The 244,139-nt window shown below is 45.2% G+C and overlaps 10 protein-coding genes, 1 long non-coding RNA gene and 3 other non-coding genes across 22 annotated transcripts; 8 read left to right on the plus strand and 6 right to left on the minus strand.

Moving 5' to 3' along the window:
* Window positions 1-9,625: 9,625 nt before the first annotated feature.
* Window positions 9,626-14,527, plus strand: NMUR1 (neuromedin U receptor 1). The gene is made up of 3 exons (XM_039557320.1): window positions 9,626-10,610; window positions 11,071-11,967; window positions 13,180-14,527. Exons 2-3 carry the CDS (start codon window positions 11,073-11,075, stop codon window positions 13,581-13,583), a joined length of 1,299 nt encoding a protein of 432 aa, XP_039413254.1. The 5' UTR covers window positions 9,626-10,610; window positions 11,071-11,072; the 3' UTR covers window positions 13,584-14,527.
* A 16,946-nt stretch (window positions 14,528-31,473) lies between these two features.
* NCL (nucleolin) lies at window positions 31,474-39,389 on the plus strand. The gene is made up of 15 exons (XM_039557158.1): window positions 31,474-31,585; window positions 32,209-32,316; window positions 32,907-33,207; window positions 33,518-33,670; window positions 34,038-34,226; window positions 34,442-34,525; window positions 34,785-34,920; window positions 35,175-35,311; window positions 35,770-35,896; window positions 36,111-36,244; window positions 36,608-36,734; window positions 36,840-37,009; window positions 37,518-37,644; window positions 38,090-38,310; window positions 38,576-39,389. The coding sequence occupies exons 1-15, from the start codon at window positions 31,568-31,570 to the stop codon at window positions 38,653-38,655; spliced, it is 2,112 nt and encodes a 703-aa protein (XP_039413092.1). The 5' UTR covers window positions 31,474-31,567; the 3' UTR covers window positions 38,656-39,389.
* On the plus strand, window positions 34,637-34,706 carry LOC120410504. The gene has a single exon (XR_005602706.1). It is a non-coding gene; the product is annotated as a small nucleolar RNA SNORD82 (small nucleolar RNA).
* LOC120410505 lies at window positions 37,135-37,211 on the plus strand. The gene has a single exon (XR_005602707.1). It is a non-coding gene; the product is annotated as a small nucleolar RNA SNORD20 (small nucleolar RNA).
* LOC120410502 lies at window positions 37,830-37,968 on the plus strand. The gene has a single exon (XR_005602704.1). It is a non-coding gene; the product is annotated as a small nucleolar RNA SNORA75 (small nucleolar RNA).
* A 3,627-nt stretch (window positions 39,390-43,016) lies between the features above and the next one.
* Window positions 43,017-49,015, minus strand: B3GNT7 (UDP-GlcNAc:betaGal beta-1,3-N-acetylglucosaminyltransferase 7). The gene is made up of 2 exons (XM_010397234.3): window positions 48,821-49,015; window positions 43,017-44,450 (listed from the first exon to the last, which is right to left on the minus strand). Exons 1-2 carry the CDS (start codon window positions 48,829-48,831, stop codon window positions 43,250-43,252), a joined length of 1,212 nt encoding a protein of 403 aa, XP_010395536.2. The 5' UTR covers window positions 48,832-49,015; the 3' UTR covers window positions 43,017-43,249.
* A 20,036-nt stretch (window positions 49,016-69,051) lies between these two features.
* On the minus strand, window positions 69,052-128,785 carry ARMC9 (armadillo repeat containing 9). 7 transcript variants are annotated; one of them, XR_005602650.1, is made up of 28 exons: window positions 128,725-128,785; window positions 127,771-127,858; window positions 127,154-127,273; window positions 126,495-126,665; window positions 125,326-125,481; window positions 123,311-123,403; window positions 122,660-122,684; window positions 118,588-118,745; window positions 116,618-116,716; window positions 109,561-109,596; window positions 104,416-104,450; window positions 103,155-103,266; window positions 102,142-102,234; window positions 100,791-100,881; window positions 99,783-99,906; window positions 98,136-98,275; window positions 97,284-97,360; window positions 95,203-95,277; window positions 94,042-94,132; window positions 92,705-92,763; window positions 88,780-88,857; window positions 88,008-88,112; window positions 86,771-86,886; window positions 81,610-81,734; window positions 78,096-78,225; window positions 73,354-73,526; window positions 72,909-73,020; window positions 69,052-70,089 (listed from the first exon to the last, which is right to left on the minus strand). XR_005602650.1 is itself a non-coding variant. In XM_039556980.1 (27 exons), exons 2-27 carry the CDS (start codon window positions 127,819-127,821, stop codon window positions 70,067-70,069), a joined length of 2,556 nt encoding a protein of 851 aa, XP_039412914.1. In that variant the 5' UTR covers window positions 127,822-127,858; window positions 128,725-128,785; the 3' UTR covers window positions 69,052-70,066. The 7 variants fall into 7 exon arrangements, 3 of the variants coding, with proteins under 3 accessions (XP_039412914.1, XP_039412915.1, XP_039412916.1); XR_005602651.1 differs by lacking the exon at window positions 109,561-109,596; XR_005602652.1 differs by lacking the exon at window positions 88,780-88,857.
* Window positions 128,786-137,212: 8,427 nt separating this feature from the next.
* PSMD1 (proteasome 26S subunit, non-ATPase 1) lies at window positions 137,213-200,810 on the minus strand. Its single transcript, XM_039556784.1, has 25 exons — window positions 200,686-200,810; window positions 198,536-198,579; window positions 197,415-197,488; window positions 197,001-197,170; window positions 195,975-196,180; window positions 194,565-194,708; window positions 193,594-193,820; window positions 192,142-192,205; window positions 190,306-190,434; window positions 189,204-189,292; window positions 188,507-188,585; window positions 187,823-187,996; window positions 186,743-186,854; window positions 185,938-186,134; window positions 185,264-185,359; window positions 184,691-184,755; window positions 156,200-156,314; window positions 154,239-154,355; window positions 149,309-149,411; window positions 145,564-145,733; window positions 144,361-144,453; window positions 143,247-143,339; window positions 140,211-140,357; window positions 138,251-138,405; window positions 137,213-137,423 (listed from the first exon to the last, which is right to left on the minus strand). The coding sequence occupies exons 1-24, from the start codon at window positions 200,699-200,701 to the stop codon at window positions 138,259-138,261; spliced, it is 2,871 nt and encodes a 956-aa protein (XP_039412718.1). The 5' UTR covers window positions 200,702-200,810; the 3' UTR covers window positions 137,213-137,423; window positions 138,251-138,258.
* On the plus strand, window positions 163,576-175,198 carry HTR2B (5-hydroxytryptamine receptor 2B). Of its 2 annotated transcripts, XM_010397230.4 has the most exons (4): window positions 163,576-164,218; window positions 164,890-165,530; window positions 171,822-172,022; window positions 174,059-175,185. In XM_010397230.4, exons 2-4 carry the CDS (start codon window positions 165,221-165,223, stop codon window positions 174,937-174,939), a joined length of 1,392 nt encoding a protein of 463 aa, XP_010395532.1. In that variant the 5' UTR covers window positions 163,576-164,218; window positions 164,890-165,220; the 3' UTR covers window positions 174,940-175,185. The 2 variants fall into 2 exon arrangements, with proteins under 2 accessions (XP_010395532.1, XP_010395531.1); XM_010397229.4 differs by having other exon boundaries at window positions 163,576-165,530; window positions 174,059-175,198.
* Window positions 200,811-200,911: 101 nt separating the features above from the next.
* LOC120410459 lies at window positions 200,912-205,809 on the plus strand. The gene is made up of 3 exons (XR_005602624.1): window positions 200,912-201,892; window positions 202,568-202,657; window positions 205,230-205,809. It is a non-coding gene; the product is annotated as an uncharacterized LOC120410459 (long non-coding RNA).
* On the minus strand, window positions 201,955-208,872 carry C9H2orf72 (chromosome 9 C2orf72 homolog). The gene is made up of 3 exons (XM_039556785.1): window positions 208,307-208,872; window positions 205,183-205,299; window positions 201,955-204,031 (listed from the first exon to the last, which is right to left on the minus strand). The coding sequence occupies exons 1-3, from the start codon at window positions 208,833-208,835 to the stop codon at window positions 203,940-203,942; spliced, it is 738 nt and encodes a 245-aa protein (XP_039412719.1). The 5' UTR covers window positions 208,836-208,872; the 3' UTR covers window positions 201,955-203,939.
* A 5,440-nt stretch (window positions 208,873-214,312) lies between these two features.
* On the minus strand, window positions 214,313-217,715 carry LOC104687949. Of its 2 annotated transcripts, XM_010397227.3 has the most exons (3): window positions 215,705-217,715; window positions 215,098-215,231; window positions 214,315-214,380 (listed from the first exon to the last, which is right to left on the minus strand). In XM_010397227.3, exons 1-2 carry the CDS (start codon window positions 216,258-216,260, stop codon window positions 215,125-215,127), a joined length of 663 nt encoding a protein of 220 aa, XP_010395529.1. In that variant the 5' UTR covers window positions 216,261-217,715; the 3' UTR covers window positions 214,315-214,380; window positions 215,098-215,124. The 2 variants fall into 2 exon arrangements, with proteins under 2 accessions (XP_010395528.1, XP_010395529.1); XM_010397226.3 differs by having other exon boundaries at window positions 214,313-215,231.
* A 92-nt stretch (window positions 217,716-217,807) lies between these two features.
* Window positions 217,808-221,607, minus strand: RPL35A (ribosomal protein L35a). Its single transcript, XM_039557181.1, has 5 exons — window positions 221,549-221,607; window positions 221,189-221,231; window positions 219,717-219,869; window positions 218,708-218,852; window positions 217,808-217,864 (listed from the first exon to the last, which is right to left on the minus strand). The coding sequence occupies exons 2-5, from the start codon at window positions 221,197-221,199 to the stop codon at window positions 217,841-217,843; spliced, it is 333 nt and encodes a 110-aa protein (XP_039413115.1). The 5' UTR covers window positions 221,200-221,231; window positions 221,549-221,607; the 3' UTR covers window positions 217,808-217,840.
* Window positions 221,608-221,749: 142 nt separating this feature from the next.
* Window positions 221,750-243,354, plus strand: IQCG (IQ motif containing G). Its single transcript, XM_039557180.1, has 11 exons — window positions 221,750-221,857; window positions 223,837-223,934; window positions 225,731-225,878; window positions 229,320-229,546; window positions 230,614-230,742; window positions 232,628-232,709; window positions 238,775-238,936; window positions 239,561-239,635; window positions 241,118-241,249; window positions 242,422-242,523; window positions 242,998-243,354. Exons 3-11 carry the CDS (start codon window positions 225,753-225,755, stop codon window positions 243,124-243,126), a joined length of 1,164 nt encoding a protein of 387 aa, XP_039413114.1. The 5' UTR covers window positions 221,750-221,857; window positions 223,837-223,934; window positions 225,731-225,752; the 3' UTR covers window positions 243,127-243,354.
* The last annotated feature ends 785 nt before the right edge of the window (window positions 243,355-244,139 follow it).

The following is a 244,139-nucleotide window of genomic DNA, read 5'->3' on the forward strand; positions in this document are numbered from 1 at the left end:
ACTGAAGGGTTTTATGCCCCACTCCCACCGCCCCAAGTCTCCCAAAATCCTGCCCACTGTCTGGATCTCCTGCTCAGCCATCAGTGCTGTGCCCTCCCTCCCCAACCCATCAACGCCATTGCTGTACCCCACCTGCTCTGGCCACCCCCAAATTGTGACTACATTGAGGGGTCAAATACGTGCTGATCTGATGAGGAATCCCCCAAGCCCCCTGGGCAAGGGAAAGGGGGAAAATAAATGACCACAAGTGGCCAGACATTGAAAGAATGAAGGGACTCGGGGGGAACCTGCTCTGTCCCCCAAGTCTCAACAGAGGCTCTCTGCCACATGCAAACCTCTCTCCACATTTTACATCCATTTCATATTCCTTCTCGCCCATTTTCCAGGAAATCCCGCACACCTCTCCATGGACAAGCCCAGGTGTGCTCCAGGCCTCCCTTTTCCCCAGGGAATCACCATCCCAGCACATCCCATGGGTGCCCCATCACCGCGCCCAGCCTTGGGTGTCCCGGCGGGCTGCAGTGAGCAGCGATCCCCACCGCTCCGGCCCAGCACGGGGGTGCGGGCGAATGCCTGCCCTGCCCGGGAGCCCCACGCCGGCGGGGCCTGGGGTGGCCCGCGGTGGCCCCGCGGCTGCGGGACGCGCCGGAGCTCCCACGCGTTCCCACCAGAGGGAGCCCAAAGGACGCGAATCGCGGGCGCGGCCGCCCGGACACGCCACAGCCCGGGGATGCAGACGGGGACTGCCGCCCCTCCGAGCGCTTTGCAAATGCCCCGAAATCTTCTTCCAGCCGCCACACACCCCGGGGAGAAACCCTGCGTGTCTGTCCCTCCGTGGGCCATCCCTGTCCCGGGGGGCTGCACCGCCTGCCAGAGCTCTCCTCCAGCCCAGGCGCCTGTGCAGGTAATTTGAGACCGGATATGTCGGAAAACAGCGGCTGTGGCAACAAAGAGGGTGTTCCCAGAGCTTGGGGCAGCCCCGAATCACCGCTCTGGCAAGTGGATGTCGCCCAGTTCAAACCATCACCCAACACCACGTCCAAACTCAGAGCAGGGTGAAGCCTCTCTGCTGTGATCACTTTGTGGTGGATGTAATTACCCTAAATTAATGCAGACGCAAAGCACCAGAAAAGGAGGGTTTGAAAAGATGCTCCTGGTGCTTTTGGAATGGAGCTCGTGGCATTGCACCAGAAGATTTCCCGTTCACACCTCGTCGTTCCACAGGTGTGGGTACTGTTGGACACATTGTTGGTGGGAAAAGGGAGCAGGATGGAAATAACCTGCCAGATGGGGATGGGAGATGGGTGGAGAGAGAGAGAAGAAATATCGCAGGCAATGCTGCATGATGTCAGAGGAAAGTCCCTCCCATTTGCCCAGCATTTGCTTGTTTATTTGAAGCCCATCATTAGTGGCAGGCATGTGGAAGGGGATTTAAACCTGTCCTGAGTGAATTAGGTGCCACATTTTGACCATGTGTCTAATCTACCAAAGTCCTCTCCAATTCCTGCTTTCCACTGAAAGCTGCTGCTTTCTGCATCAGCCAGGAGGTCTGGGGGCTCCACCTCTTGCCCTGCATGAGGGAAATTTTGGTCACGTCAGAGGCTGGGGCTGAAAGCAGGAGGCTGCCTCAGTGTCAACAAGAAGTAGAGAGGCTGTGGGCCAGGGAAAATCATGGAATAAGTGGATCTGGGCCAAATCCAGGCAGACAGTGCCAGGCTACCACTCAGCACTGCTGCCAGAGCAGTCTGGCACAGACGAGGAGAGGAAATCCCAGCCAGACCTGGCATTTAATTGGGACTTCCTGGTGAAGTGGCTGAAAATGTTCAGCTCTTCAGGACTTTGGGGCATAGAAGCAACCAGAGGCCAAGACACTTGTGGGAGGCCACCAAGCCTGGCTGGGAAATCCCATCGTCGCCATCAGGGGGAAAACACTTCTATGGGTTGAGTTTGTGCCCCAGACTCTTCACAGCAGTCCCAGAGATGCTGGAAGCAGGGTGTGCATGTGCCAAGCCTTGTGGTGAGACAGCTGAGATGGGGAAAGTTGCCTGTCCATCTGGGAAACACCCCAAGGAGGGAAGAGAGGAGAAAACAGGAATTTCCTTAGAACTGCTGTGGCAGGCAGGAATGCAAAGGGAAACTGAGGCATAGGAGAGTGAACTGGTGGGATGGTGTAGGACAGGACAGTTTAAACAAGTGGATGCACAGCTGTCCCCAACCCTCTCCTCTAGAGCTGCTGGTGAGGGTGGCATTAGGTGGCTGGCAAGTGTAGGGTTAACCCAGCCCATCCTTTCCCAGGTGCTGTCCAGCCTGGCCCAGGTGTGGGTGGTGCCAGGACTATAAAAGGGCTGTGGGAAGCCTGGACAAAGAGCTAATGGGGTAGGGGGGAGATGGTTCTGTCTCCAGGCTTGAAAGGTGGTGGCAGCAGAGCTGTGCTGCCATGCCAGAGCCTGTTCCCTGGTTTGGGAGCATGTTGTACTGGACAGCACTGGAGTTTTCCTACAGTATGATTGTGCCAGCCTCATGACATTCACCCAGTCACCACCATCCTGCTGGAGAGGGCAACTGGACTGGCTGGACCTGCTATGCTTGTGAGATGTGGGTTTGGGATTATCCTTAGTGGATGCAGGTGGGATGTTTAATTATTCCTTCCCGTTTCCTGCAGAGTGTGAAAATCAGGCTGAGAGTCTCTCGTCTCTATCCCTGCACTTAGAGAAAAATGCCATCCCTTATTGTGTTCCATCCCCTGGTCTCAATTAATGGCAGGATGACTCTGGAGTCTTGCTGTGGTCCCCCAGGGTGGGTGTCATTTGGACCTGCCACCCTGCATCTGTCTGGTTAACCTGTTAGTGCCCGTGTCCCCATCACTGCCTATCACACCATAACTAGGCTGATACGACTTGGCCTTGTGGCTTCTTGTTCAGCCCATCACATGCCACACTGAGTGACCTCTGCTCACTGCTGGAGGGAGTGAGGTGATGCCAACAGCCCTGGGAAGCGCAGGTGAGCCCTCTGGAAAGCCCAGGCTGTGGCATTTCTCACATTTCTGCTTCTTGCCCATCCGGTGTCATATATCTGATTCATCCCACAGCAAAAATCAGACTCCTGGTGCTTCAGTCTCCCTGGCCTCTGTGATGGTCCCTTTTCCCTGGACCAAAGGGAAAGGTTACACAAGGAACTGGGAGCTCACTGGGGAGCTCTCCTCGTATCCAGCTCCAATTTGCTGGCACCAAAACACCACAAGTTTCTGGAGGGGCTGGATCCACCGGAGCCTGTGCATCCCCTGTTCTCTGACACAGTGGCACTGCTGGCAGCTGTCTCACAAATTCAGGTGCCATTTGCTGTCTCTGCCTGGAGATGAGCCTTGCCACCAATTTGCTAGATTTCTTCTTTCAGTGGGCAGAATATTTCAGGCTGTTTACTCACATTTGTGGCATGTTTTCTTCCTCCTGGGGCTCAGGAAACTTTCATTCATGCTGAAGTTTCCAAATAGTCACCTCTGAGAGCTCATGATGTTCTTTGAGCTTTAATTCTCTCTATGTGCAGCATAAACTTTCTGGCAGAAAAAATGAAAGTCTGTGCACGTGTCCCACTTTTTTTTAGTTGATTTTTTTTTAGGTGCAAAACAAGAGTGGAAAAGTACAGCCCTGAAGTTTATTGGTACCTGGAAGTTGAGGCTTAGAGTAAAATCCTGTCACAGGACATGGAGCAGAGTGTGGTATCCTTGCATAGGGAAGATGCACTCCAGCCCTTTTTTCTCCCAGTGAAGCAGCAAAAGTGCCAGCAACCAGTGTAAGATGCTCCCACCCTCCCCAGTTGCCAGCTGTTGCACTGCAAAGAACAAAGAACTATTTGTCACCATAAATTAATGGTGTCATTAATGTGATGATTAAATTGGCATCTGGGGGTGTCAGCATGAAGAACAAGGCTGTTATAGCAGCCCTCATCCCTGCCATCCCCATGGTGCTGCCCCTCAGCCCTGTTCCATGCCAGAGATGCTCATTTGCAAATAAATTCATGTGAAAGTGCTGCGGACCCTGTGGTGAGTTTCCCTCTCTATCCTGCATCTCCATTTGCTGCCATGCTTGTGTTTCATTGGGATACTGTTGTAGCTGATAGGGGTTTCTTTATGACTGGAGGTTTTGATCTTGACTTGGAGAGTGAGTCACGACGTGGCAAATGGGATCCCACCACAGAGATGTCATTTCCTCACCCAGTGCTCTTTGCAAATGAGGTTTTGCAGAGCTTGAGCAGCTCTTTTTCCTTCCAGCTGAAAGCCTCTTCCCAGACACATTTAAAGACATGAATTGGGTGCTGAGAGCTGTGTATAGGCAGGGAATTAATATCTACCATGGCCCAGTGGGAGATGTAACAAGTCCTGGCAATCAGTCCCTGGGAGACCTGGGGGGCACCATAAATCAACCTGTGAGTGCCAAGTGGCTCTGAACCAAGGGGAGGGGAGAGAGGCCATCCCTGTGCTGTGCCATGTAGTTACATATTTTTGATAACTCAAAAAGGAGGAGACTTAGAAAGTAACAAAGCCATAAATTGACTTCTTGGTGCTTGGTAAAATGTCCTAGACCAGTGCTCCATTTAAATGTATTTTGGAGATGGACTTGCTGTAGCTGAGGTGGTCCTAAGATCATTATGTGTTGGCCAGGATGTTTTCAGCTGGAAAAATGCTCCTTTGAGTGTCCCCTGGCTTGGCTCTGCTGCTGAAGAAAGGCAGAGCTGGTTTGGCCAGGTGCTGAGTCCCTCCTGCCCACCGAGTGTGCCACAGCTTTGTCATAGAACAGATTTCAGCCAGAACGAGGGATTTCCATCACAGCTTGCTTATTGCTCCTGGGGCTGCCAGAGCACTCTGCTGCAGCCCTGGGACCTGCCCTGGTCTACTTCTCCTCCTCCCCAAGCCTGGATTGTTCAGGTTAAGGAAAACATAGTGGTAGCTTACTGTGTCCTTTCTGTGAGACTGAGGGCCACAAGACACCCCCTTCTTCTTGCAGCTGCATTTGTCATCTCCAGGTACAAAATGCCATCTCTATTACTGGTTGCAATGCCAGTGTTGGCTCTGCCACCTCTGACCCTGTGTGGTGCCATGGAGCAGCATCAAACAGGAGCTGAAAGAGGTGGCGAGGGGGAGACAGGAAAACAGTGTGCTATTAGCAAAGCCCTGGCCAACAGACACATCCACAACCTGGGGTGAAATAACCCGATTCTTTTTTGATCTTGGGTGATTCATTCTGACCTCAGTAGAAAAACATGGTCCCCAGCCTCCTGCTGGATGGAGGGCACAGAGTTGGAACTGTGCAGATTGTTCTCAGGATGCCTTGGGCTGCAGCCAGCCCTCATCCAATTCCATCACTGCCCAGAGGACACGGCCAAGGCAGCACCCCTGGATAACTCAGCCTAATGGCAAAAGCCCAGTGCTCCTGCCAGGTGAAAAGGTACTTCAAGTCTGTGCTGGCCCTGATTAGCAAAATTATGGTTGCCATGGAGCCTGAATACCTGCTCATAGAGTGCCTGCCTTCCCTGTCCCCTCAGCAGACCCAGGGGACATAAGCTGTTCCTTAGAAAGCTGATTGCTTTTATCCCAGTGAATATTGAAATGGTCTTTTTTTTTTTCTTTATTCTTCCTTCTTTCAGCTTTGTTTGAGGTGGAGGAGAAATGTCCCTCCCCAGCTACTTCTCAGATGAGCTGTGAGGCTCTAATAACAGAAGTTGTTGCAGGGAGAAACTCCAGGCTGTGAGTAGGGCACCAGCCCTGCATCCCATAGGAACATGGCTAGCTGTCCCAGGGGAGCAAAGGCTCCTTGCTGTTCCTTTACCAGATGCCTGCACTCTGGAAAAGGTGCTAGCCAGTTTATGACCAACTCAGAAAATGGGAGTTGGAGATCTAGAAACAGCTGCCACTATTGTGAGAGCTTAAGATGTCACCTGCTTAGGCTGTGTGAGAGGGGAGGAGGAGGCTAAAATGCTGAGGTGAGATTTTTGGGAATGGGTACAGCTGTTACACAATGAAAAAGCCCTCTGGAGAGTTAGTGAGTAGAAATACACAGGATAGTGATGGCTAAAAAATTATTATGGGAGAGTGTCCAACGCAGACAAGGATGGGTGGGTGGGCTCTGCTGGGTAAATCACAGCAGGGCTGCTTTGAAAAGGCCACCTCACTGACCTGTCTGTGCAAAATTATTCAGATCTGGGCCTGTTTGGTGCCCTGTGAGTTTGAGTGGCCCTTCCTGGCCTTGAGGTCTGAAAAAAGCATTCTCCTGCTCTCTGAAATGCATCCTCTAGGCATGTAATCTCCAGGTGACCAGAGAGGGGCAACTTTGAGTAGGCAGGTCCCAGCAGGAAGAGAAGCCCCTTTTACATCTGCATGGCTAAAAGATTTGCTTACTGTCCAAGGGGAGAGCATTCATTCTTGCCCAAAAGCTTAATGGCCCTGTTCTGTCAATGCTGGCTATCCCTGCCCTGGAAAATTTGCTGCAGCAATACACTGAGAAGGGGCTGCTTATCTGCTTCCTTCTGTGACAGAAGAATGCACCCCAGGGGCTCTTGCCTGATGCAGGATGGCACGGACAAGGGACTGTCTGTGCCTCAGTTTCCCTCTTGGATGCAATGTCACTCTGTGGCTTGGTGGCTTTTTGTGTTTGGAACTAGAGGGTGTTAATTAAATCTGCAAAGCGTGGGAAGAAATGGGGACGGAGCACAGGCAGCTCTACAAGGCTGTGCTGGGCTGTCCTGCAATTCCTCTGTGATGCCCTCTTGAAAAGAGCCAGAAGTGGATGCAGTTGGTTATTAGGGCTGTGCCTCTTGAGCTTTGAAACTGAGGTTTTCCTTCTCTTTTGGCTTCTTAATTCTCCTCAGAGTTTGGCCTTGCTCAGCTTCTGTGTGGCAGCCTTAACCCACTCATGGGGGGACCCAGCTGCCAGCAGGGACAACCTCTGCCCTGGCTGGCCCTCTGGGAGGGATGGGTGTAGAGCAGGGAGCAGGAGGAAGACTGGAATTGGGGTTACAAAGGGAGCCTCATGGGTGCCATGGCTTGTCTTCTTCCAGCCTAACCCAGAGGTGCTCTGGCCACAGAGAGGGCTGAGCTGTGGCTGACAGACCATGAGGAGGAGCAGATTTTGGTGTGCAGCTGGCCATCCCCCCACTACCTTCCCAGGTAGGGTTAATATAATAAAATACCTGATAAGGGGAACAGGCTGAAGGATCATGTTCCTATGTGCAGTTTACCCTCTTCGAAGCAGTGGGGGAGCAGTAGAGGAAGAGGGGTTGTCACCTCCTGGTCATTTGGTTTATGAGAAAATTGAAAGAGAGAATGGATCATTCTAAAGGACTGTTAGATTTGTGAGGACTTAGAGGTGGGATGCAGGAAGAGACAGATCCAAGGGAAAGAAGTGATGCCCAGTCAGTCCCTGAGAGCTGCCAACTCTTCCCAGAGAGATATGACTGCAGGTGGTGTGGGAGCAGCTGTTGAGGCCCCAGTTATGTGGGATGCTCCAACAGGCTGATGTGAATGATGAAGGAAACAGGGAGCAAAGGGAGAAGGATCCTATGTCCCGTGGTTCTGGTGTCCCAGAAAAACTGGGGCTGTGAATGGGAGAGAGAGGTCTGCCACCACCTGGAGGCCAGGATCTGACAGCCTGGTGGTAATGGATGGACTCGTGGTTCAGCTCTGACTCAACAAAGCTTTGTCTTGTCCTTGCTCCTTGCAAACCATCCTTCCTACATGCCTGTTGTCCTCAGCAAGGAAAGGAGGCTTCAGGGAAACAGATGTTGAAGTTTGTCAAGAGCTCAGCAACATCTCCATTGCTTTGCTCCAATCCAAGCAACCTCCAAACACCCCAGTTCCAGCAGACATCCCCTCATCCTCCCAGGAGTGCAGGACATGTGAGCCATGGGGATCCCTACAGGGACAAGGACAGAGGTGCAGAGCTCAGGAGGCTCCCCAGGGACTGCCTTGAGGCAAAGCCTAGACAGGGATGAGGAGCAAGCTGGGTGGGAGGATTGTGGCTGCATGCAGGGAACAGCCTCTGCCCCAAGGACGGGGAGATGGCTGTGTAAGTGCAGAGAGCTCTGAGAGCACCTGGCACTGTGCTGGGAGCTGACTGTGTGTGACTGTGCTCATCAGGGCAGTCAGAAAACAGAGGGAGACAATTGAGGAATGGAAGGGAGCAAGATTTCCTGGGATGCTTCTTTCCATGTTGCAATCCCCGAAGTGGGCTCATGCTGAGGCTCCTTGTGCCTCAGTGGTGCAGCCCAACCTGCGTCTGCAATGGCACAGATCTGTTCCCTGCCTCGGGCATCCCCCAGGGAAAACAGCCTGAGCACAATCTGGAGGCAGGGACAGCAGTCCCTGCCTCATCGCTTACTGTTTGTGGCTCTGCCACCCAGGGGCTGTGACCTGCAACGTGCCAGTTCCCTGGCACTGTGACCCATCCTGGCATCTGCTGAAACTGCCCTGCTGAGCCCCTGCCAGCATCATCCGGCTGCTGTCCCTGTGTCCTGTCCCAGCTGTCACCAGCACTTTGCCATAATCCCCTGTTTTACTGTGTCTCCATCCCCGGAGGGGATGAAGTTTCATTTCCTGACTTCCATAGGAGCAGGCAGCAACTCTTCTCCTTCTCCCTCCCAGTTTCAGACACTGTTTCCAGCTTGTTGATTTCTTCCCTTGAGTAATGTCTTGTTTACAGTCATTTACCCTCCAGGCCTTTGGCTTCAGCAGTTCTTCTCCTCTGGGGAAAAAGATGGTCTCCTGAGGAAAGTCAGGGCTCAGGGCAGCCATTGACCTGCCCTTGGCATGTTCGCTCTGCCAGCTCCCCTCTGCTTGGTGCTTGTTTGCTGCAGGGAGCAGAGGTAGGGCCAGGTCAGGGCTTTGCTGGTCTTGTCCTGTCATCCCTTGCCTGCTCTGGAATTTCTTTGAGCAAAATCATCGAGGAGTGAGGGGTACTGCTCTATCTGCTGCGTGCTCTGGCATCAGGAGGAGGATTGGGGCGTGCAGGACCCCAGGGGCCGTGTCCTGGTGCTGGCGGCCACCAGATCCAGGTAGCTCCTCACATCCTGGCCACAAGCACCGGGCTCTGCAGTGCAGTGAGCTGTGCTGGGGCTCAGCCCGGGTGGGAGCGGGGAGCGTGGGACTTGCGGCAGGTCTCTCCTGGCAGGTCTCTCCAGGCTCCTTCTCCAAGATCCCTGTACTGCCTGCTCGAATTCAGCCCTGCTGGGGCTCTTTCAGCTCCATCCTGCTCAGCTCGGACTCTGTGCAGGGTGGGATGCTGCTGGGACAGGCTGAAGTAGGTGGGTCCCGGGATGTCGGAGCCCTTCAAGGTGTCATCCCTGGGGGGAACCGGGTCCACCTGCGCCCTGCCACCCTCGGAGGGGATGAAGGGACCGGCGCGTGTCCGTGTGCCCAGGGGTGCCTCCCCGTCCCGTCCCGCCGGCTGGCAGTGCCCGCCGCCGTCGCACGGAGCGGGGGAACGATGCGCAGCCGACCCCGCATCCTCCGCCGCCTCCTCCTCACCTGCGGGGCTGGAGAGCCCGAAGCCGGGGAGCCCCCGCCCCGCAGCCGCCAGCCCTTGGCCACCGCAGGCGGAGCGGGAGCCCCTGGGCTCCGGGCGGGTCTCGGACCGGTCCAGCGCGTGGAGGGGAGAGGAGCCGCGGGCGGAGCGGGGACACGCAGCCTTGACACGCGTCCGAGGGGCTCAGGAACCGTGAGTGGGTCTGTGTGTGTGCATTTCTGTGCGTGTGTGCGCGGGTCTGCGCAAAGCAGGAGCGTCCCCTGGGACGGGGGTGTCAGCACAGGTTGCCAGCACGGAGGGCAGGCGGGAGCGCGGACAGAGACGGGACACGGGCAGGGAGCTGAGCCGGACGCGGAGCACGGGGCGATGCTGCGAGCTCAACAACTTCCCCGCACCCAAGTGTGACAGGAGCCGGCGGGAGCCACCTGCTTCACGGGGGAGTGATTCGGGTGACCCAGGGATTGCACATCTATAAGTGGGGAGACCTCAGGAAGCCGCTGGGTCCATCTTGCATTTCCCGAGATGATCCCGGACAAGCGGGTGCAGCATAGGCTCCCGTGCCGGACAGTGCTGGGGCGGCCGCGGGGCTGATCGATGCTTTACTCACCACCGAGGCCACGCAAATGACAAATGCCGGAGTTGCGAAGGCTGCCGGAGGGGCAGGAGACGCCTGTGCCGCCCTCCCCTGGGACTCTCAGAGTCAATAGAGTTTATTACCTTAACGTTATTTCCTCTCTCTGAAGGGCAGCTTTTTGGCAGTGCTGCTTTGTAGATAAGGAGCCAGCCGAGCCAGCCCCTGGCAGGGGCAGGGTCTCGGCACCGCGATTTGCTTGGCCAGCGGCGGGAAAGGAAGCCCCTGGCACACCCCCGGCTCACCCTCCAGCCTCTCAGCTGACAGCGGACAAGAGGGAGAAGGTGAATAAAGGCAGGCGGCTTCTCCGAGCTGAGCTCCGAGGGGAAAGCAGCGGCAGGATTTCATTTGCCTGCCTCTTAAGGCAGTGAAGTCTCCATACCCTCCCACGCTCCCTCCCCAGCCTGACCCTGTCCGGCGCAGGGGTGGTGGGACCTCAGCGTTCATCTGGAGTTTCCCAACAAGCTGTAAGTCCTTATCCTGCTGGAAAATCAATTTTCCCTCTGGTTGTTTCATGGTTGCCCTGCCAGCCCTTCTACATAGCTGGTAGAATTGCGGCCAGGAGTGATTTTTGGGGCTGGCTTTTTGGGGCTGTATCCTGCTCTGCTTACAGAGCAGGAAAAGAGGACAGCCCTGCTGACATTCCCCTGATGATGGGGCAAAGGGCCTAAGGTGGACTAGGGAGCTGCCAAGGTTATTTTCAGATGGGAAATGGGGCAAGAAGCACTTGGGAGCCCTGGAGGGAGGTTAGGTGGAGATTTTGTGTGGTTTCCCAAAGGAAAGGCTGTGGCTGGGGCAGGATGGATATGAGAGTGCAGAGCCCTGGTGATTAGCAGCATCCTGGCATCAGTGGGGAGAGGGACAGTGGGAGCAGGGGGAGCAGAGAAGTTGGGAAAGCATCCCGCAAACCTCTCCATCTCTCCACAGCCATGAATCCCTATGTCAACTGCTCCAGTTCTGAGTTCCCCCTGCCCCAGCAAGACTTCCCTGTGGAGCCCATCAGCCCTGACCTCAGCAACAGGACTCACCCAGAGACCTTGTTCGACCCTAAGGATGCCAACCTGACAGAGGAGCAGCTGCGGGATAAGTACCTGGGACCTCGACGGTCCAACTTCTTTGTGCCAGTCTGTGTCATCTACCTGCTGATCTTCTTGGTGGGGGCTGTGGGCAACACGCTCACCTGCATCGTCATCCTCCGGCACCGGTTCATGAGGACACCCACCAACTACTACCTGTTCAGCCTGGCCGTGTCTGACCTGCTGGTGCTGCTGCTGGGGATGCCACTGGAGCTGTACGACATGTGGAGCAACTACCCCTTCCTGCTGGGGGCCAGCGGTTGCTACTTCAAGACGCTGCTCTTTGAGGCCGTCTGCTTTGCCTCCATCCTCAACGTCACGGCCCTGAGCGTGGAGCGCTACATCGCTGTGGTACACCCGCTCAAAGCCAAGTACGTGGTGACCAGGAACCACGCCAAGAGGGTCATTGTCACCATCTGGGTCTTGTCAGTCGTCTGCTCCATCCCCAACACCAGCCTCCATGGGCTGCAGCCTCTCTACGTGCCAGGACGGGGGCGGGTGCCTGATTCAGAGATCTGCACCCTGGTGAAGCCACGCTTGACCTACAATCTCATCATCCAGATCACCACCATCATCTTCTTCTTCCTGCCCATGGGGACCATCAGTGTCCTCTACCTTCTTATTGGCCTGCAGCTCAAGAAAGAAAAGATGCTGGAAGCCTTGGGAGCCAAGACCAGCAGCAGCCGCAGCTGCCACAACACCCAGGGGCAGAAGAAAGTCAAGAGGAGGCAGGTCACGAAGATGCTGTGTGAGTCAGTGCTGGGGATGGCAGAGCCAGGGACTATCTCCCAAGGCTGTTTTGGGAGGGTGCTGGGGGGAAACTGAGTCATGGACAGTCCAGAACACTGAGGCTGGGTCATTCCCGAGGTTGTGGGTCTGGCTTGGGGGGTGTCGGGGCAAAGGCAGATCTGGTGATTCTGGTCCAGCGGTGAGGATTGCTTGTGCCAGCTCCCACCAAGCCCTCCTTGAGTGAAGTGCAGGGTGAGAAAGGGAAAGGAGGTGGGCTGGGATGGGGGAACTCACTCCCTGTCCCTCCACCCAGACCTCAAATGCTGGTGGCAGTGATGGGGTTTCCCAGAAGGGCAGCACTTCTGCCCAGCCCCACAGCCTCTGTGGGCAATGACCCAAGGCTGGATTGAAACATCCTCTTTCCCACTGCTCTTCACTCTTGCTCCCCTCCCCAGCACAGCTCCCAGAGCCTCTGGCCCCCTTCCCAGGAGTGGGAACTGGCTGCCCATGGGTAGCTGCCTCTCCCAGCATGCTGACCTCCACACGCTCCTGGTCCCATGATAGCATAGCAATGGCAGATTGCCCAGCCCAGTCCAACGGCAGGGCCAGGGCTGCTTTTCTGCCACATCCCAGACAAGTGGTAACTCTGCTTTCCATGGCACTTGGGCTGGGCTGGGGACAAAGGGGGACCTGTCCCCATGTGCCCCAGAGATGCATTGTGGCATGGGTATGGCAGAGGACGCCAGGACTACCTGTACATATACATACCTACACCCTTTCCTTTCCATCAGCAGAGCTGGGTTATAAAAAAACAAAACCAAAACCAGAGCACAAGGAAAGGTCTCAAATAGCTCTTGCTCCTTGGACTTTGCTGGTGAAGGTGGCAGGTTCCCAGAGGCTGGATGCAAACAGGGGAGTCCCCCAGCTGTGCTGCATGGCTGTGACAGAGCCAGCTGCCTGCCTCATGAGGAGTGGAGAGGCGCAGCACAGAAGTACCTGGAGTAGCACTGGCAGGAGATGGAGGGAGGAGATCCTGTCCAGACGTCCAGCCCTTCCATGGCAAGTCCAGAAGGCACTGAGGGGACCTTTCCCCTCTCGTTCTTCCTCTCTCTAATGCTTCTTTGCTATGGCCAAAGCTGAAACAGGGCGGTGCTTGGCCAGGGACTGGGGGTCTCTGTGGGGTTAGTAATCCCTATCCCCCCAGTAACACCAGCTCCTCGTCTCCCCACAGTTGTGCTAGTGGTGGTGTTTGGGATCTGCTGGGCTCCCTTCCACACTGACCGCCTTGTCTGGAGTTTTGTCTCCACCTGGACCAGCAACATGCTCCACATGTTCCAGTATGTCCACATCATCTCAGGTGTCTTCTTCTACCTGAGCTCGGCTGCCAACCCCATCCTCTACAACCTGATGTCCACCCGCTTCCGGGAGATGTTCAAGGAGGTGATGTGCCGCCCCGGCCACCGCCCGCCGTGGGCACGGAAGTACTCGCCCAGCGTCACCCGCACGACCACCCGCAGCACCGAGTGCGAGCCCCTGCCCGGCACCAGCGGGCTGCCCCTCTCTGATGCCAAGGAGTACGAGCTGGAGGACATGGACAGGGGCCAGGCCACCACCCACGCAGTGTCCCTCTGCTGAAGAGTGGGAGGACAGGGAAGGACTGCGACCAGCCTTCCTCACCGCCAGCATCCATCTGACTGTGGCACTCATCCTGTGGTAGGGAGCGAGGCAGGAGCGATGGAGGGATTGCTGCCTCTCTGTGCTGTCCCACTGGGATGGAAAGGCTGGTTGTATCAGCAGCACTGCTCCAGGGACACAGTGGCAGTGGCCTTGCTGTGGTCTGCATGCATTGTAATGCATCCTACTGTCCTCAGCACCAGGCCTGGCCAAGGCCAGGGCATCCTTTGTGGTGTGGGGACAGCTGACTTCTATGTCAGGGATATGCCAGCAATCCCCAAAAACATTCCATCCCTCCTGGCCCAGTGGGGTGAGCCCCCAGGTGCTGGAGTCAGGGTTTCAGGCACTCCAGGCTGTTTTGGGACACAGAGATGGATGGGTGCCCTGAGAGGTGCTTGCACCTGGGCTGAGACCCAAGGGACTGGGAGAGGTTTACATGGGATGGATTGGGGAAAAAATGGTCTGTGGGTGCCTTTTCCCTTGAAGACTTCTTCAGGGCTGTCTGGCACCAATGTGACCCTGATTTTTCTGGCACATCTCTTCAGTGGTGCCTGGCTGCAGGGTGCTGGTACAGCTCCTTGCTCCCAGCCTTTCTCATGCCCTGCATTCCCAGCCCTTTGAGGGCAAGGGAAGGAGCATGGCTGCTCCCTCCAGAGCTGGAGTCTGTGGGGGGAAAATACGGGACAAAGGGATCTCCAGACTGCCTGTTGTGCCAAGGCTCCGTGACTGTGTCGCATGAATATGCTCCCCTCTCCCGTCTCTGACCAGCATGTGGTGGGTGCCAATCTCCTCTTCCTCTGCCCACTGTGGTCACCTGTACTTGTGGGGAATGTGGGGAGCCCTCCTCCATCCCTGCCCTGCATGGGCTGAGCCTCACTGAGAATTAAAAAAAACCATTGGCCTGCGTTGTGCACTGGTTGTGTCTCCCAACAGCCAGGTCTGCTCCCTGCATGGGGCTGAACCCAGGCCATGCTCCTGGGGAGGGTGATGGATGGGCCACATGCCAGGGTGATGGACACCAGGGGTGTTTCACCGGATCTCCCTGGGGGCTCTGCTGCTGTCATGGGTCTGTGGGTCCAGGCACACTGAGGACACAAGAGGGAGGGCACAAGTGGGATGCCTGCACCCTTCCTGGTCTCTCAGGCTGAGCTGGGGCTGGGGCCTTTGCAGAGGGACAGCTGCCTCTGGAGCTGTGGCCATCAGTCCTTCCCCAGACACACGGCTCGGAAAATGTCACGAAAATGCCAGGGAGCGTGGGCTGACTGGTCATGCTCTCCCGGGCTGGAAGGACCCATCGATTTGCTGTCTGAGATCAATGCTGCTGCCTTCCGTGTGTACACCAGGTCCTGCAGGATGAAATATTGAGGATCTGAAATAGGAGCTGAGGGACTGCCCAAGCAGTTTGAGCTCTTGTTTTGCACTACTTACTCAGCCCCAACTCCCTCCCGACCAGCTCTGGAGGCTCCCCTCGCTCAGCATCACATGGTCATGCCTCTGGTCAGCTTGGGCTTGCCTGGGGCTTGCTTGAGCAGAAATACTGGATGAGCAAGCCCCAGGCAGAGCACTGGCAGCTGCTGCTTTGCTTCCAGCCCCTCCTAAGCACATTGCATGGGACCACAGCCAGACCAGTGACCAAGAACAGGCAGGGTTTGGGGCTGGCACACTCCCTCCTGCTCCCAACTATCCAGTCCCTGGCTCAGGGGCAGTGCAGCTGGCTTCCCCTGCTCCCCATCCCACAGCTGGATCTGACATGGGCAAAACCCTTCCTAAGCCCTTGAGGGGTCCTGTTGGGTGCTGCTGGGTGAGGGTGGGCATTGGGCTGCAGTAACTCTGCACTTCGGGGTCCTGCTGACTGCTTGCAGCCTCTCTCTGGAGGATGTCAGTGTGGCCAAGGGCATCGAGCTCCTTCTATTTCATCCTCTCTCGCTCCTGTCAGTGATGGTCCTGGCAGGGGACAGCACCCTGGCAGCCACGTGGGGCCCCTCATCACCGCTGCGTGGGCGGATGTGACTGATGCCTCCTTGATGGCCATTATTGCCCCATCTCACTTCACCCAGCTGCTTCCTCAGCCACAAATCTCCAGGGAATGGCTTTTTAATAGGCAGTCGATAGTATTTTACAATGTAGTGACAAACGCCCGCATGGAGCTTTGGGGTCCCTCGTGCTGCACATTGGGAGAACTTGTCCTGCTGCTCCTGAACAGTCAGGCTGTGCAGGGATACAGCTGTGGCTGCTGCAGCTCAAGCTCCTTGGTCAGTGTCAGAGTGTGTGTTCCCAGGGTTTTTTTACAGGGTCCTCGGTCTCAGCACAGCTGGGATGGAGTCCAGAGCAGCCAGAAAGGGGAGGCATTGGCTTTGGCTTCATCCAGCCTTGTGTTCCCAGCAGCCCAGACATCTTCTGACCTGGGACTCCCCATCCTCCTTGGTGACCTCAAATTCTCCTCTCTGAGATGCAGGAGGAGAATGTGCTGCTCAAGCCCTGATATATTGGGTGGTGATGCTGGGGCTGCCCCACCACCCGCTCCACATGCACAGCTGGGCCAGGATCACCCTGGAAAACATCCCAAAAGCTTGGCAGAAATGTAGCTGCAGCACAGCTGGTGGCAATTCCTGGGTGGAGATGTACGGGCAAACTTTGCTCCCCTGGCTGGGTTTTGATGATGTGGAGACTTCCCAGGTACTACATGCCAGCCAGGCTCCCAAGAGATGCTGGAATCAAAGGCTGCTGGGCAAGTCCTTTAATCCTATAATTAATAGTAAAATCTGCATGAAACCTAATAAAAAAGGAACTGATCTCCTCAGGGAGAATGGTTTCATGGAGCATTTTATACCTCTCCATCATCACTGGGGAAGGCACTGGTTGATGACTCCTTCCTGCCTTGGGTTCATTGCAGCCCTCAGGAAGGGAATTGTGGAACTCTTTGCTCCAAGGACGATGTTCTCCACTGCCCTGAGCCCTCAGGATCAGTCTTGCCCCTGCCACCTTCTCAGTATAAATTAGAAGGATTATTCCTACCAGGGAGGTGGTTTTAGAAGAAAAGGGCCCTGTGGGACAGGGAAATGCAGAAGCCAAGGATGGGCAAGTGTTCCCACTGCTCCCACCCATGTAACTGGCCAGGGGCAATGGCTGGTGCTTCAGGATGGTTGGGCAGAAGGAGCATTCCAAAACACTGTCTGAGAGCCAAATAAATATTTCAGGGCGCAAGGGACCCCAGATGGGACAGAGTAGAGGTACACTGAGGGGCCAGGAGATGCAGGAAGTGTGTGGATGCCGTTGCTCCGTGTCTTTGCTCGGAGCTGGGAGAAGCATCTCTCTGTCCCTGCAATACGGAGCACGTGGTCAGGTTGGGCTCCATGCCACCATCTCCTCTCCAAACACTTTGTTTCTGAAGAGCTGTTCCCCAAAACTTGTCCATCTGTCCTCCCAAACTTAGTGTAGCTTCTGTCCAGCTGCCAGCTCCTGCCTAATCACCTGCTCCTGGCTGCAGGAGAACCCTCCTGCCCCCCGTGCCTGCTCAGCTCCTGGAGCTGTTTTCCCCCGACACTGCTGCATGCCCTGAGTGACACAGCATCTCCAGAGCTCCCAGTGAAAAGATTTATCACCCTAGCTTTGGGGATTAAAAAGCAATCCATCTATGAGGCTGCCCCAGCCTTGTAAGGCTTTTTTTTGTGCTATGATTGTCTGCAACAAGCATGGGGTGGGGTTTTTTTTCCTTTACGGAGCCAAACTCAAGTTTTACAGCAATTGCCTTGTATATTTGTAGCCATGATAAATGGCTCCAGAGTGTGCCAGCGGATTTTTTGCCGCCCCTTTGCAAGGGAAAATGGTTTCAAGGGAAGGGTTGTTTTTCCTTTCCTTCACACAGCCATGGGATGGGGAAAACTTGTACAGCATGAATTTGGCAAAGCCCTTGTGACCCTGGGAATGAACAGTCCCTGTCTAGGGCTAGCCAGGGGGGCAGGTTTGGATGCAAACCCAGCCATGGATGCAGCACACCAGCCTTTCCCACCGAGATCCCAGCCTTTGTTAGGGGAGGAGGGAAACAGGAAAATGTAGACGTCAGGAAACTGTGCTGGGTTTGAGCTTAGGGTGCTTTTTGAACCATATTTCATTTATTTCTCTTATTCCAGGCTAGTGGTGGTGGTGAAAAGCCAACACATAGTGCCTAGAGATGGTGATGGGCAGCACGAGATAGGCAGGGAGACAAACAAACAGCAAGAAATCACAGAATCATGGAATAGTTCAGGTTGGAAGGGACCTTTGAATGTCATCTAGTTCAGCCCCTAATGTATAGATATAGAATTTGATTCTGCTCCTCAGGGATACCTCTGGGCTCAGTTTTTAGGCCCATACCAGAGGCAGCCCATCTTCCTGCCTGGCTCCTCAGTGGCTTCCCCAAGAGCCCGGATTCTCACAGAAATCATCTTCCAGGAAGCCACGTGCTGCAGGGAGGCTGGGAAGAGGCAGCATGGGGAGCACAGCCCAGCCAAGGGCCTGGATGGAGGAGCTCAGGTGCAGCTCTGAGTGCTCAGGCTGACTCAGCTGTGGTGCACTGCGACTGTCACCTGCACTGGGGACAGTCCCTTCTATGTCACAGCAAACCCAACAGCCCTGGAGGGATGAGGCCATGTGCAGGGAAGTGATGGGGCCCTTGTACCCCACCTCTCCCCACCTTAGGGGACATAGGGAGGGAAAACACTAGGGCTAGGGAGACAAAGGACATCTCTAAGAAGTGATGGGCTGTGTTGTTCCGTGTCTGAAGTCCCACCATCCTGCTGGCAGGGTGAGGGCAAGGACAGAGGTGCAATGCACCTTCCCCACAGTCTAGCAGGGACAACCCATTAAAGCCACTGGGCACCTTCACAGGCATCACCTGGGGCACGGTTAAAACCCCACCACAATGGATTAGAAGAGAGAGACTGGTAAGCCCACACCTTTTCCTGTAGCAACTGTGTGGTTGCTAAAGATGGCAGAATTTATATCAGAGAAGCCTGTGTGATGCTTAATTTTGTTCATGGGGACACTTTGGTTAAGAAATGAAAGTGATGAAAGATAATTAGCGCAGCAGTAAGTGGATTAAAGCCGTCTGGATGGCAGAGCTCTGAGGCAAGCAGGTACTCCTAACAACTGGCTGAGATTGCTGGCAGCACTGGGGGGATTGGACTCAGGGCCCTGAGACTGACCCGGAGGACAACAGTCTGCAAAGGGCTTTCCTACAGCCCCTCAAGCTGTGCTTAGGGTCCCCAGCATACACGTCCCAGGGTCTGCCCTGGTCTCCTGTGTGGGATTTGGTGGATGAGGGGGCACCACCTCTCTGGGTCTCATTGGCGTGAAGCAAATTCCAGCAAGAAGAGGAAGGCTGGGATGCCCTGACTGGAAAAAGCTAGCTTTTATCTAGTGTTATATATATTTAGGATCAGTGAAACTGGTCCCTGACCAGTCCCTATTGTCCCTGACCAGGTTCCTAAGGGCAATGGTACAGTACCTCAAGGGGAAATGCCTCCTTATGAACCATATGCTTTTCTATAAGGTCAGCTCCTCTTCAAATATGGTTTTGAAGGTATTTGCTTCTGCTAAGGACTTCTCTGCATTAGTCAGGAAGGGAACAACAGCCCTTGCTCCTCCACTCCACCATGCCCAGATGGCATTTTCCCCTCCCTCCCGGCACCTGGCAGTCTCTGGGCTGAATCTCTCCAAAATAACTCTGAATGAAAATAACTAAAACCCAAGATATGGACCCAGGCTCAGGGCTAGATTCCAGCCGTCTCTGCTGAAACGTTATTACAGCGGCAGACTTTAATTACGTGGGTTTATCACTCTTTGTGCTTATCATGGCAGACAGGGCGAGTTTGTCTTCTCAGTTCAGGACTATTTAGTGTGGCACATTGGAGAAAGCTGTCTGAGAGGATTCGGAGGCCAAACTCATCTTTCTTGTTATCTTTCCTGGGCGGGCGGAGTGACTGTCTCACATTAATGACCATCTCACATTAACGATGCTGAGACTGAGCATGAGACATCCCTGCCTGCCCCCCCGGAGCTCGCATCAGGCACAGGATGGTTCCAGCTGGCCCTGGGGCTACAAGCCAGGTCAAAAGCTGGAATCAGCCTAGGGCTGCCAGGAGGGGAGGACACAGGTTCCCAGCAGGTATTTGGCAGAGACTGATGGAGGGGTTCTCCAAGACCCTCTCCATGCCCTGGCAGGGCAGGCAGTGCCTCAGGGGCAAGAGCTGCCAACAGGCAGCAGAAAATAAAGACACAGACATAAATCTGGTTTTCCCCAGCTCCTGCCTCTTCCAGGACAGCTGATAAAAATTCCTTGCTGCCTGACACTTTCTTGTACTGGCTTGTAAAGAAGCTCAGCAGCACTGCCCTCCTTTGTCCCCAGGCAGGGGATGTTCCTCAAAGGAGGGAATCCCTGAGGGGCTTCCATGTGTCCTCTTGTGTGGCACCAGCCTCAGCATACACAGGGCTGTCCCCTCCGCAGACAGACCTCACTGTGGCAGACACCTGCTTTTCAGTGTCCTACTTGCAGGGAGAAGCGTGAGCCCTGAGCCCATTTCTCCCTTCCTGACATCTCCCACTACCCCCATGACTGCATCCCATCCCATCCCATCCCATCCCATCCCATCCCATCCCATCCCATCCCATCCCATCCCATCCCCCCTCCCCTGCACACCAACCCCTCCAGCACTTGGCTTGTTTAATTCCTTTTAATTTCTCATCCCTTGCTCAGAACAGCTGGGACCAATTTGCTGCTGCTGTCACCAGAAAGAAATCAAGATAATGACAAGAAAGACATTATAATTTAGGAGACCCATCAAGCCTCACCGCTGTATTAATAAGGAGCAGGGAGGATATTGCTGCTGCTGCCTGCTCTTCTCTCCCACACCTACAGCCCCAAGCCATCCTGGGAGCCTGCTAGCAATGCCAGGCTCAAGCTGACTTTTGCATCGTGGTTTGTGAGCTCTTCGCTCCTCTGATGTTCTCCAGTGATTTCTGCTCTGGCTAAAGGAAGATCCACATCTCTCTACAGCTCTTCACTTCTCCAAACTTATTCTGGTGTCAGCTCCAAACCTCTCTGCCGGCGCTGATTTAAACAACCGCTTTGCACAGATGGAAAAGCAAATGGTTTGAGCTGGGTTTCGCTCTTATTTTTCTGTGGCAATCCTGGCTGACAGGCGGTGAGTCCATCTGGCAGGAACCTGAAACACAGCAGCAAGTGCTGTGCTCAAGCATCATTGGCAAGATGAGGGCTGGGTCCTTCAGGCCCTTCCCATGGAAGAAGGGAGATAGATAAGAAGCATTTCTACTGATTCAGTCATGGATGGTTGAATTAGATATGCAGCAGCAAAAAGCTAAAAGAAAGAAAACACAGTAAGTGGTGATAATTGGACTGAAAACATCCATTTGAACCCAGTGGGGTGGGGTGAGCGTGACAACAGAAGCATTTAAAGGTTTTTCTTCCTAGAAGTACGATTTTTGTCCCTCTGCTGATTGTCTCTGTGCAGACATAGCTGGGAGATGTAACAGTTTAACTCTGTTCCAAAAGCCAGTGGTTGCAGTAGGAAACCATCTACCCTTGGAGCTGAGATTGGTCTGATGGGCTGTGTATGTGAGCATTTCCTCGGTTTTTGGGAGGAATTCTCTGTGTCTTTTTGCTGCTCCTGCCAGCTCCTGGCCTGCTTCCTTGCCCCAGAAGTTTAGTGTCTCCCCAGCCCAACAGCTTCAGAGCTGAACAGGTCCTTTGGCTGACACTGGTGCAATTTTATTCTGCAGGTGTGTGTTGGGAGAGGCTGGGGTCAGCAGTGAGGCACCCTCTGCATCGTCCATGGTTTCCCTTCCAAACCTACTAGAAACAGGTTTGGGAATCTTCAGCCCCATTCAGGACGTCCCAACACTCAGCTTTTCTGTGCCAATGATGATTTTGGTCACAAAGCCTGACTGTGCTCGAGCCAGGAATTGGGAGAACAATTTAAAACAACAGGAAAGACCAGGCCAAGCAATCTGGTATCCTTTCGATTTAGTGCCCAGAGGGAGCTGGGGCATCTCCAAGCACAGACTGCAGGGTGACATGGTCCCTCTGCAGTCCTGCTCTGCCAGGGGATTTGCTTCAGCTGTGTCCCCTCCCTGCTGGTGAGGGCAGGTCCCCTCCAGTGCTGCAGCACCAGTGGGTGTGAGTTCACCGGTGGCCCCACAGTAACAGCTTCTGACAGCTGGGACACTCATGAGTGTGATGTGGCCAGAGGGTACTTGTTGGCATCTTCAGGACCTTCTGCTTTAATTTTCCCTCCTCCAGGAGGCTGTTCTGTGCCCCACAAAACCAGGCTTATCCCACAGGTGAAGGATTTAACTTTTTTTCCCAGAAAACAGCCAGGCATTTTGCTGTGCACCCCCAGATTGCTGCTGTACCTCTGATCCCCCCTGTTAACTGCCTTCACTTCAGAATCAGTGGTGGCAGGAGCAGGATCTCCTTTCTGCAGCTGAGAGCAAGGGCAGCAGAGGTAGAAAAATGGGTCCTGCTTTTGTGTCCCTTTGGTCTGAGGCACTGGGCAAAAGAGAGATGGCTCAATATGAGTAAGCAAAGTGTGACTCTTCCTGCTCCATGCATTTCTGCACCCTCCTGTCGTTTCTGTGCTAAATGCACCTTTCAGTCCCAAGAGGGTGAAGCTCAGACTGTGCAGCACTGCACTAATCCTGCAGTAATGACAGTGCAAGTTCAGCTCAGTGCTCTTTTAGACTCACCGAGGTTTGCCTTTAGCTGGTTTTCCTGCAAAGCTGGTGTGGGCACAGGGACCTGGGGATGCACTTGTCTCCCCTGTCTGTGTTAGAGGTGGGAACAGCTCTTGGTCCCCCGCACTTGGCCAGTCTGCAGGATCTTTTCAATCACCCCAACCTGGTTTTTGGCCAAGGCTTTGGCAGGAGATGGTTGGTGAGACCAGGCTCTGTGTCAAGCCCTGCCACTGCTGCAGGTGTTCATGAGGGCTCAGGGCAGCCCTGAACAGAAGCTGCCTTTCTCCTGCCTGCACAGGCAGCCTTCACCCACAGTGTGATGGGGCCAAAGAAAACCCACTAAAATAGAGAAATCTGGCACCACTGTGACTGGAAATATTTGTACTTTCCCTTTAATTTCCCCTTTTCCTTCTGGACCTTTCTCCCAGTGAGATCTCCTTTTGCAAACAGGTTTGCTCCCTCCCAGGCTATGGCTCATCCACTGGGGAACTTTTATCACCTTCAAGGGTGATAAAAGGTGTCTGGGTGATGCAGGAAGCACTTAGTGTGGAGGAGCTCCAGTTTCCCTGGAAGTGATGCCCGGAGCCAGGGTGAGGATGCCAGCACAGGATGAGCCCCAGCAAGGCGGCAGGACCGGTTTGGGCACTTCTCAGTCCAAAGGCACAGGGTGATGCCACCTGCACCAATTTCAGCAAGTTTAGGCACAAGGCTATGAGGCTTCCAGCCCGGAGGCTGCAGGGTTTAGCACCCATAGTGGTGATGATTCATTTTGCTCCTGAAAAAGGGTGCAGAGCAAGCACTGCTCCACAGCACAGCCCCCAGCCTCTGCCCATGGCTGCACAGGCACATCCCAAAGCCTCGGAGCAAAGGAGTGTGGAGACACAGCAGTGTGTTCCCTTACCCTCACAGCATCCTCAGGAAATATGTTTCTTTCCTAATAACCCAACAAACCCTTACTGGGGCTGTTATACACCCATATGTACCAACACAGGTGTGTATTTAGGCTCACCTCAGTCTCAGAAAGGCTTTCCTAGAGTAAATGCAGCAGCTCACCCAGTCAGGGCTGCCTTACCTGGGGAGGTGGGACACTGGGAGCACCAGTGCTCCTTCTCCTCTGGCTCAGTGTCCCCCTTCAGACATATCCAAAGCACCAGAGGCACCTTCTTCCTCATCCCTGGGGCTGTAAGAAAGTACCTTCCCTTCTCTTTCTTTCCAGACTTACTTTTTTTTAAAGATTCTGTAAAGAAATATACTCAAAGAGGTTCAATTTCAAGCCATGAATCAAGTGTTCGGGAGAATTGCAACCTCATGAAGATAAATCAACCTAAAAACAGTGCTCAGAGGTTACTTACCCCACTGAGAATGACTGTAAAATCCACACTTTTTCCAATCAGCAGTGTACCCAGGGAGCCTGCCCTTCCAGACAGGGCAGAAGGTGCCAACTACTTGTAAATTATATTCATGGACCTTTTATTGGGCAGATGCTGCATTATTGGACTATGGCACAGGGCAGAGAAAGTAATGAAGGCAAACAGTGCAGAGCCACCAGAAAGACAAATCAAATAAGGGTTTGACAGCATGATCTGTACTTGCATTTGCTCAGATAAAATTGCAAGTGCTTTTGGTTTTCATGCTGGAGGTCAGGAAGGGCTGTGTGGGCTCCCCTTATCCTTGGGCAGGGGTTTGAGAGCTTAGGTGGAATCTGTGCCTCTGGTGGCTTTTTAGGCCATGTCTGCTCTGTCCCTGAAGTGGTGGCAGGTGGGGTAATTCAGTGTGCCATGGCTGGAGGGGCAATGCCTCGATCCTGGGGAGGTGGAAAAGAACTCAGCAGGGGATAGTTTTGAAAAGGGTTGCTCTCCCCATTATGCTGCAGGTCCTTCCTCCATCTTCTATAAACGGCCCTTAAGCATCTCTCCTGTCCATGGGACATGGGATTCCTGCCATGTGCTGGGCTCTGAAGTCCCTTCAGGTGGGAGGCTGTGCAGCCTCCACCCTTCACTGGGTGACACCCCCCTTGGGAAGTGCACAGTAGCCACTGGCACACCACGTTCTGAGGGTTGACTCTGCTCTTCCCAGCAAGCAAATCGGCCTCTCCAGCTTGGAGCAGTGCTCACCCAGCTCACTTTTATGTGCTTAATCCCAGGCAATGTATAGACTCTGCCCTGTGCTCCACATCATGTGCATAACAAATATGCTAAAGCAGACAGCTAATTATCGGGAATATAGAGCCCAGCAGGAGGTGGGCAGACCTTCCCATGCCTTTGCCATGGCTTGTTATAAAGGGGTTGTACTGCCCAGATTTATCTTCCTTATCCCACGGCTGACAACATCCTAGAGCTGTGCTGATGCTCAGAGCCCAGACTCCCCTTCCACTGCCATGGCCAGGGGGGCTTCCCTGGTGTAGGGGCTGCCCCCTCCTCCATGGTCCTTCTAGCCCTTCCCTGTTCCCCTGCTCCCTGGGACAAGCTCTCGCTCCTGCAGGTTGTCAAGGCACTAATTCAGTCCCTGAGGTTTTTCACTGCGCGCTCCCATCCCACATAACTATCGTGCTCCTCGGGAGCAGCTCGTACCCCTTCCTTGCCATGATATAAGCAATTATTAATGCATTAGTGTTGGGCTGCTGAACCATAATGTCTTTATAGTCAATAGCATTAAGCATTTAATTACCCAGCGGGATGAATCGATGGGCTTCTTTCTTTGCTCTACAATTAAAACCGAGCAGGAGAGATGCTGTGTAATTTTCAGTGTAATTTTCAGTCTGCTTTAAGCTTCCTCTGCCATTTCATACACAGAGAGATGAGCTGATGGTTTGTTCAGGATGGGAAAGAGAGGGCTTTTCCCCAAGAAACCATGTTCTCGCCTCCCTCCCAGGATGCAGACATCATGATCACAGCTTGCCCAGCTAAATGAGACACCATGGGGTCGTTCAGGACTAGGTTTCAGGTCTGAGGCACCAACAGTGGGAAAATTATTTCTCTGAGTCTTATTTTTAACTATGGTTGTAGGAAGTTTCAAAGCAGTGGTTTCATCTCACATCCTGCAAGTGGGAATTTCTGTGGTGAGAGCTGGAAAGTGAAACAGCCCAGTGTGCTGCTGGGATGAGGCACAAACAGCCTGAGAGTGGTCTGGGCTGGAAAAGCACTTTCAGCTCTTACTTTTAACCTCCTTTTGATGGAGCTTGCTGCCGGGGGGCAGATGGATGGTGAAATCTGGATGGGCTCAGTCTCCCTGACTCCCAAGCTCTGACCTCTCCCAGGCTCTCAGGTGGTCTGTACACCTGCCCAGGTCGCTTCAGCTCTGCAGGCAACAGTCACAGGCAAAGTAACCCTTTCCAAAAAGCTCAGCCCACGGCTGGACCTCCCCATGGAACCATGAGAGGCCTTGGGGTGGCTGTTCCCTCACAGCAGCAAGCTGGGACAGGAGCTTTGCAAACTGCATGGATGGGGCCCAGTGGGCAACTTTAGCTGGGAGAACATAGGACAGAAGCTCTCTGGGGAAACCATAGAACATTTCCCACAGAGCTTAAGAAGCCAGCCAGCACTTTCCACTGGCACTGATGCCTGTTTCCTAGAGCAGTTTTGGCTCCTACTCCCTGGCAGAGGCTGGGACACGTTATATTGGGGACACGTGTGTGTCTGTGTGTGGCTCTGCTCTCCCTGATGTTATTTGGCTCTGTTCTGGTTCTAGAGGTAAGGACATGGGGCAGCCCCAGGTTCACCATGCCATGTTGCTCACTGCCTTTGCTGAGTGATGGGTGCATGTGGCTCCCAAGCAGGGATGAACTCACCCCCTTGCTCAGACACAAACACAAAAATAAACATTGATATCACAGAATCTTCTGGGTTGGAAGGGACCCACAAGGATCACTGAGTTAAATTCTTAAGTGAATGGCCCATATAGGAGTCAAACCTGTGACCTTATCAGGGGAGTGGAGAGAAACTCCTGCTTTTCCAGTTTGGACTCAACAAAGATTCAATTTTTTTTTTTTTTATGGAGAACGTAAAAAAAGGAAAAAACCCTCTGGTTTGGGTTTGTTCCAGGCAGAGCGTCTGCCTTCTGCTGGCCTTGAGCCCGGGAGCCGCTGTGAAATGGAAATAGCCCAACACAGGCCTGGGAGCAGAGGGAACTTCCAGCAGGTAAAATGTGAACAAACTGAGACAAAGCCCCAGCTCACTGCTCCATGGGCCTGTACCAAGGGGCAGATGCGTTGAGCCACAACAGTGTACAGATGTTTTACTTTAATGTCTTGACAGTCATCCCTGGAGACCCAGTGCTTGTCTGGATCCTATTCCCTATTGCCTCAGCTCTGGGAGGGGAATAGGATGCACAGAAATGCCTGTGCAAAGAGGAGCTTCCCCCTCTGGACTGTCTCCACAAAGGTCCTGGAAAGCCTTCCCAAATGCTGCAGGGCAATGCAGGAAGATGTGCGGTTGCACGGGATGGTGACAAGCTCTGGCTGCAGGCCTGGCATTGCTGAATTGGGATCACCTGTAGCTTCTCTCCAGAGTGACTTCCCCTGGGTTATAAACAATTAGCATGCATCGCTTCAAAATGCCCCCCTGTTCCCATCTCACTGACTTTCTCCACTTAGAGTTTCTCTACTCCAATGGAGAGAGAAGGGTGCTCCCAAGCTCTTCTCTCACCACCCAAATTGCTCCACATGTCCCAGTCCTGGTTTGTCTTTTGTCACATCTACTGCAAGTCCTCTTCTGCTCCCACTTTTTTCTTACACATCCTTTTTTCCAGGGCTGCACTTTTTCCTCCTGCTGAGCAGATCCAGAGGGGAGTCCACCTGGCTGGGAGGCCCTGAGTGGCTGTGTGGGCTTGCTGGGGGCTCGCAGGCAGACCAAAAGGTCCTGCTGCCAACTCCAGGCAAGGGTGCTAGGGAGAGGAACTGGACTGCCAGAAGGGACATCTTAGGGGAATTGGCTCCTTCTGGAAATAGAAACCCCCTTTTGTACCAGAAATGATCACTACAAGGAATACTTGGAGGTCACGTAGAAACTAAATCTGCACATACAAAATTCCCTGTGGGAGCCACCCGTACGCTTCCTTATCCACGAACCCCAGGAAATGGCACAGGGATGTGCTGGGTTATCACCCATCATCTGCCAGAGTGACAATGGGTATGCCTGGCTCCAGGGGCCCATGCCAGTTCCTGCAGCATCCCACCCCAAGAAAGGATGCTCCCCAGAGAAGAAATCCCATACTCAGACAGGCACTGTTGACTTTCATCCCTGCAGGCCAGTGTGTCCTGAGCTGCCCATTTCAAGGCACAGGATGTGCACTTGTCTGTGGCTACTTGAATTAAGTGCCATTTGGCACAGCAAGCCCTGCACCCACTTCACACTCGTCATCCTTGAGGACTCTCCTTTTGGCACAGACACTACTACACAGTCCCAATGCATTTGCTGTCCTGCATTAATCAGGGCCTGGGGAGTTGTGCAGCTGGGAGGAGACAGGACAGGCCCAGCTTGCCTGGCCCTGCTAGGTTACCGTCCATTAGCTGTAGCACCTGCTGGCATAGGAGCAGCATGATGGGGTAAGGATTCTCCAAAAGGAGAAAAGGATTTGCCAGTGGGACATGGGGCTGTTCAAGAGGTTTTGAGAAGCACTGAGACCTGGGATTAGGAAATTTTCTTTTTTAGTGGTTTCTTTTTTGCTGTCACCTTTGCCATGCCATACCCCCATCGGCCGCTGCTCAGACCACATAACGGGTGATGTCAGGCTGGGGCTGGGGAGCTCGAGGACACATTTGATTGCTTTTCTAGCTTGCTTCCCCATTCCCTGAGGGCCCACTGGGTTTTTGCTGGAGATCCCTGACAGGTTTTTGGCAGCGGACGCCTGCACGAGCCACAGGTAAAACTTTTTGTCTTCCGACTGGACTTGACTGCTGCTTATACCCGGCGAGTATCAAATGCGTCCTGGAATCTCCTGGGAGCGACGAAGGAGGCAGGGCAGGATGTCTCGCTCAGCTGCACCCACGGAGGCAAGCTGGGGGGAGCTGGGTGTCCCCACGGGCTCCCACTCGGGACAGACAGCCTTTTGTCACCATCTAGTGGAAACACGCAGCTGCGACCGGCCACAGGCTGAACAGGGCGTTTAGGGACACTCACTCACCTCATCTGTGGTTCCTGTGGGGGCCTCCCTCGGGCTGGTCATCCAATTTTCCTGGCCTTTGGGGGGCCGCGTTTGCCTCGCAGCCCAGTTCCCCCCCCCCAGCCCTGGGCAGCAGCAGCCGGGTAAGGTGTTCCCAGCGCTGCGAGGCTCGGGAAAGCACAGGGGTGAGTGTCTGCTATGCCAGAAACTGGGAATCCATGGCAAATCTCTCCTGGGGTCTCCATTGAACCAGCTAAATTCCCTTTAACTGTGGAATTAGATCAACACTCCCAAGCCACAGACATGCTACAACAAGAGACAGCCATAAAAGGACCAAAAGTATATTTATTGCATAAATAGACCTGTTAAACCTGCTCTTTTGGCCAAATTACCCTTCTCACTGATGCTTCTCTGTGAGACTTGCCTCGGCCTTGAAATTCCTGGTGCTGCCTGCAGAGGAGCTGAGCTATGCTGTGCCACTGGGACAGCCCTGCAATGTGGTGTGTCCCAGAAAAGGCTGGCCTTGCTCCACTCTGGCATCCTCCTGCCCACTGCTAAGGCTGACTGGAAATCCTGGCCACACATGGGATGCAAGGAACAGCTCAACCTAAATACTGGCATCTGCAACGCCCTGGCTACTTTCCTCCCTGCAGCATCCTGGGCCCTTTTGGCCACAACAGCAGCTGGCAGGGTTGGGCCATATCCAAACCTGTTCAAAGGTGCGTGGATAACACAGTGGATGGATTGACATGGAGCACGGATTGACACGGAGCATGGATTAACACAGTGGATGGATTGACATGGAGCACGGATTGACACGGAGCATGGATTAACACAGTGCATGAGTGCCCCGTGGGCAGCGTTGGTTCTCACTCCTCTGCACAGGGTGCTGTGCTCCTTCCCCAAATGCTAGGTTCTGCTGCAGTCTTAAAGATGCCAGAGGTGAGGACAACCTTCCAACACACTGCTGAGAAAAGAGACGGAACACAGGCCATACTGAGAAGTCCCCTGCCAGGGTTGGGAACCAAGACTGGCCAGCTGCCAGCCCAGCCCTTTGCAGATCCCACTGCTGGCACTGTGTAATTGGACACATGCAGTGTCCCACCTGCCAAAACTGCCCCTGGCTGAAGCAACAGTTGTCCCTTTCTCATGGCAAACCAGCCTTCCACAGCACGGAGAGGAACCAAGGCCAGCCCCAGCACAGTCAGCAGAGCTGTTCAGGCAATCATAGCAGATGATTTTGTTGCACCACACGCATGGTAAGGAGAATGCAATCAGCTCTTGCTTCAGACAGTTAAAAATCCCTTTCAGGTCTCTCTGTCCTCCATTCCATCACTCTGCCCCACCTTGGGTCACACTTGGTCTGTGTCACTGTCCCCCATGCACCTGGGGACAGCTTCTGCAGCACACAGTGGGACATGAGCCAGACATTGCTATTTCACAGGAGTCCAGCTGCCCTAAACAAAGGTTTTCCCAGTTGGGAGCCCCATCTGCCTGCATGTACATGACCAGGACACGGGCAGTACCCCACTATGTTGCAGCTCCTTCCCTCCCCATACTGGCTGATGGTGGCAGGCTCTCCACAGGCTTGGCTTACTCCTGGAGAAGCTGATTGATCCCATCACCTCTCACTGAGCAGGTGCTCTTAGCCATGGCTCAGCTTGCCTGGAAACTGCCTCTCCTTACCCAGCAGAGGAGAAAGAGGCACTAGGACAGCCTAGGAGCCAGGTATATTGCCTCACCCACAGTATGTCCCTTGCTTCAGGTGGCACTGAACAATCCTGGGGTGTCCCCTCAAGGACATCAGGGCCCTGCAGGACGGCTTTCATTGAGAGTCTGCATTTTTTCTTCAGGGCTCACTAGGATCTTGTGTTCCCCAAGTCAGGTGCTTATGTCAAGTAGGCCTTGGAAGGGCAAACTGCTAGAGTCACACATGCCTGAGTCAGGAGTCCCAGGGAGCTGGCTGGCTGCCCAGTCTCAAGTGGTAGGGGATATAGGGCAGTGGGGAAACCCCAGCAATGAAGGCCACTCTGTGCCAGGTAGGGGCAAGGCAGCACTCAGCCCTGCCAGCAGAGTGGCAAGTGAAACAGGGGTGCTGCATTCTGCCCTGGGGTTATTCCTACCCCAACTTTATGGCCGCCGCGGAAAAATTCCACAGGGAGAAAGGTGATGTCTTCTTGCAGTGACTGAATTCAAAAGCATCCACCAGGCAAGCACGGGCTTATTTTTTTCTTCTGCTTTGGGCCTTTTCTCCCAGCCTGAAGCAGAAGAGGGCGGCAACTACAGAGTGCTCCTGTGCCAACTGCAACCTCAGCAGCAGCAGGCTGACCGGCTCCTACGGATGCTTCCTCAAACTGTCCACGCGTGCTTAGTGCCTGCCGAGGGTCGCGGAGGGGATGTCGGGCGAGGTGAAGAAAGCACTGGGGCAGAGAGAGTGCTGGGGCAAATCCAGTCCCAAAAAGTAAGGCAAACGCGTGCTCGGGCAGAGTTCCGCGCCGAGGTGCCGCAGGTCCGTCCGGGGCAGCCGGGATTGCGGGAGGATTGCGGGAGGATTGCGGGGGAATGGCAGGGCCCTCCCGGCCGCGGGACCCCCGGGACCCCCGCCCGGCCCCACCACGTGGCCGCCGCCCGCCACGTGCTCTGCCTAGGCCCGGCCACGCCGCCCAATCAGCGCGCAGGCGCCGAGCTGCTTCCCTCCCATTGGCTGACGCCGAGTCCTCCCGGGCGGGCGCCGAGTCCCCCCGCGCTCGCCCCCCCGCCGCACGGCCCCGCGGCTGTAACGCGCCCTCCGGTTGGCTGACGGCAGAGCGCCGGCGATTGGCGCAGCGGCTCGAGGGGCGGGGGCTGCGATTGGCCGGGCGGCGCGGCGCGAGCGGCGATTGGCCGCGGCGGGGGCGGTGGGGGCGGGGTCTGGCGCGGGGCTAGGAAAGGGGGCGGAAGGGGCGCGCGCTCGCTCTTTCGTGTCAGTGCCCGGCCCGGCCGCCCGCGCGTCCCCGCTGCTCCCGCCACCCGCCCGCGGCCCGATCCCCGCCGCGCCGCCGCCGCGCCGGACGCGCCCGCCCCGCTCCCGACACAGCCCGGCCGCCGCCCCTGCGCCGCCAGGCACCGCCGCCATCATGGTGAAGATCACCAAGGTAAGGGTCCCGGAGCGCAGCCGCCGGGCGGGCGGCGGGCGGACGCCGCCATGCCGGGGCGGGAGGGTGCGGATGGCGGCCTATCTGGGAGGGAGCCGGGCCGCCTTCTCGCCGCTGTGCGCTCGGGCCGCGCGGTGGCTGCAGGCCTGGTCTCCCTCGCCGTGAAGATGGCGGCGAGGGGAGGGGCCGCGGGCCCGGACGCAGCGGTTTCAAGCGGCCCCGTCCCGCTCTGCTCCGTGCGCCGGCCGCGGACGGGGGGCGCGGGGCGGGAGGGGAGAGGGGTGCGGGGTGCGGGGTGAGGGTTCGTGTGTGTGAGGGACGCGGGTGGGCCCCGCGTCCGAGCGCGCGCGGGATGGGGGGCGGGGCTACGTCACAGTGCGGCCACGTGGGGCGCGGGGACAGCAAGCACATGGGAGCGCGCCGGGCTCCCGGGGCGGCCCCCGCGCCCCTGGAAAGGCCCCGCACACCGGCGGGCAAGGCCCCGCAGCCCCCGGACGGGCTCTTGAACGCCGCGGGGGCGGGAGGGCGGCCACGTGGTGGGGACAATTGTCTGCCGGAGCGAGCGCTCGCAGGCGACCCAGGTATGCACGGGAGCTAAACGTGGTGCTCGCCCTCTCTTTCAGACCCCGAAGAATCAGGTCAAACAGAAAAAAATGGCTCCTCCCCCGAAAAAGTTTGAGGAAAGCGAGGAAGAGGAGTCTTCTGACCTAGAGGAAAGCAGCGGAGAAGAGGTGATTGATCTAGAGATGGAGTCAGAAGGATGCGCGTGTTACAGAAGTACCAAGAGGGTTGTGGGTTACACTGTAACAGCACATTAATAAACAGTCGGTGTTCCTCACTAAACTGGCTAAAGAATAAACTGCATTTCATAAGGCCAAAGCAGCATGGGGAAAACTAGCTCAGCTGCCAAGTTTGTACTTCCAGGCTTTTGGAAGTACTGCTGGGGTCTTAAAGTCGTAAAGCTGATAAGCAAGTGGGTACTTAATTATTCTAGTAATGAATGAGCAATATGAGATTTGTCACGTGCAGATAATGTGCAAGTGTAAAATTTTCGAAACTCTGAATGCTATTAAAAGATCCCTGGTCTTGCTTCAGGATCAGGGAATTTGGTGGTGTTTTGGTGTTCCATAAGTAGGCTCTTAAAAGCATAAACAAGCTGGGTTTGAACTTTATTGATTCATCAGGATGGGCAGTTAAGGTACCTTAACAGAAACTGTCAAAAGGATATGCTTTAGACTGTAGTTGCTGTATGTTTGTCTGATAGTGATGTAATGGTAGCTTAAAAAGGCCAGCATGAGTTTCACACTAATGTGTCTTTCAGATGATCCCCCAGAAGAAACCACAGAAAGTTGCTGTTACTCCAGCCAAGAAGGCTGCAACTCCTGCAAAAAAAGTTGCTACTCCTGTGAAAAAGGCAATTACACCTGCAAAGAAGGTTGTGGCTACCCCACAGCCCAAAAAGGCTGTTGCTCCAACTCCTAAAAAGGCTGCAGTCCTAACCAAAGGAGCAAAAAATGGAAAGAATGCTAAGAAGGAGGAGAGTGAAGATGAAGATGAAGATGATGACGAAGATGATGAGGAAGAGGAGGAAGACGAGGAGGAGGATGAAGAAGATGATTCTGGTAAGTTACTTTTGAAATGTACATTGACTAAAGCTGGTTCAATCAAGTCTCATTGTATGATTTAATACTTGGGGGGCGGGTTTCATTGATTAAAAAGGGGTTATAAAGGAGAGGCGGGCAGTGGGTGGAGTTTGGAGGAGAACTGGGCTGCAGCTGCCTCACACACAGCCTGTAAAGCATCTCCTAGTTTCTTGATTGCTCTTTCTTGAACTTTTGGGCAAAATTTTGGGAAGCTCTTAAGTACTTTTTTTACTTATACCACTCGTCCTTTGAACCTTACTAGTAAAGACTTGTTGTACTGTTGGTGCAGATGAGGAAGAGGAACCACCAATGCCTGTGAAGCCTGCAGCCAAAAAGCCTGCAGCAGTACCAGCCAAAAAGCCTGCAGTTGTGCCAGCAAAGCAGGAATCTGAGGAGGAGGATGAGGATGAAGAGGACGATGAGGAGGATGATGAAGAGGATGGTATAAGATGCTTAATTATTAAACACTTAAAAGGAAGCTGGGAGAGGGGGGTAACTTAGTGGATAGTGGGAGTGATGCAGTGTGTGCCCAGCTGGTTTTAGCTGGTTGCTATTGTCCATGTTGCTGAATGGATGCTAATTTCCCTACTGTTAGTAAAAGTTCTTACTCTTGGTGAACAGGTATTAGTTTTGTTTTTAATGTAGTAAAACTCAAGGGAGAGAGACAGCTTTTGTAAAAATGAACTGTATCAAACTTTTCCTGAGAACATACAAACTTAAGGGGGTGTGAGAAACATTTTGCTTAACAGCATTTTGTTTTCTTAGTTTCAAAAGGAGCTTAACGTGGAATTATCTGAATACTGTTTCAGAGTCTGAAGATGAGGCCATGGACACAGCCCCTGTTCCAGTGAAGAAAACCACTCCAGCCAAGGCTGCACCAGTGAAAGCCAAGGCAGCAGAATCTGAAGATGAGGAAGATGATGAAGAGGATGACGATGAAGAGGACGATGAAGAGGAGGAGGATGAAGAGGATGCTGAGGAGGAAAGTGAGGATGAAAGTGAGTTGAAATGTTTTTGAGACCATAATTCTTTAATAACAGGAAAGATGCCTGAGCAAAAATGTTGTCCTCTAATGGTCTTTTGGGCTGAGGAGCAGTTGCTGAGTGACAAGAGAAGGTCTTGTATGTGACTGGTGTAAAGATAATTGCTCCTGTTTTGATTCAGTGTAGGAAAAGTTATGTATTTTTCAGTGTTGTTTTGTTTTCTGTCACAGAACCTGTCAAGGAAGCACCTGGAAAGAGAAAGAAAGAAATGGCCAATAAAAGTGCACCAGAGGCCAAGAAAAAGAAAACAGATGGTAAGTGGTGTGGGATCATCAAAAGATGCTTGTTTGATGGACTGTGATTGGACTCTGTTGCGTGAGGAGTGTTAACTGTGAAGGTCTGTGATGTCAGGGGTGGGGTTTCCCAGCACAAATGATGATTATAAGGGACTTAATACTGAAATATGATGTCACTTTTGAGCAAAACCTGATGTGCTAAAGCTGTCTGGAGTCTGGCTCCCAGTTTAAAAAGCAGCCTTAAAAAACCTCTGTTTTCTTATCTTTTCATTTAAAGGGCCCACATCAGCTTTCTCCATATTTGTTGGAAATTTGGTCTGCACCAAGGAGTATGACGAGCTGAAGACTGGCCTCAGAGAATTCTTTGGGAAGAAGAATATTGAAGTTTTAGATGTCAGAATCGGTGCTTCCAAGTGAGTTTATCAGTAGAATTTTACTGCTTATTTCTTTTAATTTGCAGTAATTTGTTTGGAGGGGTGCAAGTGTGCTGGTTCCCCCAAGATGCTGCAGTGGTTGCTTGGTAGTAATGGAAGAGCCACGGTACTGATGAGGGTTTAACTTTGCCTGGAACTTGACCAGTGGGTATCTCTCTGCTGTTGGGTTTCTGTTCATGGTTTCTGCTGCCAGAGATGGATCAGCTGAGATCTTAAGGATGCTGTTCTTTCAGGCGGTTTGGCTATGTGGACTTCTCATCTGCCGAGGATCTGGAAAAAGCTCTCCAAATGAATGGAAAGAAGTTAATGGGTTTGGAAATCAAACTGGAAAAAGCAAAGAGCAAGGAAACTATTAAAGAAAACAAAAAAGGTATGGCTCGTAACTCTGAATACCTATGGACGTCAAAGAAAAGTCACAATGGGGGCTTGAAGTGTTACTGATGGCTGCTCTTCTGCTCTCTCATGGCAGATCTGCCTGCTTTGGGCTCTGTGTAATAAACAGTTTCTAAAACGCTGACATACAGATATGCAAGTTTAGACTGGAATATCTGCAAGTGTGATCCCAAGAAAAAGTGCATACTAGGAGGGCTGAGGAAGAAATGTGTTTCTTTCTGAAACTTTAAGACCTGTTTTTTGAACTTCATGCCCAGAAGGAGAAGTACAATAGTTTCGTTAACTTTTGTTATAGTTGCTTTTGCAGTTTCTGAAAATGGGAATGCATACTGTTAATTTCTGCTGGATCCACTTGCTGAGTCTCACTGAACTGGCAGTGTAGATGAGGAGGGATTTTTAGCTGGTAACATGAAAGTAACCTTTCTGTCTTTGCAGAGAGAGATGCCAGAACGCTGTTTTTGAAGAACCTGCCCTACCGCTTAACTGAGGATGAAATCAGGGAGGTGTTTGAAAATGCACTGGAAGTCCGGATAGTGATGAACAAGGATGGCAGCAGCAAAGGGTGTGTAGCTGAGAGGACTGTTGTGTGTTTGCTGTTCCTTCAGCACTTGGCATATTCTGATAAGCTTACGTGTCCTTTGGCTGCCTTAAGGAACCTGCTGAATTAGCTGTACTACTTTCTGCAGCATTTTTCTTCTACGTCTTTCACTCCCTCATTCATGAATTTAGTCACTCCTGGAAGGGGGTGTAAGCTTACATTCTTTTCTGTGCTGTAGGATGGCCTATGTTGAATTTAAAACAGAAGCTGAGGCAAACAAAGCTCTGGAGGAGAAGCAGGGCACAGAGATTGAGGGTCGTGCCGTGGTCATTGACTTCACTGGTGAGAAGAGCCAGCAAGAACATCAGAAAGGTACTTTTTGTACTGATAACATGCATATAGATGACATTCAGGATTCATATCCACTTGTTTCAGAAGTTCCTGGAGATACGGCAACTGAAAACACTGCAAGAAAACTAAGATACCAGGCCTTTTTGCCTGACTTGTGCACTGCATCCTGTGCATTTCATGTCTCTGCTGCATATTTCAGATGGGGGGGGGGGGAGGGCAACTGGTCTAGGTGACAAAAACAGGGTTGGATTTGGCTTTGTGCCTCACCTTGAGGCGAGGAAGGGGGCAACAAGTATACTTACCCCTAGTCAGGGTTGGATAACTAGAGGAAAAAGGCTCTCCTTCTCCAGACTTGCACTTAACAGCACTGACTTTTCCCAATAGGAGGAGAGTCGAAGACCCTAATTGTCAACAACCTCTCGTATGCTGCTACAGAAGAGACTCTCCAAGAAGTGTTTAAGAAAGCTTCTTCCATCAAGGTGCCACAGAACAACCAGGGCAGGCCTAAAGGGTATGTGGTGCCTTTCTTCTGACCCCCAAGCTGGCATTGCAAATGACTCGCCTCCAGGTATCCCTTGTTACTCCCAGGCTGACTGGAATCTTCCTCTCCATGTAGGTATGCATTTGTAGATTTTGCCACAGCTGAGGATGCCAGAGAGGCATTGAATTCCTGTAACAACACAGAGATTGAAGGCAGAACAATCAGACTGGAATTCAGTTCACCATCATGGCAGAAAGGGAACACGAACGCACGAGGTGGAGGAGGAGGAGGAGGAGGATTCAATCGTAAGTGTTTCATGTTTGATCTCCAGCTGTGGCAGGAGGGCACCATCCAGGCAAATCTGGGGCTGCTTTTAAAAAAAATTAAACATGCCAGTGGAGTGAAATACTTGCATCGTAAGCAAGTGTGCTGGATATGATGACTGATTATCTGAAATGCTGATGAAACTGTTGTCAAATTCCTCTAGATAGTCAAGTGCTGATCCAGCAGTGTCTGTACAGTTAGTTATTATCACTGTTGATAAGGTGCAAGCATCTATTTTAAAAAAGGGAGCTGGGCAAACTTAATTTGGCAGTATCAGGTTGGCTGATGGAAGTCCTTTGATGTCAGGCTCTAACTGCAGTCCTGAAAAAGTTTTCTTGGACTTCAGGTGCCTGAACTGTTCCTTGAAAACAACCCCTTTATCCCTGAGAACTGTTCTGGGAGCCAGTAGTGGATGTGATGTTATGAAGCTGAAGCTGAAGGTTGCCTTGCTCAGGCTGATTGACTTCTGAATGTCCTCCCTTTTCACAGAGCAAAGCAAAACGCTGTTTGTCAGAGGCCTTTCTGAGGACACCACAGAGGAGACGTTAAGAGAATCGTTTGAAGGCTCAATAAGCGCGAGAATAGTCACAGACAGAGACACTGGATCATCTAAAGGGTAGGCTGAACATCACCTGGGATAGGTTCAGGTGCTACAGAGCACCTCATTTTAGCTGATCTCTGCAATGCAGGGTGTTTCTCATGCTCATGTGGGTGGTTCTGTGAAACTGGTAAATGGGCTGGGAGCAGAGAACACAGCCTGGGGTCCACTGGTGGGGAGGGCAGCATGTGCTCACTTCACACCTCTTCTCAATGAGCTCCTTCCTGCCAACAAATCCGTGGCAGCCAATGGATTCGCACGAGAAGAAAATTAACTGTTCAGTACTGGCAAACTCACAGTGGGCCTCCATCGATTGTGATTAGCCACTGCTGTACTACAAGTCACATATCCTGTGGGATGCAGAAGTGCTCGCATTTGATTCTGAAAGGATTTCTGTCAGGAACCTGAAGGTGGTGCTGCAGCTCATGGAATGTGACTGTCACTCTTGTAACCTGTTTCCTAGGTTTGGGTTTGTGGACTTCAGCTCTGCAGAAGATGCCAAAGCAGCTAAAGAAGCCATGGAAGATGGAGAGATAGATGGAAACAAAGTGATCCTTGACTTTGCCAAGCCAAAGGGTGACTTCCAGCGTGGAGGCGGATTTGGTGGTCGTGGTGGCAGAGGAGGTGGCCGAGGAGGAAGAGGTGGATTTGGTGGCAGAGGTGGTGGCAGAGGTGGATTTGGAGGTAAGAGGAAGCAAATGCTGCTGTTTGGAGGGGGTGTACTTAGAAATGAACCCCAAACCATTCTTGGGGTTATGGTGTGGGGCTACCACAGAGCATTAGATGTGAATTTATTTTCTGTCCTGTGCCAGGTTGGGTTTGGAAGGGTAGTGGTATATGTATATACCACTGCAATATATTTGTGTGTGTGTGTGTATATATATATATATGGTATATATCATAGATACTATACCGGTAACTCTGTTTTTTGCAATAATTTTCTTTCTAGGTAGAGGAGGTGGCTTCCGAGGAGGCAGAGGAGGAGGTGGAGATCATAAGCCACAGGGGAAGAAGATCAAGTTTGAATAAACTTCCCCTTTCCTTTCCCTTGTCCTGCTCTCCGAGACTATCTGAAAGGACTCCGGGGGTTTTTATTTTCCTTTGATCTTGGCGGAGCCTTCGGAGGACATTCCAAGAAGCGAAGCAGTACTGTGAGCCACTTGGAAGATAAAATTCTCATTTCAAGGAAGAGAGAGCAAGCCATTTTGACTGCTTGCCTGTTCAAATGAACTTTTTAAAACAAAGAGTGATAGATGTGGGAATTTACCCCTTGTCTGTGAGTTGTCTTGAATTTATAATGTTTTACCCATGTACAAATTTTTTTTTTCCTATAAACTTCTGTAGCATTTTTGCTGTAAAAATGCAGAATGTTTTATCATTTGTGCTTTAGCATCCTGTCTTGGACAGATTAAAGGACCTAAACTGGTTCGTGTTACTTCTGTGCCACTAAATGAAGCCAGGCTGTGAGAAACAGGCTGTCTGTAACCTTCCCTCTCTTGGGTTAAGGTCATTGGTGTCACAGCAGCAGCTTCTGTCCTGCTTTGCTCTAGCCTGTGTCAGCTCCCAGCAGTGTTGTATGAGTGCTGTGTTAGCAGGAAGGAGGGGAGAAGAGTATGATGGACAAGGTAAGCTCTGTAACCACGACCATATTGTATTTCTTTCTTCTTTTTTTTTTTTTTAACTGAAGATGCTGTGATGGTGCTTGCTAGCCAATTGCTTTTCTACTTTCTTTTTAAACAAAGTAAATCAGACCTTGTACTAAGGCCCTGCAGTTCAGTTGCTCTCTCCTACAGGCATTTTCTCTTGTGCTTCATTCAAATTGACGACTCTTGTCCCTAAATGTGAAGCAAATACATGAACAGGAGTTTGGGATAAGTGGCTGCTTGTTTGTAACCAAACTCAGGCCTGCTGCCCTTCCTCATGTGGGGTCAGGCACCAACCTGAGGATGGAGGGACTCAGTCCTGGCCAGTCCTGTGGTAGTGGTCACTGGCTGGTTTTACGAGCCGGGCACAGGGTGCTGTCCTGCAGTGGTAGCTGTTTGAGTACATGGCTTTTCCAGATCTGTGGGTGCAGAAAACGAGCCTTCCTGGGTGCAGGGACCCACAGTGTCATCTACCAGTGTCCTGCTGAAGGGTCCAGCCCTGGCTTTTGGCCTTGGGCCTGTGCCAGTGACCTCCAGCTCTGGCTCCGGTCATGGACCGTTCCACCCTCCCGGCACACTGGGCCAGTGCTGGGACGGTCCCTGCCCTGCCGAGCCTTTGCAGCCCCTCATGCTGCTGTGGCTGATTCTCCCTGGCTTCCCAACGTCGAGTCCTTCGCGAAAGGCAATTCCCTGTGGCTAAAACTAAACCAGTGGTGGCTGGGGCCGCTTTAGCTGGAGGGTTGTGGGGTTTGTGTGCCGTGTCTCATCGCCCCCGGCTCTGACCCAGGGTTTCCCCAGCCCTTCGCCATCGGCCATTTTGGAGCCGCGGCCCGGCGGCAAATGGTCGGAGGGGTGGGCCCGCCCGCCAGGGGGCAGCACCGCCCGCGCCGCGCGTCCTTCCCGCCGTTCCTGGCCGGGTTCTGCCTGAGGGGTGCGGCCGGGGGAGCCTCGGGCCTGACCTGTTTCACACCAGCGCACCGCCCTAATCCCACTCCCGGACCCTGGGATCCTGGCTGGAACATTTGCTCCGCACTCCAGTACCCTGCAGTAGAATCATCCACTCACCATTTGCATTTTGTCCATGCATATGAAATTTTTGGTGCCCTGGAGAAGCCAGCCCCAGCGGCGGATGGCCCCGCCTGCCAAATACAGTATGTCCTGGTCCCCTTTGCTGGCCTCTCTGCTCCCCAGCACCGGGAGTGATCGGGCCAGGTGCCAGCCCTGGAAACTGAGGCCCAGGTACCCACACACCATGGTGAGACCCAAGAGCTCATCTGTGGCTTTCCTCTTCTTCAGCCCAGCCAGGTTCAAACCTGATTGCAAGTGCTTGTGTTACCCCATGCTGGTGCTTTGGCTGTGGAAGTGAGCAAGGTCCTGCTGTGGGGAGAGGGTGACAGGGACAGGAGCTGCCCATCTCCTTCTGCACAAGGAGAGAGTGTTCAACAAAACCCGTGAGTTTCCAACCCTGCTGAGTGGCTTTTGCCACAGAGGTTGAGAGGGGAAGCTCCTCCCTGCAGGGCACCAGGAGGATCTGAAGTTTAGTTTGAAATGGAGGTGGAGGAGTGCATGAAAGAGAGAAAATACCCACCAGGCTTGTTACCGTGCCAGTCTCCATAAGGAAGCTGTGCCAGAATGGAACAGGGCAGCTACAGCCCCCAGCTGCCCACTCCAAGAAGTAGTTTTGTCACTGTAGCCCATTGCTAGGTTTTGTTCCCAGCAGAAACTCACTAGAGACATGAGGTGAAGGCTTGTAGGATTGTTTTCTTTTTCTTTTAACCTTTATTTAGAAACTAGAATATTCACCAAAATCTACAAGGTTTCTCTGTACAGGTCCCACCAGGTGAAGAACAACACTGAGAGATGTCTGCACACAGCCCCAGCTCACCGTACACATCGCTACGGAGAACAAGAGCTGACCCTGCATCCAGGATAAATGTACAGCCCAAAGTACTGTACCTGACATAAATTATGGAGGTATCAATTTGGAAAGTGTTTCTGAACTCACTCCTGTTGGAAGGAGGGAGGGGAGGGAAAAGGAAAGAGTTGTGTGCTGCCGAAGCCCAGTGGGTACCAAAAATGCCCTCAGGACTCTGCCCTGTTGCTCCAGGGACCCGGTGCATTGTACATCCAATTTCACAGTATCAGCTGAGTCCTGGACAGCACTGGCTCTTCCTCCTCTTCAAATCTGCATCTCATCTGAGCCAGGGTCATGTTGAGTGGTGTGGCTTGGCATGTGGGTGCCCTTTTAGACAGGTTTATGCCCTTTTAAAATTTATTTTCTGACCTGGGGAATGTACTTGGAGTAAATGAAACAGGCCCGTTTCCAAAATGCATTAAGAAAAAGAAAGGAAAAAAAAAAAAGGCACTGCACAGGGGAACCTTTGAGGTAGTAAAATTTTTTTCCTTTCAATGTCTGGCACCAGAGAGGGAGAAGGGAGTAAGGGCATATGTGCCCGTGTTTCGCTGTGCATGGTCAGGGCCATGGATGTGGCTGTGTGTGTCCACCCCCTGCAGGGACATCTGGGCATGCCAGCCCTACACACAGGGACATCTTTGTGTGCAGAGCCTGTGCCTGGGATCACGTGTGTGAACATGTGTGACTTTGCACATTCCTGTGGCTTTGCTCATGCCTGCAGTCAGTGGCTGCAGAGCATCTGTGGTCATTGCATGGCCACGTGTCTCTCTGTTGGGGGGTTTCCATCACAGCAGCCAGCCCAGGGCTCCCCTTGAGAGCTTGTGGCCCTTTCAGCTCAAAGAAAAAAGGCCATGTTTCATGACACCATTCCCTGTCACACTCCTTCATCTCAGCCTGTAGAATAAACACTGCAACAACCCTGAGAGGAGCACATGTGTGAAACACCAGCCTTCCTTCACTTTGGACCCTGCTTCTCATGCTGGAGCAGGACCAATGTTTCCAAACCTACCCTGGAGCATCACAGCTGCAGACAAACCAGGGCTGAACCTGAAGCAGCCACACACAGGGCCTTTGGGGCTGTTGTTCCCTGCAAGGCAAAGCCGTGAGGGCAGCTGTGCAGCAAGCAGAGGGCCTCCCCTGGGATGCCCAGGAGGTAGGGTCCCAGAAGTGACAAATCCCTGGGGCACTCCAAGGGGGCCACCAGTTTTCTCCACCGCTTCCTTTGCTGCAGGCAAGGGCATCTGGCCTAGTCTCTTTCCTGCCAGGAGGAACAAATCCCTGAGGAATTTCAGCTGGGTGCATTCCTCTTATGTGCAGTAAGGCTGCAGAGGGGCTGGAGAACCAAGCACAGCCCAGGCTGGTGCTGGGAGCCACCGTTGCCTGGGACCCTCTGACAGGGACAAGGACTCCAGTCCCCCGACTGCCAGGCTGAAACCTTAATGGGGACTCAGGGCTGTTGAGGGCCAGCCTCAGAGAAGAGCTCTTTCCCCAGCTACATATGGGGACACAGAGGACTTTGGTGGGGGTGAACCCAATGCACACAGGGTCAACGTTACCAAAACCTTACATGGAGAAGAAATTTGAGATAACAAATAAAATCCCATGATTTTTTAGTCAGAAGGGGCCGATGCACTTAAAATTGGCCGAACTCCCTTGGAGCAGCTTCCCTGAATAGCCAGACCCTGAACACCTCCAAAAAATGCCAGTGCCACATCCCTTCCTGCCTCCCTCCACTGCTCCACTCATGCTGCTGTGGAGGAGGTACCTAAAGCAGAGCACAAACCTCTTTGCCCTCGCTCCATTTTATGCTAGACTTGTCATGTTCTGTTGGGTTTTTTCTCTTTTTCAGCAACCCCCAACCCAGCTGGAGATAAGTGAACCACAATACAGTACAGGAACAAACACTATCACAAACCCTGCCCGCGAGCACAGCATCTCTGCCCTCCTTGCCCCGGAGGGCAGTGCCCCTGAAGGATTCATGTGCCACCAGCAGAGGCTCACCCCACCCCAGAGCAGGGATCAGTTGTCCCAGCTCCTGCAGGCCTAGCTCTCCAGAGAGACTGAACTAAAGGACATTGAGTTTTCTTGAGCATGTCAAATTACTGTGGACCAAGTCCCACATTTGGAGCAATTCTGGAGGCAGCAGTTTATGAACCACCAACATACTTCGGTAAAAACATGGCTCCTTGTTCATCTTGCTGTTCTTGTTTTTCACAATGCCAAAAGTTTTGAAGCCCTCATGCCCAACAGGTGATACTTTAAGGACCTCCAAACACATCCCTAGGAAGACGTCGTCAATGGGGTACAGCTCCAGTGTCTCTGAGGTCTTATGCAGCCTCTTGGCCAGGGCTCCATCCATGATGAAGCCCCCACCCCCTGCATAGGGTGGGTAGATGTTTTTGTTGTAGAGGGCACTGGGGATGTAGTACTTGTTCTCCTTCTTACGAATCGGCCTGGCCTTGTAGAGGACATCCCCCACAAAGAGGTCTTCTCCCTCCTTCTTATCCTCCAGGAACTCCAGGATGTTGCTGGGACTCACAAACACATCGTCGTCACCTTTGAAGATGAAGCGAACATTGTCACAGTAGATGTCAAGCCACTTCAGGAAATGGACCTCTTTGAGAGTGAGGTTGAAGAAGCTGTCCAGGAAATCCCACTGCAGGATGTCCTCATAGATGTGGTTCTCATAATCCAGCAGTTTCTGGTAGTTGGCTCTCTCCTCCTCCTTGGAGGCTGTGCCCAGCAAGAACAGCGTCCTGATCCTCTTGCCCTCCACCTCCTTCTCCTGGCCCCAGGTCCTCCGGATGGCCTCACGGCGGTCGTGCTGCGTGATGATGGACTTGACCACGATGAGCAGGTAGACATCCCCGCTGCACTTCTCCGGGTGGTTGATCAGCATGGGGAAATAGCGGCAGTGCCGATAGAGCAGGAACTGCTGGAAGTTGGGCTCCAGCCCTTTGAACCAATCCACCTTGCTGAAGTTCTGGTTGGCTGAGCAGTTGGTAGTGGTGACATCCCAGGATTTTGTTTGCTTTGCCATCACGCTCTCCTCCTTCACAGGAGCTTTCTCCTTCTTGGTCTTCCAGAAAGTGCTGCTGATGGAGAAGGCATTGTCTCTCTTCTGCGATTTCAAGGGCTCTGAAGGGGGGAGTTCTTTTTGCTGCTGGCCCTGCATGAACTGGTTGGGGGCCATTCCGCGCTGCAGCACCGTCACTGTAATGATCAGCAAGAAGGAGAGACAAACTGTTTTGTAGATGGTCTTCTTCCTAAAGGGAAGAGACAAGGGGTTAAAGAGAAGAAGCTACAGGCTGCAAGAAGTTTGTCTACAAAAGCACCTCCTCAAGAGGTCATAAGATGCTCATAATCTGTGTTCCATCACCTTTTGAGGAGTAGAAACCTCATGGGAAGAGCTGCGGGACACCTCCATGCGTTCTTCCCAGCTGCATCCTGCTTGTGGGGTGGCTCTGGGGCCACACTTAACTGTAGGAACAGGCACAAGGCATGTGGGGGTGGCTGCAGTGTCATCTGGTAACCCCAGTGCTAGGGCCAGGGAAGGGTTCACAGGAAAGATGAAAATAGGCTGAGAGAAATCAGGGTGAGAGTTTCAGCAAGGCAGCTGTTTCAGAGGAAAGTCCCAAGGGAAACCGCTGTTTCAGCCATCTGAAAATTGCAGTTTAGGACAAGAGCAGGAGGGAATTATCTCTTCCATGGAAGCCTTAGCTCCAAGACAGACATACTGTCCATGGCCTAGACTGGCATTATGGGTTACACAGCACTGAGAAACCAGAGCTGGGAAGACCATAAGAGTCAACAGGAAACTGGCACTGCTGTTTCATTTCAAAATGGCACATCAGGACAAAAAAAAAAAGTCATTTGAGTCAAATTTCAAGGTTCAGTAGGAAAAAGACATCGCTAACCCTACACCCACCTTGGGAACCAGTATTTCTGGGGGCACTCCTGGGCATTTTGGCAGCTCTTGGGTCCTGTTGCTCCCTTTGTGGTAATAAGGAGCAGTGGATGCAGGGCAGATTGGGTGGGCAGATTTTCCCAGCCTGTGACAAACCAGGTGTCTGCATGTCCAGGGTGTGCAGGGGATGAGTAGATCAAATCTAGTCCTTCCCAGGGCCATCTTGCTGCTCTCCTCTGCTGCAGACCTATAGTCCTGGGAAGCTGCTGGCTCATGGGACAAACCCTGGATGGAGCTCATGGGGGCCTTGAGCGGGATCCTTCTGAGGTCCTTGGGACTGCGGGAAGGCTGCACTTGGAGATTATTGTGCACAATTCCTCCCCAGCCTGCTTTTCCACACAGCTAAAGGGTTTCTCATCCCACTGCCACAGAGGAGGGGGGGCTGCCCTCTCTGCCCAGCTGCACAATGTAGCTCCTGAGCACTTGGCTTCTCCACAGCTTGCACACCTGCACCAACTCCCTCCTGCCTCAGTCCTGCGTGTCCCAGCTGCCGTGGGCCATCTCCCTGTGCAAATGAGCACTGGGCACGGGATGATGGCAGCTGAGCTCCTCATGTCCACTCCAACAGCTTCCCAAGGGCAGCCCTATCTCTATCTGCTCCGACACAAGGTGCTTGGCAGTCTGTAGACCCCTTTTTCCTGCCACTGTGTTGTGGAGCTGAAGGAGACAGATGTGGCATTGGTCTCGGGATGCCCCTGTGCCTGTCCTCTTAATGTCAGAAGCACATCCCAGCCTAGGTGACACCCACGGGGACAGCCCTCAGGCCCCTGCTCCCATCAGAGACAGAAAGATCCAGAATCAACTCTAGCAGGCAGATGGCACCTTCACTTCAGGACAGTCCAGAGAAGGAGCTTGGTGCTGAAATCTGAAATATTTAACCCAAGTATTTTCCAGACAGACAAAAAACCCCAAAAAAGACATGAAACTCTCCTAGACCCGGGGGCTGGATTGTGATCAGAACCATCAGGAAGCTGCTGGAGTTTCGGGCCTCAGACTGCACCAAAACACCTGCTTGGTGGGACACCCCATAGGCCCTCAGACTCCCTGGGGCAGGGGACAACATTGTGCTCAGGGATTTCACTCACCCTGAAATGCAGGAACCCCCAGATGGGAACCAGGAGCTTTCAGGAGCTCCTATCTCTGGCTTCACCCTGAAGCACAAAGAAGTTTTGAGCCCGATGTTTTCATGGGAAAACTGTGATCACTAGTGTGGACTGTGGGAGCGAGCGTGGAAATAAGTAATTATGGGTAAATGGATAGATATTCCCCATCCGGTTTTATATGTGGCCACTCATCTGAGACTGATGAGGGAGCAGTTCTGATTAGATCTCACCATTCCCTTAACCCTCTCCTGCCCTGCCTGCACAGCTTTGAGCTTATTCTTACAAATCCTCCCGTTCCAATACAACTTTACTCCAAGCACAGCCAAGTGATGTTTAAAAGCTCTCATCCATACCCGGCACTGCCGCAGAAATAACCCCTGTCACCCCCTGTGTAGTAATTCCATTTGCATCAATCCCATCCCACCACAATCTTACACTCCCCACCACACAAGGACAACGAGTGATAAAATACCCAACCTGAGGGATAGCCAAATGTTCCCCAAAAGCCAAAGGGCAGGCAATTACTGATATAATTTTTTAAAATTTGCATAGGTAGGGCTGTCGCTAACTGGCACAGATGGGTCCCAGCCTTGGCAGACTCAGCTTAACAGAGAGGAGCTGCATGGGTGCACCAATTCCCATTACTCTCCTTGGGTCCAGACAGAAGACTGACCCACGGCTGAGGGGAGAACTCCAGCTTTTATTAAGACGTGGAGTGTGGAGTGGCCTGGGTATGTTTATAGGTGAGGTGTTGCACAACAGCACAGAAACTTATTCCTTCTCCCTTCAGTTTCCCAGCTCTTACCAGTGCAACTCCTGCTTTGTTATAAGAACCTATTTGGGATTTTTCCTACTGGTCTGACTGCAAATCACGGGGCCCCACCAGGTCCAGCAGGAACCAGGAGCCCCACAGCCGCCTCTGCCCTGCAGAAACCCTGACCCTGCACTGCCAGGAAATTGCCGGGAAGACCCTGAGCCACAACTGCAGGCAATTCCCCCATCAAGGGTTTGGGGGGCAAAAGAGCAACAGTTGTTCGTGCATCTTTTTGGGTCATGAGCCTTTTTGCTCTGTGGTCTCCTCAGCTGGGAAGTACTTCAGGTACAGGTGTAAAAGTAGCTCCTGCTTTCTGGGGATGCATTGGCAAGGGAGGTGCTTTGGGTTTGTTGCCATCACAGAGAAGTCACCCTGCCAAGCCCCAGGACATTTGGGGCACAGCCCCCAGCCAGTTTCCATAGCAACCCCCGGAACTGGGGACACCCAGCACTGCAGGGTCCAAGGGTGGCAGCCACTGGGGTGGGGCTCCCATCGGTACCAACCAGGACTGACTGCCCCAGCTGCTGGTGTTGGTGCCATCAAGAGAGCTTTGAAAGGGTCTTAACCTGCTCCTTCTCTTCCCTTTTATCCACCAAGGAAACTTCAAAAAAGTCTTCAAAAGCCTTCCTGTGAGGTGGCTGCGACACCAGGCAGTTAAACATAAACTCCTAATTAGAGGTGGGCAGTATCCCTTTCAGGTGTTGATGCTCGAGGGCAGATGAGGCCCCGGGAGACAGGGGCTCTCTACCCCCATCCCGTTCACTTTGGATTCACGTGAAAACCTCTTTGATCCGTCAGCGCTGTCTATTTATGTGAATGGGTTTTTTCTGGTCCCTCAGTTAGACCCAGTCACTGGAGGTACGGCCAATATCGAATCCCGTCTGTTGGTAGTGCCAAGGATTTGGAGAAGGCATCCTATAAAGGGGCAGATGCTGGGCAGAAAGCACCCAAATGACCCCAGAAATAGCATGTGCATTAACTGGGTGCAAGCACCAAGTGGGGCCGCAGCTCGCGATGGGGGTGCCCGGAGATGCGTCCCCTCCTCATAAAAGCTGTCTGGTTTAAATACAAGGCGGTAAAAACACGGTTCTGGGGAAGAGGCAAGAGCTGAAACCCCGGGTGTTGCCCCCGCCGAGGGCATCTGCCCCCGGGCTGGCGCTGCCGTGGGACAGGGACCCCACCGGGCAGGGCTGGAGGCCCTGCTCTCCCCGGCCCCACCACAGAAACCAGCCCTTTTCAGGGAAAAGCTGGGAAAGGCATCCCCAGGGATGGGGGCCACCAACCGGCCGCCCCTGCCCGTTGCCCCCATCCTGCCTCCCACCGGGTCGGAGCTCCGGTGCCCGGGATGGAGAGAAATTTCTATCGGGAGGGGACCCCCAGAGAGCCTTGCCCGGAGTACCGCGGCCAGGGAGACCCCGCCGGGAGCCCCGCAGAGCCGGGGCGGCAGGAGGGTCGCTCCTGGGGTGGGGGCAGACGGACGGGACAAATGACAAACTCCGTCCTTAGTCGCTTCCCCATGCCCACCAGAGCTGCCCTTTCCCGGCCAGCCACCCCCGAGGCGACTCTCGAAAGGGACCCGGCGGGGAGGGGAGCTCGCAGTCCCCCGGCTCCGGGCAGGACGCAGCGCCGGGACGGCGGTGCCAGGCAGCGAGAGCGGAGGACACGGGACGGCGGAGCAGGGGACACCGGGACTCGGTAAGGGAGCGGGGCAGGAGCAGGGCTCGGGCTCCGCGCTCTCCGGAGATCACTCACCACTGGAACATGCTGGGAGTGGGACGGGGCGGCCGCTCCGCTGCTGGCCGGGCTGCCCGCGGTCCGGGCGCTTCTCTCTGCGCTCTTCCTCCTCCTCCTCCTCTTCTTTTTTCTTTTTTTTTCCCCTACTTTTTCTCTTTTCCCTCCCCTCTCTCTCCGAGGTGGAGCCTAGAGATGGATAGCAGAGCAGGTAGGTTAACTCTTGCCCTGCCCCTCCGTCCCGTCCCCCCGCCCGCCCCAGCAGGCAGAGACCTCCCCAGTGCTCCCAGGGCAAGGAGTTTAAAGGTGACACCCCACACGTCCCCCTGAGGACCCTCCCCGCTGCTGATGGGACACTCACCAGAATCTGGGAACTCGGCTGTGTCCTAGCCCAACTCCTCGTGCACCGTGCCCTTTCTGGGGTGCATTAGCTCTGCCCCAGAGCCTTTAATGCACCTCCTTGGATCCCCACCTCTCCTGGGACCCACCCTTCTCCCACGACCCACATCTCACTTAGGGTCCGCACCTTGTCAAGGACCAACAGTCTGCCCAGGACTCCAGTCTCACCAGGCATCCATGCTCTGTCCAGGACTCACACATCTCCTGTGACCCACAGCTCACGGGGGTGTAGGGAGTTGACAGGGAGTTGCTGCAGCAGGAAGGTGCCTGCTCGGCATGCTAGGACCTCTCATGGGTCAAATTTCCAACAACACCACAGGCAGGTGAGGTGTCCTTCCAAACCGTTCCTTTAGTCCTGGTTCAGATGCAGTTTCACCAGTATTCCTGCTACAGCCGTATCAGTATGGGACATCCCATTGCCCATTAAGAAGCAGATTTAAGATGTTCCTTTCCTTTTAAATGTATCATTTCAATTGGAGGTCTTTTTCAGCCATAAAAATCAGTCCCTGTAATTTCTGATATCTCCCTTTTGTGTCACCCTACCAATCCCACCAGCTGCTCATGTCCACCATGAAGCCAGCCTGGGAAGCCTGCAGGAAATTTGCAATATTTTCTTTCCTGCCCAGCAGAGATATCCCAGTCCCCTTCTGAACAGTTCCTCTGCATTTTTTGTAAGTGATGAGGGTCAGGGTCTCCTACAGCTCTCACAACCCCCTGGATACACTGAGCTTCTCATGGGAAAGGCTCTTCTTTCCCAGGCTGGACATGCAGAGGAACCCACACAACCTCTGCTACTCAAACAGCACCAAGAAAACTCCAAGTCCAGCTCAGTTTGGAGAGCAAGATTACATTGCTTTCTCCAGATCTGTTTCTCTCTCCTTATCTCAGCTTATCGCTTTCCCAGGTGCCCTGCAGCTCTCTGTCCTGGGGGCTGTGAAAGCTCCCCAGGAAACATTGCCCAAACAGGCTGCACCAGCTCTACAGCATCCCATGTCCTTATCACCGCCGAAAGTCCCTACATACCTTCCCTGATGCCTTTTTAGCCTACTCCCAGTGCCTATAGGAAAGTTTGTATTTGTTGCACCCATGGCCCCAAGCAAATCATGGCCATGAGATTCACTGAGCATCATCTTGACCAGAACAGGTTGTAAGGACTCACCTCATCCCTGAAGCACAGGGATGGTAGATGCATGCCAGCCCATGGCTGGGAATTCACCTCACTCTGCAAAGAGGGGTTCACAGTGGAGGAGGACCCCACTGGAGAATGGCCCTTGCACAAACAGGCACAAAGGGATGCGAACAGGAAAGCCCTGAGAGTGCAACCACCATTAGATCCTTGCAACTTGCCCTGGGACCATGATGGGGACAGAGATGGAAGCATCCGCTCATGGGGAGCTGCAGCAAATCCCAAAACACAGCCCTGGGGTGACGGCAGCCATTCCAGGGCACCCAGCAGCTGTGGGTGTGTGACAGTCTCCCAGGGCTCTGTGGATCCCCTGGCATCAGCACATCCAGCCGGCAAGCCCAGGGCTGGCTGTGGTGCAGCCTGAGGGCTGTGCTTGCTCCAGCATGGAAGTGGCACTGCTGCAGGGCAAGGAGGCCTCCTGGCAGCCTGGGGCAGGGAGCTCTGCCAGCCCTGCTCCCAGCCTCCCGCCTCTCTGACAGCTGCTTCCGTGCAGGAAAGCTGTAGGGCTGCAAGCACAGGACTTCCCGGATGATTCCATGCTGCTCTGCAGAGTTTTGGCTCAAATAACCCCCCCCTGTGTGGGAAAGATGCACATCCTACTGCATGAGAGCAGCAGGGTGTGATGGCTGCACAAAGCTTTACCTCTGATTAAAGACTCAAATCCTGTCAGGTCTGGGGCTCCTGATGCCTGGGATAAGCACTGTCTTGGGCATCTGTGGCACTGCCAGCTCCTGTTCCAAGGATGAATCTGAAAATGAAGCAGAATTGTTTATGATTTTTTTCATCATTACATAGAAAAGTTTAGGACAAAACTAAGTTTTCATGCTCTTCAGATTTGCCCTGGGAAAGCAGGAAGAACAAAATGCAACTGAAAGCGTATTTCTTTAAAAAAGTCTTACTCCACACACATTCCCTTTGCCTCTTTCCAGCACCCAGCAAGAACAGGTTTTACATGAGCAGCCACAACCACTCTGCTGAGAATGAAACATGAAAAAGAGAAACCTGAATATTTGTGTTCACCCCAGCAGACTCAGCCAGCAGCGTATCCCTGCCATTCCTGCCCAGCCCTGCCTTCGGCAAAGCAGTTGGATCTGTAGCCCTGCCCCTCCTTCTCTGCAGCACCCATCACCTGTATTTCTTAGGTGTGAACCATTAGACTGAAATTTGGAGGCACCAGGTGCCTTTTTGGCACTGTGGGCGGAGCTGAGGATTTCTGGATAAGTGCTCTTGGGTGGCAGGTGCTGCTTGGGCATGGAAAAGCCAAGTTCCTCTGCCTTGCACAACACCAGTGGCATTTGAGGTGTACCAGGCCACTGCAGCCCTGGGAGAGCTGGCAGGGCACCTGTGAGGAGTAGCACTTGAACACACTGTCTTTGCATTGGATGGGGATGCAGAAGGGAAGACAATGCACAGACCTTCCTGGGTGACACCCGAGTCACAGCCAGGGTGACACCAGCTCCTGGTGGCATCTGATGGCTCCTGGGACCCATTTGGAGAGAGCCAGTCCCTGTGCCACACACTCACCCCCCCACCCCAGCATTATGCCAACTGGCGACACCACTGGAGATGAGGAGGAGCAACCTGTGGGGTCACAAGGCTTTGTAGCTGGCATCAAACAGGGCTCCAGGGCATTGTCTGGGTTAAGGGAAAGGACAAGGACTGGGGTGATGCCCAAGTGGTTCATTTAGATGTTCTCAAAGTGAACCACAATACTTTTTTTGTTTCAAGAATCCTCTTTTAATTTCAAAGTGGACCTGAACAAAAATGTTTTTAAAAAAAAAAATAGTACAAAGAAAGAAGTGAGCTTTTCTTATGAAGTTTATGTAATCCCAGAAGACTGGCTAGTGGCAGATTGACCCAGCCAGCATTTTCCCACTGATGGTTTGGAGTTTGTTTCACTGGGGAAAGCTGCACGGGTTTCTTTGATATGGTTCTTTTTTGGGGGATGTGTGTGTTGTTTTCTGATTTATTTTCATTCCAGCAAATTATACATACACAGAAAAAACTCTCACTTCTTCCAGGAACTCTCACACCTCCTGACCACTTGTGCCAACACTGTGGTCCCTGGGCTGGGTTTCCCACACAAGCCAAGGTCCTGTTGCCCTGCAGAGACACACAAACCAGCCCTCTCCTCCCCAGACCTCTGAGCGCCTGGAGCAGGACCAAGGGCTCAGCCTGACCCAAGACCAGCTGCACAGGGTGGCCACACTTTTAGGTTTTTCCTTGTTAAACCACTCACGTGTGGTGTACCCTGGAGCAGGGAGGGAGGTCAAGGCTGCAATATGTTTGGCTGAGCCAGACTTGCACCACATCAAGACTTTGCACACACTCAGGAGCAAACATCCTGGATGTGATAGGACAGGGAATGTTCCTTTCTCCTTCCACATTTGTTTTCTAAGCACTTTTTATGATGCTGCGGTAAAGAGTAACCCTGTGGACGCGCCCATCACCACGGCTCTCACGTGGGATGCTGGGAGCTGTGATCAGGACCGGCTCTGCCTCAGTCCCAGGGAAGGTCCCCCAGGCAGTTGGGATTAATTATTAACCTTATTTGTTGCTGCATCTTGGAAGGTGAAGCAGACGTCATGGACTGACCAGTCTGACGTGGGACACCAGGAAAGACCTCCACCCCCACAGAAAGCTGCCTCTACTTGCCCACGTTAACAGGGCCATAAACCAGACCCCAGGCGGGGGGTGAGTTATTTTACTCATTAACCCCAGTGCCCCGGGGCTGTTTCCATCCCAGTGCCTCTGCCAGATTGGGACCATGCTGGCTCCCAGGATGCAGGAGGAGGTTTTCTGCCTTCCCAAAGCTGGCTGCTCCATTCCATTCCATCAGCCTCGGTATCTCACACACTGAAACACTGGGGACTGCCAAAACACCTTGAGCCACAGCTGAAGGCCACACCCACTGTCCTGCCTAGAATCAAACAGTGTGGGATTTGCATGATTTCTTCTAAAAATAGGGGAGAAGTGTAAACTGCTTTGTAGAGTGATAGCTGGGCCAGCCCCCGTTGCTCCGGGGTCCCCAGGCTACTGTTGCCCTTTGCAGACGCAACTGTGGGATGCAGCTGGGGCTGGCAGGGAAGCGCTCTCCTGGTCATTGTGCCAAGAGCCACAGGAGCAGGGCAGGGGAAAGCACTCTGCAAACCTGCATGAGCAAACCCCAGGCCCAGACCCACCCAAGAGTTTGTGTCCTTGGGCTGCCCCTTCCTCATTTTCCCCAGTGAAAAGGCCCCCTCCAGCCTTGGGGCTGCTGCCCAGTGAGGATGCTGCCTTCTCTTCCCACGGGATTTAAACCCTGGGACACCTGGGTCTCCTGGGGAGCCCTGTGTGGCTGTGCTGTTGCTTTAAAGCAGCAGCTGGATCCAGCTGTGACTGCAAGTAACCCTCACCGCAGCCTTGCCCAGGCCTTTTATGCATTTTCCAGTGGTTCCAGAGGCGCTTGGCGGCAGCGCGCAGGGGAAACCGGACTCACTCGCTGCTGGCAAGCAGGGATGGGAGGGGAAAGGGAAAACATTTCCCTTCCCAGAGGAACAGGGGGAGCCCAATGCTGTGGCTTGGGCAGCGGGCACAGAGGGGGCAGGCTCTGGGGCTGCCTCTGTACGTGATGCAAACAGCCTGAGGCTGGGCACATGGAGCCACAGGCCCTGGCTTGTCTCTCCCAGCCCAGTGTGCCCCAGCAAGAAGTGCTGACCCCAGCGTGCCTCAGTTTCCCTTGTGCAGAAAGCCCCAGGGCCTGCGTTTTTCCTGAGAACCTGTGGTAGGATGGCATCCAGGCACTGAAAAAACCAAACCCATAAGGACATGAGATGGAAAAAGCTTAGGGGATGTGAATGTGGGATTTGAGGAGGGAGACACTCTCATGCTGCCCAAAGCCAGAAAGGAAGGAGAAGGATGGGGTACTTGGCCTTGGGAAGGGAAAGACTTGTCCTGATGCTGAAGGACTACCACTTCCACCCTGGACCCTCCAAAGAGTTGGAGGAGAGGAAACCAGGAGTGTTGGGAAAGCAGTATCATGCCAACAGTGAAATCAGGAGCCCTGCCCACAGAGATGCTCCTGCCCATCGCAGGGACCATGGGCCTGTACTGCCCAGCCCGTGCCACCCTGACTGTTCTGCCATGCCAGCTATGGGCACAGCCTGAAGGTAAAGCCCTGGCTGGGCATCAGCCCATGGAGCCACTCTCCCAGCTCCAGCCTGGGAAGAGCCGGGCTCAGGGTGCCAGCACAGCCCTGGGAAGCTGTGCTGCCTGGGGACTGGCATGAACCCAGAAGCCATGAGCTGCATGGAGACGTGTTTTCCATTGGGCAGGGGAGCACTCGCGGCGTCTCTCATGAGTCAGATGGAAAGGGCGGCTCAGGAATCACCTGAGCCCGGCGGCTGCCTGCCCACGGCCCCTCTCCAGCCCAAGTGGAAAAACGTACAGCCCCATACATGCCTGCTGAGACCCCGAGCCCTGGCTGGGCCCCCTCCCAGGCTGGCAGATGCAGAAATGCTCACATTAGCCTTTTTTGGCCAAATTGGTTTAGGAGAGAGGCAGAGACAACTCAGACATCCCTGGCTCTGTGGCTCTGCACAGCATTAATCATCACGCTGCTGCTGCTCATCGCCAAAACCTGGGCTCTGCTACAGCCACTGGTGGATCTGTCTCCAGCAAGAGATGGAGAGAGGGAGAAGGAGGGCATGTGGAGTGCAGACTTCCCCTCTTTGGCTGGGGCTACTGGACTGAAGCCATGGCAAAGCTCCCTGCTTCTGCATGCGCACTAAGGGAGGGCAGCACCCGCAGTGCCACCCCTGGGCAGACACCTGCTGGGCACAGGGGATGACCCTTGCATGGGCACTGCTCCCCAGCCCAGCTCAAGGAGCTGGTGGGAGAGGTGACAACAGCAATTTGCTAGCCTGGGAGTAGTTGAGACATAAGAGAGCTCTCCAGAGAGGAGAAGAGAGTCGGCACACCCAGACGCATTCCTGAGGTTTGGTTTCCATGGTGGGATGTTCACCCGACGGTGAAGTCATTCTATGCTGTGGGCTGAGATGGCCAGTGAGTTAATGCATGGATCCAGCTCCTTCCCTGATTCACAGCAGGCGCAGCCACAGCCCTGTGCCATCCATTGGGCTGTTCTTATGTGGCTCTGGCATTTCCAGTGTCTTGGTGCAGGGAGGCTCCAGACACCACTGGAAAAACAGCTCCTGCACAGGGTGGAGGACAAACTGATGGCTCTCCTGGGTCCTTCCAGCCCATTTGTATCATCACATTGTGCTCCCATGTTTTACTTTCCCTTCATCCTCCTGCTGTCACTGGTGACAACAGGACAGAAATGCACCACCCTAAGAGGTCATTCCTGCAAGGCCAAAGCTTTGAGGATCTGCCCAACACTAGAGAGAGGTGAGGAAGGATAGAGAACTGGGCAGCATGGAAGGAGCAGGATAGAAAGCCCATTAGTCCTCTGGTCGAGGTGGCAGGGACACTCCCTGGCACAAGCAGCTCACGGTGCCAACACCAAGCACGTGGCTGCAGGGTTCAGCAATGGGGCTCCACAGATCAACAAAGCAGAGGTGTGGTGGGTGAACTGGCCCTGTAATGTCAGCCAGTAAATTGATAGGATTATTCCCAGCCTCTGGGGTGCTTTTCTGCAGGTCTGGAGGCACAGGGATGTGACCGGGCTGCCCAGAGCCATCAGCTGCCCTCCCCATTTGCTCACTGGTGAAACCCTCTGCTTTTGGGCTGTGGCTATTTGTGCTAAAGGGAAATCTTAGTGTGACTTTTCATCAAAGATCAACTCCCTCACAGTCCAGTCAGCTAAATCCCCATCAAAAAGTGTATCTCTTTAGGATGCATCTCCTGATCAACCACCACTGCAGCGCTTTCTGCACACCCACTGCACCGGTGGGCCCCTCCTGCCCTCCCCAGCAGCTGTGGGCTCCAGGACAGGGGAAAGCTGAACCCCAAGGGGCTTCTACTCTTCTCTTGCTGGTGTCTTACATGAGCATATGATGCCGCCAGAAGACAGTAGGACATACCTAATCCTCTGACACATCATGGGGGACCTCTCTGAGTGGTGACACCACTATGTGCAGAGCTGTTTACTTTTGAGATAAAACCAGACCTTCCCACACATGCCTGTGTTCAATTTAAACCAGAAAACCCTCCTTGCTTCTCATCTCACATGCAGCCAGGCACAGAGGTCCTAACTGGGACCACCAGGAAGCCACTCTCCCTTTGGGACTGCCCCAGAGCTATGAGCAATGTTGCCTGCTCCAGGAAGTGACAAGCCACTCTCTGCGTCTGCCACTGCAGGTGACATCCCCGGGGACCAGGAGTTGATGCTGAGGATGTGTAAGGTGCCGGCACAGCCCAGCAGCCGCCTGGGTGTGTGTCAGCCAGACTGGGAAGTGCACAGTCAAAGTGAGCCAAAGAAAACCGGCAGCTCCAGGGATGTTTTGTACCAGCCAGGATGGAGCCTCAGCCCTGCAAGCCAGTGCTTGGAGCACCAAAATGTGACACAAGTCAGCTCCCTGTTTCGAGGTCCCCATGAATCTTTTCAGGGCTTTCCCAGCCCTTCCCCACGCTTTGTTTGGCACCCAAAGTCACATGAAGGTCCAGTGATGGGTGCAGACAGACCCAGCCTCCACTGTCCCCTTCCTGTTCTCATCCCTGACCTCACACAGACACCCAGGTGATGTGGGTGACGCAAGGCTCCCTCAAATCCCTCCACCCCTGGAAACAGCACCTCCCAGCCTCTCTCCTTCCTCGGGCCCTTCTGCCTCCACTCCACGCTAATGATATCCATTTCGCCACCTTTCCCTGGGAAGCCGGCCCCTCCTGCGGCGGCTCTCCGCTGCTCTCCTCGCCGGCTCCCAGCTGCCCTCCGGCCCGGGTGACTCACGCTCAGCACACACTGAGCCCTTTCAGCAGCCCTCGGCCCTGAACACTGTCCCAGTCTTCCAGCGCCGCCGAGCCGAGCCCCCCCCCCAGCGCCCGCTGCCGGCACAGGCTCCTGGCCAAGGGGAGACATCCACGCCCTCCCTGAGAGAGAGCCTTTCATGGCTCGGAAGCCAAAGACCTTCCTGGAGTAATCGAGGCCAGGATGAGGCACAGGCAAGAGCTCGACCGAATGGGATGGACACGCAGCCTGGGTCGCTTTGAGCAACAGCCAGCAGTTAAAAAAAATAAATAGATGTATTTGAGAAGAAAAAGGTTTACAAGCTTCTAATGGGATCATTCTTGGCTTGGACAGATGAAACCTGTCAGGAATCTTTTCCTCCTTTCTACCTTCACCAAACTTCCTCTGACCAACAGCGGGGCTCTGTCTGCTGTGTGGGGATGGGGCCACAGAAGGGGCTTCTCTGTTCCCCAGCTCCCAAACTAGCAGGGGGGTGGACACCACCATCCAAACTGCCCCCTCACCTGGAAACCTTTCAAAATCCTCCATCAGAGGAGCTGCTGGAAAAGCCACTTGCACTTTCTCAGGGCCAGGGCTGGAGCCACACTGCTGCAGGGCAGCACCAACCCCTGCGCTGCTCTGGGTCCTGCTTGTGCAAGGGGACTTGCTGCCCTCCCCAGAGTCTTGTGTCTAATGGCCAGGGTGCTGGAGCCTGGGAGAAAGTCCATGCATGGAGTTGTAGGGGAGGGTTGTGCTCAGGTGTACCCATAAAAGAGCCTCACCACAGCTTAACACCAGGGCTTTTCAGCAGTACGGCCTCTCCAGCAAGGCATGCGTGCCTCAGGGGACACAAAGAGCAAGGTGAACTCTTGTGACCCTGGGTGATACAGTGGGATGTGCACAAACACAGCGTCAACCTCCGGGCATGAGACTGCATGAGGATCTTCTGCCTCTTTCCTTCCTGCCTCTTGCTTCGTTTTTCATCTGTCATTTTCTGCTCAGTTTGCCAGAACGCCCAAAATACCTGACAAAACATTCTCCTCCATCTGTCCAGGGAGATCAGCTCTCAGTGCAGGGGACTAAGGGGTCTCACTTCACCCTCACACTGTGGGCAGTGTGGCAGAGTCACCAGTGTAGCTGAAGCTGTGCTGATTTACACCTGTGGAGCATTTGGACCCACACCAAGCTCAGCTCTGGGTTTGGGAACAGGGTTCATGGGAAAAACCTACAACCCTGACTGTGCTACACTGCAAGAGGCAGCTGAACAGGCTCAAGGGGAATCTCTACCAGGGTTTTGCTACTGACGGTCAGACAAACCTCTGCTCTTGCCCAGGCGTTTCTCCTTGGAGGGGTTTTTTGTCCTCTTCCACAAGTAGGGCCAGAGAGGGGAAATCTCAAAACCTTGGTGGGAGGAATGCGGTAGCTGAAGGGCTGAGATGGCATCGCAGTCACCCTCCCCTCTGGGCACTCGCCAGGTTTCGGTAGCAGTGAAGTCCCTCTTCAGCTCCTATCGCAAATGAAACCACCACAACAAATGAGTGAGTTTTATAAGCCTGGGAAGAGGCATGAGGGTTTTGCAAGCTGTGCTTAACCTGGGAAAGGTCACCTGGAAACTGCACTCCTGCCTGTGGGGTGAAGCCATGTATGTGTGGACACCAGCACTGGCTGCCCCAGGGGAAGGACGTGTCTCATCACCAGACACTGCACGATGCTGTGGTGAGCACAGCCGATGGACTCCAACTGCCTTGGAGCAGAGAGCGAGTGCTGCTGCATCAGGCTGCAGAAACCTTTTCCACTCCTTCTCTCCTCAGTTATCCTTCCAACATGGCCTGGTTTTGTTAAGGATCGGGGGGATGGATCCTATGAACCCCTTAGCACAGCCCAAGGAGTGTGTGGGGAGGACAAGACCCAGCTTTCAGGGCAATGGCAGCTGTGCCAGATACTATGATGCTGAAGGGGCGTGGTGGCAGCCACAGGGGACAGTTCCCAGATGAGGTTGAAATATATATGGATCCCTGAGATTCCTAGAGCCCACAGGGACCCCATTTCCCAGGCTCAGTGTTGCTGAAGTGGAGGAAGGGCCAGTGAACATTTCCCATGCCCAAGCCCTGCAGGGCACTGTGTGCTGGGGTCAGCAGGGAAGGAGAGGAGCCCTGCCCCTGCAGGCAGCTCTGTTCTGGGCTGGTCCCAAATCCCAGGTGGGTCCTTGTCCACTGGAACAATCTGCTCACAGGGCTGACGCAAATATCTCCGCTGCTCCTGTTGGCTGTGGGGTCACCCATCCAGCGGCAGAGCCTTGGGCCAAGCTGCAGCGCTGCCAGCAACATTATCTTCATTGCTTGCAAAGGGAGAACCAACATATTTCACACCCAGGAAACACAGAGATTCTTTTCTCAATAATCTGGAAAAGCAATTGATATATGTGTGGAGGAAGGGGAGAGGCAGAAGAAGGTATTTATGGAGCTTTTATTCGTCACTGGTTCCTGCAGGGCCAGGCTGGACAGCTCAAACCTGCTTGCACCCGCTCCTTTGTGGCAGAATATATTGTTTGAGTAAAACCCAATACCAGCAAACTCACTGATGCAACAGAAACCTGACCAGATGCTGCCTATGCAAAACAATGCAGCAGGAAATGTAAAATTCAGGTTTAGAGCAAAAGGAAGGTGCTTGAGGAGATGTGTAGCACTGGCACTTTGCACCCTATTAACTGGGGGTGGCACAGCAAAGAAAAACCTGGGCTGGGTGTGCACAGCCCCAGTCTTTGGCGTGGGTTGCACGTTGTTCAGTGGATGTGGAGGAAAAGTCAGATCCCACATAAAAGCTCTTAGCTGATGAGGGCGCAGCATGGGCCAAGTTTATGTAGAAGCAGGATCAAAACTGTTTCAATTTCACTGTAAAATTAATAGTATGTAAAAGTTTCCCTCCTGAACCACACCAGTGAGGGAGACAGGTGGTTGTCCAGACAAACACCACCTATTTGTAACCCTCAGGGTCATACACGTTAGCTTTAAACTGTGCGTGGAAAAGAAAATAATAAGAAGCTAGTACTGATCATGTTAACATTTTAAGTCTCCAGACAATCTCCATAAGCACAACACTGCTGCTGTTCCCCCAGCTGCACCCTCCCGATGCACAGAGCAGTCCTTGCACCCTCACCCTGCCCAAATAATTTCACTTTGCTGCAGGAACACGAGACAGCACTAAAGGGTTCATAAGAATCACCCCTACCAACATGAAAAATAAATTAAATAATAAGATTTAAATAATAAGGATTAAAAGGATTAAATAATAAGGATTAAAACAGGACTGATCCTAAAACTCACTCTACCTTTTTGGGGTGCTGGTCCCCAGCAGCTGCCCAGTCCTGCTGCCCATACCCCAGCGAGGCTCAGGGGGAAGCCCCACATCTGCCCTCCTTCTCTCTTGCAATCTCCCCATCTCCCCTGAGGCAGGTGCAAAGCTCTCTCTCGCTGGAAGGAGTTAAAATAAGGAGACACTTTTAAACTATTACATTTGCATTTGAGACAACCACCCGACACAAAGGGATTTCTCAACTTCTTTGTGATGTGCACGTTCTGAAAGTAGGTGTGGTGGTGGTAAAGCTTCCATTCCTGAATCTTTACAGGAACAACTTCATATTGATTCAGCCTTTCCTGCACCAAGACTATTGTATGACCTTCTCCACGGTTAAGCCTAATACAAACTAATAGGTACATACACACCTGAACGTAGGTCAAACTCCAGGTTTGAGCTGCTGTGAGAGAATCCTGCATACAAAAGGCTCTGAATAATCAACCAGGCTGAAATGCAGCTTCCTTGTTGATTTGGTGCTACTTTAGCAAACCAGAGCTTTTAGCTTCTTTGGTTTCTCCACCCTTTTGTTTCAGAGCCCAGATCTGCACAGAAAGCCAGGCACAGCAGCAGCAGCCGTTTGGGGCAGTTACAGCTCTACCGCATCAATTCATGATGAGACACAGAAGAAAAGCTCTTCGTGATTAAAAAACTGATCTCTTAATCCATAGGGCTGAAAAGGAGCCTGCAACAGCTCCGGCACAGTCAGGCAGTGACATCCTGACTTGGAAGAGCTGCTGCAGTAGCATGAACCTTTGCTGAAGTGAGAAGCGAGCACCAGCTCCCAGTGCAGCATTGCTCTCCTCCATCCTGTTCAACTGGGAGTTTAAAGGTCCCTGCCAGCAATTCCCTGGAGACGGAGCAGATGACCAAGAGCCCTCTCTCCTTTCAGGGTTGTATGGCACATCCTCTCAGATCTCCCCACAAGTGCTCAGGAACCCTCAGTTTCTACTCTCTAACTGGTCTGTGTCCAGTAACTGGGTGCCAGCCCCACACCAGCCCCTGCTGCCACCCACCCAGTTCCTGTGGTGCCCAGCTGAGCTCAGAGGAGCTTTTCCCTCTCCAAAGTTGTACTGTGCTTCCACTTCTCACATGCCGTGGCCAGTCCCATGCAAAGCACAACAAACAGACACACCTGCCGTGGCTGGGGCCAGGACAGAGCTCGTTCTCTCTCCAGTAGCTGGTGTGGTGCTGTGTTTTGGATCTGGGACCAAAACAGTGCTGATAAGGCAGGGATGTTTTAGCTGTTGCTTACACAGCACGAAGGCCAGATCTGTTTCTCACGCTGCCCCACCAGTGAGCAGGCTGGGGGTGCACAAGACAATGGGAGGGGCAGAGCACAGGCAGCTGACCCCAGCTGATCAAAGGGATATCCCAGACCGCGTGCCAAAGTGCCCAGCAATAACTGGGAGAAAGAATGAGTTACAATGTCTGTCTTCCCAAATAAGAGTTATGCATGATGAAGTAACTGTTCTGGCTTTCCTGGAAATGGCTGAACACCTGCCTGCCCATGAGAAGCACAGAACTGATTCCTTATTTTGCTTTGCACACAACTTTTGCTGTACCTATTGAATTATCTTTATCTTAATCCACAGATTTTCTCACTTTCACCTTTCTGCTTCTCTCCCCCATTGCTCTGGGGGGGAGTGGATGAGGGCTGTGTGGGGCTGAGCTGCCCCCCAGGGTTAACTCACCACACACCCCAAAGGTTGTGCTGGTAACGCCCCCTCCATCATCTCCCACATGCCTAAGCAAGGACATATTTCCCCAGCAGCTGATTTCCTAGCAAGGACAGGGTATTCCCGGTACAAACCACACTCATAGCCCAGAGAAAATTAATTCAAGGCAGCACGTGGGTCACACCAGTCACTGTGCCAAGCTGCAGGACCAGCCAGCTTTGCAGAAGATAAGGCAGCTTGAGACTTACTTCTCTGCCCAGAGCAACTGTCCATGTTGGGAGAAAGAAGCAAAACATGCCAGCTCATGTGTCATCACACTGTCCCATTCCCACTGCCCAGGAATGGTCAGAGGGGCATCTAATGAAGACCAGAGGCCTCACCTCTGGACAAATAACACTTCAGGGCTGAGTTGCCCTGAACTTTTCTTACTAGGAAATGGCTTTGCATAAAGTACTGACGTTAGAAGGTAAAGGTAATGAGAGATTTTAATCAAGCCCAGCACAAAAGGAAGGCGATTCCTGCATAGTACCAGAGACTCTAATTTGGGATCTTTTTATGATCTGTTTGCAGGAAGAGGCTGTGGTACAGGTGAAAGAAAAGGGGCTACAACCAGCAAGCACCAAACATCCAGCCAGTTTTCACAGAGCTCCAGCCTGGGACAAGCATCTTTCAAAGCCTCCTTTGCCTCTGTAATGCATGAACATGATCCAGCCCTACGGAATAATTCCAATTGCAGGAAAAAGTAAGGCAACCCCCCCTCCAAACAAAACAAAAAGAGGGAGGGAAGGAAGCAGACACAGGAAACTACAAGGACGCTCTTCAGAGAGGCCAGTGCTGCAGGATAAAAGGACAGAGTTTTATGAATGTGCTGAGGTTCCCTCTGAAACTTATTTTAGGGACCTGAACAAAACTTAGCAGCTTTGCACAAAAGTTCAAACAATCCCCTGCTGCCAGCAAGGAGCAAGTGTTGTAGAAAAGTAGCTGCCTCTTCAGAGCTGCCTGGGGGAAGCTGGACTGGGTTGAAACACAGGAGATATTTCCATCTCATTAGGAACAAATAATGAAACTAATGAGATGTAGAGCAAGGAAATATCTTTTTCAGATTGGACTTTACAGATACAGATGTGTTACTGTCACCAGAAAGGTGTCAGATCACCTGGATTGGTTTTGGTTAAAAAGCCTTGGTCTCTGCCCTGTTCATGGACATGACCCAGGAGCCAAATAACTTGAGATGAAATTGGTTCTCACTGCTGCCATTTCTGGGTGACTTGGGCAGTGACACAATTGCTAACCCTGCTTTAGTTGCTGTAAATGTGGTTTCAGAGAACCTTGGGAGCCCCAACAAGGTTTGAGATTTGTGGAAGCTCACAGTGGCTCAGACCCACCTTTCTGCGATGCTCAGCACAGCTTTGTGAAAACCTGCATCCTCACCACCTCAGAGCCATGAGGATAACAAGGGTTAGAGAGGAAACAGCCTTACCATGGTCTCTCCTTGCCCCTGCCCAAAACACACTGAGGTTTTAAAATACAGCACAGGAAAGAGCCATTCAGCCACTCAAAGTTTTTAATCTATGTGGAAAGCAAACCAAAAGTCAGTTATTTCTCTCTGCAATGGCCACGTCCTGAGTTTGAGCAAGATGATGACACTAAATGTCAGGTCAGCTCCAGGCATGCATGACTAAGGACTCAACTGGCCCAATTTTTAAATTTTGGGAGAAGCAAGCCAAATTCTTCTTGCTGTTACTGTGTACTGTGTTAGGGGCTAAAAGCCTTAATTGTGGGCCAAGCTGCTCAGGGCCTTGTGTCACACAAGCACTGAGGCTGACTATGAGCCAGGGGACCAGTTTTGATGGCTCACAACCCATGATTTGCCCCCAGCTGCAATGTGGTTACACTAATGCAGCTGCTCTGGACAGACCCAATCCCTGGATCTGGGCAGGAACAGGACAGCAATGGCTGCTGTAGCATGGAATGACAGGACCCTTGAGAACTGCCTTGTGCTCTGCCAGGGGATCATCGCCTGAGCTGGTGGGTCATGACTAGGAGCTCCCTGGCACAGAGCTTTTGGTACAGTTAGTCAGGGTGGAAATTTTGGCTGTTTCAAACAGCCCAGTTTCCACAGTCCTTGAGGGTGGAAGGGGCTTAATCGAAACACAACTGTTTTCCTCAAGTCCCAGAGCTGCCACATTTCATTTCCCAGCTGCTCACTTGGAAGAGGAGAAATAGAAAGGAGCCAGTTTCATGGAAAATCGTGGTAGGCCACGATCTGCAGAATTAACAAAAAAAAAAGTCATCTGCTTAACAGGAGCCAGTCCCCTACAATACTGCAAATTTGATCCTGGGGGAAAGCTGCTGGAGGAAAGGGTAAAAATTTCAGGGAGACTGTACTGCTTGACAAAGAATTCATTTGGTGCTAATGGTTCTGCTTCTTGCAACAACATGAACCACGCTCCCAAAAGGCAGTGCATGAGCAGACACGAACAATAAAGTGATTTGTTCTCAGGAAGGATTCAACCTCTGCCAGCAGTCAGCCGGATCCAGGCAAGGGCTCGGACGGTCAGACCGGCACACGGCAGCCCGAAGGAGGAACTCTATCACTTGGCACACAGCTGCTATTTCCAGCACTTTCATCCCATCCTCACTCCAGCTCAACTTTTTCACTCTTCAGAGGAGGAGAACTAAATCTGGATCTACAAAGGCCAGAACTTTCCCTTGACATCAGTAAAGGGAGGAGTCCTCAAACTCCTAAAATCCCTCTGCAGGTGGTCTGATTTTCAAATGGCCTCAGTATTTGTAGCTGTCGGTTACAGCCTAATGTAAAAGGCACCTTAAACATCTACAGAATAAACCTTATTGTTTCAGGTTTCCACTACTTTTTATTTGTCCTGTTTATTTGCTTACTCAGAAGAATTAGCTCTCAGCATTATTAAAAGAAAAACAAATAAAGTAACACTTTAAAAGTCTTTTAAGATGAAAACCAGCAAGGCATACTGAAAACCATTTTTGAAATTAAATGCAGTGCTAGGTCACTCACATGCAGAGTGAAAAAAATAACTAATACTCCCCAAATCTGTTGACTTAAAATTATATCAGAATAGCATTTCCCATATTTGAAGATGATAAGAACAAAACACTAAAGTTGTCACCTGGATTTCTTACTGCTTATGTGAAGCATTCTCACTTTCACTGCAATCAATTACTGCCCTAGTTTCTTGGAAACTTGGACCATATGCCAAGGACTGCTGAGAGAACTTGTACTAAAAGGAGGACATGTTCCAGAAAGTTATTAGATGTCCTAGGGTGTGCCACTGAGCCTGTTGTTCAGAAAGCACCAGGTCCTCAAAAAGTGGAAATTTGGATCATGATCCTGTAACTGAATACAATGTCACTGCAGGGTAGAAAGCAGCCTGGAGTTGGGAAGAAAAACTTGCTTTGAAATACCAGATCCCAACTCCTGACAAGATGTCAGGCTACAGAATTACTGGTCTGACAACATAGTAGGACAATGTTCTATGTTCTGCACCCAGAAGCTGATTTCTTTTTAAAGTCCATTAGCAACAGATTCCCATAGCTTGGCCAGAACAGTCTGGTCTTAGTCTGTTTTTTTTGTTTGTCTTGAAACACGTTGCTATTTCTCACCTGTCAATGAACTCTCAAGAGTCTCCCTCCTTTCACAAGTTTCTATGAATAGGGTGGGAAAGTGCAGCACAGCCCAGAGAAGTCCACATGGCTCAGTCAGAGAGGTATTTTGGTACTGGGTTCCCACAGGATCAGTGGAGGTTTGCAAGGCTATAATTACATAAATCCTCTCTGCTTGCCATGCCCACACACCTCCTGAGCTCAGGGGGCCACACAGCACAGGAGATGTCCAGGGTGACTGGCAGGGCTCACACATGGCTTCCTTAGATTCAAGCAAGGAGCACCCCCCAACTCTCCCACATCTCCTCTCTTGGGAAAGGGCTTGTTCCAATATTCAATCAGACTGAAAGCAAGTGTGAGGATGGTCCAAACTGCCAAGAAGTTCTGTCTCAAAGATAAATTCAAGCCCCCAGCTAAAGAGTAAGTCTGGATGTACTTAAACACCTGCAAGGAAGGCAGCAGGTTTGCTTTTCTGCTACCACTGTGCCAAGACATACATGAACACCATGCAGAGCTCTTTATCTCTGAAGTGCTATCTCCACCATCATTGATAAAGATTAATGAAACTTTGTTTAAAGGAAACAACTCAAAGCCAAACCAAGCAACCACTGTCCCTCCCCATCACAGCAGTATTGTCCCTCCCCATCACAGCAGTATTTTCCCTCCAGAGGACTTCCTTGCTTGTCTTCCCTTACACACCTAAATTGTACAACAAATAATACTTTTGACACCAACCCAGTGTCGCTGGCGGCATCCCACATGCCTGGGCTCTCCTCATGAGAGACCACAAACAATGAGTGGTTCATGCCTGCTTTGCAACACTTCTGAGTAAACAACGTTACCTCTGCAGAGGCAGGCCAGGTTGAACTGAAGGGAGCTGTTTTCCACTTAGATGGAGATAAAAACTGCTGCGGACAGAATTTGTCAACAATAAACCAGAGTGAAATGTAAAGAAACGCACACAAAGAAGTTGCATGACCCTCCAAACAAATATACCAAAAAGAGAAAGAAGAAAAACTCTTCAGGAGCATTTTTATCTAGTCACTGACAGATAATTTTAGATCACTTGTACAGAATGAACCCTCTATGCAAACTTCAATAGACTTATGCAGTTAGTCTCAAATAACACTGTGCATAAACAAAATTACACTGAAGATACAGAAGTTATGGTAGCACCACTTAGGACTTTGGTCCCAGAAAAACTTTCCTTGCAGATCCGTGTGTCATTTGCAATAATTGTATCTGCTTTCTGTGAAAGAAATTACAGCCACTCTAAGTGCAATCACACCCCTCCCCACCGGGGCAGCAATTTCCACTGCTCCTTTTATGAATTCCCCAGGGGGCTGCTGAATCTAGCAGCTGCCTCTTCATGGCACATACAAAAGATACCCAACAACTTTTCAGAGCAAGGTGCCAAATTTGCTATGTGTGTGCTACTGACCTCCATTCAGGGACCCTTCCACCCCGAACAGCAGAGTTCTATGAACAAAGGCAGAACAGACATTTTTCATTAGCTTCAAATCTTCTGACTGGCATCACAGGGGCTTTTTTGTGAGTAACACAGAGGAAAGGAGGACATGTTACTGCCTCAGCCTAAGCACATTCATAGTTTCTCTCAGGTATTTGGAAAATTAAGATTCTCATGCATTAATATAAAAATAGTCTTGGATTTCAAACTCCATACTCACACAGCTAAGAGTTGAACATGGGAAAATATAGAGTTCTGCATTGCAACAGGCCTGAGTAAGAAACACACAAGCACACACACTTCAGTTTGTTCCTTTCAGTCCAACTCGGCGAGATGCATTTTGGTTTTCATGAATCTTGATCTGCTGGAGCAGCTGTAGCCACACCTACCAACCACCTTTGGGTGTCTGGCAAGGGGTGAACAAGTTTTTACCTCAACTCATAAAATCAGTGAGGTTTTGGGGTTGTTGTTTCTCCCCCCCACACCCCCCAAAAAATTAGTCTGCACTCAACACTTTTCAAAAGCTGCTCTCCACCTTACAGAATCAGATCTAGCATGAACATAGCATGATCCAACACGAAACTCAGCACTGCTGTAAGATAAATAAAACTCAGCTGCTGGAGCATTCTCTGATATCCATGTATGCAAATGAACTGCTTAGCACTTCAGTGTTAACAACTTGGCCGTTGATGTTACATGCTGGAAAAAAACCAGAATTTCAGAGGAAATTCTGCCTACCCTGGAAAGCCTCTTGGTGAGCTTTTATGGCTGTTTTCCAGTACTGCCCTTTGGTGAACCAGAGGACATTCTCCCATTAGTTGTGTTTATCAGCTCTGAGAGAGGGCAGATGAATCTAAGCACAAGTCAGAGATTTTCTGTGACTTCTTTGTCTGGCATGGGGATCTGTGTGACAGGGGCTATCAAGTGTCTGTAGTCACTTCATGTCCTGTGTAGTTTGGGAGTTAAAGCAGCACCTGTGCTCTGCCTGCTTGGTGTTAGGTCGGTGTTACTGAGCAGTAAATTGTAACTTCCGTATTAATTGACTGGATTTTAAGCGACAGGAGGTCTTCTCCTGCAAAACACCCCCATTCCAATTCAAAGTCTATCCAAAAGGGTTTCCTGAACTTGTGTGCGGGAGCCCTTTCTGCAAACATCTGACACAGCATCACTGATCTCAGTGGGTCTGAAGCAACGACATCAGTGGCCTTGGGCTCTTCAGTTGCCACCACATAGCAAGAGGCCCAATTCAAGGTCTTGTCACAAGCACAAAGCTTTCTTCTGGCTCTATGGAAATGGCTTTACAACTCTACTTTAGGGGAAGGCAATGTCACTATAGGAGTTGCTTTACCTTTCAGGCTGTGTTCCACTTGTTTGTTTCTCAAGGTGAAACTCCAAAAGCAAAGCCTTACCTTCCCCCTTTTCGTACTCATTAAAGCATTTGTTTCTGAAGCCTATGCCAATACACTGTCTGCTTTTTTGTGCATCTCTGCCTCAGCAGCAGCCAAGTTCCAGTGTAAACTGCATTTATGTGTCCTAACAACTGTCACATGAGGGGGTGTTACTGAAAAGCCAGCCCCCAGTGAAGGCTTTAGTGTTTCCTGGTCACTGTTACTGTTGAGAGAAAGAACAACAAACAGCACTAGCTTTGTAATTCACTCGCAGAACTAACTGCTGTTTTTTATTTAGTGGAAGTATTCCTGATCTCTCTTGCCTAGCCCGCACTTCATATGCACCAAAGACCAGCACAAATTCCATAAAGACATAAACAGCCATTGCCCTGAAGATCATAAAAAAAGCAACAAAGACCAAAGAAGATGGAACACAATTACACGTAAAGAGAAAGCTGCTTCTGATCTGTTCACATTCTCATGGTTTCTTCTATGAAAAAGAAGCAAAGCTCTTCACTCCAGTGGAAAAAAAATAGATTTTTCATTCCACAAATGTTTAACAGTAGAATTAAGAAAAAAATGCAGAAAGAAGGAATAGGAGTAATTGCTGCAGGTAAAGACCTCAGAGGTGAGCCTGGATACTGCCTTGGGCACTGTAACAGTGTTTTTCATCTGCTACAGGTCAACCAGAAATTGATAAAATACCTCCTCTCCAGGATCTGGAGGCCAGACAGATCTCGCCCCCACTGCTCCGGGCAGGAAGGCTCTGCACATGTGGCAGACACTGTCCCTCCTCGTGCAGATCCTTTCAACACAGATACCTCCAACCCAGTCATAAAGGCAAAATTTAAAAAAGCAATTGGCAGGCTGCTTCAGCAAGCAATATGTAAAAAAGACAGTTGCTTGGTAAGACTCCTGGGCTGAGCCTACATTCTGTCTCCAAAGGCCATTTACTCTGGCACAGAAGGCAGAGAGCAAGAGTTTCTTGTCAAGGTGGCAATGTCACTTTAGAGTAAACTGTCAGAGAATATCCATCTCCCATGCCAGTCCTGGGCTGCTGCTGAGACCTTGAATTGTAATAACAAGGCCCTTGTCTTAGCCAGCTTTAGAGACCACAGACGCATCCCATCAGATAATCCCGAATCCCTGTGCAAGGCCTGCGATGTCAACAACCCCACTCTCCTCTGTAGGTCACCAGTAAAGCTCATTACAGGAAGCTGGCTCTGTCCTTCAACAATGTGACAGGTGATTCTCGAGGAAAGGAACTGTTCTCACTTCCTGTAGGACTGGCTGCCTGCAGAAAAACAGCAAGAAAGGGTCTGTCAGCTGAAGGCAGGATTTATTACAAGATAGAAGCTGCCTGAGGGCAACACTTGTTCAACTTGTACAGGGACACAAACATCACAAAAAACATGCAGAAAGGCACTTTAACTCCTGATGCTGCAACTTAAAAATGCAGAATGTATTTGTGGCAATCCCTTTTCAGGGGATATTGAAAGAACTGAAAGGGAGTCACCAGGGTCCAGTTGCACTCCTGACAAAAAACATTCCCCATTCTTCTGGTAGAGATTTTTGTACTGCCCTAGCTCCAGTGTGCCTTAGACAGAACTTGGTACACTGCAAACAGCTTCAGCACGCCCATGCAGAGTTGCCTGGAACAGATAGAGAATAAGGATCAGAGTGGATTAAACCATGCAACCATGTCCACAGGGAGCCCAGTTGAAAAGGTCTAAATTTGGAGGTGCCTATGCTCCCTACAGAACCCTATGTTCCAGCCATGCTGCCAGTGTCATCCCTGTGCCAGCTTGGAAGTGGGAGTCACAGAAGATCCCAGCATTGCTGGTTTTATTTGGAGGGGCTTGGTTCTGCTCTAGAGTTCAGCTTAACAGCAGGGGCTGCATCTCGGGCAGGAATCTGGCCCCAGGCCTGTAGCTGCACTAAGTACCTGGGCTCTCTCTGCATTCCTCAGGCATTCCACACACTCCATGCTCCGAGGAGCAGTCCAGCTAGTTCAGGTAGGTTTACATAAAATCAACTTGTTTCCAGAAAACACACCTATAATAAATACTAAAATCAAGCTAAAAATGTGCCTCTAAAGTAAGTGAATGCATCAAGCAAAATCAGAAAGTCAGCTTTTTCTCATCATGTCCATCAGCTATAAAAACTTGCATTTCTCCAGAAATATCAAGAAACTCAAAAATTAGTCTTCCACTGGAACAGAGTCTCTTGATATGTAAAAACCTATATACCTATGCAGCAGGCAAATGGGAGGCAGCAACTGCTGGAATCCACTGATTGCTGGTATCTGTGCATCTGATACCATTTTTGACCTACAGATGAGTCAGCTAGGAAATTAAAGGAGCAGTTCAGACTGCTTCTTTAAGTAACAGCTGAGAATTACCTTTGAGAACCTCAAGTTTCAGTGTAGGTGCCTAAAGCCCTTTTTAGTCTTTTAAAAATCTGGTCCCTACAACCTTCATGTAACTCTTCCCACCTGTAAATACCTGTGTGAGAGGCCCTGCAGGATTGACAAGAACTAAGAGGTGCTCTGTGAGAGCAGACAACAAGGCTGGATACATGTACACAGAGTAAGTGGAAGATGACTTGTTTGCAAAATAATTTCTTTGCTATTTTTAGCAGGAAGAGTTTAACATTCAATTGCTGACACTGTCTCGTGGCACATGTGGACAGATAGAAAATGATAACCTGGAACCCCAAGAGAAAAACTGGGAGAAACTGTAAATGGACACAGAGCAAGTTGGGATGCCTGTTATACATTCAGCTTTAGGATGCACAGACACAGCAAAGAGAAGAGGCAAAGTGTAGAACAAATAAAACAATAAAAGTTAGAAGAGCTCAGGTATCTGGACTAACAGATCACATATCCACGGAGAACCCCACGTGATCTACTTTAAAGCAATTTAAAAATGAAAGACATTTAACATTATGCCACTGGAAAAGGATCTTGCTCCAGAGCCTCCTGAAAGACACACTGGTATGTCACATCTTTCCTAGGACACTCCCTGCCAGGAATGCAAAGCTGCCCTGGAGAAACTAGAACATGCAGAAGATTTTTTGTGTACACACACACACACACACATTATGCTTTTCCTTTCTTCACTAGGGCTTCTTTTCAATGGGCCAGTGCTTTTGGAAATGAATCGAAACAGGAACCAGGGACAGACTCTTGGGTGTTAACACCACATCCAGTCAGGGCAGAACAGTGCTGCTGGTACAGGAAACAGAGCGTGCTGATGTCAGAGGTAAAACTCGGGGCACACACAGCAAAGGTAAAGATGAAAGAGCTGTATTACCTCGGCACAGGAGTGCTGAAGCAAGGAGCCCCCAGGTCAAAACCTCCCTTCACCACCAAGAACATTCACTTCCAGTGCCTCACCAATGAAACCACACCACTTCCCTACACATGCAACTGTGGGGAACAATGAGTGAGCAACACAGAAGGCTCGGAATGCTCTTTCCAGCTCTGTTACTGATTTACTGGGGTATTTAAATTCTCTCCATTTCACTTTTTGCATCTGTAATGAGTAGCTAATGATATACACATATTTCAAGTTTCTTGGGAAGGTATTAAGACTTACTATGTTTTTGTCAAATGTTTCAAGGTAACAGTTACAGCTAAAGAATAGAGCTGATGTTACATTGTGATCAAATAATCATCACTAAACTTGTTAGGATGCATTTGCTCCTGCCATTTTCACTGATGATGGACACAGAGTTGTATTTTAATCCAGCTTTTCCTATCCACATTCCTGGGAAAAAGTTTATTCATTACTAAAGAATGCACCTTTCTTCCCTCTCCACCCCAAAAAACCTCCACAGCTGACACACCACACGTTTACTGATGTGTGAGCATCCAAGATCAATTTTTCCACTATATTGAGCTTGTGTTGCCTGGCTTAAAACAAGTGTCCATCCTTTTCCTCCATCCTCAAGTCAAAGTCATCCTCTCTTCTGAACCCCACCCGCCCTGCAGATGAAGTACTTCTTATAAGGTTTTGCAGGCCACAGCACGGCCATAGGGTTCTTGAGTACCAGTCTCCAGGAGAAAGGAAACTGCTACAAGCAGCACACCATGCTTGGCTCTCTGCTTACCAGGCTGCCCTGAGCCATCTCCTGAGCTGCCTGACATCTGCTCTACATTCAGCTGCAGTGTAGACACACACAGGGATCCGACTTCAAGTTACACAGTGGGATGAGCAAGTGTCTAAAGAAAAGGAAAAACTCTGATGACATCTAGAGAAAGTCTAATCTGAGACTCATAAGCTTCCCCAAAAACTTCTGAGAATTTGGGCCGCTTTTCTCCACCCAGAGACAGGAAAAAGCATGTCTTTTAACTGCTCACATGACAGCCTGGAAATAGGAGCAATGTTCAGCAGGATATAACTACATGGTTGTACATCCTGCAGATGACAAGCACAATGTCATATACTCCTGGCACATTTGTAGCCTACGACTTCATTCCTGAAGACTTTCTACAATGCTCCTTCCTTTCCCACCCCAAGGAATGACAAACAGAACGATGACTGTTTCCACTTACTCTGTCTGCTCCTTGTGGATGATCCTGAGGAGCTTGGATGGCTTGTTTGTTGGGGTTCAGACTGAGAGAACTGGGGGGCAATGGCTGGGACCTTTCCCTTTCTAGGGCTGGTGCTCTGCCCGTCAGGAGTACGAGGGATCTTAGGTTTGCTGGTGAAGGCTGAGGCAAACTCACTGTAGGAGGAGAGGGAAAGGGTTAGCAATGCATGGAGAAATATGTATGCATAGTAAGTCTGCAACCAAGTGAGACCTGCAGTACGTGCTGTGACAGCACAGCCAGTGCTCCAAACTCAGGGAGAGACTGCAAGTGGAAAGGAACAAGGCACCACAGGTACTGCCTGGGACGTGTACTCACTGCACAGCCTCTAACCTGGCTCTAGTGACCTGTGATCCTACTCAAACCTCACTCTCTGTGCAACAGAACTGAACAGGTTCAGTTAAATTCCCTGCAAACCAGTAATTGATCTTTAGCTTGTTTTCCGTTGTGTTTATCACATACAGTGACTCATTCTGGGGTGCAAAAATTACAGACATATGCTACAGCACAGGAATACATCCTTCTAGGGCACTGACACCATAATTTCTTCCAGGTATAGGTCAATCTTGGCAGACATGGGCAGCCTCCCTGGCTCCTGTCTGAGATAAGATTTGTAGAACTCCCTGAAGGCTTTGTCGAAAGAGCAAAAAGCTGTGATGGCATCTATAAAATAAATTCCCTAAACACACAGGTTCCTTTTTCACACTGAGAACATAAACCAGGTGCTGCTATTTCACAGCCTGCATGTGCTGCGAAAACACCATTCTTTAAAATTTAGTCAATAACTGTGTGAGGCTACACTGTCCTTCCTTGCCCCCAGCATAAATATAGTTTTTCCCAGGTACAAAAATGGATGCTACCAAGAAATAGCAAGTCTCTAAAATAATTCTGAATCTATACTAATGTTTGCACTAGTGAGTCGATTTTCTCTTAAAAGAAGAAAAGGTTAAACTAAAGTAACAGCTACGTGAAAACGTCATCATATTTAAAAAGGGAAATAAAAGAGCCAAAGGCAGGACATCGAAAAAATAGGTGCCCTCTAAAAATCAGCGATTAAAATGGAAAGTCCGTGTTATTAGCTCCATCAAAAGAACCCTTTGTGACCATCAGAATGGGTGATTAGGAGGATTTTCAAGATATTTAATCTCCCCTCCTTCCCTGGGAATGCTGCTGAGTCAGTGTGATTAGCCCTTCGATAGCCCTGCTTCACCTTGCAGGGAGATTTGAGCAAGTGTTCCTTTTGTATTTTAAATAGCATTATTGTCTGTATTTTGCATATGTATATGCTAACTATTAAGGGCAGAGACATGCTAACTGCTCTGCTAAGAACCATCTCTGCAGCCCTCTACCTGGAATATTACAAGCCTTAACACTTGTCTCAGCTTCAAAGGAAGAGGTGGCAGATGGCAGCAGAAACATACTGGTAAAACAACACCAAAAAATAAGACTGGCTAGATAAAACCTCAAGGCGTGGACCACAGAGATATTTAAACATCTTTGTTTCCATAAAGTAGTCTCATTGTTACTGCTTTTTTTGTCATTTTACTCACTTTGGTAAAGTGAGTTAGTTCAAGTGAATTGGGTTTTCAATTCACTAGTGCTCTTCATAATCTTATGTGTTTCTCAGGCAGATTAAAAAGAAAGATTCACCAGCCTCAAGGCAGTTTTTGAGCCACAATTGAGAGGTTTTTTCTTCCTTCTTCAACAATAGATAACAAAACCTTGGATCTGTATTCCCATACACTAAAAAAGTGTTCTTATAGCCATTCAGCCATCTCCACAGTTTCAGGGCAGTAACCTCAGCAGCCAGACTGGTGACAGAGCAAAGCAATGCAACCAGAGTCACATCACTTTACCAAGGAAAGAGATACACAGTGGTCACCCAAAATGGTTCACATCTGTGCAAACTCTTCAGGAAAGGATTATATGAAATAGGCTGGTAGCAAAAACCATAAAGTTGAAAAAATTCTGTTGTTTTTCTGAGAGGATGCGGAGCAGATCTTGCTCCCCATGTGTCCAAGTATCACAGAACCACTTCATCTTTTACTGCATCAATAAATAGGTTAAGATCAACAGAAAATAACTAATCCTCAGGATAACCCCTAAAACTCCTATTTGTTATCCTTTAAAAGTTGATGAGTTGAAGAAAGAAGAAGCAAACTCTAGTGTGAGAAATGTTCTTCAGCATTTGGTAAAGGAGTCATTGATGACAAGGTGTGCTCAAAGAAAAAACAAAACAAAAAAACAACCAAACAAAAATACCCAAACCCACAACAAACTCACACAATTGAGAAGAAAGAAAACTGTTAACTTGGAAAAACTGAAATAACTGTCTATAAAAAAGTGCACCACAGACTGGAATTCAGGTAATCAACCAGGAGATGAGAGGACTTGAACATATAATGATGAATTAGACCATTTTCTCCAAGAATACACTTGGACTTTTGGCCATTTTTACCAGATTATCAGAAAAGCAAGGCTAATAGAGACATAAGAATGTCCTGCAGAGTTTAAACTCTTTTTTATCATGACGATACTGGACATAGTCACAACACAAAAAAGCCTGCTTTTTCAGTCAGTCACAATTGTAGACTGAAGTCTGTTACAAATTCATCCTCGATTGGCTAAAAAGCACAACAGAGCTATATTCTCACATGACCAAAATGCAACAGGGAATATCAAGGCAAGACCAGCTGCCAGTCTGACCTGCATCAGCTGGAACAATTGTTTGTTCCTGTGGAAATAAAACAACTGCAGCAGAAATGTCACCACTAGGGTCTCATTCTGCTCTCAGATTGATTTTGCATCATTTCACTCATCTCTGTGCAGTTAAATTCCCAATTTATACTACTAATAAAGAGGGGAAAGAGAAGTGACCACTTCCACAGCCCAACTCAGCCCTCTTTTTCTCATACATACCTCTTCCAGGAAGGTCTTGGTATTTGCCTAATAGTTTTTGCCTCCAGGAAGGAGACATTTCTTACAGTGGACAAAACTATGAGCAAAGCAGTGATTTATTCGTTTGTTTTGCAAACAAATTATAGTCTGCATCCAAGAGTGAAAGAATGAAAAGGCAGGTCTAGCTATTGCAACACCAACATATTAACAAAAGACCCTTGACACAGAAAACCCTATGCTCTCTTTGACTGTGAATGGCTGCATTCCTATATCCGTAACTCGAGGCTGCATTTGGAAATCCAAATTATTACATGCACGCTGAGGAAACACATGATGAAAAGATATGATCTTCCTCTGCAGGATACTGCACCTGTGCCTTCACTTCTATAAAATCCATCCTGAGATTCAGACATACATTTGTGAACAAATATTAAAAATTACTGGGAACACACCTTTATAATAATAGGTTATGTAGAGAATCAAAGCATCTCACTAAGGTGGGGGACAAGGTGCTGCCAATTTGACTTGCTTCTTGGAAGGAAAGCCTGAAAAATAATATCCCTCTCTCCACCACAAAGCAAACAATTTGGCCATAAATTTTTATGGTCTATTTGTATTTCTATTATGTGCTTAGCTACTTACAACAGACAACAGAAATAAACCAGTAATGCTGGGCCAGAGGTATGACTACTAAGCACTTCAGCTGAAACCAGTGATAATTTGTTGGCAATGTATAATTTCTCAGATCTCACCATGGAAACAGCACAACTGGAGAAAAAACCCAACCAGACAACCAAAGCCACACCAACCCCCCAAAAAACCCCAAAACCACACACTGGCATGTGTAGGCCTGAAGGAAACAAAGTTCTAGGCTTAGAATCTTCCAGAAGTGCTAGAGCTGTAATTGACACAAATAACCAAGCACTTCTGAAAAATCAGGTGCATAGAGAGCTGGTAAAACCTTTTCTTTAACACATCTCCACCCATTCTGTGTTTTAGTTCTGGAACGTATTTGCTTTTAAAATTTGTCTACACTAACTGTTTAAAACTTGGCCCAATCTAATTAGCTATAGGAAAAAGCTGTTAATGTCTGAAGGACACATGCAGGCCCTGAAAACTTTGGTAGACTTTGGTCCAATTGCTAATGAATTCCTAGTTCTCATCCAAGATATAACATCACAGTTGTACACATGACAAAGGCTTCACAGTGGGCTCAAGCTATGAGCAGGAAGGAGAGCAAGACCTTTCATTTTACAGGAATAATTTCAAGGAAGAGTTGAAACCCATTGCTGGGTGATCTCATAACTTTGCCTCCTTTGCTACACCTATCTAGTGGATAAACAAGGGACTCTGGTTAGCAGTGCTAGCAACTCAGCATGTTTAAACACTCTTAACCCACTTAAATGCTTCATTTTTCTTCCTTCTGCACGTTAATTCCTGTCCTGTTCCCACACTCCTACCTATTTCTTTACTAATAAATTATTTTTCATGGGCTAGTGTTGAGTCATCTAAGGAAGCAATCAGGAAGTTTTATTTTCAGAAGGCTGCATTGAGCATGCATGTGAAGTTCATTAATAATGCCTTGCTTGAGACGTCTCCCATTCTGAACCAGATGCTTAGAAATTGAACAGCTGCCTCTGGCACAGCAAAGGGTATTTTGTTTGGCAAGCACCACTACAGCTGTCTCAGGCCAGACTACATCATACATCAAATGACTTCACAGATTGTCTTTACAGCAGCATGGAATTAGCTGGTAAATCCTGTCAGACTCCTCTCACAATTTTAGGTATCCTCTGGATAGATCTTACCTGTGTGATTGACCATTTACTTTGTCCTCAGTGAAGTCAGCAGATCGAGAAGACAAAGTATCACCAGCTGGGATGTGTTGGTCCATTCTATGGCCTGATGAGAATACTTCAGATGGCTTCATTTCAACTGCTGTTTAAAAAAGAAACACGGTTCAGTGAGCTGTCTCTTTACAGTTTTATTAGAAATACAATCAAGTCACAGTTCCTGCTGTATGAAGGAAAACATGAGGTTTTGCCAGGCTACTGAGTTCATGTGGCAGAGTGTATTATGGCTCATCACCTGCACAGAACAACTGCAAGTTGTGATAATTCCAGCCCCTTGCAGTTGGAAAATAAAACTGACTACACTTTGCACTTGTAGTGGGATAGGAGCATGTAGACGTCCAGTAAATGCACATGAGCTATGTCCAATATCTCATTAAAGCCACAGGAACACAAGCCCTTGCAGCTGTCTGTACATATCCACAGTAACAGGGCCACTGCACACAAAAAGCAGTGGTTTACACTTCTGTCAGACTCACTTTCTGCCTTACACTAACAGGGAAGTGAAGGACACTCAGTTTGCTTAGAATCACAAGGCTACTGAGATGTGCAAGTTCAATGAAAGTTTAGGGAAAATCCCTAGCTCCATTCCTGCCATGCTCAGGACAGGCTGCTGTCCTTGTTTGCTCTCTCATGCTGTTAAGAATGCAGATCAGGTCACTCTCAGACAGGCATTTCGCTGCCCAGCACATGTTCTGTCTGGCATTCAGCATAATAAGCGTAGTAAGATGACCAGGTTCATCTCTGGTCTACAAGTTTTCTGCTCACAGGAGACAAAAAATAAGAGTGCAAGAATTATTGATTCTTAACCAAAGTGATAAAGGGGAAGAGGATGGACCCAGACAAAGTCAGACCAATTTAAGAACAACCAAATACTTCCAGGAAGACATTAAGAATGATGCTCATTTTTAGAAAACAAAAGAAGATCAAGTTTTCTAGAGGCTAAACTTAGCCTCCTTGAGATAGATATGACCTTGACGAGGCTAATTGCTCACATGAAGCTTTTATTCTCTTTTTTCCACTCTTTGTCTCTTACTGTTCGTTTCACAACTTGGCTCCATGAAACTGAGTCCCAAAGTACTCATGGGATACTGGAAAACACATATTCTGAAATAAGCAGGTTCTTGTAACCTTTTAGATCTGATACTGCAGAATGACCATCAGATCAAAATCAGAAGTCATTAAATAGCATATTTATTGCACAGCAGAGATGTTTGGCAGAGCATCATGAGAGTCTCTAGAAGCAGTACCATTATTTTTACACATTTCTGTTCCCTGCTGTATCTTAGAAGGCAATAGAAGAGAAAGGGCTTATTTTCCACTGCCTTAAATTAAAGCCTTTTCAATTTAAATATTACAATCCCCACTGCCTTTTGGAAAAGAGATGTTCAAAGACCCAGATCAATTATCATCCTGCAGAATAAAAGTCCTGTCACTGACATAACAACCAGGGGGTCCAGCAGGGCAGTCTCTCTTTTCTCTTCTCTTCTCCTATACCTCATTTCTAAATCCCAAAAGATAAGAAAGACAAGTACATATGCCACTAGCTACTTGAAAAAGCCTGAAACAAACCTCAGGCCATCTTTCAAGTAGCTCAGTGTTATTTTATAGACCGGATTAATGCTAGGAAGAATTTCCTCCTTCACACACAAAAATTATTTGTCCTTTTTCATGTATAATGCATATGAACTTGCAATATGCTGTATATTCTGATCTCAAAGATTTTTCTACAGGAAAAGAATATAATCTAGTAGTCTTATTAGTAGCCACCTGCTACATAATTTTGACTGAAAGCAGTTAAAAGACTGTTTTAAACAGAGGCTACAAGCAAAGTTCTGATAAAATGAAACATTTAAGCTGGCAGAAATTTCTTCAGCACGAAGGCTTTAAATCAATATTCATCAAAAATTAACAACATTTACTTTGCTGATGGACTCAGGCTGCCTGTTTAAACCTCTTCACAAATCTCTACAAAGCAAACTATCAGAGCATCAGCAGCATAGCAAAAGTGACAGAAGTGCGTTTATGCATCTCACTGGAAAGATATAAAAATCTGGTTCACTTGGGCTTTGGATGGCTGCATAACGCCTTAGAAATTGCATCCAATTACACTTGAAAACACCAAATAGGAACACCTTTGAAACGTGCTTGGCTCGATTTCCTTTACAAAGCATGGCTATGTAAAAATCCGTTCTTTTTCCCTCTCTACAGGAAAACTGCCAAGTCAGTATACTTTTTCTTGGTTTGCAACCTTTGCTGGTGTGAGTTGTTGCCCTTGGCCAGCCAAACCCCCTGAGCTGTACTCAAGGTGTTAGAGTGCACAGGCGAGGCTGAGAACAGCAGCTCTCATTGCTCCACAACAGCAAGAACTCCTGGACAGGAGCTTCTCCTGCTCCTATCCCACGGCTTCCCTCCTTCAGAATGTTACATTTATCAGTTCTGGGCATTACGCAAGCAAATTCCTGTCTGCAAGACCTCGGTTACTTTTCTCAGAATCCTTTTCATTTCCTTTAGGAAATTCAAAAAAGTAGAAGAGAAAGTAAAAAGTATGCTATTCCTTTACTGCTTCAAAGCATATTTTTCAGAAAAGAAAAGGCACACTTTGCCTGAACTTATTAATAATTCTGTCCCGGATATGCTGCAAGATCCTTTATCTAAGACTGCTGAACATTTTGCCTTAGAACCGTAATTGGAAATGTTAATGAATCCCTGCAGGAAGATTCAAACTCCCACATCCAAAGTTCCATGATCTCGTGGATATCAGAAGTTCAGCAATCAAGTATTTCAGAAGGCTATAACCTTTCAAATTCCATCACATGTTTCCGAACTCTCGGGCCCAGCTGAGTTTGCATTAATTTCAGCTGAAGCTGCAAGGGCAGAATCTTTAGCAGCATCACCCACAATGCAGCCACACAGCACCGGGCTGCCCATCCTCCACAGCCCTGGATGGTCTGAATGCAGTTGCAAATCTCAGCAGATAACTGCAGCTGCTTTCAGCTCTACCACAGAGATACAGCCAACAGAGCCTGCAGGTGCCAGCAGACAGTGATTCATTTAGATCCAAACAAGGGTATATTTGATCAAGCAAGGGGCTTTGCCTGTTGGGAAGTGCACTGTCTCTGGCTGCAGCTCCTTCCCTGGACAGGGGACATTGCAGAGTATCCTTCACACATCGGAAGCCCTGGGCTTGATCCTTGGCACTTCCACAGGAAGCAAGATGGAGCAAGGCAAGTGAGACCATTGGTGTCTGCTGACCACATGTTACCTTCTGTGGCCATTCCTTCAGCTCAAGCCAAAGTCAGCCATGTGCCCCAAGGTCCTGCAGACTGACACGGGCTCTATAAACAGAGGGCCATTTCCACACTGCACTTAAAAAATCCCCAGTCTACAACACACAATCCAGGCCCCCAACACCTGCCCCAGTCAAGGAAGACATCAGCAATTAAGAACAGCATCCACAGACCATCCTTACATGAAGGGGAAATGCAGAGGTCAGAAATGCTGGACTGGCTCCCACCACAAAGAGAAGAAGGACCACTCGGTGGAGACTGCAGCTTCTCATCCCTATTGTGACAAGAATTAGTACTGGTTTTTTGCCTGGAGGAGAAAGGAGAATGCAGGGTGAATGCTTACAGTATAAAAAGTTGCATCAGAGTAAATTCTAATTTCTTCTAATTGCCTGTAATGAGATAGTACACATTGAAATTATTTTATATTTCACATTGGAAACCAGTACTAAGGACATAATTTAACTGCTTGACTGTAGCTCCCCCAAACCAGCTGACATCAGACCTATTTGAAATTAACTTTTTTTCCTACTGCAATAAAAGAACCAAGGAAAGGAAATCATAACTCCCTGCAGTCTGAAGACCCAAAATACCACCATGAAACTTAAAGAAAAAGACTGTAAAAATGGGCCTGAGAGGTTTTCAATACTTAGCTTGTCCAAGGATTTAAGATTTGCTTCTAAATATTACAAGGATTTCACTTTAAAGAGCAATATGCAACACAAATTTAAACAAAGTAGGCAACAAATAGAACTCTTGATTTCACAAGTGAAGTGGATCAATGGGAGACTGAAGCAGTTGAAGAACAGGGCAGGGACACAATTGCTTAGTAGTAAGCAATAAAACACAGCAGAAGTGAGAGGGGTGTGAAAAGAGGGTGAAAAGAAATTGGCAGATCTGGAAAGCTTCCCTGCCCAATATCAGGTTAAGGTAACTAAACTATACTTCTAGTAAAAAGGATGCAGTCCAAGGAGGCAGTTAATGATTACACAGCTAAATCAGTTTCTAAGGAAATAGCTAGCAGAATATTAAGCAGTTTAGGCCCCCCCTGAGTGATCTCAGCCAGTGAGTCTTTAAAGAAGGAGGGAAAATGAAAAAAAGAAAAAGAAGGCAGCTTTCCAGTATTTCCTCTCAGCTCCATACAGCAAGAGCTTCTCCATACAGGGATCCCATGACAATTCATCTGAAGTAACTAGAGCCTTGTCTGCACTGGGAAGTCATACAAAAATTAGCATGGAATGGCTGCTACATGTGCAGTGGCTATTCTGCATTAATTTTCTGTGTGAATACTTCTATTCAGCACTAGAGATCTCCACACCCCCCCCTCCTTTTGGAGGTATGAACCAACCACTCAAAGAGATATGTTACAGTATCTCATCAACTGCTTCCTCTTTCATGTTTTTAAATGGAATATATTACATTGAGTCTCACATGAAGAACTTCAAACAAGTTATATTCACTTCAATTTTGAATGGAAGCATTTACAAAAATTTTTATATAGTTTAACCACTCTGCTGAATACAAGACTTCAGATAATTCAGATGAACTGTCCTGGACTGTATCCTGTAGACAAGCTGTATCCAGGGCAAAAGTATCTAACATTTTTCATGACATTTCATGTGATACAAGCCACTTAAATTATTTAAAGTATGGAATACATCCAGTTCAGATACTGCTTTCAAATTAAGTTAGCTAAGCTTTTATTGTCTTCCTCTTGCAATAATTTCCAAGCAAGTATTTCCTTATTTAGTAAATGATTTTGTACTAAAATTAGAACAGCATAAAAGCCATCAAAGCTTGTCCTTTTCTGCTGCAAAATGTAGTTTAAGAATGTCTTCATCTACTCACTGCAGTTTCCTGCACACAAATTAGTTAGATACAAAGGACAAACTTCTCATTCAGGGTGGTACCACTTGTTTCCTGCTTAAAACATGGGAGCACCAAACATTTATATTATTTCTACCACTTGGGCAGAGCAGGAGGGAAATTAATTTTCACATATTTTCACAGTGTTAGATTTCTGCTGTTTACATTTCTCCTCTGTAGTTTGCATAGCAAGGCAATCTGTAAAGGCTCCTTCACACCATCAAACTAACACTTCTCTTAGACCAAGAGCTACCAGAACCAGCATGATGGAAATGTGTTTTTAATTTGTATCCAGCAGTGACGTGAAGCCATCTTGTAGAGGGCACAAGCTGCATAACTGAGAAGATTCAAGTTGTGCCAAAATACGAGACTCGCGTCACTCCAGGATCCCAGGATACTTAAGCAAACACCCTGCCTGGGTAGATGGTGCTAAAGAGAGGCAGCAATTGCTTCCAGAGATTATTTCTGATGCAAGAATTGCAGTGCAGTACCACTCCCACAGGTTTAACACCACTTTTTTTACTTCCCATAGGAAAGTCACTTCATTTTCACAAGCTTGGTTTTCTCTCCACTTATAAAGCAAGAATGTAATGCTTAGACACCCCAGTGGTAATGACAATTTATTCCTGAAAATATATTTTCTAAATAGGCTGCAAGGCTGCCCGTCAGGGACTGAAATGGTTCAGGAAGAAGGAAGAAGTTTTGCCCATTATGGTAAAAACTGTATAAAGAAGCTACTAGCACAGAAGCCCACCCCTCCTTGAAGATGCTTGACTGGAACTTTGGGCTGTGAGCTAAGCCACCTAGATAAGATAAAGGGGACACTATTGTTCAATCTCTCAGGTCTAGGGAGAAGCAAACAAGGCTGAGGCAAACAAATGCATCCACAAGAAAGCCAAACGCAGCAGAGAATCATCCCTGCCTGGGTCTGCGGTGGGGGAGACCACAGACCTCAGAGGCCAGGTTTACACAGACTCCCCCACAACCGAGGAGGGAGGAGGAGGTTTTGAGTTTGTGGTGTAACCTCTGGTCAGAGGCAGTGAACACCCATCCTCCCTTACACAAACCGGCCCAGCTGTGAAACCCCCAACCCCACAGGCCACATCCACGGGACACTGATGTGGGAGGCAGCTGAGGGGGTGTCATAATCCATCAAAGACCCCCCAAAGTGCTCCCCAGACTCATTCCTGAGGCCTTGCAGCACAGCACTGCACGTGATGCAAAGTGATGCAACAGACCTAGAGTCTGCTGCTAGAGATTGTGTCAAACTGCCCCCACACCCGGGGGGAGGTATTTGGGCATTCCCACCTGGCCTGAGCCTGTATTAATCCATTGGATTCTGTGCTTTTCAGGGGACCCTCACCACCCAGAAGACCAGAGCTGGAGAGGATCAACGGAACGTCCCTGGGATCCACGGAGTGGTGATATTTTCTTTAGTCTGTCTCTGTCACTCTCTTTCTGTATTCCCACCTCTTTTCTATTTCTTTCTCTTCCTTTTTCTCTCTCTTTCTCTCATATTTACAATCAAATAAAATCCATACTATTGACTTTGGCATATGGTCTCTTTAGCACCTTAATTGGGGCAGAGGCATTTCTAATAACTTTAAAAAACAGACCGTAATACTGCCCTAACAGCCAATTCCACACAACCAGTACAGCTCTCCAAGCCCACCATGGGTAAAACACTGTGCAGGTGAAGTGGGACCTTGAATTCTAACACTGACCCCACAGTAAAGTGGTAATGTATATTTAGACATACATTAGCCAGTCTAGATTTTTAAGGCCTGCAGTTCTTTTAGAGAACTGCATGAAAATGATTAGATAATCACTATTTTACTAATAAGAGCTAATATATTAATTAGTTGCTGCTTTCTTCTGACACACAAACACACACATTTAATATATAGGGAGAGATATAGCGTGGATGTTATGATGGTGCAAAAAGTTGGCCACTGTAAGAAAGGACACAAAGTCAGAACTCCAAATCCACATTCTGGCAGGCAAAGTAGGTGCCATGTTCAAACAAATGCCATTTCATTCAGGGCAGTACTCAGAAGAAAAAATAAGATTGCAAGGCAAGTTCTGCCCTGGGATAGCCAAAAATTCTTCTGCTTTGCAAGTGTGTGTTTCCTTCATCTTGCTTTTTAAAAAAATAAATGTCTTCTGGGGCTCTGTCCATGCCCAGATCTGATATGTTACACTTGTCTGTTCTAACACCCTGGTAATGTGGTATGTATAATCCCATATGAATGGTACACCTGCCAAAAAGGTGTGTTTGGATGACTCAGGAGGGCTCCCAGTTGGGTCACTTGCTTGTAGGAATGCTAATGCCAGCATGAGACAATGGGAAGCAAGATAAAGCTGTGACCACTCCATGTCCAAAACAACAGACTTCACTCAGAGTCAACTACACCTGTGCAACTACAGCCCAAATCAGTTCTCACTGTCTTCTGTACCAATTTTCCACACTAAAATGAGGAAGAAATGTATGTTAAGAAATAGAAAATATGAACAGGAAAGCAAAGAGTGGCAGGGGATGACATGAGACAATCTTCAGGACTGATGTGTAATTTCACTACACTGTTGTGTTTCAGGGTGCCCATTCCTTTTAACATACTTGCCTATACCAACCCTGTGAGTTTTGAGTATTATTATTATTATACTTTGTTAGTCTTGTAGTCTCTCACATTAAGTATCCACAGAAATGAAAACATTAAATCCTCACAATAAACATGCCTGTCTCATAGCTACCCAGACTTGATCAAATCCAAAGCTATGCAACTGAAAGTAAAATAATCATTTAAATTTGGGATCTCATTGGTATTTTAGTTCCTCAGTCAGGACAGTGAACAGGACAAATCTCATCTCAGAAATTAAGATATACTTGCTCTAACAGAAGGCAGAGAATATTCAAGGAGCTCTACACTGTAAGACTCCTTTATTCCATTTACAATATGCCTTCTACTCTGACCCAAATGACACCAAGAGCAAAGTGTCACACATCCTTCTGATGGAAGATGTGTTTTCTTCCAAAGCAGGAAAACCCAACATAACAAGATTTTTATCTTTCCCATTTTCTTTTTCATCTGTCTCTTATGGGTGGCTAACAAACCTCCCCAGAGCAATATCCTTTGTTGCTTGTGAGGTGGAGCATTGTGGATGCTTTGTGCAACTTTCCAATGCAATATATACGAGAAGATGCAAGAACATGTGGGAAATAATGCAAATTTAAATCAACCTGATCAGTAAATATTTATTCAACTACTTCGCGTATGTGACCTCAGCCAATGGACCTTTCTCTGCCTGCAATATTCCACTCCTTTTTTTGAAATTATCCATAATGAATGACAATGGCAATGCCACTTTTAGGTAGGGAAGGTTTAGTTATTAGGCACTGTCGTGGGTTTCTTTTCTTTGTTGTTGTTAGGCTTTTTAAAAGAGCTTAAAAAATCCAACTTGGTCTCATTTGTTTGGACTTACATTAGATATGCAGCTCTGTGATAAGCTGGTGTCACAGGTCTCTGGACAGGCTCATCTGTACTCTGATGGACACCAGCAAATTGCTTCTTCTTAGTTTTTGGAGTGTGAGTCATTATCTGATACACAGGAAACAAAGGAAAAAAAATAATGCAGTGGAAAAACAGGTATCTGAAACCATAGAGAAAAGTCTATTGAAACATTGCAGCAGAAACTAAATCGCATTCTGGTGTCACTGGATAAAACTGACTGGAATCACTGTAGGCTCTTTCATGACATCTTCTCTCACATCACTTTTTCATCATCAGGATTCTGGACTCTTGAATCCAGAAGGCATAAGTCATATTTACAACAGAATGGGTTGGGTTGGAAAAGTTCTTAAAGACCATCCAGCTCCAACCCTCCTGCCATGGGCGGGGCCACCTTCCACTTCATCAGGTTGCTCAAAGCCTCATCCAATCTGGCCTCAAACACTGGGGCAGCCACAGCTTCTCTGGACAACCAGTGCCAGTGTCTCATCACCCTCACAGGGAAGAATTTTTTCCTTATATCTAATCTAACCTACTCTCTTTCAGTTTGAAGCCATTCCTCCTTGTCCTATCATGACATACTCCTGTGAAAAAGCTCCTCTCCAGCTTTCTTGTAGCCACTTTTAGGACTCAAAGCCCACAATAAGGTCTCCTTGGAGCCTTCTCTTCTCCAGGCTGCATAACCCAACTCTCTAAGCCTGTTTTCACAGGAGAGGTGCTCCAGCCCTCTGGATATCTCAAATTAGTCACAGCACACTAAATGGCACTCACACAAACTTTATGCTTTTTTACTTAATAGCTTTTTGCTGCTTGAAGTAAGACAGACAATACTTGATCCGGCACAACGCCTGCAGGAGCAGTTGACTTTTCAACTTTTCTTTTTTTCTAAAATAATTTCAGACCAGCAGAATGTTCCAGTATTAACCTGCTCAGCACTTTGCTTTGTGTGCTCACAGAGTCACTGGTGTAGCACTAGAACCCTAAGGCTGCCTGTAGCTGATTATTAAGCCACAGCCTGACCGCTCCCTTCTCACACTGCCTCTGCTTCTCCTGAGCAGCAGCTCATACAGAGACTGTGAAAGATTCAGACTGCTCTGCAGGTAGCACCTGCCTCTTCAAGCAACAACTTGAAGAAAGTGGTGAAACTACTGAAGTGAAACACTTAACCCAGGAAATTAATTTGTTTCAAGATTCTAAGGAGCGGTACTCACTCCCAAGTACTCGGTTGTTAGCAGCTTCTCTCCTGAAAGCTCCCCCAGCTGAGGCAGCAAAACCTCATCTTTGTCCAGATCAGGCTCCAGGATGTCACGGTCCTCCTGCAAGGCAACAAGAAACTCAGGTGTGCAAGGAAGCTTTAAAGCTGGTAATATGAGGCTGGTACAAAAAGATTGGAATCAATATTTCAGGATAAAAATATCATACAACAAGGCAACAATCCTCTGTTCATTTTATTCCACAAACCTCAAATGTAACCAAGTAAAAACTACCAAGAGTTCACTCCCCTGTGCCTATTTCTAGAATAACTATGGATGATTCATCTTTCATGGGAGCTCTGCAGCTTCTACAGATCAAAAAGCCAGGAAATTTTGAAGTTTAAGGGATTCCTCCAGCAAACCAAAACCAGTAGTACAAGAACAAGACAGTATTTTTGCTTGTGTTTTATTACTAAAAAGAATACTCTTCTGTCCTGCACAAGATATCCTAAGACAGACCCACTACAGATGAAGAAAACATTCTTTGCTTTTGAAACAGGTTGTGACAGTAAATGTAAATGACTGTCAAAAACAGTAAATGAGAAAAAGTAAAGGAATTATTCTAAAAAAGTTATATTGTAAAGTTATGTAGAGAGCCTGACATAAACTCCATTAAAAACAATGATCACTGCACTCTGATGAACTCCAGAGCACAAGGAAAATGAAAAGCAGTTTCACTGTAGTAAGATTTAGATTCAGTTTTAAATAGTCACAATCAGCTCTTAATTACCTGGAAAGCTGGGTATGTGTGAAAAAGAAACCAGATAATGGCAAAAGGATGAACACTTGTAGACTGGGCAACGATCACCTGTATTAAGCAAAAAATAAACTCCCTCACCACCAAGAAACCACACTCCAAAGTCCACAATATACTGTATTTTGATGGGGGGGCAGACAAAGTTGCAAAGATGAGCTCCATAAATAGGTCTGGTGGGATTTTTTTTACATGATTTGTTAATGTAGCCAATCCTGCTCCCTGACATTACTTACTACCAGGTAACCGAGCCTGAAAGTGTCCCTCATCTGTCTCCTTGTACGAAATAAGGACTTTTCCCGATGTGCCATCACTCCAGTGCTGAAATAACACAATAGGTGCCCTGTTCCCCACTGCTCCCAGGCTGCAGCAGATGTTGGCAGCAAAGCCCTGTAATGTAATGGCTTGAAGCCCTGTGATTAAGCTCTTTCCTTTGATGTACTCTGTGGCTGAAGTGTATTTTCACACCACAGCTCTCTGATTTTATTGCCAGGTGCTGAGTGACAGTGGATCAGAGGGTGTCTGATAAATTGTCACTGTACAGTCACCGCACACAGCTCCAGCTTGTAACTAAACTTTTAAATCAGAGCTACAATATCACATATTCACTTTTACAAGCAGCTTTTCAAGATGGTCCAAGTCAAATAAAAAGCAAACGCAAAGATCAAATACTGAAGATAAATTAAGTTAGTATTTAACAGACCAGTCAAGAGAATACTGAGCACCAGGAAACACACACTGTGACTGTGGGTGTCAACACACCCCAGAAGGCTGACATCTCAAGGCTGGGTATGTACTCCAGGAGCCAGTGTATCCTAAGCTCTACACTAGTTAATTTAAAGCTCACCAGACAAACACAAAAGCCAATTTATTTCTGAATAACAGTACACACAGAGGCATTTTTCAGATGGTTATATGCTCCAGAGTCACACAGTACAGAATCTTAAATTTCTGAATGTAAGATGCCCTTAGAAATTCCAGAATTTTCCTCTAACAGGCTCAACTGCATCTTGGCCATGGTGTTTAGGAGAAAGTAGTCATTACCACAAGATCTGCTCAAAGCCAGGAGAGAATTCATCAACTCTAAATTAAACACAGATAAAAGCAAAAAAAACCCCATGAAAGATAATTGTAACAGCACTGGGAACATTTGCATGCTCTTGTAAACAATAAAAGCTTGAGCAAAACCTGCAAACTGAGGCTGCATGAGAGTGTCTTTTTATTGTTTCTTAAGTTATAAAGGTATGAATAAACGTATTGAGCAACAAATTCTAACATCAGCAAGCAGTCTGAAAGCATGTCACTAAATTGGCAAAACTGGCAATATATGGGCATATCCTGAAATGCATTCAGTCTGTAGTAGTTTAAAAGTTACATAAAAGCAAGACTTTCGATAAAATTTTCCAAAACTTTCTGTTTTGGAAATGATTACAACATCAGATGTTATCACAGAACACCATTGAGAACAATACCTCACTGCAATTCCAAAATACAAAAGGGTTCCAAGCATTGAGGTAGTGAGTCAACAAATCTTTGTTTATTTAACAAAGTTACAACATTATGCATTATGGCCCTGATATTTGTAAACTATATTTTCTAAACTGAGGGACTAAGAAACCAGATGTCCTTGTGGCAGAACAGAATTACAGTTCCCAGCAGCAATAAGGATTCAGAATGTGTTGCAATTAACGTTACACTAAAAAGTTTCAAACTTGGCTTTTCTTTTTAATATAATGGCAAAGCTAATGAAAAACTGGAATTGGACAGTTCTCTGTTTCAAAGCCTACTGTTACTTTTTGAGTCAAATAATAAGAAATGCCAGAAGTCCATTTTAATCACATTATGGCCCAGTGGCAAAAATGCATTTCAAAATTACTTGACCTAGAGCCTTGTCTTTGATGGTGAGCAGCAGTAACATATCTAGGGGGTAGGACTGAACAGAATTCACCTTCCTTTCATTCCCAGGAACAGGTAAAGTGATGGAAGTATTCAACATTATCATGCAATTCAGTGCCACACCTTTCAGGAAGGAGTTCCTTATCTATGTGTTTTCCCAACCAAACACACTATCCTTTAAAAAAGTATACTGAAATTCAAGTAAAAGTATTATCACCCTGGATTCTCACCATACACCCAAGACACTTGAAGCCTTGAAACATTAGTTAAAAGGTGTTAAAGTACCATTTTAAGCAAAGGTAAGTTTTAATGGTTAATCTCCAGGAAGCCCACAAGCATTGATTTTGGGTTGGAGGAGTGGAAAGATTACCAAAAACTGACTTCAGGACTGTAGGAGGTGAAACAATTACAATAATCTAATCTTATTAGAAAAAGAGGTTTACTGTATTCCCTTAGAATAAAAAGGGGAGAGCTGATCATTAAATAAAACTTCTTTGTAGCGCTAAACTTAGAATTTCCACATAGCTCTAATTTTAGGCAAAGGGATGATTAGTTCACCACCTATTGTGCCACAAGACAAAGGTATACACAACACAACAACTGGATAAATAATGCAACCAGTGCAAGGCTTCTCTGGACACTGCCAGGAAAAGGCTGGATCCTGCAAGGTGCTGCACCCCACAGCGACTGAGAGCACACCACACCTGTTACACAGTCACGATATTTGCATTTTTATCTGCTCTCAAAACATCAGAAGTTCAACATGCACTAGAAAATGCACTCTCTCAGGCTGCAGTAACAGGACAAATCTTAGACTTGGTTTTCCCCAGTCACTGTCATTCCCATTACTGTGCAATGAGCTACTAGAATGTGGACACAAATGACTTAAGTTTTATGTGTCTTACTCTTTGTTGGTTCAGGACAAAAACCTTGTATTTTGTCTAAAAACATGGTTTTCACTAAATATGTTCTGCAGGAACACTTCCAATACAAGAACATTTTGCAGTTCACTAACTCTCCATGTCACTGACTTCTTCAGGGCAAAACACATACTATGAATGTATGTGCACACATACACACACCTAAGTATGCACAAATACTGCTTCCAGGACATCTACCATAGCTGTTCTTTTAAATTTCTCAAGCAAGGCTTCTCAATAAAATAAAAATGCAATGGGGTAGGTTTCTTTAAGAAAAACCTCCAACGTAACTGCTGACACTGTATTTTCAAGCCCCCACTGTGCATTTATGGCAATGCAGAAATGGCAACACCACCAGTGAAGACTGGGTATGGCATTTCCCCCACATGATTTACATCTTGCTTTGATTGTTAATTTAGGTGATCAAGTATGTTGCGTTGTCTACACCCATGGCTCTATGAAAACAGCTTCTTAAAAGATGTTGAAATACTAGTATAAAATGCACTTATTAGCAAAGAAGGAAATACACAGCTAATCAGCTTATATTTACTATGACATAGTTTCTCATGCTTATTTTATTTTATTTGCTCATGGGATTTATTCCTTATTTGTAATAACTGTTTCCCTTTCTTACATTCCAGCAATTTATTAATACATTTCAAAGTTTCTAAACTGCAAATAAAGTCATACCCTGAATAGATAATGATACCTTAAGAAAAAGTGACAACCTGTTTATAAACTATTCTGGTAACATACTGGTTCATTTGCTTCCTTTTTTTTTAACTGCACCCAATGGGTCTGCTTGAAAGCAAGATTTCTACTGCTACAGCAACTCCTCATCTCTTCACTTACACCAAGCTATAATCCCTTTAGTTATCACAAAGGTGGTGAGTTGCCAAAATTAAAGAAGAAATGAAGAAAAGGTAATGGAAACAGATCCAATTTTCTTGTTAATGCAAGAATAATTAAGTAAAAGTAAAAACCAAAACCCACCAAATAACAAAGTCTGGTTTATTGACACAAATATTTTCTTCCTAGAAGGTTAAGAATTTTTCTAAAAGGCATCAGAAAGCCTTTACACTTACTTGCTCATACTCCTCTTCCTCTTCATCATCAGACACAATACTGTCATTGAATGGCTCTTCTAGAAAGAAGCAGAACAAAATGGTGTCAGTTAAGCTGCACATGTACAACTTAACAGAATCTCATTATCACCTCACTTTTACAAGAGCAAGAAAGATAACATGCTTCTCATATAGACATGTCCTTTTCAGGGCAACTATTGAAATAATTTGATCCTATAATCATTCTAGAAATCACTGAAATCAATTCATATTTTGGGAAATGGCAGAAATAGAAACATTCTGGAATTGTTACTTTCTCATAAAATCCACGGTGACATCTCACTGTATTTACTGACAAGACTTGAATGAAAGTGTGTGCACTAGCAAGTTTGTCTATTTTCAAATATTTTTTAATAAGAAACTCTACTTCTCCCTACAAATACTTTAATATTATACTGCTTTTGTACATAAAACATTAGTACTCATGCAGAATACTTATTTTAACTTTCGGACAAAATTATTTCCTCATGAAAAAAGTGGCCAGGCTTATGTTGGAAATCTGAAAACACAACTTGTACTCATCAACTCAGACAAAACCTCTTAAAAATTACATTCTCAGGTAGAAGAGGAGATTCTATAACCTTGAAGAACAAATATGACATAGTGGCAATACAGTGCTTGAATACTTTATTTGTTCTTTTACAAGCTAGAACTGTAAGATAGGCTGTGTTCTCTTCCCAAAAGCCAAATAGAGCAGTTCAACTCGTTCTATGTTTACTGCACAGAAAGATTCAACCAGAATTAATCTCCTTTTTATTATTTGCTTTCTCTTTCTTCAGTCTTCCTTTCAGTCACAGGCAACAGAAAATGGAATAAATATTCCACCTTCTCTGTCTGTATTAACAGCATCTACACCTCCTGTGACCCATCAACATACTCTCCAAAAAGGATGGTCTCTGCTCTGTATTCAGGATAAACCATTTCACATAAAACTACACCTCAATGGAGCAAGAGATGAGCACAGACAGACCTAGTCCCTAAATCCTGTTTTACAAATTTCTACTGCATTTTTGCAGTTGGCAGCAGTCTCTCATCCCTGGTATGAAAGAAAACAGCCAAGGTCATTTTATTTACGGTCCCGAAACTTTGGAATTGAGATTTACTCAGCCTTTAACTTCTTCTTTCTTACTACAACATAAATGAAATTTTAAAACACATGACTTTCAAATCCTATTCACCCTCTCTCAGACCATCACACTATTGTTATTCTTTGAAGGTTCCAATGCCAAGTAAATACATGAACTTTTTTATGGCTTTTGTGAAAGATTCAAAGCTCTGATAGCTGCATGTGTTCTGACCTGAATTGAGTTGCTTGATAACATATTCAATCTGTCGAACCATCTCTTCACTTCTTTCCTTGATAAAGCAGCGCAGAATTTCTTCCATTCCCTGGATGTAGCAGAAAACACTGGTAGATCAGTATTTCATGTGACCACAGTGACAGAGATCTGTTAGCTACAATATATATTTTTTTGGTCAGGAAAATCAGGCAGTGTGAAGCAAACCATGGTATCCAGCTCCAAGTGTAGCACAGACAAAAGAAATACACTCTCTAGATTGCTTCGAGGCTTAAACAGAGACATGTCCATGATGAACACCAAATTTTTACAATAGATCTGTTGCTTTTGCCTTCTGAATTCAGTAACCAATAGTCATCAGAACAGGGTAAAATTTACATCCACAGAGACAACAGTGCAAGGTTCAGAGCAGGAAAGCAAAAAGCAGAACCAGCTTTGACTTTAAACCTGGTCTCTCTCTTTATGGCTCCTTATAGGCTTGATGTTGTGTCTTTAACCATTTAAGATCACTTTCAATCCTCTGTGCTTTGTGAGGTGGAACATCTGACAACAATCATGTCTGCATAACTCTCTGGGTTAGTTCTTAAGATACAAAGATGTGCTGCTATCGCAGGAGCAGCTTCCTCAAACACAGAAGTTGAAACACAGTCATTACCATTAGACTTTCACAGGAGATCAGTTCCAAGTTCTGAAACCTTCCTCCTGCTGCCTTCCCAAATAACAATGTCTATACCAGGCAGAAGGAAAAGCAGCAAGAAGAACTCTTCCTTTTAGTAGCTACTCACTGGTGCAGAATGAACTACATAAGGGGAAGAAGTAGCAGGCGAGATGAAAGCATCTCCTGGGCCACAAGGAATCTACAAAATGCTGGAAGGACACACAGTTCTAAAATAACCCGTTTAATTTATAATTCAGACAGAATCCTTCACACTACTGAGGCTCCACTCCTGGGAAAAAGACCTGAAAATATGGCAGAAGTGTTTGACACATACATTCATAGTTCCCTGAGGATCAAAGTGGGAGGGCCTCTTGTGGGTTCCCTTCTCAAAGTGCCCTGGCTCCCACCTCACAGCCCTGCTGTGCCCTGCTCAGCAGGTCCCTGTCTGGGCCATCTCTGGCAGAGCTGTTGATTTTCATGCTATGCAAAGCAGCACTTCTTACCATTTCTTTGGCTTCTTCTCGGACAGAAGGGATGGCCAGAATACTGTACAGTGCTCCATGCACATATGACTGGATCTAAGAGGAAGAAATTGTCATACCATGAAGAAAAACTCTTACATTCATCCCAGCGGACTATCAGTAAAATATAAGAGTGAAAGTGTAGAACAACTATACTTCAAAGAGTTTAACCAGGCTAGACTGGACTTGCAAAAATTCTCACATGGGAAACAGAGAACTTTTAGGATGCAAATATACTGTGATATGATTCTAAACTGGATCTAAACCAGTGTGCTGCATGCCAATTTCCCAAACAGCCCCACTGCTTCCGATAAGGTATTCTTGCAGATTGACCTAGCCACAAGAGGGAAAAAAAAAAATTAAGAGAGAAAAGCAGAAAAAGAAGGCTAGTTTCTGACAAACACTAATAGCAGTACAAAAACCAAAGAACAGGGAAAAGACCCTGCCAGCATTAACTCAAGACAGTCTTAAAGCATTCTAGCCTTAGGCAGGATGATAAAGCCAAAGCAGCTTCAAACATCCTCTCACTCTGTTGCCTGTTACTGCCCCTCAGGAGAGGCAAAACCTGCCAGCATAAAAGCTCTGAATTATGGCTAGTGAAAGCCACCAGATCAGTAAAACTAGTTTTACCAACACTTATGTGACCCTTTCTATGGGCCAGTTACTTTTGGAGCACTAAGATTTTCAGTCATCCTCTGTCTGTACCTTTGGAAAAGTGGACAATGAGCAGGCCTGGGAGCAGAGGAAGCCAGGGAAAGTAAGGGACTGGGAGTCACACAAGGATTCCATAGCTTCTCAGGAAGCTCTCCTCACACCCAAGAGCACTGTAGTCCACTTTTGACTTTGATAATAAAACTTCTGCCAAACTAAGTGCAAAGTACATTGTAAGAATGCACCCTCTGAGAGAAATTTCAAAGTAATTTTATGGCACAGACTTCAACAATATGGTAGCATTTTCTAAGTATTTCGCTCTAGGGGTTAGTATTTTACCTTGTATTAGTATGTATTGTCTTAAACTTTCATCAATCACAAAACAAAGGTAGTGAAAGAATCCAATAAAGGTATGTCAGATTAATCAAAACAATGCTAGTGAAGAACTGATCTGCATCTTCTAATGAATTCATAACACGTGGACAAAGCACTTCATTGAAGTATATTCTCTATTTTTAGTTTAAGTTATAAACAAAACCCCTTGATGATACAGTCACTGCATATAAATCAAGACACCAGAATTTCTATTTCATTTTTATTAGAAGTCTCCTAACACCTTGCACAATTGTAACGGAATTATTCTAGAATATCCTGGTAAAAAATCTGCCTCCACGAGTTCAGCTTTGTACAATATTTGTCTGCATTTCTTTCTGCCTTAAATTTTACTCCATGGTTAAAGAAATGCCTCTCTGCAGGGACAGCTGAAGCAATGCTTTATATATCAGACAGCAGGTATCAGAGTGATGTGCTGACAAGTATCAGGTAGAAATAACTAATAATTTTTAGCATTTTCCTCTGGGGTAGTTCAATTTAGCATCTAAGATGCATGTGTGCCCTGAGACAGAAAAGAAAGGAACCACAAAAGGTTAAAGTGACAGGTCAAATGAAGTGGAAGATAAAAAGATATTAAGGCTTGAATGTCACAAGTCTACAGCTTTTTTATAGTATTCCTTAAAACTACAGCAAATGTGTTTCCCTGCACCCGATGTTTTGCAGAATGGATTTGCATCACACACTGTTCATCTCATGAACGAGTTAAGCTTGAGGTGACATTTAAGCAGCATCAGAAACTGCAATCAAGGCACATGGACTGCATGGTAACTGCATCCAAAAGCCTCCATTCTTAGCTGCCAACATTTGTTAAAGGAAGACATACTTCTGTCTAGAAAAATCACCGCTCAACAAAATAAAATATACACATTTATGAATTTTAGGAAAAATTCATGCAACTTAATTACATGAGGGTCTAATAAAGGAAACAAAACCAATTTACTTTTCCCAATTTTTCCTTTCTTGTTTCTTTAATTTTTCTTTCCATCTTTTCATTAACCCAAAGTTTGCTGTACAAATACCTTAAGATTCTCATGGCCAAGAAGACTAGAAAGAACTCTGAGCATGTGGTTTGGGATACTTGCACATATTTTCTTCCCTGCAAAGGCAGAACACATAAATATGCTTGAAAAAATAGAACAGGTCAGAGCAAGTTTCTTTCTTACCTTTTAGAATCAGTATTAAATATGGTTTGCACAGAGCAATACTGTTCCTTGTTCCTGACAAATGCTGCTCAGCATAACTGAGTTGAAACCAGTGAAGTTACTCTGGATTTATGCAGTTGTAATTTTGGACAGGATACAACACAAAGGGGATTAAAAAATTTAACAAAGGCATTTTTTTGCTTACAACAAGCAGACAATTTTTCACCCTTGCTTTACTTTCCTTTTTAAAAGGAAATTTACTTTAAGCTCTTTTTAAGTCTCTTGGGGAGAATCTCTGCATTCTAGAAGTGAAGGCAAGGTGAAGGTTAATCTCACCATTACTCCTCAACCCAGTTCTTTCTGTTTACAAAGAAATCTCTTACACACAGTGTGTAAGTGGACACACCGTGTCCTTTGAAAAGTGGGCCTGGAATGTAGCAATGGCAGCCTTCACAAACTAATGTGAAAAAGAATCAAATCTTATAGGGTGCCATTGCTTATTTCCTTGCGAATTCTTTAAAATTTGGTGAAGCTAACCTCCCATAATTGGGATTCTTGGGAAAAGAGATGTGCCCAAAAGCACTGGTTACAACACTCAAATATCTCTGGTTGTGGTCCCTGCTTCTGATTGTAGCCACTTGAAAGAATCCTGGTATAACAAGAAAAAAAGATTCACAATCTTCCCTATCTACTTCTTGGAACAAAATTGTAATTCAAAATGTAAGACACCTGCACTCCGCAGACAAAGATTCATGAGCAAGGCAACACAATACTCCAGGTTGTAATCAGACAGGCAATCTGGGTCTATTAGAACATCAACCAGCCAGAAAATGAGCCCATCTTTGATCATTGCCGACTGCAGTGAACGCCTAGGATTAAAAACCAAAATCAGATCACAAATCACAAATGTCAGATCACAACACAAACAGCATTCAAATATATTTATAGCCAGTATAAGCACATTAAAAATACACTAGCCTGCCAAAAAAAAATCCCTAAACTACCCATTTTGGCAGAATCATTAAATGAAGTAATTAACAAAGCCTGAAGAAACTGAAGATGCAGACTCCCATACGGTTAGAGGACCAAAACATTGTTGGATAGATTGGGGGGTTTTGTCTTTTGTTTTATTTTGTTCTTTTTAAACATGTGAACTGCTGAGGTAAGTTTCTTCATTGTTTTCTAAGGCTTCTTACTCCAGCTAAAATGGCATTTTCAATTGTCTTTTAAAATTAGTTTAAAAAGCCAGCTACACACAACAGATCCAGAAAACTAATTACTTCTTCTGTCATAGGTAGCCATAGCACTGTAGCACTTTTGTACTGTTGATTTGACAAATGAGGTTTTTTGCTCGAATCTATTTGCAGTTTTCTCTAGACATTCTTAAATCTCATGCTCTTTTAACTCAACTTGTAGCTCCCCTTAAAGACTATGCTGAATAAAGTGCCAGGTGGCCAACTGTGATCTACAATAGAAATTCCACACTTTACAATACAAAAAAAGAAGTATATACTGGTAGAAAGGTCTTAGTGAAGAATAGCATTTTTAATAACATTATTTCCAAGAGGATTTAAATTTAAATTGCAAACATCAAAGCAGGTGTTTTCCTGGCTTTGGTCCTGATAGCTCATATGTTTCTCAGTGCTGGATATTGCAGCAAGTCTATGGCATGGACTAAGGAAAACAAGGGAGATCTGACCACATATTAAAAAAGTTCTCCTTATGTCAAGTACCTGGAATTAACCTTCTATAAGATTGTTACTTTCTAGAAAATAAAAAACTTCCAAATTTTCAGTATTCCTCCTGACTACTGTGAAAACAGAATTCCTAAGATCATATTTATTTGATAAAAAGAGCAACATCATGCCCTTTACTGCATTTGCATTATTTCTTCTGTGGTGGGCATTTGAATCAGACTGCTAATGCAAAAGTAACAAACAAGACAGTCCATGCATAGACAGCTCCAGGAAAGAGGGTCAACGGAATAAAGATGAAATCCCTGAAAAATGTTTGCAGAAAGGAAAATGAAAACCTTATGCTTTGGAATGTAACACAACTATTTCTTTCAATGTAGGATCATCAGAGCTTTCTACATTAAGATTTTCACTTTTTTCAGTTAAGGAACATACAAAGCACACGAGGCTGTGGCAGGAGATGTACATTTACTTGAGCCTTGACAGCTGGTAGGAAGTCAGGTTAATTCAGTCAGCAAAACTGAGTTCTCCTCCATAATAAGTGACATTGCTTTCATCAGCCGTCAGGGGTTCTGATGATTGTTATGGGGAAATCAAGTGCTCTTCTTTCCTCCCTGAACAGAGCCTAACTAGCCTGCATTTCCTCTCCTGCTGTCACCACCACACGCTGTGCTTTCATCACCTGAGGCTGAATTTCTGCAGAGCCCCCAGAACATTCTCCCATGTAAGGGAATCCTTGTCTTCAGCTTTCAGTCTGTCCTCCAGCATTTGCAGCAATGTTGGGTTCTGAGAAAGGTAGGCACGACCTGGTGCAAAAAGCGATGAAAGAACAGATGCTGAGATAGCAGCTATGACAGAAAAGCACTCTCTTTGGAAAACCCTCTCTTTGGAAAAGTAAGCAGGATTGACCTCAGTTTCCTCTTGACAAGCCACAGTCTTGTGCCAAGAGCCAAACAAACCTGCACAAAGTTATGTAGCAGACCAGTTGCATTCAATCCAGACGCTTGGGGTATGAGAGGTGCACACTTGCCAAATTAGTACCACACAGAATCCACTGTGAGTATATGCTTTCTGATCTATCAGTTTTGTACAATTAAGGAAAAGAACAGAGATGTCCAAGGAGCTTGGGAAAGTCAGATGCCCTCCTGCTACTGACTTCAAATGAGATTTCATCTCCTAGCAATACTTAGCTCCAAAAATAGCAGCAAACCAAGAGCTAATTTGGGACAGGCAGAGATACAAAGCTGGATTTATATGCATCTAGATTGTTAGCACTGCACACAAAGATTTCTTCAGGTGAGGATCAGGAAATTGCAGGAGCCACAGTAGCTACTCTTGCACAGCCTGGTAGCAGGTCTGCCCACAGGACCCCTAATTAATGGGGATTTTTCTCTCATTAACCCTCATGAAGAGACTGAAGACTACATTAAAGGCAGTATCTGAGTAAGATTCCACACAGATCACAAATCATCAAAACAAGTCAGAAATGCTGAATATACAGTGTCAAAATGAAAACTTTCCAGATACTGAAAAGCTGTTTTGAATGCATGTAACAAAAGACAGTGAATCCCTAGAAAAAGGGTGCAAATAAGGCTCTAAATTTCTACATGCACAGACATGCACTGGTGAAGCACCTGTAAGACAGCATTATATGAAAATGCTATCTTATTTTTTGCAGTGAATCTTTTACCTTCCATCAGTGAAGCAAAAGCATTGATGAGCCTTGCCATATACTGTCTGACTACCTCACTCTTAGAATATAACAATTGGAGGACGCTTCTCTGGAAAAGAAAGCAAATGTTAATAAACCACAAAGAAGGAAAACACAAAAGTTAGTCTTCCATAATGTTTTAAAAGCTTCATTAAACTTACACAGAAAAAAAAACCCCTTTGAATGCATATTGATTTGTCAATATGATGTACAATTTCTTTTTTTATTGCCAGGGGGCTGAAGAAGAGATGGAAAATGAACAAATAGGCAAATTACAGCTTCCCAGCTGAGTCTGTTAAAACACCATTAAGCTCTATGGTGTAGAGTGGAAGTTATAATGAGCCAACACAGTCCATTTAAAGCTGGTACCTAAAATTAATATTCAGTGACAAAAAACCCACAAACCAAACAGCTTAGTTTTGTTGATGAACTAAAGTGCAGTAATATTACCTGAACAGGAACGCTTTTCTTTGACAACGAAGAGTGTGGGAAGCAGCTCAGTAACTTATGAACACCACCACATTGCAATTATTTCTAATCTGTTTTATTTCAGGCATTACATATAACTTCCCTCTTACAGAAACTTACAGGGAGAAAAACTGATGGTTGATTTAATAATCCCTTACGTTTCCTAGTGGTACAAGTGACTGTTGCAAAGACAATGAAGCCACAATAAACCAAGTAGGCTCAGTGCCTCGAACCCCCGGGGAACTCAATTATGCACAAAAGTCACTACAACCAATGAAAAAAGTTGTGCTTTTGTTAGCAACAGTACAGAATTATTAGGGGCTGAAACAACAACTCAAAATCAACACACCAGCAATTCCCCTTTCTAAAGAAAGGTGCCAATTCACCTCAAATTCACAGAAACACTGTTGACTACGCTATTGCAGGTGCACAATGACACATTCCATAGCGCATTGGGACTGAAGTCCTAATTTAGTTCTTATCTTAGATCAGCGAAATGAATTGAGTGTATTATTTAACAATACACAATCACTCAAAAGGAGACATAGCATCTGATAAGGAAGGCAAAGGGCCCCAAGCTTCGGTTCAACTCACAGAAGTGAAACACAGAGAGGTGATAAACTTCCTTTTGTCTACAAGAACTGTGTCTACATTAAGAGCTCTTGTAATGCAAACCTTTGCCATCAACATTTAAAGACTGGGATGCAGAAACTAAATGTATCACCCCATTTTGCCACTACTACCTTTTTTTTTCTTCTCCCCTTCTAGACAGCAATAAAATTTTATGATCAGCACTTTATAGACGCAAATGAGCAGTATCACACAGAAGCTGGACAACTGACAACTCTCAGTTTCAGCTGACCTGACAGTTGCTGTGGCAATCTAGGAGGTCATTACTGATGTAGGCTTGCATGACAGTGTCTCTCTGTTCTCCAGGATATGATGTTGTCAAGCGCTAAATAAAAAACAACATAAATAAACAAGTCAAAAAAACCCCCAAAAAGCCAAAACTGTGGATTGATGATTCCTGGAGATTTTAAAGGTGCTGATACTCTGTAGCTGAGAATCCTCTTTCATGGGGAGCAGTAATTCATCTAAGGGAAAGAGATGAAATGAACTGACCTGACCTCAGCTCTGTGATCCATTACAAAACTGTTACTTGGGAGCTGTCATCATTGCCCATACAGGAAGGATACAGCATTACTTCCCATAAAGTTAAAAAACCTACAGATGTGGTGCTTTTCTTAAACATCTGAGACAGAGCACTGGGCTAGAAACTAGCACTGGTCAGAACAAACGGATTGTTTTTTATGTGAAAATGGACACTGAAACTTGATCAGAATTCCACTATTATCATCTTTCATGTTTGTCACTTTGAACACATCAGCTTCCTTTTCAGCAGGAAAATGTAACTTCCTGTTGTCACCTGTAATTTTTCTGAAATGTCATTACATGATCCAAGTCAACCAAAAAGTAGGTTCCTGTAAAATACCTTGATTATAAAGGAAAACTGGTGATTAGAGTCAGGTATGTCTTGGATACAGCAGTATTTATATAAATGTAAACAAAAAAAGATATATGGAAAAAGGAACTGCCTAAAACAACAATTTATTTGAAAACACATCAAAAATTATTTCCACTGAATATCTCAGAAATCTGGGAATTCCTCATGTGAGGAATCTGTCTCTCCTCAGATGAGAAGAACACTGCTACACTACAAACAGACACCTCCTGCCTGGGCTACCTTCATCATCTCAACAGCCTTAGCCTCACCAACAGTGAAGCTGCCTGTGATGTTGAACTCATCACCAGAACAACCATCTTGTTTGCAAAATGGATCTTAGCTCTGGATGCCTCCAGAGGCCCTGTCCTTACCCAGCGCAGAGCCTGCAGTAAGAGGGCCTTGAGACGATCACTCCCTGTAATCAAATCTTTCTTCAACTTCTCATAATCCAAAGAGGGCAACAATGGCACCTCCTGTGTCTTCCTAAATGCAAACGGAAAAGACATTCATCAAAACTCTCTCCTTGTTCAGTGCAGCTGATGTTACTGAGGTGAGAAGAGCAAAAACAGGAAGTCTGCTTCAGGAAAAGAATTTCCACATTTTCACACTTTTATTACCATTATAGTGTTAGGGCAACAGACTTGTTAAATTCAGGGTTGTTTTTTAATTATACATGCAGCTCACTTACCATCACAACTTGCAGAAAGTAAACTGACAACCAGCCAGCTGATCATCTGAGATTTTTACTGGTACAAAGCAGTACAGCAACATCCTTTTTTTCCCTTCCCCTACTGGACCACAAGGGCATGAGGGCAGCACTCGTGGCTCTTGACACAATTAGAAACAGATGCAGTAAAAAGCTGCAGCTCCAGCTCCACCTCTGAGCCCTCAGGCACACAGAAATGTCTTCTCCAAGGCAAAGGTGGATTTTTACAGGCTGGAGTATGCTGGCTTAACATGAGACTTAATACAGGACTACTTTCTATGCATCAATACTATCTTGCTATTATGAAATTTAATAGAAATTTCCCTTAAGAAAACTGGTTCCAGTCAATGTTTTAATATTTAAATACAATCCATTAAAATATTTTAATATCTTCCCATCCTACCACTTTTCAAAACAAACTTTAATCCTAATTGTCCCATTATCTTGTAAACAACAGGATAAAAACAGTGTCTCAAAAAATGTAATAAAACTTCACCTTGAATATACCATCTCTATTCAATACTATAAGCCAAAATTTATTAAGTCAGACACAAAAAAATTAAAGTCAAAGCACCCAAAAATCCATATTAGTGACTTCCCTTTTTCCTGGATTTGTGAGAATCAAACCAATTACAACAACAGGACTGAAATATGTGGAAACAGTAAAAATACAGCAACAACCTCACAGGTGTGGAATGGCAAATTTACTAGATTAACAACATTCTGTTGAAATTAGAATGTTACTGAAGCTGCTCAGCAGAAGAACACAGACCACACAATACTTGCATCAACATTCACTCAGGTCAGAGGAAGCACAGAGGAGAAGTGATTCCCATTTGCACACAACTGGCAGTGTGTACTTTAGTTTACAAACCCCTCCTCCTCTTCTCTACAGATAGAAATGAAGCTCAGCAACAAATACTTACATAGAGGCTAAAGATGCTCTTAACAGTGTGGAAGCCTGGATCACAAAAATAAAGAAAAAAAGAAATTACAGCAGATTAGTCCAAATTTCACATAATGTTCCCAATGAGGTCCAAAGTGATTTTTTTCACTGAGGTTCTGCAGTTCTTTTCCTATAAAGCCTGTGCTGTAAACAAGAAACACAGCTAAAGAAAGAGCACTTCAGTGTTTATCTTTCTTTTCCCTTAAAGTGTTTCACGGGTAAAAATCTCTTTTGTTATGATCTGGCTATATTATCCTCACCCACATAGTCCACAAATTACCTATGCTTGAAGCACTTAAAAAAGTAATAATAAAAAAGGAATAGAAACAACTATCTGAAGCCCACTGAGGAAGATGAAGAACTTGCTAAGCACATTCATTGACTTCATAAATTTTCATACCTTTGAAATTGCAATAATATTTCATTGGAGACCCAGCATGCATTCCTACATATAAATTTATTGTAATTCTTTGTTTCAACACTAAAGTTATTAAGTGCCTGCTGCTACCAAAATATACCCCTATGTATAATTATTAATATGTAAAGACAGGACTATGTATTCTAGTATGGATAAAACCAATATGAAATAGCATGCCATTTCTCAGTGGTTCTGCCTAGGATATTATAATTAAATCCTGGATATTTCTTCTCTGATGCAGGGTGACACAGTGCATATACAGGCACCACTACACAGCATGGAACAGCAACCATATAAAAGTTCCACACGAAAGTTGTCTGCCTCAGTAAATAGTTTTTGCTAGAGTTAATTGTAGGTGAGCAAAGAAGCAGCAATTCTGGCATAAGAGTGCTTCATGTCATGCATTCTGATGTCAACTACATGCTGTATTTGCAGAATATTCAATGTCATCTCTTTGTGCTGATCTCTCTGCTAAAAATCTCTTGTTACCACTTATGCCTGTGAAACTGGTCTTCTCTCCTAACCAAGCCTCTTTCAGTGGGAGCTATATAATCAATGTCTATTGTCAGATGTAAAACTGTGGGATTTAGGAGATAAAAAGCATGAAATACCATAGAGAATATTGAATTACACCAACCGACATATTCTTGAAAACAACTTGGTGGGTATCCTTGCAATACAAGGAACTGCTCTCTTAGATGTGAAATAAGCTTATATGCACACTGGAAAGCGTTTTATATTTTGTCAATGAATGACTTGTACACAATACACAATTAACAAGTCATACACCTCAAAAGTAACCTGTCTTGACCAGCAGTTCTCATACCATAGTTTGTCTTACACAGAATAAAAGCCTTTAAAGTATCATATCTGCCCCTAGACTGTTTTGCCCTCGTTCATTTTCCTTAGCATTCTTGATAAGTATAAAGACTTAATTTTGTTTAAACACAGCTGTTTTCCCAGTCAAAGCCTAACACCTTGTAGCTGAATGTGCAATGAAATCACAAATCACTTTTGTTGCCTCTGTCAGCACCTTTCTCCTTTCTCCATTAGAGAAAATGGAAGAAAGTGACTATAGCACTTGAATGCAAAAAAATTACAGAGCCCTTGGAGATGAGAAGGTCAAACAGAGAATAGCAGTGAGAAAAGAAACAGAGCAGGGCACTAGGGATATATAGATGTATATAAGGATTTTCTGCTTCTCAACAAAGTCTTTTTTACACACCTCTTTGTTGTCTAAGAAAGAAAAACATGCTCTAACCAAAATCTAACCAGAGGATAACTGGTTAAGATACACATACCGCTCTTCTGCACAAATAAAACTTCTTGGCAAGTGTAGGATTTTGCAAGCTTTTATAAATTTCAAACTACAGAAACTTCAACTGGAAAAACATTCATATCAAACAGGACAAGGTCCTACTAATTCCCAAATTACTTTTTAAGCCAGCAGATGGAGTACAGCAAAGTATTTAGTATGGTTTCCTTCTGCACTCCACCTACACCAAAAAGGCACCAGAGAGCGAGGCAGGCCCTACACTGGGGCTCTGAGGGCAGAACCACTGAGCTGGAAAGACTTCTGGTCACTTTGCTGATCAGACCCAGTTTATCAGTCTAGAACCTGCACAGGAGGAAGGAAGCTCTTTCAGGCTTTTGGTCTTTCTGGGAAAGCAGTAAGGATAAAGTTCCTATTACATCAGGTTCAATCATCAAAGCTAAACAGGAATGGAGAAAGTTTTGGGGGGCTGGTTTGTTCTTCACTGCACTGTCATTTCTCAATCTATGGTCAGCACCACTGATAAGCAGAAAGAATGCAACCATGTCACAGGCAGAGGTTTCCTTTCTTCCTTTACATCTGCATTATTGCAATTAGTCATAAGTAAGCTAATCTGTATCTGTAACTGTGGCATGGTGAGTAAGGCACTGGCTCAGAAGACACACTTATTGTCCTGATTCAGCCAACAACTGCAGACAGAATCCAAACGTCATTTCATGTCTCTGGGCCTCAATTTTTCTCATCTGGAAAGCAGATACAGGCATCAATCTCTTGAACATGCTGGGGTTTGAGATCTAGCAATGAATGGCAGAGTGCAAGAGCTAAAAGTTATTATTTTGCTATTAAACAATCGAATAGTTATGGCACAAACACCATAAATAGAAATGATTTAGTAGCTCCTCTTCACTATAATTTTTCTTTGATTACAAGATTTATTTCCTCAGCATTTTCTCCCAAGTCCTTTCCCCAGTCTCACCTTTCCTGAAACAGGTTAAACATAATTGTAACCGTTTGAGTAACGGTATACCTTAGATTGCCTATGAGAAATAGAGTGTGAAGAAGCCAGGGTGAACATGTTCCTATGTCCCAACACCCACAGACTTCATCTTGAAAAAAATTTATTTCATGCAAAGCCTATCTTGAGAGAGGATCATTTGTCATAATTGAAAGACATACAGAATCTCAGTGTCTTAAGGAAAGAAAAAGAAACACAAGAAGAAAAACAGCCCAAGCATAGCTCATTCCGGTAGGATCATGGGGTAGACTTATGTTTGTGCTGGTTCTTGCCAAAGCCAAACCAGGTGCCACATTAAGTCAAATAATTCTGTCACAGTGCACATTAGCCACAGATGGCATCCCTTTATTTTTGAACAAAGACAGGCATGAATACAAACAGCATGGAATAAACCAAAGAAGTTCAAAGGGAAAAAAAAAAATCAATATTTATAAAAGAAAACAGATGCACTTCATGTGCAAGCCAAAACCACAACTGTTTTTATCAAATACTGAAGCCCTATATTCAAGCCATATCCCCTTTGCTGTTTGATGTATATATTCATAATATGCTGAAGGCAAAGCTGAAAGCCAGATTCTGTCCTCAGTTCCCACTCTGAAAATGTGCTGTAAGAATTCAGTGTAAATCCAATGCAGATTCAGAATCAATAATCAAAGATATGTGATGAATATGTGAAGAGTAAAACCAAAATTTGAGCAGATTTCTACAAATCATTAGAACTCACAAATCTATGTTGAGTTCATTTGCTACACACTAATAACAAGAAGACTGCTCCATGCAGCCTGTGAGGGATTAGACCCTGAGCTTGTGTAACCAGGCAGGTTTACTGGGGCTATGCAAAGTATTATTTCATAAGAAGATCTGCAAATGTTTTAAATTATGTTTTTCTCTTACTTATACTAGAGATATGCTGTTATGAAAACTTCCCACTTGCCATATAAAACAGATTCTCTAAGACATCTGATGTGTACATTAAAAAGTCACACAGCAATACTGTGTGATAATGTAATTACAACACAAATGTCAGAAAAAAGTATAAAATACTATACATAAACAGTGAGGGGAGGTGAAAGCTACCCATGTATTCAAGAAATACCTCAGAATCAGTCAGACAGCTTTACAAAAATTTTATAAACAACTCTGCACAGTAAGTTTTTACATTCTACATTGTATAAAGTTACATTTAACTAATGCTTTATACTAATCTCTATAAGAAAAAAGTTCTTCTTTAGCAAAAATCATTTGATTCATAATTGCTCATCTGTAATCAACCTTTCTCAATCTCAAAATAGAGCATTATGTGAGAGAACAAAATGCTTAACATCAAGCAAAAAGTGTCCATTATGAACATTCATGTCATCAAAGGGAACAGGTTGATTGATACAGGTGATCTTTCACCATAGGTAGATGTGGGTAGTGTTCTCTACATCAAGATAAAAAGAAGTATGTAAGGAATAGTCCATTGCATTCAATACTTCTATGACTATTTCTCAAAATAAAATGTTGTTTTAAGTGGAAAGTTGAATGCCCACAAGGGTGTACTGTAATTCCAGGTGATATATATGTTTGAAATTTAGGCAGCTTTTCTTGAAAGGCAAAATCTTGTTTTACCTAAAGAAAGTGATAAAAATATAAGTATGTATTATTTTAAATTGACAGGCATTTTTCAGAATCTGTGTCAATGACTTTTATGAATTGATTACATACTGAGTTACTTAGAAGTAGACTCATTTCCTTTCTTCACAAAGAATGCACTGACTATGGGCAAAATTAGATACTTATGGTGCACTTGTAGTATTGCCAGAATACAAACTTCCATCTGGGTTACACAAGTTACAGGCACTACACAAAATATAATTTTGTGTTTTCAGTGAGAGAGGATCATTTTAACTGTGTGAAAGAATTTTATAATCTTTACTACCAAAAGGAAGTTTGACTTTAGGAATGAAAACTACAAATACACAGAATACAACACCCCTCTGAAGAGCACAACTCAACTTGCTGAATTATCATGAGCAATAATATTTATTTGCTTTGTCAAAGGTGTTGTGGGGTCAGCTGGTTTTGGCACACTTCAGAGAGAATGTATACTATATACAGATGATTCCATGGAAGAAACAATTGCTTCCTGCATGCTATAAGAAGCTGTGTTTCATGTAGAAGTTGTGGACAAAGCTGCTCTCATGTTGACATGCTGTGTTATGTGCATTATGAAGCCATAAGGTTAGCCAGAACATCTATTCCATTCCCCATGCAATTTCCAAGCCCTGCACATTTGTTGGCTCTTCATAAACCACACAGTTATTGGTGTGACAAGTTAAAATGCAGAGAAAATTGCTGCACGTTGTGAAATGAAGAGAAATACAGACTGTGACAGACTGAGCAGGCAACGTGAAAGGAAATAAAGAGAGACACTTACATATCCGTCATCACAAGGGCTCATAGAGTAATATCCCTTTATAGGCAAACAGGCACACATTAAAATAAAGAAGATTAAAAAAAATAAGTTAACAGAAATAAATCACAGAGAAATGCACAGTTCTAAAAAACAAACCAATAAAAATTTGCTAAAAATTAACAGACTATTAGCTTTGAAAAGAAAAGTATAAACACGTTCTCCCAATCCTCATACTTGTATGCCTTAGAACTGAAATTGCTGTGTCTCTCTTGTGATATATTTGGAAGTTCTCCTCTCAACACCTGGCAAACACACCTAGTCTGCACATTGTTCCACACTGTCACTGTCAGAACAGCTACACACAAAGCACTGACAAATTTACAGGAATATATGACCTGTACTGCTCACTCCACTGAGGCAGCTAAGAGAGATACCCTGAACATGGTGTGGATCAGAAGCCCTCAGCTTCTGAGAAAGCACCTGCCACTATTCTCCACACTTACTTCGACTGGAGTTTCTGACCACAGCATAACAAAGGCTGAGAGAGACAATTTAAGGTGTTTCAGCAATGTTATCAATTCTTCATCCCAAAAGGCTCCAGGGGATAAACTAAGAAAGTTTCTGGAGGGAAACCTAGGATGTAGTTACTAAAGTAAAGAACGGTGGTAATTCACGGTTTGAGTAGTTTAGTACAAAATATGCCATGTTCTCTTCAAGTAGACGAAAATACTTGGAACAGCTTTGTATCTAAAAAGAACAGTCTTAATTTAAAATAAAAGTACACAGTTCAACACAATGAAATAAGACCAACATTAATTATTCTGCTTCCAATCTTTTTGTGCAAACGTGCCAGTACTTACTTTAGAGGACATATTTGTACAGATGAATAAGCACATAAATACCCTATTTAGCAGGCTGCTCTTTAACAGAAATATACAGCCTTACACAGAAGACATAAGAAACTTGCCACTCTTCACTGTGAGTAGAAAATAAAGTTCTTTTTATTCTTTAACCAGTTTTACAAATCTGACATTCTTGTTTTTATTACCATGACACTTAGAATTCCCTGATGTGAATGATTACTTTAACAGTGCTATACACACAGGTCCTGGCAAAGACAATTTAAAATTAAAGACAAAGGATGACGTTGATAGACACCAAAAAGTGAGCAAAAGAAACCAGCAGATAACCTTTATCATGATGAGAGACATTTCAACACATGATGACCTGAGCCAGTGAAAATGGATGTAGGCATCAAGACAAAAGATGACATTGAAGGAAAGTTTTAACATTAAAGGAAATCACAAAAGGTTGGACCAGACAACCTTTCAAAGTCCTTCCAAACTGGGCTATTCTATGATTTGAGGACAGTACCAGGAAAAGTTTGTGGAAACCCCTACAGAAAGCAACACCTTACCCTTAAAGAGCTCATGTAAACAAAAAACCTGCAGCAACTTGTGTAAAGGGCATTATATACTGTATCAGCAGGAAAAGAAAAACTTCTCCTCACTTACATGAAGAGGTAGGCTTGTTTCTTCTTTTCCATACATAAATGAAAAAATACAAAAATCATCCCATGGACAGAGATGCAGAAAACTGATATATTTCATCCAAAGAAAAGCTCACTTAGGGTAGATGCTGTTTGCTGCAATGAGCACTTTACTTTTAAATGGAAGAGCAAACATCCACATAATGCCTGGTGAATCCACTCTGAATGGCTTAGAGACTGATTTAAAAAACCAAACTAATAACCTTCTATTACCCTGATCTTAGGTTTCATGCAGTCTGCTGGTGCAGAAATTTCACAAGTAAGAAGTGGAATACTTGCCACCAACTATTACAGCTTGATGGCACATGCACAGTTGCAGTAAAAAGCATGTTTGAGGGAAAAAAGCACAGAGTACAAAAAAAATAGGAGCCTGTGGTAGTCATTACAGCTATCCCCCCCCAAAAATTCTTCCCTGTTCACAGTTTGTAAATGACAGTTTAACTTTACAGAGGAGCTGGTAATTTTGTCCAGTGACAGAACTTAACCCACTACTTTTCTACAGCTTCAAGAGTGGTGTCACTCATTTTAGGTGGAGACCTAAAATTTGCAAGGGACATCAATTCACCTAATTGTAGCCACAGGTAGATATAATCAGACTGAATAGCAATAAAAACATAATGGGCATTTATTCTATTTCACGACACAGGTGCAGTATATGCAAACGTATATAATACATGCAAACAACTTCACAGCTTTCAGGTCACAGAAAGATTCTCCAGTGGTTAACACCCATCTCTACTATTGACAGAAACCGCACATCTGAAGAAGCAGTTTCTGGTTTACCCCAAATCCAAAATTTAGAGAATCTTATTACCTTATCCCTAATCCAAAATATTCCAGGAAGGTGTACACCTTACTTCAATCCAAAAAACCTATTTGTGGGTTTCAGACTTGAGCCTGTGCTACTTTTGATGGAGAGTGAATGTATTGTGTTTGTGATACAAAGCCAGAATCGTCTTGGCTTCAGGATGTGTATTGAGCAGAAAATTGCAGGCATCAAAAACTACAACCCCTGCTTCTTATCCACCAGACAAACCACTACTAGAAAAGGAAAATGGTAAAAAAAGGTAAAACTTATATCAGGAGTGTTAAAAATATAAGGGACTATGGTCCTGTAGTAGATTACTGTAGTTGAAACTACACTTTTCAAATTTACCATTACCCACATCAGATCCCTATCCAAATGAACACTAGATAGGCAGGCATTGATTAAATCTTCAAATAAATGTTTCCTCAGCTTGTCAGACCTGCTGCTCTGACCTTCTATTCTTAAATCCAGACCTTTTGCTCTGACAATCCTCTCAGGTTTCTTATCTCCCAATTCAGTACCACACATGTCAAATGACATGATGGAAGATAACATTCAACTGGCAGCTAAGAGAAAAACCTTACAGTAAAACAGGACTTCAGAGAGGCTTTGGAAACATCTCCCAACTGTAACACAGTAGTGTGGCCTCTCTCCCACTGCATGCAGCAGATGCATCCTGTTAATGGATTGTACATCAGGCTCACGAGCTGACCCAGGAGGTCACAGAGCTGGCAAGAGACATGGAGTTGCTCTGCAAAAGAATGATATCCAATCCAGCTCACCAGAGAACACAAAGCTGACATCAGAAGCCCTTGCTAAGTAAGATTTCAGGGTATGATTACAATGGAAAACTCTTTTGGGTGTTACTGCCTCAGGTCTCAAAGCCAGTTTGGTAAGTAAGAGTTGCTTCTGGGATTTGTCCTCCTGATACAAATTTCTTCCAGTTTAAAAGGACAGGCCTTCAACTGTGGTGGGGGGCAAGCCCAGAAGCTGATGTTTGCACATTAACAACTGATACAGGTCACCCTTACTGTAATTTCAAAGCCTGAGACCTCACAGCTTTCTACTACACAATACGACTTTCCCCAACATTAAAAGTTGAGCACAATGTACTGGAAACAAAATCAAGTTTGCATACAAATAATGCTACCAAGGATATAATCCAAGGTATAGTCCTTAATGTCCTTGGGCCATACTTCATTTTGGTTACAGTACTCATATAATCCTCCTTCCCAGCATAACTAAAACCTACCAGTGTAGTGTAGCTGATGTAACAAAATATACTGTAAAGCTCAAGTGCAGATCTCAGAGAATGATGCAGTTTTAACATCTTCTGCCCTCAGAACCTGACCCAAAACCTGGATTGTCCCGAGTTGCATCAGTATAACTGGCTGTGAACTCAAGAACCTCCTCTTTCCAAACTATGTAACGCACATCCACTCATACCCTAAATAACAGAAATTTAAAGTTGCATGACGGTTCAACAAAAAAGTGATTTCCTTGCTAATGATTTTCTTTTTCTGCTAATTTATTTAGAGATATTGATCCAGCAGAACCAATTTATTTCAGGGTCTTGTCCTGACATTGGTGATGTCAGTGAGATAGGATCATCCTAAACAGTTAAGGTGAGGTGGGGGAAAAAAACCCCAAAAACCAATGACCAACAAACCACCATATTTAATGCCTGATAAAACCCTTTAGACAACGACTGGGTTTTTTTAAACCTCTCACTTATCTTGCCTACAAAGAGACCTAAAGGTAAGGATGAACAAAGTAGCTGGCCCTCTGCTAGTCTCTTCCCTCTGCAATTATGCAGGTGGCTGCCCCTTACAGCAGAAGGTTTGTGGAGTAGCTGGAAAGACCACACTCTAGTGCCTCTAAGTGGTTATGAGCAAAAAGTGAAGGAACCTTCCAACACAAATCCAGCACAGATGCTGTGAACTCGTGCTACTACTTAGTCTGGGTCACAGTGCCTCCAGCTTTATTCCAAAGCTTATGCAAAAACCTGAAACCACTTAAGGGTAGAACAATAACATCTGAGTGTATAACAATGAAGTAGTTGAATCCTTAAGAAAAAGTAATGGCATGCCTGAATGGCCTAGTGGCAAACAGACAGAATTTTAGTCCATCTGCTCTGGCTTCCTGCATCAAAAAAGCCAGGGAGTGGTTAGAAATATTTTGGGATGATGGGAAAGGAGTCTCATTTTTCTTTTCAGAAGATAATCTCTATTTTCCTTCTAACATTTATTTGTGTTTCTACATGTTTGCTATTCATATATAAAACCAGAACTCTTTACATGGGAAGTAAACAAGAAAATATGATCAATCAAGAGGGGACAAAAGGAGAAGATGAGGAAACCTGATTATGATGTAGTGAATGTCTACATACAAACTGTGATTAGCTCTCCAAAACTTGGCTAATGCCTCACAGAGCCTGTGTGAATCTGCTTATAGAAACAACATGAGAGTTCAACCACAGTAGCTGCTAGAACCTCAATGTCAAGGCATGACCTAAACCAGTCAAGAAACCCTTAATCTAAACAGTCTCAGGGCTATAACTGGACTGGTCCTTCACTAGAGAGCTTGGCTGTCACAGCAACTACCTCAAATAGTGTGGATAAATGAGCCACAAAGTCACACAGAAATAGTTATGCTAGTAAAGCCTAGTATAAAAATAGATACAACTGTGCCAGAAATACACAACTTTACTCAGTTAAGGGAGACAAAAATTTACTTGCAGCAGGGAAAAAAATCCACCACCAACACGTTCTCTTTCTCTAACCTATCTGCACAGCTGGAGACTGTCAAAATGGCCACAGTGCCATAAGCATAGCAGCAAAGGCACTTTTGGAGCAGAAATGCTTTTAGAGACACTTTTAGGGAAGCAGAAATCAGAACCTTGCATAAAGATGATGCTCTTCCCTCTGCCCCATTCCTAAAAGGGTTCAAGAGACCAGAGGATGAATGTATGATAGGAAGAATAGAAATAATGAGCAAAACCCTGGGCAAATGGAAAACCTTGAAAGCACAGCAGAAAAAGAGAAGTCTTGATGTAAGCAGAGAGCAGGAACAGAAACAGAAGGGCATGTGGCTGTACGGAATGGATGATCTCAGTACAGGGAAGGAGAAACACACACAACCTCAACATCAGATGGCAAAAATACAGGAAACTACTGGGGTACCTAAAGCATTATCTAAAAAAGCCACTGGCAAGGAAAGAGGAAAGACCTCTGAAAGTTGTTGGTTAGAAGAAAGATGGGGCAGGAGGAGGGACATTACGGGATGGCAGATGACATAAGCTATGGACATGGTGTAAATCTGAGGGGAGCAGACAGCACCTAATATTGAGGTAGCAGACAAACAGATCTTGGTTCCTTCCTGAAACCCTAAAATAGCAGCTTTTGTAGGCTGCGTAACAGTGCACCTCCTAAATTCATAGCAGGTCAGAGAAAGGAGTTCTGACCATTAACAGAAAGTGAGGGCATTTAAAACAGCTTGAAGAGCAATTAGGAATTACACTTATCTCTGAAAATATTAGTACATAGAAAAGAAAATGAAGCATTTTTATTTTCTCCTTATCTTTCTGTAGCAAATTTTCAAGAGGAACAAAATGTACCCATAGCATCCTTGTTATTAAAAACCTTGGCTAGAATAAGGAGCAGGAATTTTATTTTCTTCTGCTTTTCTTTTGACACTTCACTAAGTTCTCCTGCTACCAAGTTAAGTACACATGAATACCTGCCATGGCAAAAACAATAAGCACAGTTCATGATTTTGGCTTGTCTTTGTAAAACAGTGGCACACAATATTTTCTTAGTAAAATGTTTTGATGTAGTTTTAAGATTAATGCTTATTTGAAAAACTTGAGCAAGCTAGGTTTTAAAACAGCTTTTGTACTATCATTAAGTCATTTAAAATCTCACAGGAATAGTTTCATAGACACTAGAAACTATCCTAAGCTGTTTTTGCTGCTGAAAAATAACCCCAAAACTCTCTCCCCACTTAGGCAGAAGAGATTGAGCAGAACATAAATGAGCAAGGTGTACTGCAGTCAGCTGAAAAGAAACCAGAGAATGGTCAAGTGGGCAAAAACCAACCCTAGGGATCCTGAGCTGCTTATCCATAAGATCAAAGTTTCTTAGATAGGATGTTAAAAGATCATCACATAAATCAGTAAGGTAGCTTAGGTGTATCAGCTAACTGCTCATCTAAAACTGGCTCTTCCTCCTCTTTTCCACATTTGTTCTCATGATCCTGTGTGATGCTTCTCCTTCAGCTGGCTAAGCCAATTCTCTGTAGAGTTATAGGAGCATCACTGACAACAGAAAGGAACAGAGTATGAGTCAAGAGCTGAGCAACACCACTCCCTTTTTTTAGCTAAACTAAACTGGCTAAGATGTACCATCAAACCACACTCAAAACATTAGTTTTAGGATTTGGTTTGGGGTTTTTAAAAGCATTTTGTTAGCATTTTAAGAGATACAAATCTTACTGTCCTCACAATAACAGAATTAACCATACTTATGCAGCTATAACTGCACAACCATGTCACTGACCAGCATCTGAGATCAACAAAACAATGTACTGCCATATTCTTATACAAGCTTGAACACATGAAGTTTTATCTTTCCCATTATAGAACATTTATTGTTCTATATACAGCTAAAGTAGTATTGTCTTTTAAGATAGTTACTGTAAAAATCCCAAACATTTATACTTACAGTTCCAGGTCTTGTGAAGTCAATGCCGTGTGCTACCATTTGCTTCGTACGACTGCTAAACAAGCAAGCACAAACACTTTGAAGATACTCTGGTGTAATCTAAAAATTAGGAAACAAAGTGAGAACAGGATTACATAAAACTCACACTTTCTACTAGACAAGTGTTTCTATATTAAAGGTTGTTTGTTTGGTTTTTTTAAAGAGTAAGGAATCACACACCTGAGGCTCACTGACACAAGCACAAGGTATATACTGCAACTATCATTCTGTTCAGAAATTTTAAAAATTGTAAATTCTCTTTATCTGGGAATTGTTATGGTATTCACAAGACTAGTGCTAAACACTTTCAGAGAGTCTCGAAGAAAAACAGATTTTGTCACCCCTCTATTTGCATACAGATTTTCATGAATCAAAAGGTTCAAAATCAAATCAAATTATCAAATTTAAAAATGAAGCAGTTTTGAGCTTTAAACAATGCTGATGTATTGTTTACCTAAAGAGCAGAACTTACACAACTGTCTTGTACAGCAGAGAGAATAAAAAAGAATTACACAGTACAGCATTTTGTTTTTCAATGCAAAACATCTCAGTGGGTTTAGTTTTTTTTGTTTTGGGAAATCTACACCACAACAGAACAGTTTAATTTCAGGAGAGTTAGTACCTTCCCCAGAAGAGAGACGAGAGGACCAAGATTACAGAAATGCAACTGAGAACACTTCTGATATTCCCAGACCTTCAGCGGGACAATAAACCCCTTCAAATTCAGAACACCGTAACTTCAATATCACTTTATTCAGTACCCAGCTCCACTTTGGATTCAGAAATGACAGAATCCAGGATCCGTAACAGAAGAGCACCCTCAGCTGGACACATTTGGGAAGGATCAAACGAGTGCCCCACACAAGGCTCACAAAGGAAACGGAACAATATCCAAACAGAAGAGAACCAGCGTCCGGTTCCCAACCACAGAGGGTAACTGGATATCGCCTGGAGAGCACGGAGGTGTGAAATGGGAAGCAGAAAACCACTGACTGTGGTTTTTATTGTTACCGAAGCTCCTGTGAGCAGATACCTTCCCTAATCTGCTGTAAAGCATAATCCACCCCTATGGGCAAATTCTTCCTTGTAGTAATACAGAGCAGTGATCCCAGACGCAGTAACAAACCACAGGGTGTTCATGCTGATGACAGGAGGAAGGTACACACTGGCTTTTCAGCAGGCAGCACAGGAAATGCCAGGTCATTTTCCCTGCTAACAATTCACAGCTTCTTAAAAGCACCCAGAGGCCACTAACATCTGCTGTAAGAACAGCCTTCAGTGTACACAGAAGTTATGCTCCCGGAGGAGACAGCACAACACACGAAACAGACAATCGACTTCCTATAAAAAATACTCCTAAGAAAGTGGTACCTTCTCCAGTCACATACATGTGGCCCATTTCACATGATGAATAGCTCATTCACTCCTATCCCTGCTCCCTTTACCAATTAAATTAACAAGTCCAGTTTAGCAGAACAGAGAGCAAAGGTTTCCCTAACCAAAATTTTGGGTAAGACAATTGTTTCCAGTACCATGGAATTTAAAACAGACCTAACTGAAGTTTTAAATATATGACAGTTGTTGATGGGCTGGACTGCAGTCAGTAATCACAGAAATACCCTCTAATCACTGCTGATTAGAGAGAGCAGAGCTCAAAAGGGGACTCTCACAAGAGATCTGAGGTGTCTTGTGAGAGGGTGATCATTTTTTCAAGATTTTTGAGGCAGCACAGTTCAACGCATTTTTTGCACTTCTTTTATCCTCCTTCACCAGAGCAATGGGAGAACTGCTCATCACAGAGTGCTGTGTTTCATTAGTAAAGAGCCACAGTTCTAACAGAAATGCTCATAACTATGAAGCTTAATTCACCCTTTGGTCTCCATTTTCTGGGGGGGGTGTGGAAGAAAGTGCACATCTGAATCATCTCTTACCGTCTTGCCAATGACTGTGGCCTCCAGAGAATCCACCAGCTCTGCAGTGACTCCAAGGAGGTTATGGTAGTCCACCTGCAATTTGTGAAATCGTTTCAGGTGGGTCATGTACCTGTGCTCGCACTTCACTAACTGTTGATGAAGATGTTGCATCATTTCTGTCAAGAGAATAATAAAAAAAGAAATAGCATCACCTATTCAAACTAAAGGACAAAAGAACCCACAAGCATTTTTACTGCTCTGAAGGGACAACCTCCATTTCTGAGGTGTGGAATTTGCGTACAAGGATAACGAATCCTAGCATGATTCCATTTCATTGCAACACCTATGGGTATTTCTTATGCCTTAATTGTCCAAAGAACCAACTGCTTCACAGCTACAGTAGCAACACAACTATAAGGCAGTAAACATCACTGAATACATTTGTGAAGAGGATAATCCATCATTTACTGGTTGATGTTAAACTATATTGCTTACTTTTAATATCCTCAGTTTCTGAAGATAACTCAAATTTGTCTTTCATTTCTATCTGAATAATAAAAAAGTTACATTTCTGATACATTTTGCTCCTTCAGGTTCAATTACTTTAGAGACAAAAGCAAACTGAGTACCAGAATCTGCATCCTTCCCCCCATTCTCAGACCTAGCCAAGCCCGTGTTCTGCATGGAACTGGGCACAGAACCTGGAGCAGTGGACAACAGTGTGCATATCTGTGACCAGACAAAAACATGAAGGAAGGCACAATAATTCCATTGTTACGGCTGATGTTTTGTATTTTGCTAGAATATTATGTTTTAAATTAGTTTGCTGAGAAGCCAGTACTGCTTTAGTGTTGTGAAAATGGCATTGGGCCCATCTGTGAACAGATGGAATATTTACCATAGGATTTTCTGATAAACAGTGGAAAGGAATCAGCTTCACTATGGAGTTTCAGACAAAAGCAGGATTCCCTCTCACAGATTTAAAATCTTTCTGGGTTAAAGTAAGCATTCTAAACAGCCCAATACAACACAGTTTATCTCATTGATATTTAAAGCAGTAGGTGGCAGAACAGCTTATTTTTGCTTTCAGAAAATATAACAAAATGATCTTTTTAATGGGATCTTTTAGAGAATATGTGCATTGGTAGACTTTAGCTATAAGACAGCTATAAACTGACAGTCTTAAAATAAAACACGGAGTACAGGAAGACACATTTTCTTACTTCTACAAGTTAAGTAAAAAAAAAAAGACAGTTATTTTACTCTCAAAGACTCTTCCCCCCTAAGGATGGTCCTTTCTGAGAACCATTCATGAACCACAGCATTCTTCACCTGCAGGGTTTGTGACTGACAACTCATACCAGGCTGCAAACCAAGCCACCTTAATGATATTTCTCTTACACTTCCTAGGAGGGAGCTAAACCTGGTGTGAAACAACAGAAGCTGTGACAAGCCACAGATCCTGTTCAAACCCAGCAAAACGCACTTAAAAAAAACCAGACCAATAAACAAAACACCACTAGAACAGTAACATTAAGCAACCCTGCTGAAAGTCCTAAGCTTTTTACAATTCTGTAAGCTGTTAAAATAATCTCAACTCCAATCAACATTAACTTAAAAATCAGAAGAGTTAAGATAATTTCCAAAGACAACCAAGCTATTCAGCCTTGATTACAGTAGTTCAACTTTGATCTTGTTTTTATTTCACAGCCATTACTGTTAAACTGCGACCACAGCTTTAATATGATACAGCTTCAAAACAAGAACATTTTTCTAAACTAACAAAGATTCTGAGAGCAACCATTGCACAAAACTAGCCACTCCAGCACTTTATTCTATTGCCTAGATGAGCAAATGGGAATTTTTATTTAACTGTGACACAACACATTCAATTCAAAAATTTCCAATGGATGTATGTAGAGCGTGACTTTCACTCAGAGGAAAGTTGGAAGCATCAAATCACAAAGCATAAACCTTCTCAGAGTTTGCTTGCTTTTCATAGCCCAGTGGGTAAAATTTCCAATGTTGAAAATATGTCTTCCAACTGCAGTCAGCAGGAAAAAACTACATAACCAAAACTCAATGCAGTCTCCTTCTTGCTTAAAAATTACTATCCATATTCTAAATGGACACTTTTCCACATACATAGTCATTTAGACTTTAGCAAATCTTGACAGACAGGTAGGTCACACTCCACCTTCTCTAGTGCAGCAGCCTGACACGCTTCTTCCACTCTCCCCCTCCCCAAAATGGTGGAAGAGTGGCTGTGAACTCATCCACAGATTTGTAATGAGGCAGTGAAGGGAACAGCAGCTGAACACAGTTCCAAAGACTTCATTCCCTCAGTTCCTGTTAGCAGAGAGGACACAAAGAAGGTCTGAAGCTCCCTGCGCAAGATGCCAACCATTCTGCAATTTTTTCCTTTCCAGCCAAACTGAAAACATGGGAGAACTGTAAGTTAAGCACAACTGCCATACAAATAGCTTTGGAAGTCATATAGGAACTGAAATTTTTTAGCAAATGGGTGAAAAGCCAGACTGTAGCAGGTAAATCAGGCAAGGTAAACACACTGAACACTCCAGGACACGCTCAAGAGCATTTACAACCACCCCACCCAAACCTGAAGTACTTCAGCATGTCAGACTGATGACTGGCAACTATCTACAAAAGGCTGTTTTCAGGACTCTGCCACACTGCTCTTCATTCATGTGTTGCCTATAAATTTTCTTTGCATTTCCCCTTCACTGATAAAGTAAATATTCTCCAGCAGCGAGTAAATGCTGTGGATCCCATGTGATGTGAGCAGGATACTGCAAAAATAACCTCTTAGATCCAAAACTTTCATATGAGACAGCCCTCAAGTAACCTTTATGAAAAATCCAAACTGACTCAACCTCCAGGGCACGTAACAGATCTGCAAATTAAGGATGACCTGCATGAATTCAATTCCATGACAGTCCCTGTAAAAAGCACAGAACCTCCCCAAATTAAAGACAATCAGGCCCCAAGTAAGTCAGGCCCAACTGCATAGCTATTTCTTTTTAATAAGAGCATGGAATTATTGCCTTCAGGAAAGTCCTCCACAAGGAAAAAGTGTAACTTCTGGAAAATAAAAATCCAGAAGATCTTTCTATTATTCAGTGAAAGTCTAATGCAACAACACAAAGCACAAAATAACAAAGAAAATACATGGAACTCACACTGGGAGAAAACCTAACTTTCTCCTTACTTCAATCTACAGAGTAAATCCTCAGGATAAATCGACACATTAAAATAACTCAAGAGGAAAAGTAATTTTAAGAATCCAACTGGTCTCATACAGATCCCTATATGAGAAAGTGTATGCAGAAAGTCAAGTGAAAAAATTAATGCAAGGTATTTGGAAACCTAAGTTCTGTTCATTGAACTGATTTTTAAAAGGCACATATTTCAAGTGTTATCAGCATCTAACAGGATTCTGTGCTGAAATTATTATTTCTAAAGGTCCCAAGACACACACACACTTAAGTGTGTAGAAGCAGCTTACCTCAAAATGCAACACATCAGCCAGTCACATTTAAATGAACACATTCTTATTCAGGAGGTATTAATATGCTCTATTTTAGGAGGTACTATTTAAACAGAATGACTAAACAGGAACAAAAATCAGCTTTGTCTAAGATCATCAGACAGTCATCAGAACAACTGAATGACATTTGAAATCTGGAAGATGCAGATAGGCCTAAGCAGGTAAGGGAAAGGAATCTGAGGCAACTTACTTTCATCAGAACTAAAAAAGGAGAGCTGGTACGCACTTTTTATGGAGTTCTCCACTTCTTTTTACATATTTCAGGACAGAACAGATGTTGAATAAAAATCCCACTACTAGGCCCTTTCCCATTTCTAGTCATACTTACTGATACTTATTGACTGCTTGAACTTGACTGAGCTCAAAAAGTCTATCAATAGCTATGGCCAAGGCTGGGATCTGGATTTCCAAGGACCTTCTGCCATGCATCAGTGGTTTCCCCACCCCTGCAGGAGAACCTCCCACTACTCTCACAGCCCATGACAATCTTACAGAACATCCTTACCACAGCCCAGCATTTACCTTTGTTGCACTGTCCACTCTCCTTCTGTTGCACGAGTAGGAGTAGTTCAGGAAAATGTGCATCTTTTCAGCGTTTGTTCCAGAGACACAGAATGAGAAACTCGACCAAGCCAAATATTCCTACTGTCCCAGCCAACAGGCACTGCCTGATGCGCCACAGAATACATAAATCAACAACAAATACATAAAAATCTCTTAAGTGCACAACTCACAATGTTGCATAGAGACTTGAGACCTTTTGCTGACCTTTGAGTGACCAAATAATTTCTAGAACCCTTAAAACCCCTGAAAAACTTTCAGCTAGTCCCTGAAATGGCTAATTTGAAATAATACTAACAGCTTTAGAAATGCTAAGAAAGAAGCCAGGTCAGGTTGGTGCCTTTGAGTATCCTGTACTTCATACATGGAAGCAAAGAATGATCATTTGATAAACATGTAGGTTCATGTGGATCTGTACATGGTCTGTACATGACTTTTTCAAAAGCTTATTTTTGAATGTGGTATATAAACAGTGTTTCCTATCATAGAAACACTGAAGTGCAACATTACTGCAATTCTGCAATAAATATCAGCAGCACACTCTTGCAATAAATTATTCTGCCTCTTTACAGTGTTTCTAATTATCTGCAAAGTGTTTTCCTAGAAGGATACAAATATAGTGAGAAGCCGAGGAGTCTGTCTGGCTTTGAGAGTCAGAGACAGGAACTTTTCCAATCTTGTCCTTAAATCCAATGTCCAAGAATCCTTGAAAAGAAAAACAAATATTGACAGTTGTTCACCAAATATGTACACTCTGCAGAAAGTACTGCTTGGATCACAGCAACTTCCCACTAGTAAACAAGGCAGCCAGCATTAGATTGAAAAGATATTCCCTTCACTGTTACTCAAGTGAATGTGTTTGCTCACTCCCCATAAAAGCATACTGAAGTCAGAGGGGAGTTCAGTATTATTCCTAGACAAGAGTTCTAGAAACACAATGTAGCTTTATTTAAAGTACAAAACTATCACACAGTGTGCCTCATGTGCACATGCAACAACTGCCCCAAAAGTAGAAGTACCTTTAAAATACAAGCAACTTGAGAAAAAGATAAAAAATTAATTTCACATGTATTAAATAGAGTACAAAATTAATAATTTTGCACTGCTCAGTTTTCATCTTTTGCTCCTAACAAGATCTGGGAATGGTAAGTTTTGTCAATAACTATGGCAAGTGTCATGACATGACATTGGTGATCAGGGTACAATGTTTCTAAAATAAGGATTTGGAGGAAAACAGCTCATGCAGGAAAAACATACCAGCAGAACAGACCAACAGCATTAACTGGAATGTTGTCCTCTGCCTGACGTAGTGTCTCATATGCATAAGAAAACAACAGTTAAGGAAAAAAGTCAAACTACACCTAGGAATCCACCAAATACTCGTGTCTTCTATTTCAAGCCTTCAGTGAAGCTGGTTACTCCTTGAGGAAGAGCCAGCCAATAGAAAAAGCTCTGTCTTCCAACAAGTAGCAGGAGCTTCCTAAATTTACTGCTGTATACATGTATGTTGCAAGCTGTTCTCACAGCTCAGATTTGCCCTTATTTCACCATGCTGGAGAGTGTAGAGAATTGACTTGTTGCATTTACCAACTCAGTATCCAGACAGTGGTGTACCACAGCAAGCTGTGTATTACCAAAGGAACCTTGTCTCCTACAGAGAGGAGTGCATATTATTTTTCAAGACGTATTACACAAACCAACAGGAACTCCAGCTATATAAAGCATCAGATGCCTGAGAAAAATATATGCCATAAGAACACTGCTTAGTAAACCAGTGACTCACTGCTGCTCTTTCTCAAACATAAAACAATCTGTGTTTCAACACTACCATGGAATGAGTTGTATAATTCCCACAAGAAAATATGAGTGAGTGTGGACTAAGAGCTTGGACACTGGGTTACTCTGAATAAACCTGAGGATCTCGTCTTAGATAAGGCATTATAAAAAAATGCTGCTAAGTATAATTTAAAAAGAGTAGTCATATTCCATCTCTGAGGTCAACCAGTCTGTCTCATTATTTATAGCCAGTCCTGAAAGAAAATGGCAGTATATGCCTTTTTTTGGTGTTAAACTGGAGCTCCTCTTCAGTTGGTACTTCCGAAGTCAGCCCTAGGGCAACTATCACTTCAGCTTTGGTTTGATATCAAAAGCAGTGTGGCAGCAATGGAGGCTGAAGGCATCTCCTTGCACCGGAGTGGCTGCCCACAGCTGCTCAGCCAGGCCAGCATAACTGTCCACGTGGTCAGACAGGGAAGCATTCAGAGCAAATAACTCTAAAAAATACTGTACAGGCTTTACAAACAAATTTGTGTAGGTATGTGTACGTGGGAACTGTTTACACACACATTCACAGCCAAGAAAGCAATTTCTTGATCCAGCCCAAGCGCAGCCACACAACCAGACATTTCCAGCACAACAGAGAAGTGAAGGTGCAGTTTTGCACTGCAGGAGCAAGCCATCAGCACATGAAATGGTCGCTGTACCTTCCCCACAGGAATTGCCAACAATACTTTAGAACACCAAACCACAGCTCTGGAAGTCATCACCTAACCTCCCACCTGCACGGTGTGCAGAGGGTGCTCAGTGTAAGTCATCATAAGCACCATCTCTGCAACACAGATACTTACCTGGAAAAGTTCTTTAAATGAAGGATGCACCATGGGGTTCGGAACAAAAGGCAAAGCATAGAAGGGAAGAAACTCTGTAGTCTGGCTCAGTGCAGTTCCTTTTGTTTCCAGGTATGCCTTAAAATAAGAAATCCTATCCTCAAATTCAGCTTTGTCCTAGGAAATAAAGCAGCAGCTTTAATTTAGAAAACTACCATTCTGAAAGCACTGTAAAGCTGGCAAATAAAAGAACAGACCCAAGTATATTAATATCAAGTTTGATATTCCAGAATATTTGTTATCTAAAGAACAGTATTTATTTAACTAGAGAACATATTGTATGTTTTCACCAGTCATAAAGGAAAATGTTAACTAATATTGTTGTTTCTGTCATCCAGGTCCAAAGAAAGAAGAGACAGACAATTGCTTTTTGCATGTAAATTATTCCTGCTCACTTCAGGCTAGATTTTTAAAGAAAAATGCCATTTCTACACCCAGGGCAGAGAGGAAACACCTACTGTAGACATGCTTTATTCCAGTGGTAAGTGCAGAAACAAAAAAACCCACCTGCACAGCACTGGGAAGTGGAGTTGGCACACAGAACAGAACAAAAGCTCCTTAGAGGCTGGAAAACAGACTGCAGGCATCCAAATACTCCTGCAGCAGCTGACAGGTGAAGGGCAGGAGCTATTAAGCCCTGGCTGATCTGGCTCAGTCCAGGCTACTTAAATGTCTCTTCAACATAAAAGTTCCATGTAACAGAGATTTTAATTTTTAACATCTTGGGATTATATTTCTCAACATGATATACGGAGCTGGTCAAAACTGAGCTTTGCCATTTCATCAGAAATTATTATATTTCACCTCACAGCTTCAGTCCAAACTCAAAGCAAAATAAGTGTTTTAAGAATCTGCTATGATCTACAATTACAAGTGTGAAAGTGTTGCCATGTGGGTATTTTCCAACTTGAAATACTTGAGGAACTGCAGGATAAGGACAGTTCCAGCTTCCATCTCTGTACTTCACAATACAAAGGATCTGGTTGATCTAAAATGCAGACTGTGCCCAAAACTGGATACATATTCTTGGAATGATTCTTAGAGAACACCCCATCCTCATCCACACTAAAGACAAATAAATGAAGTAAAACAAACAGCAATGTGAGGTTTGAATTGTGAACTAAACTTACAGGCTTTCCCATAGTTTGTTTCAAGAGGAAGGTGGCAAAGTAGATGTGGAGATAGAACTCCAGGTTCTGAGCAGCTGGATCACTGTCATGGACTGAAGAAAAAATATGCTCCTCCCAGAGCTGGAAGAAAACTTTCTGATCACCATTTTCAAATGCTGTGAGTAGATCTTCCTGTGAAAGGGAAAAGCATCAAGTGAAAACCCAAACACAGAAGAGCCACATTTTCTCAGCAGTAAGTTAGTGAATGAAGAATTCCAGTGTCATCTGAACACTTAGAATTAAAAGTTTAATTCAAAAATCTCCCACCATTCAATGACCACCCAAATATTCTTTCTTCACGTATCTTTAATATCTTTGAGAGCTTGTATCAACCATCAATACAAGAAGCAAAGCCCAAATTTTCAAGCATATCAGTAAAAACTTAAAGTAGTGTAAATCAAAACTAGTGTCTTGAGTTCAAAATGACTGGAGTTCTGGGGAAAAAAAAAAAAACAACCCAACCCCAAACTTGAAGGTTCCTGTGCTGGAAGAAGACTGCTAGGAGATTTCTCCAAATAATCAAGAATCTGTTCAGACAGTTCACTGTTGTAGTAATTCACAGGGTGGTTAGTGGCCTCTATTTTCATTATTACTCAAAATAAGTGTAAATGATGCATTACCTGAACAGGCAATGAATCTTTTGAGGAAACATCTGCTGGCTGAGGTAGTGGCTTCCCTTTTATTTTGCATTCCTTTTTAAGTACTTTCACCGTTTCTTGAAATCCGGCAAAATCCAAATACTACAAGCCAAAAACATAGAGGAATGACATTTGTTAAATGATTAATGCTTCAATAAATGATTAATCCTTTATTATTAATGCTTCAATGAATGACCCATGAAATGCCAAAGTTTCTCTGTAGGATGGTCCATAAATGCAAAGTGATAAACCATGAACTGATACCTTGTGGTAGGAAAATAACATCTAAAATTCCTCCTGCATCCTAGAGACAACTGAGTACACCCTCTCTGAAAGAATGATGCCCCTTGGTTTAGCCAGTAATTTTGTTCAACCAAACAAGAAAATTTTACTGCTGGCATTTAATGGACACTGAGCCTTTTGAACCTACAGAGCATGACAGGAGTCAGCAAGATTTCCGAGTGCAGCAACACTTAGCCAGATAAATAACTCCAGAATTTAGACCTCAGTTACAATGCCTGACTCTGAATACAAACACTGTGAAATCTTGCTTGCTCATTGCAACAACAACAACAACAACAAAGAGAGAGAAAACCAACCTCTTTCACTAGTCCAAGTAACTCAGCTTCGTACGCTAAAACATCACCCATCGCTAAGGGCTGCTGCTACTTCTCATCGCTGATAAAGCTGGGAAATGGCAAAGAAGGGGGGTGTTAGTGTACAGCACAGGACTCACACAGCACAGCCCATCAGCCACAGCACCTCCAGAGGGCATGAGGAGGAGAGACACACACACACACACACACATAGATACACACACACAGAGATACACAGATACACACACACATAGATACACACACACAGAGATACACACACACAGAGATACACAGATACACACACACACACACAGATACACACACAGAGATACACACACACACAGAGATACACACAGAGATACACACACACACACAGATACACACAGAGATACACACACACACAGAGATACACACACACACAGATACACACAGAGATACACACACACACAGATACACACACAGAGATACACACACAGATACACACACATAGATACACACACACACAGATACACACACATAGATACACACACACAGAGATACACAGATACACACACACACACACAGATACACACACACACACACAGATACACACACACAGAGATATACACACACACAGATACACACACACACAGATACACAGATACACACACACACACATACACACACACACACACACATACACACACACACAGATACACACACACACAGATATACACACACACATAGATACACACACAGATACACACACACACAGATACACACACAGAGACACACACACACAGATACACACACACACACAGATACACACACACACACACACACAGATGCATACAGGCGCCAAAGTCTACCTGCCCCACTCCCACCTGCACCACGTCGCACTGCCTCACAACCCCCTGCTCCAATCCCACCTGTCCCAGTCCCTCCTGCCCCACACTCTCCCCTGTCCCCCATTCCCACCTGTCCCCCATTCCCGCGGTCCCGATCTCCCCTCGGCCGCCGCCGGTGTCGCCCCGGCAACGCGCCCACCCCCGCGCCGCGGGCACGTGACCGCTCTCAGCCAATCGCCGCCCGGGACCGGCGCGTCACGTGGCGGGGGCGCGGCCGCGGCTGCCGGGTGGAGAGCGCCCCCTGTCGCGCGGCGGGCGGAGCTGCAGCGCCCTGAGGAGGCTCCGGAGGGTCTGGGGTGAGTTCGTGTTTTTAAATTAAGAACTGCCTTAACAGAGGCTATTGTGCCGCCTCTCCGCCTTGGGCAGGGAAAAGCCTTCTCGCTTGGAAGTTCGTTTGAAACCTCCCAGCTTGGGAGGCTCGTTTGGAAGAGATGTCGGGGGACGGGGGCGGAGATTTGCTGGGACGGAGCACGGCGGGAGGAGGCTGAACCCCAGCCCTGGCACGGCCGGGGAGAGCCATGCTAGGAACGCACGTGTCCGACAAGTCGTTGCCTGATGGAAGCCCCACCAAAGCAAAGGGGAGGATTGGCCAAGCCCCTTATCGAGTCTTTGTCCCTTTCCCAGTTAACAGTGCTAATGAACCTCTTCCCTTTAACATCAAGTCTCCAGCAAACATCAGCTCCACGCTGTGAAACAACACCGAATGATCAGTTATGTCCTGCCCAGGGTCTCGGTCCCACTTCATACAGTCTTGTTTTCCACCAGAAAGACCCATTCCCTGTATCTTCCACAACCAGACACAGTGCAGCACCATCTTGCTTCCTTTAAAAGTCTCCTAAAGTGAGCAGCTGAACACAGAGGCTTGCATCTTTGCCCTTGATAACATCTAATTCCCCAATTTATCATCCATCAGAGGTGTCCTCAGTTAAAGAAATCCTGCTATGGAAGGAATTTCTCCAGGAAATTAGGAGAAACATCACCAGTTTTCTTCGGTCTCCCTCCTTCCCCAGCACTTCCAGAAAGCAGAGGAAAAGGCCTAGGAAGTGCTGGAAGGAAAGAGTGTGAAAGCTGGCTGGAATTTCTGGGAAGCATATCAAACTGTTCAAGAAGCACCCTGGAATTCCTGATCATAATCTCTGCAAATCTCTCTGCAATTCCTAGAACGAACAAGGATAGTCCTGGGAAGCACAAAAAAATACCCAAAAAGTAATGGAAAACTCATAGAGTCCACTCTGAATTTCTAGAATGCTCACTGAAAATCCACAGAAAGCTCATTGAAATTTCTAGAAAACCCTTGGATATTTTAAAGAGAGCACCAGGGAATTCCTAGGAAGCAACAGGAAATTTCTATTCTAAGCATTAGTTTGTGTTCTCATGCTCCCTGGGTGTGTGACAATTAGCATTCAAATTAGCTTTGGAGCTGCTGCGGGCACTCTTAAGTGGTCAGGATGGTGGTGATTGAGCTGGCTACTGGGATTTCTGGGTTTGGAAATTTCTATACTAAATACCAAATTTATATGTTTATAAACAAGCATAGCATTTATACACACTGAACTTCTAACAACATAAACAGTGGATATACTCTGCATCTAGAGAGTATCTCTACACCAGAGTTTTCCTCTTTCTGTTCCCTCTTCTCTTCCAGGGATCCCACAATAGCAAACTTTAACTATTAACGTTGAGGTTTTCCCTGCTTGAGCCCATCAGACCCTTGGCTCATCCCTGCAGGAGGAAGGACTGGGTCCCTTGGCCATTTACAGCCCTCTCACCTCCAGTGTGAGTGCAGCCTTTGGGATCCGTGCTCCAGCTGAAGAAATGCCATAACCCTGTAAACTCCTCCTCCTGTTTGTCACCTGTCCCTCTAACTTTTTTAAGGAGTGAGACTCGCCTTAGAGAGTGGCTCCAAGGTTTTGAAGCAGACCAGCTGCAGCTGCCCTTCTCTGTAAAGGCAGCTGCGCTTTCCCCTGTGTTCCCTCTCCCCTGCTTTAGTGTTGATCAGGCACTGTCCATGGCGAAAGAAGGATTTACAGAAATTCTCATTTTCAGCCTGATGTGCATCCAGCTGGCTTTCTCCTCTGAGAAGCCAAACAGAACTGATGTCGTGACCTCGGCAGGATGGTGGGAAGGGCTGTGTGGGATCTGGGCTTTGCTTGATCACGTTTTTTTGTTCTTTTTCTCCTCACATTCTTGCAGAATTTCTCCTCCAGTGAGCAGGCAAGGCTGTTGTGCCTCGTGTCACACTCCGGGGGTTCTTGGGGAGGGACACTTTTTCAGGGAGGTGCTGCTCAAGGAGGGGGACATCCACCCACTGGCCAGCACCTGGGCTGCTCAGGAAAATGCAAAGCTTGTGCCTCAAACCTGAAAAGCAGGACTCCACTGTCCTGTGTATCCAAAGAAGGACACTCACCATCACCTGGGGCATCACCCCAGCTCCACAGTTTAGGTTTTCCTTGGGGCAGGTGTCACTGCCATCTCTGCCAGGGGTTGAGCATTCCTGGGGCTGGGCCACTGGCTCTGTCAGCTGCAGATCCCAGGCTGGATCATAATCTGTTGCTTGATTTGAAAAGGAGGCTGTTCTCTGTGCCCAAGTGGAAGATTTTGCAGGAAATTTCTTCTTGCAGTAGCCTTTCCAAGTGGTTGCATTAAAAACAAAAGCAGTCAGGGAAGAGAGGAATATTTTTCAAAGCTTAAGCATCCTCCTGTTTTCTGTGTCAAACTTCAACTCTTACTTGCCAAAAAAAGATTTTAGTTTGGATTTTCAAAGAATACTTTGAATGAGCTTTGAGGCAATAAATAAATAAGAAGTTATTTGAGATTTTAGTTGATGACACACTGTTGGTTCTGTTGGAGCACAAACTGGCCCCTACTGGGACTGGCTCAGGCGCAGAGGGGTTTGCTTGGACCAATGTCCTGTGCTGATGCAGCTGAGATGCTGCTCACATACTGAATTACACAGCAACGCTTCCCCAGGGCCCTCTGCACAGAAAACCAAGGCAATGGAATTGCAAAACCTCTCTGCTCTCCCCAGCATCAGGCTGCCATAAAGCTGCTTTGTCTCCATTGGATAGGGCTTGTTCAGCTGCTGCTGAGCCTCAGGTTTCAGCTCTCCTCTCTCCCCAGGAGGATTTGGTGAGCCCACGTCAGGCTATTTATATCCCACCGTTCTTCAGTAATTTCCTGTCCAAGTCCTGACCAGGAGAGGCACAACAGAAACTTTGATTTTGTGTCCTGGGATGCATGAAGGAGGTGACAGGGTGAACTCAGCTCTTCTTAAGATCCAGAAAGCTCTTGGCCTGCTCAATGAAGAGCAGAGAGGGAGGAGGGACCAGCTGGTGGGTCCCCAAAAAGCTCCTTTCAGCTCCACTGCAAAACAATGAAGGAGGCTCCCAGGCACTTGCAGTCCAGTGCTGAAGGAGCCAGAGCTTTCTTCTCCCAGCAGGACTTCACAGATGAAGACAGGAGCATCCAGGGCTCAGCCTATTCCCCTATAATGTCAGCCCCCTGTGTATCTCAACTGCCCCCCTGGAGGAGATGCTGCTTTCTCCAACCTCTGCAAAACCTTGCTGCTGCCACCACCCTGGTCTGGAAGGAGGGAGTTCTCCAGCACTTTCTCTGTTCCTTCTTCCCAACAAAATAGCTGATGGTACCTCTCCAGCAGAGATCACCCTTCAGAGATTCCTTACAGGAAAAGAGCTGACATCCAGGGGAGATGGACTGCTTTTTTGAGGCTGGGGGTGCCTCTGTGGAGAGGAGCAAGCATCAGGTTTCATCTATGAAGGAGCCCGTGAATGCTACTGTCCAATGCAAGTGTTTCCAGCAAATTATTTTCAGCTGCTTCTTGTCCATCCCTGAACCCCAGATTTCATGCTTAAGCTAAAAATAAAAAAGACCTTCATGTGAGGTTAAAGTAAACAGAGAATTTGCCCAGCCCTGCAGGAGCTATCTCAGTTCCTCCTCTGGGAGGGCATGGTGGGGAAACAAAAAGTTAATCTATCTTGGTTCTCATTGACACAAAATAGAAAAACACAATGAAATGGGAGAGCCACCCTAAAACTGAGAACAAAGACACTGCACCAATATTTCAGGTCCTTCTTCCTTCACTCTGAAGGGGAAAAATTTGCTCCATGCTTCATTCCTTGCAGGTTATCTTGGGAGGAACAATGTCCCCATAATTTCTGCTGACAATTAACCTCGCCTGTGCAGCCATTCTTCCCTGGGTCACCAGAGCAGCTATTTATACCCTTGGCCAGGGATGCTGTTGCCACCAAACCACTGTCCTGCCCCTTGGCCAGCCCTGCACCAAGGCAGTGGGCACACAGCCCCAGGGTGCCCCCCAAGCACCCTGCCCTGCTCCCAAGGACCTGTTTCACCTGGACCCTTACAGTGTAGACCCTCCTGTGCCCATTTTCTGCTCATGCTCTGTAAACACAAAGAAAAAACCCAGACATACACGTTGCTTAACCAAACCCTGTCAGGCAGCAGGGCCCATCAGACCAAATGCACAGGGTCGAGATGTCTGCGATTATGGTCTCCAGAATCTCTGATAAACTGATCTCCAAAGGGCTTGGCAGAAACAGATTCTGCCTTGAGTCACCTCTCTGCCGTATGTGGGTAACACTGATTCCCCAGTGGCAGAGACACTGAAGGCTCACCTGAACACCTGCATGAGTATTTCTTCTGAGCAAAACCCCGAGCTTTAGCTGTGCAGCCAATGCCTGGAACTGCAGTATGGACCTCAAAACAAAACTCCAGACCTGGGTTGCTGCCAGCTGGAACATTTGTTCACACAGAACAGGATTTCAGAGGCTGGGACAGCATCTCCTCCCAAGACACAGAGCATGGGCCAGATTAATCCCACAGGTGCTGGAGAAACACATTGAACCAGGTCTGCCCAACCAGTTACTTTCACTGAGGGACCAAAGACCCTTGCTTCCACATGAAACCACCCTGAGGAAAGATCAGCACCCTTGGGTGATGGCCTTCACGCCCATTGGTCCCATTGGAGGTTACAAGCAAACATCACAAGCCTTGCACACTCCTGGAAATGTCCGTGATTATGAACTCTCCCATCCTGCCACTGCTGCAGGCTCAAGGTGGCCTCAGAGCTGGGCTGAAAACCCAACCCATCACCAATGCCAAGAGCAGCAAGCAAGGGAAGAGCCTGGGGCAGGCTGGCATCTGGCAGGAGTGAGGGTGGAGGGTGCTCCAGCCACCAGGATGCAGAAGAAAAATGGCCAACACCATCACCATTGTCAGCGGTGCCCACCCTTTGCATTGAAAGGCGAGGAGGAAGAGCTTTGCCTGGCCCCGGAAGGAAGGGGAGAGATAGGGAGGGTGACACTGCTGTGATGGGGAGAGGTGAGAGGATGAGGCCACTGAATGCCTGCAGGGGAGGAATAGCAATGCTGGGGGTTGTAGGGCTGTCAGGCCCCTCCTTGAAGACTGCTTACCTTGGGAGCTTTACCTGCAACATCTCCATCACCACTTCAGTCCCCAGCATGATGCCAAGCAGGGGGCTTGCACCTGAGTTAAGAAGTAGAAAGGGGAGGCTAAAGAAATGTCCAGGGCCTCCTGGAGGGACTCTGGGATCTGTCAAAGCAGCATGCTTTAGAAGTGATTTAACTCCCACCGAGGTTAATTGAGATGAAACCCATTAGTCAGGAGGGACAGAAGCACGCTTCCTGCCACCCCGGCCTCTCCCTCTAGCAAAGCCAGGAGTATTAGGTCCAATTAGCCCCTGGCAAGCAATCAGGGTGGGTCCCTCCACAAGCATCCCCAGACAGGCCCAGGAGAGCAACACTTCCTCAGAAATCAGCACTAATGAGTCACTGAAACGAAATGACATAATTCAAAGCACTGAGTCAGTCCTGCGGTTATTGGCCTCATCTGCCTGAGAGAAACTGGTCAGACCCCTTAGTATGGGGGCAGGATCCCACAGGTTTCCAGAACCTTCTCAGAGGTTTTCTAGCACCTTTCCAGAAGATTTCTGGACATTTCCTGGCCATTCCCTTGATGTTTTTCTAGTCTTTCTGGAGGTTTCCTGTTGTATCTCCAGAACATTCCTAGACTCCTCCTAAAGGTTTACTGGAATCCTCTAGGGCTGTGTAAGCCTCTTCACGTGTTGTTTTTGACACTCACAGGTTGGCCATTTCCAAATTTCCCAAGTGGCACCCTGGAAATTGAGCAAAGCTCAGCACCTCATTCAAGCACTGTGTGACACCTCAAGTGGTCACAGAGCAGCACCCTCAGCAGCCTGATTAGTGAACTGAAGAATTATGTAGACATCAGAAAAGAAATGGCATGTATGGGATCATTCTATAGTCTGAACATGTTTTGTGACACGAGCTCTCAAAAGCACCCTGTAGGAGCATTTCTCATCCTGTCTGGAGTCTTTTGAGCAGTGTCCTGCAAGAAAACAGCCTGAGCTACACATGTGTCTCATGAGGCACAGACCAGCATCCTCCTGTCCAAGGAGGAAAAAACAGCAGCTGGAGGAGAAAGCAAAAACAGTGGATGCTTTTCTGTAAGTGTTCTCAATCCTAAGCCACACTTCCCACATGCGTTTACACAGTGGAGAGAAAACACAATGAGTGGCAGAGATGGGGAAGTGAGGACAGGCCAATTCCCAGTTCCCTCCTGGTGTCCCCAGCCTGGCACACATGGCCTTTTTCTTCCACAGCCACCAAAACCTCTTCTAAGAGTCTGGCTGCCTGTGTGTAACCTTACTACATGGACCCAGAATAGCAGCTGAAAAATCAGTTTGGGGCTGAGGTTTTTACATTTGCTTGTGCTAAGGGAGCTCCCAGGAAACATCACTGCCAGAGGCAGTAGGGATCTCGAAGGCACAAGAGAATAATTTAGCACAAGAATCAGGACTCCTCCGTGGTGCCCCAGGCAGTACCCAGTCGCTGGTGGGAGCTGCTCTGCACATAGAGATTTACACAGCCTCACTGAGAACCTGTAGCAAGCATCAGGTTGTTTTGGTTACCCTGAAAAATCTGTTGCAATATGAAAAGTGCGGCCAAAAGTCCTGTGAAAAGCAGCAGAGCAATCACAGCTTGGCCAAAGCACCAATGCAGGACTTTAGGTCCTTCTCAGCCAGCTATTCCCAGCATTTCTACTTGGACTCTAGAAATCCTCCAGCAATATCTGGCCTCTGGCAGGTTGCTGAACAACCTGAGAGTTTTCTTCTCCTCCCAGTGTCCTCCCCTCTCCACCGTATTTTATGACACAAGCCATTACTAACAAATTACCTGAATCACACCACACACCATATTGGTCAGCATTGGCAGAACATGCTGGAGTAAGGGATACATTCAGAGGGAAGGAACTGCAGCACCAGAAGACTCACACAATGTACATTTGTCCAGCTTCTGTTTCTCGCACCACAATACCAGGTCTTTGACCATGGGATTGGAGCAGTGGTTCCCTCTTTGTTTCCAGCTTTACTGACAATAACTGTCTGTAGCCTTTTCAGGTTCATTCTTGGCTCCACTCCAGCAGAGAACAGATCTGGATCATGCTGAGAACTGCAAGCTCTGACCAGCAACCTTACTGAGACATTTCAACTTGAGGAACTTGTGATTGAAGCCTAGGACTCAAAACTGGTTTTCAGTCCCACATCTCTGCTCAGTATTCCTTAGCTTTGCAGAGAACAAAGCAGACTATCCCACTGCTATAGTAACAATAACCAAAATAAACCATCTGCTGGAGAAGCTCCCAGGCACTACATGCAAGATTCGTCTTCCATTATTACCGATGCACATGAGATTGTGCTATGTTCATGTGGAGCAAATACTCTCCCCACACACACATACAATAAAAACCTCATTCAATTTATGTGCTGTTTCAAATGATGAAGCTTCACCCAGCATTTGTTGGCAGCAGACCAGGGCTCTGGCTTGCTGCTGACACACCCTTTGAAGCGTTACAGCCCAAAAGGTGAAGGGCCAGCTGGATAGTGCACGGTGGAGCACCATTCCTTCCTTCTGACTTCTCCTTATTCCGTATCCCTGACTAAAATTTCCCCTTAGCTAATGATGCACATCAGTGAGACAAGTTACATGTCTGGGTCCACCCCATCCAGGCCTGCAATGTAACCTGCTCATATCAGCTATTTTGCTCATATTTGGTGAAAACAGTGAAAGCACACACACAAAAGAAAAGGGTTTCTGTGAAACGAGGAGAAACATGCCCCCACTTCCCTCATTAACACCCAGAGCCCTTCTGTCAGCCCCACACCATCACATGAATACCAGGATAAGCAAGGGGGAAGATCACAGAGGTAATCTGGAAGCAGACCTCATCTGTGCAGCTGCTGGCAAGCAGCGACCTGCCCTCTGTGGCATCACTGCTATGGCTGGGCCAGGCTGCAGTTGTGACCCTGCTCGGCCTCAACAAATGCAGAGGTGTGCACAGATCCCAATGATTGTACAGAGGAGCAATCAATCAAGCTCTGCTAAACAAAGATGCACAATTTGAGTCTAGTTTTTAACATCTGGGGGGAACAAAAGTTGTTAGGTTTCCTTTTTTTTTTGTTAAGCAGCAAGTTTTCTGTCAAGAGTTTTTAATATATTTATTTGAAAACAAGGTTTTGTGAAAGAGTACACTAAATAGCATATATCTGTTCTTCAGCCATAAAACACGGACTGTCAGCTTTAGCTCAGCACAGATTGGGGCTGCATGCACTGAACATCAGATCTCAATAGGAAGGTCGTCATGTCTGTCTTTCTGATGTCAAGCATAATGTCTTCTTTAGATGACATGACCCTGGAGGAGGGAGAGAGAGAAACCAGAAAATCAAATGTGTTTAACTAAGGCTTCCTGTGGCTGGCCCCACACACTCACCCGAGCCTGTCACTGACGCAACATTTATAGTTTTCAGCAAGGAGTTTGTTTTCCTGCCTATCCACCAATTCAAGTGCATAATCTTTGCTCGTGGGAGCCCTGGGACATGCCAGGCCATATTTGGAAATACAGCAACTGGATTTCTGCCTCTCAGTGAGAAACTTGTACATCCATTCAGGCACTTTAGCCAAGGAACCTGAGAACTTCACCATTTATTGCCTGGAACAGATCTACTACTATCATTGCGTTGGGCTCAGAGGGCACCACAGAGCCCATGACTAGAGTGTCTTTAAATTCTGCTAAGAACTGCTGGGAAGACAAGACAACTTTAGGAAGCAGAGCAGTAGCTCTGTTTTGACAAATCCTGGCACCCTGAGGTCAAGTAGATGATAGCTTTGTTATGTAAACTACTTGCCCCTCTGGAACCATCTTTCAGGAGCTGACTAGTCCCTGTGACCCCTGCACTGCTCTCTGCCCAGCCAAGCTCTACTCAAGAGTAGTCAAGCCTGCCAGATTAGAGAGTAGATCCAGAACAACTGGGTCAGGCCTGACCCAAAAGAGTGAACTTGTGAACTTCTCCTAAGCTGCCAAACGCTTAAAATTAGAACAGAGTATGTTTCTAAATCTAACACACAAGCTGTCAAAGAGCTAAACCAAGAGTGCTGGGTGCTGATAACTGCTTCAGTTGGTACAAAGAGGCTATTCCTTTATTGGGATTAAAAAAGGTGATTCTGCACACTACACTGTACCTCAGGTCTTAATCATCAATGTACTCAAAGGGCTCTGGTGGTTCAGGTTCTTGCTCCTCTTCCTCGATCTTCGGACCATGAGCTGCCACGGGTTCAACCAGCTCCTCCATATCCTCACTGGTGTCCTTCAGGATGATGATGCCTCCAATGGAAAGCTGCAAGACAAGTGCCATGAGCATTTCGATCTGCTTGTCTCTGCCTCATGGTGGAGTGTTTGTGGCCACAGAGTCTATCCTAGGCCATATGAGACTCCTTGGCAGGAATGAGTGTCAGAGAGCAAAGCATCTGACACTCACCTGGATCTCTGTCTGATAAGGGCATGGAACAGGCAGAGTCTATCCAGGTTACTTTTTTTATTTCTTCTGTCTAGGTCTCAGTTCAATAGAAGGTGACATCTGGATTCACAGCTTTACCCCAGTCCCATTCTGGGGCTTTCCACATGAAAACTAATTGAACTGTAATTGCTTTCTAAGGCTCATCTTTTCAGGTTTACAATGCTTAGTGAAGCCTCTCTGTGTAGCTGCCTCCCAGGAGATTCTCTGAAACAGAGACTAATCTGATCACCAGCTTCCACCGAGTGAGGAATCCCATTAGCAGAACCTCACAAAAACAAAGGGGAATTAATTACAAAGATCACAACCAAACATCTCGGCAGGCTGAAGCATCTCTGGGACTGAAACACAAGGCGCAAAGAGGCAGTGCTGTGTCACGCCTGGCTGGGATCAGGGCTTTGGCCACAGCAGGATTTCAGGCTATAAACAGCATTTCAAAGAGGTCTTTTACTCTGGCATTCCCCAAAGCAGAGCAAAGGTCCAGAACGGCTCCATTCCAAGAGGTTCCGTGGTTCACACCCTAATCCCAGCAAAAACTGCACTGTTCTGTTCTCTTCAAAACCTATTTATGGGGCTTAAGGCAGGAAACTGAACCCCCCCAAGGACTCAGCTTCTTTTGAAACCGAGGCAAAGAGCTGTGTATGTCCACATTTCAGTGAGTGGACACTTCTGGAACACACAGCAGATCGTCCCAACCCAAACAGCAGTTGGGTCACCCCCTTTTGAAGGATAGAAACTAAAAAACCCTTCCACAGCTTTGCTAAAGGAGATGTTTCAAAAGCAACGGTGCACAGAGAATTCCAATGTGCTGATGGAATTCCAGGAAATCCATTTATTAAAAACATTACTATTTTCCTGGAAAAAGTATTACAACTACTGAACAGCATTTTCCCATGCATAATCCTGGAAATGGGAAAAGTCAAGGGTGTTATTTCTTGAACAAAAATAAAAGGCAGAAGACTTTGACTCAGGAGATTTACAGTTCAGGAGCCAGCTGATCAGATTTGCAATATATCTGAGCATCTCACCAAGAAGTTAGTTACCCCTTGGGCTTAGTGCTAACAGAACTTCTTCATTTTCCATCTGACAATCACAGCTGAAGGCACTTTTCTAAGGCCAGATGTAACTTAATAGGAAATACGTTCAATGAAAAACCCCTCTATTTAGGTATAAATCCCACTGCAGGATAATAAAGCTACAGCACAAGCCCTAATGTATTTCACTGCTTTGACAATGAAGCTATACAACTTCTCAGCCTATTTTAAAGATCATGGCTCAGTCTTTATGTTCCCAGCAACGTCATTAATACACAGAGTATGTCTGATTGGTTTTCATGCTGTGCATTTGACATATGTACAAGAAGAAACAAAATTAAAGCAGCATTAACATGGTGAAAAGGTTAGCAGTGGCTCTGACTTTCCCCCAACTAGAACTGCATGGGATCATTTGGAGAGAGGGACATTAAAAAAGGAAATATGACAACAGCAAATCTGCAAATCTCTGCAACACATTCCAGTGCTGCACCAGCTGTGAGTTCTCATGAACACACAGAACTTCTGGGCCCTTACACACAAGCCCAGCACTAGGAAGGCTCTGCCAAGCATATGGACTGGGAAGGTGACACTTACTGGTTTGAAAGGCTGGTACCGGCAGCTCTCTGTCATAGTGAGAACTTTGAGCTGAGCAGGCATGACTCTGGCTGGGTTGTCCAAAAGCTGGAAGTTGGGTTCAGGCTCTTTTTTCTTTTCTTTTTCATCCTTCTTTTCATTCTCATCCTGTGGAGGGAGAAGAGAAGATCAACCTGATTTTAGCAGTAACCTCTAACCTTTCACAGTTAGTAGGGTAAGGTACAGTCAGGCAGCAATTCCAAAGTGTGGTGAGAAACCATTCTTCTGCTGAGGAACATGCTAATATTTATCTATCAGCTGGCACAGAAAATGCCAGCGTGGATCTAAGTGCTCTCAGCAAGGCAATGCCTCACTCTCAGCTGCAGATGAAAGCAAGTTCAGCGAGAGGTGGCAGTGGAACAGTTTAACCTCTGCTTTCCCTTTCTCATACATTTTCTGTAAACTCACTCACCACTTTTTGTAACAACTGAAGATTCTTTAATATCATTACCGAGCATATGAAAATTGCCAAAAGCTGCCCTTGTATTTTTGCAGCTATAAAGCTATCACTGACATTTCACACTACTGGTAGTGACAGCAGTTCACCCAAAATGCCTTGACCTCAGCATCTCCCTAGGGAATTGCAGTGAATCCCTCCCTTACCAATGACTCAGCAGCTAGAGGGAAAAAACAGAAGGAAAAAAACCAGTATCCTTTACATACTTAAGAAGGTGGATCATGTTTTCCCTCTTGCTCAGAAACATCTGAGTAACAAACAAAAAAAACACAGAAAAGATGGGAACCACCAACAGGAAACTATCGGGAACACCACTGAATGCATGGCACATCCTGTAACAGCAGACAGGACTTTGTCTGGCACAGCAGCTGCTTGTTGCTGTGCAGATCCCTTGGAAGCTATGGATTACTAGTCATATAACAGCCATAAGAGAAAAACAGGAAAGCAATGATACCTCTAAAACATAAGGACAATGACAAAACACTCAATTCAACCACAGCAGGTGGCAGCAAGCTCCTTTTTTGCTATCCTTGTTTTTCTGCTTGATTCAGCCAAGGAAACTTTTTAAAAGTCTGGACACACATGGACACAACACGTGAACCCCTTCTAATATATTGCTTCAACACCTGCATTTAACTATAGTTTGTAGCAATTTTAGAAGAAATATGCATATGTTCAACACATTTTGCTTAGTACATAGAACTGTAAGAATAATTCAAAGAAAAGGCAATGTTTGGTGACAAGGAAACTTGACAAAGGAGAAAAACCCCAAAACCCAGAGATTATACCTTGCTTGCATGAGATGATTAATTTTCTGGGCCAGCTGCATGACACTCAGTGCCTACAACATGGCCACACCTATGTAGGTCTAGGAAGGTTATTTTACACATAAACCTTTGATCTTACACAACATGTGTGGGGTTTGTTAGACTAAACTTTAAATTGAAGAGGCCAGAAGGGAAAGGACCTGGGGGTGCTGGCTGACCATGAGCCCGCGTGTGCTCAGGTGGCCAAGAAAGTCAGTGGCATCCTGCCTTGTGTCAGCAATAGTGTGGCCATCAGGACCAGGGCAGTGACTGTCCCCTGTACTTGGGACTGGTGAGGTCACACCTCAAAGCCTGTGTTCAGTTTTGGGCCCCTCACTACAAGACAGACATTGAGGTGCTGGAGCATGTCCAGGAAAGGGCAACAGAACTGGGGAAGGGTCTGGAGCACAAGTCCTGTGAGGAGCAGCTGAGGGAGCTGGAGGGGCTCAGCCTGGAGAAAAGGCAGCTCAACGGGGACTTTATCACTCTCTACAACTCCCTGATAGGAGGGTGGAGATAGGTGGGGGTCATTCTCCCAGGTAACAAGACACAGGACAAGAGGAAATGACCTCAAGTCGTGCCAGGGAAGGTTTAGATTGAATATTAGAAAAAATTTCTTCTCCAAAAAGGTTGTCAGGCACTTGAAGAGGCTTCCCAGGGGAGTGGTGGAGTCACCATCCCTGGTGGTATTTAAAAGATGTGTAGATGTGGCACTTGGGGACATGGTTTGGTGGTGACCTTGGCATTGCTGGGGTTAAGTTTGACTTAGAGGTCTTTCCAACCTGAAGAATTCTATGGGTCCATAATGCACTTTCAGCTTACAGTTGTTTTTGGAATATTTGCATTTATGAGCAGGGCACAAAAGAAAGAGTCTTCTGTTAGTACTGAAAGAATTTTAGCTGGCATATGTTTTCCAAATTACAGCAACCACCAAAAATTCATTTCTCCATTACTCAGCTTGCTCCAGGTTGCCACATTATTCGCAGATGAGGATGACAACTTCCAGTGTCAGGTCTATGAGCTGAAAGAAATCATCAGAAGACCAAAGCAATCACCAGAACTACTGAGCAGCATATGGAACCTGTGCTCAAACCTCAGTTGCTTCTGAGCTGGGTGTGGATAAATGTTTGGCATTTTGATAGATGGCCAAAGCACATAAGAGACTGCTGCCAAATGGTGAACATTTCAGAATAGGAGGTTAAGCATGTGCAAAAACAGAAAGTTTAAACTCTCCAGTGCTCTCGAGGTGAATTAGACATGATCAAGCAACTGCTACAACACTCCTTTTTAAAAGGCCAGAGGTCCCAAGGACATGAAATTACTACAACTTTTTCTACATTAGTAAGAAAATTACATGGATAAGAGATAAAATTCCTCTGGGTCTAAAAACAGCAAGTAATGAAATAATACTCATAAGGTTCATGCAGTTAAAGGCACAAAAACTTGTCAAAACAAGCTTTTGCCATTAAGGAAGTCAGTTACTTAACAACACTGAGGAAGATTTATTTCTCAGAAATAACAGATTCACAATTAGTAGCACCTCTTGCTTTTAACAGTGCACACACACAGAATAAAGGTGCTAACCAGTGTCTGCAGCAATGTGTGTCAGTGCTTTGCTCGTAACACAGGTGGCGAGAGGATAGAGATGAGTGGGTGCCAACTTTCATGAGACACCTTCCACATTTATAAGGGTGGGGGGGAAGAGGAAATTTAAGTTTCAATGTGTGCACCCACCACTTCCATCTTTTCCTCTTCTTTCTTCTCTTTCTCCTTTTCCTTTTCCTTCTTCTTGGCTTTTGCAGTGATGGACAGCACAGCAGTGGAAACCTGGATATGGCAAGAGATGAGGCATTCAGTGTGACCCAACACTGTATACTGAGCTTCAGCCCCCCAGGCTGGAGACTTTTGGGAACAAATGGCAGCAGCTTTCTGAGAGGGTCAGGGAGCAAGAGCATTTGTCACGTTGCTGGTGAGAATAAATGTGGGTTCTTGGCACATTTTAACTTTTGGCCAGGGAAGTTTAAAGAGAAAAGATTTGCCCAATTTACATCCCATTCAAAGGCAAGAAAACAGCTATGAGCAGTGAGCTTTGCCTTTCATCAGAGTTAATTTCTGGATTCCCCAGTGGCTTGGAAATCTGTCCTGCCCAGCACTCAATTCTGGTAAAATGTTTTACAGTTTTCACACCCTGTCATTCATCAGCATGACATGCCTGAGGTCCCCACTGCTGCAATTGCTCCCTAAAGGCTGCTCTGCCTGCTGCTGCGCTCTGCTCAACAGCTTTTACCATCCTGTGCCAGGAGACAAATTGCTTCCACTATTGTCCTGCTTGTGATCCCACAGGTCTTATCTTCTCCTTTTCAATACCAAGATATTCCCAGTGCCACACTTACCTTTTTGCAATCCATGGAGCTGACAGCTATTATTCTAGCACATGGGCCCACTGCTCCTTCCATATGGGACTATTTGAGAGGTGTCCCACCTAATATTCTCAATGGTTGCACTGGAGCAGCACTTTGGAGCTCAAGTCACAGACAAGGACCCTGCTGTTCTGAGTGCTGCACATACAAGTCAGTAGGGCATGGAAAGCGGTTTTTTATTCAATACGTCTGCTTGACCACTTCAGACAAGGGAGGTTGCAGCAATTCAGTAGCAAATCACTTGTATGCCACAATCAGCAACAGTCCCAGGCACAGCAGGAAAATTTACTTAGAATTCTCTTTCAGAGACTACAGCACCTGCCAATTTTTCCTTTGCTCTTTAGATTCCCTGGTAGTACCACCAAAGTCAGTGTTTATACTAGGAGGGAGAAGGGGTTAGTCTTTACACAGAAAGCCAGCTCAAATACCTTTTCTTTCTCCTTTTCCTTTGGTACCTCAAGAGGCGGGGGGTAGGCAAATGTGGACGGTTTACAGTTGGACTTGTACTGGACTTTTGGCATCTAAGACAAAGAGTTTAAAATGATGTTAGAAAAGTGGGGAAAAATCCACAGCAGAATAATTACTTCAGCTTAATTTTCCTTCCAGCAGAGACAAACACAGATCCTCTAAAGAATACAAGCTTCCCCTTCTCCCTCTCCGGAAGCTGAGAAACTGTTATCAGTGGCAGTGGTTCAGCTAGAACAATGTTATTTAATTATTCTATAATTTGATTCTGGCAAGCTCTCCTAGCCCTCTCCATACACTCCATCCTATTCACACCATGCTTTGTTTCCATTGCTTCAAAGCTTTTGTGGTTTTGATGTTGTTGCTGTGTTTGTGTGTATCAACACAAAATTGGTTTAAGATCTAAGTGAAGATCTGCCCTGTCCATGCACGCGAGGGCAAACCAAGCAGTGACATTCCCTTCCTGCCAAAGGACTGTACATTTGGGGTGAGTTACCAGTGTCACATATTCTCTTACTCTTAGCTACTTAAGCAAGAGTAGAAAGCATCTTTTGACAGCCAACCTAAGTTCTTAAACACCCCCATGCTGCCACACCCAGAAGATTTTTTGTGGAACTTCCTATCTTAGTTGTTCAGCACAGGAGACCCAGCATAGTACACAGCTTAGAGGGGCTGTACCACAGCTGACAGCTGGAAGAACAGATGCGTAAGAGAAGTGCCAGTACCCATGGCTGCTCAGTTTAATGTTTACTCCCCAAGGAATCCAAACAAATCCTCTTTTCCCACTGCTAGCTTTCCTAGGGGAGAACATCACATAATTTATCTGGGAGGCCGGGGGGCAACAAGCTTTTTTTTTAAATAACCCTGACCTTCAAGAGTGATAATGGGGCAGTCTCTGCCCAAATACTCTGAACAGAGTTCCTTTCTTTTTAAGCTACTTTGAAGTAAAGAGGTCAGTGTCTGCTCTCTACATTTTTCTTGTCCCCATTCCCACCATCAGCTCTGCAATTTAAGCCTGTTTTTCAGATTTCTTCTATTTAGTACCTTTTCTGGCACAAGTAAGTGGAAAATGCAAAGAAAACCAACAAATCCATGCACACGCCTTGCAGACCACTCAAGGAGTCCAAGCAGCTTTTCAGTGTCTCTTCTCTCTTCTTGTTACGTACCTTAAGATCCTTGTTAAGGCCAATGACACAAGTTGGGGTGAACGCCAGTGACAAAAAGTGTGACAGGGGGAACCAAAACCAAAACTGGGTGAAGACCAGAACCCCCACCACAGAAGGCATGTGAGTATGTCCTGTCCTTGACTGCAGTGAAATGGTTACGTTATGGCCTCCTGTAAGGAATCATAAAAGTTAGTGAATTCATTCCTGGGTGCTCCACAAAGATACCTGAGCAATGCATCTCAAACAGTTGCTGTCAAAGGGTGGCAAGCCAGGCCACAATGCTGCCAGTTTCCTCCTCTGGAACACACCTCCCTCCTTTATTGTGAGCTCAGCTTACTCAGTAAAACAGATGTACAGCACAGAGACCACAGTGCTCTACAGTACCCAAACACAATCTTTCTTCCACACTCATTTTGCCAGGACACAGGTTAGACAGAAGTACAGGCAGTGAGTGGGGGAGAAAAAGGCAAACCTTTGCCATCAACGGTTTTAAAACACGGCATATAAATGATGCTCAAGACAAGGCTCAGGAGGAACACAGTACATATACAGCAGAACGTATAGAGATTTTTCTTTCTGTGACTGCCTCCCTGAACTATCAGTTATGCAGAAGAAATATGCCTAGGTTTTTATTCTACACCATCTCAGTAGAAAAAAATGTAAACAGCAGCAACTTCAGAAGTTGTTTCTAGACATTATCAATCTAAGCTGCACAGAGACAAGCTCCTGCAGTATTTGCAGCAAAATTACATCTCTGCCAGACAACCAAGTCTTAGATTTGTACTTGCAAAGCAGAGACCAAAACAGCTCCATATGTTGATGTAATGCAGAAACATCCAGCTAGAAACAAAATTGAAAGACTGGACTTGCAGACAGACTGAGAAAGTGTTAATCTGATCTTCCATCTTCTGATGAACACAGTGAATTGAGTTGAAGAGGGCACCAGGCAAGTCCATTACCGCTGACAAGACCCGGGGCAGGGAGGTTAACTTTGTTAAAATACAAACACCCACTGGTTGCAAAGTCAGGCCACTTTGTAGCTGAAAATCCCAAACTGGAGTAGCTTTTCCCTGCCTCACACAAACAGCCACCTCAGCAGGGCCACGCAGCAATGGAGCTGTCTGAGTTTTAAAGACAAACAGAATTCTCTTTTCCTGCCAAAACTAATGAAAGCCCTGACTGAAGCAGTACTGTCATCTTGGGTATCTGTCAGGGTTAGTCCCAGGAGAGGCAGTGGAAGGTGGGACATTTTGATGCCAGTCTGTAGGATGTTCTGCATATATTCTACCTCCTTCCTCCTCCTTTTGTGGTAGCAATAGATCTCCTGCTGTTTGACAGGAAAACTCCTTCCTGCTATTTCTTTGAAGAAAGACAAAGATAAGGTCTTGTCTTTTTCTACTGCTACTCTGCTCTGCTGCTGATAGCAATCTCTTGCCCTTTCACCTGAATTTGCCACAGCACTGTGGAGGGATTGCCTGAGGTCTTGTGCTATCCTTAAACATGGTGAGCACACTCAAATTTCTGGTCTTCTCCCCCATCTTCACTTTGAAATTTATTTTACTGCATCACTGTTTAAGGACCAGGCCTTGATTATCTGCAGATATTCTGAATCAAGCAGCTGACTGAATGTTGCACAAGCAGCTTAACTGGGCTTTATCAAACTTTTGTACTTTAATTTTCAGAATTTTAACCTATAATTCAGAATTAGAACCTATAATTATCCAATCTCTGGTATTTCCTGAACAAGCAACAGATTTAATATTCAAAAGATGCTGTCATGCTACTTCTTTCTGCTGTTTTATACCCACAAACAGCCCACCCTCACTCCCAGGATTTTGCAGGGAGCAGGAAAGGTGGGGAGACATAATACTGCACAATTGTGATTTATCTTCATGATTAAATAACACCCCTGACTGCCTGGAAGGGAACACATTCCAGATCTTTGGCTGGATGAATAAAAGCTGTGACATGATGCCTGGAAAAAAAAATTCAAAAAGCACAAAAGAAAAAATGCAGGGATCTTTGGGTAGTACTATAAGGTCAATCTCCCAAAATTCACACTGCCACTGGGGCAAGGGGGGGTTGGGGAAACCCCCCAATCCCTAAGTTAAATTTTGTGTCTACTTTTTTCTTATTTTATTAAAGTAAAAATGTAGCTGCTGAAGCTTATCAATTAGGCAATGACCAAGTTCTTCATTTCCACTTCAGTGCTCCCAGGGTACCCCACTCCTTCCATTAAACTACCAGCATAAATGGTTGCCTCATTGTCAGAGCAAAAATCCCACTTCCAGTGCCTCATTTCCCAGTCATGCACTGGAAATCTTGCACTTCTAATAAAACCCTGTCATTGGAAGAGAACTGGACTTTTTTCCTTCCCCCCTACCCCCCAAAAAAAGACCCAACAAAAAACTAAATTCAATTGCCCCAACTGTGGCAGATAACACAAAGAACCTTTTCTTCCTGGTAGTGATAATTAAATTCTATAACTCATTGTTTCAGATAAGCACTTCCAGTTGTATAGGAAAGATAAAAAGAATTTTTTCTTTTAGGAGGCTCTAATGAAAGTGGCAATAGGTTAAGAAAAGGAGTTCACAGCCTTCCTGGAGTCTCTCAGCAAGAAATAAAGAGGTTAAAGTTGGCACAAATTCCCATGAAGTTTATTAAAACTGGACATTTCTGGTTTCCCAGTCATTATACAATACATGAGTGACACAGAAAGCAAATAAGATTTTAGTTGCATTTTTATGATTTAATCTTAAGGGTCAGAGCTCAGAACAGGTCTGCACTGCTGAGAAAAATCCCAGAGGCAGCTAGTGTCTGCCTTCCCAGCAAAAGAGTATGAGTATGGGAATGACCAAAATTATTCTAACAGTCTCATGCCAAGAACATTGCTCAGTCTGAGCTCCAGGAGAGGCACCCAGGAGGCAAGAACGCAGTGCCTGTTACTTTCCTCTCTGAGCAGGCCTGGTCATCTGTGACAGAGCAGCCTGACAGTCACAGGCCCACCAGGAAAGCTTTTTGAACCTGCTTTCATGCAGACAGGTGCAGGCAGCACTCCGTTCTCCCCCACCACACAGCCTGGAGATGCAGAGATTTCATACAGACACTGTACCCACACTGCAGGGCGCTGCGCCTAAGCCACGCCACAGAGACAAATTTGGGGCTCCTTTGCTTATGGACTGCAGGACTAATCTTGATCTCAGGAGTACAGGAAAAAACAGCTTGTTTCTGCCTATCACAGAGGATAAGGATGTGCATGGCAAGAGAAGGCCTCAGCACAAGAGACCAGATGGGAAAAACTGTGATTGGAAACTTGGAAAAGAGGTGCCATTGACAGACACAGCATTGTGCAGGTGTTACCTCAGCAGATTTCCAAATTTCTGGAGCAGGTGATGATTTAAAAAAATAAAGAAGCAACCTATCATGCTATAATAAATCAACATTCAGGGTGACAAAACAACTTAAAGAAAAACTATTGTATTTGTCCAGACTTCTGGACATGAATTCTGCCCCAATGACTGGGCTGAGTCTCTCCTAACAGAAACATGCTGATATAAGCTGAAACTACAAAACAGGGTTTATTTCTTTAATTAGCTGAAATTCCTTGAAATCTGAGATTTCTTGCTGCTATGACATGAGAGGCATAAAACCAGCACCTCATCTCCCAAACGAAATTTGCTGTTACAGTGATTGCAACCAAACAAGTTTAAGAAATTTTGACAGCTTTAAATGTTTGGGGAATTACCTGCATCCAAAATGCCTTGTGCCAGGATTGCTCCAAACTTTGCCATAACATCATCATGCTTATCATTGATCACTTTGGAATAGAGCTGCCTGAACTGGCTGACCTGGATAAAAATAATGAAAAGGAGGAAAAAGAGAGAGAGATTATAAAACTGACTGCATGAGTCAAATATTCCATCTTTAAGGGAAGCATCCTCGATTTCTGCATCCTACGATGACGTTTGCATTTTCAATAGCTTTAGTCACTGGTGTTACAAGTCACCCCATTAATAATTAATTACAGAGATTTTCCCCACTTGAAGATATCCATATACTGATTTTAAAATATTCAGGATGGACGTGCATTTCCAAACCATATTTTGCAAACCTTATAGGACTACCCTGAGAATCTCTGGAGTGTCACTGGAATAAAAGACCAATTGATGAGTTTGTAGCAAGAACTACTCTGTGTTCTTAGGTGACTGACACTGCACTTTAATAAATTTCCTCCATTTCCTATTGCTGAAATCCTCCAACTTATTCCATTATTTCTGTACAATATTTCTGCTGTATTGATAACGCCCCTATGATGCATCATCAGCAAATTTTGCTACTGTACTCCTACCTTTTAACTGAGAATCATTAAAGAAAATATTTAATACAGTAACAGTTTATGCCATGGTATGTTCACCACAATATCTTAAGTACACAGTAAAGGAAACTGCTAAATCTTTGGTTATGGCTTGAGTGGTTCAGGAAGGTATTAACCTCATATGGAGCCAATGCTCCATCTCTTTGGAGAAAGTGATGGGGCAACTCATCTCCTACAAAATGGAGCAAGATGTCAACAGCCAGCCATTTCTTAAGCTGTTGAAGCAAAACCTGCCAGAGTTTGTCTAGTAAAGCCCTTTTGTCCCCTATTATTTTTCCTTCAAACCACAGCAACAAGCACAACCCAAAGTACTGTGTAAGTTTATTTCATATGCTATGAAACCCACAAGCTTTGTTTCTCCCTTGAAATCTTCAAGCACTTCAAAAATTCTACAGCATTTGGAAATGCTACCAAGAAATTTATTTGGGCAACTTCTAGGAGGAACACTAAAATATAGACAATGATTAATTTCATCTTTCTAACAAAATACACAACCCATTCTGATAATTAGTGCTGGCCAAAATGACATGGCACTGAGTTCAAATGAAGCCAAACACAGAACCTTGGAAACAGTGAGGAAACAACAGAGACTTTGAGATATAAGAACGATACAACACCATTTCCTACCTCAAAGCCTGTCATTTATCAGGCTGTTTACCACTTCTCCCTCCACCAGTCAATATTCATGCACATAAAGCCCAGGAGATTGTCAAGAACAAGATTTTATAAACAGTTAATTACAGGAAATATTGGCAGGTGATGTGCACAATGCTTCTGGCAAATGCAAGCTCTTAAGAATAAGAGCATTAATAAAATCTAATAAAACAGGTTTTAAACTGTTTGCATGTTCTATCTATCTTCTTCAAAAGATGAAGTTATTCTGCATACACTTGCCCTCTTGAAGGAGTGTGCAGAAACATCTCACAGTATCAGGCTTTCGTAAAGTAAAGGTGCAACTAGAATATTGCAAAAATCATTCTTGCACCCTAGCAAGACCTAGCATTTCATCTAAACCACAGAAACAAATTCTCAACAACAATCTGGTCCTGGTTTCTTCACATCTTGAAGACAATAGGCCAATATGACTGAAGGAGGATGGAAGAAAAGGCTTGACCTTGTTTATTATTTTCTCATTTTGCCAAGATGACTATCCTAACACAAAACCAGGAATTGAATTTACTTTTTCAAGTAGTTCGACACTTAGTTTTGTCTCCAAAACTGCTGACTTAATTGCCCTGCAGGTCACAAACACTTAATGAAGTTGTCATTGATTTCTGTTATGATGACTTCATCACATCTGTAATTTAGGATTCCATTTCACAAAATAAACTTGTTAATATTTTATATCCAGCACTAATACAGTTCTTAAATGTATCAACAGAGGCCAAGAAAAATCTTGTTGGCTGCACATGGAGGAATTGTTTCAACTCCAAAGAGACCAAACCACCTTTACTCAACACCTGCTACCCCTTTATGGACTTTAAACAACTTTCAAGTTCAAGGAGCGTTCATGTAATTACAATTCCTTATTTCACAATTCTTTATTTAAACTTTTTATTTAAATTTAAACTCTTTGAATTATTCATTTAAACAAGATTGAGCACAACAAAGAGGAGGACAAACACATTGAGAAGATCACAGTGAAGTTATTTCAAAGGCATACTTTTACCCTTTTCTCACAACAAAAATGGCTATTTTAAAACCAAAATACTTTGATTCTTAAATCTCTGTTTATTCCTGGCATTTCAGCATTGCAATGCTCAAAACCCTGATAGCAGTTAATTCCCGAAAAAATCCTAAACTGTTTAAGGAAGATTGTTTGCTACCGTCTTCACCCCAAATGATCAGCAGAGGATTGAAAGTATTTCTAACCCAAAGCTCACAAGTAAGAAGTTTACTGAAAAAAAAATATAAAATCCCAGAACAGACAAAACTGAGCAGCAATGACAGAAAGCTGGCCAGGCTCTATGACCCACTCTTTATTAAAATCACCATCTTTCACACGCAAAGCATCTCCAAAGATTTACAAGCAGTGAGATGATGATACATGTAATTTAGCTTCTTTGTAACCCATCAAGACCATACAGCTTGTGGGATACAAAAATCATCACACTCCTCTTCCTAGCTGCTTATTCAGCAATGCAAATACCCACATCCATCACATTAGACCCTTTGGCACAGTGTCCAATGTGTCACTCAGGAATCTAATCCGATCAAAATATGTCCCTGCAATCCAAAAATGGCTCCTTTTCTGAACTCCACCCTTTCACATCAGAGTTGAGTAATTTTTTTTTCAGACTGGCAGAGAGCTCCAAAAAAAGTTTCCCATGGATAATAAACAACTTAATTGGCAGCATATCCCCCAAAATATTCCTTTTACTTTTGAGCAAGAAACCATAATGGTTATAATCAACTTTTGGGGTATTTATAACAAGCAAAATTTGTATATTCTGTGCTTAGTTCCTAAATTGGCAGAATATTTCAGGTTTTATTTATTATTTTGTAATCTGGAATTCTGGGGGTTGTTTCTGTTTGGTTTTTAATATCTGTAGTGCTTCTATGACTAGACAATGAATTGCCTTCTGTATCTATATCAGGTAACAATTTGGCATCAAGCCGTTTCAGTTTCTGGCCCCATTTTTAAACAAGCCACTGACCCCCACACTATACATCTCCTCCTGTATTTGCTGGCCAACTATTTTAACTACCCTTTTATCAAGCAGAAGCATCACACATAACTTGGAAGCCAAGGTTTCCAGGCCTCTTTGGGGAAAGAGATCTGCCTTATTACACACCTCAAATAATCTGTGTTTTCACTAGCTGTTTTCCTACTCACATATTTCTTTAGGACAAACAGAGTCTTTCACCTATTATCTCAAAAAGCCAGAAACTCCAACAGGCAGCCTCAGCAAGTGATCCACATTTTAGGATGTCTGACTGATTCAGAGCAGATTGCAATGCCCATTCCAAGAGGATTAGGGTGCTTTGAAAACTAAAATGAATGGATTCTCATAATGTTCTTTCATATATAGAAGTATCATCCTTAATTCTTTCAGGTAGGAAACTGAGGCATGGCAGAGCTATACAGTTTGTCCAGTATTAGAGCGACACAGAATAATTAAATCTGATCTTCTGTATTGAGGCCTGGCATTCCAATCCCCTGACCAAGGAACAAACAATAAAAACAACAATTAATTTCTTTCCACAGAGAGATGAAATTCAACTTCACATTACAGAAACTCTGTATTTTGGAAGACAAGGGGATCCAACAAAAGTCTAGTGTCCTCCACTGGCTTATTCAAGTGAACTACTATTCTTGGCTTATTCACTTGAACTACAATTCTGATAATATAAACGACATTCCCAGAATCTGCTCAGTGAAAACTAACATTTTTCTTCCTATTTTTTTTTTTTAAATAATTTGAAGGAACAAACTGTCTGCCAGCAAATTTTCATGTTCCATGACTTGGAAATAGCCAAACACCTGTATTTGTAGATTTCCTTCTCTGACTTTCCCAAGTAAAATTTTCCACTGGACACAGAGGGTTTTTTCCTTCTTCTCATCTAAATGAAGTAAAAAGTGGCTGTTTTTATCACAGTTCAATTTCTAAAATGACATCAATAAAAGCAACCCATATACAGCAGATGAGCAGCAAAGTACCAGCTACTGCTGTGCCTCACCACTCACCAGAGCAGGTGAAATGTGGAACCTCAGAGCTTCTCCTAATGCGGACTTTTAGTCTGTACAAATGTTTGCATATCATCACCTGTCACACATTCACAGGGAACCTCCTTTTAAAAGCTAAACACAGCATATGCAAACCTTTTCGCCTTATGAGCAGAAAACTCCATTAAAAATGGAGTATTTGCTATAAACTCACTAAGCCAGCTCTGAAGCTGTTTCACCTGAAAAATGTAAGACTAACTACAAAGGAAACATTGTTCTTACAGGACCTCTCTGCGTGGTGACCACATCCAAATCTAAGCTTACTATCATCAAAACCAATCTCTTCACAGTCACTTTCCTATCATTACAAGATGCTTTGAGGGCTTTCAAGGAAGAGCATTTATTCTTGTAGTGCCCAGGGTTAGAATGCTGCCATCCACCAGGCATGTTCCCATCATTCAGAGCACATGCTCTGATCCAAGCAGGAGCTTTCCACTGCACATTCAGCTCTGGCTCTTTACAAGACATGTGCAGTCTCTTGCCAATGCTTAAATGCAGTGCCAAGCACTAAGATTTGGCATCCAAGACAATTTTCCCACCTAACAGGCTGGTATGTGAGGTGTGACACACTACCTTTGGGCACGTGATCTCAGTCTGCTGGATCATGATAAGGGCAGATGCAATGAGAGCTCCTTGACGCACATAGTTCACGGGATCATTTGTCATTGGCTCAAGCAAATTGATTGCTTCCTAAGAGAAATGAAGAAATACAAAGTCACAGTTAATACTACTATTTTTAGTATGCCAGGTTTCAATTCTCCAGTGGAAGGTTATCAGATTGATGCTATCAGATATACTTTTTATAATGTTTTGCCTAATCTTGGCAAATGAAGCAGAAACCTGTATTTCTGTAGATTTTAATCTAAAAATTGGGAAGAAAAAGAAAATAAACACTAAAAACAAGTGATGAATGGGTGGAACAAGATCTACCTGCAGAAATAGGGCAACAGCTAAACAATAGGTATAAGCAACAGATGCATTCATCACATTAGATTCCAAATTCTTGGCCTTAATTGTTAGAACCTGTAGCATTTAGCATCATTTAGGTAATCTCTTGTTCGGAGTGCTCTCGTGTCCATACTTAAACTGAGGACATGAGCAAATGCAGTTGAGTGCCAAGTGCAAGAGACTCCCAGTTCAGACCCCTCTTGGTGTTACTTCCATTATGGTGAGGCTTTTAAAAACAAGTTCATTTTATACAGAACATTATTTCAAAGAACCACTTCTAAAATAGCATTATGCCTTCACTAAGACTGCTTTTGTCATCTGAGCTAAGTTGGAGGCTGTGCTTCTTCACCTGAAGGTGACTCATTCACTCTTTGGCAAGCATTCAGTACCATGGATGAAACACGCATTATGACAAAAAGCTGAACTTTTTGATCTCCAAAATTGAATATATTTGGGCCTTCAAAACCTGCTAATAGAAGCTCTGGAAGGCATGTGTCTGTGTAATCAGATGGTTTAGGTCATCACACAATGCATCTGGAAATAAAACAAGACTAATTTTTGCGACTAAAAGCATTTCCACTTAAATTAACTTGTCAGATGCAGCAGATTAAAAATAACTAACTCCTTGATTCCACCTTCCACTTGAGAATAAAGCGACCTGGATAAAAATAGGACTCTCAGATTTGCTTTCATATCTGCATGCTTTAGCTACTAAAGATGGCAGGCAGTGCACGTCAGCATTCTGTGCTTTTGGCAGCACAAGTGACACTCGGGAGTGCTCACGCAAGAGCCACGAAGTGTTTAATACTGGAAGAGATGAGACAGATAAGCAAGAGATTTATCATAGACTCAGAAGCATGACATATTTGTCTGTACACCTGTTCTGAAACTGCAATTCTGTACCACTACAGATTATTATACACATGTGGGAGAGGCAGAGGGAGCTTATTCCCAAGTTTACTTGCTGCTTGTTCCAGTGAGTGCTCACTTCCCATGGCAAGAAGTGGGAATCCTTCTACTATAAAAGGTCTGTTACCATCCATGAGAATTAACCTTCACTGATACTTGTAAAGTGAGAATAAAATTTACTGGTTGTTACTTACACTCCTGAAACTACAATAAATTTAATTAAATTTCATTGCACTTGGCTTTACTACATGGATCTTCCATGAATCATGTAGCACAGGAAAGATGAAAAGAGCTAGAAGCTAAGCAAAACACCTGCTGTTTTCCTGTCACTGGCACTCCAAGGGCAAAGGAGTATTGATTTTGGAGTCCTGAACATACATTTAAAGTTCAGTAGCAACTTGACAGTAAGAAAACTCTAAGAAAAGTTTTGAAGACAAAATTCCAAGAATGTGGCAATAATGTATAAAAACATTCTTTTATTTTATCTATTCTGTACAAGCAGGAAAAGAAACTCTACGCCCAGAACAGTTAAAGAATTTAAAGTAGTGCTGTACTCCAGCTGGCCAGCAGTGTACATGTGTGAGAAACCCATCTGCACGTGTGCTGTTCGCACACAAACGTGTCTGTGGCAGGAAGGAGCAGGAACAGTCTTGGCCACAGATGCTTCTGGCCCTCACCTTGTTTCCAGTGCCTGCACAGCAGATCCCCAAAGCCATGGCAGCCCCATAACGCACGTGGGGATTGTAGCTCTCTGACAGCAGAGAAACCACACTCGGACACTGCTCTGGAGTCCTAGAGAAAGGCAAAAAAAGAATGTTGCTTATTATTAATATTGTTCTTCAAAACATGGTATTGTGCTTCAAAATGTGGAGACTTCACTCTGTTCATACCTGAAAATTTCAAATTGTTCTTCCACGCTGTATGTTTTTGCATTTCTCAAAACTTAACCAGATGGGAGGAACAAATGGGCTAAGAGAACAGCGATGTGCACAAATTAATAAACTTTCCTATCACTGCAGATAATCACACACAGTTCCCACTACTAAAGTCTTCCTTTTTAGTGCTTATTTTCTGCCTTTAAAAGATCACCCAGCAGAATGATAAATCTATTGAGGCTGAGGTCTTTATATCTAGAAATCACGCTTTTTTGACAGGCTTTCCACTAGTAGAGGTTTACCCTCCACAAGACACAGAGTACTAAATTTCCCATCAGCAGACACAAAACCCACCACCAGTACTCAATCAACCTTCAAGGCTGGTGGGTCCCAAACTCCCCTTTGCAATCATGGCTTCTGCCAACTCCTCCTCACCCCCATCTCCTGCTGTAAATCACAGCATGAGAGGAAATGCTGACACAACACACACTTCCAATCAGTTTATGAGCAATGTCTACTGCTGCCTCCTTACAGCGTCATACTGTGACTGTTGCTGCCTTCTAAGAGATCTGAGATGGGTGTATATGCTCCATGCCTTGCCAGCTGGGAACTAGTGTCCTGCTGCTCATTACAGCAACAAAGCTTCCAGCCCAGTGCTGGAAGATGAAAGAGAGCCTTAATTTCCCACAGACAGAAGCACATGGTGCTAATGCAAACAGCTTTGTCAATATTGAGTATTTCTGAAGTAGGACAGAACTCACAGGTGTTGATATATTAATTTCCTTCCTGTCTTCATGGTCATATTTATCCCTCCTTTAATTTTGATGCCACACAAACCACTTCATAATATCAAGCACTGCCAGTTTCAGCATATCCAGTCTCATGACACCACGAACACAAGAGCAATGCAGGAATGCAGCTGGTAAGTACATGCTCACGAAGAAGAAAGATGTAAAACTATAAACTGTGATTTCATTATATCTGTTTATAGAGTGAACATCATCTGGCTCTTCATGCCATCCCATGGTGTCTTGCAGCCCAGACTAGCATTTTAATTGTCACGTTCACAATCCTAGAAGCAGTCTTGCAAGCCATTTACTTCTACTATAAACTGATTTCAGACTAAAATCTTCTTGGAAGAAGCCAAGAGCATGTTAGTTTTAGCTTCCTTTCTTACATTTGCTACACTGAAAGATGGAAGTTGGAGGGTGGCAGCAGTACCTCTTTGTACACAGGAATTATGTAGGATCATTGTCTGCCAAGGCACTCAACAACTCAAGAGAGAAAAAACACTACGGAGTATACTCCAGCATGGGTTTTATTTAAATGAATAGCTGAATCATAGAAAATAGTAATAAAAAAGACTTTAGCAATAATCTAGTTCATTCTCTTCTTTCATTGTGACAGGGGACAGAAGACATGTTCATATAATGACACACTCATACTTCAGTTATACTCTACACACATAATCAATTAATTTCTACTCCAGCTATTCCCGTTTCAACACTTTCCCACGCTCTCCTCCGATAACTAGTCCTGAACTCTTCTTTGCATTCCTCTCTCCTACTCCAGCTGATCACAGACAGGCAGCATGACCACACAGGCTCCAGTCCTCCTCCAGAACTGCTGAAGGGACCCAAAGGCACCCAGGCTTCAGAGGCTACTCAACGCCTCAGCAGTAATGGCAGCAAGCACCCACACTGCCCTCCTCCCCCCACACCACTTCCATCTGAGTCTTCCCAAAGCAGCCACATGGGGAATGAATCCCACCTACCAACATGATTTTACAACCCCCCCTGGCCTTCAACAGCAGCAAAAGAAAAAAACCACAAGAGAGAAGGAAACACAAAGCTGCTGGGAACTGCTGCCTCCAAGATGCAGCCATGATAACAAATGTTAAGAAAGGGAGACAAGCTGGGCAACAGAACAATTCTGTCGTGCCCTATGAGTGAATACGGCAAACTAAAAGACACATTTAAAACTACCTATCAGTCTGTTGCTCAACTAACAGCTTAGATGCTGACAATGTTTTTTTAAAAATGAACTGATGTGGAGCCTAGGAGACACAAATCCCATAATAAATGAGCCCAAGCATTCAGCTGCACAGAAGACTTCAGCTCTTGCACAAAGACCCTTAACACGTTTGTGTTTGCTTTACTTCAGATAATGTTAAACAGGCAGATTGTGAGCCAAAGAAGAGAAAAACACTTTCTGGCAAAGATGTGATTAGGCACTCTGAAGCATTAATCATTAAATTCCTGTTCAGAAAGCTGGATTTTATAGAATCATTAACTTGGACACGTATTTGTGTCTGCAGGCTCAGAAGTTATACCACAGTTTTTATTATAAAATCAGGATGAATGTACATTAATTGATTTTGGAATTCTTGGCCAGATTTAAGTTATTTGTGGCCATTATTTGAAATACTTTTATCTCAAATCTATCCATAAAATGGTCAAACATTTTGACAGCAGGCCTTCCATTAATTCACTTTGGGAGTTGAAGCAACTTAACGGGTCCCACTACTTTCCTCAGTAATGCAGTTCTCTCAACCCCTTAATCTTCAAAAAGTGTCTTCTCACATAACAGAGATCCAGAAGGCAGATCAACAAGTGGGAAAGAGTCTTGCTAAAGCGTGTATCAGAGGAACAGGACCTCAGTGCACAAGAGCACTGTTGGCATCAATGCTGAAGCAGTAACATTTGCTTACTCCTTTATTGCTGAGATGTTTTACAAAGTCCTACATGGTGTTGCCAAAGGTCAGTATAAACTCAAATCCACACTCCATAAAATTTATAAAACCCAAAACAAGTCTGTCAAGTGATCAAAAGAGAAGTTAAAAAGCCCTCATAAGCAGTCACAGGCTGTAATCATGCTCCCATGGCACTACTTCCATCTGGTACTCCAGTTGGGGAATATGTTTAAAACATGACCATGTCCTCCTACCCCTGGCGCTTCACTGAGAGCACAGCCCCTCGAGCTGCTGACTTGACATTCAGCACAATCCAGAGGGACAGTCCTCCTGCTGATGGAGGAAGGTTCCACTTCACTGGTACCAAGACCCACACAGGCTCCCAAACCAAGTCCACCCCTCTGGCTCCCTGCTGGAGACCTCCTCCACTCTGTTGACTGCTGATGGCTGAATCAATGTGGTGACAGAGTAGAAACCTCTGGTGGGAGATGGAGAGAAATAATGAAGAGTGTGAGAAAACTTAAAAACAGTACTAAAAAAGAGAAGTGGTTTGTCACAATTCACACTCAGCAACCGGCTACTCCTACTCAGTCCTAATACAGATATCTGTCATTATTGCAAGTTAAACACAGAAAACAACATCACATGAAATACCAAAATAACATTTGGAGATTCAGTGGGCAGAAGTTTTATCTCCAGACACAAAGTTTTCCTCCCCTCTTTAAAGTCACAGTAAAAATTCTAAACCTGGAGTAGATTTAATGTATTTTGAGGACAGAAGCAATGTACCATAGTCCTCTAGCATGACCTTCCCATAACACAATCCAGTAATTTCATCTTAAAATTCATACATTAAAGCCTAAGGCATGTCTCTAAACTGGGCTGTGTATCTTAGAAAGTTAGGCAATGTCTGTTTTTGAAAACCAAATTATCTTTAATGCACTGGTTCCTTCCTTTTTTCCTAACACTGGTTTTACTCAAGCAGTTTGCTTTTGCAATTACACTTTACTACAACAGCAAAATGATGACAAAAAAATGGCCCAATTATTTCCTTCATTTTCATCTGAAAACTGCTCAGCTGCTCCTACATAAGCCATGAAACCACAGACGTCAGTGAACCCAGACCTGTACACAAAAAAACCCAACATCACAACTAGCTTCAACTTTGTTCTGTTACAAGGAAACTAAATTAATAAAGAAGCCAAAAACCTCTGAAAGTTTCTTCCATGGAAGTTCAACAGTGTAGTCAGCTACAGCTTTGTTTCCACCCTACATCAGGATAAGTTTTACTGTTGTGATAAATGGGCTGCAGATAAAGGACTTCCTCCAAGATCCAGTTTGGTTTGTTTCAGAAGTCAAACAAAATCATAAAGAAAAATAAAGATGCATCAAGACAGCAATAAGAGATTCTCAGCAAAACATAATAGCTGGCATTTTATTAGTTTTACTCACCAACTGGTTGCTCTTGAAACCTCCACAAGAAACAAACACCCAGCACTGTGGATTTTGAATCTTCCCAGAAACCAGAACCAGGGAAAACAGAGAGGAGCTGCCTGACTCCTGCCCATTTGCCTTATCCTCAACTCTGAACTCCTTCCTGGGACTGTTCATTTATTGGATATAATTAAATATACGTGGCATTTATAGATAGAGATAGATATATCTAAATGTCATATTCTCTCCATTAAAAGCTGATACATAGCTTGTAAGTAGCCTAGAGTTTCTGAGAAACCAAAGATAATTTTGAATTCTTCACTACTTCCAAAGAGAGAGGAAAGAAAATTTTTCTTAAGCCTCCAGTGCAAAAATTAACAGAATGAAAACCAGGATATTGATTGTTAACACAGACCAGACTAATACGAAAAAAACCGCCCAGGTCAGCTGGACACCGAAGGTGGCCAGATTCCCTTTCTATCCATGGTGTTGACCTAAACTGTTTTTTTTTTCCCTGAAGGTCATTACAATTGCAACATCTGCAGATATCATAGTTCTTAGCAGGCTTTGCCTGCAAGAGCCTTATTGGGCTACTGAAAGTTGAGGATCACAGGTACATTGGCTCTTAACAATCCACTGTAATCTTTTTTCCCCAAGAGGCATGCAACAAGATAAACTAAAAACTCAGACTGCCATATTTTGGAGCACATTCCACGTCAAGTGTCTTATATCACAGACCAGCTAAAACCACATCCTTTGAGCAGTTTATCTCCAGTCCTGTAAGCTGCACATTTTCAAGGTTAATGCATTACTGACATTTTTCTTTATATTTCAGCAATTTTTAAACATGAAACCCCACATTAATATATATATATATATATATATATGGTAACTTCAGTAAGTAAATATACAGAATATACATGAAAAAACCCCATCACTTTGGTCTCATGATTGAGACTAAAAATGGAAGCATCTGAAGCATCACTAATTTGCACTTATTTTTCAGTCTAAATATTTAAGGAATATACAACTCACCGAAACGTCAGAGAATGGAAGAACAATGTCAAATACATCTTCTAAATTCCTCATTAAGTGTCCCCAGTCATATTTCAAATTATTCTAAATATTTATAACTTTTTTAAACTATTGGTCATGAATTCATCATTTTATACAGAACTATTTCCACAAGTTGTTCCAGCAGTGTAGTGGCAATTAAAAAAACCCCCCAAGTTTAACAGAAGTTTCATTTCATCCATGAATTAGTTAACAAAGGAGAAATGCAGGTATTAACTGCACAATTTCCAGTCATTTCTGGAGGAGGGGGGTGTGTAGCAAAAAGGGGAATATATAAAAAACAGAAAACCTGCAGAGAAAAATGCAACATACCAATATATTCAGTGTAGACTAAACATCCCATCTCTCTCTCTGGACAAAAAAATGATCCCAGCTATTCCCAAACCAGGAATTTCCTGCAACTAAGTCATGTAGAGCACAGCAAGTGAACTTGAGGGAAATGTACTGACTGAGTAGCACTCACCAGAGACAGCTCAGATCTGACAGAGACACGGCTCTATAAAATAGCACCGGCAATTTGAAAACAGAAGTAACAGCAAGGGATGGGAAATAAAAATAATATCTTTGTATGGCTCAAATATTCTGTTTACAGTGGACCAGGAGTGGGGTCTAGCAATATTTAAGGTTTACCATCATTTACACAGGAGAAGAGCTGGAGGTGGGGACAGGACAGTGGCCTGCAGAAAAAGCCTGGCCACAAGATACAGTGAAGAACCTGCTGCAGATCTGTAACAGATACAGAGGAGGATGTGTTTCTCAAATGATTCAAACCTGGCAAAGCTCAGAAAACAACACAAAGGGCAGATATGTTTTTTATCTCTCTGAAATTAAAAAATGCACCAAAGAGGTAAAAATACTTGCAAGCCAACATACCACTAAACTTGTATCATCTTCTGCAAGTTCCTAAGATAACTGGTTTTATCTGTATTTTAAAAATAATTTCCTTTTCAATTAGTTAAAAATGTATTCATTAGCTTTCATCAGAACAATCTGCAGAAAAAACTTCAAGTACAGCTAGATTAATGCCAGGACATCCTTCAAGATTTATAAAATATAAACCAGAAGTTGATTAGACTTAGTGGATCTTAAGAAAAAGTGAATCCAAATGCTCATTAACCAAATAAAGTATTGTCTTGTCTCAACTGTATGTTTTCATGTGCTCTACTTTCTCAGTACTATCAGGGGTGACAATAGGAAGGTGGCCAGATAAGGAAACAGTATAACCATACCTGGATTAATCTCTATTTTTGTAATATATACTTCTCTGATGAATAAAGATATCAACACTCGATTGTAAATGAATACAGCATGGAATCTTATTGAAGGTTTCCTTTAAACAGGAAAAATAAGAAACAAGTGAAAACTACTGAAAATTCTATTGTATGATCTGAATCCACTTCGAGTATTTCTGTTAATTTCTGACAGCAGCCTTCTCTCTCTGGCCCCACATTACTGGCATTCTAGAGAGACGATTTTTTTTCTTTTTTAAAGAAATATAAATTGATGCACAGTTCAGTGAGGACCTGATTTCCAGCTCAAGGCTGGTGAGCAGAAGCAATTCATGGAATGTGTCATACAGAGGGTCAGACCATGATCTCATGGTTTCTTCTGGGCTTTACTCAAGGACTTATTACACAATTTTGCAGCTAATGTCCTTGGAAGTGAACTCTATTTCCATTTTAATGCAGAACTATAAGATGACACTGAGGCTATACACACATCTGACTGAAAGTTGGAAGGTAACAAAAGAGAACACTCAGGATAATAAAAAGCAGCTGCAGAAGAAAAGTTTTAAAGTAACAGTGCACACACTTCAAATAAGTGTGCTAAACAATACTTTTATAAAGTTAGGCAAGAAAAAACCTGGAGTGTTTACAGGGCTGTAGAACTTTTTAGGGTTAACTATGCTTCCGTCCAGAAAGCAAGTGAGCAAAAGAGCCCAGAGAAGCGAGCAGCAGACAGACAGACAGACAGACACGCTACGGTGCACAGAGACACAATGTTGTAGCGTGAAGGGTCATTTCCAGGACCCGCACATCCTGATACAGCTACAGGGAGTGCACTTTATAGTGCTGGAGCAGTGAGTCAATTAACCCTCTCTGTCTCTTTTCCAGCCAAACCCCCCACCCACTCACTTCTCTGCTTTTCAAACACTGGAGCTGAATATGCTGGAATGAGTCGATCAACGAACAAGGGTAGCAGCAAACTGCCAGCTTTGCTTATGAACAAAGAGAGAACTGCATATAGACTCTGATCACCTAAGTGGAATCAACAAAGAATGGAAGAGAAAGGACAGCAAAAGAGAATACAACCTTATTTCTATCCTTTTTCACATGTGGTGAGAATTATTCTTCATTTCAGAGTTGGAGAAAATACCGGGGTGAGAAGAAATACAGTTTTCCCAAAACAGAAATTCTTAATCTTGTTGATAGAAGAAATGTGCTAAACAAAAGCACGCAAAGAGACAAGCTTCAGAAATATTTTAAAAGTCAAAAGCAAATGAACAACTTGTTTTCCAGAAAGTAGTGAAAAATCTCAACATTCACCAAGTGACCAAAAAGAAAATTACAAAGGATCTTCCTGGATGCAAAGTGAACTCTACCAAAATGCACGAGAAAGAGGTAAGGCTTTCTTCACCTGAAAACTGCAACACATCAAATCTTCTCAGTAACTGAGCATTTGATCAGCTTAATGCCGGGACAGCTGTTTGAGTCTCTGCTTGAAGTGGGAAATGCAAGCATTAAGTCTTTAGCAGAGTTGACAGAGAAAGAAAGAGAGAACAGGCTGTGCTTACTAAAAGCATTGCTCAGATTACAAAAACAAGCATTTTACTCACTCCTACCCCTTCAAGTAATGGGTAAATTTAGATGTCTCAGTTCGATAAATCTCTACAGTCCCCTTGAGACTGTCACCAGTGTTTTATTGTCTGCAGCTTCCTGACCCTCACCTGATAAATTAGGAAGTGCTGAGATTAAAACGGAAACCTCATACATAATTTCTGAAGATATTTTTGGGGTTACCCTCTGTGGAGAAGTAGGATTCTTAATAAGGGGAAATATGGGAACTGCTGTCTGCCTACGCACACACTGCTGGAGACTAGACACTCGGGAGAGGAGGAGTTGCACATACACAACTCGAGCATCTGCCTCTGCATCAGTTTGTACTCAGAAGGAGCAAATCTACATAGACTGTACCTAAAGGGAATCGTTTGGCATTCAGATTTGTCTATCACTCTTTACTGCTGTAGCAAAAAAAAATAAAAGGAAGCTAATGCACTGCTTATTTTTGACAGCTACTGATTTTTTTCTTATAATCTTCTGAAATCTGAACGTCGCTATAAAGAGGAGACCAGACCACTGAACGCTACCAACGAGAGATGGACACAAGACAGGACTTTCATTTTTAAAACTATTTTGCGCCCAGCAAGGCACAGGATAAAAAAATTGGATACCAGCTCGGACATGGTTACAGTATCTCAAAATAGCAGATGACCAGTTCACTATACTGACCATGCTGGCCTTTCTTCAGGACCATTCTGGACCAGAGAGGAACAGAGAACTCTTACGCCGTACGCAACTCCTGAGCAAAACACAGCTCCTGAATACATTCCGCTGCACACAAAAATGTCCCATCCTTTACAGTCCTTGAACGGGTCTGGAGCTGGCAATGGATCTTTGTCGCCTCTCTCAGTAACAGGAGCACCCAAGCAGGACTACCCAAGTGAGGAACAAGGAAGCAAAGTGCACTGGGCAGCATTGCTGATCCTCCTGGTGATAATCCCCACCATTGGGGGGAACATACTTGTCATTCTGGCGGTGTCCCTGGAGAAAAAGTTGCAATATGCTACCAACTACTTTCTGACATCCTTGGCGGTGGCAGATTTGCTCGTGGGTCTGTTTGTGATGCCAATTGCCCTTCTCATAATATTATTTGGTAAGTGCAGCATGTTTGTTTCATCAGGTTTGCATATGGGGTACAATTCTGGGAGGTCTAATTTAAACAGAAAAGTTGTTTGCTTTCCATCATTATAATTTTAAAAATCACTTGGATCAGGGCTGCTAAATCTTCACTCCCTCTCATCTTAATACAGCTTAATGTCTTTATGGGAAGTACAACCATGTGGATATTCTTTCCTTTGAAACAAACCATTCAAAAAACATCCAAGACTCAAAAATATTCAAATAGGAGCTGAAGCACAGGGAATTACATTTTGTACAGTGTAATACAATTTTTAACAACCTCAGCACAATGCTGGTATTTATTGTATTATATTACACCAATTGCAAGCAGTATTCTCTTAAAGAACTTGAAATCAAGGCTAGATATCTGTTCAGTACACTGAACAGCTTTTGAACTTCCTATGATTAGTGCACCTGATTTTACCTGAGTATTGACTCCATGAGCAGTCATATATTTACATGGTCAGTCAGAATTGGTCCCTGGCACCATCAGAGACAACAAACTTTACCAGTACTGGTTTCAGAGAAACTGATTTTCTCCCACCTGGGGAAAGCCACAGGTTCATAATGCATCACAAAGAATTAAATCATCTGTAAGCCAAGGAAGCCTCAATCCATGTACCTCATGTTTGAGATACAGATTTGTCATTTAGTCTGCTTCATATGAAATAAAATAGGCCTTTTTCACATGAACAAACATTGGATGTGACATTTTCTGTCTCATTAGTCCTTACAGAACAAGCAGGATTTTTCCACAGTCTCTCACGCCCAGCTTTATTTCAGATACTGCTTCTGACAACTAATTAGAGGCAACTCCACGGGAAAGTCTCTTTTACTCCTAAGAATACACTTTAAATTGTTTATTTTCATCTCATAAATGGAAAAAATCAATGATACAGATCTTTCAATAAACTTAAAGATTTATATAATTATCTTTAAGGTACAGATACCACTGGGTATTATGAAGGGCTGCAGGACTTCACTTTTCCTAGGCTAGACTCTAGAAGTTGCCTGAGCAACAAGCAAACACAATCATAAACTTTATTTCAGAAAGGCCATCAGTAGCTTCTGTTTGCTGCAGAAAACTGGTATCACTTTATTAACAAATGTGTTTATTCATTAAATGCCTTGTGAATTTCTGTGTGTTACAGACTTCTCCCTATACAGAAGTGTGAACTGGAGGTCAGAATTCAGCATTGAGATCACAGAATAGGGCTTTTTTTTCCAAGCAACAGTTTGTAGAAAGAAAACTGAATACGTAACTGAGACAGTGATTTCTAACTCAAAAAACTAGTCAATTATAGAATACATTGGTATGTCATGTATGTGCACATGTGTGTGTGGAGGCAAGAAACAGATATGCATCTCCATACTTACACACAGATGCTGTAACTGCTTAGTTCCTACCAAAGGCTTCATTAATAACAACAATAAAAACCACTAGCCATAAAAAGTACTAGTACTGACTAGCAACTAATATAAAGGGAAGGCAAATTCTGGATTTTGTGGAGTAGGTTTTGTGCAGTGATGGAGTTTTCCTGTTTTGAGTTTTTTTTTTTTTTATTATTTTCATTCTACTAGACTAACAAATCTTTTCTTTATAACTTCATAAAGAGTCTATTGCTCCTTAATCTCGCAATTAATCCACAGCTAAACCCTGGTTACAACAGTTTAAAGCATGCTAGGAATCTTAATTCAAAAATCAAACAAAAACATCTTTCATGGTGCAGGAAATTTACCAGAAAGTAGTAAATTCAGCTATAATTAATTAAGTAAGACCACAACCCGCCTTCCACACAACAGTGGTTAAAACTGAAATTTCTTGCATACAACTACTCTCTTTGGCAGCCAACCAGAAAAACTGCTTTGCCTCTTCACTGACTGAGAGAAGATGCTGAGGTGTTTATAGAAGTTCAAAGAATGAGCAAAACATGAGGAGTTACTGGAATGAATATAGAACAGACATTTAAATACATAAGTCTAAATCTTGAAGCTACATTAGCCAGATAACTACTTGAACAAAGAATAGTCATTGACAGCCAAACAGCAAACTAAATCCAGCCTTCTGGCACTTCCACACAGGAATGTTTCCATAATAATGAAAGAGCTGGGTGCAGCTTCTAGATACAGAGTACAAATATTATGCTTCCGATTTGGGATTGATATCTAATTATGCGGAGAAGATTTGGAGGAAAAGGTGTGAACTGAAGTGCAGTCACATTAAGATCCTGACTGTACAAACTAATGTGTCACAGGGTGTTCAAAATCAAAACCTGCTACAGACATTGGCTCCACACCCTGACAGAACACTCACCAAAAAATCTTCAGAAATGGACTGCTTCTGTAATAAAGAGCTGCCCCTTTTAAATGTAAGTAAATAAATGAATCTGTAAACTCATTTGCAGGTGTAATGCCATGAGCAGCACATGATTTTTTCTCAGCAGAGCAACCAAAATGTACTCTGGTACAAGCATACACAGCAATTTTGATTTAGGAGTGTGTGTCAGAATACATAAACATTTTGTAGCTTTTATAGCTTACTAAATTCTTCTCATTTCTTAAAAAAAGCCAAGGAGGGCCCACTAAGAGATAACTGCATTCTCTGAAATCTAGCTTTCAAAACAGTTACCCAAATTTCTAACACTCAGAACTACTGAAATTCATTGGATTGTGAAATTAGCAAACACACTTGAGTAATCCTCCCATTTGCAAAGCCTGCAGCAGGAAGAAGTCTGATGTCCATAGCTTGGTGGGCAATGGCCTACTTGAAGACAACCCATGTACTATCTTTTAAAATATATTCTCTACTCTGGATAATCATCCACTTAAAATCAGAAAGTAATGCTGATCATCCTAGGCTGCAAACCATTATCTTAACCTATCACAAACCACCAGTCTTAATCTTCTCCCATTAGTGATGATGAATCACAACAAATCTTCACTTCTTGCCTGTGCAAACTGCCAGAGAAAACTTTAATCAAGGACTACTTCCAAAATCTCAAATCTAAAGATAAGTAAGAAAACAAAGGTTTATTTATCAGAAGGCAAGCCTAATTAAAAAAAAAAAACAACTTTGATTAAATAAAAAAAACTAGAGAACAGCCTGGAGACACCAGGCCTTGGCAGCCCAGAGAGCCAAGTACTGCCATGAGGGTGAACACCCCACATGCAGCTACAGACACACACATCAGTGTGAAGACTGAAACTCAGGGTTAAATGGGCTGGTGACTGAAAATATCCATTTCCATCTCAGCAAAAACATCATTATATAACAGCAACAAAGCCCTTTACAGGTAACACATTCTGCGGCCCTTACAGCAGAAGAACAAATGGTTTCCAAGTCTATTTAAAGATTTCTCTCAATCATACTTAGACATGTACCCAAGCAGTGCTTTCTCTTAAGCTTTCCAAAACCATTTTGGCTTACAGCAAGAGCAGCTCTTCTATACTGTACTTTGTTATAAGAATTACACATTTCCAAGGTATTTCCTATAAATAAAGCTTTTCTTAAATAAAGATTAATCAAAGGTAGACAGTTGCAGTAAAAGCTCATTTTACTTCTCTTAAGGTTGAAGACAAAACTTAAAGCATGTACTCTGTCTTGTTTAGACTCAAAATAAGCAAAATCTGCAACAGCAGCACTGCTGCAGTGCTGGGAGGACCCGAGGCAAGGTTTGTAGGAAGAAAGAATTTCTTTTTAACTTATACCACCTGACAGCTGGAGAAACCAGACAAATTTTCAGTCAGGCACCTTTGTCAGGTCACCAAGTTATAGCAGAATACACTACAGAATGAATCCTAGACAACTGTGTGACTCTTCTGGACTTTAAAGTATCAGTTTCATGATATTTGTTTCATTTAAATAATAACCATCATATTCAGTTCTTATCAGTTACTGCATTTAAAGTTTACTTTGATTTTGTTTGGACAAAACCCAGCATCTCTTCCACACAAATGCAGCAGGACATAATGCTACAATCATGAATGTGATAACCTACTGCCTTCTGCACCCAGTTCAAAGCTAGACAAAAATAAAGAAAATATAAAGCTTTCTCTGTTCAGTTGCACTTGTCAACTCACAAAAGCTCTTACAACTCAAAAATGTACAAGATTGCTTTGTATCAGGCCGCTGTTTAAATGTATCTTTATTTCAAAGAAGCAAAAGGGCCTTTTGTTGCAAAATATTTTCTTCTGCCAACAGTAAATTAACTAAAAAAGGAAAGACTTTTTACACTAGGGTTCTCCAGGACGCAAAGCAGTTATAATCCAGGGAATGGCATGTGAGTACTATCCAAAAGAAGTATTAGCTGCTCACTTGAAATCCAGCTGTGTTATCTGCCATCCTTTAAGTTGTAGAACACACTTTCTATTGTTCAAGTTTTATCTGAACTAATCCTTCATCATGAAGTCAAAAGAAGCTGTCAGTTTTCTGGACTGAGCAAAAACATTTCAAGCCCATCAAATCAGTTACTTCTTTTACTATATCTTTTTTTAATTACAGCTGGTTACATGAGCCACAATACATTTTGGTTTTTCTGATCCATTTCAGTAATGCACCATACCTTGCTGCCAGCTAAAAGTCTAGGCACGAAAATTAAAGATGAGTAAATGTTTCATAATCTACTAATTACAACTTTTTCATACCTGCCTGACAGACTAATTTTTTTGAAGCATAATTTCAACCATAGAACCTATTTTAGGAAATAATTATGGTAGATACTAAAATTTACTGGTTAATAAATTGAAAACAGACTGCCTCTATTCCTTCTGCCTCACTGCCTACATCATATCCTCACCTGGAGTCCTCTGCTTTGGGGATGGCTGAAGTTCAGTTCAGGGCTCCATCCATCCGTTCTCTTTGTTTAACACGGAAGGTTTCCCAGCATAGGTAAGAGTGCAGACAAGTACTTGCTGTGTTTGTCTTCATAAAATTTTCCATCCTCTGCAGTTTACAATTCAAGTCAAAGCTGCACCATTATCATTTCCATCTCTCAGTCATGTTATGAAAAAATGTTTTAATCTCAAATGACTGCAATGTTACCACATTGATAAGACTGGACATTACAAAAGTCCAGCTCATTTGGCACTCTCAGCATGCAGGTCTATTTATGCTGACGAAGGAAATTAAAACCAATCTGATTTATTAGAAACGTCTTTTTCCCCCTAATCGTCACTCAACAAAGAACAGATCTCCCTGGCAATACCATTAATGTACCTACTGACAGAGCACAGCTGAATTTTACAAGGGAGGAAAATACATTTAGTAGATCGACTTCTACCATTAGAAACAGAAAAATCTTCCTCATTCACACATTCTTCCCCGAGACTACAGAACATCCTTATAGACACACAACACTTAAGTGCACCTCAAACTGAACACTGCTTATACTGGATTATAGTACAAGCTACTTCTGAGTGAAAATACACCAGTTAGAAAAAAATAATCAGAGTTCCATTAATGTTCATTTGGTATTGTAGACATTGATAAGGGAGACACAGCTCCCAAAAATACAAGCCTTTTGGAAATCTGAACACTACAAAACCTTCATCTTGGATACAGTGCAGTTGACAGGCCCTATGTTTGCTATAAAGATTAACATTAAGGACAGGTAACTACTCTAAGAAACAGGATGCCAGAATTAAAATCCAAGCCATTGCTCCTGGGGAAACAGACCAAAAATAAAAAGGTCATGCATAAAAATTTTCAATTTTTATAAAATCCTTACTGAGACAGAACAGCCCTATGTCACATTAGTGCTCAACTGTATCTGGCCAAATGATGCAGCAAACTCATTTTAAAGATGTGTGAACGAGATTCTTCAAAATCACTCCTAAGATTCAACAGTGGTTCTACAATGACAAACTAATACTTTGGTTATGACCCATTATCTCCTCCATTTAATATAACCTTGAATCATAGTACTATCAAGGAGAAACAGCTGAAAATAATCATTTAACAGCAGGCTTGCAAGAACCAAACAGCCATGGTCCATTTTTTATAACTTTTTAATCCAGAGTCCTTGCCACAAAAGGACAAAAAGACAGGGTAAGGTTTACAGTACACAAATAGCCTGATCAATGTGATGGCAGCAACCATGGTGGTTAGGAGCTAACTAAAATGTAAAACAGAACCCATCTGAGGCAGTGGCAAAGCTCAGCTCCTGTAGTACTATGGATTTCTCAAAGATACTGGCACCACAATAAAATCACACACTGAAAGTTCTCAAAAAGCTTAAATTCTAATGAATTTTTTGTTCTCTTTCAGACAATACCTGGCCTTTACCAACTGCCTTGTGTCCTATGTGGCTGTTCCTTGATGTCCTCTTTTCCACAGCTTCCATCATGCACCTCTGTGCCATCTCACTAGACCGCTACATTGCGATAAAAAAGCCAATCCAGGCCAGTCAGTACAATTCATGGGCTACAACAATCATCAAAATCATCGTGGTTTGGCTCATTTCAATAGGTATGTGAGACCTGGAGACTAGAAAAGGAATACAGAAGCTTTTTATGTCCAAAACAATAGGTGACAGGTGGGGAAAATGGAAAATTTGGCCAAGTACTATTGATTGGAAGACCGTAACACTCAGGCTGGCTGAAGTCCACCTCTTGGATCATACATAGCTACACCATAAAAATCTGCACGAACCACTGCTCCTTATTAGGCCCACTAGAAAGGCCAAGGATTGAGTCAGACTGATAATCATCACTCTTCTTCATGCTCCTAAAAGTTCAAAAATCAGAAGACAGTATCTGCATGCATAGTATGTCTCCTGGGAAAGCAAGATTTCATGTTCCTGTGGTGCTATATTTTGTCCCAAACACAATTTTAAGCCTTCAGTAGATATTGGTAAATTCTGTGCTGCATGAAGGAAGTATAAAAAAGTTAATTACTTATAGCAAAGAAACAAATGAGTGGCTGGTAACATCCAGGCTAACACTGAAGGCTAAGACAGCACATAGAAAGGCTAATATATAACCAAAAAACCCCCAACCAAAACAACAAACCCTGAACAGTTTATATAAAGGATACCAACATACAAACTTCTATGATATCAGTATCTCTGTGATGTGCATGTGGCACCTCAGCTGTCTTTAATGCTTAAAAAAATAAATCTGTTAAATGAGCTAAGGAAAGGAAAACATTTAATGCAAATAACTTAATACATGCTGCAGATAGCCATAGTGCTGTATGCATTGTGTGCAAGACCAAACAAAATTATTCTGCATTATTAAGACCATTATGCATAGGAGAATGGGTACATCCACCTTCTTGGCTGAAGCAAATGCGCCTAAACCCCGGATTTCCAACTTCAAAAAAATTTTGGAAGAGCTGTGATGATAGGAGAAAAGATGCTACCTCTATTCTATCACCACCCCCACCCCCCAAAAAAAAAAACTTAGCATGATAAGACACTTAAAAGTTGACCTTTTAATGTGTGATTTATTGCCATTAACCAGCACTGTACTTTTCAATTTCTTTCTATCTAATATAAGACTACTCTGCAGCTGAGCCAGGTTCTCCAAATCAAAGGTTAATTCGATTCAATCTTCATTTTAAATGCTTGTTGTAACTGAAGGTGCGCTTCTAATTACAAAAGGGGTCGAGTTGCTGAAGGGTAACCCATTTTGCTCTTGCTGCTTTCAACCAACTTGTAGGCAGAGTAGCAGAGGAATACAGTAAATCCCTGTATCTCATTAAGTGGTATCAGAAAACAGCACAAATCACCTTCACCAGACAGCAAGGAACCTGTTGTTTTTGTTGTAATGTCAGACTGCTGGCAAATGAAGTCCTGACTGTAATTTAGTGGTTATAAAAAATTCATTTAAAAGACAAGACTGCTAACATTTTTTTTAAACGAGTGGTGAATTACAGAGCTAGCCAGCCTCATTTAAACACTCCTAAATATGCAGGAGACTTTAAACAACAAATCCATCTCAAACACACACTGCATAATTCTGGCAACTATTTAGCTACTTGTATATATGGAAGAGTCAAGCAGGGTGAAAAAAATCAGCTGTGTCCAGTCACTTGATGTGGTTAATAGAAGAGGGAAAGACAAGACTTAGGTATTTACAAAACTGCCCCTCAAAAAGTGCAAAGGTTACCCTGGGGAAGAGAAAAAAAAAGGGCAGATGGCATTAGGGAAACACATTTCACTGGAGGAAAAGCCATGCTAATTCTAACAACCAGAGTCAAAGCAATTCATGTGTTTTACACTTGAAAAGTTGGCAACTTTATACTGCTTCCTCAATCACTATGGGTTAGGCCCAATCTCCTTAGAAAGGGCACTCTGTTAAAGCTCAGCTTGCCAAGTCTTACAAAGTACTGTTTGCCCAATTAGCCACGTGATGCTCTCAACAACTCACATTGTGTCCGTCACCCCATGCGTGCTCCAGAGCTCAGGAATTACCTTCCTTTAGAAACCCTGAGGCTTCAGGCCCAGTGAAGCGATTGCAAGCGATTACCCTTTGCTGAAGCACTTGTTTTTTTTCCTGCAGGCATTGCAATTCCGATCCCTATCAGAGGCATTGAGGATGGAAATGGCAACTCTAAAAACATCACGTGTGCACTGATGCCTGATCGTTTTCATGACTTCATTCTGTACGGATCAGTGGCTTCCTTCTTCATTCCCCTCGCTATCATGATCGTCACTTATTTCCTGACAATCCAAGTGCTGCGCAAAAAGGCCTATTTGATCAACAAGCCGCCCCAGCGCTTCACCTGGTCAACAGTGTCCACAGTCTTTCAGCGTGACACAACACCTGCCTCCTCACCAGAAAAGGTGGCCATGCTAAATGGCTCCAGAAAGGACCAGACTTTGTCCAGTGACATGCCTATCTGCAGGACATCCACCATCGGGAGGAAGTCCATGCAAACGATAACCAATGAACAAAGGGCGTCAAAAGTTCTGGGGATTGTATTTTTTCTTTTCTTGTTGATGTGGTGCCCATTCTTCATAACAAACATCAGCTCAGTTCTGTGCAACTCCTGCAACCAGGAGGTTTTTCAAAAGCTTTTGGAGATATTTGTTTGGATAGGGTATGTATCCTCAGGAGTGAACCCTCTTGTATATACACTCTTCAACAAAACATTTAGGGAGGCTTTCAGCAGGTACATCACTTGCAACTATCAGACCACAAAGCATATCAAGGCCCTTCGGCAGCGCTCCAGCAGGATCTCCTTCAGAAGCTCTGTGGCAGAAAATTCCAAGCTCTTTGTCATGAATGGGATGAGAAATGGGATTAACCCCATTATGTACCAGAGCCCAATGAGGCTGAGGAGCTCACCCATCCAAGCATCATCGGCCGTTCTGCTGGATACGTTGCTGCTCACCGAGAACGAGGTTGATAAAACAGAAGAACAAGTCAGCTATGTATAGTGGAATGGCAGCCATGTCCATACAGCAGTACTGTATGTATTATTCCAGATAACTGTGCTGTAAGAGGGTATAAATACTGTTGTTTTCTGTTATTTAAGCAAGCAATATCTTATAAATTTATATTAATTCCTCTCCTTCAAAGTCTCCTCTACTTTAACCCCAACCCCATGGTGGCATACAACTTCATTCCATGACAAATGACTCGTGCAGAACTGTAGCCTAAGGAAGAGGGAAATAAATAAAAGCTAAATCATTTTAAGTATCTGACTTCAGTTCTCATCACCTTCAGTCTCTTCAAAGCACATCTTTATAAGAAAAGCATTTCTGTACAAACACTACTCTAAAATTTACTCTGGCAAGAAGACAAAACTTTGTAGGTTGATGCTCTACAGTGGAAGCAGCAGAGGGATATAAGCTCATTGGTTTTAATTTAAATCTCTGTAAACGAACCAGCACACAAGCTCACTGCTTTCCCTCCTACAGACACATTCCTCTGCTGAGACTGTGTACCCACATAGGAGCTTTCCTTGCTCTCCGAGGGTGTGTAAATCACAAGCAGAATCACTCGCTCCAGAGACCAATGTACATGCCCATTCCATAAGGCATGATTAAAAATTCCATGTATGGAAATGATGTCTTTCCTGTAGGGGTGGGCAGAATATCTCACCCACCTGAATTTCACTTCATTACATTCACATACTCATAAGACCAGTGTTGCCAGATTATTCAAAGAAAACTGCCCTTTTTTCTTTTCATACTAAGAAAATGAATTATTTAATCAAAATAGCACAATACACAATCAATGATCATAAGTAAAACAGGATACACAAAGCCTGGAACATCCCTGTAATATATATGAACAAGCTTCCTTTTTAATGACCATGGGAACTTCAGTGAAAGCCTCCCCTCATCCAATGTAGTTCACAGAAAGTAGAGAAATCACAGATAGAACAGCCACTTCACATGAAAACAAGAGCAAATATTTAAGAGACAGCAGAGACAACAGTACTGCCTACACCTGCACATATTCACTGTTTATCTTAACTCAAAATTATTTAATTGGACTAATGGCCGATTACAGGTCCCAATTTACACTCTCTCAAACATGCTCAAGACTTCCATACGAGCACAAAATTAACAGAAAGAATCGGTCCTCACAATCCATAACAGCTATCAGAGTCTGACATTTGGGAAATTAGAAACTTCCAACAGCTCCAGACTCTTTGGGAAAGGAAACTGTATTTCCCCAAAGTACTGGAGTTCTTACAGCAAGCACCCAGATCACCATTTCTTCCATAGTTTCCATTTACAGTAAAATTTTCAGCTTGGGCTTTGTTTTCATTTTTAATGTTTTCAGCATTCTTCAGTTACACTAAAATTATGTACAGCAAAGGGCTTAGGATTTTTTCATCTGCAGAACAGAAAGTACTAAAGATAACATGTCCTTCCAAGATTTATCTATCTATATTTAATTTAAAACATATGCAAGCTCAAAACAGAGCTTACTATAACAACTGCCAAAGAGTTTCAAGAGAAAGCATTAAAAATACATCTGTGGTAAGTTGCAGTAAGTTGTCTCCTTCCTCCCCTTTTTGGTGATAATCACTAGCCACTTAAATCAGAGCAAATTCTAACAGCTCTCCTTCCTCTTCCCTTAACCAAAATTTGTTTAAGAGGATTCTGTAGTTAAAAGTCAGAATGGATGGACTGCAATAGCTGTGAAAGACATCTACACTAAAAAATATTTGAGAATCAAATGCTTTTAAATAAGACCTGGATTACTTCAAAGCTCAAACAGGAAGGGAATAGGAATAAAAAAAACCCCAAGCCCCCTAAAAACTTCCATTTATGTCACTGAAATCATCCCAGAGCAGTGCCTTATTTAACCCAGAGCTCTGGAACCAGGTGAAGGTGCAATCACACCCATGCACAGAGTGATCACAGCAAAAAAACTTAAAAGCATCTCTTGCAATGCAGGAACTGGCATTCACAAGGAGTAACACCAAAAGGCAAACACCATTCCTGAGGGGTTATTGCCCAGCAGTCAGAAAGCAAGAAGCAGTCATCTTTGAAAATCCATATTAATTAAACAAAAAAATGTTCATACAGCAGGCAGCAATCATCTACTTTCAGCCACAATTTAAATTTTCCCTTTCCATCAGAAACATCACAGCTGGTTCAGAGCATCTAGAAAAACTGAGAGGTAACTTAGTTCTTTTCTGTCTGATCCTGTTCTTGTACAGCTGTCAAGTCTGCAATCTGTCTTACTCAAGAAGTAATTTGCCCTAAATGTCCCACAAAGAAAGATTCCAAGGCCTCTTTGTAATCAGTACTTAGACCTCCACCAACAGGAAATAGTCCTTGAAAAAGTCTCACCCAACAGAGATGTATTTTCTCAAGCCAATATGCAGGTTTCTGAATTTTAGTAACTGTAAACAGAAGCTCAGCATGTTCCAGTTACTGAGTTCAGTCAGCAACAAGAAACCTCAATCTAAAGGACTAGTGACTAACCAAAAGTCCAGTCTTCCTACAGGGAAAGAAAATTTCTCCATGGACAGAAACATACCAGCAAGAAAGCATGCACATTCCATGCTTCCACTTTCCAAGTGGAAAACATTCCACTTAGCATGCTAAGTGTAAGAAGACATTGCTCATTGCTTGTCCACTTACAAAGCAAAAAAGCTGAGAATTCAGGTAACAGCCTTGGAAAGCAGGACAGAGCAAGAAAAAAGATGAAGATGCAGAACTATGAAATAAAAAAACATGAACAGCAGAGCTCTTGTTTTAGCAACTGTATCTACAAGAACAAGATCTGAACAAAGACATCACCTTCATTAGTAAGACATGAGGAGAGAGTCACTGCAAGCTCCTGTAAGAAAGCACCAGTTTGTTGTATGGTTACTAAGGACAACACTGCTCGTCAGCTATCAACAGGCATGACAGGAGACTCAGGACTATATCCTGAGCATTGTCTTTAGGTAACACAAATTTATAAAATATATTTTTATATGCTGTCTGCAAAGTGAGAGTATTTTCATAGCATTATAATATTTTACCACCTTTTTCATAAAGATAGCAGCATAAATAATAACTGATAAAGCTTTGCAGTCACTTGGCTGTAGAACACAAGACATTTTTACAGAAGGAAGGGGTCATGCACTTCCCATTTAACACACAAAACAAAAATAGAGGGATTCCTTTCTCTGGAGCAAAACATTCCCAATTCTTTCAGAATCTGACCCACACCAAATCAGCCACCTGGCCAGCTCTATAGTCTCTGCACATAAAATAATAAAATCTCCATAAAATAATAACTTAAGAGTTACCTAGTTCAACTTTTTTCATTATGACAAAGACCTTTACCTGGCATATTTAATTTCTTTTTAAACTACCAAAAAGCAAGATAAAAGTCAAAGCTGATCCATAACATCCAAGCACTATGGGAAGAACACTTTAGAAGAACAATGGACAAGTATGGTGGTTGTTTAGTTGTTTAATTATTTAAAATACATTAGGAGATATTTAGTCAGTGCTCTGTCTGCCTATCTAATTAAAAATTACAGCACAGACATGGACATAAGGACTCAGCAGTCTTGCAGAGAAGAAAATAATGGAGTTCAAAGCCTAATAGAATAAGTGTCTTGAAATGCAAATAAAGGGATTACCTTACAAAAAATGAAACAAAACAACAACAAAACCCACACAAAACAGACAAAACCAGAAAAATCAACCAAAGTCCCAACCTTTAAGTCACTCTGAGAAACCGAGAAGCAAGAAATTCAGCTAATCCCAGCTATAGTGATGTGATATAGAATGCTTTTTGTAAAGCCAGTCCTAAACCACCTGAGGTTCTGTAAGCTGCAAGCCTTTAGCTATCAAGAAACTTACAGGCAGCTAGAAAAATGTATTATTCAGTTATCTTGTATCCTACAAGTATAAAATATAGTTATATTCCTAACTATATTACACTAGGCTGTACTAGTATCAATTTTCAAATGCAAATACAGTTAAAATCAAGAGTTAAACAGAAGGCACTGAGTAGAGAGGCTGATGCTATAAACTGGTGCTGTGCACACAAGAGGCACACAGAATTTTTTTATAGTGCTTCACAGAAAGTGTTGCTTTTCTACACTGTTTTCATACTGTGGAAAAATCCACATCACTGCAAGCTGGTATAGGAAAACAAAAGCATTATTCCCCTAAATCTTTTTCTAGGCTGCTGTATGTAACATCAGACTTAAAAAGTAAACCAATGTAAGCACAGTAAACCTGGTAAAGGCACACTCACCAACCTGGGACACTGGAGCCCAATGAGGCAGAACATTTGCCAGAGCTCTTCTGGCTTTTTGCCTTGCAAGCTGGAGCCAGGAGTCCCAGAATTCTGGCCAGTTCTCAGCACTAACTTAATATTACCATGAAGCACTAGATTTTTTCTTCATATTGAAAAAGATGCCTATGTACAACTGCTCAGAAGCCCTTCTTTGTTTCGCTTCCCCTTCGGCTCTCTAGGCAACCATTAACATGGCAGAAACAACAGTCAGGAGAGAAGTAACTTCCATAATTTTGCCTTGGTATAACAACGTGGTGTTTACTATCAGTTCCATTCCCATGAGAAACAATGTTTTCTCCAGTGGAAAAGGAAGACTTTTGCCCTGCAGAGGAGAAGAAGCCCTTTCATTTTGCAATGGGAATCTATGTACAAAAATAGGAAAGATGTGTCCATTTTTACTCTTATTTTTTATAATTCATGTCAATCCTATTTGTCAAGCCACAGCTACGATTCCTTGCATCCAGGTATTCAGGTCCTTTCCAACCTCTGAAAAACAACACCATGCTCTTAAAAATGAAGAGCTTTTTACTCCCTAAAGGATCCTCTTTACAAAAGCTCTACACAGATAATGGCAACTCATTTTCGAATTCACTAAACCCTGTACAACTTCAGTGAAAGTCTAAGGCTTCTCCTGATTATAGTAAGACTTCTGCTACTATTTCTTTGAAAGGTACCTTCACTCTCCTCTCCCAGGAAGACTGAGTGAGACAAAGATATAATGTATTGGATTGTAAACAAAACCCTTTTAATCTTTCCTATGCAACAAGTAACAAGCAGATATGTTTCACTAAATTCCTCTTCACAGTTAAAACATTGAAAAAGTCACTAGCGCAGATCTCATTAGAGTGACTGTCCTCATACTCAATTACCCAGATCATCTGCCATCTGCCTTCTGGATAAAGGTAGGCTAGAGGATGTTAAGGAAACAAACTGTCTGAGCCTTCCTGGAATAAAATCCAAGTATCTGATCTGTTTGCCTTAAAACAAATACATAGCCTTAAAATACCAAAGGCTATGAAAACACAAAGAATACAAAAGCAGGAAACATTACTATTTCACTTGCATCACCCTAAAATGACAAACTGAACAGAAGCCATGCAGAGTTCTTCATGTTTGGGTAGCCTACACTTATCAGCTGAGACTACATCTTCCTTTTGGGACTCTCTAGAGGCTGCACTGTTCCCTGTCCTGCCCTCAGCCTTTTCCCAACAGTATTGCATGAAGACAAAAACAGCATCCTACAACTCAAGTCCCACTTCCCGCTGACTCCCATTCCCCTGGATGTAACAACTGCTATGAGAGCATTAAACCTTTTTAGTTCATGCTTGCAAGCACTGCTGCATCCCACATTGAAGCTTTCTCCCTAACCAGATTTATTCTATCCATAAAACATCCACCTCCTTATTTTGTATATAAAATAAAGTGTTTAGATACCCTGCGGCACTGCTCTAACAATATAAAAATAAGGCTGACTACATAATCCAATCACATCTCACTCTGCAATACCAACAAAGATCAATTCATCATCTAAAGTGGTAAAAATGATGATTAAAATAAAGTCTTTCCATTTTTATAAAGTAAAACACTTTAAATTTATCATGTTTTCCATCTCATCATAATAGTCTTTAAAAAAAGCTGACCAGAAATCACAAGCGCCTTAAATGCTGTTTTCCAACAGTCATAAATATTTCATAAGCCACTTCAGCATAAAGAACCACCAGTATATAAACATCAACAATAAGGTAAGTTTGCTATCTGTGATCACTGGCAAAAGGATCAGGACTGGGAAAACAGAGACACCTTACAGTAGCCAAGTCAACACATCATTTCTCTTCTTCCTATTTCACAATACAGCTTCTGTATCTGCACCCACACTGCAAGCTCCAAACATCCCAAGCTTTATTCATGCCTCTGTAACACTTTACAATCAACATTTTACTTAGAAGTGCCTCCTGTAAGAGGTGGCCATTTTTAGAAAGAGAGAAGATGTAAATCTCAGGTTTTTGCACCACACATAATTTTGACTGGTTTTTTTAGATGGGAAAAGGGAGAAAAGAGAAGGCAGTTTTGAAACAATTCTCTTGCACAGGAGCATTTTCTTATCATTTAATGTAGTGGCATGAAAATGATCTGCTCCAAAATACTTAACTAGTGCCTAATTTTTGTACAGCACTAAGCCAAGAGGGGAAAACAGCCACACCAAGCCCTATAGCCAGCAGGCTGTGCTTTCCATCCCCTGTCTGAACCTGTGGACTGCTTTTAACAGTCAGCAAAACCAGAATTAACAGCAGCAACACCGCTGATCAAGGTTCAGTTCTACGTACAGGGTCCCCTGGAAAGCTTTGGGGAGCCCAAGAACAGGACAAGGAAGTTTTGTGCTATATGAATAGGACCTGCAGTGTATTCTGCACTCAAGCAGTATGATTGCTACTACTCTGCTCCCTTGGGGGGCTTGGCTGCAGACATTCCCACAGCCAGGCGAGTGTGCATCCAACATCCCAGAGTGAAACTGTTACAGGAGCACTAACCCCTGCTCCCCCAATCCCTTGGGGGATAATAACTGGGTGATTTAGTATCTTTCATAACACACTGGAAAATTTAATCTTGCAATTCTTAGGTAAAACTTAAGAACTTAAGACTAGAACATTCTATCTAAACCTTGATTCATGAATCCTGAATAATGAAAAAAGGCACATATATTCTTTTGTAGATTTTTGCAATGTTCAAAAGAGCAATTAAAAAAAAAAAAAGAATTTCCATGCTTAAAAAAATATAAAAGCGGTAATCTTCAAATTCAAGCAAAATGTTATTGGTCTAAAAATTAAATGTCATGTTTTATTACATGATGTTCTATCACATTTTACTTTGATACTGTGCTGTTTTCATTAACCAGCTATAAAAGTCAAGATGTGCTCTTCAGTGAGTGTATGCAGGGTTGTATGTATGTGATAGCAAGGAAGACTCACAGAGGAAAACAAGGACAGCAAAGCCTTACAGAATGTTCTGCTATGCAGATGCATTACCTAAAATTAGCAGTTTTGTGACGTTTATGACACTTTTAGTTCAAATCCAAGAAAAAGAACATTTATTCACAGATAGTTGTAACAACAGGAGAAAACAAACTGGATATTTATGACACAACTTGAGTTTGTGGGTTATAGTTCTGTCATGTTCAAACAATGGTGCTTTTAAGGAAATTACCATCCTCTGACTGTAACCTCCATCCTTATTTGGATTTTACTATTCCTATAGGAGGAACAGACAGAAGCACAAGTCTGAGCATACTCCTGCTAAAGTGTACAATCCAGCAGACAAACTCACACCTCCAGCATATTCAACCTTACATGAATGCCATGAACTCCCCAAGAAAAACATAGACTGCATTAAACAAATGTATTCTCTTATTTCAATCCTGACTTCACAGTTCCCTTTCTGGAACCACATACAAAGAATTCAATGAGAACTCTTCTCATAGGACCTTCAGTCATGTTTCCTTCATTTCAGAGGAGATTAATTTCTGGGGTTTAGCCCACTGTGTCCCAGACCTGCCCACCTCCCATCACAAAACACTTCATTCAAAAGCTCTGTATACCCAGCAGCTGACAAATCACTGACTCTTGCCAGTATTCAATGCTGTGTTAGTGGCCTTTACAAGTAAATCCAGTTAGACCAACAAACAACAGTCCTAAGAAATGTCATTTTAGCCGTGAAATCTGACAAACTCACAGCCCACTTGGTCTTTGTGTCTCTGTACATCAGCATTGTTGAGCTAGGCCAGAGCACACAACTAGTTATCAAGTGAAAAGTGCTGGCAACTACCACAGCCTAACACAAACCTTTTGCCTCCAGAAGCCAGTGATAATCAGCTAAGAAGTTTTAGTCCTTGATTGGTATACCAAGTAAGGTGGACACTGGAATTTACAAAGAAATGCTCCTCCTTATTGCACAAGTAGGTTCTGGACTGCAAGTCTCCAGAAAGGGAAGGGAAGAGGCAGGATAACATCTGAACCACTGCACAGCAGGTGAAAGAGTCCAAGATGGTGTCACTCATTTCCTCATTGCTGGACATGGAGAAAACAAGCCCTGAACTATGCTGCTCCAGCAAGATGCCAGCACATGGTAAATGGTTTAGCTCAGAGCCTTGAAAGTTTCTCATTTTGGTAGGAGCTATTCATGTGCAATTGTGTTTTGCATTTGTTGAAAAGAAAAATTACACTGAAATCTGAGACAAAAGGGCTTTGTCACAACCTGTTTTGAAAAAAGATGCCTGTAACTATGGAAGGCGTGCATGGAATTTTTGTTATGTATACATATACAGAAGTCAGTTAAACAGACCCCTTGGCTTCAGGAGAGGCACAGATCCCTCCCCATGCAGCAAGGAACAAGCTGTGCTGCTTGGAAGTAACAGAGCAGAAGCACTTGGGAGACGCCTGCTGCCCACCGTGAGAATCTGTCCTCTTTGCAAACCACATTCAATTATCCTTCAGATAGAGTGGAACAGCACAGAGTCACTTTCACGTGGGGAACAACTCGGTTACAGAAGAGCTGACCACTCATATCAGTAACCCAAGTTTTAACACCATCTTTAAGAACCTCTCATCCTGCTTTTAAGGACAGCTACCAACCCAAAGAAGATGTGAACAACGATTTTTAAATTACAGTTATGGACCCAAGTATGCACCAGCTCCTCTCTCAGCCACACGCAAAGGCTGCAGTTTGGCTCAGTGCTTAGATTACACAGATTATTGTATTAACAGATGCAGGTGTAGTCCTTGGGGAGCCTTCTAAAGCCCCAACCTAATTAAAAAGAAAAAAACCACCACAAACATCCCTTAGCCAAGGAACTGTGGGGCACTACAAAATATCATTTCAGCCATAGGTTTCACTTTAGACACCCAAAGGAAACATTGTGAGGGTCTTGTGATTAACTCCTGTTACAATGTAAGCCCAGTAACTTCTCAGGGTTTAACAGTGGATACTTAAGAAACAAAGATTATTTCAAGATCCTCCTTCAGTCTTTTTTTTTAATCCAAGTCACAACATTTTACACAGCCATTAGACAGGTGTATCATGCCTGAGTACTGCTGCCCTTAAGAGGCTTGGCACAAGCACAATATATTTAATTTTTAATTAACTCTCAATCCTACAAATATTAATTTTTCATTCTATTTGTCAACTTCTTCTAGCTCTGTTCAGACAATTAAGCCACAAGTCCGGAAACCAACAGAAAGACTCATTAAACATCTGCTGAAAATTAAGGAAGGCTTCTAATTCTAAACCAATCTCTCAGTTTTTTAACTTTTCAAAATCTGTTCAATTAGCAGTTCAGTCACTTTGCGAAAGCAGTAGCATACTCATTTTCTGAAAAAGTAACAGACATTAATTTGAAGGCTGCAGCAGTGACCAAGGAAGACACCTTACCTGAACAGAATGAAACCAAGTGACTCCACAGCTGCCCGCCTCACATCATCATTCACATCACTCACCTACAAAAAGGCAAACAGGACATTCAGAAGAATATAGTTAAAGCACTTGACGACTCTGCAATGTTTCAGGCTAGGTGTCAGTTAATCAAGAAGACAGGATTATAGAGAAAGTTAGTTAAAACCATGTTCAGCCTTAGCCCAAACAGCCTCACTTGTGTTCACACACTGACCAGACAGACCTCATCCTTTAGAGCTTAATTTATTTTTTCTCCAGCCCATCATTACACAGACTACTCACTGCAAACCTGTTACCCAGGTAGTTAAGGTTCACATTTTAATTTTTAATAGGGTCCTTTTCTGTGATACCAGGTTGAAAGTCTGAAAGTCTACTTACCCTAATGTCGGAAGGGCCTGTTAGTTCTATTCATAATACTAAGAAAAGCTTTCTTCACTTCACAATCTCTGATTTGGACCAGAATATTAACACTGCAGACACAAAGCCCGGCAAAATGACGTGCTTGCTTCCTCACCACAAATTTCTATGTGCTCCTAAGGCCACAGTACTCACAGCCACATGCAGTAGGCGCCTGATAGCCTTGTTGTTCCCTGAGCCACAGTATGCCATAGCCACAGTGTACATGCCAGAACGACGGAGAATAGGATCCTGGAAGAGAAATCATCAATATTTAACATCCATCCAAACAGTGATTCAGTAATTCTAGCTTTAAATTTGTTCCACACTTGTGTCTTGAATCTGCAAACAGGTCACAGGTCAGCCTCACTGCTTAATCGTTTATTTGGGACAAGTAACAGGACAACCACCAAAGCAGGGTTGTCATTACCAATTTCAGGGGGACACTGTTGCTATGCTGCAGGCTGCCAAAGATATAGGGCAGAGGTGTCATTCTGCTTCTTACTTGCTATCTGCTGTGACCACGACTAGAGCCTAGAGATGATCCACCTACAGCAAGCCTCATCTGGTTTTAAACACTATGCTCTGTTCTAGTCCCTGTTGCTGCTCACATGACTACGAAGACCAAGTGTAAGGCTAAAGAAATACACAACTAAGCACTGTTGTTCTTGCATTTTTGATTCGTATTTGTGAAACAGTCCCACTTCAGAGTTATGTAAGAACTTCTCTGGTTCAAAACAGCCAACCCACCATAGCTGGAGATCCAAAAACAGACAGAAAGGTCAGCCACGTAACACAAGAGTCAGGGATTAAGTCACAGCTCAATTTACCTTATCTCTGCAGAGACTCTCAATGAGAGCATCTGCCTCCTCCATCCTCCCATACATGACCAGAGCAATTCCAACTGCAAGGCCTCGCAGGATCTTTTCATGCTGGGTTTCCTGTGCGTAGCCAACCATGTCCTCAATAGCCTGGGCATTTTTAGATCCCAACATAACCAACCCCAGTGCCAAGCCAGCTGCCTCACCTGAAAAGCACAGACAAGCAAAAAAGTCAACTCGACTCTGTTCCCAAAAGTAGTAAATACTGTATCTAGAGAATCATGCCAGATGTAGGCCAATAGATCACTTCTGGACGTCACCATGCCCAGCAACTCCATTATTCACGGCCAAATGTGCTTGTAACCACAATTTAGTGCTTTTCTCTACCAAGTTCAATTATCACTTCCTTGGGCCAAGAGCTGCTGAGATCATTTCCTACGAGCTCCTACCAATGCAGCAGTGGCTCCCACAAGCTTCTCCAAGCCTATCTCTCAGCTCAAAAAAGCACATGGCTCTGGAGGTCAGCCACACTAAATAAAAAGCACATGACAAAGAAAAGAACAGAGCAAAATAAGGGGTTGTTTAAAGACCTAGTCTTATCAAAACTTGGTACAGTGCCAGTCATGACAGGACCTCTGAACATTACTGACACAACTAAAGAACCATAATGATCAGGAGAAGCTCAGCAAATAAAACACAGCTAGAAACAATCTATGCTGCTAACAGAAAACCTGGGGAAAAAAACCACAACAAAAACCTCCAGGTGCCTGATAAGGCCTCAGATAGTTATTTGCTTTGAAAGCAGAGCATTTACCTGTCACTGCATCATCCTGGTATAGATTTGTTTTCAGCAGATCGTACACATCTTGACGTGCCGTCCCCATGGCAGCCAGCCCCAAGCCCAGGCTGCCACCATGTCGCACAATCTAGAGAAGCATATGCAAGCTCAGTCATCATACAACAGGGAACAGTATGGCTTCAGGTGAAGTAGACATCTTTCCATCAATACAAATCTGCAGACTTTTAGCCCCAAACCAACCCAAAATGATCTCCTGATCTGTTAGAAATACCACTTTCACAGTCTCAAGCAGCAGGTCCAATGAAAAAGGCAGAAAATAGAAGAGAAACAGTTCAAAAGCCCATAACCAATAAGTAACAGAAGCTTTACACATAGCACAGAAGACTTCCTAGTAACTTCAAGATCTTTTCGCCCACTGAATGATTTATGTAAAACCATAAATCTGTGCCATGTGTAAAAACTGGTGGCTAGTAACAGCTTTTAAATAAAAAGGTAAATCAGTACCCACTTAAAAACAGTCTATAACCTCTTTTGCTCTAACAACGGATACATTTGCAGTAAGGTAAGTGGGATCTGTTCACAGAATTTTAAATAAAAGTAATCTGAGTTTCCACAAGGAGAAAGAGGGAACACGCTGGGACAATGATCTATTCCCAACTTAAAACCGTATTTTTCATAGAGGTCTACAAACACTAGGTGGTGAAGTAAAAACACTTCTTATTGTGCAAGATGCATTAAAACTACAGGTCAGCAGAAACATTTTGCGGCTTATTTCCTTGACAGTTAAGCTGTAAACAATAACAGTGCCTGAATACTGCAGGTCCACTAGCAAAACAAAGTAGATATAACAAGTAGTAAACATGATGACGCTACAGTCACTGTCAAGTATGTAAGAATTTCCTAAAAACCTTACCTAAACCTTGAGCAACAGGTTATTAAAACCAACCTTTAATCAATCTTTAAGGCCCAGAGGAGGTCTAAGTATCACACTGCTGCCATGACCTTAATTATCTCTACCCCCCACTTCTAAACCAGCCAGCATCCTCCTGTATATCCCCAGCAAAACAAAGGCTCATTGCTGAGCTCAGTACACACATCATTACTGGCATTCTTCAGCTGGTTCAGTAAGTAGTCAATGATGTCCCCGCCATGGTTGGCATGGATGAGACCCAAAGCGTAGAGACCTCCTCCCTCCTGGTAGGCTGACCCTGGAGAGGTGTCCTTGGGCAGGTAAGTTGCCATTAGCTGTAATGCTTCTTTCTCATGGCCCTGGATGTCCAGTGTCCAGCAGGAAGGGAAGACAGTGGGAAGGGAAAGGTGAAAAAACAGCAAAATAATATTTAAATGTGTTATAGCAATTACTTTCTCCAAAAAAATCTGCGTTTCAGTGCCACACAGGCCACCTTTCACACTTACTGAAATGTACTACAGTAGGGAACTTTGCTATGTCCCAAAATCACTTAAGAAACACCTGCAATTTTAATAGCTAGAAGTTATAAAATCTGTTCAACTCACAAAGGAAGAGTTAGAAAAAATACTCTCTCCTTGAGCCATGTTATTCTAGCACCTTTTTGATTCTCAGCAGAATGTACCATAAATTATATTGGATGTCAGACAAAATAATATAAGCACAGCTTTTTAGTGCAAAACCACAAAATATGTTATAGCTGTGCCAGGCACACTGAAGTGCAGGCACCATTCAGAATTCCCATTTCCATGTTTTCAGAGTTCACAAGTCAAGCATTTACAGTGAGCAGAGGCAAATGAATGAAATGTTACCTTGTGTATAACACCCAAGCTGGCAGTAGCAGTAAACTTAGCCCAGTTAGTGGCCCTGGCCAGCCATTCCAAATTGTCTCTAGATGAAAAGAGAAAGGTTATACAAAGTTTTTCACACAGCCTGTTCCTCATCCTGCAAGCAGGATTTAAGAGCACTGAAGACTGCTTCAAACTAGAAAGCAGCTCCAGAAAGGAAGGCAGCTAAACACATTTCCACTTTACATTTCTCTCCCCTTCATTAGTCCTGACTTTTGCCTGGTTGTAGTCAAGCTTCTAGACATGGGTGATCTCAGTGAAAGAGAGAGAACAACTGCTCAATATGCAGCCCACCAACACTCTGGGAGAAACTTAGAAGAGTTTCTGCAGCTTTCCTTAAGATCCTGGTAAGGTCAGCCCTAGGATTTCCCTTACAAGAGTCATTCAGTACTGTCAGTCTCTACCATAAAAAGATACATCATCTCAGAAACTCTCTAACTGGTAAACAAAGAGAAGAGAAACTCCAGATCTTCACCCTCCAAGCTGCTCATATAGCTATCAGTCAAACAAAGCCAGTTTGTGAGGATAGAGAAAAGGAAACAATTCTCTCAGAGCATTAGAAGTCTGCAGCTACCACTCTGGAAGTATCAAGTTAAAGGAGGGCAACAATGTTGTTCAAACACCTCGAAATGACATTGGAGCTTCCTTGCCATAGATTTACCTGAGGAACTGGTCACTGGTTGTCCCACAATGCATAAAGGAGTTTGCTATAACAGTTGCTGTATGACACACAGAATTCCTCACTGCATCCTGGAAGAACAAGAACAATCAGTATCATCACTCAGCAAAAGATATGCCCAAGGTCGCTTAACATGCTTGCCAGTACACTAGAAAAATGGACTGTAATGATCCTCAATTTAACCAGCAATTTCCCTGTAATCAGCTAATAGATTGCTAATACACTCTAACATATCCTCAAGCCATCTTTCCCATGCAAAATGATCCTTTCTGTGAGTTTCTTTTCAGAAATGTGATTACTCCAATTGCCACTTAACTGGAGAACCCCCCCTCTCTGTTTTCCAGAACTGAGCACTGCACAGCGTGTGCTGCTGCTGTTTCCAGGCCATTCCCAGAACTCTATTGCAGAATCACTCCTGAGCACTTAACCAGCAGATGGAAAAGACTTTCCAATACATTTGAAGTGCTGTCTGAAATAGATGAACCCACTAACACTGATGATGTGCATCTTATTTCACATATAAAAAACTTCTCCTATGGTTTCTAGTAATCATTTAAGAGTCCAGTTTACCTGTAAGTTTTAATTTACCCACCCTTGAGTAACACCACCCAAAATAAAACCAGTCACTCCATTCACTAGCACTGTCTACATTACGGTATCTGATTGGTTTTGTCTCCAACGTGGAAATATTGGTCTTTTACTACATACCAGGATTCTCTTAGCCAAGCTGAAGGTGTGGGCTCACATAACACCTCAATCAAGATACCAACATACTGTAACCTATAGTCCTGGCTGACTCCTCCCTTCCCAACGAGCAGCATTTGCAATGGATCTGACAGGGAGCTGGAGGGTGAGTTTTGCCCATCTTACTGGACAGACGAAAAACAAACCCACCCAAAAAAAAAACCCCAAAACAACTGTGAGAAAAACGTAAGTTTCTATAACCAATCAGACAAAAAACAATTAAAATATCAACATGCTAATAGCAGCCTATCATTAAAAACAATAGAACATGGTCAAAACAAACACAGAATGAATCAGATAAATCCAAGACTACGGTTTTATATTTAACAAAGTCTCTTACCTTTGTGTTTTTGAGGATCATGAGGTCTGTATTGTTGTTTCGTATTAAAAACTGCAGATGTAACTCAATGGCCATTTCCCCACTTAAAATTTTAATCATTTTTGAGATCTGGTCCTTAGGCTCTGGATTCTTCACATACAAGCAAAGGAGAAAAAAATTCCATGAGAACCCAACTACAGCTCTGCTAAAATACAATTCATGAGAAGCTTCTCTGGTATGTTTCCATCACCATATTCCAAAACCTATCAGGTTTTAGGACTAAAAAGACATTGTTTCTGTCCTTGGTGCACAAACCCAAACCTCCCAGAAATCAAACCTTTTGTGCACAGCAGTGCAGGTGGTAGAAAAGACTCTTCAAAAAGAAATGTATTCTTGCATTGAAAGCAAAAGGGTGTGGATGACATCTGACATTCTGCAAGCAGCTGTTTGGCCTTACAGAGACAGTAAGTCTCCTGCTAGAGGCAAACCCTTTTATAAATTTCAACGTGTATTTCCATGGAAGGTTTCATAGACAGGGCCACAAAGTTACAATACTTTGCAAGACCCTGCTGAGCTGCAGCATCATTCTTGTGAGCTACAAGCTTTATTTAGAACAACAGCTAGTAAAACTAGGAAACTTTAATACATCATCTTACAGAGCTCTTTGAGAAAGTCTCCGTCCTCATGATGGAACAGCTGAAAATGGATCTCTGGAAACTGAAGTTCCTTTTGAGCCGGGTGAAAAGTACAGTGCAGCTCTTTGTCCTGACATTGTTAGCAGCTCACAGACTAGCCAAGCATGAGTGGTTCAGCCCTTAAACTAATTCCCTCAATTATTTCTTTGTAGCCAGCATTCTGAACTGTGTAAGATTAAGCTAAAGAACATTTCTGGCCACACAGATCGTTTTTGTGTACTTGGTACAAAAGCAAAGCCAATGCAGCAGAAACTGATTCAAGACACCTTTTCTGCACAGAACCACTGTCGAGGTTCCTTGCTGGGGCAAGAAACTCAACCCCTTTTGTTTTCCTTGTGAAATATAATTTGAAGAAAACACTTCAATTTGCCCTTAATTAATTTTTAAGTGATCTTCAAGAATCTTTCAAAGATTCCCAACTTTTGTTTGCAAACATTTACTATGGGGAAAAAGAAATAAAAAAACCAACAACTTGTCTTGGGTTTTACTTTCTTCTCTGGTAGCACTTCTTGTCTTCAGCATTGGAAATGTCAGAATTGCATTAACTATTCTACATGCTGAAATGCAACTGTATGCTCATGTTAGAAGTGAACTCACTTTCTCCAATACTTGGGGAAAGAAACTAAACAAAGAGATTCCAACCAACTGGCCCAGCAACACAGCACCACGCAGGCCCGAGGCAACTTTAGGGCTTTATGGAAAAGAAACTCTGTTACATCAGCATCCCCTCCTGCCACTCCTGCAGAACAGCATCAGTTCTACCCAACCAGAACTACAGCTGGATTTTTGAAGAACAAAAAAAAATACATCAAGCTAATTCACTTCCTAAGGTTCTCAGCAGCAGTTAAATTTCAGGCCTTTTCTTCTGGAATGAGTTAATTGTTTCAATATCAAAAGGCAAACACACGAGCCAGATCCTTTTGTTTCCTATTTCAGAACTCAGTAATTCCTGCTGAACTCTGACCATTTCCCAGTCTCACACAGCTTTCAGTATCTGAACTGCTGGACTTTAAGTCAGATATTTGGCCCTCAGACATCATCTGTCTCCAAGACAGAAAAGGAAGTCCATTCTTTATTAGCCAAACCAATTTAGCAATCCTAGAGATCCAAAGAGAACACATAAGAAAAACTAAGTAAGGTCTATTTTGGAAATAGCACTCACAATTTCCACAGACTTCCCTGCTGCACAAGTGCTTCCTGGTTTCTCTTCTGCTTCCATAGCATCACTGAAATAAAATAAAAATGAAAAACGCATCACCTGCAACTAGTCAAGAACTGTAATTATGGCTGAACATTGTCCTGAAGGAGTAGCCTGGGATTTGGAGATGATGACCGGAAAAGAGGACTTTGATAGAACAAGGGCTGACTATCTGGAGCTCACTGCTAAACAGAAAACTCCTCCCCCACTCAATTTTCAGGGAACTGGAGGACAAAGGCCTGGAAATCCTACTTTCTTATTCCATCTAGAGAGACAACAAAAATAAAGATGCTTGTAGGGAATGTACAGACACAGATGAGCAAACAAGGTCAACAAACAAGGCATCAAGGATAATTTTATCTTCCCCCAGAAGCCTTGTGCTTGTTGCTATTAGCATGGGTACTGCAGTGTTGACATTGAAATGAAACATATTAAGATGTTGTTAGCACCTTGTTCTAATGCTACACAGGCTGACATAAATTCTTCTGTGTCTTTCACTTAATTTCACCAGAAAAGAAGAGAGGAAGAGGAAAATGTTTGCCATGCCTGTGTCACCAATTCAAAAGTATTTATACTCAGCTCCACAGCTGGATAAACCCTTATATTTAACCAGCCTGGTTCTAGGTGGGAATCTCCACCACACACTATCAAAGACAGTGCAGGGAGCAGGTTGTGCACAGACATAAGAGCTCTGGTGAAAGTATCAGTAAGTATTCCATGGTGATTACAGAGCAGATGGAGAACAAACTTCTTCCATGCTGCCCCTGAGCTGAGCAGCAGCCTTAGCATAGATTGGTCAATTCTCCTGTAAGTCACCAAAAGAAGAAATAAAGATGATGGAATGGTTAGTGCCAACTTTGATTTTTCTAAACAGCAGTTTCCTGCAGTTAAGATCTACGATACTGACCACGGAACATGTTTTAAAAAACTCAAAGTAGATTTGAACTACCTCTTCTGAACTGCAACTACAAAGGGTCTGTTGACACCACAGTATCATCTGAGCTCACTCTTCCCACAAGCTGTGATGTGAAACCAAACTTGCACATAGCTGTAATGAGCTTTTTCCCTGAACTCCCCTCTCTCCTCAGCTTTGCATGCTGCTGCGAAGACCACATAGCATCAGCATTCCCAAGCAACTCATGCCATGGCTTAATGAATTACTGCTCATTAGCTGAGCCACAGTATAACTGCTCCGTGCTTATCTCAACTGCAAAGGAAAATCCCTTTAAAAACCAGTAGATTTTGGTAATACACAATTTCATTTTGAGCAAATAGCATGTCTTGCCTATTACTCTGTCTTAAATAAAGGGAGTAACTTGACAGCTTGTAAAAAGCATCCATACATGGAATAGGAGGCTCCATTAGAGCCGGACTGGAGCCAAACAACTCCACCTCCTCTCAAGCCAATCCCCCCACCTGTCTTTCTCTGATCCAGGGACGGTGCCGGTGTTGGTGGATCCAGGCACGGAGGCAATGGGAGTTCCAACCGTGCGGAGATTCTGGATGACAGAAGACAGGAACTGCTGGCTCGCACTTTCATACAGGTCAAAGCAAATTTGGTAGGCCATGAGAAGGTTATCATCCTTCACCAGTTTTTCCAGGATGTCACTCACAGCCTGTGGGTCATCCAGGAATATCAGGCACTGAGCAGGAGAAAGGGAAGAACAGAAAAAAAACCCCAGGAGAAAACATTAAATACTTCAGAACAAGAAAGCAACACTACCCAAAGCCACACTCCAAATCCCTCACATCTGTTGCTTCCACAGAACGTCCTCTCGAAAGAAAGAAAATTTCTCTTTCATTGAAGACAACAGAAAACTCAGAAGAGTTTTCATAGAAAAACAAGACTTGTCCTACTAAACACATAAATTTCGAAAGCACATTGAAGAAGCACCAGTCATTCTGTAGGGATGTCTCAGCCAAAATGAAACAGGCGTAATACTGAGTCACGTGTCCATGGCATACCAAGACTGGCAAAGACCTGAGAACATCTGAGTAACTTCACAACTGGTTGTCTAAACACTTTTAGACAATGGCTTACCAAAAAAAACCAAAGCACTGGAAATGTTCTTATGACAAATAAATAAAATTCCAAGCTGTGAACCTACCATCTGATACTCCCTACATAGGCTTAAAATATTCTGTCAGAGTTGTCTGTGTCCTCAAGCTGCCTTTGAATGCATTTCTTTCTCTAGAAATTGACCAAATATGCAATATTTACATCTCTTTTTCAAGCTGATCTCACTCTGATATATGTTGGAAGCACGCAACCAGGAAAAGATATTTCATTTAACTGAACAAAAGACAGAGAACAGGTAGATGTCAAGCCAAATATACCTGAAGAAGAGTAACTTTATTATCTTTAAACATGACTTTGAAAAGTTTACCTGGCACACATTGATGAAGTCTGGTTTCTCCAGATTCATGTAGATTTTAACTAGAACTCTCAAGACTTTATTACGAAACTGTTTATTCTGCATCAAAGACATACAGAGCTTCAAGCTGTAGGCCAGCATCCCAGGAACATCATTCTGAAATAGAATTCAGGGATATCAAACATGGGTTTAGACTGACAAGCAGGATTTAGAAAGGAAAATAAAGCTACCCCCTTTCTATTTTAAAAAAGCAGAGCAAATATGTGCATATAAATCTTCACAGTTTCCTTTCCCATTTCCAGAGAAGCTTATATACAGGTGTATTGAAGTTTAAAGAAAAAAAAACACTATAAAAAACATGCAGGACCAATATTTAATTCAGAAGTTAAAACATACAAAATATTAACTTAAAAGTACAATATCTATTTCTCCTTCACCCTTCTTGTTCAAACAACTGGTTTTGAATGCAGTGAAATTCACTGCACTAACATAAAATGTCAGCACAACAAACCATGCACCAAGAAAAGATCAAGCCTAAGAAAAAGATTTGGTTACTAGACCTCAGAAAGGTAATTCAAAATGGGGGATTTATAACTGGCAAGTTAGTAAATGCAATGTTTAGGACAACAAAGAGCACAAAAAAAGCAAGATGGATGCCTTATGATTATCACTCATACACAGAAATGGGAGACATCCAAACATATGTAGAAGATGTAAACTGAAAAGCAGTAAAATTTAAAGGATTCAAGCAATGTGTCGGGCATATGATTGAGATACTACAGCATAACAAGATTGCACACAGCTGAGCTGCTGCAAATGACTACAGGCCTTCTCTTACCGCCACTAACAGTAACATGACTTACCTTAAACCCTCAGTGAAAGATGTTAAAGCCAAGCTGCACTGCCTCAGAGTCAGGGCAAGCTAAGACTGCACACAGACACTTACTGAAAATTAGAGCAGCTCACCCAGCTACTGGAGTTTCTTCTTTTGCTTGCCATTAATAAATCGCTTACCCAGCCCTAAGGATCCCTTCCCACAGTGAATTACAGCAGATGACAGGCACAACTAAATAAAAGAGCTGTTCTTACATTATGCCAGTATAGTATCTCTGCCAGTAGCTGACAGGGAATACCTTAAGAGGAGGGCACATAGCCAAGCTTCCTGGGAATATTTTCCCATCAACCTGTAGTTCAAAGATTTCCTAAAGGTAGGGGGGGATCTTCCTATACTTGATAGACCTGAGTGGCTCTGCCTTCTATGAACATGTCGAACTGAACACCCCCGAGTTTAAATAAAATGGATCTTTTATTCTGTTCATACAAAACAGGGCAAGTTCCACAGCAACATGGATCTTGCACTTGACTTCTGGATCCATACCTGGAAAAGCCTAGCTACAGGCACCTCCTGTCTCTTGCACATACCGACTCAAGGATGGTTTTCTCAAAGATGTCCAGCCTGCGTGTCTCCAGAGCAATGCCAATGGCCTGCTTGTACTTGTGGTCATCCAAGCACCGCTGGAACATTTTGTTCACTATCCCTTCTAGCCTCTCATCCACAGGTTTCTTCTCCCCTTCTGGCAGCTCTGCATTCTCCACACACTGCTTGGTATAGTGGTCGATACATTTTGCTGAAGAGATAATGAATAAATATGGGGGAAATAGTCAAGTTCCCAGATTTTTGCAGTTTTGTACAGGTGAAGAGACCAGCATGTGCATGAACATGTTCTACCAGCAAGTACAGTGTATGGGAAATTACACATTTGTGTAGTTGTATACAGAGAGTACCGGAAAATACTTCTATTATCTCCTAATAAACTCTGGTTTTAGTGCTGAAATCAAGTTGGTATTTTAAAAATTAAACCAAGGATATGATCTCTGTTCAAGTGTCACATTAAATAAATTAGAAAACAGCAGTAGGAGACTTCCTAGCTCCACTGCAAGCACCAGTTGTGGAGACTGGAAGCCAGCCCAGGTCAATCATATCCAGCAGATGAGATTTTTAAAAGGCATTCAAATTATACCTGCAGTCAACAGCTGACTTGCTGTTGTGGGTGCTTAAGCACAATTGTCCCCCTCAGTTAGGTGTGTAGCTACACTTACTAGCCAATTATTTTCAAAGTCATGCTGCAATTGATAATAACATCAGCACACAAATGAGAGAAAGGACAATAAACAACGAAAGAAATTTTCTTATTAGGAATTCACTACAGAATAAGGGTTAAGAACAGGAAAAAAATTCCAGAACTCCCAAGTCAATTCCATCACAGAATCCCAAACCATAAGAAAGTAAGTACAAATAAACTGGGTAAAATTTGCTGCAGTGTCAGTTTAAATGAACACAAAGACACCAAGAAAAATACAGACAAAAAAACTACACCAAGTAAAATTTTAAAGTTACAGCAGCTTTGACAACACAAGAGCTTCTTTTTCGCAGCAGCAGTTTTTTACCAATGATCGTCTCCACATATTCTGAGTTGTCATTGACATTGAAGAGATCACCAGCTCCCAGGGCATAGTTCAGGGATTCCTCAAAGGCTCCCAGATGGTAAAAAACTTTAGAAGCAACCAGAGCAGCAAACTGGCGGCTCCGAAAGCCCTCATCTTCATAGAGAACTTCACTGCAGAGGAGAGAGAGAAGAGCATCAGCTCTGTGTGCTCGGATCTCTTTAAGACCACATGACAAGTACAGGCTTGACTGAACTTGCATCTTTGGGACCACAGCTCCAACCCCACATCCACACACATTAGTGCTTTCTAGGAAATATGGAGCTACATGCTGTACTAGCCATTGTCAAGAAACTAGAACTACATCCACTTCGTATGTCACGTTCTTTTTAAGCAGCATTAAGTGTCTTCTCTTACATTTTGTCCACTGACTCAGAGATCTCTGCCCAGAAGTCATTGACAACAGCATTCAACTTGTGAAGAGCAAACTCCTACCAAAAAATAAAAAAGTTATATTACACTGAGAATGCATTTACCACCTTTCCTCAGTAAAAATAAAGTACATTCTAGGATGGATATCATGAACACCGACCCATTTCAACAGCAAATTCTATTTTAAAAGATCTTTGTGAGCATTCACTAATCTTTGCAAGTCCTTTGCAAATAAAGAGCTGTTCACTTAACAGGTAAGACAACTCAAGCATTCCTTCCCATGGCCTCTCTGTGATGAATGACTGGCTGATGTGTCTGATAGATTAAATTCCCTGAAATACAGAGATTTCAAAGTCTTTGTGACGACCTCTGTGTAGCACATGGAATCAGCCTGCAGTCTACACCAGCCAACTCTATTTATATGGCCACAGTACTTCAGCTGATAAACAAACCAGAGTGGAATCAGCCCACTTATAATCAGTTCACAGCAAAAGCAGGAATCATTCAGATCCATCACTACCTATGTCTGTATCCAAGAAAAACAACTAGGGATTACAAATATTAAAAAGTGCACCTTCTTCCCCTCCTAAAAGGGGCCACCTTTCAAATAATTGGCAACCATCAACACACCACCATTTTGAGTGTCGGTGTTCTGTGGATTCACACCCTCCGTGCACTGGAAAGACTGTGTTGCTATTTTCTTCTCATACTACTACTGTGATTTTTTTCCAAGCGAAAACTGTAACTGTGATTTTGTTCTACATTGATTAAATTATTCTAGAAACTTGAAATGTTCTTCAGCTTTGAATTTTCAAAATGCAGTCTCTGGAATAATTTTAAGTTACAAAGCCCCATTATCATCAGAGAGCTGGGAGCTTTCATGAATAGAGATTTTTGCATTTGAAGTTCCAGTTTGATCCATGTTGAAAACAAGGAAGTTTACAATCTGTTACCATTTATTTAAGCCCTTTCTTTCAGCTTTCAGGCACAATTTGGTGCCCATCTGTTGCTGTCCAACCATAAATTACTGAGATCTGCTCCTTTTTGATTTTAAGCTCTCCAAGTAATGCATTTGCTGTTATTTTCTCTCAGATGTAAGAGCCTACCTTGAGCTGTGGCTCTTCTTCATCCAGAAGAGAGATAATTCCAGCTGAAAAACAAAATCATAGTTAATTCTGGTCTCTCTGTATCAAAAGTAAGCTTGTCATTTAGTTCAAATCCAACAGAACAGGAAAGAAGGCTGCGGCTGGAATGCTGATTTTAAATCTTAAGTATAAAACTTCAAAGATCAGACTCAAGTTTGTATTAAATGATGTAAAATAGTTCAGAATTTATAACTGAAAAAGCACATTCTTTATAAAACATGATCATTCTTAGAGAAAACAGAATTTTTTCATGCCAAGGAAACTGGCCTCATGCATAGGAGATGTTGTACCTCACAGATTTAGCAAGACTCCTGATGCTGTCCCAGAACATTTGTATAAACAGCTACAGAAATATTGTTTAACTGACACGACTGAGAGGCTCACAGGAGCTCAATCTGAAGCACAAGGATAGGTTGTTTCATTGTCAGACTCCAAAGATGCAACGGAAAGGGTTGGAATATGATCTGATCAAAATCCAACACAATTCACTGCTTTAAATCTTTAATCTGTTGTACAGCTTGACAACCTCTTTAAATCTGAGAAAACCACATGAAACTGGAAAGGCCAGCAAGCTTATGGAGGGCTGAATGGGGCTTCCAAAAGATCTTGACAAATCTAAAAGGTGCATGTGCAGGTCCAAACCAAAATGTACAAATATAGAATCTGAAGAGTACAGAGGGTTAAGATGAAATATCATCAATAATATCATTTAGCTGCAGTGGGAGGCAGAGAACCAAACCTCACACAGACGTGTAAGTGAGAGCAGTTCTTGGCAGATGCATGAGGCACCTTCCCTCTCCTTGGCACCCACCGGCCAGACCCTGTGCCCAGTGCTGGGCACTGTGTTTGAGTCACGAGCAAACCAGTGTGTTTAGAGCTGGGCAGAAAGAACAGGGAGCTCTGGCAGTCAGCTCCTGAACGGTGGCTAGAGCCTTGTAACTGGCTGGTCTACAGAAACCTGGGAAAGGTGCAGAGTTCAGGGCAGCTGCCAGCAGGAGGGGAATAAGCTGATCTTTGTGTCAGATATGAACAGGAACAGTAAGACTAAACTTTAGTGAAGCCTCAAAGAATGAGGTTTGATGATATGAAAAGTTTTCTCACAGAAACACATTTATTCCTTTGCCTAATGAAGTCCCAGAACCTCCCTTATGAGGGATTGTTTTTAAAAAACAGGTTAGACACACATCCATCAGTAACACGAATTGAAGGAACATGAATCTGGCTTTTAGGCAAAGAAGGCAGATTCAGCAGCCATCCCACTGTGCTCCTTCCAGCTGTTTTCTGTATCTCTACACCAAATGTTTGCTTTGTTTATTATTACTATTACTATTATTATTTTAAATAAGTTCCTCCATTTACCTAATCTATGAGGAGGAAGCAATCTCACTCTTACACACTGCCTGCATACCTTGCTCCAACATACCCTTTTTACATTTTTTTAATGCCTCTAAAATGAATTCCTACTTTTCCTCCATCAAAATAAAGACTTAAACAAAGCAAAGCGTTCACGAAGAGAAAGTTACCTGGACACTGTAACCCTCTGCACTATTTCTCTCGCCAAGCCACAACCAGCTGCATGTTAATTTCTGGCCTGAGTATTTCTAGAAATACTTCCCATACTTTTTTACACTATCAAGTTCCTCACAGATGCACAAACACTGCGTAACATCCAATTCTTCATACGCTTCATTATCCTGCACTCCTTAGACTGACGTTTCCTCTGCAAGGCATTTGCGTTTCTGAACTCCAGACTCCTTCCTCTTCCCCCTCTCAAGTCCCTGCTGCGCCTCCCGAGAGCCCTCTGGTTTTACACCGAAAACGCAGCTGAACCCTCCCGCTCACACCGCGGGGTCCCGGCACCGCTGCCCGGGGACCCCCAAAGCCACCGGAGCCCTCCTGAGACAGCGCCAGGAGACGGACACGGCAGCGGGCTTCGAGAGCCGGTCGTGCCGGTCCGCTGGGCACCAGGGCGGCCTCTCTCTGCCGTCCGGGGGTAAGCGGGGCCGGGGAGCCCCGTGACGGGCGGCTCCGCGGAGCTGCGGCGGTGCCCAGTCACGGCCCTGACTCAGCGAAATCCCGGCTGACAACGCCGCCCCGCGCCGCTGCCTCACCGGCCGAAGTGATCATGATGCCACCCGGCTGCCCTCGGAGGGGGGGTCGGAAAGGTCCGAAGGGTCCGGGGGGTCGGGTCGGATCCGGTCCGGCCCAACCGCGGTGCCGCCGCCGCCGCCGCTGCCCGGCCCGGAAGTGCTGCCAAGGGCCTCTTCCGGCGGCTCTGCGCTGCGCCCGGGAGAGGTGCCCGTGTGATCGCCTGCGCGGGACGGCGGAGAAAAAGGCAGGCAGGAGCGGGGCAGCCCTGCCGCCGGGGGCCTCGTACCGTCCTCGGCCCCTCACAGACGCCCCGCGGGCCTCACGGCTCCGCCACAGCCCCCGCGGGCTCCTCACGGCCTCCCACGGCGCAAACCCCACACCACTGGGCGAGCGGGGCCGCGGGGCCGGAGCTGTGAGTTCCCCACGAGTGCCCCCGCCGGTGCCCGTGTTTGCGCCGTGCCCACAGAAGCGGCTGCTTCCCCCGCCCGGACAGGCCGCCCGCAATGGGGGGAGAGGGGCATCTTTGGGGGCACAGCGTGTCCCGTGGCAGTACAGGCATCAGCGGTTTTATCTCATGGATTTAACGCCTCTGCGGGCCCCGACTCCTCTCACATTTCCATGGGGAAAGGCCTCACCCACCCAACCCCATTTGTCCCTTAAAAGGGAAGCACAGGTAGAGATGAGTCTGACAGACCCCATCCATCACGTCAGAGCATAGGGCAATGTCCAGATCCGCACAGACACGGATCTGACAGTGCCCCAGTTGTGGAGGAGTGTGGAGTTTTTTGGGTCCTGCTTTGGTTCTGGTATGGACAGACGGGACACACAGGCTGGTGGATTTGCACCAGGGAAAGTCCAGCTCAGGAGCAACGATGCTACACAAGAGACCAAAGTGCCCAGATCTCAGCAGGATTCACTTCTCCTTGTTGCTACCGAACAGGAAAAAACTCCTCTGAAGGGCTTGAATTCCTTGAGGATGCATAATGGTATCAGTTAGTGAAAGTTATTAATTAAAGTTATTAATGAAAGCTTATCAGAGCCCTACCCACAACACCGAGAGGGGCTGCTGCACTCTTGGATAACTGGGAAGATCTCCAGCCTTCTCCATTGCCCCACCTGGGCTGCACTCAGTTCTGCTGATCTTCTGCATATCAGACGCTGGGGTCACTTCAATTCCATCCCATCCCATCCCAATACCCAGTTTTTTCAAACCAAGATAAATATGAGGTAAGCCATGCATAATGTTTTTTTAAGGATAACACCATGGCAAACAAATAAGCACATTCCAATTAAGAAATTAAATGTCTTTATTCTTTACAACAAGCACATAACAATGCCCTTAGATTATTCAATCAATTAAACATGTAAAACTATCTGCTTACACCTCCAAGTGCACAGATAGTGAAAAAAGAAAAGAGAAAAATAAAGTATTTAAGTCCCTTTTATTCCTCAGTCAAAGAAAAACAACACTTTTGGTGAAATATGTTCTTGCTCACACCTCCTAAAACCCAGGCAGTTCATCCACTTTCACAAATTTCCTTGCAAGGGTAAACTTGCATGATTTACCTAAAAATTACCAGTAAATAAATCCAGTGGATTTGCAGCACTCAGGGAGGTTTAACTGCCCATTTGTGCTCTTGGGCGACCTCTTCATTGGTGAATTCCTGGCAGCAAAGGCCAAATGTTGCAAGAAAACAGATTCCTACTGGCAAGTCCTGCTGGACCCACCTAACCCAGGGCTTTATTGGGAAATACAGACCTGCCCAGCGACCTGGGCTGTGCAGGGATGGAGCAGGAGGGAACCTTCATCTCGCCAAGATGCACTGAGTGCTCGGTGCTGAAACCTGGGATCAGGAATACAGCCACCCACACCAAGTCACTTGGCTATGTTTGTATTTTCAGGTCATCAGCACAGAAATCCTACAGAAATCCTGGAGGCTGGAAGGAGAGTGGGTCAGTGCCCTCTCTGCAGAGCAGCATCCTCTGCTCCAGGTAAGAGCAAGAGGGATGCCAAAGGCAAACTGCTGAGAGAGTGCTGGCCGGAGCTGGCAGGACTCCAGACACTTCAGCTGCCAGTGGGAAAAAAGGAGCCAGAGAGAGGACAGACATGCACTGAGGATGTACTTTGGCAATTAACCCAGAGACGAGGTAGGCAGGTTGAAGTTTCTGATCTGAGCTGGAGGAAACTCCTAAAGGAAAGCCAGCCCCAAACAAAACCCAGCAGGTTGTGCTCAAACAAGACCTGTTTTATGTTGCATAAAGAATTTAAAAGATATTCTTAGCATTAGAGTAATATTCCCCATAAACCAAGGATTTGTAGTTAATTGTGTTTCCCCACAGGCTACAGGCAGCCCTTTGGAAATATTTAAATAGATAATTTTTGTACTTTTACATTTATTTATGAAACAGGCACATCTTCTTGTGCTGCAGGCCACTCCAAGGTGTGCCACCACGCCTGTGGAGATGTCCCAGATAAGATGGCCCTCTCCTGTAGCCCCATCTAGCACCAGCCACACCTTAGTGCCCACCTGCCACCCCTCCAACCCAGGCAGTCCTTCAGTCAGTCTTTGAGCACCAGGACAAGCCAAAGGGACAGACCCTGCTCCCAAACCCCACTCTGCTCTAGATGCCATTACTATCAGTATCTTTTATGTTATTCTTGCTACCCAAGCTGGGCTGTTACTGCATTCTTCATGTTACACTGTTACACTCAAGCTTTTCAGTAGCTCCTAGATCCGAGAGCTCACATTCAGTCCCACTGCAGTCTCCAAGCCACTGTGTTACTTTTTTTTGTCTTTTTTTTTTTTTCTCCTGATCACAAAGAGGGTGGGAACTTCCAAGCGCCAATGAAGCAGGAAAACAAGGCAGCAGAATCAGTCTGCCAGGGAGGCCAGCTCCAGCAGCCTCAGCAGGGAACTTTGCTCAGAGTGAGAAAACATTCCTCATTCTTCAAACAGGTGGCTGCATTTCACACTCAAAGTCCCAACGTCAGGGTATGGGATATGGGATACATCCCCAAAGGGCTTCTCAGAAGCCAAGTGGCCAGCAGCAGCTCCAGGTGCCCCGGGGCAGCAGGGCACAGCAGGGAATGGCTCTTTGGCACAGACCCCAGGGGCTGTTGGCAGCTGCAGAAGACCCTGATGAGTTCAGCCAAGCAGCTTTTCCCTGGAGCTGTGGGTCCTTGGAGGAAAGGGCCTGCACCAGCTCCTCTTCCCACTGCTCCAAATCCACTGTGCAGATCTGGAATTTGGACTGTGCTCGATGCCTGGCACCTCTAGGTGCCTGTGCCTCCAGCAGCTTCTTCGCAGTTTCCATTGGGGGACAGGCTGGCCAGAGCCACTTCTTCCTCAGGGTCCTGCAGGTCATCTGCAGGGAGCAGAGAGAGGTCAAGGGAGACCTGAACAGAAAACCCCTCCTCCTGGAAAATGCTACTTAAGACGACAAGAAAGCATGGGCTGAAGCAATTGATACATACTCCCAACCTAAGCACAGCTGATTTTTTTTCAAAACTGATTTTCATTTTGTTTTACAAACTCAACATTGCTTCAGCAAATAGAGCAAAGGAGCACAGGGCCCAGCTCCTGGCCTCCCGAAGTCTCAGCAATCTCAGAACAAGTTCCATGGCCACAGGGTATCACCTGCCTGGCACTGACAGCAAGATCAGGCACTTCGGTTTTCTTACCACAGAGAGTGGGTCTCACATGTCTCAAAGCTGCATAAATTGGGCATTTCAGTTGTTTTGTCTGACTCTTATGCTCTTTAAGGATTTTATGTATTTAAGAGGCATTCGGACAAGGCCCTTAATAACATCCTTTAACATCTGGTCAGCCCTGAAGTGGTCAGGCAGTTGGTTTCAAGTGAAAATATAACATTCTATTATTTTTACAGTGAAAGAGCTTTCCCTCCTCTTTGTGCTTCATAATACAATCTGGATCTCCGCACCACACTCCTTGAAGCCTCCTGCATGAGGCACTTCTGCAAAAAGAAAATCACTGCTGGGAAGTGCAAGCCGAAGTGCCAACTGTGCACAAAGGCTGAATGCTGTGCTATGCATTACCTGAACAATTTCCTTTAGAATCGGGGACCCCACAGCTGACTGCCCTCTCCCTTCTCTCTGCCAGCCTCAACGGCAAATGGTTTGGGAACCCTCCTTCCAACCATGTTTGCAGAAAACATCACATAGTATCAGGGTGCTTCCAATTCATTGCTTAGACAGTAGTTCTGCTTTCAAACACTCAAGCAAAATGCAGCTGAGTTCAGCAGTGCTTCCAGGGGTGTATTTGGGCACTGGACCCAGCGTGGTTTCATTTAGACAAGCAAAAGGTCAGAAAACAAGGAGATGGCAACAAAGCAGCTAAATGTGCTGGTTGTCTTCAGGTTTGGGCTAAAGGGAAGTGAGGTCAACTGCAGAACTGGAAATAGCTGAAAGAGGTTACCAGCAAGGGGTTTGGACACCAGGGTATCATGAGCAATTTCTGACAATCACAGCAGAGTACAGGGGAGGAAGCTGGGCATACCTTCATGAATGTTGTTTTCAGCTTTTGCTTTATAATCTTTTCTCCAGCTCCTCTGGTTCCAAGAAATGCACTGCAAGAAGGATGGGAGCCTCCACCTCTCCCTGTCTTTCATGTCTTCTGAATAAACCAGAGAAGATGAGTTCAGACTGGTAGCAGGTCAGCCCTGCTGCTTCCCCACCTCTCCCTCCATGAGCCTTGCAACAAAACCAGGTCCACTCCACGAAGCCCACCACTAGAAAGTACAGAGCAATTCCTGGCAATCCTTGTATGTCCTGGGTTGCAGTGTATTCTATTACCATCCTCATGAGCTGTTGAAACCAGGTGGGGCAGTGTTTCCTTGCCTCCTCCCTCGGGACTTTCTGTTAATGGCCCATCAATGCCTTCCTGCATAGATAACTCCCTCCAAACTGTCTTCTGTTCATGAGCCTAATCAATGCCTTGCCTCATGACTCATCATCACATTGTGAGATGCTCCACCCAGAAGGAGGAACCAAGCATTCCGTCCTGAATATAATCTGAGATTCCGAACACCACAGACAACCTTCCCACTAGATTCCCAGAGGACAGGAGCTACATAGCCACCACTGGACCTTCCAAGGAAGAGCAGACCCCTTCTACAGGATCACTGCTTCAACAGAACCACATCCACCACTTCAGGAGGACTGCAGCCACCATCTTATCAGACTGCTACCACCACCCTAACAGGGTGTCAGGTTGTATCCTGACTCTGTCCGTTTGAACCAGTGTTTTCTGCCTTTTTAAAAATTTTCCTGTTAAATTGTTATTCTGACTTGGTGCCTCCCACTGGTTTGTTTTCAAACTAGTACATTATATCTGGCTGAAACCTCTCTGCTACCCTGAAAGTTTGTCCCTGGTGTCAGTTTCTTCTTTGCCACCTCGCTGCTAAAACCAACCTGGATGTGGTAGCTGAGAGTGAGCAAGAAATCTGGCAGGAGCTTAGCTGGCACACTAGGTGAGGCCGGGGACTGACACAGGGAATTCCCACAGAAGGAAGTTTTTCTTTTGCATTGTCACCTAGCTTCAACCACATCAACCTGTTTACTGCTCCCCACTTTATTAAGCAATTCCTCCCTCTCATGGAGACCTGCTGGACACACAGTCTTACAGCAGCACACTGAAAACTGCAGCTGTAACTGCTTGTAGATTGCAGAGAGCATGTAGTCGATGTATGGTATTTATTCTGGAAGACAAGAAAGTTACTACAGACTTTCAAGCCATTATAGTAAAACACTACAGCAGCTTGTAGAATACTACAGCAGCGTATTTTATATGGTCTCCAACAGCAGCAGTTCAGCACTCCATTGAAATATCATCCAGCCTTTCACCTCCTAATCAGATAACAAATGATAAACCCCTTCAGCGTCCTTCAGTTTATTGAGCCATTGCGACACTAAAGGGCTCGGTGTCTTTCTGGCAGTCAACAAACAAAATCTCCAGTGCACTGCCTGGAGTTTCAGCTGCTCTTTGGAGGCACAGCTACACTTGGACTCCCTCTGTCCACGTGGAGATTTTGGGAGGCAAAGCTCACAGAAGCATGGAAAGAAGCTGTCCCTGCCGGAGGCTGAACCCTGCAGCTGATGAGTGTCCTCATTACACACACAGGTCCCGGGACACTTAATGGCTCAGATCACCAGGCACAGCATCAGAAGTGAATGAGCACACACAAACAGGCTCTAACACCCAACCCACCTCCTCCTGCTCCTCATTCTCCACAGCCAGCCACAAAAACACACGTACTGAGCCAAGCACCAGCAATGTGCTGAAGGAGAAAAAGGTCATGTATGCAGGGATGCTTTTCTGCCTCTGCAGCTGCTGTCCCACCAGGCTGCTGTGACCAGAACTGGAGGATTCACTGGAGTCTGGGAGGACACCAGAAATTCTTGCAGCAGGAACAATGCAAGGAAGACAAAAGCATGCAAAAGGAGAGAAGTTGGAAAGATGACTGTGTGTGTCTTAGTACAGAGGTGGGAGAAGACAGCCCTGTGCCTTCATAATGGGTCCTAGCCATCTCGAAGCTCCTCAACGTTCAGATCCAGGATTCTGGGCTGAGCTGATGGAAAGAAGCACCTGAGCTGCAGCCAATCATCCCCATGTCCCAGGGATCCCAGAGGACCCTGTCAATGTGGTGCTGAAGGCAAGTGCCAGGATCTCTCAGGGTAAAGGCAGTGAGACAGGAAAGCAGTCAAGCCCCTGGAAATGCTGGGAAGCAAGGTGAAAGTGGGAAAAAATTAAGGGAGGAGGGAAGGGAAACAGCCCAAGACAAGCAGTGCCAAAGATTGAAATGTTTTGTGTGGCAGCTGGGCAGGCTCTGCTCGCACCATCTCACCAGTTGCCATCACCCTGTGTTGACACACAAACCTGAATCACCTTTTGCACCAGGGCAAATGCTGTTCCTCAGACCTGGCTGACACGCACCTTTCATCCTGCCATCCTCACCCTGACATACAGTTTTACACACAAACAACGACTTGCTGTTGTTACTTAGTCATTATGCAAAATCAGCACAAGCATCTTCCTCCTTCAGGAAGGTCAGGTCCTGCCTGCACCCTACAGCACAGGCCACATCCCAGTCCTGCCTCCCCCAAGAACACACATCCATAGGCATGGGAAGGCCACCATGTCATGGAAAGCCACAATGTCACAGCTATCAGCTGCCACATCCGTGTTATCCATGAGCTATTCCAGTGTTTCCCAAACTGCTGGGAAGTTATCGTCCCCGGCTGCCAGGACCGGGAACCTCATCAGAAAGAGGCTGATCCCATTGGAAAGGCTCTGATCCCACTAGCATGAAAGATTTCATTGGGGAAAGGCAGATCTGATTGTGTGTGGGAAGATCCCATCAGTAGTGAGTGGTCCAATCCCAATGGGAAAAGTCAGATCCCATTGGGTGAGGAGAAAATCCCCTAAGGAATGGTCAGATCCTAATGGGAAAAGCCTGACCCCATTGCATGGGAGATCCCATGAGGAGAGATCAGAACCCATTAGGATGCAGAGGATCCCACTGAGAAGGGGAAGATCCCACGAGAAAACGGAGCAAATCCCACTGTAAAAACCGCCGGCCCCTGGGTGAGGGAGGGAGGGAGGGGCCCCCCGACCCTGGTACCTGCGGGGTGCTGCAGGGCGGCCCGCAGGGCGCGGCAGGCGGCGGCGCGGCAATCGCCGGGGCTGCCCGGGCTGTACCGGGCCGCCTGCACCGTGCCGGGCGCCGGGAAATGCCGCCGCAGAGCCGCGTCCAGCACCGCCGCATCCTCGCCGTCTCCTCCAGGCAGCAGGACGCCCACGACGGCGGGCGGCGGTCCCGCGGGCAGGCGGCCGCACACGTCCCGCACCACCTCCCGCAGGCGGGTCCGCGCCCCGCGGCCCCGCGCCGCCCCGCCGCCGCACAGCACCAGCAGCAGCCGCGCTCCCAGCGCTCGCCGCCCGCCGCCCGCCCGCCGCCGCGCCGGGCACCCCGGCACCGGACCCGGGCACGGTGCGCGCGGCGTCTCGTCGCCCAGGAGGTCGCGGGCGAAGGCGACCAGCGCGGGCGCCGCCGGGGCCCCCTCCGCCACCTCGGCCACCAGCAGCACTGCCCGCCGCCCGCCCGCCCGCTCCACCAGCGCCCACAGCTCCTGCAGCTCCGCCGCCGCCATCCCCCGCCGTGCGCCCTTTCTGGCCCCGCATCCGCACCTCCCCTAACCGCGGCCCCGGCTCCGCACCGCCCACTGCCGCGCACCCGCCCCGCCACCCTGCACCAGCCCCGGGCACCAGCCCCGGCCCCCAGGCAGAGCAACACCCCGTGTGCACACCCAGGAGCAGCGGGGCGAGAGAGTGTCAAGGATCCCCCCCCAGTCCCGTCCCGAGACCCGCACAACCCCGCGGTGAACAACCCTTGCCTGCTCCCGGGTGGGCACAGCGGAGAGGGTACTAAAGAGCCCCCGGATCTGCACACAACCAGACTCAGAGCCCTCGCACAGCCTGGTCTTGTTGCCAATCAGGAGTTGATAAAATTCAGGCAAAAAACTGCACTGTGGAGGGGCTCAGAAGGTGAGAGGGGGATGAGGAGAGGCTGTGGTGGCTGCAAAGTGGGACACACACGAGGTCGTGATAGAGCAGCTGATCTTGCATCCCCAAGGTGCCCCCATGGTGTTACATCTCATACCCCAGGGCAGCAATGGAGTGGCCTCTCTGGCATCATGTGCACTATGCCACTGCACAGCCTGGCCAGGCTATAGCCACAGCTGGAAACAATTCCACTTTGGGAAACAATTACACCCTCAAAGGACATACCCACCCCACTGATCACAAGTGCACACTTGTGTGCAGCCCCCACACCACACGCTGCATCTCTGAGTCCCTTCCCAAGCCAGTGTGCTTTGACTTCCCTTCTGCCACCTCCATGCAAAACACAGCCCGCAAACACGGACCCACAAGTATCGGCATCACTATGTCCCATCAAAGCACAAATGTTTCCAGGGATAAGTACAGAGCTTTAGTCAGGGCTTCAGTGCTGGCACTTGTTACACATATCTCTGCCAGCTGACGGTGAATGAAAGCCACTGTGCCCAGCCCTGACACTTGCATGGGGAAGTTCCAGTCCGTGGCATGTGGTAAATACTTCCCCTATGCCGTATCAGAACAGGCTCCTCCAAACCGGTAACGTCTTATCGCAAGAACCTGGGAAGGGATAAACAGCTCAAAGGTGTAAACGGCCAGAGTCACCTTGGCCAGTTGCTCTCTGAGGCTTTTTGGAGCCAAACCATCTCTTGTGGGATGGGTGGAGGAGTCTCTGAGTGCACTGGGGGTGAAAGTAGAGCCAAAATCCATGTGCCTGACCTGGATCAGTGATTCCCAATATATGCATTGGGGCACGCTTATGCCACAAATGTGGCTGAGCCATCATGCCTGCTGCCTGCCTATACTCATGGCCATCTGTCCCCAAAGCCGAGCAGATCAGCAGCCACAGCAGAAAGGGATGTGCCGCAAGCTGGTGCCCAGGCACAACAGAGGTGTGGCAGCTCTGGAAGGTCCAATTTTAATCTAAGGAAAACATTTGCTCCAGCTATGACAGGCTTAGCAAACACTGTCCCAGGCCAGCATCATGGACAAGGGCTTCAGAGAGACTTTCTGCCCTGGGTCCCAGCAAAAGTAACTTACTCATTGACAAGTGCTGATAAGCAAATGGGACAGGGGGAAGGTGGGGGAGATAAAACAGAAAGATTAGGCTCCTCTTCCAAAGACCAGGATCTATTGTTGCAAGAGCCCATGCTTCCATGCCAGTGTGGTAGACCTGAGAGGAGCTGTCAACATGGGAGGGCTACAAAGTTAGATATAATTTAACAGCCAGGTCTGGCCTTAATGTTACCCAGATTTTGTGTTTACAAGGATTTCTTTCTCATCTGTTCAGAATCCTGTTTGTGGTCCTATGGATGAAAGCCCAGGGTATAATCAGCATCATGAGTTGTGCCAGCAGCAGTAGGAGGTAACAGGAACATGTGCTGGCCCCCAGAAGCAGTCATCTCTCTGGAGAACTGCCACAACAAGATCCACAGAGTGTTTAAACTTCTCATGAGCTGCCAGCACAGCCTGTGGTGTGGTGGTACTGGTTAAAACCTGACTGATGTGCAGACCATTACAGCACAGCTCTCATAGCGCTCTTTCAGAGCGGCGCTATGCCAGTGACTCGCCTAGAGATGCCAGGATGCCTCAGGCACTGGGAAGTTGGCTTTCTAGCAGGCAAATCCCCAGATTTATGAAGATGATTCTTGCAGAGAAGGTATAGAAAAAATTGGGAGTTTTCTTCCTAACTCAGGCACACCACTGGCTACTTCTTTGCAGTAGCCCCAATGTTCAAACTGCCAGCACAGCTACTAAAAACTAGTATTTGGGAGCTGTTCTTCATGGCCACTGCAATTGTTTAGTTAATTTTGGGTACACATGTACCACTGCCAGCATAGGCTGGTTGGAAAGGTGAACGTCACCCACAATACCCAAACAACATTGTTTACATTTCTTTACTCATTAACAGAGGTAAGATCTAACGCATACAACTTTATCTCCCTTTGTGTTACTTAAAGAGGTAAAACTCAAAACAGTTCAGAGGCAGTCATGAGCTCAGCAGCATTTGTAGTCCCCCACAAAATGTCTTCAGAGCCCTGTCAGGAATCTGAGCAAAAACACAGATGTATTTAGAAGATCTGACACTCCATCAAACATCCATCTGATAGTCACAGTTGTAGAGAATCACTACAGACAGCCCTAAATGAGGGTCATCACATCCCTTACATATGCCCGTAGCTGTCCAGAGTAGATACAACATCTGTTCATTTTTGACTTCAAAGGAGGAGTGAAGATGCTTTGCTCAGAGAAAAAAGTCTGGCATGTGTATTAGTAGTGCCTTGAAGCCTAAACAAAATCAAAGGTCCACTGCATTAGAGCCTGCGTTTAGTAATATTAACCTTTCTTCTGAAGAGAGTAGAAAGAGGACAGGGAACAAGGATTCTTGTGCTAGTTTTGATGATAGAAGACCAGAGAGCCTGAATGAGCAAGAAGGAATCTGTAGGAGCCGTTCTGAGCCTGATGTCCAAACCCAACCCAGCTCCTAAATTCTTCCTCTCAGCAGCTTTGGTGCTCACAGGGACACTTAGAAAAGCCTCTGAGCCACCTAGGAGCTGGGACTGGCTGCAGACAAGCTAAGTCTCAACAAACCTTTGCACATTTGCTCTTCCACTGATCTATTCTCCAAACTTGCTTCAATTATTACTTTGAAAAACACATCCTTACTAGATGCTGGAAAGCATCTGCTTTACTTGTATAGCACTACCCAGGCATTGCTGCAGGGCACCAGCACTCGCTGAGCTCTTCATCCATGGAGACCTTTCTGAGTTCCCCAGAGAAGTAGTAGAGGAGGTAACTGCAAGAGAAGAAAATACTCCAAACCCCACTCCTGCCTCCAACATCCCAGTCCCACTGATTCCCTTCTAGCCTGCCTCCTGTTCACTCCTCCATGGCTCTTGCTATTTCCTCCACTGACCTGCCCCAACCTCCCCTCAATCTTACCAGCCCCTGAACCCAAACCCCTTCCCACTTTTCACCCACTGGAGCTTGAACTTTGTATAAAACCAGACATGAACCCTTTCTGTGACAAGTTCAGTCACAACTGAATCCAGACTCTATGGTCACATTGTTCTGATCCAGGTCCCCTCATCCCAGACCCAGCCACCTCCAGGACCAGCTGAGGCAGCCCCAGTTTTCATCCCATGGCAGCCTGTACCAGCTCAGCCCTGGCCTGGATCCATCCAAGTCATCACACCCCTCTGGGCTCCACTCAGCAGAGGTTACACACCATAAGCAAATAAAGCTGGGAAGTCCCTGCCACCTCATGGCTGGGACACAGCCTGGCTTCCTGATGGGGAACCTCAAACTTTTGTCTTGCCTCTTTTCTCCAAAATTCTGTTCCCTCTGAAAGTTGCCCATCTCTGCAGTTGTCCTATGTTTCCTCATGTTTCTTTGAGTCACCATCCCTTTCTGGATGGCAGAGGGGCATAGGAAGGTATGGCTGAAGAGGAGGATGGAGCTTGGCACAGGGCCATGTGCAGAGACCCCAAAGTGTTGGTCAGTCCTGATCACACAATAGGAGGGATGGCCTTCCATGCATGGAGGCTGCCCATCAGCCTATTCCAATCTTGGATCCTCCCCTGGAAGATGTTAAAGAACTGGCATTCAGTATGAAATCAGACCCAAGGACTAAGTTGCCTCTTCTGGCCTTTTTCCTGGCTGCCCTGCCAGAGCCTCAGCTGAATCCTTGCCTTTGTTTTGACAACACGACCCAGGACTAGCTGTTCACAGCCACCAGTCTCCATTCTTTCCCAGTACACACATGCCTTTGATACCAACAGCATGGATTGTCTGCACTTACCTTTTGCAGCACCTCTTAAAAGTCACCTCAGACCTCACCAAGCTGGGGGCCAATAGGTGGGACCACTGCACACAGACACAGGCTCTCCTGCCTCCCTCACCCTGCCTCGTGCATTCTCCTACCTGCTCCTCACAAAGCCCCTTCTTGGCATGGCCAAGCTCCCAGGTTCTCAGAACTGCTCCCTTTTATAAAGGCAAAGGGCAGATCCATCAGCTTCCCTGGCATTGCTGGAATCAGCAGAGCAGGTCAGTGTGGATCTGCCTGGTTTGACAGCCCTGAAAGAGGCCACAAAGGGGCCCTTCTGGTACACTACAGGGCACCCTAAGACTTCTGTGTATCCACCCAGGATTAAGTGGAGAATGCAGCAAGGGTGCAGCTTGAGAGCACCCACAGATAGCCTTCTGCCTCCTCTCCTCCTCAGCTCTCTGGGTGACCACACTCCTCATTGTCCCAGCCACACATCCCTGTGGCTACATCACTTGCCCTTGCAGGGCATTCCTGTGCTCCCAAGTTCTAGCCAGGATTTCAGCCACATCTCAGAGTTTTTCCCCCCCTTCACCTTGACAGTGCCCCACATCACCCTGCACAGAAGTGCCTAGACACAGTACAAACATGCTGCCAGGGGAGAAACTTGAGAGCTGTGTAGACCATGGCTGGATTTGGGTGGTTATCTGTGTGTTTCAGATGCTACAGGAAATAATAGACACAGAATCTCATTGTGGCTTTTTGCTTTAGTGATGTCCTAATATGATGATCTTTTAAAGCCAAACCTTTTTCACTCACAAACAGCCTGAACTGCACGTCTTGCTTCGACTAAAGAGAACTATTTCTTCATTAGCTTGACCCAAAACCCAAAACCCAGTGTCCTCAGCAACGAGAGGCAGAATTCATCTCATGGAAATGCTCGTGGAAAGTCTCTTCATCAACAGAGCAATTGGGTCACCTCATCCAAAAGTCTGCCAAACACCAGCACCACCCAAACACTTAGAGCAAGGCTGTTTTGCTTCTTAAAGCCACATCCTTAAGGATGTGGAAAGAACCCATATTTGAAAAATAACCTGGAGGATCCTTTCTCTGACAAACATTGGTTTACAGGATCCATACCACCCTCAAATCCCATCCCTTCTGAGTGGTTCTTTACAAACCTGCAGCTTCAGTAAGTTTCACAGTCTTAGATATAAAAAAGCTTATAGATACACACAGACACAGAGGAACGAGATAAATATCAGGTGTTTAATCCTTCTTTTGATGGTAATGAAGATCTTAGGATGACAAAAGATCTACAAAAAACACCAGAGAAAAAAATAGATATATAAACTCCCAATGCAAAAAGATGCAGCTACCTATAGTGCTTTGCCATGCCCAAAGAGGATGGGAAATGAGTTCAGGTATTATGTGGGTAATTTGATTTAAAAATAATCTAGTGCTCCCACAGTTCCTCCCATCCAAAATAATCCATCCCAGTAATTCAATCTGCTGGATGTGTACCCACTTGATATAAGGTCAACTCCCTGCTATAAAGAACTCTGGGGAGTTTCAGCAGCTTTTTTGCTGATGGGAACCATGTACCACAGACTCCTGCACCCAGGTTCTCCTGGGAAAACATGGTCTTAGGCCTTAGTCTTGAGTTTCTCTCACTGTTTCAGTTTTGGGACAGTTTAAAATCTAGAGGCCTCTGGCCTGCTCTGATTCTCTCTTTGCTGACAGCTGTTTTCTTAGGGACAGGTTTCTTAGGGACATTTTGATAATCCAGCAAGGCATTTAATACAAAGAAGAAACTCTGATTTTTGATAAAACTTTCCCGGGGCAGATTGTTCAGCCAATGCAGGAAAGAACTCAGTTTTGTGGCAAGGACAGTGTGATGCTGAGGGCGCAGCGTCCCCTTCTGGCAGCAGCCACACACTGACTCTCATCCATGCAAAAGGCCTGGGCAGACAAGCAAGGGACCAGGAAGTGATCTGCAAAGGGACATCCAGCAGGACAGTGCTAAAACCGACCTGACAGGTTCTGCTGCCCAAGGGAATTCATTCTGCATCTGTCTTTGATACCTTCTCTTGCCTACGTTCAGGCAGAACTCGGCAGTATCTGAGCTCTGGGAGTGAAATAATGAATGGCTCCTGGGAGTCGATTTCTAGGGGAGGAAACACAAATGATAGAACACCACCCAGCACCATCCTTTCACAGCTAAGGCCTGTGGCCACCCAAAAAGATTGGAACGTCCCTTCAATGAAGAACTCAGGGTCAGTGAAACCATGGCACTGTTAACATCATCACAGAAAGCCCCAGCAGTGACTCAGAACTGTAGCTCTTACACAGAGCAGCATTTCCATTGCCACTTGTGTTTTGGGGCAAGAAGTTAAAGTTAACACCATCTGACTTGGAAAAGGGCACACACTTGGCTCAGACACATTATCCATCCCCATCCCAGCATATAAACACTCATTCTCATTTCTGGCTCATATTGCCTGCAAGGTCCAGCTTGTCTTCCCTCTTGTACCTGAACCAGTCAACAAGCACTACTTCCATCTACACCATCCCTCAGACTCTGTCCTGAGCACGTTTTTGTATCCCTCACCCCTGTGTTTAGCAGTGTTACTGGGTTACCTTCATGGCAGTTCAAGGCTTCTCTCAGTGCCCTACAGGCAGCTCTCTTTGCCTCCAGGACACCTCCAGGCTGGCCTGGGCTGTAGATTGCAGTCTCCACGGTCAGTTGCAGGGCCCCGTCCAGCACGCACTGCATTCTCCTCAGCGCTCTCACTGCCTGGTCCAGCTGCTCCTGGGAGTCAGGACGGATCATCACAAGCACCAGCACGTCCGGCAGGCAGGGGAGGAGGTTCCTCACATCCCGGACAGCCTCCTCCAGGTGATCCCACTGCATGAGCCTTTTCAACACACTGGCTTGCCATAGCATAAAAATCAGATGTGGCGGAACCATATCCTCTTCTTCCTTTCCCTCACTCTCTGCCTGCTGTTTGTGCTTGATGTCCCCTGTGCCACACAGGTCCTGGGTAAAATCCACCAGCAATGAGGGAGCTCTTGAATCGGCATGGTCCACCTCCATCACACCCACCCGTCCATTCCGGCTCCCCAGCATGTCCAGTAAGTTGAGGAATTCCCAGGTGGTTCTGTCCACAAAGGAGACCGGCTCCTTTGATGCCATAGCTTCCTCTCACACGTCAGTTTACTGTGCTGCTGGGGAAAGGAGTAGAAGTAGCAAAGGCAATTGTGCAGCACAGGTTCAAAACAGGCACCACCTGCTGCTCTGAGCAGCCAATGCTGCGTTTGGTGGGACCAAATGAATGTGAAAATAGCAGAGTTTTGCTACAAAGATTCACAAATTGCAGCCACATGCTATTTGGGTTGGACCTTCCAGAACCTTTGTACCTCGGCAGTCCAGTACAGTAGAAAGAGATGACAGAGGAGAGAGAAGGGAGGATTACATAATTTTGGGCACCTTGTATCAAACTCAAAAGGACTTACTACCATCTCATCAGCAAAATCCAACTATATGATAGTGACCACAGGCCTACCGGCCTGTTGTTACAGTCCACTTTGCTTACTACATTTTCTCCTCCTTCATCTGTAATGCATAAAGCTGAAAATTCCATCCATCCTTCCTTGAAACCTATGTGTCCAACCTGTTGGTGGCTGTGGAGGAGTAAAAGCCCTACTTGACCTGGCCCAACATCCCATAAGCTGCAGTTTTTCTCCACATGTTAAACAATTGCAGCTTTCCATGGCAAGGGCCCTCCTGCTGTGAAGGACAGCAGTGGCAGCAGGATTAGATCTTGAAGTCCAGCAAAATGATTTCTATACCAAAGCTGAGTAGCTGGGTCAAGTTTTTAAATTCCAATTCAAAATAAAGTTTTGATTTACCCAACAATGTATTCTGCCCACACAACTACTCCTCCACCTCTTTCAGAAGGAAGAGGATTAGCTGTGAAATACCCACTCACTGCAAGAGATGTGCAAAGCCAGCAGCTCAGAGGGCTCCCTGACACACACTGGCAGCAGCGCCAGGCAGGGAGAAGGAAGCTCTCATCCCCTGGGAAGGAAGGACTGCACTGGAGTGGGCTCAAGGTATGGTTGAGCCAACAGACTCACCTGCCTGACCCACTAGGGATGCATTGAAAATAATGGAACTACATGGAGCACTTGGAACCGCCCTCATAGGGCAGCCACAGGTCATTTTGGGACTGTGACATCAGCAGCAACCATGACAACCTGCACCTGCCTTAAACCTCCCTTCAAACTACACAGTATTTTGGGGGGAATTTTCAGAGATAAGAAACTCTGAGCCTCACACTTCAAGACATTAAATTCGTTTTTCACCACCTTCTTGTTCAACAAGCCTGGAAGAATTATGAAAGAAAGTGCTGTGAAGATGCTTAACTGCCCCACATGACATGCTGGGAGTAAGGCTGGCCAGGAAACCAGCATTAACACTTGGGCACTACAGAGCCATGTGAGATGAAAATGCGTTTAAATAACCTACACAGAGCAGACACTACAGGCACATGTGCTGCCCAGGTACACAGGGGCTCATTATTTGGGATTCTACCAGAACTACTATTTTGAGATGTGAGATAGGCTTTGCACCTGCTAGGATTTAGTGTCTCTCTCTGTGCTGTCAGCTCTGATACACTACTGAGAAAGAAGAAGTCTCTTTAAATTGGTGGAGATGATAAAACCAGAAATACACAAAAGTTAAACAGTCTTCATTTTATTTTCAATAAAAATTTAGATCCTAGATGGATACAGCATCTGTAAAACACAAAACCAGAGAGAATCACGTTAGAAATCTTGTTTTCAAACACAAGTTTTGCAGTTACAATCTAGATCATTGATCTCTTCAACTGCTATAAAAGCAATCCCCAGTTTACACAGAAGAGGTGTGAGAATGGAAAAGCCCAACAGCTGGTTCAGTGACTTGCAGCAGCACTTTGCTGGTGGCACAGACTCCGTGGCAGCCAGCCCTCCTGTGCACCAACAGCAAGAGTTCCCACAGCTCTGGATTTCAAGATTTATCTGTGCTGCTCCTAATGTGCTTTTTCTATGGCACAGGAGAAAGAAAGGAAGGACTACACCACTCCTTTTGACAACATCACTAAGAAAATATTACATCGCAACTCTGGGTGAGTGACCTAAAGGGACAGTCTCACTGAAGCCCTGTGGCTAAAATCCCAACTGTGGAGCAGGTGGGAGTGGCCAGGACAGGACGGCACAGTCCTCAGTTAAAACATTTGGGAGTAAGAGAAAAATCAAACAGTTAGAGGAGTAGAAGGGTGCAAAAATACACAGAACAGAAAAGAAGAAAAGAAATCAAGCTTGGCAGCTTTAGAAAGGAGCCGAGTCCTGGAACTTGAAGAGCCTTTCCACACAATGTGAGTAAGCACACAAACCCCTGACAATGAGACAAATCCCCTCAGCACAGGAAGCCAGGAATAAGCCTCTCTAGGCTCCTAAGGAACAGTGACTGAGCCATGCTGAACACCCAAGAGCAGCAGAACAAAACCAGAGTTCAAACATTCCCTCATACTATGTGGAAGTTAAAAGGCACTCAAAACCTGCCAGTAAGTATCTTGTTGCTCAAACACATCCACTTACCACCCGGATTCTGTGTCCAATGGCCTTGGCAGGAAGGTTGGAGCGGAACTTGGCACGAACCATGCCACTGTTCCCATGGGCACGGGTCACCTTCCCCCAGATCACACGTGTCCGGTTGGGTTTGCCTCCGGGGGTTACCGTGTTGCTGGGGAAAGGGAGGCAAAGAACAGCTGAGCAGGGCAGCCACAGCTCTGCTGTCACCAGCAGTGACAACGTGGTCTCTTTGAGGCACATCAATAATTTAGTTCCATAGCCATCTTTAACCTGACCAATGCTCACTTTTATTTACTTATGAAATTTGCCAGGCCTGGGATTTTCACCGTACATTTCAAAGGGGTAATTACAGCTTGTAATTTATCAGAAGCTCCACTGGACAACTATTAATAACTTACAAAGCTCAAAAATTTGGAAAACACTTTTGCTAATGTGATTAACCCAAAAAATCAAAAACGTGAAATTGCCAACACCTTATTTGTAAGATTTCTCCATACACACTGAAGGCAGGAGAAGAACAGGCCACTGGGATAGATGGCAAAAATTCCCTTAAATGAAGGGCCACGTGCCATGCTGGAAATGATGGTGGTCAAGTTATCAGTCTGATCAATTTTATTCAAGGCAATTCTGAACTCTAACAACTGCACTCAAGGAAAAAAAAAAAAGGAAGTGGAAGAAATAAGCAGCTGTTCCCAAGGTCTCTACCAATGGCAGCAGAGCAGAAGTAACAGACAGTGCTCTGAAAATGGCACACAAAAGTCAGGATACAAATTCATCCAGGCTTCACAAAATCATTTTACTGTTTAAGTAACTCAACAGCTCATAGTACTCAACACAAATTCACCCACCTCAATTTACCCTATCAACCCACCTTCAGTTTTTGTCAATCTTAGGCAAAACTTGTTTCTCATCCCACTTGCTCTCTGACATATCATATAGTACCATTATGTCCTAGCATCTGCAAAACCTGATACAGGAATTGGCTAATTCAGCATAAGAATAAAACATTCCTTACTTTTTAGCTTTGTACACATAGGCACACCTCTTGCCCAGGTAGAAGTCTGTCTCCTGACGGGCATAAACACCTTCAATTTTCAGAAGGGCCGTGTGCTCCCGCTGGTTTCGGAGGCCACGTTTGTAGCCAGCAAAGGTGGCCTTGCACCACAGCCTAAAAACACAGAAAACAGCTTCAAATTATAATCCACTCCAAAGTAACAGAAGTAAAAGCTAATCACAGGCTGTTTCAGGAGAAACTAACTCTATACCGGTAGAAATTAGCAAAGGCAGTACCCGACTTTTACAAATCACTGCAAATCCTGACGTTCAGTCAACAGAGGAAAGCTGAGTATCTGGAACATTAAGTATTTATGAGAACTTTCCATTTTTTTGCTTGTCATAAACTCCTGGCACTACAGTACAGGCTCCATACTAAGTTTCAAGTGCTTCAGCATTAGCAGATATTGTTTCCAAATGTCGACTAACATTGATGAGTAAACATTGGTTTTTTTCTACACACCACAGGAAGTCTCCTGTGTCACAGTAACTGTTATAGAACGTATGAACTGCCCCTGATTCGTAGCCTCAAAGGACTTAACAGCCAGAGCAACAGCCTGACACCCACTGGACACAGACACTGCACAAACTCCCCAGCAATTCTTCAGGACAAAGTCCTGTCTGCACTGCCCATGTAAAGTCATTGTAAGACTTGCCCACACCCCGAGTACACAGCACATCTGGCCCAACGGCATCCAGCACCTCTCCTGGGATACAGCAGGATCCAAATGAGATATCCAGTTCTACCTGCCACACATGTAACAGGAGATAAACTCCAGAGATAAATACTAAGACATAAAGCTGTGATTCACAGAATCACCGAATGGTTTGGGCTGGAAGGGACATTAAAGACCATCCAGTTCTGACTCCCCTACCATGGGCAGGGACACCTCACGCTAAACCAAGCTGCTCAGAGCCCCATCCAGCTCGGCCTTAAAACACTTTCAGGGATGGGGCAGCCACAGCTTCTCCAGTCAACTCAAGAGTATTCAGATTTAATCCCTTCATTTACAAACTCAATCCCTAAATTTAAGTAAAGTCGGTGGCATAATAGGAAATTTACTAAGGGAAAAACTTGTTGCTTCCTTTACTCAAAGAAACAGTGTATGTCAGAGCTCTACTGTACACTGGAGGTTCACAAACATTGTGATAACAAACCCATCAATTTTATACTGACATTTACTGACCGGCCAAGGAGAGCGTGGCACATCGTAACAGCAACTACAGCCAACTCAAGGCAGAGAATTCAGAATACAACACACAACTATGGGCGTTTAACAGGGCCCAGCAGGACACTGGGCAGAGGAGATATCCTGGAAAACGAGAGCAGCCACACGAACACTGCTCATTGCTTACTGCTTCAGCAAACACTCTCAGGAACACTTCCACAGCATTACAGCAGCGACCCGAGAGTCACCTCAGGCACTCACTCACCTCCCGGTCATGGTGTCCTCCCGCAGAGCCGGTCCCGGCACGCCTGGAAACGACACACAGCCATGAGCCTCGGGCCGGCATCTCCGCCCGGCCCGGAGAGAGGAAGCCCGAACACCCGGGGGCTACCCAGAGCTCCGGGACCCTCCGCTCCCCCACAGCGCAGCCGCCTCAGCCCCGCTCCAGCCCAGGGCCCCGACCCGCGGTGGGACCATCCACCGCGCATCGGCGCCATCCCGCCCTGTGTCCGCCCCGGACCGCGCCATCCGCCGCGTCCCGCGAGCCCCGCGCCCGCCGCCGGCCTCACAGCGAAGGCGACACCCGCCAACCCCGCTCCCGGCCCTCGGCCCCGCTCGGCCTCACCCCCAGCGCCCCAATATGGCGGCAAAAGAGACCCGCCCCGCGCTGCCTGCCGGGAAACGCGCTGCCAGGACCCGCCGCAGGCGGCCCGAGCGCTGCCTGAGTGGGCGGCACCGAGTCGGTGAAGGGGGTACAGCGGCCCCGCGCCGTCTCCGCAGCGCCCCGTGTCCCGTCCCCGCGTTCCCCGGGGATGATCCCCGGAAGAGCGATCCCGGGAGGGGCGGCCCCGGCCCCGCCGCGCAGGCACCCGCTGGGCAACCCCACGAGGCCCCAGAGCGTGGTGGTTACCTTGGAGACGGGTGGTGCACCCCGGTGAGGGCAGCCGGGACCGGGACCGGGACCGGGGACCGGGGGAAATGAGGGCAAATTCCGGTGGGAGGTTGAGGGGAGCCCGGGCCGGGCTGGGCAGGGCGAATGAAAACCGGCCGCGGCGGTGGAACGAGCCGAGGAGCCCGAAGAGGCAGCGCGGAGGGGAAGAGCAGCCCTTGGTGTTCGGGGTGGGCTCCGGGCCCTGCCCGTCATCCTCAGTTCTCACCCTGAATCAGTGAATCCTCTCGACATTTATTTTACTCCCGATATCGCCTTGGAGACAAAAAGCATATTTCGACACTGAAATCCCTGTAACCAAGTCTCACATTCCTGTGTTTTCCTAACTAAGATCTAGAAGCGTGTACTTGCCTATTTGCCCACGTCAGGGTTATTCGCTCCTGATTTCTGTCACTTCCCTCACATTGCCAGAAATTCAGGTGCATTTTCAGAGCACTTAAAATGATTTAGGGGAAGGAAGGTGAGGGGAAGGGAAACCTTGAGGAACCTTGATGTTCCTCTTCCCTTTCTCTTTCCTTCTCTTCCCATACCTTCCTTTCCCTTCCTCTTCCCCTTCCTCTCTCCATTCCTCCCCTTTCCTCTCCTTTTCTTGCCCCTTCCCCCCTGCCCGCCCCTTTTTTTTCCCCCAAATCAGCACCTTGCTGTTCTAACATTTCTAGCAGGAGGCAGAGTTGTGTAAGGCCACACCTATTTTGCTTTCCAAGAGCCCTTTCTTTGGTAAAAATGAAGCTATTTGTGATTTCTGGCTCAGCTGCTGCTCCTGTAGATATTCAGAATTTCTCTTTGCCAATCACTTGCCAAACAGAGCTAAAGGAGATGTGACATTCTCAGCTATGCATTTTCTCACTGGAATTAACCAGAGTCTCTTTGTTTGACTACCAGGAATGCTGCACAAAATGCTGCTCTTGAATCCATTTTCATTTATCAGGCAGCAGAGTGGGAGAAATGTACATCCAGAACTCTCACACAGCAGAGGGAGTTGCAATCCCCAGAGGAACAGGAAGCCAGACCTTTTATACAGTTGTTTTAAAAATTATTACTTGATATGTTTTTCTTTCCCTTTAGATCAGCAGGGAAAGAATGTCAACCAAAACTCATGGGGAAAGCTGAATCCTTCACATACTTCTTCCTTTTTTTTCTTTTTCTTTTTTTTTTAAAGTATTATTAATAGAGTTTAATGAGGGAGTTCAGCAAACACAGCAATGAAGGGCGATGCCAGTGGATGATCTGAGGGCACTGTGTTGACATTAAAATCCAGAGCAAGCAGCTCATATTTGTAGTGTTTCCTAATGCCCCAGACAGTGGTTTCCTTCTCAATTCCAAGTTAACATAAGCCCAGGCCCTACCGGCTTGGCACATGGATCTGCTGAGCAAGGATATGGATATAAGAGAAGATATACAGGAGGAGCAAAGCAGCAAAGGAGCTTTAGAGAAACATTCCAGCTGCCAGCTTTCTTAAAACATATTAATATCCCGAGTTAATTCTCTCCTGGTCAGAAGCTGCTGATGGAAAAGAGGAAAAGCTGTTGCATCCTCCTTTGTTCCCAAATAAGTCCCTTTTTCCTATGAGAGCTGTATGTGTTATTTCTTCTTCCAAAAATGCCGCTGTAATCATCTGTCACAGCTATCTCCCAACACATCTTTTTTCACCATATTTTTAGCATTAGAACTCCACATGTAATAGATTATTTTTAGGTTGTTTAGACTCAAAATATGGATCATGGATTGCTGAAAAAGATAAAAATGGGTAAAACATTGAAAAATATTTTATTAGTGCTTGTTGACTGGAGACACTGTCTGACTTTCTTGATGTAAAAACACTGCATCTCCACTTCTATTATTGATTTTAAGGTTGAAAAGGAAAGTGATGGGTTTAGTGTATTATACAGATTATTTGCTATTTTTTTGTTAATGCTATTATCAGATTCCTATCTGAAGTTGTTACTTTTTTTTTTATAATTAAGATAAAAGAGAGAAAAAAACCTCAGAAGCAAAGGGATGAAATCAGTTCCTTCTTCGTCCTAGGTGACCATCAAAAGCCCTGCTCAGAGGAATTAATTAGGTACGTGGGTACAAACAACACAAGTATAGTGAACATATTGATAATATTCAGAATCACTACTTTGCTGTTATCTTTTCCTGCCATGATTTAAACAAGCTTCTTGAAATAAATCAGGGTGCCTCTACCATTACCTTGTCTGAAAAGCTGTTCTGTATTTTCATCCATTCAGGAGATAGAAACCTTATCATAATTGCCTGGCTTAGAGGAAATTACTCTCCTTTGACCCAGAGCAGTATTATCCTTTAATTTAAATACCTCTGTCTCTCCCTGGTATCTGCTCTTCCTATGGATTTACTGAGAGCAATCCCAGTCACTACCCCATGCACAGTTTCTAATCTTATCCCCAGGGAGAGCCATGTCCTCTTACAGCACATTTCAACACATGTTGCATTAGACAGCTTCCTGCAGCAGACAGGGACACCAGGAAATAAATGTGAGAAATCTGAGTTATTTTTGTTTGGCTAACCTATTCTGTACTAACAGACATCAAATAAGCCTGCACTTAAAAGTGGCCTTTCTTTACTGCCAAGTGAAATTAACTTCATGGTCCAACTGTAAATTACATATTTTCTTCAACAAAAACAACAAAAAAGGAGGAAGACAAATGATAACAGCTTCAGAGAGGTTATAGCAATTACGCATTTTTTAAAACACTTGCTTATGAAATATCACTGATTTCCAGTGATCCAGAGCACAGCTGCATCCAAGCCTCTTTGATTTTTATAGAATATGGCCATGTCTTTTCCTAACAGGGACTGTCCGATGTATTTCCTTGGCATGCTTACAGGTTGGACTGTAATATTTTGCAGGCTTAGGATATGCTTATGCAAGGGTTTTACAGATGGCACAAATCCAGTTGTAGATAGAGCAGCCAAATTAAGATTTTGTTAGTGGCTGTTGATACTTCCATTGCAATGACCCTCAGGATCTCACCCATCTGAGACTGCAGTTGTGCTACGTGTTGTACAAGAAATACCTGGTTTGTATGTACAGGGTTGGAGGGATTGTCCAATAGCATATCAAAACATTGACATTTTCAGAGAAATTCTCCATTGTTGTGCAAGTGTTTTCTTAGGTACTTTTGGATTAATAGTGAATTTCCACCTTTCCTTATATATACTTTTACAATATTCCAACTGTAAGTAGGCAAAGGAGTGCTTAAGTATATGTCAGAGCAGTTTCATGTTTGAAATGCAAGTTTAAATAACATAATACAGAAAGTTAAAGATTGTTTACTTAGTCCAGGTATTGGTTCTTGTTTAACTTTCAGCATCTTAAGATGGTAACAGTTCCTACTGAGAGGGGACTGGGATCATAGAAGTGTGAGGGCTACACATTAACACTGAGGAATGATTAGAGCATGAAGGTTCACCATCTGAGACTTTATAAGATATGGATTTATTTTTTTTCTTTTAAAAAGGCTCTTCTGTTGTTTCCCAAAGTCCACTATGAACCATTGCTCCCTGCTGAACTGAATAATGAGGCACCTCACCCAGTTTGTGCCCTCCATACTCATTCCTTTCTCAGCCTGTCTACCCAGATCTGCTGTAGGAGGGACCAGGACCTCTTTGTTTTGCAAAAGCTAAACATTCCCACTGTCCCTGAATGCAGCCATTAGCAGAGCACATCTCCTCTTATAAACAGTGGATGGAAGGTTATAAACAAAGCCAGGGAAGTATATGTAAGGCTGCAAATAAGGCTATTTCGGGTCTACCTTTAGTTTCATCTACTGTTACTGACATTACTAACACCATAGCATTTTTCTGATTGGTATCTTTTATCTTTGTTCCTCCTAGCAAGAGCACAGAGACTAAACAAATGGAAAAAATCACTCATCTGGAAGCTCTGATGTTTAGTGCTGTGCTGGAGAACTGTGTGGATCAACTTGCAATTCTTGGATATATCACGCCAGTTTCACATGAGGACAAGACACAAGTCAGCCATGTATGTGCCACTGCTTAAAAAGATGTATATCATATCTTTTTTTTTTCTTTGTCTTGGTTTTATATCTTTTACCAGCATTTTAAAAAAATTAACTCAAATATATTTTCTGTAAATGCTCCATGACTCTTGAGTGAAGAAACACAATAAAAGTGACCTAATTTTAATATTTGTACTGCAGCATCACTGAGAAGCTTTGGTCAAGACTTTGTGCAAAGGACACTACTGATCCAAGATGAGGTTCCTGAGATTATAATTCTAAAATCTCCGTGGGTAGACAACAAGCAAAGAATTGGGGAAAAGGAAGCAAAAATCTGTAGGTTCTTATATAGATACACAGCTCTTTTTAAAATAGAAATGTATAGGTTATTTCAAAGTACTCAAAACCAGGGAAATTCTGTTCCTCTCTAAGTCCATGCCAAAGTTCCTTTTGTTCCCACAATGTATCAAGAAAGATGCACCTCAAAATATAGTAACTACCCTCTCTCAGTGATCATTAATTATAATTGATTTCTAATAGGCATCATAACTAAGACAATTGGGCAGAGATATGAAGAACAGAGAAGAATTCCTAATGCTCAGGCATTTCCTCAGTGGAGGAAGGTGTTGTGACATTTCTGGTAGCTGTTAAGACACAGGAATCAGGATGAGATCATCCTGAGGGGTAAATGGCTCTACGTACTGTGGACTATAAAAGACACAGCAGGCTCTTTCCAGTTTTAGCAGGTTTGAAGCCTTTTTAAGATGAACTCATGAAAAAAAATACACAACCAGGATGGCAATAAAAACTGAGATCTGAGTTTTGACATTTAAAGACGCTCACTCTGTCTAATGTACCACTTAAGAATGCCAGAGGAAGGAAAATCATGTTTTTCTACGTGTTTCCTTTCCATATTACCTCTTCAAAAAGCCCATGGGCAAAGCAGCAGCAGCAGCTGGAGTTACAGTGAATTTCAGGGCGGGAACGATGCTGAGACTGTGCCATAGAGGGCACTGTTCCCCTGAAAGACTCTTGGGAGCTGGCCTCATCCCAGAGGATGCTTCTCCCTTTCTTATGTGCCAGCAGCAAAACACAGAGAAAGAGCATATCTCTGGGACAGCAGGAGTTGTCCTCTTCAGCCACACAGACTCAGGGTGATAAACCTAACGAAGGTACACTTAAATTATAGAGAAAACACCTTCACTTTTCAATCACAGAGGCTCTTTTTCACCAAGTCACTTCTTAGAACACAACTTTCTCACAGGTTATAAACCCTACTTGTGTTCTTAAAGATGTCAGAACAAATCGAGAAGGAAACAATTAGAAACAAGAAAATGGCTTAGGGAAGCTACTTGCTAACTATGGTGCTCTGTAATTTTCTACTCCTCCCTGTTTCTCAGTTTACATTTGGCTGGTTTCACTGTATTTGAAGAAGATCTGTATTTACAAAGCACCCTGGAACTCTGTCAGTCAGACAAATCAACAGCATCTTCAAAGACTGAGATCTAAATTTCAACCGATGACATTTTTGAGAGGATTAATCACAATGTTGGCCAGCACCTCACTGATTTTCCAGGTTGGATGCTCTTGCACATTGCTTCACATAGTGCATGCCATAGAGGGAGGCAGCCTTTCTATTTGCTGAATTTTGGGCAACAGACAAGCACTTAGGAGACTACACAGATGGTGACATATGCACTTTTCAAACTTCTTGCTTTTACATACTTATTTGTTGATGATTAGTGTGTAAGTTCCTACTGTTTACAGACAACCCAGTTATTGCCTGTCTTGAACTTTTCCAGACATTAAAAAACATATACCAGAACATTCATAAAATCTACATGATATTAAAACAGTTTGTTTGCCAAAATTAGTTCTTTCTGAAGTACAGCCATCACCAGCCAGCTATTTAAGCCCTTTTTTTACTAATTAACAATGCAATTTTCATTGGTCTGTGTATACTTTGCATGTGATTTGTTTAATGTAAATTTAACAGTCCAAAAATTAAGCATGTAGTCACTTAGTCTCCTTCTCTAGTCACTGATGAGTCAGACACTGCCAGAGGCTGATCCATCCCAATCCAGAGCTGTCCAAAACACTCAGCATGAAGCAGCCCCTTGCAATGCCCTCACTGACTGCACCAGCACCTTAGACAACTGACAGAGCCTTGCTTGCCTTGCATGACAAGTAACTTCTTGGAAGTACTCCTGGCATCCACAGCTGCTGCCCTGACCACTTGTTTTTGCTCTGCCCACTCTGCTCTGCTGGCACAAATGTGTGTGGGGTTGTGGAAGGATCTGGACTGAGAACTGGTGCTGCTAAAAATAACTTTTTTTTTTCCTTTTTGCTGGAAAATGTTTCATCACAGCGAGTTCTCTGTCTGCTTCCCCAAGCAGCCGGGGTGGGGAGCAGGCAGCTGCAGACTGGGATGGGGCTGGCAGGGACTGTGTTAGCTGGAGTCAGCAGTGCTGTTATGAAGTGTTCAGCCACAGAAATGCTGGTAAGCAGGCAAGAAAATGTGCCCTTTTAATGTCCCAGTGTATACACCTGCATTTTATCCATGACACATAAAGCAGAGAAATTCCTAGAAGCAAGAGCTTAGCTGATTTTATAGTGTGCTTTTGTATTTTTGGGGGCTTTTGCTTTTTGAATGAAATTGTACTCAATCACAAGATACCTTTCCATGAAGAAGAGAGCCGCCAGTATTTTGAATTTCTCCTTTGAATTAATGTTACATTTTCTCTGCTGTTACTCTCAAAAAACCTGCTAAGCAGATAGCAGACAGAAAGTCTATCACCTTTATTTCCACACAGCTCTAGTTATAACAATAATATTGTAGGGAAAGGTTGTGGTGACAGGCAGTGGGAAATGTCTAAGATGGAGAGAAGAAGGAGGAGAAACAGGCTAACAATCTTCCAGTACACAAAAACTGGTGCAAAAAAAGGAGGGAATGACTTGTTTGCTGTGCCTACAGAGACCAGGACAACAAGCCAGGGGTTCAAATGCTGTTGAGGTGACAAAACTTTCTTATGGTAAAGAAAGTTGTGAGGTGCTGGCACTGACAGGAGGGTGTGTAGTCTCCATTGCTGGAGGTAATTTGGAACATGTCAGATTAAGAACAATCTGAACAATCATCTCTTGGACTGGATGAATTCACCTTTTTAGGCCTTTTTTAATCCTGTCACTTTAGGAGTTTTGAGCCCATAAACTTCAATGAACTACACTGTGTGCTCAAAACTGACCAACATAAATGTTTCTGATCTTCCACTCTTTGCAGGATGTAACATGCACTATCAGCTACTCTCAGTATAGCTTCATTCTAGTTTATTACTCATTTTCCTTCTCTCACATAATGTTGCAGAGGGTTTATTTCTGCTGTGTAATGTACAAACAGGTCCCTCTTATTCCCTTTTCCCTCTTCCCTTATTCTCTTATTTTCCTTATCCCCTTTCATTCCCATCCAGGAAATTAAAGAAATGATCCAGGAGGAGCTGGAGATTAACTCCCCAGAGCTTACATCAGCAAAGCAAGAGAGTGGGAAAACAGTTACCTCCACGACCCTGAAAAGCACTGAACACAAGCAGCAGCAGGGGAAAACTGAAGATCAAAAAAGCACCCGTCATCCTTCCAAAAGCTCCAAGAAATGCCCCACTCGGGCTGCACAGAAGCTCAGAAAAATTTATGCTGACAGGTGAGTGAAGCACCTGTTGGGGATGGTTAAAGCTGTAAAGTTCTCAGTCTATCTCTTGAAAGCAAAAATGCAAATTCCTTGCTCTCCCACTGCCAGAGTACATCAATGTCTGTCTGGAAGGAGTTCCTTTAAGGGTAGCAGTAGTATCCTTCATAGGCCATCTAGTTCTGGCCTTTGCTTGCCTCTGGATGCTACCTAATGACCAGCAGTTTATTTTGAATGGAGCTGTAAAACATACCTCATTGATAATGGTTGCCTGGGTGGAAATCATGCCAGATACTAATCAGTGCTCATGTTCTGGTACCTGGAGTCAGATTCCCTTAGCAGGTCTCAGGCAAAGGGAGATCTGAGCCTTGTTTTTGAACTCAGTCATTCTGCAGGGCAAACAGCTTCTGTGGCAGTTATAGCCATTATAGAACAGGTAATGTATATAAAGACTAAAGATTTTCTTTCTTTTTTAAAACGAACTTTATTCACCTAATCCAGTGCCTTGATTTGCAGAAATACCAGCAGCCTTTGGTTTGAAAGAGATTATAGAGCTGAATGTTCAGTATGCGTTTTTCTGCATCCTGGCTTCTCTCATTTCATGTCATTTCAACAAAAGGCTTAAAGAAAATTCTAACACAAATGAGGCAAATGCAGCTAAAATGTAAATGCCACATGCATCATGACATTCAATAAACTGGACAAGCCCACGTATTGCATCCCCAAATCTCATTTTCCAAGATCCACCTGTCATCACTACTGCAGGCCAGTGGCCTTCTTCCTAATGGCAACACTGTCTGGCACAGCACGGATATGTTTGTGCCTCTTTGCAATTTCCCAGAGTAGCATGCAGGGCAGCATTTTTAAATTAAAAGCTTCAACCAATTCCTAATACAGAGCTCTCCGGACGTACAATAAGCAGATACCATGGGAGAAGCACTCCTGGGTTTGATAGGACATAAGACCAGAAAAGGGATCTTTTATTTCCTTACATTTTACTGTAAACAGTAATGGATAAAAGTGCTAGACACTGTACTACCAGCACCTGTAAAGTATTGTTGTGTTCCTTTTCTTCCTGGCAGGCAGTATGCAAGTGATGTAATTACAATCACTATTAAAAAGATGGAGGAAACAGGAACATTTAGTACCCTAACAGATGCTAATGAGAGAGAGAAGGCAAAAAAGAGCAAGCTTTATGACATCCTCATCAGGTCAGTGTTGTGTTCAGTTCTTCCCTGTTTAAATGCTGCAAGCCGAACCCATTCCCACTCAGTACGTGCTGAAAAGGAAATAAAACCCAACAAAACCAAAATACAGAAGGGATTCCACTTTTTTCATCTTGAATTATTCTGTTTGCTTTACAAACTGCAATTTTTTCCCCTTTGGAGAGAAACAGTGGATGGGTCTGATACTGATGTGAGCTAGGAATGGCCCGAGCTTTGACCACAGCGGACAGCAGTAGCTGCATTAGTGCAAATGCCTCACTTCAATTAAAACATAATGTGATGTAGGAGCTCCTTGATCTTTAACTCCTGTCCCCAGTGAAAGTCAGAGAATCTGTTCAAATCAGGGCCAGCAACATATGGCGTTTAGGTTGTCTGATGCCCAGGAGAATCTGCTCTGACCCAATATGCTAATAGACTCCCTTTTCCCAGCAGAAGTGAGGGGTTAGCACAGATGGTGACAGAGGAGTTGTCTTATTTAGGGCTAATCCACCAGCCACTGTACTGTAGATCCTCTTCTGTCCCAAATCTTTCAGAGTACACATTTGTTATCATCTCAGCTCAAACTTTTGAGCTCTAGAGGTTTGGTGGTTTTTTAGCATGCAAAGCTCTGGTCCAATCCCAAGACTGTCAGAGAGAATCACAGTCATCAGACAAGTATTTAACCACTTTAAAGCTACCTCAATGTAGCAGCTCGGGCCCATCATTGAGGGTGCACAGCAAAGCTGCTCTAAGTCGTGATTTGTCAGGAGTCCAGCCTACTGGAACAGCTCCTATGGTGGCTCAGGGATCTGCTTCTAGGGCAAATCCCCAGCTTCCAGTGGAATGTGTGACTTCAAGTATGAAACCCCACTCTTCCACTGCCCAAAACCAAGGGATTTATTGTTTATCCGTGGAAGGGACAGAAAGCAAGAATGACAGTAGCAATTGGTTGTGTAGTAACTATCCAATACTGAAAGGTAGAAAAGAGCAGACAAATTATAATCAGAAAGGACATAATCCTTTTTGTCCCCTTCTGTCAGTTATATCTAGCCACTCTGTTGTACTATACATTCTTTGCATGGAATGTACTTGATCTGTCTTTCAAGATAATAAATACTTGCCTGGTTTTGTGTAAATACACTTTTCTAAAAGCCATCTGCAGTGAGACGACGGGGACTCCTTATCAGGAGCTTTTGTTCATCAGTCACCCAGATAAGGACTCTGAAAATGAAATGTAAGTGTGATTGTAAGGTTGGGATAGGATACAAAGTTTCAGGGGCCAACTGTAGTATTTACTGGTTTTAAAACTAATCATAAGCATAAAAGCTTAGAGGTGCACTCTGAGTGAAATAAGATAATAATACCTAGAACATTTAATGCATCTGTTTTGTTTTAGACAGATGAACCCCTCTCTAGCTTTTGGTCTTCACTCAGATCCCTTTATGGAACTCAGAACCAATGGCAGTGTTCTTTGGCAGATTTTAAGTCTGATATGAAAGAAACATTCTCCATACACATAAAGACACAATTTGGCACTGCTGCTCAGGCTTGCTTCTGCCTAGAATCAGGGGCAATTTTGCCTGAATGTAGAAACTGTGACCCAATGACAGACATCTTCCCTCTCTGCTACAGGAATTGCATCATCCTCAAATCCATTCCAGGCTTCCAACAAGAGCATCCCGTTTTTTTGGCTTATTCTCCCTTTTGTTCCCATCTGCCTTGCTCAGTCTGTGCACCTCTTCTTTCAGGATTTACTGAGCAAGTCAGTAGTTTTGGTGAGAAGTCTCTGTTTATCTTACCACAATGTATCAGGAGACAGGAAATTCCTCTTCTAGGTAAACAGCTCTTGTCTTTTTTGATATATTCAAGTGATTGTATTTTCCCACTTCAGGGAGGAAAAAGGAAAGAAGGAGATAAAGGCACTCCAGAAACAGCTGCAAGATGTCAAGAAACAAGCTGAAACAGACCTTCAGGTGAGAGCACTTAGCACTGGGCATCTTGCCATGGGGAAGCCTGTTAGCAAGCTGGCCTCTGCTGCCCAGGAACTAGCACTTGGAGACGCCATGTCCATACATATTGAGCCATCACTTAGGAGTATAGAAGTAGAATAATTACAATAAAGATTTGTATTTGGAATAAGCCCACTAATGATTTTAAGAGCAGTGTCTGATGATTTTCAAATGGGAAATCAAAATGCTCATAATCATGAGACCATGGTCAAATTAGAATATCCCAAAAACACTGCTGGGAGTGACAAAGCACAGATATCTGCAATCAGTAAGAAAGAGGTTATCTGCAGATAACAGTATCTAAGGTTCTGTCATACTCAGTCATGACAGAGCATCTGGCACAGAAGGAAGTGTGCCAAAGAGAGTGAGAAAGACAGACACCTATCATAGGGACAGGCCATTTTTCTACCTACATTTTCATCTGGAGAAAGTGTCATTCTATTAATCTATTTTTCTAGGCTTCCAGACATCAGAAAATCCTGAACATGCCTACACAAGGGCAGATCAATGTTATTGCACATATGCTGTCAACTTAATCTTTCTGGAAAGCTTCAGCCCTTCTGTCTGCATCATGCAAATGGTGTGTGCATGCACAGTAAATATGGGGCATTCTGGAAATGTCAGACTTGCTACACAAGTACAGATCAATTGAATGACTTATCACCGGTCACTTTGATGCTCATCAGACAGCTCAGACTTAATGCTCACTCAACATGGAAACATAGCCTTGCCTCCTGAGGCAGGAGATGTGTGATAGCAAACAAGCAGAAGGCAAGCTGGGGCAGAGCTGTACAGGGGCTGGGGGAAGGAACAAGAATCTGACACTTGGTTCAGTGGTGAGCAAGAGGACAGCAAGGGCATCTGAGGAAAGAATTGGTGTCACTGAGTTTTGTCTTTGGACAAAAGTGTGGACAGTAATCAAGCCAGGATATAGTTGACTACAGAGAGGAATTTTAAGCCCCAGGCATGCTGATGAAGTTTGGTTTGTAGAACATGAAGGTTTTGTGTTGGCAGCCTGGATGCACATGCCATAGAAAGTTTAATTGTAAATACAGAATGGCTGTAAAAAATATGAAGGATCTATTTGCTTCTCATACTGTCCCTTCTCAGTCAGACTCTGATGGCTCCTGGGAAGTTCCTGCTCTCCCATACCCCAAGCTGGTGAATGTGATGAGGTAGTTCTCCTTCTATGTAGAGCTCTTCAAACCTCACCATGTCCATGCACACAATATATGTACCCAGTCCTGGTTTAATGCCTTCCCAGGGGCTGTAATCATCCTGTTTTGTACCAGCAGCAATGTCCTGGCACTCTGCACACACTTCTCTGTGTCCTGCCCTGCACCTCTCCTACCTCCTGTGGTCATAAGAAGGTGTGTAGCTCCTGTGCTGGGAGGGGGCTCTTCTCCTTGTCCCTTCAGTGCTAATTCAGTTCTTGGGTTTTGCCTTGTCAAGTGGGATTTGCACTCATCTGGGATTTTTTTTTTTTTTAATATTAGAAGCTTAAAAGTCCTTTTCTGAGCTTCCTTATAGTTTCAGCTTTGATAACAAATCAAAGACAAGACTACTTTAAAGTACTGCTTTCCTCCTGTGCCAAAAATAATGGTGTCTCACTATGTCTCCCAAGGGAGAATAATTTCTCTTTGCTTCATATGGGATTTTCCCATAGGCAGTTTTACAGACACTTGCATGATTTGTCACCTTGCCAACTAATTAAAAATAAAAATACAGCTTCGCTGACTTTGGAGTACTTTGAACAACAGTAATAATGCACAGACCTGTAAACAAAAGTCTACATGGTTGAGAAAACAAAAGCGAGCAAATGTAATCCTGGAACCAGAAAAACATGGCCTTTGTCTCACTCATGTTGCTGTGAATTTGTATTTTCAGCCTTTCTACCTCTTAATAAGATTCTAATTAATAGTGTATTAGCCTGCTTAGCTCATTTTTCTTTCTAATGGAACACAAATCAAATGCTAAATGTTCTTCTTTATTTTGTTTTCTTTTCTCTTGGAAAGCACTGATGTCTCTAAAGGAGCTGAAATGATCCATCTGGTTTTGTTCTTACCTCTCTGTGCAGGAGCAGCATTGGTAGCTCAGGTTTGGCTGCAGGGGGTCTGTTTGCTGCTGCAGTGTTCATTTTCTAGTTTCTATAAAAATTCTCACTTTCTCTGGTTTCCTGGACAAGTAACAGCAGTCTGTGCAGGTTTTGAAACAGATTAATATCATATGGATTATGCATCTTAACATAAAAATTTAGAAATGTAAACTTTAGCATTCCTGCATTGCTCTTCACCCCAAAGACTTTTTACGTCCTGTAGATTTTGTGGTGTACTCATGTCATACATGCATGCAAGTAGTGGTGTCATTTTATATCAAGCAGTAATGTTACAGCTACCAAACAGACAGAAGTCCCAGCCATTGCACCACAGTACCAGAGAAAACAGGTCTGTAACTTTAATTCTTTGTCAGTTGTCATAACACGCCCAGATCCACTGTATCAGTGCACCACTCAGTTGTGCTTTTAGCAGTAAGATTAAAACCCACCATATTTCTTCCCTTTTCCTCTCCCACGAGGACAAATGCATCAGTGGAGCATTCTGTGAAATGGTGCATGTTTCTACTGGGGATATGCACAGAATGATTACAGTAGAAGGCACAAGGTTGTGATGGTCCTGAGCTTCACTGCTGGCAGAGCCCCAAGGAGCGCTGCAGGACCTGGAGCACTAGATCCAAACCTGGCTCCAGAGGGGCAGGATTTTCCACAGGAGCGCTGCTGCCAACAGGTCTGCTCCCTGTGCCAGCAAACTGCCCCTCCTGGGGCTCTCCTGCAGCTGCTGGAATTGGCGCTGAGCTGGCTGAGGGCTGCAGAAGCCGTTCTGTTGACACCGGGTGACAGCCAGCCCTGCTGTCCCTTGGGCCCAGACATTCCTTCAGGGTGTTCTGGAGCTGGGACAGTGATGCAGGCAAAGCCTTATTGAAGTGCCTGCAGGGCTGCCTGTTGTGGTTTATGGGGAGCGAGCCCAGGCTGCAGCAGGTGTGTGGATCCAAGCACATCTCCAGGCCCTGCAAGCTGAGATGCTGCAGCTGCCAGGAAAAGCCTTGAGCTCTGAGCACTCAGTGTGGGAGCAAGCAGAGCAGGGCCCTCTGTCAGCACAGAGCACAGCACTCCTTCCCCTGCCAAATGGCAGCATTGGACTGCTGGAGAATTCCTCAGACTGTTTACTCCTGTGGGCTATTTTTGTAACCAGCTGTATTTTATGACTAAACACTAATTGCTGTGGAAGAGCTGGGAGATCTTGGTGGCACTTACAAGAGAGATAAATCAAAGTAACTGAAAACACAGGCGTGTGGATAAGGTCTCCAGCTAAGTGCAGCTGCTTTTGCAGCCAAACAGCATCTGTGGGGCAGACTCCTGTGGCACCAGGTGACAGCAGACAGGCCCCTGGGCTGATGTCTGTGAGCTAAGAGATCAGAGAAAATCACCTTGTTTACCTGCTTGTGAAGCAGACTGGCTCCTGACAACTATTTCCTGGGTTTTGATCTTGGTCTCTGCCAGTTTTCCGATAGTTTTGGACACAAGGGATGATTTGGTTTGGCAGATTCAACGCTGAAGTCATCCCAAGTAAGCAGCCCAGAGATTTACTGCATCAGCTATGAAAGCATTCCGTGTCCTGGTGTGGACCTTTGCTATGATAAACCCGAATGAATAAATATTAACTCATTTTCCCAGTTACTGTCTCTGAAGTTCAGGGGACAGCACACTCTGCAGATGGTGCCCACAGCTTGTGGGCATTTACTGCTGCGTTTACTACCTGCAGCTAAATCTCAAACATGCCCCAGCTCTACAGCACCAGGTCCAGCAGCAGGAGTTGCCCTCACGCCTGCAGCCGGCTTTCCCTGGCCAGGCAGACGCTGCTGTAAACCACCAGTGGGTTTTGCATTTCACTTCCCGTCTGCTTTGGATTGTGTAACCAAGCCCCCGGACTCCCCACCTCTAACCAGGATGTTTTACAACACCGCAGACCAAATCCAAACCACAGACATGCCATTCAACAGAGAAAACAACAGAGCAGATAGGCCCCATCCTGGACCCTATCCTAAGGCCCGGGGCACTTGAATCAAAAGCGCTTTTTTCTTTACTAAAATGTGAAATGAAAAAGAAAACTTGGTGAGAAGTTCATGCTCTGCCCCAACTCTCTTGAGTACTTTGTAATCTAGGCTGAACCCTTCTTTTCTGGCCAGTTTGCAGATCTTTAGCAGATAGCAGTAACACACTGACATCAGAAGTGCTCGACTTTCCTGAGCCTCAGTGCCACAGAAAGTTGTGGGTTTGTTCTTTTTTTAAATTAGCATCCCCTCAGTCTCTCTGCTGGTACATCAATTTAGACACGAGCCCACTATGACCCAGAAAGACAATCTCAAAATAGAGTGGTACACTCACATCCCATGACTACTGACCAGGAACACAACTCCTCCAATGGCCACCAAAATTTCATGCCAGGGATAATAAAGGCCATGACCAGAAAACTTAATAAGGCACAAACAGCTCATATCTGTAGCTGTCTGCAGTCATATGATGATATGGCCATAAAAATAGTATCTAAAAATAGTGTTTGAAACCTTCAAAAACATGCGAACACCTTTGAACTCACAAAACAGCACCAGCCAAGGGCCCCACTTATCCTGAGCCTTATAAATGTACTCTACTCTTCCTGTGTATGCCAAGGGGTTCAGAGGGAAGGACTTTCCTTTTAACTATTCCAATCTCTTCTTATAAGGAAACCTTTTCCAAATGAGTCATGCTGCAAGGGCTTGCAAACACAGCCCTATTGAGCTGGCTTCTTCCTGTGGCATTTTTCCATGTTTACACAGCTAAGGAATGTGAGGTGCTTCAGACACAAGATATGTGGGCTTCAAAAAATGCCAACACTTTGGTATTTCATCTTCAGCTGCAGAGGTCGGCTGATGAATATCAAACTCACCACAGCATGGCAGGGAAGCAAAGAGAAAGGCTGTAATGGAGCTGTTGGGTGCATTCACATCGATCTTGCATAATTACACAGGAAGCTTTGATGACCTTTTTAACTCTACGCAAAAGTCTTCATTTTACAGGCATTTGTCCCAAGTCCCAACCCCAGGGTAATGAACCTTTATCTGTTATTCAAATAAATTAGTTAAAAAGGAGTAAACAAAACAGCAATCCCAAATCGAGCAAATGCACTTTGCTTCCTGAGCACGCTCCAAAAGCTGGACAAACCACTCAGGATTCTGGCCTATGGGATAACTCCAGGGAACAGAAAACTGAGCTTTCTGTCCCAGGAAAGGCTCAGCTCTGTTGCAAAGCAAAGGCATGGGGAGAGGCTGGGAGCTCATAGCCAGTTTTTCCTTGACACTGCCTCCTTGCCCTGGGTGTATGTTTTCATAAAGAAGTGGGCAGCATCTACCTGGTAAGATTTCAAGAAAGAGCTGTTTAAAAATATGAGCAAGTCAGGATTAGATTTGCACCTGTTCCTAAGGCTGCGTTTATACAGTTGCTGCATAACTAGAAAAAAATAAATCCAAGGAATACAGTATACTTTAGGATAACAAACTTCGGCTTTTGTGGGGCTGAGACATTATCCTCCTCTTACAGACGCTCACTCACTGAGATGGTCTAATCCAAGGGGTTAGTAAAAGTAAAGCCTAACTTAAAGTGGTTAAAATTATTTGGCTGTTTTTCATATTTATCCTAAGCATGATTGAATACATTTTTGGACCAGAGAGCAGAAGGCCTGCCTTCTTGTCCCACTCTGTTCCTCACCCCACGTCTCCAAAGGCAATCACTCCTTGCTGATGGGTTTATTGCCATCTGTATGGGTTATAGATCAAACTAACCTTTGAAATGCTCCTTGAAATGGAGCAACATTCAGGGAAAGTGTGAAGCCTATAGCTTTGTCTCTTCTGACCTTATCAGGGAGTGGAGAGATTAAGAAACTGTGAGCTGACCTCAGACTCCAGGCTTGCTTTTGTGCTGCTTTTGTCTCCATTAGGACCGAGATAACATCATTGATCGCCTCAAAGGTAAGCTCCAAGAGAAGACGGCCAAATTGAACACAGAGAGCTACTACATGAAGAAAAACACAGATCTCCAGATCCAACTAACCCAGAAAAAGTGCAGCAATGCAGAGAATGCCCTGGAGAAGGAAATCCAGGTAAGCCCTTCCCCATGGCCCATACTGGAAGGCATCTCCATCTAGTAAGGGAAGAGCCCTCCCTGGCTCCCCAGATGCCCTTTCTGCTCTCCATTATAGTCACCAGCACAACTGTTTGAACTGGATCAGGAAACTCATCGGGGTTAGACACCTTTATCTCTTCTACTGTTTCTCTGTATGATCCTGCAAACAGCAGCAACAAGGATGGCATGGCTTTAGGAGACAGGGAATGCTTAAAGTAATGCTGTAGTCAGAAAACCAGACCCAGAAGTATATCCAAAGGGGTTGTTACAAGGGTATTTAGCAACGCAGGCAGCCTGAGCTCCCAGCAGTGCCCCCAGCAGATAATGCAGATAGAGCTGCTTGTGTGACCATAAGGTGAACTGGACTAGAAAACTGTTCTGGTTTTGCAAACATCTTTTTTTGACTTATCAAAGTCTGATCTAATTTTTCCTTTTTCATGGATGGCCCAGGGGCAAGGACTGCCTCGGCTAATTTTATCACTGGAAAAAATCTGTGGACCACACAGACCTCCAGCACTTTTACTCAGCTTTCAGCAGCAGGGTGTCTACACACATACACGCCAACATTGTCTCTCACGTGTTCTGCTTGCTCTGATCACAGAATTTGAAGAGCAAAACTGATGAGGAGATTCAACTCCACATGGAGACTGAAAATTTCCTCACGCAGCAGTATCAGGTATGTGTGACTGTCAGCTAATGCTTAAAATAACAACCTATAAACACTAGATCATCAATTAGTGCCTAAAGGAAAACAGTTATTGCTCCATCAAATGTATCAGGTTCATGACCACTGCAGTTTGAACGATTTGTAATCCTCAAAGCTTAATTAACCCACCTCTCCAAGACTTGGGATTTGCTACATATAGATATATTTCCTTAAAATTAGGGTTCATGTAGTGAATGACATTGTTTGTTCAGGTGTTACGGATTTTTCCTCTCTCAGATAGTTGTATTTGGCTAATTGGAATTTAGCTCCTTGGCAGTAGCTGGGGCTCCCAGCACCCCAGTGAAGAGCCCAAAGCGAGGGCAGCAGCTTTACAGACCCAAGGGCTGCGCAGAGGGGAGGGACACTGAGGAGGGAATGACACAAAATGCCAGTTCAGTTCTGCCTTATCTGAGGAAGAATTGGGGTTGGATCATTGCTAACCCACAGGTATTGTACACATTTTCAGCAGCATGAATGTCCTTGTGGTGTTGATTCAGAGATTCAGAGCATTCCCATCATTAACAGTGAATAACTTTACAGTGAATAATGCTGCAAAGCCTCTCATAAATGGTATGACAGGAAGAAAACCTGGACTACTGCAGGGCACCTGACGTCACTGCCAGTACAGAATTTAATAGGAGATAATAGATTTTTAAAAATGCAATTTGAGTGCAAAGCAGTGCTGGATTTTGTGAGCAACTGAACAGTGTGCTCTGTACCCCAGAGCCTTGGTCTGATCAATGCTCCCAGTGGGAGGACTGCCCAAGTACACGCTGAGCCTGGCTGACCGCCAGCAGCCGGCCCAGCAGCAGCCCCTCAGTGCTCAGACAGCAGCTGGTGGCTTTGCAGGGGCCCGCAGAGAGGAGGATGACCATGCCCTCCATCTCCCTTGTGTGTCCAGCTGTGATGCTGTAATGAGATTGATGCTTTTCCTCAGATTATTTTTCCATGGAAGCAATCATGGTGGTTGCTATGGAGAAGTTATTGCTGAATAGGAGGAAGTCATCTGGGTGACTGTTTCAGAAACACCTGCCCTATTCATGAGTGACACAAAGCCAAGTTCACAACCTGAAATAGTGTGAAATGCTGTCCCCTGGGACCTTATTCCTGGTGTGCTGAGCTTAATCCAGAAAGTGGGTAGGGAGTCAGGCAGAGGATAAAAGCTTTCCCACTGACAAACTGTGCTTTTTAAAACCCCCTCCTTCTGTATACACACAAAGAATGGCTTCTGGCTGCCACTTGCTTCATCAGGACTGACCGCACAAAACTAACCCTGCAGTAATTTATGAGTAGTCTTAGGGGTTTGATCTGTTCAAGATGAGAAGAAAATACTGACTATGCACAATTTACAGGACTTTCACCACCATCCTGAAAGCAGACCATGTAATAGTAGCAAGTCTCTCATCTGTGCATGCTTTGCACCATGCTGAGCACCACTCTCTCCCTATGCAGAAAGTGGAAGAGAAGCTGGAATACTGGATGGAGAAGTATAAAAAAGACACTGATGCAAAAGACGAAGAACTGGATGATCTAAGAGCATTAAAGGCAGAAAACTTGGAAACAATGCAGAGATTTGCCAAGGAGGTAAGACATCAGGAGCATCTCAGTGTTCAGCCATGCAAAACTGCATTGGGCTTTTTCCTACACTCATTTAGGTAAGGAACCAGGACCATGGAAAAAAATTAGTAATTTTGAGGCACAGGTTGTGATTATAGCACTGGTCCTGGGAAGACAACAGCTGAGATGTCATCTTCTATTTGCCACCTGTGACATCAAGGAGGGATGATGATGTTTCCCCTATAGCTATTTTCAAATACCAGCAAGTAATGAGAGAGCTACTGACAGCCTTTGTGAGGGGCAGAGGTACTGTCCCATCCCATCAGTACGCCTCACCTTACTTTGCTGCCTGAGTCTGAACAAATCTGCTCCTTCTAGCAAGATCAGGGTAAGACAGGCTGAGACTGGAAAAGGCAGCTCATCCCTTTCTGCAGACACACATTCCCAGCTGCACAGAGCTCTGTTATCAGGGAGCTGATTCTGGGTAGAACCATTCCTGCCCCACTGGGTTCTTGGTTAACTGCTGGGCTCTGATCACAGCAGAGCAGCAGCACAGAACAAAGAGAAGTATCTAGAAAAATGTGTGTTTTAAAACCAGAAGGAATTTACTTGTAAACATTCCTACTGTCTGTGGGTCAGAGATGATGGGACTGAGCTGGGTGTTTCCTGGCTTGTGGGCTCATTTTTCACTCTGTACACTTTCATTTCAGTGTCCCAAGTGTGTTTGTACATCATCTGCTGCTTAGCCTGGGGGACCAAGTGTCCTCCTCACCACCAGCTGTTGCCTGGGAAGCCATCAGCCAGCCATTTTACAGGGATCAGGGGGTTAATTACACCCAGGCCGTGAGAGGTTTCACTTTGGCAGCAGCTCCGAGCAACATTTGCCATGTGGATTTAGGAAAGATCAAATAATGGAGGTGGGGGGGAAAGTCTCCACTCACACATTGTCCCTGGGCTGCCCCGGAGGTCCCTGGTGCACACAGACACCACAACCCTCGGGCCTGAGCAGTCCTGGCAGGGCTGTGGGAAGTGTGTAGCAAGGATGAGACGTGTAGGCAGCAGAGGGGAACAATTCTTGCACCAGGGTCCAGGTGAGCCTTGCCCTGGCAAGCAGCTGGACACAGTGAACCCGAAGGCTGACCCTGCAGTTAAGGGGATGTGTTTGTCATGGCTTTTGCCACCCCTGTGCTTTCTTGCAGTGCCTGGAATTCCAGGCAACCATCACCATTGACCGGTCAGACAAGGAGGCCAAGAGAAAACAAATAGAGCGGGAAGCCCTGGAGCTGAAGAGCGCCCTAAAGGTAAAGTGGAGCAAAGCTGAGGCAGTGCTGCTCCAGCAGCAGCTGAGAGTTAATAACCTGTGCCATGGGCTTTGTCCAGGCAGAAAACAGCCCAAGAAAGCTGGCTGGTGTGTGGTGGCACAAGCAAAAGACAAAGCCTGTTCTTTTTGCTGGGGTACACTCAGAGGCAGCAGCTGGCTGCAGGTTTGAGATGGGAATGAAAGGGGAGCAGCCAGTCTCCTGCAAATATCACTGCCCAGGTGATAGAGGGGGGTCATGGGGCAGTGCCCCTGCTTGTCCCTTGCGACCAGCAACAGCTGCCCTCAGCCCAGCTGTGGATGCCTTTGGCACAACCAGCACAGGCCCAAAGGCTGCTGCCTGGCCTGGGCGTTCCCTTCTGTGGCTGGGGAGCACAGGAAAGACTCTCCAGGCATTGCGCTATACCAGGTACCCCAGCAAGTGACTTCCCCTCAGGCCTCTCTCTCTCACTTCCAGGTGCAGGCCTGGTGGAAAGGTACAATGGTACGCAGATTCCTCGGCCCCTACCAGGAGCTCGAGAAGTATTTGAAGGAAAAGTCAGCACAGAAAGAAACAGGGAAGGAAAAATCTGGAGCAAAGAGATAAGTAAAGAAAGTGGCCACAGATGTGCTCCAAGGCTGCTGCTGGGCAGGGCACTGTGGTCTGTCTGTCTGACAGGACAAAATAAACCATGTAACAGAGCTTGGGCAATTCTGGAGAACACAGTTCCTGCAGAAACAGTTATGGTGAAGCTGCACTAAAGATCTTAAAGCTGCCCTTGTACAGCCTTTTTTCCCAGCAGAAGGGATTTGCATCAAAGCAGTGAGAACACTCTATCCCCTGCGAAGTGCTTATGGAAACAAGACAGTGGGAGGTAATCCTGTTACCATCCCAGTAACTCACCAGTGTGGGATGCTCTGCCCCCAGAACCTCCTCTGCAGCCCCCAAAGCACCAGCCGTGGCTCTGGGTCAGGTGGGGAGGCCGAGGCACCCCCAGCTGGGCTCTATCTGTGCTCTCCCTGCTACCAGTGCTGGCATCAGGTCAGCAGGGGAGAACACGGACAGTTTGCAGTGTAAACACAAGTGCAGTCAGAGCACACAGGTTTCCATTCCCACAGTCCTGCACAGTGTCAGTGCACAGACAGAATAGCTCCAAATACCCCCTGACCAAGGGGAGGAACAAGGGGAAAAGGCAGCCAGCCATGCTGCCTGCAGGAGCTGGTCTGTCACAGGCGTCCCCACCGCCCTGGCCAGTGCCACTGTGCAGTGGGATGGGGCTGTAGGCAGGGAGCAGAGCTGCTTTTTAACCAAGAGGGGAATCCCTGCTCCTGACACCACTGTCAGTCCACATGCAGGTCTGTGCACAAAGCCTTGCAGCTGAGCTGCCTGGTTTCTGACTCTCCCACATGGGAAATGATCTCAAACCATAGTCTGCTCTGCTCTTTGTGAGCAGCCCGTGCTGGCCCCATCCAAACCTCCTCATGTCTGATCTGAACTGAGCCAAAAGCTCTAAAGTTCATGTGAGATGGCTGAAACCATGAGCAGAGAGCCTGTGGCCCAGAACTCTGAACAAGGGGCTGGTGCCTTGTCAGGCAGACTTGACTGTCAGGGGAGTGTTT

Source organism: Corvus cornix, chromosome 9 (genome assembly GCF_000738735.6).
Source record: "Corvus cornix cornix isolate S_Up_H32 chromosome 9, ASM73873v5, whole genome shotgun sequence".
NCBI lineage: Eukaryota > Metazoa > Chordata > Aves > Passeriformes > Corvidae > Corvus > Corvus cornix.

Excerpts from the sequence above, each read along its gene's own strand:
- NCL (XM_039557158.1), top strand. Across the intron at positions 33,671-34,037 it reads GGAGGATGATGAAGAGGATG|AGTCTGAAGATGAGGCCATG; the intron begins GTATAAGATGCT and ends ATACTGTTTCAG. Across the intron at positions 37,645-38,089 it reads GACACTGGATCATCTAAAGG|GTTTGGGTTTGTGGACTTCA; the intron begins GTAGGCTGAACA and ends CCTGTTTCCTAG.
- RPL35A (XM_039557181.1), bottom strand. Across the intron at positions 218,853-219,716 it reads TATGTGTACAAAGCTAAAAA|CAACACGGTAACCCCCGGAG; the intron begins GTAAGGAATGTT and ends CCCTTTCCCCAG. Across the intron at positions 217,865-218,707 it reads TTGGACACAGAATCCGGGTG|ATGCTGTATCCATCTAGGAT; the intron begins GTAAGTGGATGT and ends TGTGTTTTACAG.
- PSMD1 (XM_039556784.1), bottom strand. Across the intron at positions 188,586-189,203 it reads ACCAGTGACCAGTTCCTCAG|AGACAATTTGGAATGGCTGG; the intron begins GTAAATCTATGG and ends CTTTTCATCTAG. Across the intron at positions 187,997-188,506 it reads GCTTGGGTGTTATACACAAG|GGCCATGAGAAAGAAGCATT; the intron begins GTAACATTTCAT and ends CTGGACATCCAG.
- ARMC9 (XM_039556980.1), bottom strand. The coding sequence starts at position 127,821 with ATGGGTGATGTTTTAGCGTACGAAGCTGAGTTACTTGGACTAGTGAAA. Across the intron at positions 102,235-103,154 it reads TACTGCAGGCTCTGCGCTGG|CGCTTGACAACATCATATCC; the intron begins GTAAGGACAGGG and ends TTTTTTATTTAG. Across the intron at positions 78,226-81,609 it reads CCTCTGCATTTCCCCTTCAT|CAGTTGAAATGAAGCCATCT; the intron begins GTAAGGATGGTC and ends TTTTTTAAACAG.
- HTR2B (XM_010397229.4), top strand. The coding sequence starts at position 165,221 with ATGTCCCATCCTTTACAGTCCTTGAACGGGTCTGGAGCTGGCAATGGA. Across the intron at positions 165,531-171,821 it reads CCTTCTCATAATATTATTTG|ACAATACCTGGCCTTTACCA; the intron begins GTAAGTGCAGCA and ends GTTCTCTTTCAG. Across the intron at positions 172,023-174,058 it reads GGTTTGGCTCATTTCAATAG|GCATTGCAATTCCGATCCCT; the intron begins GTATGTGAGACC and ends TTTTTCCTGCAG.
- LOC104687949 (XM_010397226.3), bottom strand. The coding sequence starts at position 216,260 with ATGGCATCAAAGGAGCCGGTCTCCTTTGTGGACAGAACCACCTGGGAA. Across the intron at positions 215,232-215,704 it reads AGCCTTGAACTGCCATGAAG|AAATCGACTCCCAGGAGCCA; the intron begins GTAACCCAGTAA and ends TTCCTCCCCTAG.
- IQCG (XM_039557180.1), top strand. The coding sequence starts at position 225,753 with ATGGAAAAAATCACTCATCTGGAAGCTCTGATGTTTAGTGCTGTGCTG. Across the intron at positions 238,937-239,560 it reads CCCTGGAGAAGGAAATCCAG|AATTTGAAGAGCAAAACTGA; the intron begins GTAAGCCCTTCC and ends CTCTGATCACAG. Across the intron at positions 242,524-242,997 it reads AGCTGAAGAGCGCCCTAAAG|GTGCAGGCCTGGTGGAAAGG; the intron begins GTAAAGTGGAGC and ends TCTCACTTCCAG.
- NMUR1 (XM_039557320.1), top strand. The coding sequence starts at position 11,073 with ATGAATCCCTATGTCAACTGCTCCAGTTCTGAGTTCCCCCTGCCCCAG. Across the intron at positions 11,968-13,179 it reads GCAGGTCACGAAGATGCTGT|TTGTGCTAGTGGTGGTGTTT; the intron begins GTGAGTCAGTGC and ends GTCTCCCCACAG.
- C9H2orf72 (XM_039556785.1), bottom strand. The coding sequence starts at position 208,835 with ATGGCGGCGGCGGAGCTGCAGGAGCTGTGGGCGCTGGTGGAGCGGGCG. Across the intron at positions 205,300-208,306 it reads CGCCCTGCAGCACCCCGCAG|AAGACATGAAAGACAGGGAG; the intron begins GTACCAGGGTCG and ends TGGTTTATTCAG. Across the intron at positions 204,032-205,182 it reads TGAAAACAACATTCATGAAG|ATGACCTGCAGGACCCTGAG; the intron begins GTATGCCCAGCT and ends TGCTCCCTGCAG.